General features: G+C 41.1%; 3 protein-coding genes, 2 non-coding genes and 3 pseudogenes across 10 annotated transcripts in view; 4 read left to right on the forward strand and 4 right to left on the reverse strand.

The window, feature by feature from the left end:
- Nucleotides 1-2,254, forward strand: part of CD40LG (CD40 ligand) — an 11,582-nt gene extending 9,328 nt beyond the window's left edge. The window contains exon 5 of the mRNA XM_002832164.3: nucleotides 1,557-2,254. Coding sequence (XP_002832210.2) covers nucleotides 1,557-1,933 — 377 coding nt within the window. The 3' untranslated portion in view covers nucleotides 1,934-2,254. The remainder of the gene's footprint in view (nucleotides 1-1,556) is intronic.
- A 5,770-nt stretch (nucleotides 2,255-8,024) lies between these two features.
- On the reverse strand, nucleotides 8,025-126,132 carry ARHGEF6 (Rac/Cdc42 guanine nucleotide exchange factor 6). Of its 6 annotated transcripts, none has more exons than XM_054545124.2 (22): nucleotides 125,893-126,132; nucleotides 124,583-124,666; nucleotides 92,241-92,325; nucleotides 89,975-90,099; nucleotides 88,216-88,417; nucleotides 76,725-76,795; nucleotides 57,992-58,086; nucleotides 53,384-53,479; nucleotides 51,619-51,741; nucleotides 32,894-33,032; nucleotides 30,222-30,281; nucleotides 28,075-28,221; nucleotides 25,153-25,239; nucleotides 24,285-24,363; nucleotides 23,126-23,271; nucleotides 21,926-22,063; nucleotides 20,331-20,351; nucleotides 19,022-19,115; nucleotides 17,418-17,507; nucleotides 14,415-14,514; nucleotides 11,873-11,927; nucleotides 8,025-10,648 (listed from the first exon to the last, which is right to left on the reverse strand). In XM_054545124.2, exons 1-22 carry the CDS (start codon nucleotides 126,055-126,057, stop codon nucleotides 10,508-10,510), a joined length of 2,343 nt encoding a protein of 780 aa, XP_054401099.1. In that variant the 5' UTR covers nucleotides 126,058-126,132; the 3' UTR covers nucleotides 8,025-10,507. The 6 variants fall into 6 exon arrangements, with proteins under 6 accessions (XP_054401099.1, XP_054401100.1, XP_054401101.1 ...); XM_054545125.2 differs by having other exon boundaries at nucleotides 21,926-22,051; nucleotides 125,893-126,130; XM_054545126.2 differs by lacking the exon at nucleotides 20,331-20,351 and having other exon boundaries at nucleotides 21,926-22,051; nucleotides 125,893-126,131.
- Nucleotides 119,213-119,319, forward strand: LOC112131127 (U6 spliceosomal RNA). Its single transcript, XR_002913272.1, has one exon. It is a non-coding gene; the product is annotated as a U6 spliceosomal RNA (small nuclear RNA).
- Nucleotides 126,133-136,364: 10,232 nt separating the features above from the next.
- On the forward strand, nucleotides 136,365-137,012 carry LOC129052867 (large ribosomal subunit protein uL30-like; annotated as a pseudogene).
- A 12,702-nt stretch (nucleotides 137,013-149,714) lies between these two features.
- Nucleotides 149,715-193,129, reverse strand: LOC103889111 (GTP-binding nuclear protein Ran-like; annotated as a pseudogene).
- LOC100435870 (ras-related protein Rab-28-like) lies at nucleotides 192,618-193,508 on the forward strand (annotated as a pseudogene).
- Nucleotides 193,509-206,151: 12,643 nt separating this feature from the next.
- Nucleotides 206,152-217,695, reverse strand: RBMX (RNA binding motif protein X-linked). Its single transcript, XM_063721034.1, has 11 exons — nucleotides 217,517-217,695; nucleotides 216,237-216,373; nucleotides 215,936-216,042; nucleotides 214,885-215,056; nucleotides 213,451-213,603; nucleotides 212,420-212,534; nucleotides 212,207-212,332; nucleotides 212,036-212,118; nucleotides 210,198-211,402; nucleotides 209,200-209,279; nucleotides 206,152-207,373 (listed from the first exon to the last, which is right to left on the reverse strand). Exons 2-9 carry the CDS (start codon nucleotides 216,343-216,345, stop codon nucleotides 211,092-211,094), a joined length of 1,176 nt encoding a protein of 391 aa, XP_063577104.1. The 5' UTR covers nucleotides 216,346-216,373; nucleotides 217,517-217,695; the 3' UTR covers nucleotides 206,152-207,373; nucleotides 209,200-209,279; nucleotides 210,198-211,091.
- Nucleotides 216,118-216,189, reverse strand: LOC112131155 (small nucleolar RNA SNORD61). The gene has a single exon (XR_002913294.1). It is a non-coding gene; the product is annotated as a small nucleolar RNA SNORD61 (small nucleolar RNA).
- Nucleotides 217,696-253,198: the final 35,503 nt, after the last annotated feature.

Genomic DNA, 253,198 nt, shown 5'->3' on the forward strand with positions numbered 1-253,198 from the left:
TCAGCTAATGTGGCCGAAAGTGATGCTGTCAAGTGCTGTACAACCATAAGATGACACTACTTAGTTTGCTTCACCATGGCTTAGATGTCAAAAGGGTGACATAAAGCCCCTCATTAATACCAGTTAGTTACACAATATTTAATAATTTTGTCAAGTACCCCTTCTCTCTTCTGGATCAGATGACAACAACAGAGAAATCTCCTAGAAGAATAGCTTCCCACTGGTCTTTTTTCGCCTGTATCTAAACCCTTGATCTTGGATATATTTCATAGAGCTCAGATTCTCCCAAAAGGCTTGTAATGGATATCAGTCCTACAAGATCTTACAGTCTGCATCACAGTAGGTTTCCAGGGGATCAGATGGGAAGACAGTAACATTCCACCCCCACTCCAGTCCCAAACCTCTTCTTCCTACCTAGCCATGCTGCTAAAATCTTGCCCTACATCCCACAGCAAGTACTAAAATTAGGTAAGGACGTACCAAAGTAAACTTACTGAACTAAAAGATTGAGAACCTGCCCTTTTTTTCTCAATAAAATGGTTCAAAAGGGCAAACATTCTAATGAAGCATTGTTTCTGGAGTGGTCTGGAGGGCCCAGATCTGTCAGGCATTTCAGGATGCCTCCCTATCAGTAAAGGGCGAGTCTTAGCAGGTGGGATCTTGTGCCCTGATAGACCTAAGACTATCGAATAGGAATTATTTTTTAAAAAGCTCAAGGAAGCAAACACATCAGTACTTTCACTTTTCCTCAACCCTCACCCCCATCAGTCAGTCTAGCTTTCTGTGGGAGCTGAGATTTCAAGTCGGGTGCACACACTACTTTGAACCCACTCAACATCTCAGCCGAGAAAATGGCACACTGTTGGTGGGTACTCTGGCTTAGCCACAAGAATACTGGTACTTTCAAGTTGGTGGCACCCACTACAATGGGAGATCAAAACATACCGTGAAATGAGCACACAGTTTATTTTCATACTTCCTTGACTAATTTTAGTCCTTGCTGGGAGAGGCAGATCAGGTTTGCAACAGCATGATCAGGTAGGAAGAAATGGGGTCTTTTCTCTGTGCTGAGGCTGAGCTAGGTAGACTGACAACTCTCTGACTTTGTAAAATTCAAGGCAAGCAAGGCATTCATGGTAATATTAGCAAAAATTTGGTCTGAGTAATTTGGTATGTATAATTTATGCTGTCAAATTTTGAAATCATTTGTGCCTTCTTAAGTTCAAGGCAAATTGGCTATAAGAACTCTAACAAGAGAAAGAAACTCACTGTGATCTCTTACTTTATTTAATCTTCACAAGTCTCTGAAATATGCTCCAATATGAGCCCCGTGTTGCAGATGAGGAACTGAAGCTCAGGGAGATTTAGAGACTTGCCCAAGCTTAAATAGAGCCTGGATTGGAACATGGCTCTGTCTGACTCTGAAGCCCATGGAAGCGGCCTTGAGAATCCATTCCTATACAAAGCCAATATCCAACATTAAACTATATTTTTTGTCAGAATGTGAACCATGCTCTGCTTCACCTCACCACAAACTTTCCCTCTCTTTGTAACAGTGTTACAGTGGGCTGAAAAAGGATACTACACCATGAGCAACAACTTGGTAACCCTGGAAAATGGGAAACAGCTGACCGTTAAAAGACAAGGACTCTATTATATCTATGCCCAAGTCACCTTCTGTTCCAATCGGGAAGCTTCGAGTCAAGCTCCATTTATAGCCAGCCTCTGCCTAAAGTCCCCCGGTAGATTCGAGAGAATCTTACTCAGAGCTGCAAATACCCACAGTTCCGCCAAACCTTGCGGGCAACAATCCATTCACTTGGGAGGAGTATTTGAATTGCAACCAGGTGCTTCGGTGTTTGTCAATGTGACTGATCCAAGCCAAGTGAGCCACGGCACTGGCTTCACATCCTTTGGCTTACTCAAACTCTGAACAGTGTCACCTTGCAGGCTGTGGTGGAGCTGATGCTGGCAGTCTTCATAATACAGCACAGCAGTTAAGCCCACCCCCTGTTAACTGCCTATTTATAACCCTAGGATCCTCCTTATGGAGAACTATTTATTATACACTCCAAGGCATGTAGAACTGTAATAAGTGAATTACAGGTCACATGAAACCAAAACGGGCCCTGCTCCATAAGAGCTTATATATCTGAAGCAGCAACCCCACTGATGCAGACATCCAGAGAGTCCTATGAAAAGACAAGGCCATTATGCACAGGTTGAATTCTGAGTAAACAGCAGATATTTTGCCAAGTTCAGTTTTGTTTCTTTGCGTGCAGTGTCTTTCCATGGATAATGCATTTGATTTATCAGTGAAGATGCAGAAGGGAAATGGGGAGCCTCAGCTCACATTCAGTTATGGTTGACTCTGGGTTCCTGTGGCCTTGTTGGAGGGGGCCAGGCTCTAGAACGTCTAATACAGTGGAGAACCGAAAAACCCCGCCCTGCCACCCTCTCGGACAATTATTCATTCTCTTTCAATCTCTCTCTCTCCATCTCTCTCTTTCAGTCTCTCTCTCTCTCTCAACCTCTTTCTTCCAATCTCTCTTTCTCAATCTCTCTGTCTCCCTTTGTCAGTCTCTTCCCTCCCCCAGTCTCTCTTCTCAATCCCTCTTTCTCTCTGTCTAACACACACACACACACACACACACACACACACATACACACAGACACAGACACACACACGCACACAGGAGTCAGGCCGTTGCTAGTCAGTTCTCTTCTTTCCACCCTGTCCCTATCTTTACCACTATAGATGAGGGTGAGGAGTAGGGAGTGCAGCCCTGAGCCTGCCCACTCCTCATCATGAAATGACTGTATTTAAAGGAAATCTATTGTATCTACCTGCAGTCTCCATTGTTTCCAGAGTGAACTTGTAATTATCTTGTTATTTATTTTTTGAATAATAAAGACCTCTTAACATTATCGTTGTTATTTGAGTACCTAAAGCTCCCAGCCAGGTTGGGGAAAGAGGAAGCATTTGGAGGGAATTTTCCCAACCTTTGTGATGTTTTCATAAACTTTGTTCTCAAGCTACTTATAATATAAAATATCTTGGTGGCAGCACACTTTCTGGAAGTCCATGACAGCCTTTGATGGATGATGTGCTAGCCTATTCAGTGAAAAGCAATCTAGGTCTTTATTTCCAGCTTCTTCTGAAAAAGTTGCAGGAGATTGAAAGAACTTTTTTTATTAATCACAGCCAAGTGAGGCTGGAGGGGGTCCTTAAATAAGGAGCAGTGGCATAGCTTATTAACAGCTGTCTAGGTGGTTCCACTTAGGCAAGAGGAAATGGAGCTGGGAAAACCTGAGGGGAAGTATTGGCCCCCCAGTCTTCCACTGAAGTCAATGGAGCCATTTCTTGTCACCTCCAATAGAGGAATTTTTCATGTAAGAAACCCAGAGTGACGTATTCATCTTTACCGGGTAAGTCCTACATGCTCACTGTTGGTTATCTCCCTGGGCTCATGGTTTTAACTTAGCAGCACCTTCAAGCCACTAATGCCATGCCTTTTGTTCTCAACTGCCTCCTAGAATTTGCCTGCATCTCCAAAGGGTGGGCCTAGTTCCTCAAACCCAATACATTCCAATGGAACTCTTAATTTTTCCCCCACACAATGGGATCTGTGTTCAATGTTTCCCATTGCAATGAATGGTGTCTTTATCTACCCTGTTTTTCAAGTCAGAAACCTGGCTTGACTTCACTCTCATCACCCCCATGTTCAATCCCTCCAGCCTATACTCATCAACCCTATCTCTTAAGTAGTCCTTAAGTTAATCTACTTCTTTCTATCTCTACTATTTCTATCCTAGTCCCAACTATCACCATCTCTCTTCTGGAATAGTACAGCAGCCTCCTAGATTCCCTACCGCCACTCTTGCTCCCTTCCATCCATTCTCCATGCACAGCCAGTCCCCTGCTTCTTATGAACCTTGGAATAAAGATCAAAATAATCAATTTCATCTCCTGCTGCCACCTCTCTCGGTCTCTTAAGTTCTAGCCCTCAGTTCCTCTAAGCAAGGTTACAAATGCTTTCCTACCTTAGGGCCCTGGAATGCTGTTTTCTCTTCTTGCAAGACCCATTTCTCTACCCCACTGCATCCTGCACTTAGCAAGTGCTTCACAGCACTTATCATGGTTGAAGTTTTCCCTACTATGCTGTCAGCTTCTTGAGGACCAAGACCTTGTCCCATTCACCATGATAACTTCAGCGTCTACCACAGGACCCAGCATTTAATTGGCCCTTTATTTGGTGCATGAAGGAATAAATGAATGAATAAATACAGCTGCTTATAACTCAATAGCCCAGAAAATAATTCTGTGTGTTGGCTGAGGCAAAAATTTGCTACACTGAAAGGATCCTCATTATGTCAAAAATATCTGGATGATAAAAATGCACTCATGGAGTAAAAAATGACTGAGAATTATGCTGTAGCTAAAAATAGGTAATATGTTTTTATTATACATTTCATGATAATTTGCAAAGTAATATATGTTTGTTCCAAACTTCAATTGAACATTTTCAGCATTTTCCTATAAATGAAAAAGACTCGAGTACATTTCTGATGTACCTGTAATAGTCTGATCATAAATTATCTAACTTAGTTCCATTTTTATAATCATGTCACTTCTGCCTTCTATCTAAGGGGGAGGGTGGGAATGTTTGAAATACCCAATAATTATTTCTAGATAAAGAGAAAATAAACAAAGGATAAAATATTACTGCCTTTGTTACTTGATGGTTAGCAAATGACCACAAAATGCAAACAGTGTGCTCTAGCAAGCTGTCAGAACAGGGGCACCCCCACTTAAACAGAAATGATATGTAAACTTTTGGGCTTCAGGAGAGAATACATTCTGTGCTACATTCAACTATTTTCACAGGGCCCAATGCAGTTGGGAACTGCACTGCTTTAGACTTTTAAAGTAGTCTGAAGTACTTTGAGACACAGAAACATGGAACTAAGTATGATTTTTATGTTATTTTTCCCTGTGAATCACATCCCCATTAAAACAAAACAAAACAAAACAAAACCAGAAATGCTCATTGTAGTGTAGTAGTTAAATCTTGAGTCAGACAGATACAGTCTTAATCTAGGCTCCACTATTAACCAGTTTTATAAGTACAGGCAAGTCGTTTCACCTCCTCTAGTCCTCTGTGTCTTCATCTGTAAAGTGGGAATAAAAAGAAGACATGCTGGGCCACGCATGGTGGCTCACGCCTGTAATCCCAGCAGTTTGGGAGGCTGAGGCAGGTGGATCACTTGAGGTCAGGAGTTCGAGACTAGCCTGGCCAACATAGCAAAACGCTGTCTCTACTAAAAACACAAAAATTAGCCCAGCATGGTGGTGTGTGCCTGTAATCTCAGCTACGTGGGAGGCTAAGGCAGCAGAATCACTTGTACCCAGGAGGGGGAGGTTGCAGTAAGCCAAGATGGTGCCAGTGCACTCCAGCCTGGGCAACAGAAGCAAGACTGCATCTCAAAAAAAAAAAAAAAAAAAAAAAGTTTATAAAGATTCAGTGAGATTGTCCACAGAAAGTCCCCAGCAGAATCTGCTCTCTGGAGAAGATCATCATGTAAGAAGCACTAAGGTGGGTCTCTACATGGTCCCCAGCACACCTGTCTGCATTCAGTGGTGCAAGTGGACAGGGTGCCACCTTAAATGGTTGAAACCTCTCAGACCAAGGAGAATGCCTGGCAACCCAGGTACACATGAGAGCCTTTGCTCATGTACTAGATCAAAGACCACACCCAATGTGAAGCAAAGTGAAACCAAAAAAAAGAAAGAAAGAAAAAGCAAACATTACAGTAGACCTGTGGATAACAAAGACCCTTTTTTTATGGTATAGTTTTATTGTCAAAAACTGTTAAGCACTGGGGGCTTGGATTTGCCAAATTTTTCAGTAGGTTTGAGAAGATTACATATATAGATAAATAGATAGATGGATATTTATATGGAGATTTACTCTGTTGCCAGGCTGGACTGGAGTGCAATGGCACGATCTCGGCTTACTGCAACCTCTGCCTCCCGGGTTCAAGCGATTCCCCTGCCTCAGCCTCCCGAGTAGCTGGGGCTACAGGTGCGTGCCACCACGCCCAGTTAATGTTTTTTTTTTGTATTTTAGTAGAGATGGGGTTTCACCATGTTGGCTAGAATGGCCTCGATCTCCTGACCTCGTAATCCGCCCCCCTCAGCCTCCCAAAGTGCTAGGATTACAGGCATGAGCCACCGAGCCCAGTCGAAGTTCTATATTTAGGAATGTTTCTTTAAAAGACGATGATCATTGATTCCCAGTCTAAGGGGCATCAGCACACAAACCTCCCCCTTCCATACCACACTTTCACACTCCTCTGAGTCATTCTTCAAGCAATTCAGTAACTTTCAGGAAAACTAGTTAAATATGTAGTTATTTTTCCCTGCCCCACTCCTGCAGTTCCACTGAGTTATCTATAAGGTAGCTGCATCCATGGGTCTGGAGATCAGGAAAAAAGTCAGAATGGAAAACTGTGGACATGGGAGTCATCTGCATTTTGATAAATGAAGTTATGGGGGTAGTCAAGGTTGTCCAGGAATAGGCTATAGATTGGAAGAGAGGAGGAAAAGAGGATCAGCAATGTTCAGGGGACAGCCAAAGGAGGCAGGTCCAGCAAAGGAGACTGAGGGGTGACTGAATGAATGCCAAGAAAGTGTGGGCTCATGAAAACCAAGGAAGGAGAGATTCATCAAGAAGGCAAGGGTCAAATACTGCAGAGACGTCAAGGTGAGGATCGAAAAGCTGATGGATTTGTCAATTATAAGCTTAATGGTGACTTCACAAAGGTGGATGGCTAAGGTAGGAACCTTAGCATGTACCAAGTGTGCAGGAGGATATGTGATAGAGAGAGCATGGGTCCAAGAGTCAGACAGACTAGGGTTTCAAATCCCAGCTCCACCATGTACTAGCAAGTTACTCAACATATCTGTGCCTCTGTTCATTTGTAAGTGGAGATAACAATAGTAAATACTTAATAAGGTTGTTGTGAGGCTTACATGAGCTTAATTGTGTAAACCACTTGGTACAGTGCCTAGCACACATGAGATGCCATGTTCTATCTATTGGCTCAGAGCAGGAATCATAAACCACTGAAGGTATCTCAGGCAGAAAGATAATCAGTTGTCTATAAAACCATTGGGCTACAGAAGTGGAAGTCGGGGGAAGTCAGGAGGCTGCCACTGGACTAATGGCTTCAAGGCCATATCATTACAGTTGTGATCCACATGTTAGGAGGCTGCTGCCACCACTACAGTCTCTCACTCACAAAGCTGTGAATAGACACACTGGAATGTGGAGTACAGAAGCCACAAACACATCTTTGGAATCGCCTGCTGGCCACCAAACCCCAAGAAGATAGCCTCTGCCCAACGTAAGCCTTCCAAATTTTGTTGGCAGAAGTGAACATGTATCTGAACTCACATTTTATCCAGAACCCTAGCTGCAAGGGAGTCTGGGAAATGGATTTTTCAGCCTTTATGTTTTTGGAAAGAAACAGAAAAGGGGTAGGAATGCATGTGGAGCAGCAGATAATTTCCACCTCATCAATCTTTAAGTGGAACGAATATTTTCATCCTGAGTGCTGACACCAGCATTCCAACTGTGGTCAAAATATAGGATTATCACTGATTGACAAAATCCTGCCAAATTCAAAGAGGAATCACGACAGGAATAAATATCAAGTGATAAGCTCGAGCAGGAAAATACATTTTTCTCTAATATTGAAAAGCAGATGGTGAGCAGGGATATAATTTATAGGTTTGGGCCAGAAGAAGAGAGGTAGAGAAGTTAAGGAAGGTTCGTCTCAGGGCATGTATTATCTCTGTAAAATTGGGAGCAAATGTCATCTGCCCTGAGTGAAAAAGGTTGAGACTGGCTAGAGGGCTTGGTGAGAGCAGACTAGCTAATGAGGGAAATGGGAGAGGAAGCTGACACAGCACAAGAAATCTTTCTGCACACCGGCTAGCAAAAAAAGAAGCAAAAGACTTATTTTTATAAAGCACTGTTTATTTTTATGTATTGAAAATGTCCATTTTAAAAGTCTTCAAAATAAAAACAAGTTAGAAAATTTGAGCTTGTGTTAAGAAGGGGCAGGACAGAAAAGGAACTGAAAGGCCTCTACGGGCAGCAGTTTAATTACAGGGCAACAGGAACCCATTTATAGAGTATTGTAAACAACACAACTATGGCGACACTGCTCTCAGATTAACATGGCTTCATTTCCTTTATATTATTGTTTAGTGTGTAAGCATGGTTACCACTCTGCACAAGCTTCGTTATCCAGAGTACCGAGGGCCCCTCATCAGAAGGGCCAAGTCCCCAAAACATGCATATGTACTCATCACTGTAAAATGAAGACCTTTCAATATTTTCAGCAATCAACTAAAGTATTCCATAATCACAAAAATGTTTCCTATAGATGCAGTTTGCACATTTATTGCAAGCCATTGACTAACCACAGAATGGGCAGATGTGAAGATCTGTGTTGATGTTGTTATTGGTGGTGGTAGTACTGATGTTTTTAATTTTTAAGTGAAGGATGTTATATCTGAATGGCTGTGCTAAAAAACAGAACAACAGCCATTCCTAGAAATTTCTTTACTCTTCAGATTCCAAACACGGCTGTGTGTGGTTGGCTGATGTTGGACTGCAAGAATAGTCCATTTCCTGTGGATGGTGTAATTTCTGCTGTGCAGCAAGCAGACAACAGCCCTGTACCACGTAGCTATGGGACCTTGAGACTCTCAGTACCAAAAATAAAAAGGGCTCCTCAGCAAGCTGGGGGTTTCAAACTTCAAGTTTTGTTTTTTCAGAGACAGAGGTGTCTCTCTGTTACCCAGGTTGGACTGCCGTGGTGTCATCATAGCTCACTGCAGCCTTGACCTCCTGGGCTCAAATGATCCTCCCACCTCAGCCTCCTGAGTAGCTGGGACCACAGGTGTGGGCCACCATGCCTGGCTTCAAGTTTGGTTTTTAAACAACATTTGCAAAACCCACATTTATAGGCATCCATCAAATATATTATAAAGGCAATTCTGATCAGCCCTTTGGCCTCAATTTCCAGTGACCTTCCCCATCTGGCCAAATTTCTCTTGTCTTTTGGGGAGGGAGGGGTGAGTGGCACTGAGCCTTAGGCCAACTTTCAATGGCGCTGAATTTGGATGTGTACTGTTCTGTGACTGTCTTCTAAACCTGGTTTCTCACGGTTCTAGTTTCTGGGATAAAGTGGATGGTGAGATTCAATGAGCAACTTGAGATAATCAGTCCCGAATAATCCAGCACACAGCTACTAGAGGGGCCCTTTTGTTCTGGATGTACAAATTGGACCAGAAGCATATTTCTGCAAATACTGCTTAGAGTCCCACCCAAAGAGGCCAATTAATATTACAACTTCTCACAGCATATATGAGAGAGTAATAAAGTGAATGAAAGCTGTCTACTAGGGCACAATATCTTCTTAATGCAGATTGTTTTGAAGGATAAAACGTCACAGTTTGAATATGTAACGTACATAAAGTAACTGCTCACAGTCTAACTACATTTTTTTAAAAAGTAAGCAAAGCACATATATACTAGTTTACACACCACTTGGTACGGTTGGCTAAAAGCACTGGGGAAATAGAAAACTTACACACTAGGCAGAAGGTGAGGGAAAGAAACCTATCATGCAATGGGAAAAGGCAGTCAACTCTGCTACTAAAAGGGAAGATTGTCCAGTAGAATTTGCTGATGGATTTGGTGTTGGTGTGGGTGACCAGAGCTTCTGCCCCCATGAGTTACAATTTACACGACACAAAAGGAATAAAGGTACTACAGTTTTCTTGGTCTTATAGACAACATAGGGCAGTAATTTTAAAATCTGTGATTGAGGGGAGGCATGTGATGGTCTAAGGAAGGGCAGTTGGATCATTGGGCAGATGTGTTTGTCTTTCATCCTACTCAAGCCATAGTCTGGAAGATTTGCCTTCAGCAAATTAAGTACTAAGAGGCTTGCAGGTACAGGAAAGCACTGGGGGGAAAGTTGGGTTCACATTTAATAAGCCTTGGCCAGCTGTTGCAAGGGCAGCCAGCCCAAAGAATGTGACCTGAGGGCAATGGCTGTTGCAGAGGCACTGTGAACTGAAGGCAATCTGAAGACCTTTTAAGTAACTGGCCTGCATTCCCTTTCTCTTTCTTACTGAATGGAAAAGACTCTAGGGCCATTTCTACCACCACTTCCTGCTTTTTCACCTGTTGAAAAAAAAAAAATGAACAACCAACCAATAACCAAACAACAGCAAATGCCCAAGTGTGCACGTGCGTGCACACACACAGGCACACAGAGGGGAGAGAGACAGAAGAGAGAGGGGGAGAGACAGAGACTCAAACACAAAACAAAAGCCAAAGAAGTGAGCAAACTGAGTCAAATCATTCAGCGGGCCATTTCAAGATGCCCTGAAGGCACACTCCGCCCGGTGGCACAGTGATGGTTATGGAAGAATTGAGGTCTTGCTACTGGACTCGGCTCGAATACACTCATCTGTTTGCTTCAAAAGCCTCCGCACCAGCTTTTCTAGGTCCCTTCTTGACTTCAATTCTTCTTCCAGGCATTGCTTCATTCTTTTATTTTCCTATGATGGGGAAAGATTTGTTGATTACCAAACAGAGGGGGGCCCTTCCAAGGGCTCCTCCTGCTCATCCTCGGGGCAGCTTTCATCACTGACTCTCTTTCTTTCCTCAACCTTCCCTCCTTCAGCATCTATGACAAAGCAGCCTGTCGATTCTCCTGCCTGTCTCTGGGAAACCTTTTGGATTCTTCTTCCCTGCCCTGATCCTCTTCTAATTTAACTCGCTTTTCACTTAGTGTCACTTCTCTTTCAACCCAAGTGTCTATTAAGGGGACGTCCAAATATCTCTGGTACTGACCTTGTCTCCTGAGAATCGGGTCCACAATCTCAACTGCCAGCCTGGTATTTCTTTTTATTATTATTATTATTATTATTTTATTTAAGAGATGGGTTCTCACTCTATCGCCAGGCTGGAGTGCAGTGACGTAATCATGGCTCACTGCAGCCTCAAACTCCCAGGCTTAAGTGATCCTCTCACGTACCTGAGATTACCTGGCAACAGCTTGGTATTTCCACCTAGATATGTCACAAGCACCTTAAACCTCATCAGGTCCTAAAGTGAACTCAGTATCTCTCTCAACACCCCAAACTTCTCCTCCTGTGATTACTGATCTCCATGAAGGGGCACCACCATATGCAACTAGACACCCTGTGAAGAAGCTTCATCTTTAATCCCTGGCTCTTTCTTAATCTCAAAATCATATTATCCTCGTCCATAGGTTCAAACTCTGCAATATGCCATCCTTTACATTCGTTTTCCTCCTCCCCAGCCTCATTACCCTGGTCTCTCTCCCCTCCCATCCATGCTTCACTCTGTCACCAGATACAGTCAGTCCTCACACACAAGGCACAGTGTGCATCACGGAGCACTGGACCACATCGGCAGAAAAGCCCACGAACCATGATGAATGGTTCTGTTTACACTTACACACTCATGAATGACTAGTCTTTTCTTAAAGTCTGTTTATGGATGTCAGAGAACAGAAAAGTTGTAACTAACTTTGGGACTCTATTGTGAACTACTACATAGAAATACAAGCAAGCCTTGGAAATTTAAATTCAAGGCTACATGATAAAATCAACAAAAGCTACCTTGATGACACAAGGAAAACAAAAATCCTCCCTTGCTACCTTGCTCCTAGGCCTTCCCTGAAAGCATGAGCAGTGTGAGGCAAGAAAAAGAGAATGGTTCTGTTACCCAAGAAAATGACTTTTATATTTTATTACCTGCTTCAGTTCTTTGACCTCGTCCTTCAAGGCGTAAACAGTATCAACAAGGCTCCTAGAACATAAAGATAAAATTCAGAGACAAATGGCTTGCACTGAGGTACTGTTAAAATACTTAACAATAAAAGCCACTTTATAAAAATACAGATCCTGAAAAACAGTAGACTTTCTAGCTGATTGGGAATGGTACTGCTCTAAATGGTTTCCATCTTCTTCACTTTGATGGAAGAACAACCACCACCACACATGCTTAGCTAAATGCAACGTCATTACACCTTTTCTATACTTCCCTCCTCCTTTTCTACTCACTTCCCAGCTTGGGTGAACAAAACACAAGAGACTAGGGCCCGTCACTAAGTTTTTCTTTTTCTAGCTTTGTTGAGGGATAATTGACAAAGCTGTACAATGTGATGTCTTGATATATGTATACATTGTGAAGTGGTTCCCATAATCAAGCTAATTAACATATCCATCTCCTCACATAGTTACGTTTTGTATGTGTGTGGTGGAAATCTACACTCTTAGCAAACTTCAAGTATACTCCATTATAAACTATGCACTCTTCTCTCCCTCGGTATCCATGGGGTATTGGTTCAAGGACCCCCATGGATACCAAAATCCACAGATGCTCAAGTCTTTAACATAAAATGGTATAGTATTTGCGTATAACCAGTGCACATCCTCCCATATACTTTAAATCATATCTAGATTACTTATCATACCTAATAAAATGTAAATCCTACGTAAATATTTGTTATACCATATTACTTAGGAAAAAACAATATGGTATAACACAGTGCATACATATATCAAGACATCACATTGTACACCTTTGTCAATTATCCCTCAACAAAGGCGGAAAAAGAAAAACTTTATTAGGTATGAAAAAAATCTGTACATGTTCAATACAGATGCAACCATCCATTTTTTTCTGAATATCTTTTTGATCTTGGGTTGGTTGAATCCACAGATGCAGAGCCCACGCATGCAGAGGGCCAACTGTAGTCAACATGCTGTACATTAGTTCTCCAGAACTTATTCATCCTGCATACCTGCGATTTGGTACCCTTTGACCAACATCTCCCCATTTCCCCTTTCCCCTCAGTCCCTAGAAACCACCATTCTGCTCTCTGTTTTTAGAAGTTCAATGTTTTCAATTCCTGTCATAAGGTTTTGATTTCTCTAGCTTTGGGGCAGGAATGAACATCACCTATCACATAATGAGAGGTATCACAAGATTGCCTAGTCTACAATATCTGTGCTATGACATTGCCCTTCTCAGTTCTCTGACTGCCCATGACACAAAGTCAGAGGCATTCTTTCTGGAATATCCCAACCATACATTACCCAAAAAAGTAAATTTTTGGTAATTACTGGGTTGCGGAACAGCCTTTTCCTCTCTGGGTCTCTCCCTGGACAAAGATTTTGGAGATCTAAGTTTTGGTTCTGATCCTGCCACTTACTAGTCCTCTGTTCTCCGGGAACCAGTTTCCTTCTCATCCTCTCTTGGTCTTAGTTTCTTTACATGTAAAATGGGGATAATAGCACATTTTCTGAAAACCTCACAAAGTTGTAAAAATGAATATAGTTATAATAAGAATTAACTACCATTATTTATTGAGTGCTAGCCCTTATACTTATTTCACTTAACCTCACAGCAACTCTGAAAGCATTACCGTCATCCTTATTTTACAGATGAGGAAACTGAGGCACAGAGAGGTGAAGCAACTTGCCCCAGGTCACACAGCTAATGAGTAGCAGAAGTGGGAGTTGAACCACACTGTTTTTTGCTTGAGCCCAAGTACTTAACCATTTTGCTGTATCACTTCACACACCAGATGTAAAATGCATTGACAATGCCAACCACCTTGAAATATGCTGTCCTATGCAAATTTAGGCCTGACTTCAGAAATGACTCAAGTTTAGACAAATGAATTATTTGGCTACTTTGTGTTAATTTTATGAGCCAGAAGGTACTTAACCTGATTTTCCCCCATTAGGTCACCCACACTACTGTGTAAAGGTAAGTCAGAGACATAATTTCCCTGAACTTCCTGTACCTCAGTTTCTTTATCTGTGAAAGTGGTGAGAGTAATGTTTATCTAACCGGATTGCTGTAGGATTTTAAATGATGTCAAATATCTGAAAGCACAGCTTCTGACTCAAAACATGTGAGCGGCATCTCTCCGGGCAAGGAAATTGGTTCTGTGGCTGGAATTCCCAGCCACTTCCTAAACCCATCCAGGGCATTGATGTTCCCATGTGGTCAGAAGCAGATTACTGGATGGGGAGCTGGCTGCAGGGGCAGCTGCCAGCTGGAGCTGCCTTGGAGGGCTCTGTCACCTCTGCCTTTCCTTCCTCTTTCCTTTTGTTAGTGGGCAGCCCTCTAAAGTCTCCCAAATGCATGCACAGCAAAGCAGGCCGCGTTCCCAGATAAGGGGGAGTTGTCCCTCATCATAGACTCTCCAGGAGCCCCCTGTCCTACCAGACCTTCTTGCCAGCCCCAAGAGAAACTAGGCAAGGTTTTGCCTGCTCTACTCACTTTTCTTCCATGATGGTCTGGCCGTTGCTTCTGGTTTCTTCAATGATGAGTTTCTCTTCCTCAGGGAGTAGGACTTGTGGAATGGAATCTTTTCGAGTACCTACAAACAAGGGTTGCAAGAGGGAGGAGGAGGGAGAGTTACTAGTGAAGAGTAGAAATAGTGGGTGTTAGTTCTTTTCCACTATTGTTACAGAAGGGTCTTTGTTCATAGCATGTTGCCACATTACACCCAGAGGACAGTCACCCATCATTTGCTGACTAAATTTTCCTGACATGAGAAATTCTAAATGGCCAAATACACTGATTCAATCTTCCCGAGGTGGGAAGCATTTTGTATTCAGAAAAGTAATGCAAAAGAGCCCCTGTAATACCTGTCCACAACCAAGACCTACATTCTTTCCTGTTTTGCCTCCTCCAGAGCAAAGAGCTGACCAGTGATCACTCTTCCCTGCAAATCTCCAGGGAAGGACACACTACATCCTATGCTATGGTGTTCTGTCATTGTAGCAAAAGGTTGGCAGTAGCACTGCACTGAAACACAATGTGCTTAAAGGGCTTCAGAAGCATCAACACCCCCATTTGTTCTCTTTACAGTCTTATAGGGTAAGGTAGGTATGTCTCCTAAGACCATTTTCATCAAGGGTGGAGTGAGGTTTGGAGATTATCACATCATCAGCAAAGATGTAGGTGTCCTCTGCCCAGAATGTCTCTAGGCTCTGGGACAGAAGAGGTGACAGAACAGGCATGGGGGCCCAACCAAACAGCTCTCCTGCACCTCCCTCACTCTGGATCCTTCCTCTCAGAGCTCAAGTGCTTAATCTTGGGTCTCCCTGAGCCACTGGCTTCCTCTCTTCTAGGCCAAGTTCCTTCAGAAGTGTGCACACTCACTGCCTTCACTTGACCACCTCCCCTTTCTTGAGGTGAGATGTGTCTCTGCCTTCCCCAGGGCCTAGCACTTTGTAGGTGCTTAATACAGGTGGCCCCCCATATCCGCATGTTTCACATCTGTGGATTCAACCAACCGTGCATTGAAAATGTTCAGAAAAAATAAAAAACAATACAAATTTAAAACCCAATGCAGTATAACAACTATTTACACAGCATTTACATTTATTAGGTATGATAAGCAATCTAGAGATGATTTAAAGTATATGGGAAGATATATGGAGGTGATAAGCAAATGCTCCACCATTTTACATCAGGGACTTGAGCATCGTCAGATTTTGTTATCTCTGGGGGTCCTGGAGCCAATCCCCTGCAGATACCAAGGGACGAATATAAGTGGAAAGCAAACTGACTGAATGACTGGCTGAATGCAGTAAGAGCCGAGGTCAGTCAGTTCTAGAGAAACAGGGCTTCTGGTTAGAGAGGGATAGAGGATAGGAGGTCACCACGATGCTAAATGATCTGCTGTGTGACAAGCACAGTGCCAGACATCTTCCACATGTAAAAGGTTGGGTAGGGAGCAAGGGTGAAGACGTGTCTTTTTAAGCCAGAATATCTGGCTGCACTTCCCAGCTGTAGACCCATCCACTCTGTCAAATATAAAAATAGGTGGTGCGGGAGGAGATGAGGTCAGATTTTGTAGAAGGGATGCTTCTGGTATCTCTTTGTCCCCCTCTCTTCTCTAGTTCTCAAAACTAAAACTGCCCTCACTTTCCTCTCCTGGCTCCTTGAAACATGTTATCAGAGCTATGCATGCCCAAAGCCACAGCCAGGTTTTCTCTGTGAAGCAGAGTGTGACAGTCCTCTCTTCATGGCCAAATGTGTCAACTTTCACATTGAATCATTGAATGCTTTCTCTCTCTCTCTCTCTCTCTCTCTCTCTCTCTCTCTCTCTCTCTCTCTCTCCCTCTCTCGCTCTCTTTTATTTATTTATTTTTGATGGTGTCTCACTCTGTCACCCAGGCTGGAGTGCAGTGGTGCAATCTTGGCTCACTGCAACCTCCGCCTCCCAGGTTCAAGAGATTCTCCTGCCTCAGCCTCCCAAGTAGCTGGGACTACAGGTGTGCGCCATCACACCTGGCTAACTTTTGTGTTTTTAGTAGAGACAGGGTTTTGCCATATTGCCCAGGCTGGTCTTGAACTCCTGGCCTCAAGGGATCTGCCTGCTTTGGCCTCCCAAAGTGCTGGATTACAGGCGTGAACCATCGTGCCCAGTAGAATGCTTCTTTTATGTCAGCCTTAGAGATGCATTACTTTGAAAGAATATGTCAAGGCACCTAAGAAATCCCCTCCCACATTCAAATGATTGGTCACTGGATGTCCAAAATGGAGTACTACGGAGTATTCATTTCTTATGCAGGTGCAAAAACCTCACAAAAGGTATTCTGAATGTCTATAATAATGGGAGACAAAAGACATAATCGAAGTGACCTGTCTTTTAAAAAGCATAAAGATGAATCAGAAAATATTATCTCGCTTTCAGTTTGTAACCTGAAAGTTGTTTGGGGAAATACCCTAACCTAATAGCTCCCTGATCAATTTTATACATTTTGGACAACCTCTGCTAAGCAGCTACCTTTCCAGATTTTCAGAGCAACTTTGAAACTTGAGTTTGGTGAAGCATTGTTCGTTTAAATATGCAGCTGATCAAAGATAGTATTTTGACTTCCTTTCCAAATCTGCCTATAAGAAGAGATTAGCATCAGTTCACAGACACAGGAACTCTCTGGGCCCTTTAATTCCTAACTAGTGTTGGTGAAGGTATCTGTGTACTTCAAAGGAGAACAACTTTTAAAAAAAATTTTCACTTCTATCACCTCCAACTCTTTTACTCTTGCATCTCTCTTTCTGGGTGAAAAACAACAGTGGGTAAACAAACCGCTTGGTAGCTAAAACCACCTTATCTGAAAGATGCAGTCCTGCACCACTCCTCTGCACCAAGTCACCTGCTTTCCACACCCTGCAACCCGTCCGGGTTGCTTTTCTCTTTTTCTAAAAGACACTAAACAGTAAAAAAGAAACGTCACTCACTAGAGAAAGTAGTTTGGGGGAACCTACTTGAGCCATGGCCTTGTTGAAAATTTGCGCTGGTGCAGTAGGCTTCAATCACTTTAAGGATTTGAGCATCCTCTTCCAGAGCAGCTGTACCTGTGAAATTTAATTCATCATGACTTTTCATAGATATATGCTTTTGGACCCTCAAAATGATGCAGCACACTCCACTGCCTGGGACTGGCTTCTCTGATCAGTAGAGTTTGTGAAAGGCAGGAGAAAGAGCTGTCCAACACTGGTGATGGAGAAGAGCAACATGGAGCTTTGGAGTCAGCCTCAGTGAGCACAGCTTAGTGGAGGGCCTACTCCTGAAGCCCAGAGCTCTACACTGGGACCGGGGTGGGGGGGCAGTGTTTTGTCAGTGGTCTCAGTGAGGCCAAAATCACAGCACTGAGCTTGTTGCTAGCTTAGCTCCCATTGATATACCCCAGCCTTCCTCTCCTTTAAATTTCAAGGCTCACCTTTAGGAAGCTTTGCCTCATTAACCCCACCCAATTTTCTTTTTTTTTTTTTTTTTTTGAGATGGAGTCTTGCACTCTTGCCCAAGCTGGAGTGCAGTGGCACGATCTCGGCTCACTGCAAGCTCCGCCTCCCAGGTTCACGCCATTCTCCTGCCTCAGCCTCCCAAGTTGCTGGGACTACAGGCACCCGCCACCATGGCCAGCTAATTTTTTTTGTATTTTTTTTTAGTAGAGATGGGGTTTCACCATGTTAGCCAGGATGGTCTCGATCTCCTGACCTTGTGATCCGCCCGCCTCAGCCTCCCAAAGTGCTGAGATTACAGGCGTGAGCCACCGCACCTGGCCAACCCCACCCAATTTTCTAGCCAGTCAGCATAGTCACTCATTTTCCCTTCTCCCTTCTCCTCTACTCCAAACTCATTCTTGCAATGGCTGGATGGCAGCACCCTGTGAACATGCCAATGTGCATAACCAGGTGTGGGGTGGGGGGTGGGGCATGCCAAAGCTGAAGTGGAGCAAATATTTATCCAAACTATATTCCCAGCTGATACACACAATTCTGTCACCTCGTTGTGAGACATCACTTACTCCTTCACATGTGTCCCAAAGTACCTTGTGTCCCAAAGTACCTTGTTCACAGCCTTATAGCCAAATATGCCCATATCGACTGGCTGACTGACTTTGCAGTCTGTCTCCAAATGAAACCATGTTTCTAGATGTGGGCAGGCTGATTCCCTGAGTAACTGAGAGCATCACTGAGCATGGGACTTCTGGAAGGACTTCAGCCTTCGGATCTATTTAGTCTATCTCCCTGCAGAAAAATATCTCAAGTATCAGAAACTAAGAGGGAAAAAATGTATCCATAGGAAATGGGTCCCTTTAGAGGTTCTAAACCAGGTGAGGCAAAATACTCAACACAAAAATGATACAGATGACATCTGCCTAAGATGACATGAAGTGCAGCCGTAAGAAGCTTATTCAAATGTTTAAGAAGTGACCAAAGCTTTCCATGCATTCTTCTTTATATGTAAAAGACGATGTCAAGAAAAAATTGCTCCAATCATCTGCTTTCAAATAAATCCTCACATAAAAGAAGATTCTCATGTTAATTTATCCATAAACAACTTTCAGAAAGTACAAAACACATACTTTTCCTAATCACATATTCCTCCTCCGATGGTTTTCTCTCAGTCTTCCTTTTATGAAGAAATTTCTTCATCGTTTTAGGGCTTTTACTAGACTCCTGTGAGGACAGAGGTTTCTTAATGAATTAAAATTCTCCCTCAAAAACAAAAGTAAAAGCATGAATGAAACTAAGTAGAATTCCTCTCTCTTATTTTGACAGTCTCAGTTAGGAGTACATCAATGTTTAATTCTATGCACAATTAAAATGGTTCCAATAAACTCTAAAAGGTTAAATAAAACAGAGGCAATGACATTATCCTCCCAATTTGCACAGAGGTGGGACTAAGAGTGGAGTGTGCCTACTGAAGATGTGGCAGATTCTCCAGGAGGCAAAATGGCTTTAGGGAACCATCTGCAGAGAAAGTAAGGGATGTCAACCCTAAAAACGTAACAGTATTCCTAATTTGGTTTACGTTCCCCACTGATACAGTTTTAGGGGAACTAAATAACCACTGTAACCACTAATGTAGTATTGATCACTTTTCAAAGAGCTTCAAAGCTATTTAAATAATTCTGCCTTAGAAACAGTCCCACAAATAAGAATATAATTTCCATTTGTGAGACAGGAAAATTAAGGCAGAGAGACTAAGCCATTTTTCCGCAGTCAGAGAGAAGAACCAAATGAAGGATTTCCTAAAAAATAATTTTGGGTTAGAAGTAACACACCCACAGCCAAACTTAACTATCCATATATAAAGCCATGTATTTAACTAGTAGACAAAATAAATGTGTTGAATTTGTTTTTGCCACATGAGTAACCAGCAGGTCAAAAAAATACTCATTGTCAATATCCTTAATCCTTAATCCAGTAATCTGTAAACAGATTAGAACCTTAGACTTAGGAAAAAACTCTCATGATCACCTTATCCCAATTTTCCAAGAAATGTGTATACATGGAGCATGGATATTAATTATTAATAGTACCTTAAAAATATAGGAAACAAATCATTTAATTTATTTCACTTAGCCACAGTACTTACACTTGAAAACAAGACAGATATGAAAAACTCTCACATGACAAAAATAACAGGAAAAAACAGAATTTAAAAAAAACAGGAAAATGGGCATTTTAGGGCATTATGACATTTTTATATGTATTTCACACAAGCCTGCTTTTTGAACAAAGTACTTACATGTCAAAATTGCATCTTCATATTTTAGCCACCAATTATAACAAGGGACAAAACAAGCATAAGGGAAAGCTTCATTCATCAAAGGTTACAGCACAGCATTATGATGTCACTGTAAGCCAAAGATATTGTACTACCCTTACCTTTAAGATATAAGACATCCTCTAAAATGAATATGTAAAGAAAGAGAAGATGAGCGTGAGAGGTCGATGGTTATAATGACCAAATCCACTTATCAATAATTCTAAAACAACATTTGAAATGTTAGTGTTATCATAAATTACACAGAGGGAATATAATCACATTTCCCACATTAGTTTCAGATGCAATATTATCATGCAAAAGCCCGAGGAATACAGTTCTGTGCAGAATAATAAATGCTGAAAACAACTGAAATACGTACTATCTAGTAGGAATATATTAATAACTCTCTTCCCCCAGCAGAAACGAAGTGATCATGCCTTAGTTTTAATAGATTAGTTTTGTGAAGGATTAAGTCAACTTTACTCTTCAAAGCTCACCCTTAATTTGAACTTAGTAACTGATAATTACAAAATATCCATCATTAAAAAGGGGGCCTAGGTAACTACGAAGTGGCACTCCTGGTTTACATATTTAAAGAAGAAAATTGGATGATTGCAAGAATTGCAGGTAAATTTCCAAAGCAAATCTGTGGGACTGCTTCCTGACCAAATTCTAAATAGAGTTATATAACAAAGATTCAGTTCGAGGGTTGTTTGTCCTATCATGTCAAGTTGAAAGGATCAAAAAATCCTCCAGTGTCCAAATATTGTCCTATTTTTACTGCACTTAGAGTTGGTAGCAACAATTAATCGAAACAAAAGCATGGTGGTTTCAATCAAAACACTCAAAATTGAGCTAAGTCTGCATCACTCATCAAAACACACGTTTGATATAGAAATATATGCCGCCTTTGCCCCATAATTCTAAGACTCATCTCAACTGTCACAAACTTAATCTTCACTCAACAAGACCAATTTAAAGAACAGTTACTAATAAATGAGCATCATTTCTTAAATCTGAAATGATTTGAGACAGGTTAGGGATAAAGCCACTGTTTGGATGGAAAAGTAATACTCCACACAGTTACAGAAGCTAGTGAGTGACACTTCCTGACTGCAACTTCGAGAGAAAAAAAAATACACAAAACCTTTAAATCCCCACACTACCCAAATATCAAATGGCCTTTAAGGTTGTCTCTGAGAAGCCTCTTTTTAAAAGACACTCCTTTCATCAAATTCTTTTCTCATTCCAATTGCAGCAAATATCACTTTTATAGTTTGGACTCATAGCTTGGTCCCATAACACTTTACTAATTTGGTTCAAATTGATCAAAATGATCCCAAATGCTGAATTAGGTCTGCTTCATTGGCAACTCAACTACAATGAAGTGGCTCTTGTTTGAGATTTGTGTGCGTTATTAACAAATCTAAAGGATTATCATAATAATCATTAAGGTAAACCAGAGGCACTTCAGGAGGAGACTGGGAACACTCAGGCAGTGCACATAGATCCTGTAGATATTCAGTACATATTTACAGATGGACAATGGGAAATGGAAAATTAAGAAATCAAACAAATCACTGAGTCTGGCAATTCAAGACTGACTCACATATACCATCTATCTTAAATTCTAGCACATTCCCACAGAACTATTTGTAATAAGCTATGAAATTAACTTGTCAGAAGCATTTTATACCATAGGTAGCAAAATTACCTCTTTATAACCTAGTGCTGCTGATGGTCTAAGTGGAGGTGCAGGTCGTAGACAACTTAAACTCCACGGTTTTATAATTTGAGGAGGCTCCAAGGGTCCTCGGGGCTGTCCGGTAGAGCTAAAAGACTGGGAAAATGTCTGATGAGATGTTGGCAATCTGCCGTCTGAACCCGACCTTGTGCCACACAGTGAGAGAACAACAATAGCTTCATTGGATTAGCAAAGACAGCCATAGAAAGGGATAGATGGAAAAACAAAAGTCTCCAGTTTGAGAACTGGCTCTTTCCAGTCCAGATTATCGGGTCTCTAAGAAACAGCACAAAATTGACTCAACATTCCATGATCCTGTCCTCTCTTTCTCATCTGGAATTTAATTAATTTAATTTTCTTTCCTCTGTAAGGAAGGAAAATGGAGTAGCAGTCAACATTTGAGTTCAGTGATATGTCTGGCACTCTAGTAGGTGCTTAAGTAGGTTATTTCATGAGAAAAACCTAAGACATAGACTCAGTCAAGGGAAGTAACTAACTAGTAATTGGCAAAGCCAAGATTTGAACCCAGATCTGAAGCCAAAGCCCATATTCTTCCAACCACAACACACAGTCCTCAAAACTGGAATTTTGTCATCATAGGTTTGTATGTTAACCAACAACACAGCATATCTTCCATCTCACTCAGCAAGTACAGTAAAATCTCATCAATTCAAATTCCAAAGTCTAAATTTGTGATAACTCAGAAGGAGACAATGCTAAAAGTTTACCTTTGAAGAAGGTTACTGAGCAAATGTGAGAGCATGAGTGAGATGACATGGAGATGTTTAAGTACTTAAGGAGGTAAACTATTTGTTTCAACTTAGCCCACTGTTAGTAGGAGAATAACCATTGCTCATGGAAATAAGCTTTGCTTATCGTTAAAATATTTTAGCAGGACTTCTGGTTAGAAATACTTTGCTAGCAGTTAGTTGAGGTATCTGAATACTGTCAAACAGAACTGCACACTCTAAGTAAACCTTTTCATTAATTTGGATGGGCCTCATAATGAGAAATCAGAATGAGTGAGGTTTAACTGTACTTCAAAATCTACAAATATAGGCTGCCCAAAAGACTAAGGGTGTGCTCGCTGCTTCTTGTAAGTAAGTCTCCAGCAGGCAGGAGTTGACGAAAGACTCAATAATCTCTGGACAGAACACATGGACTACTTACGGAATGAGCACTACATGATGACGATGAGGTTTTGGATAATGAACTGCAAGAGGCAGGTCCTCTGATCAGTCTGTTCAGCTGTTCCAACCATTCCTGGAAGTCCTGGTTGTTGTTACAATGGACCACAATTCTCTCCACTGTGTTACCTACATCCCCCAGTTATGATCAATTTGAAAACAAAAGGCAAGGAAAAACTTGAGCTTGTCCCATTCATAAATACACTTCATGCAACTAGGACTTGTGTGTGTATTTTCAGGGGTTTTCACACCTATGGGATAACCCTGCTGAAATTTCTATATCAGAAACAGATAACCTGTGATTATAAAGTAAATAAATATTCATGTCTGATTTAGAAAACTGTCCTTGATTTTTACTGCTTACAGAAGCTTAAAAGTAGTGTAAAACTTCACCATAAACAAACTTGCAATCCAAAAATGTAAGCACATAGTCCATCTAGTTAAGTCTAAAGTGGGAATATTGTCCTGGTTCCCCCGGTATCAAAGTTGGAACAAGATCCAACTAAGACTGTTTACAACCTTTTGGCAAACACCAAATCTTAGGCTCCTTCTTGGGAAAGAAGAGGGTAAGGCCATGATCCCCGTCTTAGCCACTGTGCCATATCAGCACCAACAGTGAGGCCACTACATATAAATGACACAGACCTGGCAAAAGGGATCATAAGCTAAAATGTCAGGGAGCATTACTGAAGCCTGGCATTATGCTCAATTTGTGAAGAAAGTTTGATGGCTTTTCAGAACTTTTTAGAAATACAACCAAATCTTACTAACTCATGGGCTGATGATAAAATTGCTGATAAAAGTCCATATCTTTGGCTCCTCTGCCACCAGGGAACAAATGACAGAGGGAAAGAAAATTGCATTTACATCAGTCCATTTCGTTATTCCTTAGCTCTCACAAGTAGCTCTTATGCAACAGAAGATTGAAACTAATGGCAAAGCCATGGCTTTTGAATGAGAGGAGACTTCTCTGTGCTATTGCTGTACCCTAATTATCCCAGGAAATGGAATATACTTTGCCATGCCCACATAAAATTTGCTCGTGGCCTATGTAACAGGAAATAATGGCATTTATTTATTAAATTCCCCTTCATTCCAAAAAGAATTGGAAGCAGTTACATGAAAAAGAGAAAATTACCTACCAGTGATTTCAAATGTGCAGTCATTCCCTTCAATTTCATCTAATCTAGTCACCACCGTTCCTGCTACTGGTATTTTTCCCTATTAGAAAAAGAACATTCTCATTAATTCTGCAGTTATACAGGTCTCTGTTTATTTCACTTAGATTTTCTGACCCTCTCAGCACTGCAAAATTATGACTAGATGTATTTCTCCAGTCTGTCAATAGATAATATGTTTCCCTGCTCTAAATTTTAATCAGACTAAGAAAGCAAGGGGAAAATGTGGATTGTGTTTGGCTAACACACCCTAAACTATAAGATCAGGATTTACAAAGCAGTTTACTTTTCTAACACATTTTCATAAGAATCAGTAAAAAAAAGTGAAGGCTCAGATGTTATGAAAATACTTAATTGCCAGGCCAAGATGGAACAGGCAATAGTAACTTATAATACTCTATATCTTGGGAGCTGACTGAGGGACATTTAATTTCCTAAGGAGTTTAATAACATGCTTCTTAGAAGCCTGAATCATGTGCTGTGACTATAATAAGACAAACATAGGAGCAGGTCCCAGCTTTATGTTTTCTCAGCAATAATGACATGGGCCTGTACAATACTGCTGCTAATTTATCTAGTTTCCATTTATGCATGCAAAACCTAGTGCATAACTAAAGCGGTGGGTATATTCAAGATAAACTCATTATACTAATACAAAGGTCTTTGATCTAAGGAACATCTGCTCTTACAAGCTCTTTAATTACAATGAAGGGTCAGAATATTCTGGTTCTCCTGGCTTGAGCTTTTAATGCCATAGTGGAGATATTGCATCTGGATGGAAACCTGTTTTCATTAGGGGGTCTGCTATGTGTTTTATATGAAATTTACTAACCTGATAGATAAAGCCACTCATCCGAGGACTTGCAGATAACATTATCAGGACATTTGAAAATAACATAAGGTACCGCTCCTCTTTTTCCTGAGAGGGAATGAAAATAATACATGAAGAACAGAATTGGACATTTTATCTGTTGAGAATTTCTGGAATCACTGCCTTATAACATAGACCTTATATAAACAACTGAAACATTAACGGTGATTTTTTTTTAAAAAAGATACCCAACTTGAAAACACAAAACTAGTTGAATTTTACTTTGACATGGACATAAACCGACAGTTTATCTCTCTTCTTCTTATACATAACAATTAAATACAAATAACCATGCTTGCTTTCCATGTATGAAAGCCTGAGAAGTCACCACAGTTTATGCAGCCAGTGAGATGTGCTAGACCTGGGCACAAAATAAGTCTTCAGGTTCACAAAATGAAAATATATTTTACTTTGAAAAAACGGCAAGATGAAGCGGTTTTCAGGTGATAAGAAATTTAGTATGCTCTAACATGTTTGTTAAAGTCGTATTCATAAAATTAGCTTTAGTCATTAAGAACAAGATAATTATTGGATTTATGTAAAATGTAAAAGTAGATACACTTTCTTTTCTTTTCTTGAGACGGAGTTTCACTCTTTTTGCCCAGGTTGGAGTGCAATGGCACGATCTCGGCTCACCACAACCTCCGCCTCCCGGGTTCAAGCGATTCTCCTGCCTCAGCCTCCCAAGTAGCTGGGATTACACGCATGTGTCACCACTCCCGGCTAATTTTGTATTTTTAGTAGAGATGGGGTTTCTCCATGTTGGTCAGGGTGGTCTCAAACTCCCGACTTCAGGTGATCCGCCCGCCTCGGCCTCCCATACACTTTTTTAATGGCACTGAGGAAACCTTGAAACGTGAGGGCTGCTGTGAGGGCCTTCAACAGATATGCAATTAGTATACGCAAAAATTACGTTTGCCTTCCATGACCAGCCATCTTAGCTACAATTATCCTTATGCCTGTCTCCATCTCCTTCCTTCCATTTGAGAAGAGCAACCCTTCCAGGCTAACTATTCTAACAAGTGCTCCACATTCTCTCACATCTTTGTTTCACTTAGTTTTCCTCTATAGACATCTCCTCTTCTTCTCCCAGCATCCTCTTCTGTTTTACTAGCTTTTCCTCTTTTTCTTTAACATATGTACACCTCCTATCCTAACAGACCTTGGCTTGCCCCCATGTGGCTCTTTATGCATAATATCCCATTTCTTGACATTTTATTGCCAAATTACTTGCTGCCTTCATTTTCTCCGCATTGATCCCTCCCTAACTGCACCCCCATTGCTCTTGGAAAGTCATCAATAACTGCCTTCTAGCAAAATCCAATGGCTTCCTCTTGGTCCTCACATTCCTTGCCCTCTGAACCTTCAGCAGCAGTCAGCACACTGGCCATTTTCAAATGCTCCTCGTGGAATTTCCATGACACCATGCTCCCCCAGTTCTTCTCTACCTTCCTCTTTGTCTTTTTATTTTTTCTGGCACTGACTCCTCCTGCCTTCACACCTTTGGGTTTATCCCAAAGGTGTGAATGGCTAATAGTTAGACTCACTGCAGTAACCTTCCCTGGGGTATTTGCATTTTAAATGAGATTGCTTATTAACCCAAAGTAATGAATCTCTGCCAAAGACGTGTCAGAGAGTGTAGGAAGATGTTTTGGGAGAAGGAAGAAAATTCTGACACCCGATACATCAAACCAGGTGCCATAATCAACCTTTCTCCCTTTCCCTGGCCCCTTCCTAAAAGAAATAATCCATCTTCAGCTCCCCCCACCCCCTGGGCTTCTCTCTGGATATTTACTTCCTAGGAAGGCACATCTGTTAGGGACATCTAAGTCTCTGCCTCTAACTCTGACCTCTCACTCACATTTCCATACTACATTAACAGCTGCCTATGGGACATCTCCACCCAGATATCTACAGGTCTAAAATTATATTCTTCATCTCCTCTAGCCCAGGGGCACCACTTCCTGTTGACTTTCCCTTCTAAAGATGCCTCCAATTTGCCCCTTCTGCTCCATTCCCAGTGTCACCACCGTCTTAGGGGACTCCTTCTCACTTTCCAACCCAGCTGGCCTTTCTGCTTCTCGTCCATTCCCTCCAGTTCATTTGACATATATGGGTCTCAGATTAGTGTGAAACATCCCTTTCGGAGTGTTGTTCTATGACTGTGGACTCTTTCATTATTTCCCATGGCCTGTTGCATCCATCTGAACTACTCTTGCCTGATGTCAAGCTTCTGCATAGTCTAATTCTACCTGACTCAGTCAGTCTTTTACTAGGGCCAAGTTGCTTCTTTTGCTCCCTACAGGCTGGTTTCCTTACTGTGCTGCAGCAAACCAAAGCCACATTTCTGTTCTCTCCCAAGATAACAATGACCTCTGCCTTGTGAAATCCTCCCCTTTTGTTTTTGTGCCCCCTCCTCAAGTCCTGTCTCCATAAGGTCTTCTTGATCTCTCCCTCCTGTGAACTTCTATGGACTCTTGTTGAGATTGCAAAATCGAACATTGACTATTTGGTTTGTTAGCTAGTTGCAACTTGTGTTTTAGTCTGTTTTTAATGAGTTCTTTGAAAACAGGGATCATTGCTTGTTCTTTTCTCCTATCTCCTACAGCACCTAGCAGAATGTTGAACAAAGAACAGGTGCTCAGCTTCTGATTTGAATGTTGTAGCATTTGACTTTGATGCAAGAACAAGGAAGAAAAACTACTTAAGGGGCTCAGGCAGGAGGATTGCTTGAACCCAGGAGGCAGAGGTTGCAGTGAGCCAAGATGGCACCACTGCACTCCAGCCTGGGTGACAGAACAAGACTCCGTCAAAAAACAAAAAAAAAAAGGAAGAAAAATATGAAAGATGGAAGAAATGATGTTGAGATTTGAAACACCTTACCTCACATGCTCCATACTGCACCATTACTTGTGACATAAAAATCACATTTCCCAAGTTTTTAATATCTTCTCCTTCCCATGCCTGAATAGGTTCGGACAGTATCTGTAACTCCAGCTGTTTTCTCTTCCTCAGATCTTGACATTGCCCCTACAGAACCAAAGCAGAACATAATTGAATAGGAATTCTTATGAAATAGACTAAAATAAGACCAAAGTAAGATGTGGCTTCTGACTCTTTGGTTCCCACTGAGTCCCTATTCCTCATCGTGAGTCCCATGACCAGGCCTGTTCTTGATAGACAGAAAGATCCACTACCCTAAATCTCTAGGCTTGAGCCCCCAAAAGTTTTGTGAGGAAGGCCTATTTTTCATTTTGCCAAAGCATCAAAACAAAATGCTAAAAAGAGCTAATTTCTCCCTCCCTGTAAAGAATATGGGAAAGCAAGCAGCCAAATCACACTGACCAGAGCCAGGTGAGGACCTGGTAGATTCAGATCTACTGGTTGGTGCCCCTGCTTTAGCTTCTCTTACCTTGTCTATCTTTGCATAAATAGGGCTTTAGTGACAAAATAATTGTATTTCTAACATATGCTCAATTTCCAACAAGGTAACATCTTGAAAATAATAAAAAACAAAAAATTTCTCCTGGAGTTATAGTGAAAGAGAAAATTAAATTCTTTATGCCACAGTGAATCAAACTTATAACGAAACCTAGGCACTGCTGTACTTTGTTTAAGGACCAAGATTGCTGTGAAAAAAATACTAAATTAGTTTTTATTTCTAAAAGGATTTGAAAAAAGAGATACAACTGAATTTCATGATGACATACTGAACCAAGAAAAAATTACAGTTTGCCAACACTATGTGGGGCATGAATACTCTTTCTATTCATCAACACACACACACATATATATACACATACACACGTATATATATATATATATATATATATATATCACTGCTTAAGAAACTGTGAGGTTATCTTAGAGTAATTTAAAAGCATGCCTTCCAAATTGAATATAAAAATAAGCACATGGTTAGTTCTGTTACTGTTTCCAAATGAATGTAAGATAATTTTTGGGGGGTATATTTTCTATAAAATCTCTGCTGTCCCTTTCAGCTACATGGAAACTCAAAGAAATAAATTCACTGTACACATATTTTAAGAGCACCTATAGTAGGAATAAATATACTAAACCATCGAGGCAAGTTATATAACATAATCAGAAAGAAATACAGGTTTTTAAAAAGACTCATTTTACATTCCTATTTATACAAGAAAAAATAGAAGAACCATAATTATAATAAATGCTGTGGGTTTCACTGGGCTGTTCTATTAGCTTGCGCCATGTAAAACTGCCAATATTGGACTGTTTTTGGCATATAACAATGGCAATTTTAATCTAATACTTACTCTGGTCTTCAACTTGCTGTTCAACTACAGACACGTCAATTACTGATCTTTCAACAAGGATTAATAATTAAACATTAGTCCAAATCACTTATAATGCTACAGAATTGTGTGAAATGAAGCTAAGTTTAATCAATTGCCCAAAATGAAGTTTTCTTTCCTCCTAAAATGGCACCAAGTGGTTTTATATCAGTGGGTTCAAGAAGATACATTAACCATCATACTGAAGATACAAGATCACCGGTACTGTTGATGGCAACCTATATAAAGCACTTGCATTTTAGTACTTTAGGTTTTTTCCCCCTTTTAGATTTGATGAAGGATTTCTTCTTCATATGCAAAGAAAAAACTCATACCCTTTGGCATAACTAGTTGAATCCAGTATTGATGCAAATCAGTGAATGACGAGTTACACAGACTCGTCATTAGGTGAGCAATGGGGGTAAAGACAAAGAGACAAAAGGAAACCCCCCACCTACACACCAATGCTTAATGTGGCTTAATGTGGCTGAGACTGTAAATGTGATTGCTTTATACCCTCAGCCTGGCAACCTTTCTTAGGTAAGCATGATTTTTGGAGGACAAAATTAAGTGAAACAATCACTGCTATACTGTCATGAAAGTTTATTATTTCCATTCTAAAGACCTTTGTATAGGGAAAGAAATGTTACACACAAATCGCTCTTTCAGGAATAAAGTATACAAAATGAAGAATTGTGATTTTAAAGCATCACTTACCATGAGAGTTTTGAATGCTACGATTGCTTTCAGAATATCCTGATGATCTGGATGAGTATCCTATGAAAGGAATACATTTGAAAACAATGTTAGAGGAGACAGGATCAGCAGTTGCCAAGGGTTAGGGGTAGAAGGAGAGTATGGCCACAAAGATAGCAAGAGAATTTTTGGGGGATGATGGAACTGTTCTGTATTTTAATTGTGGTCATAGTAACATGAATCTATACCTGTGTGAAAACTCATAGAACTGTGCACCAGAAGAAAAACGTTAATTTTACTGTATACTAAAGATTAAAAAATAGAGCAGCATGGGAGCATTTGGAATCTCAGTGACTCTAATTATTAGGTGATTAAGAAATTAAGAGAGTTGGTAATGCATCATATATTTAGTAACAATGTAGTGAAAGGCAAGAGTTCCCATTTCCCTTTTTGCTATTATACTTTGGATAATGACTATTTAATAATAAATATAATAATTAAATAATTATTCGGGGGACATCATTAGGTCATGTTGTTGGTAGATGACAGGAGGTAGGGAATGGTGGAAACAAGAGTCGTGGTTAGAGAAAAATCAATCTATTAGCCGGGCATGGTGGTGCATGCCTATAGTCCCAGCTACTTGGGAGGCTGAGCTGGGAGGATCAGCTGAGCCCAGAGGTCAAGGCTGTGATGAGCTGTGATTGTGCCACTATACTCCAGCCTGGGTAATAGAGTGAGACCCTGTCTCAAAACAAACAAACAACAACAACAAAAACTCAAGAGAAAAATCAATCTAATTCCATTTCCTAAAATGCCTCCATTTTCTTTCAGCAGTGTGAACATGGCAGATGGGAAAAGATTCCAAGTTTCATACCATCTTTTCCTTCTTAAGCAAGGCTCTTACACATGGCCTGCAATCCTGTGGTACTTGCAATTCCGAAAAGTGGACAGATTCAAAAACGGCTTAGAGGAATCCATAATTCCGTAACTGTTTATGAAGGGAAGATAGAGATTCTTATGGGTAGATGTGCACCTAACATTGAGGCATATGGGATATGACCTTTGGAACTCAGCTGGAGTAAGGGAAGACTAAATCTCCTGCCCCACTAGTCTCGGGTGATAAAATACAGAGCTGAACAGATTAGGGGCCTGACCCTAGCCAAGAATGACATTGCTCATAAAAATTAAGGTTGTATTCCTTTACAGTAAAATTTATCCTTATCCAAATCAACTGACAACCAAGAATTTCAGGCTTTATTCTACTGTTAGCAGCCATGCCAAATGCTCTGAAATCTGCACAAAGTGTCTCACCCAGTGGTGAACTAGTACTAAGGGCTTGTATTTTCTGATGATGGGAAATGAGAGGCAGCCAAAGACATGTGACCCACAGCAAATGGAGGCAGGAGGAGAACAGGCTCCACTACAAGAAAGGCTGAGATATAGGATCCAGGCAGCAGGAGCGTCTGGGATTTGTTTCTCCCCAAAATAAGTGCATATTTGTATTTCGACACTGAAAAGTAATAGAAACTGAGGCCACTCGTTTTTGGATTTTTGTGATAAGCAAGGAGGGGCAAACCTCAAACGGTTCAGCAAACTGGTTTAGCTTATGGAAAGGCATCCAGAGGTCAACACCTTCCTGAGCCCTAACTGAAATTTCACACTGACAGGCTTTGCTCACCAGCTCCCCACTGCCTCCAGCTTTCAGGCAGGTCAAATACCCTGAGAATGTGGTTTCGCTCAGAGAACATTCTTTCAATCCTTACAAATGCTGACAAGCCCGGCAGAGTGCGGGTGCACTCTTTTTCTTTAAAGATAATCAAACCCCTTGAAACCTCAAAACCTTTCCCCAGACACAGGAAGAGCAACTAGGGTAAATGCAGCCTCCTCCAGCAGGCCCTCCTCTCCCACCTACACTTAAATCCCCCATGAATAATCACAAAAGAACGGCTCAAGGAGCTAGCTCTGCTGATTGGTTTTTCATAACATGAGGCCTTTGGTTCTTGGTGAAAAAATATTCAATTATCAGGCCTCATTGCAAAATCTTAATATTTAGAAAAGATTATAGCTATGCTACAACAGTTGCAAGTAAACTGTAGGCTTATAAATAAAAATGTGGGGGGACTCTGATGTACATGCATGATGTGTAGAGAGATACCACTAATATTGTATCCATCCATTAGTCTTTAAGGAATACCAGACTCTTCCATTGTTATCCAGAGTCAGAAAGTTGAATGATGGCAGAATTCTAGAGATAAATATTCCTGTCTATAGTGAACTTGTTCTTTGTACATTCTGATGTTGTTTTGTTCTATCTCCCACCATAAAGTTGGTTAATATACCAGAACCAAAGAAGATTTCTTAGTTGGATTTTGACCAAACTACTGAGAGGGCAAAAGAAAACTCAAGTTAGCAAGTAAGCATAGACTTAAGGGAAGCCACAGGACCAAGGCTTGGAAGAGAAGAGCGAAAAAGGAGAATGATCATTAATATCTAGTAGCAAAGAATAAGGATCTCATTTTGCTGCATAAAGAGGAAAACTAGAAGCCTGAGAAGAGGGAAGAACAGATAAAGTAAATTTTGAATCCAAGACTTTGATTCTTCTGCAAGGCCATTTTGGAGGCAAATTGGCTGCGTCCTCCAGAGCACAGGACCATACTTGGCACACGAGCTTGCGAAAGTTCACCTTCCCTTACCTCCATATGCCGTTCTAACTCTTGCAAGAGAGTAACATATTTCTCCAGTCGCATGAATGGTTTGCTGAGGCTTGTTGTTAAAATGAGGATACCTGGGCTCGATGCACCTTGATTTTCCATGAATTGTTCCAACTCATCACTAGCAAAAGAACAAATATAATTTTGTTACTGTTGAATATCTCATGTAAAGAATTATCAACCTAAAATTATTTTACTGCATTTCACACAATATAAAGCCAAATAAAAATGTGTTTTACTAGTCCAAATGCTGTTCAATTTGTTTTGGCTCAACTAAATCAGGCTTTATTAAGCTCCTTCTGTAAAATCAGCACCAGGGCTCCTTTGGTGAGCCAGACACTCATGATCCCTGGTGTCACACATTCAACAATTACTGATTGAGCATCTACTAAGTTACAGGCTCTGTTCTCTGACGGGGCTACAGCAGTGAACAACAACAACAAAAAATCCCTACCCTTAAGGAGCCTACATTCATGGGCGTGAGATATACAGTGTATCAGATGACCCAGAACTTAAAGTATAATTAAAAAAATACATTTTCTTAATCACTTCAAACGTCCTAGTTATTGGCTGGTCAGGTGCCTAAAGATAACAATCCACAAGGTTGTATCACCCACTTGTAATGTTCTAGAATCACTTCCTGCATTTAGATACCAGCATGTTTGTATGACTAACCACAAAGTCACTTAGCCCAATATCTAAAACCAGTGCAGCAGGTTAACTAAACACTTCCATAAGGCAGTAACTTGGTGAAAAAATATATTAATATTTTATGAACTGTGTGTTGTAAATGTCTAATTCTAAGCCAGTGCTTTCTCTGCTGTTTAGCACCGTTCCAAACTGTTTACTTTCCACCAACAGGGATACTGAGTCCTGGGGCTGCAAGATCATTTTGATATATATTTAAGCAAAATATACTTAGAGAAGGAAACCTACTGCCTAAGTGACAGCTTATGTTGAAACTTCTGCTTTATTAGATGGCCCTTTTACCTCTTTGGTTGGCCATGCATATCCAGTCAGTCACAAATCTTCTTGGATCTGTTCGTTCTTTCCCATTCCTGCTGCCACTGCCTTAGTTCAGGATTTCAGCTCATCCCATCCGGCTCACTTCAATAGACCAACTGTTTTCCTGGCTTCCAGGCTTTTTCCAGGTTCTGCAGACTACCATTTTAGCCTCATTGCTTTCCTACCCAAGAAGCTGAGTGCCTACAAGATCAAGTCTTAACTTTTTAGACTCCTACTGGCTCCACCATCTTTCTCACTACTCCCCAGCAGGAAACCCCTACTGCAAAGTGACCTACTTATTCTCCCTAGAACACGTCTTATGCCATGTTTCCCAACTGTGATGTGCTGCTATAAGGTGTGAAGTGTGTTCAAAAAACTTGCTATCAGTAATAAAGTACTAGGAGGCTGGAAACAGAGTGGATTGCAGGTTATCCTTATTAATTATAGACACCCACCCACACTCTCCCTTCGTGGGCTTTTCTGAGCAGGAGAGAAAAGATGGAGTTTCAGCTAATGCAACAGCAGCCTTGAGTCATGCAGTATGGCATGTATGTTGGGCTGGGAATGGCTGCCTTAATGGAGTCTAGATCACATATGAGAGGTCATATCTAGCAACTGCTGCTAATCCTTTTATAAAACTTTTTAAAAATTATAGAGACGGGGTTTTGCCATGGTGCCCAGGCTGGTCTCGAACTCCTGGGCTCAAGCAATCCTCCCACCTCGGCCTCCCAAAGTGCTGGGACCACAGGCATGAACCACCGCACCCAGCCTGCTGCTTGCTAATCCTTTTATCAGGTTTTGTAGTCTTGTTCCAGCAGTAGACAAAGGGAGGGAAATGTCCTAGACTTAGGGTCATAAAACAGAGTTGGCAACCCTGGATGAGTTGCCTGAGCCTCAACTGACTCATGCTTATAAGAGAGATAAAACCTACTTCCTAATAAAATTGCAAAGATTAAATATTGGGGGTTTTAATGCTACTATTTCATGCTAAGAATTGTACATGCATTCATTCTTGTTTAATGACAACAACATTTCAACATAGGTGTTCTCCCCATTTTACAGATGAGAAAACTGAGAGGAAGGGTGATAGTAAGTGGCTACAGTGGGATTCATACTCAGGTCTGAAGCCAAAGCCTCAGGTCTTTTCAGGGTACCATACTGGCTCTCTGCAGGACAGCATTTTGTAAACTTTAAAGTAGTCAATGGATGCATTATTATTACTATTATCCCAAGAAAAATACCTTGCTAAAATCACATCTTTAAAAACTACCAGTACCTGTGGTTTCCAACTTAATGGAAATTCAATTGACGTTTAATTGCCAACCAAGAGCATAAAGTGCATAAAGAGGTTTAAAAATTCATTGCATATAAAATATAATTAGGGAAATAACTCGGGTTTGGAGTGCATTTGAGTAGAAATGTAATTTGGAGAAAATCATTTTCCTAATTTCTTTTCAATTTAGTAAACAAGTTTTATTTTTTCTTTCAGTGACTAAACGACTGCTCGCATCCTCAACATTTTACTCTAATTGATGCAAGAGTTAAAGCAATTAAAAGCAAATGCTAATGTGTACCTTATTATTACCTTCCATGCAGCATTCCAACTTCTAGGCTTGCTAAATATTATAAAACAATTTAAATTTATTTCAATACAACATGAGATCACTATCTTGGATTAAAACACAGGTTCTTCAGAAAAGATAATTTTACTAGGGCAACAAAAGAACAAAATTGTCCTAAAATGCCTTTTATCTATGATAAATAGATCCTAAAAGACACATTTTATTTAGCCAAATAAACATAATACACAAATTAGTATCATTATACACAAATATAATACATAAATATATATTGTTATACCAAAGAACAATCTGTCTTTTAAATGTAGAATTTTATACAGCCCATTTGAAATAGCAGTGGATTAAGACTTGCTTTTCAAGCTTAACATGTTCTGTATATGTGACATGATACAATAGAAGCAGTTCTCAGTGTATAAATGCTGTTTAAAACAACATACATTTATTTCATAGAATGCATGGTGGATGGGGCTCTGGGATATTCTGGGTTGGACTGGAAAGCTGAAGAAAACTATGTATACTATAATAACACTACAGAGCTTAGCCATCTCATATAGAAGTGTTTCTGTGGCATCTTTGTATAGGTTTCTAATTTGAATGATCATAACTCTACCTAGCAGAAGGTCAGAGATTCCTCCTCTCCACCTCAATTACTCCCCCACCAGCCCTTCAGGGGAAATCACTGTGGCCCAAAAGGGGTGGTGAGGCAAGAGGAGCTGGCTGCCACAGCCTCTGGCCAGTGGAAAATTTCAAGAGTGCCACTCACACTGGGTAGAGTGGTTCCCTTTCTTCTCTTTTTCATTTATCCAGCCCCAGAGATTAGGTGGTGCGCTTCTTTTGCTTCTTTTTTTGTCCCCACTCCTTTTTTTTTTTTTTTTTTTTTTGAGACAGTCTGGCTCTGTTGCCAGGGCTGAAGTGCAGTGGTGCGATCTTGGCTCACTGCAACCTCCACCTTCAGGGTTCAAGAGATTCTCTTGCCTCAGCCTCCTGGGTAGCTGGGACTACAGACGCACACCACCACATCCGGCTAATTTTTGTGCTTTTAGTAGAGATAGGGTTTCACTATATTGGCCAGGCTGGTCTGGAACTCCTGACCTCCAGTGATCCACCTGCCTCGGCCACTCAAAGTGCTGAGATTACAGGTGTGAGTCACCGCGCCCGGCCTTGTCCCTACCACTTTTTGTTTGTGATCAGTCTTACTTGCTCCCTTCTCTGGTCATTCAAAGACAGAAAAGAACAGAACCTAGGCTCAGAATTTTTTCTGTGCTCCTTGCCCCCAGAGCAAGTACACAACTTTTTGGGGGGGTTTCTCAAAGTCTTCATTGCTGGCAACCATGGTAAACAAAGAGTGGAGAGAACTAACAAGAGCAAAAGCACACCACAGCAGAGACGGAAGTGAGGTCCGGATCTGTCTTAGCACCAACTCCTCTTCTCTCTGATCTCTCATTTAACCCTCTCCCTCATGAAAAAGGATGAATGCCACACTGAAGCAAGCACAGGAGAGAAGAGGGTATTTTTGTAAAAAAGAGGTTATTCCCAGGAAGAAACAGGAGCTACCATAGCAAGCTAGCAGGGGAGAGGGAGGGGAAATCCCGAAATACCTCACCCAGGGGACAACGAAAGACTAGAGCGGCCATTCAAATATATGCAAATATGGGGACACATCAAGGTTGGGGTCTGATTACATATCCAAATTCAGGCCATACACGACTGCATTTTTAACGAGACACCTGCATGCAATCATACAATTTTAAGGCTGGATCCCTTCTCAGGGCCAATTGTTATAAGCATTCCTGGAATGGTATTGCCACCTAAAGGCCGAAAGGAAGAAGTTCACCTGAATGTTACAGCTTCAGCAAGGAAAGAACAGAAATCCACCAATGTCCCTATTTCAGCTGAAATCTTCATCTAAAAAATGTTTAATGTGAATTTTCTGTGAATTTCATTTCACTGTGCTTTGCCTTTAATAGGTCAGCATAAATTGCCACTAGATGCATGTAAAGTAGTTGAGATCATATTAAAAGCACATGTGAGAAAAACCGCAAGTATTTTAATTTTCATCCCTTTTACCTGTAAATAAACCAGTAAGATAAAAATTTAGTTCTATGAAGACTCCAGTGAGTCTTCCATCATTTCAAGGGATATTATAAAATTCTCAAAAAACACCATTAACTAAAATTAAACAGGGCATTATACTTCACCAAAAACTTGAGAATCTTTTAAATCAACTGTGTAACAAACTTTAAACCATAATGTTTGAGGGAACCTTTACTTAATTTTAATTATAAAAGTAAATTCCCAACATAGGTAAATGTAGTCAGTAACATTTTAACACATAGAGTTACAATGGAAACTTCTCTAAACACCACAGAAAGTCTGCCACTTGAGGTAAACCATTTCTTTCCAGTATTCATCCAGAATATTGTTTTCATATCAAAAGGAGAACATGTGTTCATTTTACTGGTGTTAAGGAATTTGCCCTTATATTCACAGGACACTTATGTATTCATCAAAGGAAAAAAGTCTCTGAATCATTTTTTCTTTATTGTAGATATGTAGAAAAGTATGAAAACATTCCTGGAAATGACAAAGACAAATTTAGGACTGTGGTTCACTCTGGTGAGGGAGAGAAGAGCAGGAAATATTCAAGAGGATACACAGAACTTGAATTGCATCTATAATTTGTTTCTTAAGCTGAATAGTGGGTACGTGGGTGTACTTTATATTATCTCTGTTCTTTGTATGCTTGAAATATTTTATACTTTTTTTCCTAAAAAGAAACTAGTAGCTGGTAGGTAGAAGATGTTTAAAGGATACATGGGGCATGGTGACACAGTGCTGGGTGCTTAGTATACATTATTTCATTTAATACTCGCATCAATCCTGCAAGGTAGGTGGTTTGACCCTCATTTTACAAGTGAGGAAATTAAGGCTTAGAAATGAAGTGAATTGCCTGGGGTAAAACAGCCTCTAAGTGGTAGAATTGTAAAGTGAGACATTAAAAAAGTGGCAAAAAGTTTAGGCTCAGATCAGGCAGGGGCAAAGAAGGATGTAAAAGGAAACAGTAAGGATTTCCACTTTTGAGATGGTGGCATGAGATTCATTGGATGCACTACTCAGTTAAAAAAAAAAAAAAAAGCATAACAGGTGAAAACCATTTAGGCCAGGCACAGTGGCTCACACCTGTAATCCCAGCACTTTGGGAGGCTGAGGCAGGAGGATCACTTAAGCCCAGGAGTTTGAGACCAGCAAACTCTGGGCAACATAGTGAAAGCCCTGTCTCTACAATTTTTTTATAATTAGCTGAGTGTTGTGGTGTGTGCCTGTAGTCACAGCTGCTCAGGAGGCTGAGGAGGGAGGATTGCTTGAGCCCAGGAGTTCAAGGCTGCGTTGAGCTATGATTGTATCACTGCACTCCAGCCTGGGTGACAGAGCAAGGCCTTGTCTCTAAAAAGCCAATAATAATAAAAATAAAAATAAATAAAATATCTAGAAGTTGTCCTAATGGTGTAAGATAAATGAAAAAAAGTATTTATTCAGGAAAATCTACTAAAACTCAGTAAGAACAGGGAGAATTTAAAGCATTTGAGCTATGATCAGCTCTCCCTTTTCTCCCTTCTCCCAACTCAGCTTGACAGAAGCTCCATTCCGGGCAACTGTGACCAAGTAGAGAGGCCTCCCTGGCCTCTCAGCTACCAGTCAAAAAATATGATATCTCACCAGGAGGGACAGGTCATCAGCACATCTCTCCCCTTCAACTCTGTGTAAAAGAGGCTAAATTCCTGGTGAGTGTGCCTGAGAGGTCGAAAGCTCACTTCACGCAGCCCCCACACAGGCTGGAGAGTAGGCCCAATCACCCTCGCCCCAGCCCAAGTGTAGGGTACAGAGTTCCATGCTGGAAAAGGCAAGCTGGAAGAGGCAACCAGAGGGTACCCATGCTGCCCAGCTCCCAGAGTAGTGAGATTTTGCTCAGAGGGAGGCGCAGTCCATGGGAAGAGAAGAGTTCTGAAGCTCTCCATGAAGAAATTGGTTTTATTTGGAAAAAAGACATGTGGGGATATTCAAGCTTAAGGGCTCTTGCCAAAAGAAAGGAGATTTTAGTAGTAAGCAAATAAAAGGAGGCAGGTAGCTCCTGTCACTTAAGTGCAAAAAGCTAACCCATAGGCCAGCTAGGTCACCAGAGAGAGAACCAGGGAAACAGACAGCTAGGAAGTGCTAAGAAGGATCAGAAGAAACCTCAAAGTCTGGTCTCAAAAACTGTCTCCACTTGAACTTAATTAGATCAGATGGTGGAGCAATTTATGCCCCCACGAAATTGTCAAAAATATTAGAGCCAATCAGCTGGAAATTAGGAGAGCCTAACACCTGGGTGTGATACCAAATGGGGCTTAAAAGAGAGATCAGGGAGTGAGACAGTCAAAGACAGCTCTGCTAAGACCACTGTCATTCCAGAGTGACTGCATGCCTGACCAAGGCTGTGCCCTCTGAAGAGTGATACCAGAGATTGTACGCTGTGAGCGAAATAGACTTCACTAAAATAGTCAAATCGAGTTACTAAACAAACACATAAGCAAACAACAAAAACATGTCCCAGAGAGTGGGGAATGAAATCAGTATCACAGTTGTGAAATCTAAAATTACCTAAAATGTCCTGTCCTCAACAACAAAAAACAATATGGCACACAAAGAAACAGGAATGTGTAACTTACACAAATAAGAAACAACAGAAATTGTCAGTAAGAGGCAAAATGTCAGACTTAATAAAGTCTTCAAAGTAGCCATTATAAATATGGGCAAAGAACAAAAGGAAACCATGCTTAAAGAAGTAAAGGAAGCTATGATGACAATGTCTTACCACATAGAGAACATCCATAAAGATGTCGAAATTGTAAACAAAAAGAAAGAAGAAGAACCAAATGAACATTCTAGAGTTTAAAAGTAAAATAACTGAAATTTAAAATTTCATTAGAGGGGCTCAACAGCTGATCTGAACTGGCAGAAGAAAGAATCTGTAAACTTAAAATACATCAATAGAGATTATGCAATATAAAAAGGAGAAAAAAGAATAAAGAAAAATGAATAGAGCCTCAGAGAAATATGGAAAATCTTTAAGCAAAAGAACATATACATAATGGAAGTAATAAAAAGAGAGGAGAGAGAGAATGGAGCAGAAAAAATATGCAAAGAAATAATGACTAAAATTCCCAAATTTGAGAAAAACATCAACCCACACACACAAGAAGCTCAATGAATTTCAAGTAGGATAAATGCAAAGAGGTCCACACTCAAACAAATTATAATAAAAATCCTGAAAGTCAAGGAGAAAACTGAAAGCAGGAAGAGAAGAACAACTCGTCATGGGCTAGAGAACCTAGATAATATTAACAGCTGATTTCTCGTCAGAATCTTTGAGGCCAGAAGGCAGTGGGATGACATACTCAAAGTACTGAAAGAAACAGAACTGCCAACCAAGAATTCTGTATTCATCCAAACTATCTTTCAAAATGGAAGGTGGAATGAAAACATTCCCAGACAAGAACTGAGAGAATCCTTTCTTAAAAATCCACCTTACAATAAGCACTCAGTGAAGACCTTCAGGCTGAAAGCAAGTAAACCCAGACTTAAATTTAAATTCACATATTAAAACAAAGAGCACCAATAAAGGTAAATATGCAATTATGAAAGACGGTATAAATACATGCTTCTTCTTCTCTTAACTGATATAAAAGCAATTGGACAAAGCAAAATTTTATAATTTCATTGTTGGACCTATACACACATAAATTTAATATATTTGAAAACCACAGCATGAAGGAGATGGGTGGGAGCAAAGGTCTGTTGGAATAAGAATATAATACCAGATAGTAACACAAATTCACAGGAAAAAATGAAGGGAAATAGAAACGGCAAATAAGAAAGTTAATATAACAAACACTATAAATATAATTTTCCTTTCCTTTCTTCTCTCAGTTGTATTAATGGACATAAAATTAAATAACAATTATAACATGTATTATTGTGTATATGGAGTTCATATTTATAATAATAATAACAAAAAGGGAAGAGGAAACAGTTATACAGGAGTCACGTTTTTATATATAACTAGAATTAAGTTAGCATAAAAAATGAAGTCTATTCTGATAAGATATATATGGAAAGTTTTAGAGTAACCACTAAAAGACACCCCAAAATATAGTGAAATATTATAGAGAAAATTTATAACAAAAACGTTTAAAATAATAAAAATTAAAATATAGTGAAAAAATCATTAAAGCACTTCTGATTTCAGCTCTGACATGGAAAGAGCTTGGAAGTCATCACACTATAGTCATAATCTAAAAAAATACCGAACAAACTGAAAATCAATGACTTTTGTTAGATTTACTGAGAATTGAGATCACAGAAAAAATCACCACCTCAAAATCTGGAGAAACAGTGAATACAGAGAATTACAGCTGAGATTAGCTTCCCTAAAGCAGAAGCCACTGGACCCAGTAACTGGCAGGAACACTTGCATAGTGATTTTAATGAATTCCTGGAGTCTAAATGTGGACCCCAACTTGAGATTTAAAAACTCCTGGAGAACCATCTTGAGGAGGCAGGGCAATGCTTTTGTGGGTTTGGGATCCAAAAACCCAAAAATATTCTCATAGTGAAGATCAGAGAAAAATCCTCTCATGTTTTGGGGTAGGAGTGGGGGCGGGGTGGAGCATCCATTTTGAAATAATCCCAGAACCTTTTCCAAAACAAAGGCCTGTCTTCCAAGGGAAACTATGTTGCCAAGTCTTATCTGACCTGAGGAAAGTACAATAGGCCAGCTTCAGCCCTCTCTCATCTTCCTGCCATATGTGAGAGGACTAAAAAAGGCTAAGAATTGCTTCTGCAGGTCAATTTCCAGGGACTCAGGTCTACTAAAAAATTGAGACCTGTTCATAACATTACAAAATGTATCCCCTTCCCCAACACCTTATCACCACATTGACAGGGCCCCAATATATAATAACAGTGGATTACAGGGAGGGATCTGCAAGACACAGACTCTATTTAAGAAGGAGTTCTTAAGAAACCCAAAGATAGGCAGGGCGCGGTGGCTCAGGCCTGCAATCTCAGCAGGATTGGGAGGCTGAGGTAGGTGGATCACTTGAGGTCAGGAGTATGAGACCAGCCTGGCCAACTTGATGAAACCCTGTCTAAACTAAAAATACAAAAAAATTAGCCAGGCGTGGTGGCACATGCCTGTAATCCCAACTACTCAGGGGGCTGAGGCATGAACATTGCTTGAACCTGTGAGGCAAAGGTTGCTGTGAGCTGAGATCGCGCCACTGCACTCCAGCCTGGGAGACAGTGAGACAAAAAAAAGAGGAAAGAAAGAAAGGAAAGAAAGAAAGCCAAAGTTAATAAGGGAGAAGAAAAGGAAACAAGAAAAATCTAAAGCCCCTCATACTTACTGCTACAGCAAACATTAAACACAGGCAAGATCCTAGTCAGATTAACAGAAAACCTCACAGTAAACACCTAGTTACCTCAGTTCCTATTACTTAATTTATCATGTCTGCCTTCCAACAAAAAATTACAAGGCATGCTGAAAGGCAAGAAAAAAACAGTCTGAGGAGACAAAGCAAGCTTTAGAATCAGACTCAGATATGACACAAATTTTGGAATTATTAGGGAATTCAAAATAACTATGGTTAATATGTTAAAGGTTCTAACGGATAAAGATAGACAACATGTAATAAAAGATGGGTAATGTAAGCAGAGTGATAGAAACACTAAGAAATGATCAAAAGAAAATGCCTGAAATAAAAAATACTGTGACAGAAATGAAGAATGCCTTTGATAGTCTAACAAATAGGCTAAACATAGCTGAGGAAACAGTGAGCTTCAAGATATGTCAATAGAAATGTCCTAAACTTAAATGCAAAGAAAAAAATTTTAAATGGAAGAGAATACACAAAAACTGTGGAACAAGTACAAAAGGTGTAACGTGCATAATGGGAATATAGACAGAAAAGAAAGAGAAAAGAGAAGAAATATTTAAAATGTTGACCCTATTAGGCCAAGAATTTTGCAAAATTATTGACAGACCCCAAACTGCTGATCCAGGTATCTCAGAGAACACCAAGCAGGATATACAGCAAAACATATCTACACCTAGCCATTTCATATTCAAGCTGCAGAAAGGCAAAAGCAACGAGAAAATATTGAAAGAAGCCAGACAGGGAAAAACACCTTACCTATAGAGGAACAAGGATAAGAATTATATCAGACTTCTCATTATAAACCATGCAAACAACAGAATGGAATGAAATATTTAAAGTGTTGAAGGAAAAAAATGACAACCTAGAATTCTGAATACTTTCTCAAACAAACAAAAAATGTGGGAAATTGTGGCCAGATGACTTGCCTTGCAAAAATGTTAAAAGAAGTTCTTCAGAGAGAAGGAAAGTGATATAGATTTAAAAACAACAAACAAAACTTGGATACACGGAAAAAAGTATCAGAAAAATAATAAATCCAGGTAAAACAAAATATTTCATTTTTCTTTTTTTTTTTTTTTTTTTTTGAGATGGAGTCTTGCTCTGTCGCCTAGGCTGAAGTGCAGTGGCACCATCTCGGCTCACTGCAAGCTCAGCCTCCCAGGTTCATGCCATTCTCCTGCCTCAGCCTCCCTAGTAGCTGGGACAACAGGCGCCCACCACCACACCCAGCTAATTTTTTGTATTTTTAGTAGAGATGGGGTTTCGCTGTGTTAGCCAGGATGGTCTCGATCTCCTGACCTCGTGATCCGCCCACCTCGGCCTCCCAAAGTGCTGGGATTACAGGCATAAGCCACTGCACCCGGCCTCATTTTTCTTATTCTTAATTGATTTAATAGATAACTGTTCAAAGTAATAATAGCAACAGTGTATTGGGTGATTTTACTTTATGGAAAAGTGAAATGAATTACAATAATATTATAAGGGATAAGAAGGAGGAATTGAGAATATTCTGTTATAAGTTACCTATGAAATGGTGTAGTGTTATGTGAAAGTGTTGTTAGATTTAGCTGTAAATACATAACATAAACTCTAAGGATGCTGGTAAAATTTTTTAAAGGGAGTATAATATGCTAAGAGAAAAGTGGAAATAAAATAATATAAAATGTTTACTAAAAACAGAAAAGGCAGAAAAAGAGGTAAAAAAGAAACAAAGAACAATTGCAATGAATAGAAAACATGGGAGATACTAATCCAAATATATAAATAATCACTTAACATGTGAATTTTCTAAATACGCCAATTAAAAGAATGAGACTGTCAGAGTGGATTAAGAAACAAGACTCAACTATATTTTGTCTACAACATATATTTTAATCTATGACAATTAAAAGTAAAGAGATGAAGAAGGATATATCCTATTAACAATAATTGAAAGAAAGTTGGACTAGCTGTATTAATTTCAGACAAAGCAGACTTCAGATCAGGGAAAATTATCAGAGATAAAGAGGGAAAAATATACAAAGATAAAAGGGAAAATTCTCCCACAAAACATAATAATCCTTAATGTGAATGCACCTAACAACAGGGTATCAAAATACATGAAACAAAAATTGATAGAACTGAAAAGAGAGATATATCTACTATTGTGGTTAGACTTTAACATCTCTCTATCAGGAATTGACAGATCCAGCAGTAGAAAATTAGTAAGCAGACAGTTGAACTGAATAGAACCATCAATCAAGTGGTTTTAATTAACATTTGTAGAATATTTCATTTAACAACAGCCATACTTTCTTCTCACACTCACATGGAGCATTCACCAAGATAGACCACGTTATGGGCCATAAAACACAACTTCAATTTGTAAGAATAGAAATCAACAAATGGTGCTGGGACAACTAGATATCCACATGCAAAAGAATAAAATGGAACCATATGCACAAATTAACTCAAAATTAATTAAAGACCTAAATATAAAAGCTAAGATTATAAAGCTCTAAGAAAATAAATAGGCATGAATCTACATGACCTGGATTAGGCAATAATTTCTTAGATATAACACCAAAAGTGCCAGCAACAACAACAAAACAACATATTGGACATCATCAAAATTAAAATGTAAAATCAAAATTTTTGGGCTTCAGAGGATACCATCAAGAAACTGAAAAGACAACCCAAAAAATGAAAGCACATTTTTTCAAATCATATATAGGCACACCTCATTTTATTGCACTGTACTTTATTGAACTTCACAGATAATTGCATTTTTTACAAATTGCAGTTTTGTGGCAACTGTGTGTCGAGCAAGTCTATCGGTGCCATTTTTCCAAAAGTGTGTACTCACTTTGTGTCTATGTGTCATATTTTGGTAATTCTTACAATACTCCAAACTTTTTTATTTTTTTTATTTTTTTTCCTGAGACGGAGTTTCACTCTTGTTGCCCAGGCTGGAGTGCAATGGCGCAATCTCGGCTCACGGCAACCTCCGCCTCCCAGGTTCAAGGGATTCTTCTACCTCAGCCTCCCAAGTAGCTGGGATGACAGCCATGTGCCAGCATGCCCGGCTAATTTTGTATTTTTAGTAGAGACGGGGTTTCTCCATGTTGGTCAGGCTGGTCTCAAACTCCCAACCTCAGGTGATCCGCCCACCTTGGCCTCCCAAAGTGCTGCGATTACAGGCATGAGCCACCACGCCCAGCCACAATACTCCAAACTTTTTCATTATTATTATATCTGTTATGGAGATCTGTGATCAGTGATCTTTGATGTCACTGTTGTAACTGTTTGGGGGCACTATGAACCATGCACATATAAGACAGTGAATTTAATAAATAAATGTTGTGTGTGTTCTGACTGCTCCACCCACCAGCCATTCCCTCTTCCCCCTCTCTCTTCTAGGGCCTCCTTATTCCCTGAGATACAACAAAATTGAAATCAGGCCAATTAATAATCCTACAGTGGCCTCTAAGTGTTCAAGTGAAAGGAAGAGTCACACGTCTCTCACTTGAAATCAAAAGCTAGAAATGATTCAGCTTAGTGAGGCAGGCATGCCGAGATATGCTGAAATCTGGGCCTCTTGCACCAGTCAGCCAAGTTATGAATGCAAAGGAAAAGTTATTGAAGGAAATTAAAGTGATACTCCTGTGAACACACAAATGATAAGACAGCGAGGCAGCCATATTGTTGTATGGAGAAAGTTTGCATGGTCTGGATAGAAGATCAAATCAGCCACAACATTCCCTTAAGCCAAGGCCTAATACAGAGCAAGACCCGAACTCTCGTCAATTCTGTGAAGGCTGGGAGAGGTGAGAAAGGTGCAGAAGAAAAGTTTGAAGCTAGCAGAAGTTGGTTCATGAAGTTTAAAGAAAGAAGCCATCTCCTTAGCAAAAAAGTGCAAGGTGAAGCAGCAGGTGCTGATGGAGAAGCTGCAGCAAGTTAGCCAGGTGATCTAAGATCATTGATGAATGTGCCTACACTAAAGAACAGGTTTTTAATGTAGAGGAAACAGCCTTCTATTAAAAGAAGATGCCATCTAGGACTTTCATAGCTAGAGAGGAGAAGTCAATGCCTGGCTTCAAAGCTTCAAAAGACAGGATGACTCTCTTGTTAGGAGCTAAAGCAGCTGGTGACATTAAGTTGAAGCCAGTGCTCATTTACCATTCTGAAAATCCTAGGGCCCTTAAAAATGAATCATGCTAAATCTATTCTGCCTATGTTCTATAAATGAAACAACAAAACCTACATAATAGCATATCTGTTTACAGCATGGTTTACTATTTTAAGCCCACTGTTGAGATCTGCTGCTCAGAAAAAAAAAAATCCTTTCAAAATATTACTGCTCATTGACAATGCACATGGTCAACCTAGAGCTCTGATGGAGATGTACAAGGAGATTAATGTTGTTTTCAAGCCTGCTAATACATTCATTCTGCAGTGCATGATCAAGGAGTAATTCTGACTTTCAAGTCTTGTTATTTAAGAACTACATTTCAGAAGGCTATATATAACTGCCATAGTGATTCCTCTGATGGATCTGGGAAAAGTAAATTGAAAACCTTCTGGAAAAGAATCACCATTCTAGATGCCATTAAGAACATTTGCGGAGGAGGTCGAAATTTCAACATTAACAGGAGTTTGGAAGAAGTTCATTCCAACCTTCATGGACAACTTTGAGGGGTTCAAGACTTCAGTGGAGGAAGTAACTGAAGATGTGGTGGAAACAGCAAGAGAACTAGGATTAGAAGTGGAGCCTAAAGACGTGACTAAATTGCTGCAATCTCATGATCAAACTTGAATAGATGAGGTGGTGCTTCTTATGGATGAGCAAAGAAAGTGGTCTCTTAAGATGGAATCTATTTGTCAGGAAGATGCTGTAAACACTATTGAAATGACAACTAAGAATTTAGTATTCCATAAACTTAGTTGATAAAGCAGTGGCAGGGTTTGAAAAGACTGCAATTTTGAAAGAAGTTCTACCATGGGTAAAATGCTATCAAACAGAATCATGTGCTACAGAGAAATCTTTCATGAAAGGAAGAATCCATCGATGTGGCAAACTTCACTGGTGTATTATTTTAAGAATTTTCCCCAACCACTCCAACCTTTAGCAACCACCACTCTGATAATTTAGCAAGCATCAACGTTGAGAGAAAACTATCCACTACAAAAAGATTATAACTTGCTGAAGGCTCAGATGACCATCAGCATTTTTTATCAATAAAGTATTTTTTTTTGAGATGGAGTCTTGCTCTGTCACCCCGTCTGGAGTGAAGTGGCACGATCTCAGCTCACTGCAACCTCCGCCTCCGGGGTTCAAGCAATTCTCCTGTCTCAGCCTCCTGAGTAGCTGGGGTTACAGGCATGCACCACAATGCCTGGCTAATTTTTGTATTTTTAGTAGAGACGGGGTTTCACCATGTTGGCCAGTCTGGTCTCAAACTCCTGACCTCAAGTGATCTGCCCACCTCGGCCTCCCAAAGTGATGGGATTACAGGCATGAGCCACCACACCCAGCCAATAAAGTATTCTTTAATTAAGGAATGTACCTTGCTTTTTTAGACATAATGCTATTGCACACTTAATAGACTATACAGTAAAGTGTAAATATAACTTTTATATTCATTTGGAAATCAAAAAGTTCATGTGACTCACTTCATTGCAATATTCACTTCACTGTAGTGGTTTGGATCCAAATGCACAGTATCTCCAAGGTAGACATGTATCTGGTAAGAATCTAATATCCAGAATATATAAGGAACTGTTGCAACTCAACAATGAAAAGACAGCTAACTGAATTTTTTAAATGAGCAAAAGATTTAAATAGACATATTCCCAAAGAAGACATTAAAATAGCCAATAAGCAAGATGAAAAGATCACAACATCATTAGCCATTAATAATGAGTGACTAATGAGTGACTGGGGATGGGTTTTTATAGGGGAGTAATAAAAATGTTCTGGAGCTAGACAGTGATGATGGCTACACAACCGTGTGAATATATTAAAAACCACTGAATTGCATAGTTTAACATCGTGAATTTTATGTTATATAAATTATATCTCAATAAAAATACACATAACCCAATTTAAAAACAGGCCAAGGATCTGAATAGACATTTCTTTGAATGAAGGCATACAAACTTCCAGTAGGTACATGAAAGATGCTGTATTAGTCCGTTTTCACACTGCTATAAAGATACTATCTGAGACTGGGTAATTTATAAACAAAGGAGGTTTAATTGACTCACCGTTCCACATGGCTGGGGAGGCCTCAGGAAACTTACAATCATGGTGGAAGGCAAAGGAAAGGCAAGTACTTCCTTCACAAGGTGGCAGGAAAGAGAGCAAGAGCAACGGGGGAAGAGCCCCTTATAAAACCTTCAGATCTCGTGAGAACTCACTCACTATCATAAGAACAGCTTGGGGAAAACCAACCCCATGATCCAGTCACCTCCCACCTGGTCCCTCCCTCGACGTGCAGGGTTGACAATTCAAGATGAGATTTGGGTGGGGACATAGAACCAAACCATATCAGATGCTCAATATCATTATTCCTGAGGAAAATGCATATCAATCTCACCATGAGAAACCACTTCATATCCACTAATATGTCTATAATCAAAAAGACTGACAATAACAAATGTTTGGTGAGGGTGTGGAGAAAATGAAACCCTCATACACAGATAGTGAGAAAATAAATTGGTGCAGTGACTTTGTTTTGTTGTTGTTGCTGTTGTTGTTTTGTTTTTGTTTTGTTTTTTGTCTGAGGCGGAGTCTTGCTCCGTCAAGCGAAGCCAAGGTGGGCGGATCATTTGAGGTCAGGAGTTCGAGATCAGCCTGGCCAACATGGTGAAACCCCATCTCTACAAAAATTAGCTGGTCGTGGTTGTGCATGCCTGTAATCCCAGTTACTCTGGAGGCTGAGGCAGGAGAATCGCTTGAACCTGGGAGGCAGAGGTTGCAGTTGCGCTCCAGCCTCGGTGACAGAGCAAGACTCTGTCAAAAAAAAAAAAAGGAAGAGAAGGGGAGGGAAGGGGAGGGGAGGGGAGGGAAGGAGAGGGAGAAAAGAAAAGGGTAACTTTCTATTGCTTAAGCCAGGTGGTAGATACACAGGTGCTCATTTTATTGTGATCCTTTAAATTTGCATTTACATTATTCTTTCTGTGGATAAAATATATGTCTTTAATAAAAATATTTTTTAGAAGTCTGACAGACCTGGATTCTGGCTCAACCACTTAAGATCTATGAGTTCTTGGGCACATTACTTAACCTAAGCCATCCAATGTCTTATCTGTAAAGCAGAGATGGTAATAATAATAACTCCCTCATAGGCTTTTACATCATGTGCCTGGCACATCGTCAGTGCTATTACTAGCTAATGTTAGCTATAAGCATTTGAGCCACTTGCCTAAAAATTCCAGGTTCATGACCTCTCTTTCTTTAAACTCCGATTTCCATATTTGCTATTCCATAAGAGTTCAAAATTTATCAGAGGAATAAAATTGACCTTCAAGCAGGACTTACTGCGTTCAACCTTTAAAATGTCCTTACATAACATCTTTGTAAAGCCAATAAATATTGCACCTTAATAAACCGGGACAAGAACCAAAATTTCTGTCATTTCTGGAGGCTCGTGTCAACTAATGTTATAGCCTAGCTCTGGGAGCTCAAATCTAGGTCAGATTAAGAGAATATTCTTTTCAGTCTTGAACAGCTTCCAGAATCCATGTCCATTCTGCATCTTAGTCTCCAACTTAAGTCAAGAGTCTCTATATGTTGGACTTGCTTTTGTCCCACCTGGATTTCCAGCATATGACTTCAAAGGTAAAATTCTGTCACCAAGCCTGTCTTACAGTTTTCTGGCCCAGATGAATGTGTCAGTGAATGTGTCAGAGGTGGGTAGTCAGAAGCTAAGGATGGCAGGAGAGGTGTGACACTTATCTAGGTCCCTTGCAAGGACTCGTATTCTTAAAGGAGACACTATTCTATTGTTCATCATGAATCGGAAGCAACTTATATTCATGTATAATTATTATCAGAGCCCTTTGCTTAAAGTATCTGTCACACAGCTAACACCTGCTTTGTAGCTACATCATTGCCTAAAACTTTCTCTACGCAGACAAGGGAAGGCAAAAAGAGATGAACCTACGCAGTTTAGCTATGTGTCAGCAACTCAGATAAAACATTAATTGGGGCAGGGGAAAGCTAAATGATAGGCTCAAAATAGAATTTTGCTTCAGGAAAGCCCTCCCTGACCCTTTCTTCACATCCCACTAAGTTGATATCATGTTAATGTTATCTCACAGAACCCTTTTAATTTACTGTTTCATAATATGACATGTTTACAACGTTTAATTTAATATGTGCATTTCCCTCAAGATTCTGTGCTCAATGAGGGGAGGGACCTCCTCCTCCTTGTTCATTCCTGTATCCCCATCAGCTGGTACAGGGCCTTGCACATAGTAGGTGCTCAAGAATTTATTCGTTGGATTAATGGACGATCAATCCATGTAACAATGAATCAATTCCTGGCATAATCAACAGGGATAATCAAGAGTCCAACTGAAGACCTTGGATTTCCAAATGACGTGGTCCTAAGAAAGGATCTCATTGCAAAACCAGCTAGTTGGGGAAATGTTAACTATTTACCTGTGCTGAGTGAGCACATTTACAGCTGAAGGATGGTTTGCACAGTAAGCCAGATACATAGATTTAAAATGAGGCATGAGACTCAGTAGACAACCTCCTACTTTGTGCTGGTTTTCTGGAAACCTGTAAACAAAATGGACAAAACACAGAATGTAAAATAGGAAACAGGAGGCAAAGGAAGATTATTCCAATTAAATCTGGCAGCATGAAAGCCTTCTGAATATTTTGCCAAGGTTAAAAGAGAAACTATATTATAACCATTTTACCCATGAAACTCAAATTCTTGCCCACTGCTTTAAACTCTAGCCACCAAACACAGTTCTAATACATAGGGTCAGATACTTACTTGGAATTAGTAGGTACGGTTGCTTGTTTGTTTTTAAGATGATTATTTTCAAATTTAGCTGGGTACACTAAAAATATTCTTGGTTAATTTATCTAAAGTTTGAGTACAGACAAAACTAATCAAATCCAAAAATGACATACCACAAAAGAATATTATGTAATCTTGGAGGCCTGGTGTTTGCTAGGCAGGGTGGCCTCAAAAGTTTTTAAATTAATGTTTTAAATTATAAGCCACCTGTCTTCATTTGTAGAAAAATCAGAAAAGTGTAATAAGAAAAACGAATTTCTCAGACTCCCACCATTTGGAGATACTGACTCTAAAAATGTTGACATGTTTCTTGGGCTTTTTTCTACATGTTTCTCTATAAAATGGAAAACATAAGGATTACGAATCTAGTTTGTAATCTGCCCTTCTCGCTTAGTGAACATCTTTGCATATCAATAATCTAGATCCCTCTTGGCCCCTCAAGTCCCTTTAGTGTGGGCCCTCTCCATCTTTCTCCCTGGACAACCACCTGTGTCCCATTAAGCTTAAATAACAGGTAATCACCTCAATTTCCCTAGAGAGATGAAAGCTGCCAACTTCTTCAAGATATGCTGCTTGAAAAATTAGTCTTTCTATAGAAACGTATTGCCTGATGATCGTTATAGTTCACTGTAGTATGAAGTTAAACATCTGGACAATCTAGCTAGCCATCAAAAATCTGTTGGTTCACGTAAAGATATACTTTTCCTTCCCCCACTTTCTGTGTGTTTCAACTCTTAATATAATAGACATAGTATCAGGAGCAATTCAAAGACACCAAATCTGTGAAACTGAATGAATCATTTGAATGACTTTTCCAAGTAATTTGCAATGTACAAAAGAAAATATGTAATCGGTGCCAGAGGTGTCATTCATGGTCAATTAAGACCTTATGTGTCTCCAGGGAGGGGACCATCACACACTGGGGCCTGTCGGGGAGTGGGGGGAAAGGGAAGGGCGAGCATTAGGACAAATACCTAATGCATGCGGGGCTTAAATCCTGGATGACGGGTTGATAGGTGCAGCAAACCACCATGGCGCATGTATACCTATGTAACAAACCTGCACGTTCAGCACATGTATCCCAGAAATTTAAGGAACATTAAAAAAAAAAAAGACCTTATGTGTCTCTTATACTGACCAGAAACAGCAAACTGATGTATTTTTTAAATAAAGTCAAAAGTAATTTACGAGATATAGAATTCTAATATACAACTAGTGGTGTGACACTGTGAACACTGCCACCTAGTACCCTGTCTATGTATTGCTACTTTGTTCAGAGCTGTAACAAATACCTAACTACGAAGTGTCCTTATCAAAGGCAACAGATAAAAAGAAAACAAAACACAAACAGCAATGTTGCTGGCTATCCTATCAGAAATATGCTGCACTTACTTTGAACATTCTTCCAAGGCTTGGCAGAGTGTCTGTTGAAATGTGCATACTTCCTCGAAGTTTCCCAGTAAAGATGTAACCTCCACAGTACTCAGACTGAAAAAAAAAATTACAGAACATGTAGTTATCTATTCTAGTCTAGTTGGCTAATAGTTTGCTAATATATGGTAAATAAAAGGGAAGTAATCCCTATATTTTAACTTTTGCTTTTTAATTTATAACAACTCTATTGTCTTAGGCAGCTTCTTAAGCTTCTCCCCTTGATTTTCTTTTATATAATAAGAATAATGATCCTAAAGAAATGGAGTGGTCGTAAGGGACATTTAGGTGTTTTATAAAGCAACGGGTAAATTAAAACAAGTGCTTAATATTGAAGTATATAAATAGATAAAAATACATCATAGCAGTGAATAAGTGTAAAAAACTCTTGAGTACCTTCCTCTGGATGAACTGGAAAAGTAATTGAAAGATATTATATATGCTCATATAATACACAAGAAAAAATAGCAAAATCAACTTTCTCCTAAACTAAAATGCTCATACATCAATTAAAGGAAATCTTTATGAGATGAAGTAGGAGGAAAAAAATACTATTGATTTGTTTGGTTTTGGAGTGGAGTGAAGTCAAATAAAGGCAAACTGAACCACTTTATCCAGGGCCTCCGTATGAAGAATGTTCTTATCCATTCCTCCCCTACCAAACAGTAAGTGATAATAATAACAAGAGCCAACACTCATAGAGCACTGAACACTTACACAAGCATTTTACAATTAAAACCTCATTTTAACCTTATAATAACTCTATAAGGTAGGTATTATGCCAGTGCTGGTTCCATTTTACAGGTGGGGAAACCCAGGCATAGAGAGGTTAAGCAAATCATCCAAAGCTACAAAGCCAGGAAATGCCAAAGACAGAAATTGAACCAAAACATTCTAGCTGCAGAGTCCATGCTCTTAACCACTTTTTGGGAGAAAACGTTTCTGAAGATTTGTTCAAAAAGCCAAGGTTGGGCTGGGCGTGGTGGCTCATGCCTGTAATCCCAGCACTTTGGGAGGCCGAGGCGGGTGGATCACTTGAACCCAGGAGTTCGAAACCAGCCTGGCCAACATGGTGAAACCCCGTCTGTACTAAAAATACAAAGAATTAGCCGAGTGTGGTGGCAGTCGCCTGTAATTCCAGCTACTCGGGAGGCTGAGGCAGAAGAATTGCTTGAACCCGGGAGGCGGAGGTTGCAGTGAGCTGAGATTGTGCCACTGCACTCCAGGCTGGGTGATGGAGTAAGACTCTGTCAAAAAAAAAAAAAAAAAAAAAAAAAAAAAAGCCCATGTCTGCCACATGTTCTTCTCCTTAAGTGTATAGTAACACTAGGTCGGGTGTGGTGGCTCACACCTGAAATGCCAGCACTTTAGGAGGCCAAGGCAGGCAGATCACTTAAGGTCAAGAGTTCAAGACCAGCCTGGCCAACATGGCAAAATCCCATCTCTACTAAAAATACAAAATTGCCATGTGTGGTGGCACATGCCTGTAGTCCCAGCTACTCAGGAGGCTGAGGCAGGAGAATCGCTTGAACCTGAAAGCAGAGGTTGCAGTGAGCCGAGATCTCACCACTGCACTCCAGCCTGGGGGTAGAGTGTATTGTATATGCTATATAATATATATATTATACATGTACATATACATATATATATATATATATATAAAATACCAGGGGAGTATTCCCAAGAGAATATTTTTTTGCTGACTAAGAAAGAAAGGGAAGAAGACCAAAACAAACATTACCAGTAACTCCGAGAGAATAAAAAGCTGCCAGTTCCTCTGCTGTAATGTCATCCTGAATCACAAGCTGGAAAACCCCTATTCTAAAGTGAAACCTTTAGCCAACCAACTTCCCTGGTTGTTGCTCTCTCAGAGCAGTGAGAACTTAAGTTGGGGCCTTACCTGAACTTGACCGGGGGCTTATCTGGCCCCTTCACAATCAGATAATAGTCAGTCTGGTTTGCTCAAATCACTTTGGGGCCGACAAGACAGTCAGAAGTAATGGAAACTTACTATCACTGCATTCTGAATTCATTTAGGAACAGTACAGGTCTGACTCAGGTCTCTCACCTCCTCGGCCCTGACTCTTTTCCAAGGAACTCAAACAAACCAGTAAGAAAAAAAACAAATAATCCCATCAAAAAGTAGGCAAATGACATGAACACACACTTCTCAAAAGAAGACTTACAAATGGCCAACCAACATATGAAGAAATGCTCAGTATCACTAATCATCAGAGAAATGCAAATTAAAACCATGAGATACCACCTCCGCCCAGCCAGAATGGCCATTATTAAAAAGTAAAAAATAATAGATGTTGGCGTGGATGTGGTGAAAAGGGAACACTTACACACTGCTGGTGGGAATGTTAGTACATTAGTACTAACATTAGTACAGCCTCTTTGGAAAGCACTACAGAGTTTTCTCAAAGCTAAAAGTAGATCTACCATTCCATCCAGCAATCTCACTACTGAGTATTTAGCCAAAGGAAAAGAACTCATTAAATCCTCTTATTGTTTCTTGATCGATAATCAGTCCCTCCTTCATTTAAAATCTTACCGTCTCCCCTCCCAGAGTTACCACTTCAGTTTCCATCTCCTCTGCCTGTCACTTCCAGAAAACAGAAAGCATGTTTCACTTGGCAGCAGGGGTCACAGTGGCTCCAGCCTGGCCATGTACTGGCTGTATGATGGGCAAGGCAGTAAACCTGTCTGGACTTCAGCTTCTTCTCTATTTAATAGAGATAGTCATTTCTCCCAGGATACTAGACCCAATGATTTACTGATTTACTTCAGCTCTAAGAACTATGATTCACAGAACACTTCATATTTCACATGACAATAACAAAAAATACTTTGTTTTTTGTTTTGTTTTGTTTTGTTTTTTTTGAGATGGAGTCTCACTCTGTCCCCCAGGCTGGAGTACAGTGGCATGAACTTGGCGCACTGCAACCTCCGCCTACCGAGTTCAAGCGATTCTCCTGCCTCAGCCTCCTGAGTAGCTGGGACTACAGGTGCGCACCACCAAGCCGAGCTAATTGGTATTTTTAGTAGAGATGGGGTTTCGCCATGTTGCCCAGATTGGTCTTGAACTCCTGGCCTCAAGTGATCCACCCGCCTTGGCCTCCCAAAGTGCTGGGATTACAGGCGTCAGCCAAGGTGCCCAGCCAGCCACCGCACCTGGCCCAAAAAGCACTTTGTTGTTGATCATGTTTAAACTCTTACAACACAGGAATAGAAAATTTTTTCATACTGAAGTAGATTTCCATAGTGCCAGGAGAATAAACAAGTGGGAAATTTAGCAAGAAAAAAGGCATTATAACTAAACAAGCATAATTTGGAAAAGGGGAGAATTTTTCTCACAATATTTTTCCTTTTCTTTTTCTTGTGTTTGCTTGGTTTTGTTGTTGTTGTTGTTGTTTGTTTGTTTTCACATGGAGTCTTGCTCTGTCTCCCAAGCTGGAATGCAGTGATGTGATTTTGGCTCACTGCAGCCTCCGCCTCCCAGGCTCAAGCGATTCTCCTGCCTCAGCCTCCCAAGTAGCTGGGATTACAGGCTTGCACTACCATGCCCGGCTAATTCGCTTTTGTATTTTTAGTAGAAACAAGGTTTCACCATGTTGGCCAGGCTGGTCTTGGACTCCTGACCTCAAGCGATCTGCCCGCCTCAGCCTCCCAGAGTGCTGGGATTACAGGCTTTTGAGCCATCACACCCGGCCAAATTTCTCAAATATATTAACTTATTTAAGTTTGAAGCTGATAGTTTAGACAACTGTTTAGCAATAGTAAACTCTTTCCAAGGTAAAAAGAGAGGTTTTTGTTCTTCATTATATGGGCTGATTGGTAAATTTTCTATATGATCATGATCTCTAGTGAAATTTAATTAATTAAAATAAAAACAAATAAATGCAGTTCACTACTATTTGTTAAATATGCTGTGCCTACAAGGACAAAAAAATGGTCACTACTTTTCTTTCATGAAAACTAAAGCTTTCAATTCTTTCAATTCAGGCTTTACACAATCACTTCAGATTTCTAAGACCAGAATAAGGTTTGAACATTTTGTCTTTAAAAACACTTTAGCATCTCTTTCTCATTCACATTTGCCTGGGTGAAATAATGGCTTGAATAGCTCTTATGAGCATTCACAAAATGCCATACTCTTTCCATTCTCAGAGCATGGGAAAGAAGTTCTGCCCTGGCAAACAAAGGTCAGAGTGAGCATGAGAATTTCCAGTTTATGTGCTTTCTAAATAAAAGCACCAGGGAGCTCTTTTCCTATAAGGTAAAATCAGGCACATCACTTTTTTTTTAATGCACAAGATAAAAATTGTGACAGGAAAAACACAGATCTGCTCATTCCTTTCACAGCCAGAAGAGAAAGAAAGCCAAGCCCTCCAAAAGCAACATCTTGCATAATTTCTGTTGCCCTGACCATGTTTTTGGCAACCTGTGATCTGTGGAAATTCTTCTAAAGGGCAAAATCAATTATTCAATGACACAAGAATAATGATTCCATATGTTGACATTATGTTGCTTTACTTAGTGAGGGGTTTAAAATAAACATCTTACTTGTTATTGGACTGCAGGGGTCTTAAGTAAGTAACAAGAAGAGACTGAAGTTCTTTAGCATATTCTTTTTCAGTGTCCAGGATGTTCTGTAACACCTATGAAAAAAAAAGTCAATGTATTATAATCATCAAGATAGTCTAGGGCAAAATGTAGCTTTGATCTTTTAACCAAATTACTAGGAAGAAAAAAGGTCCTATTTACTCAGGCTACCATTGCAAGCAAGGAACACAAAATCTGAATGCACTTTCTTTCAATCTAGCAATCTACTTTAATTACTGCATGACAACTGGTTATATTGCACAATTCATATGAATACAATTTTTCAGTTACCCATAACTGAAGGGGCCTTGCCATTTACACAGTACTGCTTGGTTATTTATTTCTTGTAGAGACAGGATCTCTCTATGTTGCCCCGGGTGGTCTCAAACTCCTGGTCTGGAGCAATCCTCCTGCCTCAGCCTTCCAAAGTGCTGGGATTACAGGTGTGAGCCCACATCAAACCCCACAGTACTATTTAAAATGTTTTCGTGTGCTGTAAATGATTTTATCCTCAGGAAGTTCTCAGTTAACAAAGAATCATTATTCCTCTTTTATGGAGGAGAAAATTGAGGCCAGCTACCTTAGACATAGAGACTTAATGTCAGTATAATTTACGGATCAGTGTGATATCAAACATCACAAGAGATTTTTGTTTAAGTTATGTTTGTGATAAGACCTTTAGGGAACAAAATCTGAGGATACAGTGAATTTGTAAGCAGAGTTTAAACGAGTCTTTTATTAAAGGCAAAAGGTGCTACCATGAACAATTCAAAGAACAAAGTAGGCTGAAGTGTGAGGAATTTAACAAGAGAAATAAAAATTATCATTATTATTAATAACGTAATTAAAATCCTATAGGCAAAACAATCAATATGGGGGATCACAATTTCTCTTCCCCTACCAGTTCTAGGGTCATGTCACAACCCATTTCCAAGCCTCTTCTGGTGACAGGTAAAACCTTCATTTAATACCTAATGTAAATGACGGGTTGATGGGTGCAGTGGGCCAGCATGGCACATGTATACCTATGGAACGACCCTGCACGTTGTGCACATGTACCCTAGAACTTAAAGTATAATAATAATAATTTTAAAAACCTTCATTTAAGCTCTTAGAGACAACCCAGTTAACATTCTGGTATATTTTCTTTCATATATTCTAATTCATTCAACAAAATCGACTGAGTGCCTACTCTGCCAACTGCTGTGCTGTCCACAGGGAGTTTATACTGTATTTGCAGAGACATTAAACAGAGAGTTACAAGACAGAGTGAAGTGTCCTTAACTAGGAGAAGTGTATTAGCCTACCAATATGCTAGCCATATACTCACAAGACAATGCATGATGATCTGCTTTTGAAAGGTGGAATGGTCAAAACAAGTGGAGATCCCGGTAACCGTGGGTTCTCTGGGAAACAACTGGAGTGCAGGGTGGTAGTCCTGACTCTGCTGCTGACTGAGAGGCTGCTTCAGTTTAAAACTTTGCTTACATCATCTCAGATTATGATATTGCACCTACCTTGGGGACCATTATGAAGATGTAGTGACACACTGTACAGATAGGTGCTGGGTAAGTGGGAAACAGACCTACCAATTTAAAGGGTTAAAAAAGGGTTTCTCAATAGCAATATTATTAACATTTCAAACCAGATAATTCTTTATTGTGATGGAATGCCCATATCATTGCCATGACATTGCCAAATGTCACCTGAAAGGCAATATTGCCCCCAGTTGAGAATCACTGGCTTAGAAGAACACAGGATGGCTTCAAAAGCTCGGGGTTAAATTGTAGCCCCTATACCCAGCCACTCATGTCTACTTTCAGTTCCTCTATTCCTCAGAAACTACCCTCTAAAAGTGTAAATGCAGGGTTCTGGAGGTATTGATGTTCTCGGAAATTAACCCAGTAATGGAATAGAAATATTCCCCTCTATAGAAAGTCCAAGCGTGAGAATGGAAATTAGAAACTACTTTGAGATGAATGAAAACGAAAACACAACATACAAAAACTCATGGGGTGCAGTTAAACAGTGCTTAAAGAAAACTATATACTTATAAATGCCCATTTTAAAAAAGAAAAAAAAGACTTTCATTTTTCAGTCTGACGTGTAAGGAGCTTAGAAGTCATTACTCCATCCTAACAGGAAGCAAATAGCTAAACAAACTGAAATAAACCATCGTTTTCTCTTAAATCTGTCAGAAAAGTGAGGTCACAGGGAAAACTGCTACTCCAAAAATTGGAGAAACAGGCAGATAAAGAGAATCACAAATTACCAGAGCAGAGGTCCACAAGCAGAAGCCTCCACAGGAACCAGCACTAGGGTAGAAAAACCTACACTGTAATTGACAAACTTCTGGGGGCTCCGTACAGACAAGTCGGAGAGTTAGGAACTCCAGGGGCCCAATATTAGGACAGCACACCCACACTTTTGTGAGTTTAAGCTCCAGTTTCTCTCACTGAAGATTAGAGGAAAATACCCCTCATGCTTCAGGCAGAGGGAGGGAAAAAGTTGCCTTTTTGAATATGCCAGAGCACTCTATTCTTCTTAACGAGGTCTGCTCTCAGGAGAAACTATTTTACCAGAGCATAACCTATTTTTTGTTTGTTTGTTTGTTTCTGTTTTTGTTTTTTGAGACGCAGTTTCACTTTTGTTGCCCAAGCTGGAGTGCAATGGCGCGATCTCAGCTCACTGCAACCTCCACCTCCTGGGTTCAAGCCATTCTCCTGCCTCAGCCTCCCTAGTAGCTAGGATTACAGGCATGCGCCACCACGCCCAGCTAATTTTGCATTTTTAGTAGAGACGGGGGTTTCACCATGTTGGTCAGGCTGGTTGCGAACTCCTGACCTCAGGTGATCCGCCTGCCTTGGCCTCCCAAAGTGCTGGGATTACAGGCATGAGCCACTGCGCCCGGCCTGAGCATAACCTATTGAATTTTTATCAGATGCTAACTGTTATGGGGGAAGGTCAATAAGCAACTCCAGCCAGCTCTAGCCTTCCACATGGGGGAAGGAAGATAACCCAACTCCAGCCCTTTCTAGCCATCCTGTCCCACCTAAGGGGGAGAACTAGGAAGCACTGGTGAGGTTCACAGTCCAGGGACACAAGCTCATTAAAAACTGAGACCTAATCATGGAAATATAGAATGCTTCCCCTCCTTCTACACCTTACCACCACATTACTAAAGGATTATTTACCACAGTTCCTTTACCCAGTACATCATGTCAGGCTTCCAACAACAATTTACAAGGCATATTAAAAGGCAAAAAATACAGTATGAAGAGACAAAGCAAGCATCAGAACTTAAGTCAGATAACACAGGAATGTTAGAATTATCAGACCAGTGTTTTTAAGTAACTGTGATTAATATACTAAGGACTCTAACAGAAAAAGTAGACAACGTGCAAGAATAGATGGATATTATAAGCAGAGAGACAGACATTCTAAGAAAGAATCAAAAAGCAATGCTAGAGATTAAAAACACTGTAACAGAAATGAAGAATGCCTGCACATGATGGACTCAATAGTGATCTGGGCATGGCTGAGGAAAGAATTTTTGAGCTTGAGAATATGTCAATAGAAACTGCTACAACCAAAAAGCAAAGAGAAAAAAGATTGGGGGAAAAAAATAGAAGAGAATATGAAAGAACTGTGGGACAACTACAAAAGGTGCAACATTCATGTAATGTGGAAATATCAGGAGAGGAAAGAGAAAATAATAGAAGAAATATTTGAAACAATAGTGGTTGAGAATTTACTCAAAATTAGACACCAAATCACAGATCCAGGAAGCTCAGAGACCAAGTAGGATAAATGCAAAAGAAAATTCTAAGCATGTGATATTCAAACTCCAGAAAATCAAAAATAAAGAAAAAATTATTGAAAGAAGCCATGGGAAACAAACAGTTTATCTACACAGAAGTTCAAATAAAAGTTACATCTGACCTCTCCTCAGAAACAATGCAAGCAAGAGAAGAGTGGAGTGAAATATTTGAAGTGTTGAGAGAAAAACCCACTAACCTTGAGTTCTGTATCTTGTGAAATTATCCTTCAAAAGTGAAAGACAAATCAAGACTTTTTCAGACAAACAAAAACTGAGGGAAACTGTCACCATTAGACCTGCCTTGCAAGAAATGTTAAAAGAAGTTCTTCACAGAGAAGAAAAACAATATAGGTCAGAAATCTGAATCTACATGAAGAAGGAAAGAATACTAGAGAAGGGATAAGCAAAGATAAAATAAAAACTTTTTTCTTATTTTTAATTGACCTAATAGATAACAGTTTATTCAAAATAATAATAGCAGCAATGCATTTGATTATGTGTGTGTATATACTAATGTGTATTTATGTGTTAGTAAAATGAGTGACAGCGATCATACAAGGGATAGGAGGTAATAATTAGGAATACTATGTTATTATAAGGTACTTGCACTACCTGAGAATATAGTATGTATCTTTGTATAGTATTATATGAAAGTGAACTGGGACTAGCTACAAAGGCATAGAGCAACCACTAAAAATGTTTTTCTTAAAGAAATATAATTGATAAGTGAAAAAAGAGAAATGGAATCATAAAATGCTCAATTAAAACAAAAAGCAAAAAAATGTGGAAGACAAAAAGCAAACAACGAAAAGGGCAACAAATAGAAAACAGTAACAAGTACGGTAGGCATTAATCCACCTATATCAATAATCACTTTAAATGTCAGTGGTCTAAATGTACCAATGAAAAGACAGATATTTTCAGAGTGAATCAAAAAATAAGACCCAACCATATGCTGTTAATAAGAAATTCAATTTAAATATAAAGACACTAAATTAAAAGTAAAGGGATGAAAAAGGAGATATCATGTTCATACTAATCAAAAGAGAGCTGGAGTGGCTATGTTAATTTTAAACAGAGCAAACATTAGAGCACGAAAAATTATCAGGAATAAAAGAGGCATTACATAATAATAAAGAGGTCAGTTCTCCAACAAGACATAACAGACCTTAATATGTATGTGCCTAAAAACAGAATCAAACTACATGAGGCACAACTTTTATAATCAAATGAAAACTCTTCCATAAAAATTGCAGTGGAAGCGTTCTCCCTTCAATCAATAATAAAAAAAAATTAACACTCTAGTTCCTTGTCAGTGCAAATGATAATAAATTTGCTTACTTAACCCGCTCTCATTCAAAGACCAGGTGAATAAAGTATATTGATAAATCTGAAAGTATATTGATATATCTAACTTCCCAAAGAATGACAATAACAATTATGAAAAACTGTTAAATAATTTATACAAATTTCTTTATGCATAGCTTTTTAGAACTTTTAGTATGATAAATATATTTTGAATCTCTAAGCAGGGCCAATATCATATTGTGTTTTTCAAACATATTTGACAACGGCATTGTGTATTTTTTAGGCATTTTACACACATTGGTACTTGCTAATTGCTATTCCAAGAAATGAACAAAGGAACAAAAGAAATGAACAAAAGAAACATTTTCTTTGGCTGAGTTATATTTTAATATTATGCCTTTCAGTGAGAACTGACATTAGAAGTAGCTATATGAAAGGCCATCATAGTTGTAAACTATTGTTGTAAACTATAGTTAAAAGACATTGTCCAGTATGTTGATTGGCATTCTTGGAGTAAATTCCTCCTGTGATTTAATACTTGGTTAAAAAAAGAAAAAAAAAAGTGAGGCAAAAACTGCTAGAACTTCAAGTAGAAATAGATAAATCTATTGTAGTTGAGACTTCAATACCCCTCTATCAGAAATGGAGAGATCCAGCAAGCAGAAAATCAGGAAGGACATACTAGAACTCAATGGTACCATCAAGCAACCGGATATAGTTGGCATCTATAGACTACTTCATCCAACAACAGATTACATATTCTCCTCAAGCCTACATGAAACATTCCTCAAGACAGACCACATTATGATCCATAAAACCCACCTTAGCAAATTTAAAAGAATAGAAATCATGCAATCTATGATCTCAGACAACAATGTAACCAAACTAGAAATCAGTAACAGAAAAATATTGGAGATTAAACAACACATCTCAAAATACATTTATTTTCTAAAAAGATATTTCAAAAGAAATTTTAAAGCATTTTGAACTAAATGGAAATGAAAGTATAACTTATTAAAATGTGTGGAATGCAGTGAAAGCAGTGCTTGTAGGGAAATTTATAGCACTGAATGCATATATTAGAAAAGAAGAAAGATCTAAAATAAATAATCTAAACTTCCACCCTAGGAAACTACAAAAAGAAGAGCAAACTAAATCTAAAACACACAGAAGAAAAGAAATAATAAAAATTAGGGCAGAAACCAATGAGATTGAAAACAGAAAATCAGTAGAGGAAATCAATAAAACCAAAAGCTGGCTCTTTGAAAAGATCAACAAAATTGATGAACTTCATTGAAAAAAAGAGAGAAGATACAAACTGTTAGTATCAGAAATGAAATGGCAGGATATCACTAAAGATCCCATGGACATTAAAATAATGTTAAAGGAACATTATTAATAACTGCCTACAAATTTGATAACCTAGATTAAATGGACCAGCTTTTTAAAGATACAATCTGCCAACACTCACAAGAGAAGAAATAGATAATCTGAATAGGCCTACATCTAATAAAGAAAATGAATTGGTAATTAACATCCTTCCAAAACAGAAAGCATTAAGCCCAGATAGGTTCACTGGTAAATTCTACTAAACATTTAAGGAAGAAATTATATCAATTCTTTACAATCTCTTCCAAAACATAGAAGCAGAGAGAATATATACTTCCTAACTCATTTTATGAAGCCAGAATTATCCCAATACCCAAACCAAAGACATTACAAGAAAACTACAAACCAATATCTCTAATGAACATAGTTACAAAAATCATCAACAAAATATTAGCAAATAAAATCCAGCAATAGATAAAAAGAATGCTACAACACAGCCAAGTGTGATTTAACAAAGTATGCAAGACTAGTTCAACATTCCAAAAAATCACTAATGTAATCTGTCACATCAACAGGCTAGAGAAGGAAAATCACATGATCATATCAACAGATGCAGAAAAGGCATTTGACAATATACAACATCCATTCATGATTTTTTTTAATTCTCAGAAAACTAGGAATAGTTTCTCAACTTGATAAAGAACAGCTACGAAAAAAAAAACGAAAAAAAAAACAAACAAAAAACCCCAACATCTAACATCATACTTAATGGTAAGAAGCCAGATGCTTTCCTACTAAGATTAGGAACAAAACAAGAGTGTTCCCTCACACCACTCCTTTTCAACATCATATTGAACGTCCTAGCTAATGCAATAAGAAAAAAATAAAAGGTATACACACTGGGAAGGAAGAAATAAAACTGTCTTTGTTTGCAGATGACATGATTGTATATGTAGAAAATCTGAATAAATCAAAAAAATTTCTGGAGCTAATGAGTGATTATAACATGGTTGCAAGATGCAAAGTGAATACACAAATGTCAATCATTTTCCTTTATATCAGCAATAAACAACTAAAATCTGAAACAAAAAAACATAATATCATTTAGATTAGCACCTCTAAAAATGAAATACGTGTAAATCTAAGAAAATATGTACAAGATCTATACAAAGAAAACTACAAAACTCTGGTAAAAGAAATCAAAGAACTAAATAAATGGGGAGATATCCTATATTCATGGGTAGAAAGACTCAATATTATCAAGATGTCAGTTATTTCCAACTTGATCTATAGATTCAACATAATTCCAATCAAAATCTCAGTAAGTTATTTTGTGGATATTGACAAACAGATTCAAATTCCAAAAATAAAAATAAAACCAGTATGTTGAAGAGATATCTGCACTCCCATGTTCATTTCAGCATTATTCATGATAGCCAAAATATGAAATCAGCAGATACATGGACAGAGAAAATGTGGTATAAAAACACAATGGAGGCTGGGCATGGTGGCTCATGCCTATAATCCCAGCACTTTGGGAGGCTGGGGAGAGCAGATTGCTTGAGCTCAAGAGTTTGAGACCAGCCTCGGCAACATGGTGACACCCTGTCTCTACAAAAAACTAAAAAATTAGCCAGGTGTGGTGGTGCACCCCTGTAGCCCCAGCTACCTGGGAGGCTGAGGTGGAAGGATTGCTTGAGTCCAGGGGGCAGAGGTTGCAGTGAGCCGGGATCACACCACTGCACTCCAGTCTGAGTGACAGAGCAAGACCCTGTCTCAAAACAAAACAAAACACCATGGAATACTATTCAGTAATTAAAAAGATGAAAATCCTGCCATTTGCAACAACATGGATGAACCTAGAAGACATTATGTTAAGTGAAATAAGTCAGGCATAGTAAGAAAGATACCACATGATCTCATCATATGTGTAATCTTAAAAAGTTGATCTCATAGAACTAGATAATAGAATGGTGGTTACAAGGGGCTGGGGCAGTTGGGGGAGCTGGTTGGGATGATGTTGATCAAAGGATATGAAACATCTGTTAGGAGGAATAAGTTCAAGAGAGCTCTTGTGCAACATTGTGACTATAGTAAATAACAATATATTGTACTCTTAAAAAATGCCTAGAGAGTGAATGTTAATTGTTCTTACCACAAAAATGATAACTCTGTGAGGTAATATGTGTGTTAATTAGCTAGCTTTAGTCATTCCACAATGACTAAACATGACAGAACATCATGTTGTACACGATTAATACATATAATTTTATCTGTCAATTTAAAAAAAGACCATTCAGTGGGGAGAGAACATTTTTTTTCAACAAATGGTGCTGAGAAAACTGGATATTCACATGCAAAAGAAAGAATTTACACCCCTACCTCATACCATATACAAAAATTAACTCAAAATGGATTTCAGAGTTAAATCTACAAAAGTCTTAAAGTAAACAGAGGAGGAAATCTTCATGACTTTCAATTTGGCAATGGATTCTTGGGTGACACAAAAAGCATAACCAAACAAAAATAAGCAAATTGGAATTCATCAAAATTAAAAACTTTTGTGTGTGAAATGACATTATCAAGAAAGTGAAAAGACAACTCATAGAATGGAAGAAATATTTGCAAATCATATATCTGATAAGAGTCTAGTATCCACAATATATATAGAACTATTACAACTCAGCAACAAAAATAATTAAAGTTGGCAAAGAATTTGAATAGAAATTTCTCCAAAGAAGATATACAAATGGCCAATAAGCATACCCAACATCATTAACTATTAGGAAAATGCTAATCAAAACTACAATTAGATACTACTTGATACTCAACAGGGTGGTTATATTACAAAGAAAAAAACAGACAATAACAAGTGTTGGTGAGGATGTAGAGAAACTGAAACTCTTACAATTGCTGGTAAGAATGTAAAATGGTACTGCTACTGTGATAAACAATTTGGCCATTCCTCAGAAAGTCAAACATAGAATTACCATGTGACCCAGCAATTCTACTCCTAAAGAAGTGAAAACATATGTCCGCACAAAAATTTGCACATGAATGTTCACAGCAGCATTTTTAATAATAACCAAAAAGTGGCAGCAACCCAAGGTCCATCAACTGATAAATGGATAAATAAAAGCTGGTCTAACCATACAATGGAATATTACTTAGCTATAAAAAGAAAGAAATACTGATACATTCTGCAACATGGATGAACCTTGAAAATATTATGTTAAGTGAAAGAAACCAAACACAAAATATCACACATTATAGAATTCCATGTATGTAAAACTTCCAGAATAGGCAAAATCCATACAGACAGAAAGCAGATTAGTGGTTGCCAAGGGCTAGAGGGAATGGGAAATGGGAAGTGACTGCTAATGGATAGAAGGTTTTTTGGTGGGGTGATAACAATGTTATGAAATTAGATGAAATAGTGGCGATCATTGTGCAACTCTGTGAATACACTAATAACAGTGAATTGCACACTTTAAAATGGTGAATTTTATGCTATGTGAATTGTACCTCAATAAAGCTATTATTTAAAAACAAAGCACAAATTTCCTACCTGTCAATAAAAACTCTTCTGTTTTTTCTCTGACTCCAAGTCCTTATGCAGGGTCATGGCCCTCAATACTCAAGCTTGTTCATCATGATAGCTCTTTGTCCATCTGTGTTGTTGTGCACTGCAGTTCCTCAAGTAATCACTTATACTCAGCACTGATATTCATTTTTTTTAATTCATAGAAATGGAGAGAAATGCACTAGAATTCAACAGTACTATATTTTATTAAGTAAAAAGGAGGAGGTAAGGCTCATATGCACATTGCTTTATTTAAAATATTTATTTGGGCCAGGGGGAGTGGCTCATGCCTATAATTACAGCAATTCGGGAGGCCGAGGCAGGCAGATCACTTGAGGCCAGGAGTTTGAGACCAGCCTGGCCAACATGGTGAAACCCCCATCTCTACTAAAATTACAAAAATTAGCTGGGCATGGTGGCACATGCCTATAATCCCAGCTACTTGGAAGGCTGAGGCAGGAAGATTGTTTTCACCTGGGAGGTGGAGGTTGCAGTGAGCCCAAATCAAATCGCGCCACTGCACTTCAGCTGGGCAACAGAGGGAGGGTCTGTCTCAAAAAATATAAAAATAAAAATAAAATATTTACTTGGTTATCTATAGTATTGGTGTTGGGATTCAAAAAGGATAGGGTCCTTTTATATTCGGGAGGGAATTAAATCTTTTAATCTTTTTGTTCACACTTCTCTTTTCTCTTTTTTTTTTTTAGACAGAGTCTCACTCTGTCGCCCAAACTGGAGTGCAGTGGCACAATCTCAGCTCAATGCAACCTCTGCATCCTGGGTTCCAGTGATTCTTCTGCCTCAGCCTCCTGAGTAGCTGGGACTACAGGCGCATGCTACCATGCCCAGCTAATTTTTGTATTTTTAGTAGAAGCAGGGTTTCACCATATTGGCCAGGCTGGTCTCGAACTCCTGACCTCGTGATCCGCCCACCTCGGCCTCCCAAAGTGCTGGAATTACAGGTGTGAGCCACCATGCCTGGCCTGTTCACACTTTTCTAAAAAGACCATGTCTGGTAACAAGCCATCTCACATCCTCGCCCTTCCTAACATTTTTTAAATTTTTTTAATTATTCATTTATTTTTTGCTGTGTGTTTGTTTGATTGTTTTTGAGACAGGGTTTTGCTGTGTCACCCAAGCAGGAGTGCAGTAGTGCTATCTTGGCTCACTGCAGCATTGGCCTCCCAGACTCAAACAATCCTCCTGCCTCAGCTTCCCAAGTAGCTCAGCCTGCAAGCACATGCCACCATGCCCAGCTAATTTTTTATTTTTTGTTGAGACAGAGTCTCACTATGTTGCCCAGGCTGGTCTTGAATTCCTGGGCTCAAACTATCCTCCTGCCTCTGCCTCCCAAAGTTCTGGGATTACAGGCATGAGCAACCATGCCCAGCTGTCACCCTCCCTTAAAGCACTGTTGTCCATAACTGTCATAGTCCCTGAATTATAATATCTGTTGAAATAAAGAAAAACAACAGCAAACAGTCATTGCTTGAAGGGAATTTTTAAATTAGAAAAATCATAGATATTATTTTCATCATAAAATGTGATTTTTAAAACAAACACTACTTTAATTCCGTGGTTGATATAATTCACTCTGCTTCTCCCCCATTGAAATAGCCTTAATATTTCAACTCCCTTTAAAATGCTACCATCTGGGGCTCTTGTAACTGAAATTGCTAAGATTCTTCAAGAAAGATGCCAAGTGTCCTGCTCCAGTGGGTTTATTTGCTAGGTGAGGCAACACACTTTCTAGGGTACCCATCTCTGCTGGAACCACTGGCATAGGGCAGTTACTTCCCATGGGAGGGAGGCACGCAGACACTTCCTGCTGCCTTGGAGTGAGTTCTGGAGAGCTAAATGGAAATATACATTAAACTCCTATGACTGCAAGTTTTGAGAGTGGCAGAATGGACTTTACAAAATTAAAATGACAAAAGTGGTTAATAAGTCTTTTTATCATATTATGCCCCCCCCCAAAAAAAAAAAAAAAAACATGTGAGTAGTAATATACTAAATAGAACTTCTCTTGCTGTGGTTGGATGAGCAGGAATGTTCATCAGGGTGGATGTTTGGGATTCCTTCCCAAAGTCACTCGGAACTTTATTGCTTTCTTCAATCTCAAAAGATCAACTGATGAACTTCTGAGACTGGTTCTTTATTTTTCAGGCCACAGGGCATCTAATGTAAAAGGATAAGAAGGGAAGCAGACAGAGAAGGCTATGTGCTCCCAAACAGAAGGCCTCAGTGGTGACTCAGAAGGCAAGGAGTTTGGCAGGCCAAGCAACTTCAGAGCAGTACAATTTGATCTGATGAAATCCATTCAAACTCACGAAAATAGACTCTGTCCAGACACTGCCTTTGCCTCCCTGACTTTGTCTTCACAAGGACAACTGGGCATCCTTTTGCTCAACCAACCTTTGCCTGAATTCAGAATAAAATAGACAGTGAGAAACCATAGGAAAAAAAAAGGTGGAGGCTTTTGCTACCACCATCCTGGGCTATTGATTTTCCAATAAAACACATTTCCTACATTTCCTGGAGAGGCTTTAGAGTGAGTTCATTTGTATAACTATGTTTTCCAAAGGGAAGGAGTCATAAAAGTATAAAGAAATTATTTTAAGAAACTAAAATGCATAAACAATGGCTGAAAACAGAGATATCTCCAATGATAAAGGAGACTATAATGGTCTCAGGAAATCTTAAATCAAAGCAAAAATATTACATTATAGGAATTCTGAGATAATTATGGTGCCTATGAAAATGAGCTAATGTTGGTAAAGTTCTTTGAGAACAAAAAGGGCAAAATATTATAATATTTATGTCATATTTGATTTCTATGCCAGTAGAACCGCCTGCAGTGATTGATTCTGCACGCCCAGGTCCTTGGCTTTCACAAAACAAGCAGCACTATTCCCCATTATCCACAGATAGATTCACGAACTCCACAGGATCCTGTCACTTCCTCCACCTCCAGCCCTCACATGGAAGAGCGGTATGGAGGAGTAAGATGGGAAGAGGGTAAGAAAGAAATAAGAGCGGATATGGAAAAGAGAATCAATGGATAGATGTGTAAGGTAGTTTAGGCTAGTAGAATTCAAAAGGTGGGTGAGCACTAGAAAGGTAGAAAAATCCAGGGTGGGAGAGAGAGGTAGATAGATGAGTGAGAGAGAAAATGAGGGTGAGCAGAAGGCGGGAAGCTACAGCAAAGGTTACCCGAGGCTTCCTAGGATTTTTGTAATGTAACATGCCACAGCCTTCCTCCCACATTTTCTACTGCAGGCAGGTTCTATAAAACATGCCCTTTAGGCATCTACCATATGTTACATAAAGTAGGAGAAAGCAAGAACAAAATAAATGATATTGATCTTTAGTGATTATATTTTCCTACTTGGATGGGGGGAAATACCATCTTTCACTCTGCACACAGATGCTCATCCCCAGAGTTGAATATTAGGATTACTGTGAGTCTGGCCTATTTGTGACAGCACAAAGGCCAGCTTTATTAAGTGTGCTGCAATAGTTGCAGTGAATAAAGAATTTCATCTTACAAGGGATATTTGGATGGGAGAAGAAGAGCGTGCAGTCCACTCTCTGACCTGCAGGGACTAATTACAGACAGGCACATTCTTGCCTGGGAGAATTTGCTCATATAGCTCCCCCTGTCTGAATAAGCTTTCAGCTCTTCTCTGCTTGTCTAACTTCCGACCTTCCTCCAAGATTTGCCTTGAATCCTACATCCTCCATTCAACCTTTTCCTTGATTGGTTCTCATATTTTAGGTGAAGTGAGCATCAGAGCCACCTGTGTGTTAAGGGGAAGTGGTTAAGGAAGGAGTGGGAGGAGTTGTTTAAAATGCTATTTCCTGGAATCAACAGCCAGAGAATTTGATGTAGCAAGTCAGGTGTGTGGCCCAGATGTCTTTCTTTCTTTCTTTCTTTCTCTCTCTCTCTCTCTCTCTTTCTTTCTTTTCTTTCTTTCCTTCTTTCTCTTTCTTTCTCTCTTTCTCTCTTTCTCTCCTTCTCTCCTTCTCTCCTTCTCTCTCTCTCTCTTCCTCCCTCCATCCCTCCCTCCCTCTCTCTCTCTCTTTCTTTCTTTCTTTTTTGAGACAGAGTCTCACTTTGTCACCCAAGCCGGAGTGCAGTGGCATGATCTTGGCTCACTGCAACCTCTGCCTCCCAGGTTCAAGCGATTCTCCTGCCTCTGTCTCCCAAGTAGCTATGATTACAGGCCTGGGCCACCACGCCTAGCTAATTTTTGTATTTTTAGTAGAGACGGGATATCGCCATGTTGGCCAGGCTGGTCTCGAACTCCTGACCTCAAGTGATCCACCCACCTTGGCCTCCGAAGGTGCTGGGATTACAGGCGTGAGCCACCATACCCGTATGTCTGTAGTTTTAACAAGCTCCCCAGGTGCCTCCGAGACAAAGGATCCCAACCACATTTTGAAAAACCCACCTTACAACACCTTACAACCTTACATCATTCTCTACCATGTGACTTACACTATCATGTTTGACCTGCCCTCCCAATGAGACCATGGGTGCCAAGACCTAAGTGCTGCATACAAATAAAGCCTGACAACCAAGCTGTATCAATTCCTTTTTCTGATTTTTACTTTTTAAATCTTCCTGGCATATAACATTAAGTTACAATGAGCAAAGAAAGACAATGGGCAGAAGATTATTAGAAAAATAATTAATAGTGAGAGAAGTTTGACATATGGCAGCAATAATTGAGGACAATTAAGGAACCAAGATCGGGGGCAGCAAAAGCTTTCTCTGGACTGCCATGTCCCTCAAGGATGCTAAGCTCCTATTCAAAACAACAAGCCAAGAGTGGCCAAGTCTCAGTTACCCACATTAAACATGCCTAGTGGCAGGTGCAGGTCTGAGCTGGGTGCCCACAGCCACTTTGGTCACACTGGACAACTACGTAACCTTTCAAAATTGACATGACACCAGAATTGCATCAAGGCCTAAATGGGGCTGAAATCAGCAGATAATCCCTTAGAAACTTGAAAAAGGGGAGAATATGTCTGCAGATTTGCAAATTCCCAGAGGTCTCTATCCTGCCCAAGTTTACAGGATGTGATGATTAATTTTACGTGTCGACCCAAGTTGGCACATAAAATTAATCATCACATCCTGTAAACTTGGGCAGGATAGACAGGGTGCCCAGACATTTAGCTAAACATTATTTCTGCTGGGTCTGTAAGGGTTTTCCAGATGAGATTAGCATTTAAATTGGTAGATGGAGTAGAGCATATTGCCTGCCTATTGTGAGTGGGCTTCATCCAATCTGCTAAGGATCTGAATAGAACAAAAAGGTAGAAGAAGGGAGAATTTGCTTTCTCTGTCTGTTTATTTGAGCTAAAAAATTGATCTTCTCCTGACCTCAGAGTGAAACTTACACTATCAGCTCTCTGGTTCCCAGGCCTTTGGACTTGTACGGAATTACACCACCAGCTTTCCTGGGTCTCCAGCTTTGAGACAGTAGAGTGTGGAATTTCTCAGCCTCCATAGTCACATGTGCCAATTCCTTATTCATTCTCTCTCTCTCTCTCTCTCTCTCTCTCTCTCTCTCTCCCCTCCACCACCCCCCATTGGTTCTGTTTCTCTGGGAAACCTGACTAATACACAGGACCAAAATAAAGGGAGCCCTGGGCTGGCAAAGACTCATTAAATGGAAGAGCATAAGAACAGGTCTGGCTGGGTGCAGTGGCTCACACCTGTAATCCCAACACTTTGGGAAGCCAAGGGGGGAGGATCACCTGAGGTCAGGAGTTCGAGACCAGCCTGGCCAACATGGTGAAACCCAGTCTCTACTAAAAATACAAAAATTAGCCGGGAATTGTGGCACATGCCTGTAATCCCAGCTACTCGGGAAGATGAGGCAGGAGAATCGCTTGAACCTGGGAGGCAGAGGTTGCAGTGAGCCAAGATCATGCCACTGCACTCCAGCCTGGGCAACAGAATGAGACTCCATCTCAAAAAAAAAAAAAAAAAAAAAAAAAAAAAAAGAACAGGTCTGGTCAGAGACAAGTATTATTGGGGTATAGGGATAGAAAAATCTTTATGGGCCAGGTGCAGTGGCTCACACCTGTAATCCCAGCACTTTCGGAGGCCAAGGCGGGCAGATCACGAAGTCAGGAGTTCGAGACCAGCCTGGCCAATATAGTGAAACCCCGTCTCTACTAAAAATACAAAAATTAGCTGGGCGTGGTGGCACTCGCCTGTAGTCCCAGCTACTCGGGAGGCTGAGGCAGAAGAATTGCTTGAACCCGGGAGGCAGAGGTTGCAGTGAGCCGAGATTGTGCCACTGCACTCCAGCCAGGGTGACAGAGTGAGACTCCGTGTCAAAAAAAAAAAAAAAAAGAAAAAGAAAAAAGAAAAATCTTTATGAAAAAGAAAGAATACATAATTTCCTGTTTTATTTAAAAATTTATATACACACATAAATATTACAGGCTATATATACATATATATGCATATATATGTATATACATACACCTACCTTAAAGAAAATTTGGCATGAGATTCACTAACATGTTAATAGTGATTATTTCTAAGTGGTGAGATTACATGTGGTATTTATTTTCTTTTTTACATTATTTCTGTGTTGTCTGATATTTTAAAAACAGTTATTTATGTAACTAGTTATATAAGAGAAAAATGTTATTTCATTTTTTTAATGAAGTAAAAATCAGTCATTAGTATTCTTATAGATCTAGCAACAGAAAATATCTACAATTAATGACTCTTGGAGGGAAGAAGATTTAATATACCATCAGATGAGGGCACTTTTCATGTGAGTGAAATTGATTTTACAAGTATACAAATCCTGTGGATGAAATAGATTTTTTTTATTCAACACAGATTAGGAGGACAATCAGAACACTCAAAACATATTTTGAATTAATTGACACTAAAAACTTGCCTAACTATTCAAAGCCAAAGAAATGTGGATTTAAAAAAACCAACCAACCAAAATCTCTTCACATCCATATCTAGTTACAATATATCCAGCTGGTCAATAATTAAGCAATATTCACATCGATGTTCTACAGGTTCTTCACAGGCTATCATGAGTTCCCCCAAGACATTTGTTTTCTTTATTAGGTCTGAGGTTTGGGATAATATCTACCAAAAAAAAACTGTTAAACATATATGTCCTTTGACCTAAGCACTTAACTTTCACCATACAGATCTTTATATACTTTGGCAACATGACATATATATAAGCTATTCAATGCAGAATTGTCTATTACAGCAAGGGACTAGAAACAACACATGTCTTCCAACAGGAGGTGGGTTATATAAACTGCAGCCTGTCCAGAGTTCAACCATTATATATGTAGGGTTGATATAAATTCCATGAGAATCACAGAGCATACTCTGCCTTGGATAATCCCAACCACATTTTAAGTTGGTAGAATCAGCAGAGGCAGAGAGAGATCCAAAGCAGAGTAATGATATGCTCCAGACCCACAGGGAGAAGAAGCTATGGTAATATTTTCATCCATCATTCCACTACAACCTTTCTTTAAAAATTAAATCATTAGGGGTTATCTAAAAGCTAAAAGAATCGGTCAGGAAGTAAGGGAGAAGGGAACCTACCTCTGCTGGGTAATACATTTTAGCCTTGGAAATGTAAGATAAAAGATATTAACAAAATAGTCCCCTGTGATTATTTATTGTCCATGTTACCTAGAGAGTTCCTTCTTGATTTTTCATATTCTCTATTGCTCATGTCATCATTATAGAGCAAATTCACTGAAGAGTGAAATTCAACTTTTTGAAAGCAAATGATATTCACATACCTGTATAGAGATGTTTAAAAACTCTATCCATGCACAAAGGGAGATGAGTACGCAAGACAAATGCACATAGAACACTAGGTACAAAGTGAAACTGTATTTCAGCTAAGGTGGTGAGGCGGGGCTGGGGGAATGACAAGGCTACCAGACAGGGAAACTTAGAGGTTAATCATGACTTGACCTTTTAATTAGTGACTAGGCCAAGTCTGGAAAGGAGACATGAAGAGAAAGCAGAGAGTAGATGAAGGAGAATGATGCGATTTCTTTTTCAAACAGGAATTTATTTTGAGTATTGCACATACCCTATTTATAGCTAACATATTTTGACATATCTGTGTTTAAGCCAGAGCCATGTCATTCCTCCCACTGTGCCAAAGGGCAGTTTTCCTTTTGGGCTCTCTTTAAAGGATGATAATATTCCAGACGATATAATAATGAAGTCATTGATTCTAAAGTAAAATTACAAAATGCAACCACTTAAAATTTATTGCATTACAGGAACTTGGAAATTCACCTTGTAAATATCTGGTAAGGGTATGTCTAACTGCTGAATTTCACCATAATTCGTACATATTATCCAATTTCTATTTCATGCTGTTTAATAGGGCTTGCTGTGAATCCGTGCTACCTTTGGATTTTTCAGCACAGTAGATGTAAGACTTCTAGACATCTGTAAGAAGCATATAAGTAAAAGAGCTCCACTGTAATGCGAATGGCAGACTCATCATGCAACTTTATTCAGTATTTCCTTTGGGTCACCTCAACACATCAATGGTTTGACAAGTGAAAAAGTTCCATATAGAGTCAAGAAAATTTTTATTCATCATCTGAACACTTACCACAGTATAATAATTCTTGGTAAGTGGAGCAGTTTCAAATCCTTTGACGGCTTTTGGGGAGAGAGGTCTCTCTGTGAAAAAGACATTTAAATTATGTTAATATCACAGAAGGCTATGATGAACATTTTATAACATGGGTCAACTAATATACTATAAAGATTCCCAGTGGAAGGATCAATGGAAATGTACATTCCTAAACAAATGAAACTACAACTGTGCTAAACTATAGATGGTCAAAGTTAGATCTTCTTGTCTAGACCCCTCAATTTCCAAAGGAGGAATAAGCCAAGGAGTTAAGACCTAACTAAGAAATAGCAGGGCCAGGGCAAGAACTTTACTCCCAGTTGGGGTTTCTCTGCCCTCTCCATTCAACTTATTCAAAACAGATACACAAAACCAATACTAGCCAAATGTATACAGATAGTCGCCAACTTATGATGGTTCAACTTATGATTTTTCAACTTAACGATGGTGCAATAGCGATACACATTCAGTAGAAATCATACTTTATTTTGACATTTTCCTGCCTTGGCAAACTACTGTGTACATGACCTAATAAATACTTTATTATAAAATACGCTTTGTGTTAGATAATTTTGCCCAACTGTAGGCTACTGTAAGTTTTCTGAGCACATTTAAGGTAGGCTAGGCTAAGCTATGATGTTCAGTAGGTTAGGTGTATTAAATGTATTCTTGATTTATGATACTTTCAACTTATGATGGGTTTATCAGTATGTAACCCCATCGTAAGCCAACAAGCATCTGTACTTATAATGTGCAATTTACTATACAAGTATAATAAAATATAAGTAATGGCAAGCATGCTTTTCTTGGGTCTGTCTACTGTGCCAACAACAAAATGATCAGAAGCTTTAACTCAATGAAAACTAGCAGGAAATTATTCTCTTTTAAGTATAATTTTAATATTATTCCATTGCGTTGTAAAATGCTGCCCTTCTTTTACCTAAATTAATCTTACTTATTAAACTCATGACTAAAGGAAATCCTAGGACATTCTTTCTTTTTAAAAAAATAAAAATAAAAATATGAGACAGTCATAACAAATTTTTAGCAGTGTCACAACACAGCATCTTTCCTACCTGCATTTTCTCCTCTGCTTCACTTTGGTTTATATGTTAATTTTAACTTGCTATATTGTATGCTGTTTTAAACCCTTTCTTAAGTATAGCGCAGTATAAATAACCAAATAATAATATATCATCAGACCTTGATTTTTTTAAATAATATTTTAAAGTTATAAATCTATTGCAGTCCCACCCCCAAAAATTTAAAATATAGAACAGAAAATAAAACCTAGCAATTAGCCCATCACCTAGAGCTAACCATCATCATTTAGACTGTTTTTGAAGTGTGTCTTCTCATTCTTTTATGTATGTTTGTGAACACACACATGCACACACTCTTGGATCTTTCTAACCTTACCTGCAGTTTTATAATTCTTCTATTACAATATTATTCTATAAATATTTTCCCATTTAACCTTGATTTTTAATTATTATTGTATTGGAATGTCCCTAATATTTATTTCATACTTAATAGCTTTTAAGACATATTATTTGATATTTACAACAACCCTGACAGGCAGACTATCTTCTCATTTTACGGAGGAGGCCACTAAGATTCAGGGAAGTGAAGTCAGTTATCTCAGGTCAAGCAGCTAGGAAATGGCAGAGCCAAGATTGAAGCCCAGGTATGTCTTGACAAGAGCCTGTGTTCCTAACCAATATGACACCCAGAGATAAAGCTACTGAAGGGCTTGGTCAATGGCATGGGCAGGGGTTCCTGCTGGAGTTCAGAGGGGCTATGAGTTTGATCTGGGATGGTTAGAGAAGACCTTGCTGGGAAGGAGGTACTCGATCTGGCCCTGAAGGGCAGATGGAATTCAAACAGGCAAGGAAGGCAGTACAGAGTTTTCTTTTCAGGGAAGATTTCAGAAACACAGATGTAGAAATGGCAATGCTCAAGGCAGAACTGTTCTTGCGACAGTGAGTTATCCGGTGGGGCCAGGTTGGGTAGAGTGAAAATAAGGCAGAAAAGTAGCAATGAGGGACGATTCTGTCACTCCCCAGTGAGGACAAGTGGAGCATAGCCAGTTCCTGGAAGCTTTATGCTAGTTCAGGATCCGCCTGGATCCACTGGTGGTTCATAAGGCTTTCCTGGGAAAATGTGAGCACTATCAGAAATGAAACAGGGGACATCACTCTGGACCCTGGAGACATAAAAAAGATAATAATGGAATACTACAAACAACTCTACACACATAAATTTGACACTTACGTGTGAAATGAACCAATTCCTCAGAAAACAAAAACTACCACAACTCACCCAATATGAAATAGATCATTTGAATGGCCTTATAACTATTAAGGAAATTGAACTTATAAATTTAAAACTCTGAAAAAGGAAATCTCCAGGCCCATAAGGTGTCACTGGAGAATTCTATTAACTGTTTAAGGAAGAATCAATACTAATTCCATATAATGTCACATAGAAAATAAAAGACATCACTTCCCAAGTCATTTTATGAAATCACTATTACACTGACACCAAAACCATACAAAGGCAGTGCAAAAAAGAAAACTGCAGACCAATATCCCTCGTGAATATAGATGCAAAAAAATTTACAAAATATTAGCAAGTAGAATTCAGCAATATTTTAAAAGAATTGTATACTATGGGATTCATCCTAGGTTGGTTAAATATTTTAAAATCCATTAATGTAACCCATGATCTTAACACTCTTAAAAGAAAAAAGTCACATGATAATATTAACCGATGCAGAAAAAGCACTTAACAAAATTAAACACCTATTCGAAAAAAAATAACTTGTGGAAAAAATAAGAATAAAGAAGAATTTCTTCAACTTAATAAAGTGTGTCTACAAAAAACCTACAGTTAGCATCTTACATAATGGGGAAAGACTGAATGCTAAATGCTTTCCCCCTAAGATCAGGAACAAGGCAAGGATGCATGCTCTCACCACTATTAATTCAGCATAGCACTGAAGTTCTAGTTCACTCTGCAGTCTTGGTCTAGGATGGGGAATTAACACAAAGAACAGAAGGGAGACAGATTTGGAAGGATAAACTTGGAAAGTCTAAAAAAATGTAGCCCTTGCAAATGACTGGCTCCATGAAACACTACAAGAGGGAATGCAAAGAGAAAAACACCAGCACTATGACCTCAGTGACAATTTCTGGCCTCTTGTTCCTCCTTTGCTCCCCACCCCGACCCCTACCACTTCTTACTCCCGCCATGTAAAGGATTCTCTGAAACCCACACTCAGCAACATGCAGAGAAGGAATGAATATGTGGAGGTTCCGAGGAGACAAGTTCAGTCCCTGGGCGGGGGGGGATTCAAAGTGCCCTAACTAGAACGAACATGAAAATGTAAATATTTTAGGTGGTGTTCTAAGGCAATGAGGAGACTGGGCAATCCAACCAGTGGGGGGGGGGGGGGGAAATCAGTCAATATAGTGAAGAATTCCAATGGATTGTTCGTATAATATAACTCAAACAAGAGTGTCACACAAATACAGGCATAAGAAATCCTCCTGATCCTGATGTAAAGACTCCTTTCCAATTAAATTTTGATTCTTTCTCTTCTTTTGCTGGTGTACAGATTACTATTGCCTGTTGGTGGTGATAGGACAAAAAGAAATCTAGTGACAAATAGTCTCTCTGGACAGGAAACATCTATGTGATACACCCAGCGGATTAAAACAGGAAGTCTAAATATAAAGCTCAATCCTAGCTTTGGTTTATAATGAGCAGGAAGAGTGATTTCTTAATCTGCCTTAATACAAATTTAATTAACCATGTACCTAATCCCCTCAATTGATATCTATATTTACTGCTAATAAGAAGTTTTAGAAGAAGGATTTGATGACCTCTTAATTGAATCAGTGGGAGAAAATAGAATTTGTTTAAAATATCTGCTCAATTGCACTTGCCTCAATAATTTCTTGACTTAAAAATTTTGCCAGGAAATTTTTAATGCAAAGTCCCAACAAAACCCTCAACCTGTCTAGGTAACAGAACAAAGACAAAAATTTAAAAAGGATATAATTACCATTATGTTGCCACTGTGCTAGCAGAAATTACTTTGATGTATAAATAACAAGTTAATTTACAAGTTACCACTGATTTTTAAAAGGGAATGGAAAATTGTATAAGTGGCTAATTTTCTCATTTATAATGTATCTGACTCAAATGAAATACAAGAGCAAAGTCCCTCAATATATGTTCTGTAACTTATATAATGACTAAGTTATTAATACATGTATTTTTCATGAAATAAGATCCTTAAAAAACATATTTTTGGTCAAAATAGGGTTTTTCTCATGTAATAGGAAATCCAGAGGTAGGCAAGCAGAATTGGTGACAATGGCTTCATGATGTCATCAATGTCCAGGTTCAATCATCCTTGGAAAGAGGTTTTTATCATCATGGTCACAAAAACTTATTCTACTTTCAGCCACAAGCTCATGTTAAAAAGAGATTGTGTGTGTGTGTGTGTGTTTCACACTCAAGTCTTCTATTTCTTAACTTTCTATAGTATTAGGTGGGTGATTCTTTATGCTATACGACCTCTGAAATCAGCCTCCTCTCAAAGAGCGGGAAAAAGCTATCCCCAGAGCTTTGGCCATAATTATCTCTAGACGAGAGCTACAGTGGAATCCAAAACTTAAAACGCCACTCCCCAAGGGCAAGTTTACCAGAGCATAAAGTGCTCTTGTCAATGACAGGCTCAAGGGAGGAAAACTATGCACAGCACTCCCATGGCACAGCAATCTGCAGGGTGAGGGTTGTATGGCTTTGGGCTTGTTTTGTTCTGCTTTTAAGACATTACAAAAGAATGTGTAGTATCAGGCTAAATGTCCCTCCACCCTCCAGGCTGCATGTATGAATGTGTCAGAATTACTGACTCTTCGAGTGGCCACAGTGTTATATGTTTGACCCGATAGTAAGCAGACTGAGATCATGCCTGATTGAACTTCATAAATGGCCTAAAAGGTTGTATGGCAACGGGGTTTAAAACTCTACATTGGCTGGGAGCAAGGCTCACGCCTGTAATCCCAGCACTTTTGGAGGCCAAGGCGGGCGGATCACCTGAGGTCAGGAGTTTGAGAGACCAGCCTGATCAACATTCTTTACTAAAAATACAAAATTAGCCAGGCATGGTGGTGCATGTCTGTAATCCCAACTACTCGGGAGGCTGAGGCAAGAGACTCGTTTGAACCTGGGAGGCAGAGGTTGTGGTGAGCTGAGATCGCGCCATTGCACTCCAGCCTGGGCAACAAGAGTGAAACTCCATCTCAAAAAAAATAAATAAATAAAAATAAAAAAATAGGTTTCACTACATCACTTTTTTCAAACTCCTTAAAGACAAATTTTCCTAAGCTTATACATCAGTATGGAGTTCATTGAAAGAAATAAAGGCCGGGCACAGTGGCTCACCTCTGTAATCCCAGCACTTTGGAAGGCCAGGGCGGGAGGATCGCTAGAGCCCAGGAGTTTGAGACCAGCCTGGGCAACATAGTGAGATCCCATGTTAAAAAAAAAAAAAAAGACAGAGAGAGATTAATTAAAAATTGACAAGTATTTTCTAGACCAAACATAACATAGCGTTTAATTTAAAATATTCCTCGGCAGCATCCTAGATAGGTTTTGGCTTACCTATTTTGTGGTGGTGGCAAGAGTTGGGGTAGGAAAGAATTCAAGTCAACAAGGATTTATTGAGCACCTAGTTTCCCAGCAAGACATTTTTATTACCTGAAGCTAGTCTCTTCCATTGTCCATCAAGCTCACTCTGCTCAGTCCTACCACAGAATCGTCGTGGGTTTTGTTTTCCCTGAACAATCACTATGATTTAGATTGTGCTTGTCTCTCTTCTGGGCCTATTCACAGCTTACCTGTCTTTCAGTGTTCAGCTTAAGCCCTGTCTCCTCCATGAAGCCTCCCCCAACCTCTTCAGGCACAATGCACTCTCTGTGTCTGAACACTGATGCTCTGCCATATATTTTATACTTCATCGTCCACTGACTTATACTGTCAGTTGCCTCATCACCAGCTCTTATCTCTCTCCTGTGCTCCATAACCATACTGCCAACTACTTGCTAGAAATCTTCAGACCTATGACTCGGTGCACCTCTACTCAAGTACAAAACAGTTCATCATCTTCAGTACCAATCACCCCCCCGCAACACAGACACACACAGAGACATGCACACACAACCTCTGCCTCCTCCTGTCTTCTCTATTAACGGAGTTCAGCACACATCAAACATTTCCTATGTCTAAAGCACCATGTTAGGCATATGAAGACAAGACAGTATACAAAGATGAATAAGTCCCCTTGACTTCCCTGTCAAGATGAGTTATGCTCCTCTCTTCTCCTCCCACCTCTCCATAGCATCCTGTATTTAGCTCTATCACTAAACTTATCATATTGTATTCTAATGATGTCTTCTTACACTACAGTGTGAACACCCTGAAGGCAAAAGCCATGTCTTATGCTTCTCCACCACACCAGTGTCCAAGACAGAGATTGACACCCTCATTAAGAGAAATCAACCTTTGTGGGCTGGCTAGATGCATGACACTGCATGCCATTAAGGAGCTCACCATCAAGCTGGACCTCTAGACTTGGTATTGTTCTCATCTGTTCCCTTATCCTCAAAACTAATCATCAGCAAGTTTTTAAAATTTCATTTCAATAGTATATACTGCATCCATCCACTTCTCTTCCTCCCCACTATCCCCAGAGTAATCCACACCACTATCTGGATTGCCTGGACCTTAGCAGTAGCCTCTGCTAGTTTCTCTACACCCTTGCTGGTTATTCCCACCACTTCCCTGAAATCCATCCCCCACGCTACCTCCAGAAAGATCTTCCTAGACCATGTTATCCCTTGCTTAAAACTTGACATTGACACTGCCTCTTAATGTAGCTCCAGCTCAAGGTCCCATTTCTTATCATCATGCATCTGATTCTCAACCCAAATCACCCCACCATCCACTCTTACTTCCATGCTTGAACTTAAAAGTTCCCTCTAATCTTCTCCCAGTCAGAAGCTTCTTCTGTCCTTCAAGACCCAATTCAAGTGTTTCCCCACTCCTTATGTTATTGTTAATCAAATTGTTTCTTCACTGTTCCTACAGCATCTTACTCAGTCCTTTGTCTGTGTTACTTACTGTGTCCTGGCCTGTAACAGTTAGTTCTGCACAGACCTGTGTTGATTACTAGACTGTAAGGTGCTAGGGGATGGCGTCTATGAGGTATAGATTGTTATAGACCCCCTGAGTGCCTAGGAGGTACTCAGTGAACAAGCTGAACAGAATTGAATTACCTACACCGTAATAGTCATTCACTTTACAAATATTTACTGAGCATAAACAAAACGAATGAAGTCTCTGCCCTTGTGGTATTTACATTTCTAATGGTAAAATATAAACAGTAAATGAAATAAATAAGTAAACGTGTATTATGTTAGACGGGGAAAAATAATAAGCAAAAAATTTAAGCAGGGAAGGGGGATAGAGGAAGTGGGGATAGAGTTACATTTTCTCCTGGGTGACCAGGAAAGGCCCTCCTGTGAAGTAGATGAGTGGACCTGAAGGAGGTGAGGGAGCCAGCTGTGCTGATAGCTGGACAGTGTTCCAGACAGGGGGACAGCAAGTGAGGCAGGAGCCTGTCTGGCACAGGCAGCCAAGAGATCAGTGTGGCTAAAGTGGAATGAGTGAGGGGAACAGAGATCAGAGAGGAAGCCAGAAGGGCAACGGAAGGCCAGATCCTGGAGGGCCTTGGAGGCTATTGTGATGACCTTGGCCTTTTCTTTTATTGAGATGGGGAGCCATGACCCAAGTTACATTATTATTATTATTATTATTATTATTATTATTATTATTTTATTTTTAGACAGAGTCTCACTCTGTCACCCAGGCTGGAGTGCAGTGGCACCATCTCAGCTCACTGCAACCTCCGCCTCCTCGGTTCAAACTATTCTCCTGCCTTAGCCTTCCAAGTAGCTAGGACTATAGGCATGAGCCACCACGCCCAGCTAATTTTTGTATTTTTAGTAGAGATGGGGTTTCTCCATGTTGCCCAGGCTGATCGCGAATTCCTACCCTCAATTGATCCGCCCGCCTCAGCCTCCCCAAGTGCTGGGATTACAGGCATGAGCCACCGTGCCCAGCCCCAAGTTACATTTTGAAAGAATCACTCTGGGTACTGAATTTAGACTAGATTATAGGAGTGACAAAAACAGGGGCAGAGATGCCAATTAGGAAGCTGCTGCCATAAGCTAAATGAGAGAGGTTGTTCTGTACACCGCTAGTTCCAGGCCTTCCCTAACTAGCACTCATTTCCTGACCCAAGCAACTCAGACCTTTCCTTGACAGTTGGGTTAGATGCTTCTAAGGGTTACCTAAGTGCTCAAGTCAGAGCTGGAGCTTGCCACATGAATCCTAAGCCGAGTCCTAAACCAGAGAGAATATAGGAGAAATTTTAAAATGAAGGCTCCTAAGACCAGGGCAAATAACCTGGGGCAGTCTATAAGGGAGTGGCCAGACTGCTACAAGGAATCACAGTGAGGGACATTATAAGGAGAGTCGTCAAAGTGAGGGTGTGCTGTTCACTTCCCAGGTCCCCTCATCAGTGCTTGGGATTCCTGGACAAAATTACTGCTCCTTTTAGTTTTGCAGATAAAGACATTGTATCAGGGAACAATGTTAGAGTGAACCTGGAAAATCTTTTAGGGATCCTGTCAACAAAATTATATCAATTGAAAGATGTAGTGAGAGGTAAGAATCATCTGTGAATATCATCAAAACCAAGGAAATTCCAGGCAAAGCCTGTGGAAATACTCCAGGGCTCAATAGAACCTTCTTGATTCCCAGTAATTAAAAATGCTAAGAAGTCTCCATATAGGTATATAATTATAAATCTGTTAGTAAACATATTCCATTAAAGGGGATACCCCTTTTAACACGACATAGAACACAGAAAAGTGTGAAAATTAATTTTATCTTAAACACTTTAGGAAAAAGCTCCTAACTCTGGTTATCAGGGGGAGAGTGCAAAGAGAAGAGGAACTTCCATTATCTACATTATACAGCTGACCCTTGAACAACATGGGTTCGAACTTTGCAGGCCCATCCCATTTATACATGAAGACAATTAAGATGAAGACCTTTATGATGATCTACTTCCACTTAACTAATAGTAAATGTATTTTCTCTTCTTTATGATTTTCTTAATAACATTTTCTTTTCCCTAGCTTACTTTATTATAAGAACACAGTATATAATACATATAACATAGAATCAGTAAGGCTTCCAACCAACAGTAGGCTATTAGAAGTTAAGTTTTGGAGGACTCAGAAGTTATACATGGATTTTCTTTGTGTGTGTGTGTGTGTATATATATGTGTGTGTGTGTGTTTTATTTATTCTCAGTCTTAAAGTCGTAACTTTAGGGCAGTGATGAAAATAAAGCAATGCTCTGAACACTAGAATCTAGAAGTAACTAATAAGCCCTAATGATCCTACTGCCTTTAAGGGTCTTCAAGTTCCACATGTTTGAAGAAGGAAATTTATGTATTGAAATCATTCTAGAGAAGGCAAGGAAAGTATGGGAAATCCTATCAAGTTACTCTGGAGAAAGACAGCTGCCTCCAAATATTCACATATTTCCCTCTTGATGAAATTGATGGAATGCTTCTTGATATTCTTAGTGTCTCATCTAGTACCTGGTCCATATTGAATGAATTGAGCCCTTAATGAGATGCCACTCAGGTGCCAGCCTTCAAGAATATCAAAATGAATCAAATTTTCAGCTCGCAAGAGCTCAGAGTTATATATGGATTTTCAACTGCATGGGGGCTCAGTGCCCTTAATCCCCATATTGTTCAAGAGTCAACTATAGCCGGGCGCAGTGGCTCACACCTGTAATCCCAGCACTTTGGGAGGCTGAGGCCGGCGGATCACAAGGTCAGGAGATCAAGACCATCCTGGCTAACCCAGTGAAACCCCATCTCTACTAAAAATACAAAAAAATTAGCCGGGCGTGGTGGCAGGCGCCTGTAGTCCCAGATGCTGGGGAGGCTGAGGCAGGAGAATGGCATGAACCCGGGAGGCGGAGGGTGCAGTGAGCCGAGATCGCGCCACTGCAGTCCAGCCTGGGTGACAGAGCAAGACTCCGTCCCCCCCCCAAAAAAAAAAAAAAGAGTCAACTGTGTATTTCCACAATGTTTCATTTTACTTACAGTGAGCCTATAATTTTATTAATTAATTAATAGTATCAATTTTGAGGCATTGAAAAAGCAATAAGATATCTACAAAAGAAATAATGCGCTGAGGAGCTAACCACTCAAAAGAGCCCTTGCGTAAATATTTTTGAAAAGTAAAGAGATGTAATAATGTGAATAACTAAATGCTGTTTTATGTGTATTGTGACATATTTTTATGTATAAGGGTTTGCTGGGTTTTTTGCAATATCAGCAGAGCCTACCTTCTTAAACAATAAAGAGCAAGTGAATTATCAAAAAAACTCTAAGGAAAACTACTGAAGAGTGGCCAGGCACAGTGGCTCATGCCTGTAATCCCAGCACCTTGGGAGGCCGACACAGGAAGATCACTTGAGCCCAGGAGTTCAAGACCAGCCTGGGCAACATAGGCAGATCCTGTCTCTACAAAAAGTTTAAACATTAGCTGGGTGTGGAGGCATGCACCTGTAGTCCCAAATACTTGGGAGGCTGAGGCAAGAAGATCACTTGAGCCCGGGAGGTCCAGGCTGCAGTGAGCTGTGATAGCCACTACACTCTGCCTGGGCAACAGAGTGAGACCCTGTCTAAAAAAAATTTAAAAAAAATAAAAGAGAGAGAGAAGAAAAGACTACTGAAGAGCAATTCGATTTCATTCTCTGGCTATTGTTACAGAAAATAGGTAAACAGCTAGCAGTATGCAGTGAGTTAAGGGCAATCTTGTTCAGAATCAAAGTGGCCAGACAGCTTCCTGCAGCCCTATCATTATTATCTCTCACGTCTGAGGCATTTAGTCTCAGGTCTGCTTACAGGGCTTAAGGCTAAAAAAAGGAAGTTAGCACATGGCCTCTCTTATTATTGGATTCTGCCATGGTAAGTTTTAGAGTGGTGAGAAGGACTATGTACTATATTACATGGGCTAGAATTAGTAGACATAAAGGGATACAGTTAGGGTGGACCAGTTGTCTGAGCTTTGAATTCCTTTGCTTTTTTTATTTTTCTGCTGCCTTAATGTAATCTAAATACAATTTGTTTCAAAATATCTAATCACAGATTTTTCCCAGTTCTGTTCTACTCTTATTTTTGGCATACACATACAAGTATAAACAGCTTCTGTTAACCAATTAAAACTACACAATTTTCAGTAAGAATACCAAGAAAGTAAAAGAGTCACAATCAAAAAGGCTTTTAAAAACTTCACTTACCACTGGATTTAATTTCACGGACATAATTACTGGGGAACCAGCCTGTTCTCCCATTTAATGTGCCTTCCCACCAGCCTCCTTCTTCAACTCGAGTGACGTAAATGATGTCCCCCTTACAAACTGACAGTTCATCCTCATTAGTCTGCTTAAAGTTGAATCTTGCTTTTACTATCAACTGATGACTTCCATTTTCCGTCATCTCCTAGAGAAACAAAAGCCACACCAGATTAAGTACTCATCTAAATAAGGCAGGGGTAGAAATGATATGGATTTAGGCAAATGAAGTGGAGGAAGCAAAGACAAAACCCCAGATCCGTCTCAGTCCTGAGTTTTTAACTTAGGAATCCATGAATGGGTCTCAGAGGGATTAATAAATCCCTCAAAACAGTATGTAAGCTTTGGCATTTGTGAGAATGTGTATTTTGAAGTGGGTCATAGCTTTCATTTTTCTCTCAACACCCCTCCCCATTATCTAAAGATTATCTATTTAACTAAGCCAGATAACAAAGTAGAGTGATAAGCTATTCCACCCTGGATAAGCTATTCCACCCTGCCTCTACTCAACACACAAACAGTCCACATAATTATATAACCAAGATGTACTAACCTACCCTCCATAAAATCTGCCTCCCATCTCCTAATTACTAAGGATATCTTAATTTGGCTAAGACTTATTTATATGCAAAGATCAAATAACCCATAGTTGCCTAAGTCAGGAATTCTTTCTTCCATTTTTTTATTTTTATAGATTTAGGGGGTACAACTGCAGTTTTATTACATGGATGTATTAAGTCAGGAATTCTTAATCTGTCATGTATAAACTGGACTTCCTTTTTGAGGGTCACAGACCCCTTAGAGAATCTGATAAGCACAACATATCTTTGTCTAAATAAGTTCATACACATGGGCTTTTGTATACAATTTGAGAGGGTACCAGGGGTGTAGAGCTACAGTGTTCATCAGCCTTTTTTTTTTTCTTTTTTCTTTTCTTTTATTTTATTATTATTATACTTTAAGTTTTAGGGTACATGTGCACAATGTGCAGGTTAGTTACATATGTATACATGTGCCATGCTGCTGTGCTGCTTTCAAAGGGATCTGTGATCCAAAAAAGTTAAGAACCACATGCTCAAGTGCTTTGGAAGTAATAGGTCATAATGTCTTACTGCAAGTGGGTGGCTTTTGACAGGAAATAAAGGTTTCACCCAAAGAGCAGAAGATGAGGCATTTCCTCCCAAATAAAAGCTCCCAATAAGATCAAGTGAAAAGGCAACTGGGAGATCCCAATATAGAAGCTCATCATAGACTGAAATTTAAAATCAAGCCTTCCTCATTAGGAATGGAAAGAGAAAAATAAAAATGGCAATAATAATGGGGATACTAATCAATATTTATTGATTGCCTACTATGTGTCAGGCACTATTTAGTTCTAATAAAACAAGGGATAGGGAAATTAACAGCAAACTGCCATCAGAAAGTAGCCATAATGACTTTCATTTGCATAGCATTCTCAGTTAAGTGACTTGCCTAATTCTCGTAAGGGACAGAGCTGGAGCTTCAATCCGGATTTTTGCCCCACCACATGCCTTTGATTTGCTCCTTCGGGCCAGCCTGAATTGGTGCTCGGTTTATAATTAGTTTTCTCAGTGATGCCCAAAACAAACCGGATGGCTGTCTCACCACATATGGAGATGCAACTAGGATATCAATCTAATTTTATGGATTTTAAAACAGACGGAGAACTGGGGACTATACTTACCACTGTCTTTGACTGCCTTTGCAGCCCTGAAACTGTACTAGAAACTGCTCCCTGTGGGTTTGTCTGAGAAGTATTAGCAGCACTAAGAGAAGAGGAACGTCCACATGGTCTTTCTGATAGCTGATCTGTGAAAAGAGGAAAAGGCATGTTAAAGGAACCACTCAGGTCAGAAAAACATCTACCACATAACATCATCTTTCTCAGGATACTATCAGAGGCATCCTGGCTGTAATTCTAACTGTTATCATTATGAACATGCCAAGTGTATTTCAATCCCCCTTCCCTTTTTGGTGGCCAACTTCCTGTTCTTAACCTTACTGGCCATCGTGCTCCAGTAGAATGAAAAACAGCGACAGAACCACATTTTCTCTTAACCATTTCCCTACAACTCTTCCCTCCTGAACCAGTTGCAACAGTATGCCCTGTTATCCAAGGCAGAACTATATTGGGTACCAAACAGCTGTTTGTGGCTCTTATTACTTTGAAATATTTCAAATTTCTTTCTTTGTTTTTGGCCCATAACTCAGTGGCTCATTTCTTACTCACACGTAACAATATGATGTAAAATCTCCCTGATGTGTGTGGGGCAGGGTGGAGAATGAGAGTGAAAGAGATGTGTTGGGAAAGATGCAATCTTGATACTAGAATAATTTTTTTAACAATCAGATTCAAGAGTCTTCTCTTCCTTGAAACTTTGTGAAATTCGACCAGGCCAGAGCTGAGCTGGATGTTTTCAGTTTGTTGAGAGTATACAAAAGAGAGGAGCTGGCTTCTTGACAAATTTAAATAAGGGTTCTTTTCCTCTCCATTTATTTTTAAAAGATATAAACTGCAAAAGTCTAAAGCCCAAACATTCCCTAGGCGACAAGCTCAGTATCCAAGTAATTTCCTTGATGCTGTGGGTTTTAACTTTCACCTCCTTGTATTTTATAAATATCTGTGGCAAGGGAAGAGACTGTAAAACTTGCTAGGAGAGTTTGGCAAAGGAACGTATAATTTGTGTGGCATAATGTTAGAATTACACGATCCTCCCTGACTAGAACTGGATAGTTGTCATGTGTGTTAAATATAGTTACTTGAATTAGCTGTACTTTCAGCTATACGCCTTGCAATAGCTCAAAAGCATTTTTTTTCCAAATAGCAAAAGAACAACTTTGGAGAAGTATTTTTACATGTATTGCTATTATATACAGCTCTTTTGACAAAAACTATAATTACTCGATAGCTTCCTAGATGCTCTAACCTATTTGGCACTTGATTATATTGTCTGTTCTTGTCCTCTAATTGTTTCACGTGGGTAAGTTGAGTCTCCTTAAATAGACAGTAATTTTCTCAAAGGCAAGGACCATAGCTTTGACATTTTTTGTAGCACCTGGCGATGCCGGGCACACAGCCTCTTGACTCTCCAACAGTTTGAGCAGCAAGCCTCGTGCTTGGGCATAATGGCTCTGTAGTCATTTAGATGTGGGTCTGAATCCCAACTCAGCGACTAACTTTCTAGTTGGGCAACTGTTGGCCTGACTTTCCTTATCTGTAATATGGACCTAATAATAATAATACCTACCCCCAGTGTTGTTTCAAGGATTGGATGAGATCACCTGTGGCTCTTATGACAGCCTAGATCCAGGGCAAGAGCTCAAAGCATTTTAAGTATGATTATTACTATCTAGCTGTTGGTAAAATATACCAGGGAAGGAGTGAAGTTACATTCTAAGTGTATCATCATTTTCTTCACATTTACTAGCATTTATATTTAATACTTCTAGTGTGGTAGGTGTTAAACATTTAAATAAAAGATATTATTTTCACTCCCTATGACCCTAAGATTTCATTTTTGGTGCAAGGCTACTGAGGGGTTCCTTTACATGGACAAAGGCATACGTAAAACAATGAGAAAAATATGTCTCTAGGGGAGAAAGGGAAGTGACGGCTGTATTTTGTAAACTCTATGAAAAAGGGAACTGGTCTTTCCTTTTTCTTTTCTGTTTTGTTATACTCAGTTGGCTATTCAGAGCTTTGAATGGAATAGTTTCTTGGTTCTTATCATTATATTAAGGGCATTAGAATAACATCTATGATAGGTATGTTTTAAATCCTAAGCCATGAAAAATTCAAGCATTTGACATTTGTTGGGGTGTATTTGGGGGAGCAAGGGGAAAATCTGCATCAAGAGAACAATCCTGGCCAGAGTTGGCTCCTAGGGTAGTCACAAACACATGGATTCAAAAATGTCACCCAGAACATATAAATCACAAGCCCGGCTTACCTTCTGTTGCTTTGTTGACAGCTAAAAGAGTACTCAGTACCTTGGAGAAATTGACCCCTGAATAAAGGTCATCAGGATCAAATACCTATGAGAAAGGAAAATTGAAACCATAAGACGCTACAAGTATTCAACTCAACAAACAAAACTATCAAAAGGCCACTTCCTCCAGCTCTCTGGGGGAAAAAAAAAAAAAGTGTAGAAGCCAAGACACAAACCTCTGTATACCTTTGGGAGAAATGAGAGCAGCAGCTGAGCCTCCTAATGACATGTGGCAGGCCATCAGTGAGTCAGAGCAAAGCAGTAATGGGAAATGAGAGCCAAGCTGAGAAGGCAGCGCCCACCAGGAAATGAACAGCGCATACTCAGACCCACTCTTCTGGCCTGAATGTATCAATAGTTTCAGCCCAGTTACAGGAAGCTCATATGCATGGGTTACAATTAATGCCCATCACCTACACAGTGTCCTCGACAGTCCACAAATAAGGAGGTGGAGCCTTTTTGACATGCCTGCATCTGTACAGTTTATTAGCTGTGCCTAGTTGAGTCACTGTCAGAAGTGCCTTTTTCTCTGCTCTCCTTCCTCCCCACTGCCACCCGCTGCATCCCAACTGCCTAGGATCCCAATTCCATGTTGCCCAAACTTTCTGCCCAGGTCTGCCTTTTGCTCCCAGCTTCAGTTCTGTTTCTGCTGTTTGACCTTGCCCCTCTCAGCTCATCATGAATTCAAGTATTTGCCTGCCTGGGCCTATGGGCTCTTCCTGGCTTTAGATGACTTTCCCAAATATGACCTCTGGCCTGTCTGATACTACTCAACTCTTGGCAAAAAACACATTAAGTAAATACATTTCACTTTACCAGTCAACTGTCAATCTGATATGCTATTGTCCCCAGTGAAGATACCAATCAGATGTTGTTTTCAATACAATTTACCTGTTACCTTTGAAATGTAGCCAGTGTGTTAAAATATATTGAGTCTCAAATATGTATATTTGAAATTAGAAGTGTTCTCATGCACAGGTACAATCTATTAATTTGCCAGCCAACAATGTAAGTATGCATATCTGAAGGTAACCAGATGCCCACCTTCTGGATGGAAATGCCCCTTCTAAAAACATTGTGTTCCAGGATGTCTAGAAGTCTCTTAAAGAAAACAGATTGCATCATTTTTTCCCCAAATGTGGTGATGGAAATAAAATGTACCTTTTCATATGGGACATGATTGGTAATGGGCATAGGATTTTAAAGGGTCTGTCTTCCCATTAGGTAGAGCCATTTGTTCCATTTTTAATCCGCATATTTTCTGGGAACCATATCAAGACAAATTTCTATCTTTTTTGTACATGTTCTTGAAAACCTATAATCTGCTTTTAGAATGAAAATATATAATATCAATTTTTCACGTTTTGGGGGGTCAATAAAGATACATGCAAATGCAAACCTACACAAGTCTGCCTATTCTAGGATTCACTGCTTTATTCATTTAATCAATGAATGTTTTGCATTCAAAGTTAAAATGACCAAAAGGCCCAGTTGCATCTAAAAACGAGACATTAATATATTTCTGGTAAAAGAGTAATGCTAATATTACTAAAGAGTTAAACAACAACACAATCCAAATATATTTCTGAATGCTACAATATAAAATTCAAACTTTTCCAGAAATACATTGACAAGAGTTCTGTTTTAGTTTGTCAAAGCCTGGGTGAACAAGACACAATAGACTAGAGAGAGTGTCTAGTATCTCAGGGGATTTCAGACTTATTGAGTCTCCCTTAGAACTGATCAACTGGGAAAATGTTAATGACATGTATGCCAAAATAGCAGCAAAGCAAAAAAATTTACTTGTTTTTAGCCCATCAGTCCTAATGGGAGTGTGCATGTGTGTGTGCATGTGGATACATGTTTTGGGTGGGTGTGGTAGAGATGAGTAGATCTAAAATAATAAGCAGAAGTTAAATATTAGCAGAATAAGGCATGAGAGCAAAAGTTGTGATAAAAAACCTCTCCCTCTGGTTTTAGTTGTTCCTTATCCAGGGTTATTAAATGCCTATACATGGCAACACTGGTATTATTCACTTGTACAAGTACTTGACTGATTTTGAAAATAAATAAAATGATCAGAAAATGAAATGTGCATCAACAAGAGTCATTGCATCTGCTTGAGGGAAGCTTCCTGAACTGTACCCGGTTCTCTTTTGAGAAAGCCCTAATATACTCAAGTTTATCCACGGACACTGTTCTTCTTGCTGCAAGCCTATTCTGAGGCACTAGAAACTACAGAGGAAAGAGTTGGAAGAAGCCTCTGGGAACTGCTAGAGAAAGCAATGCCTAAGCATTATTATTGCAGAGTAGCTGGAGAATCAGATACAACCACAAACACCCTTCACCACACTATACCTTCTAAGTCCTAAATTGAACGATATTGAAAATTCCACCCTAGATCTTTCTTCCATGCACTTCAGAGAGCTCCCCTATGAAAATGGAAATATTATCTGGAGGGATCACAACATTTTCAGCCACTATCAGTTATTTATGTCTTAGTGGAAATGAGCAGTGTGAGACCAAGTTTAGAGATGATGATGTGGAGAAAGACTAAGGGCTCTGGTCCCCAAATAGGAGAAAGCAAAGGAGAATTCCCCAATGTAGAGAGGGTGTGAGAAGAACAAGGAAAGGTAGATTACAGTACAGACCACTTTCCTAGGACTAATCCCACTCATTTATACATCCAAAATGGAGAACCAATTCCCTTTTCTGTCCGCAAAGCACTGGAACTTGTTAAAAAGGTAACGTGAATTTGCACATTTATGCTGTATGTAATTTTCCAAAGTCATTTTCAATGAAATTTTTCAAAGTCAAAGTCAAATCATGGCCAAGTCATGATGATACTCATCTTCTAGTACCCTGTGCAAGCCTCACTAGTCTGTTCAGTGTCTCTGGTTTGTGACTGAGTCCCAGATTAGCTGAACTTTCTTTATACCTATTTTTGGTGCACAAAAAGCCAGTTAGTTCCAGTTAGATCCGTGAAGGTCAGATGAACAGCAGGATTCCCTCCCTCCATTCATCTTACCACATTCTTAGACTACTGCTAGATGGTGTCAAGGTATCATTCCTGCAATCAGATGACGCAAGGTTCAAATCTAACAACAATAAAAACATTTACTCTAACCAATAGGACAGACAGGGATTAAACTTTATTAAAGATATTTTAAGTATTTACATATAGCCAACCTAAGTTGCATTCCTACATCAGTAGATGAAATCAAACTTTTTTTGTTTTTTTGAGGCAGAATCTTGCTGTATCCCCCAGGCTGGAGTGCAGTGGCATGATCTCAGCTCACTGCAACCTCCGCCTCCCAGGTTCAAGCAATTCTCCTGCCTCAGCCTCTCGAGTAGCTGGAATTACAGGGACCTGCCACCACACCCAGCTAATTTTTGTTTGTTTGTTTGTTTTTGTTTTTGTTTTCATATTTTTAGTAGAAATGGGGTTTCACCATGTTAGCCAGGCTGGTCTCGAACTCCTGACCTCAAGTGATCCACCTACCTCGGCCTCCTAAAGTGCTGGGATTACAGGCGTGAGCCACCGCGCCCAGCCCAGACATTTAATTTTTAAATGTTTCCCCACAGCTTTTTATTCTAGATATTCCCAATGACAGCAAAACCTATTTGCAAACCACTAAACATCAGGTGTTAATTGTGAATTATTGGGGATCTGCCAGTGTAAACTGCAAGAAGTTAATATTTCTATAGCATTACAAATAGAACCTTTTGGAGTAGTTCTCAGGTTCAACATGTATGCTATTTTATGACACTTTCCCTAAACTGAAAAAAGCCAGGAAGCATATGAGAAGAAACTTTCCCAACTCCCTGTTCTATTCCCTTACTACTGTTTACTGATTTACTGAGCTCCTGCTATGTTCCTGGCAGCACGCTTGGACGTCACATACATATTGCTATGATCTGAATGTCTGTGCCCTTCCCAAATTCATATGTTGAAACCTAATCACCAGTATAATGGTATTTGGAGGTGGGGTCATTTAGAGGTGATTAGATCATGAGGGCATAGATCTCATGAATGGGATTGTTGACTTTATCCAAGAGGCCCCAGAGAGCTACCTTGTCCCTTCCACCATGTAAGGACATAGAGAGAAGGTACTATCTATGAATAGGGAAGCAGGCCCTCACCAGGATACTAAATATGCCTTGATCTTGGATTTCTGGCCTCCAGAACTATGAGAAATACACTTCCATTGTTTATAAGCTACCTGGTTTATGGCTTTTTATTCTGGTGGTCTGAACAGACTAAGATACAAACATATTTTTTTATTTGCATTTGATTCTCCCAGCAAGCCCATGATGTCAGTACAATTATTTTCCCCATTCCACGAATGAGTAAACTAAGACTCAGAGTAGTTAAGTCACAGGGCAGGAAAATTATGGAGCCAATAAAGATACACAAGAAAATGCTCTGAGGGGCATTGTAGCCCTGCATGCACACCTTATGTTTCCATGAGACATAGAGAAAAAATGAAAAAGCAATCCATGAGTCTGTATGCAAAAAGAAATCCTTTGCTTCTGTCAATACAAGTAGCATCTGTATCATCTGCATCGAGTTTGTTATCACCTCTAAAATGATTAATTCAACTAATTGTAGCAAAGAGAAAATCTTCCATATTACAAGGCTGTCTCCGCAGGGGCCTTGCCTAATTCCTGTGCTGTCCTTCCCATTTCAAGGGTCAGCCTTCACCTAGGAGGCACTTGGCCACATTTGCCAAAAGAGGGGAAAAGCTACACTAAGCTCCTCCTATTTGTTGAACCAGGTCTGCCTCGTGAGCCACGGTCCATATTTGTGAGGTCCTGGTCTGGTAGGGGTCTAGCTCGTGATTACAGAACCAAGCTAAAACATCTGCGCCACGTGCAATGACACCTAGCCTCCTGATTTTCTTGACATCATGCTCTAACCACCTGAGTTAACCAGTCACAGCAGTCTAGCCACATCTTAGTTAAGAAAAGAAGGCATACCCTACCCTGGTTCAGAACTGATCATCTTTAATGTCATGTGGTTTCAGTAACACCCAATCAACTTCTATTTAAAGGTAATTTAAGGTTGGGGGTGATTATAATAGGTTCCATTACTCAAGAGTTAAAAGTCTAATCAACTGAAAAGCAAGTGATTCATTGGGACCACAAGGACATACAGCTTATATTTCAAGCCTGTTTTTTAAAAAAGATTCCAAATATTTAGGAACATTCCAGCTTTTCCTTGTTCTTATTGCTCTTATTGAACAAAATCTTAAATTAACTTAGCTCATCTTGAATCACATTCTCTAATTCTCACAGCTGAGCACACTGCCTCTGTTCACCCCTGAACTTTGGTGGAAATGTCGTTACATAGTGCAACAGAGCAAGCAACTCTGAGCTGCTTAGTCATATTTCACTGGGTGGTACTGCTCCTGGCTCTGTGAACGTGATCTGGGATGTGTGCACATAGCTCCTACTAAAAGCAGTCACAAAGTCAGCAACAAATAATGCTCTTAGCTCAGAAATTGGATTCATTACCCACTGGTATTCCACTTACTAGAATATAGTGGATGGCATTTCTACTCTGCCTGGTTTTAAATAATAGCTGTTCCTATTTGATATGGACCAAACTTAAGGGAGCAAACCTTGCTCTCAACTTTTATTTCCTCCCTTTCTCTCCAAGATCTAATTTGTGCCTGTGGCTGAAACAACATACAGTGTATTGGAAAGAGCACTGATGTGAGAGTCAGAAGACTTTGACTCCAATCTCAGCTTTGTCACTATTGAGAAGTTGTGAGGACCTTAGGAAAGCAACACTACTTTTATGAGGCTCCATTTCCCATCTGGAAAGTGTCTTTGAGCAAAGGAGCTCAGTGAGAGGTCTTGTGGTCCATCATCTAAATAGGGGCTTTTAAAGGCAGCATCTTGGCTGGGTCCCCAAGGCCCAGAATCAGGTCTTCAGTTCTCAAGGCTCTTGAGAATGGACTCACACTAGCCAAGCTCACAAAATGCCAATGCATAAACCAAAGGGCCAATTTCTTCATTTTTACTAAAAATAAATGAAGCACTAAGAAGATTAAATACTCCCATTTTCTGGCCAGAGCACTCTCTCCCAGTAGAGAAATCTCTCTGGTGAGCTAAATTATAATCAGAAATGTGTGGAGTACTACAGAATCAGAGCAAAGAGAGCCTAGGGTATTGCAGCCTAACATGCTTATAACCTGTTTACAAGCTGATTTTTCAAAATGTCATTTTTAAATGACCTATTTATAAATTCTGGCTTTATCTTGCTGCCACTGCATCGTGGCATTTGGACTGTGATCATGGACAGCTTTAACTCTCTATGTTTTCTTTTTGGCTCTGTGGATTTCTATAAAGTCACTTTACATAACTAATATGGACTCTTAGATTACTCGAACCTCACAGAATCCAGAGCCAGGAAGTTCAGCTCCATGGAGCTCCTATGACAGAAGCCAAGATCTGAGCATGCTCCCTCACTCTTCATTAAGTCACGGATCTCATTCCCTGATGGCTACCTCAGCATCACCATAGGACTCCCATTCTTCCTTGTTAGCACTCCTGTAGGGGAGAACCCCTTTCTCTATAACAGAGATTTATCTTTAGTTGAGTATTAAGTGTTCAGGTAAGAGGGGAATGAATGAGGAACAATATAGGCATCTTAGTGGGGCCAGTCACAGGTTTAAATAAAGGGAGAGCAAAAGAGAACTGATGACTGGGCACAATGGCTCACGCCTGTAATCCCAGCAACTTGGGAGGCCGAGGTAGGTGGATCACTTGAGTCCAGGAGTTCGAGGCCAGACTGGCCAGCATAGTGAAATCCATCTCTTCTAAAAATACAAAAATTAGCCAGGTGTGGTGGTGGGCACCTGTAATCCCAGTTACTCAGGAGGCTCAGGTAGAAGAATGGCTTGAATCTGGGAGGCGGAGGTTGCAGTAAGCTGAGATTGCATCACTGCACTCCAGCCTGGGGAACAGAGCGAAACCCCGCCTCAAAAAAAAAAAAAAAAAGAAAAGAAAAGAAAAAAGAAGAAGGAACAACTGGTTTTGAATAATCTCACCAAAAAGAGAGTAGGCATGAAGGAAAGGGAAAAATGAAATATCTCTCGTCAATAGCCCTTGCCAAGCCAAGGACAGGAAGCAGGAGGCCTAGACTCAGCTGCCTCACAGTCAGCCAGCCATTGTGGCTTGGCCGGCTCCCGCCCCTCCTCCGGTGCTCCTGTCACCAGAGCCTTTGCAAAAGCACACTGGTGGCCAGTTTTGCGGGGTGGGGTGGATGGGTGATCTCTCAGCTGCTGGAGCATCTGTGTGCCAGACCTGAGGGTGTCTTCTCCAATGCCCCCACTCCCACCCCTTTAGAAACAGGGACTGACTCCCTAGTGTTCCAAATTGGAATGCGGAACACATTTTCCCAGAAACAGCATCACACCTGCCACTTAGCCTCTGTGAGTTCTATAGTTCAGCCACATTAAGTATTCAACAGGCTGTTGTGGGCCAGCCAGAAAACATAATCACCGTGTTGAGCCTTGTTTCTATGGGAAAATGTTTTCTGTGCCCCTAATAATCACTTAAAAATGAACTTTTGGAAAATAATTTGTTTTTACATTGAAGAATGGCCAGACATGTGTTCCCAAATCAATGTCCAACATCCTTTATGCTTTTTCCTTGTCCCTTCATATAAAAGATGAACAAATGCCCTAGACATTCAGGGTACTATTTATTTTAGAACTCTTAGTGATGAGAGAATCAAGGTAAATATATGAAGTCTGTGAGAATACTCTCAGAAATTTCAGTAGTCAGCAGCTCCTCCCTGCCTGTTTAACAATCCAGGCAGTTAGAGAGGACCCTCATCTATGGAGAGAAGGCTCCCTTGGTCCCTGCTTTCCTAGCAGCTACTAAGATTTAGGGTAGGAGCCCCAGAGCCTACCAGAATTTACGGCAGAGACTGGTGGTAAATAGCCCCACACAAAGACTAGGGAGAAACGACGGCCATGAAACAAAAGAGCCACCGCTAGTCACTTTCAGCGGCAGCCCTTCCAATAGTATCACCTGTTGCTATCCATAATGTCCTCACTGACCTACCTTCATGTTTCTTTTTTCCAAACAGCTACAGCTTTATAGTCTGTAGAGATGTTGTAAATTTAAGCTTTCAGTGGTCTATCAACCCAATATTCTTTATTCATTATGCAGGCGCTGAGATTAGTCCTGAATTTCCTATTAAAAGGTAGACTCTTTGAAGTCCACATTCCCTCACAGACCTGGCCCCAATATTCAACATATACGAAATACTTGATAAATAACCATTCATTGGTTGATTGACAGGATGCTCTGTCAGAGAGACTTATAAAGGTAAATTATGCCTAGAACGTAAGCCCCATGATGCCAATTTTTTTTTTTTCACTTCTGGATCCTCAGTGTCTAGAAGAGTGCCTGTCACACAGTAGGCACTCAATAGATACTTGGTTAATTAATGAGAGTTTAGCTGTTCTCATCAATAGATGATTAATCATACTTGAAGAAAAAGTATTGCAGAAAGTATAATAAACTCAGAAAGAGATATCACTTAGGAAAGAAAAAAAACAATCTCCACGCAAGTTTCCAGGAAACATGTAACATCTAAAATTAGATGTACCTGTACTCATCAGCAAAATTAAGCTCTGTGACCACGAGGTGACCAAAGGTGCTTCAAACTCTATGGTTGTTAATTTTTTAAGTTGTGTGCTAAGTGTGGGCAACATCCACAATTGCTTGCCTGTCCCAGGTAATAGAGGTTCCTCTAAATGCCATCACAAAGCACCATGACCTCATTATTATAGAGAAGAGAAGCTGCAAAGAACTGTGGGATTTTACTGCTTTTTCTGGAATTGGTTATATTTTCAACTGTTTTTGTTGTAAAACTGAATAAATGGCAAACACTACAAGCCACCCTCCCCTGTTCATGCCTATGCTCTAAAACTAGCTCCAACTCACAGCCAGAGCACAATGGGACATGGCAAAGCAACTCACCAGCACCAAGAAGGGGTAACGTGTAATTGGAAAGACTACAATTCACATGCCCAAAATCCTCCTAACACCAGCTAAACTTGGAGGAAAGGATGCTGTGCCAAAGTTATTATTATTTTCTCTCTTTACTTAGAGATTACCTTCAGCCATTCATTTCGCAAAGACTTTTGGCTCTTCCCGTTTATATATCTGTGTGATTCACTTTTTCAAAAGTATGTCATTTTCAGAGACACTCATCAATGCCTAACAGACATAAATTAATTAGTGAATCCTGCTCCAACTTCCTCCAAACAGGATTTGCACTTAGGAAACAATCCAAACACTGTTAGGTGGGCATTCAGGAGCTCAGATCTCACAGACATCAGAAATGATGCTTTTAGTTAGCACTCATGTCTCTCAAAACACAGCAAAGGCATCCAATAAAAAGCCTAATATAACCCAAGATCAAGTCCACCCTCTTCAGACTAGCATTCAAATTACTTCTCAAGGCCAGGCGCAGTGGTTCATGTCTGTAGTCCCAGCACTTTGGGAGGCTGAGGTGGGCTAATCACTTGAGGTCAGGAGTTTAAGGCCAGCCTGGCCAACACGGCCGTCTCTACTAAAAATACAAAAATTAACCGGGTGTGGTGGCACACGCCTGTAATCCCAGCTAGTGGGGAGGCTGAGGCAGGACAATCGCTTGAAACCAGGAGGTGGAGGTTGCAGTGAGTCGAGATCGCGCCACTAGCCTCGGCAATCTAGCCTGTCACACTCTAGCCTGTCGCACTCTAGCCTGGGTGACAGAGCAAGATGCCATCTCAAAAATAGTAATAATGAATAAATTTAAAATAATTTCTTCTCAAGCATCTCTAAGATAGACCTTAGCAGGCCCATCATTTCTCACCGTCATCTCCTTATATGCTCCAGAATCTTCTTTCTTCACTGTGCCTCTCTCTGACATTTATACTTCTCCTTCAGAAAGTTCCCTCAATCATCTGAATGCTAGCTATCCTTCAGGGCCCAATCCAAATCACTCCCTTCCATGGTGTTTTCCCCAAACACTATGCCTCAGTACACAACAGGCTTCCCTATTTCTGAATTCCTCTTGCATTTAGGCTCTAGATTCTGGAACCACTAATTTGGACACCTAACCAAACACTGCTAAATGCTGTTAAATTCCACTCTTTCACACATACATGCTGCCTCTGTCCAACAGGCAGGAGTCCACAGTGCCAGGCATGGTGCTCACTTTACAGACATTGAACAAGTTCTTGCTAAGTGTCAGTTTTCTCTCCCAATCTAAAATTCAAACAGGTATTTCTTCCACCAGAAGCACCTGCCCTTTGGGCATGCCTTTCCCAGAAGGAAAGAGGAGGAAAAGGCAAATTTTTTTAAGTAGAATTTGATAAATCAAGGCTCATATATTTTCCATCACCTGGTAAAAATACTTTTTTTTTTTTTTTTTTTGAGACGGAGTCTTGCTCTGTCACCCAGGCTGGAGTGCAGCGGCGCCATCTCAGCTCACTGCAAGCTCCGCCTCCCGGGTTCACCCCATTCTCCTGCCTCAGCCTCCCGAGTAGCTGGGACTGCACGCGCCGGCCACCACGCCCGGCTAATTTTTTTGTATTTTTAGTAGAGACGGGGTCTCAACGTGTTAGCCAGGATGGTCCGGATCTCCTGACCTCGTGATCTGCCCGCCTCGGCCTCCCAAAGTGCTGGGATTACAGGCGTGAGCCACTGCGCCCGGCCAAAAATAAATTGTTATTTTTTTTTTTGAAGAATATGATTTTAAAATGCTGACAAAGCATTTACCTCACCAAAAAGAAGTGAAGTCACTGCCTGAGATCACTTTGGAGAAAATCACAGTTAGAGAATCCTCACATGAAGAGCTCACACCTTGAAAGCCCAGTGAAAGCAAGAGAGTTTCGGTAATAGAAGAAATAAGAAGTAGCCTAGAGACTGGAAAAGTAGAAAAAGGCTTCCATATGACATCATAGGAGCTAGTACCTCACACCTTTAATTTTCTTTTTTTTTAATTTTTAAAAAACTTGAAACAAGTACTCTAGCTTGGCATAAAGTAATGTTATCTTAGGGGAAACCCAGCTTTCTTTCTGTCCTCATTTTTACCCATTTAAGAGTCATTTTTATGAATAAAAGTCAACTCCTGACCATCTACATGTAGACTCTTAAATACACAAGCTATCTAAAATGAAATTTTAAAAGTTCATTTCCATTCAAATACCCATTCATTATCCATTCAACAAATATTTACTGAACACCTGGTGTCTATGCCAGGCAATAATACATAAATTTGTTTTAAGATGAGAAATAAAAAGAACACTATATAAAATCTGGCAAATGAAGTCACCCACAGGTACATTAGCCCTAAAAGCATTTTCTATTCTGTTGTCTCTACTTGAAGGTGATTTTTTAATCTCGAATCAAGATTTGTCCCAATACCCAACAGACTCCCAAATACCAGTCCTTCTTCAGAGAATGCAAAGTGGTTATACAAACAGTGTAAATGCTTATTTCCACTATCACAATGTATATTCTCACAAAAAAGTTGTTAAATTTCTTTTGTTAGTGAAAGACTGCAGTCTCCTGATTTGCATACATTTCTCAGAAATTATTAGTACATACCTCTCTTTTGCTGGAGACCTCCTCATGAAGAACATACAAATTAGTGTTCAGGCCTGCTTCACAGGCAGGGCTTTTCATAAATGATGTTAAGAGTTTGACACCTTAAAGATGCCTCTTAAGGCCGGCGCGGTGGCTCACACCTGTAATCCCAGCACTTTGGGAGGCCGAGGGGGGCGGATCAGTTGAGATCAAGAGTTCAAGACCAGCCTGAGCGACATAGCGAAATCCCAGCTCTACTAAAAATACAAAAAGTTAGCCAGGCATAGTAGCACGTGACTGTAATCCCAGCTACTTGGGAGGCTGAGACAGAAGAATCGCTTGAACCCAAGAAGCAGAGGTCACAGAGAGCCAAAATCGCACCACTGCACTCCAGCCTGGGCAACAGAGCAAGACTCTGTCAAAAAAAAAAAAAAAAAAAAAAAGCCTCTTAAAATAACGTCCATACTTCCAAGAAGTAGGGAAACATCTTTGTTATTGTTGAGGGTGAGACAAGTCCTTAATAATAGTTTCATTTGCTGCTTTGCAAACTGCTGCATTTTATCTCACCTTAATTTAATTCCTTCTTTTCCCTGTTGCCCTATTCACTCACTCAATTGGCATGTCTGATCTCTGGAATAATATTCAAGTCCCCAAGAAAGTATAAAGCTTGGATTTTACCAGATTTGCCTAAGTAGAACTTAATTAGGAAGGTAAATCTTCTGCCAGAAGTCCAATAGAAATGATATGTGACTACCTGCTGTTTTGGATGATCTACATCTCTAAGCCCATACATCTCTTTGTGTGATAAGGCCCAGTTTGCCAGGGTATGACAAGGCCTGGAGCTAATCGGACAGATATCTAGTGTCATAGGTCTTTCTTCCAGCTGATAGCAGAGGAAGTGCCATTGCCCATGTTGAAATGCAGATACAGAGTAGCTTCTGGACTAAGTGGACATACACAACCCCCTCTAAAAAACTGGTAAAGGGAGGGCCCTAAGAAACTGGCAAGTGCCTTCACACTTCCTCATTTGCAATTCAAAGGCCCAACTCTGCATTTCCTCTTGGTACTAACCCCAAATGTCATCACCAATCGCTCTGCATACCTTATGCTGTGCTGGCAACATCACATCACCTCTCACACTGATCCTTGAGGGCCACCTCAATGATAACAATAAGACCAAGTTAGAATGGGGCTGGAGTAGGGGATAGCTGGCCAAAATTGTGTGGTTTGAATAAAGAGGTATATTGTGTTCTGTTGTCCCCAGAAACAGCCTGGATTACAGTCAACATTAAAACCAAATTAGAGTGAGTTAGATTTAAAACAAGGTAATTTACATCTCCAGTCAGGAAGATTCTAATAATCAAATTTTCTAACAAAATGCATTCCTTTTGGTATATGTTTGGTACATTCACCCCAATTCAGAAACAATGCCTTTCTTTTTTAGATATTACATACTGTGTTTTTTAAATAGAAGCCATTGATTTTTATTTTCCCCCTCAACTATGCCCAATTCATCAGGTTTATTGCTTATTTCCTGAAGGCAAGAGGTTTTTGGCAATCATCACCAAAAATAAAAGACCATTCATTGTATTGTTTAACTTAACTTAAACGATCATCTTGCTTTGGGGTGTATTTTAAAATTTCAAGCTATTTTAATTTTAAAATAAATATGTCTGTTTTAACAGACAAAAATTAAACTAGTTCATCCAGGTAAACATGAGCAACTGAAAATAGTCTTTTCTCACATTCTTCTAGTTTATGCATAGACTAGAAAAGAATGAAAAAATCTGATTTTTCAATACCCGGAGGAATCCATCCAAACTGTTTCTATTATTAGAACACAAAATGGTAGCTCAAGAAGTTACTGTGGTTAACAACTGAATAATTCATAGTCTCTGAAGAATTCAGTTGCTTTGTCTTCTCCAGTTCCTCTTTACAACTGGATCCCCAAATACATTTCTAGTCCTGAGCTATCATAAAGGAAACCATACACGAATTGTTTTCAGCAGTTAAAAATTGACCACGCTAAGCATTGAGAACAACAGCAAGACAATAAGCTAGGGAAAGAACAAGAACTCTTACAAGGAGTTCCTAAAACTCTTCAGATTGCATATATATTGTCTGAAACTGTAGTTAAAAATTCCAATCTCTGTTCCATGGATATCACTGGGCTGCTGCAATATCACGGAAATTTAAACTGTCTTTATGTAGCCTTCCAAATAAAATATAAAAAACCAATTAAATATAATATCTAAATTATTTTAAACACGTTTCAACACACTGTAATCTAAATTTGAATTATTTTCTATGATAAAAAGCACAGAGACAAACTCAGAAATGAAAGCACTTTAATAGTGAGTGAAAGATGCTAATAATGTTGAAGGATTAATTTCTGCTGTTAAGCATGGAGAACAGAGGCCAAGTCTGACATCACTATTCATCTAAGACGCCCAGAAATATTCAACTTTGTTTTGCCTTCTAGAGATGTGTTAAGTATTAGAAAATATGTGAGGATTTTACCTTTGACTTTATTTTTAAAAACATTTTCCCAAAAACAAGTGGTCTCTGCCGAATAGAACTGAGAGAGAAAATGGCTGGATTTTTTTTTCCTATTTCAACTTTTAGCCCTGTCTAAATTGCAAATGTAACTAGTAAAACCTCAGAACCCTTGGAAAGCCCACAGTTTACCCTTCCATTTTTTTTTTTTTTTTTTTTTTTTGAAACTGAGTTTCGCTCTTGTCACCTAGGCTGGAGTGCAATGGCATGATCTCAGCATCTCAGCTCACTGCAACCTCCGCCTCCCGGGTTCAAGCGATTCTCCCACCTCAGCCTCCTGAGTAGCTGGGATTACAGGCACCCGCCATCATGCTCAGCTAATTTTGGTACTTTTGTGGAGATGGGGTTTCACCATGTTGGCCAGGCTGGTCTTGAACTCCTGACCTCAGGTGATCCTCCCGCCTTGGCCTCCCAAAGTGCTGGGATTACAGGCGTGTGCCACCATGCCAGCCTGCCCTTCCAATTTTTTTTAAATGTTAAATCTTCAAAAGGAAATCTTTCTAAAAATCAATGACTCACTTCTTAAACAGTTAGCTTACCATAACTGAACTAAGTGAACTGTTTTTAAAAATAATGCAATGTTTTTTATCTAATATATCCCAGAACACTGATCTACTGGGATATATTAAAATTCCAATTAGGAACTAGCTTTTATTGAGAGTTCACTCCGTGCCAAGGACGGTGCTAAGTGCTTTACTTGCTTTCTTTCATTTATACCTAGGAAGAGGCATATACTTTGTTTTTGTTTTTGTTTTTTTAACCAGGGTCTCTCTCTGTCATCCACGCTGCAGTGCAGTGGCACAATCTTGGCTCACTGCAACCTCCACCTCCCAGGTTCAAGCGATTCTCCTGCCTCAGCCTCCCAAGTAGCAGCAATTACAGGCTTGCGCCACCATGCTTGGTTAATTTTTGTATTTTTAGTAGAGATGGGGTTTCATCATGTTGGTCAGGCTGGTCTTGAACTCCTGACCTCAAGTGATCCGCCTGCCTCAGCCTCCCAAAGTGCTAGGATTATAGGCGTGACCCACTGTGCCCAGCCAGAAGCATATACTTAATAAGTGGTATTACTACTACCTCCTAGGAGGTTAGCATATACCTAATAAGTGGCCAACCAGGTCAGTCCACGTCCAAAGCTCAAGCTCATAGTCCCTGCACTGGTATACTACTTCTCAAGAAAAAAAAAAGGCTGCCCTAACAAGGAAGGAATCAACCCCAGACCAAGGCAGGAAAATGAACATATTCTAGCGACTAGACCACACAGCATGCCTGACACCACATCAAAAGTCCCCAGAGAGTTATGTGTTTGGGGGGTCTGCTTTTTATAGTTTTTCTGTCTCCTTTGCTGACATGCTGTTGATTTCAGTTATTCCACGTTGTACATAGATATATAGAGTTTCTGCCATTGCCAGTATACCTAATCTAGAGCAGCCCCTCATTTCCCTTTATCACAACTTTCTATTTAGATGCTATTTACCAGTTTACAATGTGCTTTCACATACCTTACCTCATCTCATTTAATCTGCTATTTCTAATCAGTTTCAGGGTGAGCAACCAGATTACCCATAATGCTAACATGCTGAGATAAGTAAAAGCAATTAGGCTTTGAGCGAGGGCCTAAGGCAGTGTCCTATGAATAAAGTACATAATTCTTAGTGCAAAGATGGGATGTCTCCTTTGCAGCCCAGATCTTCTCTGAGTACTCAGTCATTCCATCAATCTTTCATCTAACAAACACTTCCTAAGCACTTGCTCTGTGCCATGTCCTCTACTGGGTGCTAGGGTTATAAAGATGATCATGGCCAGGCACGGTGGCTTACGCCTGTAATCCTAGCAGTTTGGGAGGCCAAGTCGGGTGGATCACTTGAGGTCAGGAGTTCAAGACCAGCCTGGCCAATATGGTGAAACCCCATCTGTATGAAAAATACAAAAATTAGCCGGGCGTGGTGGTATGTGCCTGTAATCCCAGCTACTCAGGAAGCTGAGGCAAGAGAATCGCTTGTACCTAGGAGTCAGAGGTTGCAGTGAGCAGAGATCGCACCACTGCACTCCAGCCTGGGCAACAGAGCGAGACTCTGTCTCAAAATAAATAAAGAAATAAAATAAAGATTTTATTTTATTTATTTATTTACTTATTTTATTTATTTATTTATTTTATTTATTTATTTATTTATTTACTGGAATAAATAAATATTTATTTATTTATTCCAGTAGGAACTGGAGTTCCTACCTTTGAAAAGTTCTGAGACTAGCAGATGTGTTCACAAAAAAACCAAAGCAAGGGTGGACGAGCAGTATAAAGGTAGCTTGGCACAAGGGATTATGGGAAAATGAGTGTAAGCTGCCCAATTTTGCTGAGAAGACTGTCCAGAAGATTCCAGGCTGAGAAGAAAGTTGGCATCTCCTTCTGCATGGTTCTCAGCTTAGTGGCAGACACTTGAGGTCACTAGGTTGCTGAACGCTGGATAAACCAGGGAAATGGTTCTCAACTCTGGATACACATTAGATTCACTTGCAGAGCTTTCAAAAAAAAAAAATCACGAGGCTTGTCTGATTTGGGAAATGGCTGGACAGTACCTACTAAAGCTGAACACATGCAGACCCTATGACCTAGCAGTGCCACTGTAATGCATAAACCCAACAGAAATGGGTGTATATATTCTCCAGGAGACACTCACGAGGATCTTCATAGCAGCATTGTTCACAGCAAACAAAAACTGGAAACAATGTAGATGTCCATCAACAAGTGAATAGAAAAACAAAACATGGTATATCCATACAATGAAATATTATACAGCAAGAAAAAAGTGAACCATTACTACCTGCAACAACACGGGTGACTTGTACAAATATTATGCTGAGTGAAAGAAACCTCATACAAACGAGTACGTACTGTATGAGTCTGCTCATATAGAGTACCAAAACAGGCAGGAAGGCAGGGAATCTACTACGATAGTGGTGGATAGTCATGATAGTAGTGCCCCTTGGTGAGGCACAGTGACTGGGAAGGGGCACAAGGATAGCTTCTGGGCACTGATCCTGTTCTGTTTCTTAATAAATAAGGGTGCAGACTGTATGAGTGTGTCAGTTTGTGAAGATTCACCAAACTGTATACTTAGGATTTGTGCAATTTCCTGAATGTAAATATAAAGTTGATTTAAGCATTTTTTTAAAAAAGGAATACCAGTGGCTGGGCCTCATTGCAGACCAATTAACTCAAAATCTCTGGGTTATAAGACCCCAAAGTTTGTATTTTTAAAAGCATCCCAAGTGACTCCAATGTACAGCCATGTCTGAAAACAAAGGAGCTAGGTGTTCCTGTATTTGTCAATAGCTTTGGGGGCAACAGCCTAGCACAAGGCAAAGGGAATGAGTTCTGGAGTCAGGCACATCAGTGATTACATTCCGGTTCTTCTTTGCACTGGCAGTGTGAGGCATCAGTCTGGATCATCTCCAAACCTTGGTTTCCACCAGGGTATAATGAGTACAATGCCACCTACCTCCCAGAAGTGTTGCAAGGGCTAAATATGATAATAGATTTAAAGCACCTAGCATAGTGCCTGGAATATAGGAGGTGCCTGAGAAATGGTAGATACTCAACTCCTTTTCCTCCTTTGCATCTACAGTCCTAAGCACAGTGATAAACAGATTGCTATAAAAGAACAAAACTCATACTCTTCAATTTCCTCTCCTGAATGAGTTTCTTTGTAAAGATTGAAGTAATATTATACTTGGACTAATGATGTCAAATGAATATCAGAAATTTCTGGGCCCTGGCTACTCACTCTATTCAGCACCTGCTATCCCTGAATGTGAGTAGAGAAGAGGCTGACTGTAGGTAAATAGAAACCACAGACCATCCTTTGAAAAACTCTCCTCCTGTCCCTACCCCTAAGAACAGCACCAGCCCTGCACAAGCAAAGACAAGGCTGAGATGTGAGTAGGCAAAAAGAATAGAAAAAATTAGTAGCTTGGAAGACATACCATCCGTAAAATGTGCCAAATAAAACACTTTTGTATAAAATGTCACATTTTAGTAAAAACAAATGAACAAAGAAAAAACCTAGGCTGAAAGCAGGAGATCCAGGTTAGAGTTTTGATCCTACCAGTGATAAGCTGTATGACTTCGATTAACTAAACTTTTCTGTTTCTTTGTCAAGTGAAAGTAATGCCATCTCTCCTACATCCTTTACAAGGGCATGGGGAGTTTCAGATAACTAGAGGCATTCAAAAAATTAAGCACCAAAGAAATGCAATATGAGAATAGTAGCTGGAAATTTACTTTGTTCAAAACTCCAATCATCTGCCCCAGCACCCAGACTAAGACAGAACACTCCCTTGTTTTAACTGCTCTAAGCACACCCAAAGCGTACACTGGCCTGAAGCTGGCTTATTATGTAAGAAGGGACTGCAGCATTGCCTGGCATGTAGCATAATACTTTGCTGAAGAGAAATCCTTGGAAATGCCTCAGCTGAAGCACAAGGGCAGGCCCAGGCCTTACGTTTTGGAGAGAGGTGCTCTCAGTCACAGAATTCCAGACTGTGGCTGGAGCAAATGATGTCATCAGAGATCCTCTTACCATGGTCAATGTCAAAACTAAGATAGGAAGTCCAAGGACACTATGAGTTTTCCAGGCAAATATAACTTAAAAAAAAAACTGTTTGAACCTTTGAATCTTGCCTTTAAAATTATTAACACTTTACAGAACATCAACTGAAATTTATCCCATTTTGTACGGTTTTTTTTGGGGGGGGGTTATGCGAAGTTTTTATTGACCAAAATATACATAATTGCAGAGGAAAATATATTCATTTACTGTATTTTTACTCCCACTACACATTAAGAAAAGGGAAAAATATCATGTGAGTTACCCCTCTATCCAAAAACAATAACAAATCAAAAATGAAAATATAAGACCTTTGAAGAGGCAGAGATAAACTTGAGGGCTCTCCGCTGCAGAGCTAAGAAACGAAAAAGCTCAAATACCTGTTGGGTTCCTAAATGACTGGAAAATGAAAACTTGTAATTAACTACAGGCACTTTGGAACATCTTGTAGAATACAGGTCTTTTCCATCTACAAACCATTTCTGCGACAGATCTCTGTACTTAACGCAGAAAACATCTCCAAATGTATGGATGCTTGGGCTTGGGAGGGCATCACATTAGTGTTAAAAATGGTACTGTTGACTCCTGCTCTGGTTCTGAGGGAAGGAAAGAATCCAGTCGGATGCAGACCTTGCGGCCAGAGCTGGACAACTCGCCCCTAAGTTTGGCGCGTCCTCGCTCTGCGCCCTTGGCCCCCATCTCCCCCTTCCCGGCACCCTGGATCTCAGCGAACTGTGAGGCCCTGGCAGAGAACGGACCTCGCAGCTGGGGCTGCGAGCCACGGCAGTGGGGAAGAAGGGCGGTTCCTCTCCAAAGGGGGTCCTTCGGCACCCACCCCAGGGCCCTCGCGCGCTCCCCTTCCCCTGACCCTTTTGCCCCCAGGCAGGTCACCTGGCTCGGCCGCTGCCCGCCTGTCCTCCGGCTGCTCCCTCACTCCAGCCGCGCCGCCGCCGCCTCCTGGAAGCCGCTCGCCCTCCCGAGTCACGGGGCCGGCGAGCGGGCTGGCAAGCCTGTGCCAAGGCTGCGGGAACCGATCAACCCAGACGGAGCTGGGACCCTGCCCTGAGCGCGGCCGCCACCAGGGCGAAACTGGAGAGCTGGGCTAGGCTCGCCCCAGCGGGGAGGGGCGGCTGCAACTTTGCGCCTGGACGCGGGCGAGGAGGGGGCGCCCGTCTCCAAACTCTGTGCCGCGCCCGCAACCTCTCCAGCCCAGGGATTGTTTTTTAATCTAAAGGGAAGTCAGAGTCTTGTCCTCAAGTTCTTGTTGCCATAGCCGTGCCGCTCGGCGGGCGGAGGATCGCGGGGCCGAACTGGGGCTGCCGGAGGCGCGCCCCGCTGGGTGCGCTGGCTGGGAGCCCGGCGAGGGTGCGCGGGGTGGCGACTGGAGGGGAGCGACTGCCGGGGGAGCCAGCCCGCGAGGCTTCTCCAGACCACGCTCAGCTGCCCGCGCCGGTCCCCTCCTGCCCGCAGCCGGAGCCGAGCTGCGGAGGGAAAGCGGCCTGGAGGCACTGGGCCAGCAGCGGGTAAGCAGTGACCCGGACCTGGATCGCAGAAGTAGGAACTGGAAGTGACAGCGGCGCAGGCAGAGCAGCAGCAGCAGCAGCAGCAGCAGCAGCCCTGGTAGCTGTGGCAGCAGCAAAAGCCGCGGTGTACCGGCGGCGGCCACACTGCGCATGCTGCTGCCGCCCGCTTCACCCCCTACCCCAGGGCTGCCGGTGCCTGGAATGTTGCGGGTCACTGCCAGAGCTTCGGGCGGGATTCCCGGACTCATGGACTAGCCCTTTCTGGTGGCCTGCTTTCTCCCTCACCCCCAGATGCAACTCAGAACCCCCAAACTCTATGGTGAGCCGCTGAGACACCCGAGAAGCGTTGGCTCTCCAGAGGCCCTTCACATACCACCCTTCCTCCAACTATCCTAGATGCCCTTCCCGGCCTCTCTGATAACAGGCCCCAAATCAAATAGTCTCTTTGAGAGAGAACGAAAATGTTCATGATAGATGGGAAATATTTAAAATCTTATTCAATGTCTAATTTTTACAGAAATACAATGCACTCTGTAAAACATTAGGATGGCCAGACTCATGGGTGACATTTAATGTAACTCTTGGAAATTCCATTAAGCATGTCAGATTTGCACAACAGAAGAAAAGAACTTGCCAAAATCCTCTTTGGTCTTCCTACTAGTTCCAACTGAGCAGCTAAATATGCAAAGCTTTGCCTAGCGGAAACTGATGGAAACGGGCCAGTTAAAAACAGACATTACAACCATTAGACATTACCCAACCCCTACTCTAGTCTCCTCATTTTACAGATGACTCAACTGAGGCCTGGAAAAGGAGATCCTGACTTCACACAAGTGGCAGGGTCAGGGCTTGAAGCAAGATCTGCTGATACCCGTTACAACTACTGGTAATTGTAGTGGTTAGGCCGGGCCTTGTGCCTAACTCCTCCCAGGAGGTACCGCGCTGCTAGATATTTAGTCTTGACTCATGATCATTAGTAGAGCTGCCTTACTTTCAGAACTGCTTCCCTGCAGAGCAGCCCCTGGGAAATGGCAAATCGTCCATCCCACAAGCCTCACTTTGGGGAGGGCACCCATGCTGTTCCGGTGACAAGGCAGATGGAGTGACTCAGGGAGACAGGAGGGAATGAGGGGGTGGGGGCAGAGAAAAAAACATACTGCTACCAGCTGGTACTGGAAAGAAAGAAAGAGAGAGGGGGAGAAAGAGAAAGAGAGGGAGAGAGAGTAAGAGAGGGAGAAAGAGAGGAGGAAGAGAGGGAAGGAGGAAGAAAGAAAGTGAAATAAGTACTAATTGAATCTCATATACATTCAGTGAAATCCTTCCAGAATAAAATATCTTTTTAAAAAAAATAAACTTGGGGCTGGGTGCGGTGGCTCATGCCTGTAATCCCAGCACTTTGGGAGGCAGACGCAGATGGATCGCTTGAGGTCAGGAATTCGAGATCAGCCTGGCCAACAGGGCGAAACCCTGTCTCTACTAAAAATACAAAAATTTGCTGGGCATGATGGCGGGCACCTGTAATTCCAGCTACTTGGGAGGCTGAGGCACAAGAATCACTTTAACCCAGGAGGTGGAGGCTGCAGTGAGCCTAGATCACGCCACTGCACTCCAGCTGGGTGACAGAGCGAGTCTCCATCTCAAAAATAAATAAAAATAAATAAATAAATAATAAACTTGGCTCAAGAGCAGAATAGATGGTAGGGTGTCCCTGGCAATGGGTTGGTAGTAATGGTGGAAGAGGACAAAGGCAGATTACCTTCTGGGGATAAGGCAGAGGAAAGGGTTGGTTAACAGGAAAACCATAGGTTTAGAGCTTTCAGAGACCAGTCGATCATGTAGTTGTAGCCAGGACAATGCAATCAAAGAGGTACTACCCAGGCCATTCTTGACTGATCGGAAGAATTGTAGGTGTCCCCAACTCTCACCAACTTCAGGGGCAACACAAAAATAAAACTGCCATTGCTAGAACTTGTGTTGTTGAGAGACATCAGTGACCCTCTACCTAGACAGGAGGATTCCTCCATATATTCTGGAAACTTTTCACTTGGGACCTGAGTATTTTCTCTGCCTTCTCCATTCTGTAAGAAAGTAAGAAAGATATATTTGGTTCACAAAAAGGAAATACAAATAGACTATAAAGGGATAAGAGGATGTCCAAACTCGTTAGTAATCATGAAATACAGATTACAGCAATAAATGAAATGCCATTTTCATCCATCAGCTTAGCAAATATTAAAGACAAATAATATCCAGTGTTGCCAGGGACAGGAAGAAGACACTGTGTACACTATTGGTGAGAGTATAACTTGGTATAACATTTTTGTAGGGCAATTTGACATTATCTATCATAATTTTACACAGTAATCCAATTTCTATGAAGAAAGATCCTTCAAGAATAATCACTGATGTGCACAAATTTCTATGTGCATATATAACATGATCTACTGGGTTTTATCCCAGAAATGCAAGATTGATTTAATATATGAAAATCAATTGATGTAATACAGCATACAAATATAATAACAAACAAAAACCAGGGGTCATTTTAACAGACGTAGAAAAAGCATTTGACAAAATCCAACTCTTTTCATGATAAAAAACAAAACAAAACACTTATTACAAACTCAGAATATAAAGAAACCTTCTCAATCTGATAAAGGCCATTTACCAAAAACCCACATCTAACATCATACTCAATGGTGAAAGACTGTCTGCTCTCATCACTTCTATTAAACATTGTACCAGAGGTTCCAGCCAGAAAAATTAGGGAAGAAAATGAAATAAAAGGCATCCAGATTGGAAAGGAAGAAGTAAAACTATCTCTATTCACCAATGGCATACTCTTGTATAAGAAAACCATATGGGAATCCACTAAAAAACTATTCAAACTAAGAATAAGTTCATCAAAGTGAAGAATACAAGATGAATATTAAAAAATCAATAGGGCAGTCACCGTGGCTTGCACCTGTAATCCCAGCACTTTGGGAGGCCAAGACAGGTGGATCACTGGAGCTCAGGAGCTCGAGACCAGCCTGGGCTACACTGTGAAACCCTGTATGTATAAAAAATACAAAAATTAGCCAAGCGTGGTGCTCCACACCTGTGGTCACAGCTACTCAGGTGGCTGAGGTAGGACAATCACCTGAGCCCAGGAGTTTGAGACTGCAGTGAGCTGTAATCACACCACTGCACTCCAGCCTGGGCAACAGAGTAAGACCTTGTCTCAAAAAAAAATTATATTTCTATACACTTGCAGTGAACAATTTAAATACCAAATCAAGAAAACAATCCTATTTTTTGATAACACCAAAAATAATAAAATCCTTTGGAATAAATTGAACCAAGGAGGTATAAGACACGTACACTGAAAAGTACAAAATATTGCTGAATGAAACTAAAGACAAATAAGTGGAAATACATCCCATGTTCATGGATTCAAACATTTAATATTATTAAGATGGCAACACTCTCCAAAGCAATCTATAGATTGAACACAATCACTTTCAAAATCTCAGCTGGCCTTTTTTGCAGAAATTGACAAGCTGATCCTAAAATTCATATAGACATGCGAGGGATCCAGAATGGCCAAAGTGATTTTGAAAATGAAGAACAAAGTTGAAGGACCTTCTGCTTTTATTTTTATTTTTTATTTATTTATTTATTATTATTATATTTTAGGTTTTAGGGTACATGTGCACAATGTGCAGGTTAGTTACATATGTATACATGTGCCATGCTGGTGCGCTGCACCCACTAACTCGTCATCTAGCATTAGGTATATCTCCCAGTGCTATCCCTCCCCCCTCCCCCCACCCCACAACAGTCCCCAGAGTGTGATGTTCCCCTTCCTGTGTCCATGTGTTCTCATTGTTCAATTCCCACCTATGAGTGAGAATATGCGGTGTTTGGTTTTTTGTTCTTGTGATGGTTTACTGAGAATGATGATTTCCAATTTCATCCATGTCCCTACAAAGGACATGAACTCATCATTTTTTATGGCTGCATAGTATTCCATGGTGTATATGTGCCACATTTTCTTAATCCAGTCTATCATTGTTGGACATTTGAGACCTTCTGCTTTTAAAACTTACTACATAGCTACATTAATCAGTTCAATGGAGGAATTGGTTAATGTTGTCTTTTCAACAAATGGTACTGAAACAACTGGATGTGCATATGCAAAAGAATGAATTTGGATCCCTACCTCCTACCATATACAAAAATTAACTCAAAATAGATAAAAGACCTTAATGTAAGAAGTAAAACTATATTATTCTTAGAATAAAACAGCAAAAAAATTCTTCAAGACATTTGATTATTAGTTTCTTAGATATGACACCAAAAGCACAAGCAACAAAAGAGATGAATTTGACTTCATCAAAATTAAAAACTTTTGGACAGGCAATAACAAATGCTGGAGAGGATGTGGAGAAAAGGGAACCCTCATACACTGCTGGTGGGAACGTAAATTAGTACACCCATTATGGACAGTTTGGAGGTGCCTCTAAAAACTGAAAATTGAGCTACCATATGATCCAGCAATCCCACTGCTGGGTATGTTACCCAAAAGAAAGGAAATCAGTATATGGAAGAGATAACGGCGCTCCTATGTTTGTTGCAGTACTGTTCACAAATAGCTAAGATTTGGAAGCAACCTAAGTGTCCACCAACAAATGAATGGATAAAGAAAATGTGGTATGTATACACAATGGAGTACTATTCAGCCATAAAGAAGAATGAGAATCAGTCATTTGCAACAACATGGATGGAACTAGAGATCATTATGTTAAGTGAAATAAGCCAGGTACAGAAAGACAAACATCACGTGTCCTCACTTATTTGTGGGATCTAAAAATAAAAACAATTGAACTAATGGGCATAGAGAGTAGAAGACAAGTTACCAGAGGCTGAGAAGTGTATTGGGGAAGGAGGTAGGGATGGTTAATGGGTACAAAAAAATTGAAAGAATGAATAAGGCCCATTTGATAGCACAACAGGGTGACTATAGTCAATAATAATTGTACTTATTAAAATAACTTAAAGAGTGTAATTGAATTGTTTGTAACACAAAGGATAAATGCTTGAAGGTATGGATATTCCATTCTCCATGATGGGATTATTACACATTGCATGCCTGTATCACAACATTTCATGTATCCCACAAATATATACACCTGCTATGTACCCACAAAAATTGAAAGTAAAAAACAAAAATGTCTAATTAATAAATTTTTGTAGGCCAGGCACAGTGGCTTACGCCTGTAATCCCAGCCTTTTGGGAGGCTGAGGCAGGTGGATCACTTGAGGCCAGGAGAGCCTGGCCAATATGGCAAAACCCTGTCTCTACTTAAAAATACAAAAATTAGCCAGGCACAGTGGCAGGCGCCTGTAATTCCAAGCTACTTGGGAGGCTGAGGCATGAGAATCACTTGAACCCAAGAGGCCAAAGTTGCCGTGAGCCGAGATTGTGCCACTGCACTCCAGCCTGGGCGACAGAGCAAGACTCCGTCTGAAACAAACAGACAACAACAACAAAAAAAAAATGTGTTACAAAGGACACTATCAAGAAGGTGGTGGGGTGCTTCAGAGAGCACTTTGTTCCCAGATGTCTCAGCAGACTTTCCTGATCAGTTACTAAATGTGTGATCCTCTAAAGACCCTAAGACATTGTAGCCATATGAGAACACACAGATGGAGGTTACTTGGAGAAGCCAACTGGCCACCCAGAGGACCAGAAGGCAACAGCTTTTTTAACGTGGTCACCATGCCCCAGAGCCCAATACTCAATTTGTCAGTACGGTGCTGCATCTGCGGCTCCATTTTTCTGCATTTCCAAGCTGACAATTTCAAGTCGGTATTCTTTCTTTAGATAAATAATAGTGTGTTCTAAGCAACAGTCAAGCCCTGCTCTTCTTGCTTTTTGTACATCTACAGTTTTATAGAGTCAACAAAAATCTATTAGGTATGTCCTATGCCAGGCACTGTGCCAGGCACTTTGGGCCCAAGAAAGACTCTATCCAGTGACATTTGCCAATATTTATGTTTAGGTCTGTCTTCCAGCTACCTGGAAGCTTCAGACAAGATGATAAGTCTTCTTGGCTGCTTCGTGCTCCCCAGCTCAGCTTTCGGTCTCATTCCTTATGTATTGATTTTATTAGTCTTCTTTCTGGGTTCTAGGAGTGCCTCGATATGGCTCCTATATATACCTTACAAGAATAATTTTGCATAAAACAATGCAGAGAACATTACCTGGTAACAACACCACAGAAAACAGCTGTTGTGTATGCCTTATGTGCAGTGCTATATTAAGTGCCTTGGATGTATTATCTCATTTGATCCTTAAAACAATCATATACAGCAGATACTATTAATGTCTCCATTATACAGATGAGGAAAAAGGAGCATAGAGAGGTCAAGTAACTGTCCCAGAGTTATGCAGCCAGTAATTGACCAAGCCAAGATTCTAATCTAGGTCTGCCAAACTAGAGAAGGCATGTGCTTAACCACGATGTCAGATATTGCCTCATTACAATATTCATATAATGCTCAGGTCAGCATGAATTACCAAAAAGAGATAAAAATGTTTCCAGTGCCTTTTATTTAAGAAGAGAGAAAATTAAGACATACATTTTAGAAATATTTCTATCTTGTGCTCACTTCAGCAGCCCATACACTAAAATTGGAATGATACAGAGAATATTCATATGGCCACTGCACAAGAATAACACAAAAATTTGTGAAGTGTCCCATAAAAAAATAAAAGTAATAAACATAATTTTTTTAAAAAATAAATATTTCTATCCAAAGTGGAAGAATATTTTAAGCATTGGTGCTTAAAGGAGTAAGCATTAGTTATCAGAAAAATCCTGAAGAATGCCTAACCTGGAAGGTGTTTCTGTATCATCCAGTATTCTTAGAACTGCAAAGAAGCTAAGTAAATCTTCTGGCAGCTTTAGAATGCAGAAATCATTAGTAACTTCACCATGTTTTTATTTGAAAAAAAAAAATACCATAGTATTGGCCAGGCGTGGTGGCTCATGCCTGTAATCCCAGCATTTTGGAAGGCCAAGGTGGGCAGATCACTTGAGGTCAGGAGCTTCAGATCAGCCTGGCCAACATGGTGAAACTCCGTCTCTACTAAAAATACAAAAATTAGCCGGGCATGGTGGTGCGTGCCTGTAATCCCAGCTACTTGAGAGGCTGAGGCATGAGAATCGCTTGAGCCCAGGAGGCAGAGGTTGCAGTGAGCAGAGATGACACCACTGCACTCCAGACTGGGTGACAGAGCAAAACTCTGTCTGAAAAAAAAAGGAATAAAAAAGAAAATATCATAGTATTTATTAAAGAAAAATTTAAAATTTCCTGAAGAGTCTGGACCATAATAGAAAAAAAAGAAAATTCCATAGTAGACATTATTCTATAAGGGATATAAAGTGGTCACCCATCACACCTACCTCAAAAGTCACACACACAGACCCACACATAAATAGAGAGAGAGAAAGAAACAGAGATTGAGAGAGAGAGCACAAATTTGGCAATATGGGAAAATGGAATAAAATATTCTGAGACAGATATAACCTGGTCCTAGGGCTAACTTCAGGAAAAATGGTGAAGGAAGCAAAGTGTATCTGGGGCAAAGCTACCAGCATTGCTAATAATAATATCTACCACGCAGAGAATACTTACTACATTCCGGGCACTCTTCTGGGGCCTTTACATATATGAATTCATTGAAATGTCACATGATTCTATCAGACATTCAAAGAAAAATTGGTACCAATCCTACTAAAACTATCCCAAAAGACAGAGAGAGATAATCCTCCCTAAATCATCCTATGAAGCCAGTATTACCCTCAAACCAAAACCAGAAAAGGACATAACAAAAAAAGAAAACTACAGACCAGTACCCCTGATGAACATAGATGCAAAAATTCTCAACAAAATACTAGCTAACTGAATCCAATACCATATCAAAAAGATAATACACCATGATCAAATGGGTTTCATACCAGGGATGCAGGTTTGGTTTAACACACGCAAGTCAATAAATGTGATACACCACATAAACAGAATTAAAAACAAAAATCACATGATCATCTCAATAGATGCAGAAAAAGCATTTGACAAAATCCAGCATCCCTTTATGATTAAAACCCTCCACAAAATCAGCATAGAAGGGACATACCTTAAGGTAATAAAAGCCATCTATGACAAACCCACAGCCAACATTATTTTGAACTGGGAAAAGATGAAAACATTCTTCCTGAGAACTGGAACTGGACAAGGATGCCCCCTTTCACCATTTCTGTTCAACATAGTCCTGGAAGTCCTAGCCAGAGCAATCAGACAAAAGAAAGAAATAAGGGGCATCCAAATCGGTAAAGAGGAAGTCAAACTCTCACTGTTTGCTGATGATATGATTGTATACCTAGAAAACCCTAAAGACTCATCCAAAAAGCTCCTAGATCTGAAAAATGAATTCGGTAAAGTTTCAGGATACAAAATCAATATGTCAGTAACACTACTATACATCAACAGCAACCAAGCTGAGAATGAAATCAAGAACTCAACCCCTTTTACAACAGCTGCAAAAAAAATAATATACTTAGGCATATACCTAACCCAGGAGGTGAAAGATCTCTACAAGGAAAACTACAAAACACTGCTGAAAGAAATCATAGATGACACAAATAAACAGAAACACATCCCATGCTCATGGATGGGTAGAATCAATATTGTGAAAAAGACCATACTGCTAAAAACAATCTACAAATTCAATGCAATTCCCATCAAAATACCATAATAATTCTTGACAGAACTAGAAAAAACAATCCTAAAATTCATATGAAACCCAAAAAGAACACACATAGCCAAAGCAAGATTAAACAAAAAGAACAAATCTAGAGGCATCACATTACCCGACTTCAAACTATATTACAAGCCTGTAGTTACCAAAACAGCATGGTAGTGGTATAAAAATAGGCACGTAAACCAATGAGACAGAATAGAGAACCCAGAAATAAAGCCCAATACTTACAGCCAACTGGTCTTTGACAAAGCAAACAAAAACATAAAGTGGGGAAAGGACACCCTATTCAACAAATGGTGCTGGGATAATTGGCAAGCCACATGTAGGAGAATGAACCTGGATCCTCATCTCTCACCACATCTCTCATCTCTCACCTCTCTACAAAAATCAACTCAAGATGGACCAAGGACTTAAATCTAAGACCTGAAATCATAAAAATTCTAGAAGATAACATTGGAAAAACTCTTCTAGGTATTGGCTTTGGCAAAGAGTTCATGACCAAGAACTCAAAAACAAAGGCAACAAAAACAAAGATAAATAGATGGGACCTAATTAAACTAAAAAATTTCTGCACAGCAAAAGAAATAATCAGCAGAGTAAACAGACAACTCACAATGTGGGAGAAAATATTCCCAAACCATGCATCTGACAAAGGTCTAATATCCAGAATCGACATGGAACTCAAACAAATCAGCAAAAATAAATAAATAAATAAATAAAGTAGAAATAAAAATAAACAAATAGGCCAGGTGCGGTGGCTCACGCCTGTAATCCCAGCACTTTGGGAGATGGAGGAGGGCGGATCACCTGAGGTCAGGAGTTTGAGACCAGCCTGGCCAACATAGTGAAACCCTGTCTCTACTAACAACACAAAAATTAGCCAGGCATGGTGGCAGGCGCCTGTATTCCCAGCTACTCAGGAGCCTGAGGCAGGAGAATCGCTGGAACCAGGGAGGTGGAGGTTGCAGTGAGCCAAGATCCCACCACTGCATTCCAGCTTGGGCAACAGAGTGAGACTCAGTCTCAAAAAACAAAACAAAACAAAACAAAAACAAAAAACAAATAATCCCATCAAAAAGTGGGCTAAGGACATGAATAGACAATTCTCAAAGAACATATACAAATGGCCAAGAAACATATGAAAAAATGCTCAACATCACTAAGCACTGGAAATGCAAATCAAACCACAATGAGATATCACCTCACTCCTGCAGAAATGGCCACAATTAAAAAAAAAAAAATTAGATGTTGGCATGAATGTGGTGAAAAGGAAACACTTCTACACTGCTGGTGGGAATGTAAACTAGTACAACCACTATGGAAAACCTTCAGTATGGAGATTCCTTAAAGAAGTAAAAGTAGAACTACCATTTGATCCAGCAATCCTACTACTGAGTATCTACCCAGAGGAAAAGAAGTCACTATATGAAAAAGACACTTGCATACACATATTTATAGTAGCACAATTTGCAATTGCAAAGTTATGGACCCAGCCTAAATGCCCATCAGCCAAAGAGTGGATAAAGAAAATGTAATATACATATATATAATATGTATACATACACACACACACACACCATGGAATACTACTCAGCCATAAGAAGGAACAAAATAATGGCATTCGCAACAACCTGGGTGGAGGTGGAGACCATTATTCTAAGGGAAATAACTCAGGAATGGAAAACCAAACATCATATGTTCTCACTTATAAGGGGGAGCTAAGCTATGAGGATGCAAAGGCATAAGAATGATGTAATGGGCTCTGGGGACTCAGGGGGAAAGGTGGGAGTGGGGTGAGGGATAAAAGACTCTACATTGGGTACAGTGTACACTGCTCAAGTGATGGATGCACCAAAATCTCAGAAATCACCACTAAATAACTTATCCATGTAACCAAACACCACCTACCTGGTTCCTCCCAAACTATTGAAATAATATTTTTTAAAAATGTCACATGAGTCCTATGAATTAGGTGCCACTATTATTCTCATTTTGTAGGTAGGGAGACTGAGGCCTAGAGTCATAGTTAAGTAACATGCCCAAGGTCACAAAGCTGCTAGTAAGAGAGAACTGAGATTTGAACCCAAAAAGTTTAGCACCGCAGTCCATGCTTAAACCACAACTATTTGTCCATGGATAATATGACTAATACTAGTCTATTAATATAGAGTACTTCTTCTGTCCCAGGCTCTATGCTAAGGACTCTACATAAATTATCTCATAGATCTTATAAGGTTGGAGCTCTTGGCCCTAAATTATTATGCAGTATCTTATTTGATTCTTTTTTTTTTTTTTTTTTTTTTTTTGAGACAAGGTCTCTTTCTGTCACTCAGGCTGGAGTGCAGTGGTGCAATCACAGCTCACTGCAACCTCCACCGCCTCTTGGGTTCAAGCAATCCTCCCACCTCAGCCTCCCGAGTAGCTGGGACTACAGGCACAAGCCACCACGCCTGGCTAATTTTTGTATTTTTTGTCACCATTTCACCATACTGTCCAGGCTGGTCTCGAACTCCTGGGCTATAGCAATCCTTCTGCCTCGGCCTAGGATTAAAGGCATGAGCCATCATGCCCGGCCTTATTTGATTCTTATAGCAATCCCATGAGTTGGCTATTAGCATGTCCATTTTACAGATAAAAATACTGAAGCACAGAGAAGTTAAGCAACTGGATACACATGTGGAAGTATCACCTCCCTTTCAGTAATACTTCCTATACACACTGTAGGGATCCACATAATATAAAATAATGCAACAAAATTTACTATACAATTTCTACCTCAGAGCCAAGTTCTCTCAGCTTTTCAAGGCCTCTGTTCTAAAGTGTTAATAGGAAGGAGTAACAATTGCCTTTCCTCTTTTCTCAACTTGGGAGGATTACAGTGACCCTCTCCAACAGTCAGTGGCCCACTTTTGGTTCCCCTTAGTAGGGGAACACACCCACACAAGCTCTGTCACTGGAAGCCTCTTTACAGGGCTTGGATGCTGTATATAAAAGACATTATTGTTTGAGTTTTGATTTTGTTTTGTTTTGCTTGGAACTGGTTTCTGGAAAAGACAGACTAGCAATCCATTACTGGGGACCACCAGTCTGCTACCTCTGTTTAACTCAGTGGCCAATGACAGTGAAAATAAACAAGTACTTTTACTACCAATCTTGATTAGCAGAGCAAAAAAACGATGACAACAGGGAAGGCACCTGGGGTAGGCTTACTTCCACTTGGAGAGTTGCACATCCTTTCAGGAAGTCATTGATGTTGTTGATGCAGTCAGCTTCAGTTTGGGGATCCAGACAAAACTAGAGGAACACAGTGAAATGTCACTTGGAGATTGTCATCCCATGCCAAGCAAAGTATACTCATCATTTGCTGACAACTGGAGAAAGCAGGCCTCTTAAGGTGTGGGGCAACACTGCTGTCAATCCAGGAAAAGAAATAACCACTGAAGGAAGTGATGCAAAAATCTAAACGGTCGATCTTTGTTTCAAATGTCACCAAACCTTTAGTGGCAAGCCATGTCTACTTACAAGCTTTCTCTCATGCTTTCTGTTCCAGTGTGCTGATGGCAAATTAGGGAGACCAAGACAGTTTTTTGAGCTTAGTTCTTGCTTTCAAGAAAGGAAGCAATCCCTGGTACCTCTCTCTCCTCCATCCCCCCAATAATTTAATAAAATTATATTTCCCCTTAGCTGTTCTCTACATTTGATCACATTTCTTTACATTTTATCACTATTTAATCACTCTTTCTCAAGTTTAAGAAATTATAAGTAAACTGATTTGCTCAATAAAAATACAAACTGGCTCATGAAGGCAAAAGTGCTATACTCACAGTCCATGATGACTTTAAGAAAGTAAATGTAAAATTGTACCTTTAAGCTTACTTAAGGTGCCTACTTTAGAAATTATCTATTCTCGTGATCGTGGGTTTCCAGCTATTAAAAATCTTGAATTGTTTTAAAGAGAGTAAAGTTAGTTTCACTTTGAACGCACATTGCATTCGAAACATATATCTGGTTTCTATTGCTTTTACAAACTTTATGTGACATTTTGAATTATTTCTCCTAGTTGCTATATAGTCTCTCCTTCAATGGATTTTTGTAAAAGGAAATCTACACTGATTTTAATCAAACTGCCAATAAACACCACCAAGATCTGTTATAAATCATTCTATTTTTCCACAGACTCATAAGTACCCCAAGTTCAAAACATGTCTCGGTACACAAGGAGATGTAACATGCATCTCCATGATAGAGCAAGCTTGTGATATGCGTGTTCTCCTTGTCCCTTGTTGCCAGTGGTGTCACAGGTTTTCCCTATACTACAATTTGGGGCCAATTACTAAAGAATAACATTTCATTTTCTTACATTTTCAAACTACAAAAACAGTAAGAAAAAATGTCTAACTCTTAGAAAAATATTAAAGTAGGAGATTCCCATGGCCTGGGAAATAGAAAAATCTCAAGAGTTACATGATTGCTGCTCTCTGGTGATAAGCAATCCCAAAGAGACTACAAATTTCCCTTACCTTTTCCACAGAGCCAGGCATGAGTCTGTTGATCAGTTTGCAAAGAACTACCCCATTTTTCAGCGAGGACTTTAAAAACTCCTCCGGATCACAGATGGTCTTTTTAGGGGAATCTAAAACTCCCAAAGATATAAGCCATGTCACGATTTGTTCTTCTGGATTCATTACTGAGGACGGTACACTCCAAACAGCACTCTGGGGCAGCTGCAAGGACTAAGCCACATCCGCGATTGCATCTGCTGTTGTCTTCCTTTTTATGAGTTCTCTTCGGGTGCTTGCAGAGCAAAGGTTTAAAGCAACTTTTCTTAAACAACAGCGGAACCCACTCAAAATATGGGATTTTAAAACCACAGAGATCACGGTCCAAGATGTGGAAACAGATAAGAATTAATGTAACAATCCTGGATAACGCTGGTTTCTCCTTTTCAAAACCTGCAAAACAAATTCTTTAGGATAAAAAAAAAGAAGAAGAAACGCACATGCACACACGCATACACACACATACGCACACAGAGTGCAAGAAGTTATAAGGGAAGAAAGTGAAAAGGATGCTGGGGAGGGAGGAGAGACAAGCAAGCAAGTGCTTTGGGAAACAGAGGTGAGCCAGCACTTCAGGGGACCTTGGAAATAAGACACTCATGGGCCAGTCTGGGAAAACACTGTCAATAAATAGTCTAGCCCCAGTGAAAATCTGGCTTCTGTCAGGAGGACGATGCCAACTGGCTCTTAGGTCAGACAGATCTGAGCCTCATGGGGAGATGTGCTGGCACAACAGGGCTCAAAGAAGGTAGACAGAAAATTCTTCCAAGAAATAGCCGGATGTCCTCATACTATCTCCCAGAGATGGTGTGTCACGATCATTCCTTGCAAAACACGTTGAGTTGCATGGTGACAACGTGCCAAGCAAACGAAGATTATGCCTGCTGTCAGCCATCACTGTGTATAAGCAGAAGCTAGAAGAATGGCATTTTACTTTGCAGCCAAAAAGCTATGTTTAGGGAAATAGGCTAAGGATAACATCTGACATCCTGTTTACTTGCATTCTTTAGCAATTCTTTTTCTGGACCTGGTTCCACTACATAATCCAGCTGCAGTACCCTTAGCAAAGGCTCAGACTCAGTCACATAAGTGGGTAAAATACACTTGAAAAAATAGAATGTTTGAGAACAAAAGAGCACTTGTCCTCTGTCTACACTACAATGTGGAAGATTCTTATTTCCCCAACAAAAAAACACTTTGCACTTAAAATACTGCTCTGAAAAAAAAAAACTGTCTATAACAAGAGATCTTCATCATTCTCAAACATTTTCAGAACCACTTGAAATAGGCATACTATTGGGAAATTTATGATAAGGCCAACTTTAATAGTATAACCCTATGTTGGCAAATGTGTGGCACTTACCATGATTACCTCTCCTCGTGCATGGGAGACGTCAGATCATTTATAGCTCTTTCCTACTAAGCCTCAGAATTCTTTTCAACACAGCTTCAGGCATCTACTACCAAATAATCAGCTTAGATAACCCTACTAAACATTTTCAAAGCTGCCCTTTCTTGCTCTGTCAGGACACTTGTCACACTTTACTATTATCACTTGTTGATCTGATGATCTGACTCCTCCACAAGAATGTAAGCTTCCTAAACTCGGGGTCTTGTTTGTTTTATTTAACACTGTGTTACCAGCAGACTGCCAGGTATACACAGTAGATGTTAAAAAATGTTGAATGAATAAATGAATGTATTCAGATGGTGTCCCTGATATAGACAGTAACTGATTATAGCAAGGATTTTTTTGTTTGTTGGTTGGTTTAAATGGCTTAAAACAAACATTTTTCTTGTTAATGATTTTTACCATTTTATTAAGCTGTAATTGACACATAAGAAACTGCATATATATGATTTAATGAATTTTGACATATACATACATCTTTGATACAATCACACAAATGCAATCCAGATAAGCCTTTCCATCACCCCCAAAATTGTCCTCATGCCCTTTCAATTCTTTCTTTCCTCTTTGCCTCCAAATCCCAGGCAACCACCAATCTATTTTCAGTGTCTATAGATTAGTTTGCATTTTCAAGAATCTTATATAAATGGAAGTACACAGTATGGTACTATCTTTTTTCTGGCTTCTTTAACTCAACATCATCATTTTCATACTCATTCATGTTACTGTGTCTGTCCATAGTTCTATAACAAGGTTTGTTTGATGTACTTGTGACTTAAGCAAAATAAGTATAATCAATCAAAAGTTTTCATTGACGTTGACCCATGGCCAAATCTATGTAATGGAAATAAAAACAGAATCCATTTGTTGATAAATAAAATTCCCAAATCTGACGAACTTAAACACATTTTTATATGTCATCTGAACAGTTTTCACAATTGCTCATCAAAATTTTACTCTACAGACAAACAAAATCTGGCAGTACTATTGAGGTATCACTTACATCTTCTGATGAAGAACAAAGCCTGAGTAAGTTTTGTGAACCCAGCCTCCTCCAAAACAGGCTTGAGTTCACCAAGGTCATCTGGATAAAACTCTGCCTCATTTTGGACACTCACTACAGCAAATATTACTATGAGTAATAAAGTATATCAGAATGGCAAGGCCACCGCCTCAAGGCAAAAGAACCAGTTCTATTTGTATAAAGATTGGAAGTTACAGTTGGTGTGGTAAAATGTCAACAAAGCAAGGAATTCCAGGGCAGTGGCAAGCATATAGGTGAAATGGGTACCCATGAAACCCAGGCTGGTTAGGGACTCAAATGAAGCTAGAAAGGAGCTGATGTACTGAGGGAATGGGGGAAGAGGGGGAATTCAAAGACTGGGGGTCACAGCAACACAAAGAGCAGGCTTCACACAAGAGCATGAGAAAGAAAAGCAAAGATCTCTCACCCTACCTCAGATCCTCAGTACCACACCCTCTGGGCCACTGAACCTGCCTCTTCAAGGGCTTTCCCACCTCCATCCTCTCATCCTAATGAACTCTCTAACAGGGCATATTTGGGTTGATTTTCCAAAAACACCTCTAGTGTTAATACCCCTGTTCAAAAACCCTCAAAGGCTCTCTATTGCCTAAAGCAGGGATTGACAAAAAATAATGTTCATATGATCATCTCCTGTGAGGCATAAAGGAGAAAGGAAGGTGAGAGTGAAACTTAAGCTAAAGTAGGTAACATTTCATGAAAAATCAAAAGATCTTCAGGAAATAAGGCAAATGTGAACATTTGTTAAGACTGAACGCTGGGTACACTGGTACCTGTTTTACTATTTAGTTTTGTGTTTTTAAAATGTTACTAACCGATTCTCTTTCATTCCAAATCTACCAAGGCACTTATTAAAAAAGAATATTTGGGAGCTCTCTTCCCAGATACTCCAGTTCAGAAGATCTGCAGTGGGAAAAAGGAATTTGTGTTATCAAAGTATCCCACTTGATTCTGATGCCGATAGACCAAGGTCACACTTAGAGAAATGAGTTTATTGGTCTCTAACCTTCTACCCCACTCTAATTTCTGCCAACACTTGGGTCATTTCAATATCCACAAGAACAATAATCCAACATCATGACCTCTCAGTTCCTTGACCTTCTCAACCTGTAATCAATTTATTACCTCTCATTTCCCCTTTATGCCTATTCTGTGAAATGGACCTGGGGCCTTGAAATATTTTTTACTTTGCCAGCTGGCATGATATGAAGTTTTATCAGTAGGCAGTGGTGGAGAGACATTGCAGGAAGAAGGGGTTTTACTTCCTGTTTTCTGTGTGCTCACTCCACAAGCTCCTGCCGATCTCCCAGCTTTCCTATTGCCCACATTCTGCAGCACTGGTTTTCCCAACAAACAGTAGGTAGCAGCCTCCCCAGGCACTACCCTTGAGTGTTTAGGCAGCAAAGAATCTCTGATGAGACAGACACCTTCCATGTGAACCAGCACCGTAGAGGGGTATATTTCAGCAAGTTCCAGAGAATGTACGTCCAACAAGTTCCACCAACTCAGTACCAGAGCAACTTTTCCAATAAGGCCTGGATCTCAGCCCTGGGTGGAGAGGAGGGTTATCACAGCTCTAGAGGTATTGGCCATTACACATTATTTTTATGTTGTCTGCTATTTATATCTGCTATCCCATACTTTTTAGAGTTTCCTTTACTTATTACTAGCCAATCCTTCAACACTCTAATCCCCTATTATTGTTAATTCTTTATGTTAAACTTTTCTTGTTAAAATTACTATGTAGTAGGCTGGGCACAGTGGTTCACATCTGTAATCCCAGTACTTTGGGAGGCCAAGGTGGGCAGATCACCTGAGGTCAGGAGTTTGAGACCACCCTGGCCAACATGGTGAAACCCAGTCTCTAATAAAAATACAAAAATTAGCCAGGCATGGTGGTGGGCATCTGTAATCCCAGCTACTCTGGAGGCTGAGGCAGGAGAATCGCTTCAACCCAGGAGTCAGAGTTTGCAGTGAGCTGAGATCACGCCATTGCACTCCAGCCTGGGCAACAAAAGCCAGACTCCATCTCAAGAAAAAAAAAAAATTACTATGTAGTGTCTATGTTCTGATTGGACCCCAACTGATACACCTTATTATCTTAAATGTATACTCCTCTCCACTTTAGCTAACCTCTTGGAAGGTTACACCTTGTACTTTTTTATCACACAAATTTCTCTGTCTACTAAGTCATGAATTCCAACATTACTTTTTTTTTTTTTTTCGAGACAGAGTCTCACTCTGTCGCCCAGGCTGGAGTGCAGTGGCGCCATCTTGGCTCACTGCAACCTCCACCTCCCAGGTTCAAGCAATTCTCCTGCTCCAGCCTCCTGAGCAGCTGGGACCACAGGCGCGCACTACCAGGCCTGGCCAATTTTTTTTGCATGTTTAGTAGAGACGGGGTTTCACCATGTTGGTCAAGCTGGTCTCGAATTCCTGACTTCGTGATCCACCAGACTCAGCCTCCCAAAGTGCTGGGACCACAGGCATGAGCCACTGTGCCCGACCCAACATTACATTTTCTTAACAACCTACCATCTTTCCAGCTAGCTTGTTACTCCCACTATAATTCTTTGACCTCATAGGTATCTCCAAATCATTTTTTTTCTAAAATGATTATACAAATTTACATTCCCACAAGCAGGGTATGATTTCCCATTGCTCCATGTCATAGGTAAGACTTGATATTTCAGACTTAAAATTTTGTTATTTCATGGGTATGAAATTTATATTTCTATGATTACTAATGAGGTTGAGCATTTAATATGCTTATTGGCCATATATGTTTCCTCTTCTGTGAGATACTCCTTCCTACTGCCCATTTTTCTATTGGGTTGTTTTTTTGTTATTGGTTTGTGAAAGTTTGTTATACTTATAGATATGAAATTTATGTCATTTATATGTGTTTGCAAATATCTTCTTATATCTTTGTTTTTCATTTTATGGTGTATTTTAAAGAACAGAGGGTCTTGATTTTTAAAAAATAAAATACTTTATCTCACTGTTGTGTAAAATAAATGTAGAATTTGGGTTTCCAAGCCTAGAGTGCAGCTTCGTAATCATCAGAGACCCAGGATTCTACTCTCCTGCCATACTTAGCTTGTCACCTCATAGTTCAGAATGACTATTTATGTGAACTTGGCTTAGGCAATGGTTTCTTAGATATAACACCAACACAACAAGCAACAGAAGGAAAAAAATTGATAAGTTGGTCTTCACTAAAATTAAAATTTTTGTGCTTCAAAGGTGTATTAATCCATTCTCATGCTGCTAATAAAGATATATCCAACACTGAGTAACTTATAACGGAAAGGTTTAATTGCCTCACAGTTCAGCATGGTTGGGGAGGCCTCAGGAAACTGACAGTCGTGGCAGAAGGGGAAGCGAACATGTCCTTCTTCATATGGTGGCAGCAAGGAGAAGTGCCAAACAAAAGGGTGAAAAGCCCCTTATAAAACCATCAGATCTCGTGAGAACTCACTCACTATCACGAGAACAGCAGCACGGGAATAACTGCCCCCATGATTCAGTTACTTCCCACCAGGTCCCTCCCATGATATGTGGGGATTATGAGAACTACAATTCAAGATGAGATTTGGGTGGGGACACAGCCAAACCATATCAAAAGGACACCATCAAGAAAGTGAAAAGACAACCCAAAGAATGGGAGGAAAATATTTGCAAATCATATATCTGATAAGGAAATTGTATCTAGAATATATAACAAACTCTTATAACTAAATAATAAAAAGACAAATAAGTATAATGGATAAAAATTGAGTAGACAATTCTTTTTTTTTTTTTTTCTGAGAGTCAAGTCTCACTCTGTCACCCAGGCTGGAGTGCAGTGGCGCTATCTCTGCTCACTGCAAACTCCACCTCCATTCTCCTGCCTCAGCCTCCCGAGTAGCTGGGACTACAGGCACCCACCATCACGCCCGGCTAATTTTTTTTTTTTTGTATTTTTAGTAGAGATGGGGTTTCACCATGTTAGCCAGGATAGTCTTGATCTCCTGACCTTGTGATCCACCCACCTCGGCCTGAGTAGACGTTTCTACAAAGACGATGTACAAATGGCCAACAAGCATGTGAAAAGATGCTCAACATCATTAGCAATCAGAGAAATGCAAATCAAAACCACAATGGGATTCCATTTCATACCCATAAGGATGGCAATAATAAAAAAGACAGACAATAACTAGTGTTGGCAAGAATGTGGAGAAACTGAAATCCTCATACAATGCTAGTGAGAGTGTAAAGTGATGGGGCTGCTGTGGAAAATAGTTTTGCAGTTCCTCAAAATGTTAAACATAGTTACCATATGGCCCAGTTATTCCACTGCAAGGGAAATGAAAACATATATCCACGCAAAAACTTGTAATATACAAGTACTCACAGTAGCATTATCCATAATAGCAAAAATTGAAAACAACTCGAATGTCTATCACCTGATAAATTGATAAATAAAATGTTATAATGGAATATTAGTCATAAAAAATTAATGATGTACTGATACATGCTACATCCTGAATGAACCTCAAAAACATTATGCTACATGAAGGAAGCCAGACACAAAAGACAATATATTGTATGATTCCACTTATAGGAAATATTCAGAATAGGCAAACTCCTAAAAACATAAAGTAGAACAGCAGTTGCCTAGGGCTGGGGTGAGTGTTGAGAGGAAATGATAAGTTATCACTTATGGGTATGAGGGTTTTAAGGGGGAAGGGGAGCAATAACAAGAATGTTCTAAAATTGATTTGATGATGGTTGGACAATTCTATGAATATACGTAAAGCCATTGAATTGTACACTTTAAATAATGTACAATAGTTTTTCAATAGTTAAATGGTTAAATAAACTGTGGTACATGCATATCATGGCATACTACTCAGGACTAAAAAGGAATAAACTATTGATACATGCAACAACTCAGATGGATCATAAGGGAATTATGCTGAGTAAAAAAAGCCAGTCTCAAAAAGTTATATGCTGTATGACTTCATTTATATAATATTCTTGAAATGAAAGATGCCCAGGGGTCTCACAATGCCAGAGGTACAATGTGTGTGTAAAAATATTGCCTCTGACAAACAGTACAAAGGCACAGAGGATTACATAGTCTGCTTTCCCAAGGAGAAGTGAATACTTTTCTTCTGGAGGGGCAGCTTGGGTTCTGGAGGTATTTTGCTGACAATCTTGCCTCTGGTGGTACATCAGGAGTCATTTTCAGCTTTTTCTACTCCTCAGGTTTTGCCAGAACCCATTGGGCAATGAATATTGGGAAACCTGTCAAGGGAAAAAAATTCAAAGGCATAGAAGACTGTGTGTAAAATCACTAAATTGGATGGCCAGCGTGCTCTCTTCCCTACTCCATGCTGCGATGGGGTAGGTGATGATGCAGTCTGGTCACAAATAACTGACATCATATATAATGGAAACTTCATATATTGTGGGGTGAAGATTTTAAAGATGAATGTGGAAAAGCCTTTAACAAAGATGCATAGTCCAATGTTCTCAGAGGCATTGGTGGAATGCTCATTCTGTATGACAAACTGAAGAAATCATCTAAGCGCAATCTAACTAGAAATGAGAACCAAGAGAATCATAAGAATATGTACCACACTTATTATTTTCAACCACTGAGAAATTTCCATTGTCTTTTTACCCAGGCCAGATCATGTCTGTAGACATGTCTGTAGAAAGATATAGAGAAGGAGACCCGCTGTGATCACATTTGATCGTTGGAACTGATTATTCTGTATATTGATCATGGTCGGAGGCAGCAACCATCATTATAGGTCTACAGAGGACAGATCTCAAGCTAAGCAGATCTAGAAACCACTTAGTTTAAATGTTTCTTATAGTACCGTCAAGTTTTGTTTCAGTATTTTTTTAAAGCAGTCCCATTTGTACTAAACCACCACATACTATTTTTGCACAGTTGAATATTTGCAATATTGCTCTATGTTGGGCATTCTGCCATAAAATAATAAATATGCAAAATACTCTTTTTTAAAAATCAAATATCAGTGGAGCATTGATTTAAATTATAATGCACCTATCAAATCAAATACTTAAGCAGCTTCTAGAAAGAATGATATAAATCATGTACTGACATGGAAAGATATCCAAAATATACTAAGTTTAAAAAGCAGTTTGCAAAATAGCACATATGGTCTGATCCCCTTTGTAACAATAGATGCTTAATTGTACTTAAAAAAAACACGATGGTCGGGCACAGCGGCTCACGCCTGTAATCCCAGCTACTGGGGAGGCTGAGGCAGGAGAATCTCTTGAACCCAGGAGGCGGAGGTTGCAGTGAGTCAAAACCAGTCTGGGCGACAGAGTGAGACCCTGTCTCAAAAAAAAAAAATGGACTAGACACGCAGCTCTTTTTACTGAGTATTCATTAAATGTTTCCTCAACTTCAGATGCAGAAGGTTAAATTGATCATACTACTCATTTTATCACACATATAAAAACTCTCCTCCCATTTTTTCCTTCATTCACAAACACTATTCCCCTCACAGATGCCATTCTAATATGCATAATAAATGTCATTAAATATCCATGTTCTCTCACACTGTATGTAATGCGCTTTTCTGTGCAGAAAAGAGGTTCAAGTTGTCCATTGCACAAGAGCCTTACAAAGCAGTGCTATTCACAATCACAGATATCTTAATATTTTTACAATTCAAAGACTCTAAGTTTAAGAACTCAGGGATTTCAGATTGGTGATTTCAATATGACCGTACATGACCAATTTAACATCCTGTTTTCTCAGTTCTTTGAGGAAAAGCGAGTTTAGTGAGTATCAGGAGCTCAGTTTTTGGCATGTCATCACAATTGAAAAGGCTATTTGTCATCCAAGTACAGGTTCTCTTTAAAGCATTGAAAGAAGTTAGAAATTATTTGACAAAAACTGAACAGTACTATTTAGGAAAAATTTATTAATAATGCTAAACAAATTGTACGGTCTCTTAAAATCGACACCAACTTCTCCAATATAGAAACACTAGAAAAAAGCAAAATACAATTCATTTCAACTGTATATCTGAGCCCATATATGATCTATATAACCCCATAGAGCCAATCTATGATCAATTTCAAATTCAACTTTTTAAAATATTATATAAATTCCTTATAAATTCTGGATATTAGACTTCTGACAGGTGCATAGTTTGCAAATATGTTCTCTCATTCTGTAGGTTGTCTGTTGATAGTTTCTTTTGTGTTACCCTGTTGATAGTTTCTTTTGCTGTGCAGAGGTTTTTTAGTTTAATTAGATCTCAGTTATGAATTTTTGTTTTTGTTGCAATTACTTTTGAAGTCTTCACCATGAAATTTTTCCCAGGGCCTATGTTGAGAATGGTATTCTGTTGGGTACTATGTTCATTACCTGGGGTAATAATCTGTATACCAAACACCTGTGACATGCAATTTACCCATGTAACAAACCTACCCATGCAATCCCTGAACCTATTATCAAAATAAAAGTTGGAAAAAGAAAAAAAATCGTTCCTATCACGTCGGGGTCAATGGGCATTTTGGCCAGTCACGGTGTCTCACGCCTGTAATCCCAGCACTTTGGGAGGCCAAGGCAGGCAGATCACCTAAGGTCAGGAGTTCGAGACCAGACTGGCCAACATGGTGAAACCCCGTCTCTACTAGAAATACAAAACTTATCTGGGCATGGTGGCCCATGCCTGTAATCCCAGCTACTCGGGAGGCTGAGGCAGGAGAATCGCTTGAACCCGGGAGGCAGAGGTTGCAGTGAGCGAAGATCACACGCCACTGCACTCCAGCCTGGGCCACAGAGCAAGGCTCTGTCTCAAAAGAAAAAAAAAATCATTGTATAAAATATCATATTTAGCTCTTTTCTGGCTGAAACCATAGAGGGTGTCAAAGAGAAGAAGTTTCCTGCTGTTCCAGAAACACTTAAGAAAAAGTGGAGGAATTTCGCAGAGCCTGAGAGAGAAGTTTGCCCAAAAGATGCTTTGAAAGGCAAGGAGGAAGCTTTGTATGAAAAAAATGAAGCACTATCACAAGGAATATAGACAAATGTACAGAGCTGAAATTAAAATAGCTAGGATGGCAAGAAAAGCTGGCAACTTTCTATGTACCCGCAAACCCGAACTGGCATTTGTCATCAGGATCAGAGGTAGCAATGCTCTGAGCCCAAAGGTCCGAAAGTTGTTGCAGCTTCTTCGCCTTCGTTAAATCTTCAGTGGAACCTTTGCGAAGCTCAACAAGGATTCAATTAACATGCTGCTGATTGTAAAACCATATATTGCATGGGGGTACCCAAAGCTGAAGTCAGTAAATGACCTAATAATCTACAAGCGTGGTTATGGCAAAATCAATGAGAAGTGAGTTGCCTTGACAGAGAACACTTTGATTGCTCGATCTCTTGGTAAATACAGTATCATCTGCAGGGAGGATCTTGTTAATGAGATCTATGCTGTTGGAAAACGCTTCAAAGAAACAAATAACTTCATGTGGCCCTTCAAATTATCCTCTCCAAGAGGTGGAATGAAGAAAAAGACCACCCATTTTGTAGAAGCTGGAGATGCTGGCAACAGGGAGGACCAGAACAAGAGGCTTCTTAGAAGAATGAACTAAGGTGTCTACTGTGATTATTTTTCTAATCTGGTCAGTTAATAAACAGTACGTGCTTTCAAATTGAAATAGATGAGTAAACAAAATATATTTAAAGGAAAAATTTATAATAAAGATTATAATGGCTGTATTCATTTCCTATGGCTGCTATAACAAGTTACCACAAATTTAGTGGCTTAAAACAACAGAAATGTATTCGCTCACAGTCTTCTGGAAGCCAGAAGTCTGAAATCAAGCTGTCAGTAGAGCCATGCTTCCTTCAGAGATTTCAGGAGAGAATCCATTCCTTGCTTCTTCCAGCTTCTGGTGGCTGCTGGCATTCCTCAGCTTGTAGCCACAATCTGTGTCTGTCTTCACAGTACCTCCTCTGTGTGTCTGTAGTCTCCCCACTGCCTCTTTCTTATAAAGACACTTGTGATGGCATTATGTCCCACTTGGACAATCCAGGATAACCTCCTAAGCTCAAGATCCTCAACTTGGGCTGGGCATGGTGCTTCATGCTTGTAATCCCAGCACTTTGGGAGGTGAAGACAGGCAGACTGCTTGAGCCCATGATTTCAAAACCAGCCTGGGCAACATGGTGAAACCCCATCTCTACCAAAAATACAAAAAATTAGCCAGGCAAGGTGTCAGGCACCTATGGTCCCAGCTACTCGGGAGGTTGAGGTGGGAGAATCACCTGAGCCCAGGAGGTGGAGGTTGCAGTGAGCCAAGATTGTGCCACTGCACTCCAGCCTGGGCAACAGAGCAAGACCCTCTCTCGGAAAAAAAAAATCCTCAACTTAATTACATCTGCAAAAATCTGTTTTCCAAATAAAGTTACATTTATAGGTTCCAGGAATTAGGAACTGATATCTTTGGGGGACCATTATTCAGCCAAGTATAATTGCCTTTACAGTGTTCTAAAAAACATATATAACTTATTATAAAATAATAATATAAATATAAACTAATAATAAAATTAACAAATACATCTACAAAAATTTTACAATTGAAATGACTGATGAAAATATATATGGAGTGTGATATTGATGATTTTTAATGTGTGAGGAACTAAAATCTGGAACTAAAAAGTTGATTACTAAAATCTAGTAAGACTCTAGGCCAGACGTGGCTTATGCCTATAATTCCAGCACTTTGGGAGGCTGAGGCAGGAGGCTCACTTAAACCCAGGAGTTTGACACAAGCCTGGGCAACATAGGGAGACCCTGCCTCTACAAACAAAAAATTTAAAAATTAGCCAGACGTGATGGCACATTCCTGTGGTCTCAGCTACTTGGGGGGCTGGGGTGGGAGGATTGCTTGAGCCCAGGAGGTCAAGGCTGCGGTAAGCCCTGTTTGTGCCACTGCACTCCAGCCTGGGTGACACGGCAAGACTCTGTCTCAACAAATAAAAAATAAAAAATAAAAAAAACTATTAAGACTCTTGTTGAAGTGCTGCAACGTATTTGCAGCAATAATCTATCAGGTACATTTGCAAATAGCTCATGAGCTCTCAGGACATATTAATTTTGTCAACAATGGCCACCATTAAAGAATGTAGCTTCCCAAAATTAAAATTTATTAAGAACTACTTAATATGTACAATGTTAAAAGACTGTCATATATAGTGACAAGCAACAAGCAAGCATTGAAACTGCCATAAGAATTTTGTTTTGATAAAAGCAAAATGTGAAACTATTTTATAATAAATTATTATATCCTGGTGGCTTTGAGTTCGTAATTGTGATTAAATTTTGGGATTGTCTATACTTTTGTGTTCAATACAAATTTATTTATACAATTTATACAAAATGAGTATATGGGTTTTGTAACCAGTCTTATTGGAAAATAAATAGAATATTGCTTTCCTCTACTTGAGGAAGAAATAGGGCTTTTTGTTTGTATTGTTTTATTTTCACACAGGAATAATACGGCCTAGCAGTGGCTCCGTTTGAAACAGATTTTTCATTTGGCTTCCATGACTCCACACAGTTTTCCTTTGGCCTCCATGGTTTCTGTTTGTCTCTTTTGCCAGTTTCTCCTCTTCTTTCAGGTTATGAAATATGGGAGTGCTTTAGGACTCAGGCTCTGGGCAGCTTCACTTTTCTATCTGCATTCACTCCCTAGGTGATTTCATCCAGCTTCATGGCAGTAAATCCCCAGCCCTGACCTCTACTTTGAACTCTAGACTCATATTTCCATTGCCTACTCACTATCTCCATTTGGATGATCTAATCTCAAACTCAATATGACCCAAATTGGGCACGTAATCTTTTCTCCCAATGCACGCATCAAGCCAGTTCTTCCTAAAGGAACTGAGAGGCACGGAGGTTTGATTGATCTATGTGAATACTGAAATCATCAAGTCTAAAACTCCTGGAGTAGTGCTTCACTTCCTCTCCTTCTCTTACACTTTGTATCAGGGCAACCAACAAGTCCTGTCAGTTCTACACAAGTCCAGAACCAATGCTCCTCTCACCTCCTCCCCTGCTGCTACCCTGGCCTAAGCCACATTGTCTCTCACCGGGATCACTGCCAATAGCTCCTCACCTGGGGTATCCACTTCTATTCTTTCCTTTATGCAGTCAATTCTCTACAAAGGAGCCAGAGTAATTCTTTTAAAACACAAATGAGATAATCTCCTTCACCTGCTCTCAACTCTCCAATGGCTTTCCATCATATTTAGAATAAAATTCAAAGGACTTAGATAGACTACTAGGCCCTACAATATCTGACCCTTGCCTACTTTCAAGCTTTATTTTCTTTTTTTTTAACCTTTATTTTAAGTTCAAGGGTACATATGCAAGTTTGTTATATAGGTAAGCTCGTGTCATGGGGGTTTGTTGTACAGATTATTTCATCACCCTGATATTAAGCTTAGTGCCTATTAGTTTTTTTTTCTGATCCTCTCCCTCCTCCTGCTCTCCATCCTCCACTAGGCCCCCCGGTATCTATTGTTCCCCTCTATGTCTCCATGTGTTCTCACCATTTAGCGCCCACTTATAAGTGTAAACATGCAGTATTGGTTTTCTGTTTCTGCATTAGTTTCATAAGATGATGGCAACCAGCTCCATCCATGTTCCTGCAAAGGACATGATCTTGTTCCTTTTTATGGCTGCATAGTATTCCATGGTGTCTATGTACCACATTTTCTTTATCCAACCTGTCATTCATGGACTTTTAGGTTGATTCCATGTCTTTGCTATTGTGAATAGTGCTACAATGAACATACATGGGCATGTGTCTGTATGACAGAATGATTTCTCTTCCTTCGGGTATATATCAGTAATGGGTTTGCTGGGTCGAACGGTAGTTCTGTTTTTAGCTCTTTGAGGAATTATCACACTGCTTTCCATAATGGCTGAACTAATTTACACTCCCACCAACAGTGTATAAAGCACTCCCTTTTCTCTGCAACCTCATCAGCATCTGTTATTTTTGGCTTTTTAATAATAGCCATTCTGACTGGTGTGAGATGATATCTCATTGTGGTGTTCATTTGCATCTCCCTAATCATCAGTGATGCTGAGGTTTTTTTCATGTGTTTCTTGGCTGCATGTATGTCTTCTTTTGAAAAGTGTCTGTTCATGTACTTTGCCCACTTTTAAATGAGGTTGTTTTTTCCTTGTAAATTTGTTTAAATTATTTATAGATGCTGGATATTAGACCTTTGTCAGATGCATAGTTTGCAAAAATTTTCTCCCATTCTGTAGGTTGTCTGTTTACTCTGTTGATAGTTTCTTTTGCTGTGCAGAAGCTCTTTAGTTTAATTAGATCCCATTTGTCAGTTTTTGCTTTTGTTGCAATTGCTTTTGGTATCTTCGTCATGAAATCTTTGCCCCTTCCTACGTCCAGAATGTCAAACCCTATTTTCTACTACACTTCTCTTTTGTTGGTCTGTTCTAGACCCACTGGCCTCCTTGCATGCCTGCAGATCCCAACCTCAGGGCCTTTGCACTTTCTTTCTTTTTTTTTTTTTTAGACAGAGTCTTGCTCTGTCACCTAGGCTGGAGTGTGGAGTGCAGTGGCGCAATTTCGGCTCACTGCAACCTCTGCCTCCCGGGCTCAAGCAATTCTGCCTCAGCCTCCCAAGTAGCTGGGATTACAGGTTATAACCACCATGCCCGGCTAATTTTTTTGTATTTTTAGTAGAGACGGGATTTCACCATGTTGGCCAGACTGGTCTCGAACTGCCAACCTCAGGTAATCTGCCTGCCTCGGCCTCCCAAAGTGCTGGGATTACAGGCGTGAGCCACCACACCTGGCCTGCACTTGCTTTTCTTTCTGTTCATAAAATATTATTTTTTCCAAAAGCCTTCTTTTTGACCATACTATTAAAAATCACCATCACTCTTTCTCTCTTTTTTTTTACTTATCATTATAGCATTTATCACTAACCTGATATTACATTACATATTTAATTGTTTATTTGTTAGTAGCTCCCACTATAAAGTAAGTTTCATGATAGCTAGGGCTTTGTTTTGTTTACTGCTATACCCTTAGTGTCAAAAAAATGCCTAGCACATAAAAGGCATTCAATAAAACCTTGTTGAATGAATGATAAATGCCAGTCAAAATGTCCATGACCTCCTCTATGTTAGTGCTATTGTGGGTGTATTGGGAAATTGTGGGAGACTTTTTCTTTTTAAATTATGTATTTCAGTAGCATTTCATTTTATACAGTAAGAATGTATTGACTTTTTAACCAGAACAAAACAATTGTAAGATTATACATTCCTGTATGACATGAAAAGGAGAAAAAGTCATAACACAGACACTATTTTAGTGTCTGAGTGTGTATAGAAAAACTTCTGAAAAGACATACATCAAAATGTTAATAGTTATGAACTACTGATATGCCCAACAACATGGATTAATCTCATGGATGTAATTTTGAACAAAAGAGGACAGACATAAAAGAGTAAATACTGTATAATTCCATGCAGATAAAGTTCAAAAGCTGGTAAAACTAATCTACAATGATACAAATCAGAATAGTGGTCTTTCTGGTGAATGGTATAGACTGTGGAGGGGCATGAGGGCACTGTCTGTGTTGATGGCAGTATTCTGGGTGATGAGTACACAAGTCCATTTATATGTAAAAATTCATTAAGATTTACAGTATGCAAGTTATCCTTTAATAAAAAAATAAAAGCCAGGCGCGGTGGCTCACACCTGTAATCCCAGCACTTTGGGAGGCTGAGGTGGGTGGATCACGAGGTCAGGAGATCGAGACCATCCTGGCCAACATGGTGAAACCCGTCTCTACTAAAATTACAAAAAAATTAGCCGGGCATGATAGTGTACACCTGTAATCTCAGCTACTCAGGAGGCTGAAGCAGGAGATTCTCTTGAACCTGGGAGGCGGAGGTTGCAGTGAGCCGAGATCACGCCACTGCACTCCAGCCTGGATGGCACAGCGAGACTCCAGCCTGGGTGGCACAGCGAGACTCCATCTCAAAAAAAAAAAAAAACTAAAAATAAAAATAAAAACACTGCAGTGAGCTATGATTGTGCTACTGCACTCCAGCCTGGACAACAACAGTGGGAGTATGTCTCTACAATAAATAAATACAAACAAAAAGTAATACTCATCTCTGCGTGGTGGTATTATGATTGCTTATTATTCTATTTTGTTGTTGTTGTGTTTTGTTAGTTTGTTTGAAACAGGGTCTCACTCTGTCACCTAGGCTGGATTGCAGTGGCATGATCTTGGCTCACTGCAACCTCCACCTCCTGGGTTCCAGTAATTCTCCAGCCTCCACCTCCCAAGTAGCCGGGATTGCAGGTGTGTGCCAACATGCCCAGCTAACTGTATTATTCTATTCTTTATACATATATACACACACACACACATATATATAAAACTTTTTTATTATACTTTAAGTTCTAGGGTACATGTGCACAACATGCAGGTTTGTTACATGTTATTATTCTATTCTTTATATCTTTCTTTGTTGCCTATTGCTTGTCATAACAAAGTGTTACTTTTGTAAGCAGGGAAAAGAAATGCCATGGTGTTTGCACAAGAATGAAGTACTTTGAGACTCAAAGGATATATAGCTTTAATTCATGCACTCCTAGAATTGGTGATATTCTGGGAAGAGGAAGACCAATTTGACTGCCGTTGCCACAATCCAGGCAAGGGAGAAGAGGACCTGGACTGCAGCCGTGAGATGCAAATGAAGAAACAAAAACCCAGACTGATAAAGGGGGTAGGCTTGACAGGAAATGGGTATCAAAGAAAGTGAATGTTGTCAGCAAACAGATGTTGAATGGGAAGAGAGAAGGAAGAGTCTAGATGATTCTTTACTTTCTGGTTCAGCTGAATGAAATGCAGAACTGCCATTCAGTAGGCCTGGGAAAGAAGGGAAAGGGGGTCCGGGGAAAGATTCTGAGTATGTTTTCAAATCTGTCAATTGTAGGGTATCTATGGGTTATCCAAATGGAGGTATCCAGAAGAAAATGGATATATTAGAATCTGGAACTCAGGAGAAATATCTGGAAATGTGTTCCATGAGTCATTTCCATACAAGTAGTAGTTGAGGTCATGTATTTGAATGAAATTCCTTAGGGAGTATGTTCTTCCGTGGTTCCAAAACTTAATATGCATCAGAATCACCTGAAGATTTTAATAAAAATGAAAATTCTCTGGAGGTGGGAGGCAAGGGGAGGGTGAGCATTAGGACAAATACCTAATGCATGCAGGGCTTAAAACCTAGATGATGGATTGATAGGTCAAGCAAACCACCATGGCACACGTATACGTACGTAACAAACCTGCATGTTCTGCATAGGTATCCCAGAACTTAAGTAAAATAAAAAAAAGAAAATTCTCCACCACCAACTTCCAATATTCTGTTTCAATAATGCAACAACAATAACTAATAATAATAATACAGAATTTTTGGAGGAGTCCTTACTTTGTCATAGGCACCATTTTAAGCATCATATAACCATTATCTCATGCAGTTGCCCAAGTAGCCCTATGAGGTAGGTACAATCTGCATTTTTAGCAAGCAGCCCAAGAGATTATGATCCACTTTAAGTAACATTGGTATTTTCAGATGACAAAAGATAGAAGCTAAAATGATGATGAACACCAACATTCAGTGGGAAGCTTGAGTAAAATGAGCCAGAGAGCAGAATGAGAGGGAATGACAAAGCAGGTAGGAGGGGCCGGGTGCGGTGGCTCAGGCGTGTAATCCCAGCGTTTTGGGGGGCTGAGGTGGGCAGATCGCTTGAGATCAGGAGTTCAAGATCAGCCTGGGAAACATGGTAAAAACCCATCTCTATAAAAAATACAAAAATTAGTCAGGCATGGTGGCATGCGCCTGCGGTCCCAGCTACTTGGGAGACTGGTGGAAGGATTGCTTGAGCTTAGGAGGCAGAGGTTGCAGTAAGCTGAGATCACGCCACTGCACTCCAGCCTGGACGAGATACGGAGACTCTGTCTCAAAAAAAAAAAAAAAAAAAAAAAAAAAATTAGGAGGAATACTAGAGCAAGTTCATGGGACATGCATTCGTTTTCCCTTTCACACACACTCTCTCTCTCTCCATTTCAAGTTATGAGTACAGGTAAGGCATTCACTTTAGCTCCTTCTACTTTCTTCCTTTACTCAGGTAACCACTACTGTGAGGTTGAGGTGTATTCTAACAGTAGGTTTTATATTTGTATTTGAAAAAAATGAAATATAATTTACATATAGCAAAATTCACAGATCTGAAAGTACAGTTCAGCCAGTTTTTACAAATTCACTCACTCAGGTAACTCAAATCAAGATATGAACTTTTCCATCACCCCAGAGAGTTCCTTCATGCCCTGTCCCAGTTAATCCCATGTCCTCCTCACTGAAGTAACCACTGATCTGATTTCTATCACTATAGATTGGTCTTTCCTATTCCATAACATCAGATAAACGGGAATTTATAGTATGTACTTCTTTTTACCTGACTTCTTTCATTCAACATGATATTTTTGAAATTCATCCATGTTGCATACACCAGTAGTTAATTCATTTTTATCGGTGAATAGTATTTGATTGTATGAATATGCCATAGTTTATCTATTCTCCTGGTGAGGGACATCTGCTCTGTTTCCAGCTTGGGGCCCTTATGAATAAAGCTGCTATGATTGTCCTTATACAAGACTTTTTGTAAACTTAAGCTTTCATTTCTATGGAATACATACCTAGAAGTAGGATTGCTGTGCTGTAAAATATGTACATGTTTAACTTTTTAAGAAACTGTCAAACAGTTTTCCAAAGTGATTATATCATTTTATACTCCTATTGGCATATATGAAAATTTCAGTTGTTTTACATCTTTGCCAACATTTGGTGTTATCATTCTTTTTGATTTTAGCTATTCTTGTGTGTAGTGATATTTCATAGTTTTAATTTTAATCTCTCTGTTGGCTAACAACGTCGAGCACCTTTTCATGTGTTTATTGGCCACTCACATATCTTCTTTCAGAAATGCATTTAAATGCTTTGCCCTTTTTTAAAAGTTGGTTTCTGTTTATATTATTGAGTTATAGGAGTTCTTCATGCATTTTGAATACAAAACTTTTGTCAGGTGCATGTAGTGTAGATATTTCTCCCAGTGAGCTAAATATTAAGATAATTGAACTCATGGAGATAGAGTAGAAGAGTAGTTACTAAAGGCTAGGACAGGAGTTGGAGGGGGAAGGGGAGACGGTTAATGAATACAAAAAAATAGTTTGAAAGAATGAACAGGACCTAGTATTTGCTAGCACAACAGAATGACTATAGTAAAAAAAATAATTTAATAGTTCACTTCAAAATAACTAAAAGAGGCTGGGTGCAGTGGCTTATGCCTGTAATCTCAGCACGTTGGGAGGCCAAGGGGGGAGGATTGCTTGAGCCCAGGAGTTCAAGACCAGTCTGGGCATAGGAAGACCCTGTCTTTACAAAAATAAAATTTAGCTAGGCGTAGTAGCACACAACTGCAGTCTCAGCTACTCGAGAGGCTGAGGTGGGAGGATCGCTTGGGCCCAGGAGGTCAAGGCTGCCGTGAATCATGATCACACCACTGCACTCCAGCCTGGGTGACGGAGTGAGATCCTGTCTCAAAATAATAACTTAAAAAGTATAATTGGATTATTTGAAACACAAATGATAAATATTTGAGGTGATGAACACCCTGTTTACCCTGATGTGATTAATATGTGTTGCATGCCTGTATCAAAATATCTCAGGTAACCCACATACATACCAACTATGTACCCACAAAAATTAAAAACAAAAATTAAAAAATATATATTTCTCCCAATGTTTGGCTTGCTTATTTAAGGTATCTTTTGATGAGCATTCGTTTTTCCATTTTGATGAAGTCCAATTTATCAATTGTTTTTCTCTGCAATTAGTATATTGTGTGTCCTAAGTAGTCATTGACTATTTCAAGGTCATACAGAAATTCTTCTGTTTTCAGCTTTGTGCAGTGGCTCACGCCTGTAATCCCAACGTTTTGGGAGGCCGAGCTGGGTGGATCACTTGAGGTCTGGAGTTCGAGAACAGTCTGGCCAACATGCTGAAACCTCGTCTCTATCCAAAATACAAAAATTAGCCAGGTGTGGTGGCACGTACCTGTAATCCCAGCTATGTGGGAGGCTGAGGCAGGAGAATCGCTGAAACCCAGTAGGCGGAGGTTGCAGTGAGCCGAGATCTTGCCACTGCACTCCAGCCTGGGCAACAGAGTGAGACTCTGTCTTAAAAAAGAGAAAGAAGAAAAGAGAGAAAGAAGGAAAGGAAGGAAGGAAGGAAGGAAGGAAGGAAGGGAAAGAAAGAAAAGAAAGAGAGAGAGAGAGAGAGGAGAGAGAGAGAGGAGAGAGAGAGAGAGAGAGAGAGAGAGAGAGAGAGAGAGAGAGAGAGAGAGAGGAAAGGAAGGGAAATTCTCCTGTTTTCTTCCAGAGCATTATAGCTTTCGTTTTTACCTTTAAGTGTGTAATCCCTCTCAAATTTATTTTGTGTATTGTGTTGAGTAGGGAGGTTAAAGATCTAGTATTTTAATTTCCATGTAAATATTCCGTTTTTCAACTACCCTCCATTGAAATGACTTTCCTTTCCCCTGTCGAATTGCTTTGGGTTGCACACATTCTTAATTTCACTAGGCACTGCCAGATTGCTCATCAGAATGGCTGCACAGGTTTAACCTCACACTAGCAGAATCCAAGGATTTGCTCTCATCCTCTCATATTTTCACAACCACTTGATCATTGAACTTACTTTTGACAATGTGATGGGTCCAGACTTATATCTCATTGTTGTTTTCATTTGCGTTTGTCTGATTACTTGTGAGGTAGAGCATCTCTTCGTACATGTTTAATCATTTTGGTTTTCCCTTATGTGATTTGTTTATTCAAGTGCTTTGCCCATTTTTCTTTCTTTTTATTGGGACAAAGTCTCGCTCTGTGACACAGGCTGGAGTGCAGTGGGGTGATCTCAGCTCACTGTAACCTCTGCCTCCCAGGTTCACGCGATTCTCCTGGCCTCAGCCTTCTGAGTAGCTGGGATTACAAGCACCCACCACCACACCCAGCTAATTTTTGTACTTTTAGTAGAGACGAGTTTTTGCCATGTCGGCCAGGCTGGTCTCAAACTCCTGACCTGAAGTGATCCACCCACCTCAGACTCCCAAAATGCTGGGAGCATGAGCCAGGCATGAGCCACTGCGCCTGGCCTTTTGCCCATTTTTCTATGGTGTTGTCAGTCTTTTCAGGTAGTTTTCGAAGAATTCCTTTAAAATTTTGAATATTAGTTTTTGCCAATTTTATACATTGAAAAGATCTTCTCTCAGCCTGTCACCTGACTGTTAGTATTATCTATGGTATCATTTTTTGGCTTTGGCTATTTAGGCAACTATAAACCTTAACAACGCATTCACTGACTTCTACTTCTTGTTTCTTGTAGTTTCCTCTTACATTTATTTCTCTTTGTATCAATCAGTTTTCTTAGCTGCAAGCAAGAGGAGATGACTCCAGATGGTTAATTACAAAGGAAGTTCATTAACTGGATACTGAGGTCACAGGATTGTTGAAAAGGTATGTGTCAATAGTTCACTCATTTTTATTGGTTAGTAGTATTGCATCATATGGATGTACCACAGTTGGTTGAACTATTCGCCCATGAAAGGATATATGGGTTGCTTTCAGCTTTTGGTTATTATGAATAAGTAGGTACAAACATTTGTGTATGGGTTTTTGTGTAAGCATAAGTTTCTGTTTCTCTGAGATAAATGCCCAAATGTGAAATTGGTAGGCTGTGTGATAGCTGCATGTTTAGGTTTGTAAGAAACCATCAAATTTATTTCCAATGTGACTGTATAATTTTACATTCCCATCAACAACATACAAGTGATCAGTTTTTCCAAATTCTGGCCAGCATTTGGTATTCTCACTATTTTTTACTTAAGCCATTTGGATACATGTGTGATATCTCATTATAATTCTGACTTCCATTTACCTGATGGCTAATGATATTGAACATCTTTTCTTGTGCTTATTTGACATCTGGATATCCTCTTGAGTGAAATGTCTGTTTATATATTTTGCTCATTTTCTAATTGGATTGTTTTCTTACTGTTGAGTTTTGAGAGTTCTTCATGGAATTTTGATACTAGTCCTTTGTTAGATATGGGGTTTGCAAATATTTTCTCCCAGTCTGCCAGTCTGTAGCTTGTCTTTTCATCCTCTCTACACAGGCTTTTGCTGAGGAAGTTTTTAACTTTTATGAGGTCCAATTTGTCAATTTTTCCTTTTATTGACCATATGTTTGGTGTCTAGTCTAAAACTGCTTTGTCCTAAATCCTAAGAATTCTCTCCTATGCTTTTTATGTTTTACATTTAGGTCAGTGATACATTTTGAATCAATTTTTGCATAAGATGTGAAGTTTAGTTTGAGGTTCCTTTTTTGTATATGGATCTTCAATTGTTCCATTGCCATTTGTTGAAAAGGCTATATTTTCTCATTGAATCGTTCTGGTACTTTTGTCAAAAATCAAATGTCAGCTGGGCACGGTGGCTGACACCTGTAATCCCAGCACTTTGGGAGGCTGAGAAGGGCGGATCACTTGAGGTCAGGAGTTCGAGACCAGCCTGACCAACATAGTGAAACCATGTCTCTATTAAAAATACAAAAAAAATAGCCAGGTGTGGTGGTGCACGTCTGAGGTCACTCTGACAACTGAAGGATGGTGAAGGTAGAGAATTTTACTGAGCAATTAAAATAGCTCTCAGCAGAGAGGAGAGCTGGAAAGGGAATGGGAAGGGCAGGTCATCTTCCCCGAAGCAGGAGGTCTCTTCCCTGAAGTCAGGCCATCCCTCTCTCTCTCTACTGACTGAGTCTGGGGTCTTTATAGGTACAGGATGTGGGCAGGGCGGGCCATAGGTAGTATTGGAAAAGGCAACATTCAATTGGTTAAAAGGCATTATTCAGAAAGAACCAATCAGGAGAGAGCAGGCAAACAGGAATAGAAGTTCTCACTCTGGGCCCCGGGTTTCAGGCTGTTTTGGGTTTGAAGGTGGGGTTTCACCAGGGACCTGCCCCTATATGCCTAGGCATTTGGCTGCCTCCAGTCACTATCATTATAATGGAATATTACTTAGTCATAAAAACGAATGAAGTACCAATACAGGCTACATCATGAATGAACCTTTAAAGCATTATGTTAAAAAGACAGACAGAAAAGATCACACACTCTATGACTCCATTTTTATTTATTATCTGGAACAGGCAAATCCATAGAGATAGAAAGTACATTAGTGGTTGCCAGGGGCTCAGGGGGAGGGGAGAATGAGGGATTTCTTTCAGGGTTTCTTCATAGGATGTTATTTGGTACAGGGTTTCTAAAGTTGATTGCAGCGATGCTGGCACATGTCTGTGAGTATACTAAAAATCTGAATTGTACACTTTAAGTGGGTTAATTGTATGACGTGTAAATTATATCTCAATAAAGCTGTTTACATAAATATTTACATATATATATTTAAATAAGAGATGGAGTCAACATCACCAATACCCTCATATAGCCAAGACAATTTTTTAAGACAAAGAGAACAAATTTTACTCATAAGATATGAAGTCATACTGTAAAGCTATAATAATTAAATAAGTGTGGTGCTGATTTGGGATTAGGTGAGCAAATCACTAGTGCCCAGAAACTAACCCATGCATTTGTGGAAATTTGGTTTATAATATTTCAAATCAATAGGGAAAGAAGACTGACTCCTCGATAAATGAGACCGAGACAATTTGCTATCTATCTGGAAAAAGGTAAATTTCTACCTCCTACCACACACATACACAAATTTTGGAAGGAATGGATTAAATATTTATATGTATAAAATCCAACTAAAATTGTATTCAAAGAACATGTAAGAGAATATGTTTTTTACCTTGAGGTAAGGAATAGCTCTCTAAAAAGAACCAAAACAAACAAACAAAAAAGCAACCAAAATCATAAACAGTAGCCTTCCTTAAATTGCATCCCAGAATTAGGCAGATTTACTAAAGTGAACACTGCCAACCCTTTAATGATGAGTGCACCCACCCTCCAGTTTCTGGGAGTGCTGCTGCTAACAGCTTATAACTGCAACCTTCTCCATAGAATTGCACTCAGCTGTTGGGAAATACCTTGTTCTATTAGTTTTCTATTGATGCAGTAACAAATTGCTACAATCTTAGTGACTTAAAAAAAAACACATGTATTATCTTACAGTTCTGTAGAAGTCCAACATGGGTCTTTCTGGGCTAAAATTAAGACAGAGGATAAAGCAACTAGGTGCCATCTTGGAAGCAGAGATCAAGCCCTCACCATGTCAGAGGCGTTTGAACCAGAGCAACTCCATCTTGAATAGGAGCAGGGTAAAATAAGGCTGAGACCTACTGGGCTGCATTCCCAAGAGGTTAAGGCATTCTTAGTCACAGGATGAGATAAGAGGTTGGCACAAGATACAGGTCATAAAGACCTTCCTGATAAAACAGTTTGCAGTAAAGAAGCTGGCTAAAACCCACCACAACCCAAGATGGCAATGAAACTGACCTCTGGTCATCCTCACTGCTACACACCCACCAACACCATGACAGTTTACAAATGCCAAAGCAACATGGGGAAGTTACCCTCTATGGTCTAAAAAAGGGAGGCATGAATAATTTACCCCTTGTTTAGCATATAATCAAGAAATAACCATAAAAATGGGCAGTGCCCTTGGGGCTGCCCTGCCTATGGAGTAGCCATTCTTTTCTTCCTTTACTTTCTTCATAAACTTGCTTTCACTTTGCTCTATGGACTCGCCTCGAATTCTTTCTTGCACGAGATCCAAGAACCCTCTCTTGGGGTCTGGATCGGGACTCATTTCCAGTAACAACCAGACACCAAACCTGTCCATTCCTTGATCTTGGATTTTCCAGATTCTGGAACATGAGAAATAAATCTCTGTTGTTTATAAATTACCTAGTCTGTGGTATTTCATTATAAAAGCACAGACTAAGACACCAGGTTACCATTACCATTGTGTTAGCTAATTGGCTTTATCCAGGGGAAAAATAAACTTCTCATATCTTTACGACAGGAGGTGATTCTGACACTTGGAGTAAGATGGCGACTAAAGTTAGGCTGCTACCCTCCCACAGGAACTGGGAAATGAGGGTGCTTTCTCCCTTGATGTTTACATTTCAAAGAGATGACTCTTGAGAAAGACATTTGTGGGTCACAAAGATGGCAAAAGACCGACTTAGTCTGCAAAAGGATTTATGTACATTTAAAAGAGAGGAGAAAGTACTTACAATTATAAGTTTTCTCAAGTAAATGTTCTGGAAAAAAAGGAGGGGAGAGAAATCTCATACCTTATTTTCAATGGGAGTAATTAAGCCTCTTATTGTTAATTTGTATCTGTCCTTACAATCTCCTGACTGTGTTACTATAAACTAGTAACATGAACATTTTTTTAGTTATCTTTATTGTGGTTTTTTTTCCCTTTCTCTGGGCAGTTGTAGCCATCTAAAATCAGCAAATCTGTAGTAAAACACAAAGCAAAGCAATTATTAGAAGCATGATAGAACATCAGAATTACTAAATTTGTAGAAAGTGAATTTTTTAGAAATTTTTATCTGCCTTGGGGAAATAACCTTTGAATATATTATACTAATGCTGAATAGTTAAATCTGATTTTTAAAAGATATTTGAAATACGCTTTCATTCTGATTCTAAACAAAAAGTAATGGCAGTGATAGTAACAAACAAAATTTCCCCACTGAACAACATAAGGATGTTTCACACTCATACCAAATCTCTATGCCAGTTAGGCACAACTGAATATTGTGATGTGACAGTAGCAGTCTTACATTTGAAACTCAAGAAGAAATCAATTGCATTCCCAAACAGCTAAATATGCAGGTCCAAACAATGAAGGTATTTTTTAAACTGTCACATTCACTCCAAAGCCCATTCATCTCCTTCAGCATCCCACAGATGGAGCACATGTTGCCCTTAGCTAGATAATAAAGTGGCACACACAGTGCACCACTTGACATCACAGAACAGCTGCCTATAAAACTAGACTTTTGACACTGGGCTCCAGCTTCATTCTCACAGGTCATCATCCTCATCTGGGAGAGTTGTCTAAGCAACCTCTAAATCATGATCATACTACACTGCCAAATTTGGGTCCATGACAACCTCTGGTGAGGCAAGAGCAGGCATGGCAACAAATTCCAAGTTAGGGTCTCCAATAAGCTGTCTAGCAAGCCAGAGGAAGGGCTTTTCAAAGTTGTAGTTGCTTTTTGGCATTTATGGCAGAAATGTCATAATACTGAAGATTCTTCTTTCAGTAGAAGACAGTAGGTTTCTCCTTCACTTTCCCATCCTTAATATCCACTTTGTTGCCATATAACATGAGGATGTTTTCACATATTCATACCAGATCTCTATGCCAGTTAGGCACATTCTTGTAAATAACTCAAGATGTTACATCAAACGTTATAATGGCACACTGTGCTTGAATATAATAGCCATTTCTCAGTATACCAAATTTCTCCTGGCCAGCTGTATCTCATACAGTGAACTTAATAGATCCTCTGTTGGTGTGGAACACAAGGTGATAAACCTCAACACCTAAGGTGGCTACATACTTCTCAAATTCACTGGTCAAATGACATTTCATGAATGCAGTTTTTCCAGTACCACCATCACCAACCAATACCAATTTGAACTGGACTTGGGGCTCTCCTTGGGCAGCCACCATTATGTTCCTTCCAGCAGTGTCTCTGTGCTTATCCAGCTGATGCTGAAAAGATGGCAGAAGCCCAGAGTCTTGATTAGCAATGAAAAAATGTTTTAGTTATACATTAATTTTATAAATTGTTGTGATGTCTTTATTGCTTGTACTTTCAAATGATTAACTATGGAGCATTATTTTGTAGTTCCTCATGAAGCCTTGCCCAATCCAGGCCTATAGAGTAGCTTAACTCAGGACCCTGCTAATTTCAAATTTTAATTAACAGTTTTTCTTTGATGCCCCAATAAATTTCTTCTGAGTTTCCATCAGTTACATGAGTAACATCACATTTACATGGTAATTTAGGCCGTTCAGTGATTGCTCCATTTCCTAAATAACTTTGTTTTAAGATGAGAAGTAGAAAGAAATCCATGGCCATCATCTAGTTAAAAGTCTTAGGAGGCACTGATTTTAGAGTACGGATTGAACTTCTAGTGTTTAATGTGCACAACTTTAAGTTGCTTTGTGTCTGGTTTTTGGTTTTTTGTTCGTGTTTTTTTTTTCTTTTTTTTTGAGACAAGTTCTCACTCTGTCGCCCAGGCTGGAGTGCAGTGGCATGATCATAGCTCACTGAAACCTCAAACTCTTGGGTTCAAGCAATTCTCCCACGTCAACCTCCCAAGTAGCTGGGACTATAGGCACACACCACCACACCCAGCTAATTTTTGTATTTTTGTAGGGATGAGGCCTCACTGTGTTGCCCAGCCTGGTCTTAAACTCCCGGGCTCAAGCGATCCACCTGCCTTGGCCTCCCAAAGGGCTGGCATTACAGGTGTGAGCCACCATGTCCAGCCAACTTTAGTGTTTTAAGCCTTAAGGAAAAATCCATCTTATGGGTCATTTTTTCCATTGGTCTAAATAGTTATATAATTAAAACAGTCAGCTAAATCTCTATAAATAACAGGCATCCACCTTTGTTTATCCACCCATACTGGAGAAAACCTGCCTCCCAATGTTAGTAGTGACACTATATCTGTCTTTTGTAGTTGCTAGTAATCTGTAGGTGCCAGATTTCTGTTCATCTGCTAATTAGATATTTTTCTTTTCTATGTCATTATTTCAATCAAGCCAGTTAATAAAACATTTTTGTGTTAAAGTTAGAACTTGAGTACCTGGATGCATACTAATCACTTTAACTTTGTTATTATCAAAAATTACTAATGAGGATGATCTCACTTGTAGTCGGCCAGTAATCCAGAGCATATCCACAATGGGAGTACAATTTAGAGCTCATTGGAAATATGTGGTTGGAGGAACCATTACTGGGAATGCAGAAATTTGGTGTAATAATAATGTTTGCTTTCCAATAAATGTGATTCTTTATTGTGGTGATTCAAATAACCTCTGTCTGAGTAGTACTATGAGAATAGCAATCAATTTTTTAGAATACATCTTTTTGAGGCAAGAGAATCATTAGAACCTGGGAGGCGGAGGTTGCAGTGACCAAGATCACGCCATTGCACTCCAACACTCCAGTCTGGGGGACAGAGTGATACCGAGTCTCAAAAAAAATTTTTTTTAAATAAAGAATACCTCTTTTCAGTTGAGTTCAGTACAATATCCATTACTCTAGAGAAGTTCTTTGTGGGAACAACTGTCTAGTCCTCCTGCGGTGCTGGCTTCACATAGAAAGCATGAATCCAACTATGATTCTCCTTCACTTTGATAGCAGTATGAGTGATCAGCAGCACCTGAAAGGGTCTCTCCCAATGCAGTGACAACCTGTCTTTCCTTTGAAATACCTTTATGTGGATGAAGTCTCCTATTCTATAAGGGTGGCAGACTGACACAGGCAAGTCCTTATGACTGTAAGTCTCAGGGTTTCTAGGGAAAAGAGAAGGCCTTTTAACTATTGAACATGATTATGAGAGGATTCAGTTAAATTGGGAACAGAACATGGTCTCAGACCCAAGTTCATAGGCCTGCCAACCATAAGTTCAAAGGGAGAGATACTGTGCTTGCTTGCAGGGGTCACTCTAATTTTTGATAAGGTTAGTGGCAAAGCTCTAAGCCATTTTAACATGTTAGATTACTAAATCTTGGCCAAGTAGTTTTTTAGAGTTTGATTTACTCACTCTACTTGTCCAAAGGACTGAGGCTTATAGGAATCTGCACGCATTTGGCATAATTCCTGGGCAACAGTAGAAGTAAAATGACTTCCTCTGTCCTAGTCAATGTGCTCTGGTATCCCAGAAGTGGAAATTGTGAGTTTTAAGAGAACCTTTACCACTGCCTGAACACCAGCTTTTTATTTTTATTTTTATTTTAAGTTCTGGGATACATATGCAGAACGTGCAGGTTTGTTACATAGGTATACATGTGCCATGGTGGTTTGCTGCACCTATCAACCCATCATCTAGGTTTTAAGCCCTGAATGCATTAGGTATTTGTCCTAATGCTCTCGCTCCCCTTGACCCCCACCCCCCAACAGATCCCACTGTGTGATGTTCCCCTCCCTGTGTCCATGTGTTCTCATTGTTCAACTCCCACTTATGAGTGAGAACATGCGGTGTTTGGTTTTCTGTTCCAAACATCAGCTTTTTAAATTTTATTTGATTGTGGTAAGAACATTTAACAAGAGATCTACCCTCTTAACAAATTTTTGAGAGTACAATATAGTATTACTGGCTATAGGCAGAATGTTGTACAGTAGACCTTTAGAGTTTATTCATCTTGCTTAACTGAAGTTCAGCTTTTGAAGACAGAAGGATTTCAGGCCATCCAAATGTCACACATACCACAACTAGACAATACCTCTTACCGAAATCTAACTGCCACCACGTTCCTGGTAAAGTTGGTTAGAGAGAACTTCCTGTGCTTATATTTGGAGTGGCCGTAAAGAATAGCGCATCAATAGCATACATTACATAGCATATCTCTTTAATATGTTGTGAATAATTGTATCTTTTTGGTAGGTCTAGTAGGGGTCTAATGCCTTTAAAATTCCTCTTTTGTTCAGATCATTTTGTCAATGACACAACACCACTAACCAAGCAAATTGGGACTGAAGTATAGGAATTACTGTTAGGTAATTCCCACAGTCCAATCAAATTTCTTTTAGCTCCTTTTTCAATTCATTTGCTCATTTATTTTTGTGAAGCACATTTTAAAAAATGAACAAAAGCTTCTTGTTGTATTAAAAATAGAGCTTCTAAGTTTGGAGCCAGCCATGTTTTAGAAGCAGCTTTTGGCAGGGCGCAGTGGCTCACGTCTATAATCCCAGCACTTTGGGAGGCTGAGGCAGGCGGATCACCTGAGGCCAGGCTGGTCAGGAATTTGAGACCAGCCTGGCCAACATGGCAAAATCCTGTCTCTACTAAAAATACAAAAATTAGCTGGGTGTGATGGCACATGCCTGTAGTCCCAGCTACTCGGAAGGCTGAGGCAGAAGAATCGCTTGAACCCAGGAGGCGGACGTTGCAGTGAGCCAAGATCGTGCCATTGCACTCTAGCCTGGGTGACACAGAGAGACTTCATCTAAAAAATAAAAATAAATAATAAATAAAAGCAGCTTTTACAGCTCTATGAGCAAAATGAATTACTGGTATCTGAGAAAGCAGATGTAAAGTCCCTAACAAATCAGCTATCAATTTTCCATGTGTTTTTTTTTTAGTTGTTATTGAAGTCAAAAATCCTCTATTTAAAAAAATATTCTCTGTTGCATGACAGACATCAAACATATATTTATTATGTATATATTTTTATGTTTATTTTTAGTCCAGAACTAAGAATTGCAGTTCTACTAACTGGTATTAACTCATCTGCTTATGCAGACTTAATTGCAGATAAAGCATAAGCTTCCAAAGCTGCGTGATAAGTCACTGCAGCTAGGAAGCTTTTTGAGTGGCCACTTTTAGCCATACTACATTACCAATTGATAAACATTATTATATCATCATTTTGAACAGGAATATTACATAAATCATGTCAGATTTTTCAAACTTTGGACATTTCAAAGCTAAGAGAGAGGCCATCCCCAATTTCCATTGTTCAAAAGCCTCTTCAGATTCTAGGGACCAAACCAGAAGATCTGAAGGATTAACATGTAGTTGCTCCATCAGAGGTTTTGCCCACTCTGCAAAACCTGCAATCTACTCTCTTTAATACTGCATTAGTACCAAAACTGTGTCTAAGTCCATTTGGGCTGTTATAACAAAATGCCATAAACTGGGTAGCTTACAAACAACAGGCATTTATTAATCACTTTTTGGGAGGCTAGAAAGTACAAGATCAAGATGCTGGCAAATTCAGTGTCTGGTAAGGATTCACTTCCTCATAGATGGTGCCTTCTGGTTGCATCCTCACATGGTGGAAGGAGCCAGGAAGCTCTTTGAGGCCTCTTTTATAATGGCATTCATCCCATTCATTAGGGCAACACCCTAATCACCTCCAAAGGCCCCATTTCTAATACCGTCACATTGGAGATTAGAGTTCAACATACGAATTGGGGAGAGAATGAGACATAAACATTCTAACCATAGCACTACATTTGGCTGTTAGATCTGCAAAATGAGATGACCCCTAGATTATACCACTCTAAGGCCCACAGCTGAACACAGATGCCTTAAATAGTTTACTCAGAAAAGCAATGTTGCAATTTATCTAGTGAGGCCTTATGCCCTTGTGAAGCAAAGAACTGTAACAAAGCCAAAGTGTTAGTTTTGCATTGCTCTTTAGTTTCTAAGGCTACAAGCAAAATCATCTATATTTTGAAAAATTATAGATCCTTCTGGTGAAACAAATTTATCTAAGTGTTTCTGTAAATGACTAGAGAAAACATTAGGGGAGTCTCAAAACCCTTGAGGAATTGTCTGCCATAAGTATCAGACTCCTTTATGAGCAAGTAAGAATTTAGACTTGTCCACTTATAAGAAAAGAAATAGGGGGAAGGAAAAAAATAAGCAAGGAAAAAAGGGAAGGAGGGAAGGAGGGAAGGAAGGGAGGAAGGGAGGAAGAGAGGAAGAGAGGAAGGGAGGAAGGGAATGAGGGAGGGAGGGAGGGAGGAAGGGAGAGAGGAAGGGAGGGCAGAACATAAAACATAGAACAACAAAACAATTTTTTTCAGACAATGATACTGAGATCAGAATAGTTGCAGGATCAGGAACTACAGGTGTTAATGGGATAACAAGTTAATTTACTTCTCTAAACTCATCTAAAATCAGTACAAATCTATATAGCACTTACCCATCTTTATGAAATTTACCTTTCTTCTTTACTGGAAATGTGGGATTACTACAGGGTAAGTGCTCCTTTTCAATTATCCTTTTTCTTTCTTTCTTTTTTTTTTTTTTTTTTTTTTTTTTAAGAGACAGGGTCTCACTCTGTTACCCAGGCTTGAGTGCAGTGGTGTGATCACGGCTCACTGTAACCTCAAACTCCAGGGTTCAGGTGATCCTCCCATCTCAGCCTCCCAAGTAGCTAGGACCACAGGCACCTGCCATCACGCCCGGCTAATTTTTTTTAAATTTTTTGTAGAGACGAGGTCTCACTATGTTGCCCAGCTATTTTTTATATCTCAAATTAATCCAGTATTGTCATTCCCTTTGATTAAATGCTCCTTCAAGTCTTTTGCTTACTTTTAAATTCAGTTGTCTGATTATTATTATCACTATTATGATTGAGTTGTAAGAGTTCTTAATGTATTCTGGATACAAGTCCTTTATCAGATATATGATTTGCAAATATTTTCTCCCAGTCTGTGGCTTGTCTTCTCATTTCCTCAATGGAATAATTTGAAATGCAAATTTTTTTCATTTTTTATGAAGTTCAGTTTATTCATTTTTTTCTATTATGGGTCATGCTTTTGGTGTTATATCTAAGAACCTTTGCCAAATCCAAGGTCATGAATATTTTCTCCTATGTTTTATTCTAAAAGATTTATAGTTTTTTACTTCACATTTAAGTGACTTGTTTCAGCTTGTGGGGACTTTTCCAGCACAGTATGAGACTGCCACTCTCTGCCATACCTCTTTTCTTTCAGAAGTATATAGTATCCAAATCAGGTGCCTTTTCCCAAAAGGCTCCACAGACACTTCATCCACAGTACAGAATATAGTAGCTATTAAGTTGCACAGCACGTCTCTCACCAGTAGGTTTATAGGAGATTCAGGAGAAATGAAGAACACATGTTCCTCAGTCAAAGGACCTATCTCTATGGGAATTACAGAGGAAAGGGGACAAGTAGAAGGCTGACCCAAAATAACCATAACCTGTATTACCCTGTCACCAGATGGGAAAAGTTACTGACACATTACAGTCCACTAGTTCTCACCTTTGTGATTCCCTCAATTTGTCAATTTTGAACCACTTGCCAAGTATTTCCTAGCTGAAAGTTTTGTTCTAGGCTCTCCTAATTCTCTTATCTTTGCAGTTTCTGCATCATCTAGAGTGTCCTTCTGCAATCCCTCTTCCAACACCCTGGCTTCTTGCAATAACAACATACAGCCTCCCATCTTTCTTTCTTCCCTTTCTGGATTGGTCATTGCAGGATTATTCCCTTCAGTAAAGAGTTCTAACTAAGCAGAGAACACAGCAAACTTTAATCTCTTTTCTTTTTTTGTTCTTAGATTATCCCAAAACTGAGTAGCTGCTGCTAAGATTTGAGTAATAGTTTGCCTTTGCCATCCTACTACCTTTCCCTTAACTTGGGTTTGGATAGTCAGTGAGAGAGCTAAAATAAAGGTGGTTAGAGCCAGAGGGCAATTTTTATATGACCTTGGATCCATGCCAATAAACTTTTAGAATGCCTGAACAAGTCACTGATGGAAATCAATGAGGTACTCACCTGTCTTATGAGTAAACAGCTGCAATGTCTTCCAATTCCTCTTTACAATAAAGGTTTCAAGGAACCTCTATCCTCAGATTATCCATATTTGTGAGGGATGGTGGATAGTCAGCTTCTCTTGACCACCATACCCCTGATGTGGTAATCTTCTGGACACCAACATCCTTGCTCCATCAAAGGATCAAAGTCTGCTCATTGCAAAATTCCATGCAGTAGCTGGTGCACATCTCCAAACATGGGGCTGTAAACTGAAAACATGCTGCATAGTAGCAAATTTCTGGGGCACAGGGAAGAGAAGCCTTTAAATGAGTGAGAAAAGGATCTGAACCACCCAAGAGTCCTGGGTAGCTACTCAATGGCATCAGTTTTGCTGGCTATCCAAATAGGAAGGTCTGGTTTTCCTCACACTGAGACAATAAAAATGTAAATTACACAACACTTCAGTTCCAGTTTTGACATTCATAAGTTTAATACCTTGGTTGCCTGTCTTTTTCCAAGTGACAAGTGCAGCTACTCTCCATTCTGTTGCCTCATGGGAACACAGTCTGTCTTAGCCAATTTTTTGTTGCTATAATTGAACACCATAGACTGAGTAATCTATAAAGAACAGAGATTTATTTGTGGAGGCTGGGAAGTACAATATCAAGGTGCCAGCATCTGGTGAGGGCCTTCTTGCTGTGACATAACATGCTGGAAGGTATGACATGGCAAGAGAGTAACAGCATGTCAGCTCAGGTCTCTCTTCCTCTTCTTATAAAGCCACCAGTCCCATCATGGGGGCTCCACCCTAATGAAATTATCTAATCCTAACTACCTCCCAAAGGCCCCACCTCCAAATACTATCAAATATGAATTTGGGGATTAAGTTTCCAACACATGAAATTTGGAGGACACATTCAAACCAAAGCACAGTCTTTTATCCAAGTTCTCAATCATCCCATGATCCTGTCTCTTTATTATTTCTGCCTTTCTAGTTGTGTGTTGTGTGGTGTGTAGATGATAAGACCTCCTGGAGGTGGAATCTGGTCTAAAACATAAAGTAGACTCAGGGCTAGGCCACCAGGCACACAAACTTGTATCCTCAAATAGAGCAGGTAGTTGTAGAAAGTTGTACCTTCATCTCCCTTTATAGGGAAATCTATTCATGAAGGGAGCCACCTCTCTAAAAGATCATCACCTCCCCCTTGCCTGGGAGCCACTACAGTCAATTAGAAGCAAAGAAGGATAAGGACATGCAGGGGAAGCAGAGGGAGCACGAACAGCAGAGAAAGGAGGAGAAGGTTTCCATGAAAGAGAAAGTGCCTTTAATTTTTGCATTTCCCCTCTTTTTTCTTTTCATCTGCCTATCCGAATCTTTTTTTTTTTTGACGGAGTTTCGCGCTTGTTGCCCAGGCTGGAGTACAATGGCGCTATCTCGGCTCACCACAAGCTACAGGCCTGCACCACCATGCCTGGCTAATTTTGTATTTTTAGTAGAGACGGGGTTTCTCCATGTTGGTCAGGCTGGTCTCGACCTCCCACCCTCAGGTGAACTGCCTGCCTGGGCCTCACAAAGTGCTGGGATTACAGGCGTCAGCCACCATGCACAGTCTATCTGAATCTTTTAAGCTAGTCAAGTAAAACAGTGGGAGTGGAGAAGACACAAAGAAATAACCAGTTGTGATCAATTAGTTGTAAACACCACTGTACTTTGACCAGCCCTAAATCACTTTTAACTCTCCTCTTAGAACAATATTTATCCCATAAATACCAGGAACTCATTCATTCAGGATGAAACCCCTCCAAGGATGTGTTAATCTATCCAAATCAAAAGACCCATCCTCCCACCACTACAGAACTGGATTCTCATGTGCATAACCATCACAAATGTGACAGAGAGATATTAACTACTTAAGAGAGAGACTTGAAGGCAACATTCCTGTCTTCCCATATTTTCCAACCATATGATGACCCTGATCGAATTTTAGAGTCTACATTATCCATGTTTATTTAATAGTAACATATTGAATTTGGACAGGTTGGATTGTCTAGGTAGTAGTCCCAAAAAAGAGAGCGCTAGAGGGAAGACTTTTTATAATTCTGGGTCTCCTACCTAATTGTTTTATGGTTACAGACTGTCAGTTGTCTGCTCATGTCAGGAGCTACCATATATTTCCATGTTCTCATCACCAAAATTGTTGGGGAAATATAATTAAAAACAAAATCTTCTCCTAACCCAGAATTCCTCTCTACAATGGTAGTAGAGAAAGAACGTTTTATTATTGAGTCAGCATTAAACCAGAACATGATGCACATTCCAAGTAACTCACTAAGAGATTGCAAAAACAGAAAGGAATCTCAACCCCTAATATAGCCAAGCAGATACCATTATTTACATGTTTTCAAGTAAATAAATAATGACTAGTCCTCAAGTAAGAAGACTTGGCAGCATTGTTTGTCACACATATTTCACCCAAACTTTACCTAGTAATTGAAGTGACCATCTGTGCTAGTTAATTGGTTTTATCTAGAGGGAAAAAACTATCATATCTTTATAACAGGAAATAGTTTTGCAATTTGGAGCAAGGTGCCCACCAAAGTTAGGTTTCTACACTCCCACAAAAACTGGGAGATGGGGTGCTACCTCACTTGATGTTTACATTTTTTTAAAAATGGCTCCCAGGTCCTTGAGAAAGACATTTCTGGGTCATGAAGCTGATAAAAGGTCTATATAGTCTTCAAAAGTCTTCATTGAAATTTCAATGAAATATATATACATATATGAAGAAAATATAGTTGACCCTTGAACAATGTGGGGGCTATGACCCTTGAACAATGTTATGTGCAGTTGAAAATCTGCATATAACTTTTGACTCTTCAAAAACGTAATCACTAATAGCCTACTGTTGACCAGAAGCCTTACTGATAACTCAGTCGATTAACACATATTTTGTATGTTAAATGTATTATATACTGTATTCTTACAACAAAGTAAGCTGGAGAAAAGAAAATGTTATGAAGAAAATCATGATAAAAAATGTATTTGCTGTTGATTAAGTGGATCATCATAAAAGTCTTTGGCCAGGCACGGTGGCTCATGCCTGTAATCCTAGCACTTTGGGAGGCCGAGGCAGGTGGATCACCTGAGGTCAGGAGTTCAAGACTAGCCTGGCCAACATGGCGAAACCCCGTCTCTACTAAAACTACAAAAATTAGCTGGGCGTAGTGGCGTGTGCCTGTAATCCCAGCTACTCGGGAGGCTGAGGAAAGAGAATCGCTTGAACCAGGAGGTGGAGGTTGCAGTGAGCCGAGATCGTGCCTCTGCACTCCAGCCTGTGCAACAGGAATGAGACTCCATCTCAAAAATAAATAAATAAATAAACAAATAAATGAAATAAAATAAAAGTCTTTGTCCTCGTCTTCAGGTAGAGTAGGCTGAAGAGGAGAGGTTGGTCTTGCTGTCTCGGGATGGCTGAGGTGGAAGAGGTGGAAGGGTAGTCAGGAGACACAGGCACACTTAGTGTAACTTTATGGAGATTAAATACATGATAATTTCTGTCTTTTTTGCTATTTAATTTCTCTAAAAATGTGCCTATACAGTACCAATTCTTCCACAGTTTGCTTTAATTTCAGTGCATGCATCACAGAAGGGTACATGTCATAAAAGAAGTCAAAAGCAATCTTGAATAATCAGAACCCTTCTGCTAAACTGCCTAATGTCAATGTGTTTTCTCTCACCGCTTCTTCTACATCTTCTTCTTCATTGTCTGTCACAGGTTCAGAAACACTCATCTCTATCAGGTTGTCTTCTGTTCATTCCTCTGGTGTGGTGCTGATTAGCTCTTTAATTTCTCCAAGATCCATATCTTGAAACCCTTCTCCCCACCCACCACCACCTTTCTTTTCCACCTCCACAATCTCTTTCATGATTTCCTTGATTGGCTCTGTTGTAAATCCTGTGAAGTCATGCACACCTGGACACAGTTTTCTCCAGCAGGAATTTATTGTTTTGGGCTTGATGGTTTTCACGGCTTTTTCCATAACAACGATGGCTTCTTCAATGATGTAATCCTTCCAGACTTTCATGATGTTCTGTCTATCAGAGTTCTCTTCCATAGCACTGACAATCTTTTCCACAGTGTACCATGTGTAATGAGCCTTAAAGGTCCTTATGGCTACCTGATCTAGAGGCTGGATTAGAGACATTGTGTTTGAGAACAAGGAGACCAATTCAAGGCCTTTGGTGTTGAACTCATAGGGATCTGGATGGCCAGGGGCATCATTCAATAAAAGGCAGTCCCTTACTGGCAAGGTACTTCCTGACTTCAGGGACAGAGCATCTATGGAACCAATCCAGAAACAGGGTTCTTGTTGTCCAAGCCTTCTAGTTATACAACCGGAAGACTGGCAGCTGGTGTTTACGTTTTCTCTTCAAGGCTCAGGGGTTAGCTGTTTTATAGATAAGAGCAGTTCTTATCATAAAACCAACTGCATTTGCACAAAACAGTAGAATTAGCCTGTCCCTTCCTGCTTAAAATCTTGGTGCTTGCTTCTCTTCCTTACTAACAAACGTCCTTTCTGGCAATCTTTTCCAGAATAGGGCACTTTAATCTGCATTAAAAACCTGTTCAGGCAGATATCTTTTCTCCACAATGATTGTCTTAATGACATCTAGAAACTTGTCTGCTGCCTCTTGATCAGCAGAAGCTGCTTCTCCTGTTATCTTGACTTTTTTGAGATGGAGTCTTGCTCTGTCGCCCAAGCTGGAGTGCAGTGGCGTGATGTCAGCTCACTGCAACCATCTCCCGGGTTCAAGCAATTCTGTCTCAGCCTCCTGAGTAGCTGGGATTACAGGCATACACCACCAGGCCCAGCTAATTTTTGTATCTGTAGTAGAAATGAGGTTTCACCATGCTGGCCAGGCTGGTCTCAAACTCCTGGCCTCAAGTGATCCGCCTGCCTCAGCCTCCCAAAATGCTGGGATTACAGGCATGAGCCACCGTGCCTGGCCTATCTTGGCTTTTTTTTTTTTTTGAGATGGAGTCTCGCTCTGTCACCCAGGCTGGAATGCAGTGACGAGATCTCGGCTCACTGCAACCTCCACCTCCCGAGTTCAACTTCAGCCTCCTGACTAACTGGGATTACAGGCATGCACCATCATGCCTAGCTAATTTTTGTATTTTTAGTAAAGACAGGGTTTTGCCATGTTGGCCAGGCTGGTCTCAAACTCCTGACCTCAAGTGATCCACCCGCCTCAGCCTCCCAAAGTGCTGGGATTATAGGTGTGAGCCACTGCACATGGCCAAAAGCTGCATTTTCAATACAACATAAAAAGGTATTTTGCAAAATGTTCAAGGTTTTCATACCTACTGGCACAACTGCAGCAACAACTTCATTAATTTAATTTCCTTTTCTTTTTTATAATAGTCCTTACACTGGATTCATTTATCTTGAAATGGTGGGCAACCAAATGTCAGGCATGGTGGCTCACACCTGTAATCCTAGCACTTTGGGAGGCCAAGGCAGGCAGATCATGAGGTCAGGAGATCGAGACCATCCTGGCTAACACGGTGAAACCCCATCTCTACTAAAGACACAAAAAATTAGCCAGGTGCAGTGGTGAGCACCTGTTGTCCCAGCTACTTGGGAGGCTGAAGCAGGAGACTGGCATGAACCCGGGAGGCAGAGCTTTCAGTGAGCCGAGATTGCGCCACTGCACTCCAGCCTGGGCAACAGAGCGAGACTCTGTCTCAAAAAAGAAAGAGAAAAAGAAATGGTGGGCAACCACGGGTGCAAATCTCAATCTATGGTACATATCAAGCAATTCACCTTTTTTCTTCTAATGTCATGATTTTTATCTGCTTCTTAGGAGCACTTCCAGCATCACTAGTGGCACTTCATCCCATGGCGTTATTCAAGGTTTGTCCCACCATAGGTCCCACGGTGTTATTCAAGGTTGATGGTATTGCACTGAACACAATGAAAAACACATGAAAATTGCAAGAGATCACTTTTTATTGTGATATGCAATTTACTGGAGAGACAAACTACTCATGCAGAGATGATTAGTGTCCCATGCAGTTCTAAGCAGATGCCCACAACACCTGGGCTCATAACAATAGCAACAGGAGGTGGCTACAAAATTGTTACAGTAGTACAGTATATACTACAGTTAATTTTATGCAGTTATGATTTAACATTGCATCTCTACTGTTGTTTATATTTCTTTTGGACTGCAAATGTTGCTATATATGGTATACATTTGTGTGTACATGTGAGATGCCACACTTTTAAACGACCAGATCTTGAGAGCACTCACTCGCTATTGTGAGAACAGTACCAAGGGGATGGTACTAAACCATTCATGAGAAATTCAACTCCATAATCTAGTCCCCTGCCACAGGGCCCCATCTCCAACATTGGGGATAACAATTGAATGTGAGATTTGGTTGGAGACACAAATACAAACCATATCACCAGGCTCAGGAGCAAATCATAAGAGAAGCTAAAATTCAGAGAAGGTTGAATTCTTCAGTTCCAGTGAGTCTCCTACACCAAAACCAGGGTCCCAGTAAAGAGTGGGACCCTAAGACTTGGAAGAGAGATTACTGAGTAGATGCATTTGGGAACCTTGAACCCCAAGATCCTCCAGAAACTTCTGGACATGCAGAAGTGCCACAATCCTCCTTTTAGAGGACAGTGGTCCAACCCCGCACCCCGCCCCAATTGAAGATCATGAAAGGAACTCAAATGAGGCATTGTCTGGGACAATGCCTGCTCTTCTCAGGATCTGCCCCCCTCCCTTCCCAGCAATTAGAACAATAACTATGGTCAAATTTCAACATGGGATAATGGGAGAAGTGCTTGACCTGCTGAGGGAGGAGAGGAATTATACACAAAAAGAGAGTCATTATATACACAAAAGGAGCTGCAGAACTTGGCTGACGTTTACCAGCAAAAACTGGAAGATTATATATGAGGATGCTGGATCTACAGGACAGATTACAAAACTGAATAGAGAAAAGTGTGTTAATATGGAGGTACTCTCCTGTGACACAGGATTCAGCACACTGGCAAGGGCCCCAGAGGCCAGTTTTGAAAGGTTTTAGGAGGTAGAATAAAGCAGTGGTCCACACTAAATGAAGCAGCAATACTAGAACTTAGTGGTAGACTATAGAGGAATAGATCAAAAAGCTTAGAGAAGTGAACACGTTAGGATGGATTTATTACATGAGAGAAGAAGACCGACCAGTTGACTATGTTCATTGGAGGGGCCCAGAGTATAGTTCACTTACCAAAACAATAAGGAATGTGATAGTGAAGGGACACCAGCATTATTGAAAAGCTTCAGCCGGGTGCGGTGGCTCATGCCTGTAATCCCAGCACTTTGGAAGGCCAAGGAGGGCAGATTATTTGAAGTCAGGAGTTCGAGACCAGCCTGGCCAACATGGTGAAACCCTGTCTCTACAACAAACACAAAAATTAGCCAGGCATGGTGGCACATGCCTATAGTCCCAGCTACTTGTGAGGCTGAGGCAGGAGAATCACTTGAATCTGGGAGGCAGAGGTTGCAGGGAGCCGAGATTACACCACTGCACTCCAGCCTGGGCAACAGTGAGACGCCGTCATAAATAAATAAATAAATAAATAAATAAAAGCTTCATAGTCGGCTGGGCATGGTGACTCATGCTTGTAATCCCAGCACTTTGAGAGGCCAAGATGGGTGGATCCTTTGAGCCCAGGAGTTCAAGACCAGCCTGGGAAACATAGGAAGATCCCATCTCTACAAAAAGAAGAAAAAAAGAAAAAAGAAAAAAAAAGAAAAGCTCCATAGTAGTAGCTGTCCTCTGTAAACCAGGACTGATGATAGGAGATGCTCGTACAGAACTAGGCTCCCTAGTGCTAACAGAGGTGATAAGATTCTGAAATAGGGGAAACTAGGTGACAACACTTAACCGTCAAAAGTGAATTGGTTATAAGTATAGGCAGCAAGGTTGGAATGACACCAAGGGATGCCTGCTGACTCACAGTGTTTTAATGAGATGGCCCATAGAACATTGTGTTCCTAGGGGCAATTCAGAAAAACAGCCAGCAAGGGTATTACTATATATAAATATATAGATAAGCAGAAGTCTGAAGTCAGTTGCCCCAATAGAAAGTCACAGCTCCTTTTCTAACTTCCAGACCTAAGCCAGTTCTCAGACCCCAAGCCCATAAAATGAAGAAGAGGTCAGGTTCCCATGAGAAAGGGCCGTATAACAACATGGTAAGTATATTTAGTAGTGTTCTCCAGGCCTTCTCCAAAAGTGTCTATGACCATTTACTCAGATAGCTGGGGAAAGGGGAATACAGAGACTCTTTCAAGTCTACTGGACCCAGGAAACAAATAGACACTGATACCCAGGAGCCAAAGTGTTACTGTGGCCCACTTGTTAGGGAGAGGCTTATGGGGGTCAGGAAATAATTGGGATATTGGCCCAGGTTTGTCTCACAATGAGTCCAATAGTCATGACTCCCAAATGAATCATCGGAATGAATACATTAGCAGTTCACAGAATCCTTACCTCAGTTCTTTGCTCTATAGAGTGAGAGCTATTGTAATAGGAAAAGGCCTATGAAAGCCCATGAAAGTCACCACCACCCCCAAAGAAAAATCTTTCAATGGCCAAAACAGTAAATAAAAACCAATATTACATCTGGGGGAAGGGAGAAATAGCAAAGATTAGTGTCACCCTCAAAATATTAAACAATGCAGGAGGCATGGTCCTTGTCATATCTTTCTTTAATTAATCAGTCTGGGGGCCGGGCACGGTGGCTCACACCTGTAATCCCAGCATTTTGGGAGCCCAAGGTGGGCCAATCACTTGAGGCCAGGAGTTCGAAACCAGTCTGGCCAACATGATGAAATCCTGCCTCTACTAAAAATACAAAAATTAGCCAGGCGTGGTGGTGCACACCTGTAGTTCCAGCTAGTCAGGAGGCTGAGGCAGGAGAATCACTTGAACTCGGGAGGTAGAGGTTGCAGCAAGCCAAGATCACACTGCTGTACTCCAGCCTGGGCAACACAGCAAGACTCTGTCTCAAAAAAAAAAATCAGTCTGCCACCTGCCCAGTAAACATAATAGTCCCAATTGTATCTACTGAACTTGATGTAGTATCTTTACTAAAGCAAATTAACACACCTCTGGTAGATGGTATATGGCTATTGATTTGGACCAATACATTTCTTTCATACGTGTCAGGAAGGAAAATCAGAAACTGGTTCTATTCACATGGAACAGACAGAAGTATATATTCCCAGTCTTACCCCAAGGCTGTTATTTTTCCTGCTCTCTCTTATAACTTAACGGGACCTGAAGCAACTAAATACTTTATAGAACATCATATCGGTCCACTCTATTGATGGTATCATGTTAACCGGACCTGATGAGCAAGAAGCAGAAGTACCCTGGGTGTCCTAATAAGATGTACATTCTAGAAAGTAAAAGATAAACACTGCAAAGATTCAGGGATGAGCTACATGAGTGAAGTTTTTAGGGATCCAGTGGTCTAGGGTCTAGGGAATGCTGGGACATTCACTCCAAAGTGATGGACAAATCATTGCACCTTTAACCTCCCACCTTTAAGAAAGAGTCCAAAGGTGGGACTCTGGGTAGGGAAGCAATATGTTCTACACTTAGAAATACTGTAATAACCCATTTATTGAATGACATAGAAGACTAGTTGTGAGTGGAGCCCTGGACAAGAAAGGCCTCTGTAGCAAGTCCAAGCTGCAGTAAATGCAATCGCACCACTTGGGTTATATGCTCCAAAAGATTCCTTGATATGAGACGTATCTGTGGTAGAAGAAAAATGTGGACTCCCTAAGAAGCCCAAATAGGAACCGTGCAGTGCAGAACCTTAAGGTTCTGGAGCAAGGCCATGCCATCTAGAAGCAGAAAGCTATATACCATTTGAAAGGAGCTCCTGGTATGCTCCTGGGCCCTGGTAGAGATTGAGCACTTGCTCTTCAGATTTTTTTTTTTTTTTTTGGAACCTGAGTCTCACTCTGTCACCCAGGCTGAAGTGCAATGGTGCAATCTCGGCTCACTGCAACCTCCACCTCCCGGGTTCCAGTGATTCTCCTGCTTCAGCCTCCCCAGTAGCTGGGATTACAGGCATGGGCCACCACACCTGGCTAATTTTTGTATTTTTAGTAGAGACGGGGTTTTGCCATGTTGGCCAGGCTGTTCTCGAACTCCTGACCTCAGGTGATACACCCACCTCAGCCTCCCAAAGTGCTGGGGTTGCAGGCGTGAGCCACCGCACCTGGCCCAGATTTTTTTTTTTTTTTTTTGAGTACTTGCCCTTTGGATATCAAGTAACCGTGTTCCCAGTATTGCTCATCATGAGCTTGGGTCTGTCAGACCCACCCCGTCATAAGGTTGGGCAGGCCCCAGCAGCAATTTATTGTAAGATAAAGTGGTACATCCAGCAGGATTGGGTGCTAGCAGGCCAAAAGACCCAAGTAAGCTACAGAAACAGGTGGTCCAGACACCTATGTCACCCACAACTGATGCACTGGTGCTTCTTCCTTAACTGACACCAATGGGCACATGGAAGGGGAAGTATTCCTTATGATCAGCTGGCATAAAAGGAAAAATCTCAAATGTAGCTCATGGATAGATCAGCTCAGTATTTGTGTACCAGCTGAAAATATGTAGCTACTGCCCTACAACCCCACTCGAGGGTGTCTCTGAAAGACAGTCAGCAGAGCTTTTGGTGGTACACTTGGTCATCCACTTTGTGTGGAAGAAGTGGCCCAAACTTATAATATATATATTGATTCATGGGAAACAGTGAATGGCTTGGCTGCTTGGTCAGGGGATTGGAAGGGAAAGATGGAAAGATTGGGATCAAGGAGGTCTGGGGAATATGCATATGGGTGGAACTATGGGAATGGGTACAAAGTGTGAAGAGTTTTGTCTCTTCATTTTAACATTAATCAGAATGCATTCGCTGCAGAAGAAGCACTAAATGACCAAGAGGACAGGATGATCTGGCCAGTAGATGTCAGTCAGTCTGTCCTCTGCCATCCCAGTGCTTGCACAATAGAGTAGCCACAGTGGCAAAGACGGAGGTTACGCATGCCCAACAACATTGGCTTCCTCTCACCAAGACTAATGTAGAGATGGCTGTGGCTGAATGTCTAATTTTCTAGCAACAAAAACCACACCAAGTCCCCAATATAGCACCATCCCTTGAGGATATCAACCAGTCATGTGGGGTCAAAATGATTACATTCAACCCCTTCCCTCTAAAAAGGTCAGTGGTTCATTATGACAGAGATTACCACATATGCTACATACAAATTTTGCCTTCACTGCCTGCAGGGACTCAGTCAGCACCACTACCTGAGATCATGATGTATCTGATCTACCAACATAGGATCTCTCCCAATGTCACCTCAGACCAAGAGATCCACTTTATGAAAACTGTGATGCAGCAGTGAACACATGACAATGAAATTCATTGGCCCTACAACATTGTGCACCATTCAGAGGCTGCTGGTGTAATAGAGTGATAGAAAGGCACTTTAGGGCCGGTTGCGGTGGCTCACACCTGTAATCAATCCCAGCACTTTGGGAGGCCGAGGCCGGTGGATCACGTGAGGGCAGGAGTTCGAGACCAGCCTGGCCAACATGGTGAAACCCTGTCTCCACTACAAATATAAAAATTAGCCGGGCATGGTGGCGGGCGTCTGTAATCCCAGCTACTCAGGAGGTTGAGGCAGGAGAATCTCTTGAACCCGGGAGGCAGAGGTTGCAGTGAGCCAAGATCATGCCATTACACTCCAGCCTGGGCTACAAGAGCAAAACTCTGTCTCAAAAAAAAAAAAAAAAAAAAAAAAGGCACTTTAAAGGCACAGATGAAGCACCAGCTTCGAAACAATCCCTGTGAGGATGGGGCACTATCCTTCAAGATGCAGGATATGCAGACAGTCCCTGACTTATGATGGCTCCACTTAGAATTTTTTGACTTTATAATGGTGCAAAAGTGATACACATTCAGTAGAAACTACACTTTGAATATTGAATTTTGATCTTTTCCTGGGGAAGTGATATGTAATATGATACTCTCTTGTGATGTTGGGCAGGGGCAGCAAGCTGCAGCTCCCACTCAGCCAGGCAATCACGAGGGTAAACAACCTATCCTCTACAGTGTACAATGTAGCCAGATGAGTTTGCACAACTGTAAGCTAATATAAGTGTTCTGAGCATGTTTAAGATAGGCTAGGCTAAGCAATAATGTTCACTAGGCTAGGTGTATTTAATGCATTTTTGACTAACAAAGTTGAGGAGCATCTGTACTCTAAACCAGGGATCAGCAAATTATGGACAACGTGCCAAATCCAGCCCACTGCCTGTTTTGATAAATATGATTTTATTGGAACATAGCCATGCTCATTTGTTTACATACTGTCTTTGGCTGCTTTCATGTTACAACATCAGAGTTGAGTAGTAGCAACAGAGACCATATGGACTGCAAAGTCTAAAATATTTACTGTCTGGCCCTTTATAGAAAAAGCTTACTGACTCTAGCTCTAACTCAGAGATCATTATATAGTGCTCTGGCCCTAACAGGTAAAAATACACGGGTATAAGAACCAAGACATGGAAGTAAGAGTGACCCTCTCACCATCACTCCTAATGAACTACTTGAGGGATTTATGCTTCCTGTCTCTACAACCTTAGGATCTATGCATCTAGAAGACCCAGTTCCCAGATGGGGATCACTTCCACAAAGAGGCATAGTAAGAGTCCGACTACACCTAAAGCTACACCTATTGGCTGGTCACTTGGGCTCCTTCTGCCAATAGATCAGCAGGTATGAAAAAGAGTTACCATATTGACAGTGGGAATTGGCCCTAGATTATCATGAGGACGTAAAGTTGCTCCTATATAATATGAGCAGGGAAGAGTATGTTTGGCATTCATGTGACCAACTGGGGCATCTCTTGCTACTGTAATGCCCAGTTTTAGCCATGAATGGGAAAGTGAAGCAACCACAGACTTGATAAAGGCATGAAAATGGGCTCAGACCCACGGCGATGAGGGTATAGGTCATCCCATCAGGAAAGCCACCTAGACCAGCAGAAGAACCAAACAAGTTAGGGAAATCTAGAATGGGTGATGAAAGAAGGAAAAAAGAATATCAGTTGAAGTCTCAGGACCAATCAGAGCAGTCAAGGCTGTGATTTGTTTAAATCTCCTCTTGCAAGTTTCCCAAAGGAATTCCCACCAACTAGAATCCTGGAAAAACCATGTCCAAATAGAGTGAATTTAATAGGAAGTAGCAAGTGGATCTGATTGGTCCAAGGAATGAACTATAGTAGACACTGTTGGTGCCTTACATTGATCACCTTCATTAACTGGTGCATCCATCCCCCAGCTACATTGAGTGCTGTGGCTAACAGTTTACACCTTTAAACATCTCCAAATAATTACCCTTTGCTAAGGGGAGCCACCTCTTCTGAAGACAACTGGGAAATCCAAACACCTCCCACCCCCACCCCACACCACCGCCAATAATGACCAATGACTGACTGATAGGCCTAACTCCCTTGCCTCCTAATGGAAGAACTCCTCAAGTTCCTCATTGCTACATGAAACAACTCCTGACACATGTTACAGGCCATGACCACACACATTCCTCCCCCGTATCCTCCTACTCTCATTGTTTTACAGGTTTTTCCTGAAGAGCCCTCCCTCAATACATCACATACACCTAAATGCCTGCCTCAGGCTCTGCTTCTGGGCCTTTCATGCAAAGGCAGAGCCATTTTCCTTAAGCCTACTGACCACAGCACATGCTCCCTGCAGGCAGGAATGCCCCAAAGAAAGGGGATAAGTCACAGATGCCAAATTCTTAGTCCCAAATCACAATTTAGCATGTCACTCCTCCTCCCATGAGGAGCAGCGAAGGGCATAGAAAAGCCTGGAGTGTTACCTGAATATGTGTCCCTTCACCTGAAAACTGGGTAAATTAGGAATAAGTAATCCCCCTTGTCTTGGGTTGGATCCCCAGAAGCAGGCTCTGAGATGAGGATTCAAGTACATGCAGTTAATTTAAGGAAGTGCTCCCAGGAGACCTCAATAAGGAAATGGAGGAAGCAGGACAGGAAAGCGGAAGTAGCTAAGCAAATGTGTAATTTCAGGCAACATCCTATGGAGGGTTGCTTCCACATGATCCCACAGGAGAATGCTGAGTGTAAACTATGTCACAGGGTTTGTCCCTACACAAGACAGAGGAATTAAACTTTCATACTTTCCCTCAATAACCTTCATTTGGTAAAGACTATCCAGAACTTGCAAGCGGAAAGGGGTGGGGTTGCAAAAATATTAATGTAAATTCTCAGGCATTGTCAGTTCTCTATATACAAGAAAAGCAGCTCCTTAAAACAGGCTTCCAAGAGAGCCAGAGAGGCAAAGGTGCAGGCCTTTAGAAATAAATATACACAGCCGGGCGTGGGGGCTCATGCCTGTAATCCCAGCGCTTTGAGAGGCTGAGGCGGCCAGATCACCTGAGGTCAGGAGTTTGAGACCAGCCTGGCCAACACAGAGTGAAACCCTGTCTCTACTAAAAATACAATAATTAGCCAGGCGTGGTGGCGTGTGCCTGTAATCTCAGCTACTTGAGAGGCTGAGGCAGGAGAATCGCTTGAACCCGGAAGGCAGAGGTTGCAGTGAGCCGAGATTGCGTCACGGCACTCCAGCCTGGGTGACAAAGCAAGACTGTCTAAAAAAAAAAAAAAGGAAGTAAATAAACACAAAAGCCAGGGAAGGAGTTCAAGAAATTGTTAAAGGAATCTGAGAGGATCTGGGCAGAACAACAGTAATGAGTACAACCTCCTAACATTTAACAGTAGTTTTTTTTTTTTTTCAACTGTCTTTATACATATTTTACATACCATATAATTCACCCATTTCAAGTGTACAATTCACTGATTTTTAGTAAATTTACCAGGTTGTGTAACTATCATCATAAATCCACTTTAGAATATTTTTATAACCCCAATAAGATCCCATTTATTGTTACTCCTTTTCTCCATCATGAGGACCAAGCAACTGCTTTCTTGTCTCTATGGAATCATACCGTTTGTAGAATTTTGTGACTGGCTTCTTTCACTTAATATTATGTTTTCAAGGTCCATCTAGGTTGGAGCATGTATCAGTACTTCCTTGCTTGTTATGGCTGAATAATATTCCATTGTTTGAATATACCACATTTTGTTTATCCAGCCCTTAGTTGATGGACATTTGGGTTGTTTCCACTTTTTGGCTATCATGAATAATTCTGCTCTGAAAATTCTTGCACTAGTCTTTGTGTGTACAAGTGCTTTCATTCCCTTTGGGTATACACCTTGAAGAGGAATTGCTGGGTCATATGGTAAATTTATATTTAACTTTTTAAGAAATTGCCAAACTGTTTTCCAAAGTGAGTATACCATGTACGTGCCCATCAGGAATTTATGAGGATTACCATTTCTCTGTATCTTTGTCAACAATTCTTTACTGTGTGCTTTTTTTTTTTTTATTTCTGCAATTCTAGTGGGTATGCAATGATATCTCATTGTAGTTTTAATTTGCATTTCCATGATAACTAATGATATTGATCATATTTTCATGTTCAATGTTTTAAAAACAGCTTTCTTGAGGCATAATTTACATACCTTAAAATTCACTGGTGTAATTGCTCAAATCAACAACTTTTAGTAAATTTCCAGGGTTGTACAACCATCACCACAATCCACCACAAAGTTTCCATCAACCAGAGGAGATCCCTAATGCTCATTTGCAGTTAATCTCCACTCCCTTAAGCCTAAGGAACAACTAATCTATTTTCTATCTATACACATTTGTCTGTTCTGGATATTTAATATAATACTGGCCAGGCCTGGTGGCTCATGCCTGTAATCCCAGCACTTTGGGAGGCCGAGGAGGGTGGATCACTTGCAGTCAGGAGTTCAAGAGCAGCCTGGCCAACATGGTTAAACCCCATCTCTACTAAAAATACAAAAATTAGCCAGGCACGGTGGCGCGCACCTGTAGTCTCAGCTACTCAGGTGGCTAAAACACGAGAATCGCTTGAGCTCAGGAAGTGGAGGTTGCAGTGAGCTGAGATTGTGTCACTATACTCCAGACTGGGTGACAAAGTGAGACTCTGAAAAAAAAACAAACAAAACAAAAACAAAATGTCAGTTTATAGCATTGCTCAAGTCTTCAGAATGTTTGTTCTATCCATTACTGAGAGCAATAATGAAGTCTTGAACTGTTTCATTTCTGTCTTCAATTCTGTTTTTCTTCTTGTATTTTGGGGCCCTGTGGTGAGTATGTGTACATGTTTATAATTATCGTTACAATTCATGTCTCTAATGAATTGACCTTTAGTCATTATATAATGTTCTAATTTCTTTCTAGTTACATTTCCTTGTGTATTAGAGTGTACTTTATCTGAAATTAATATAACCATACCAGTAGTCTTATGTTCACTGTTTGCATGGTACATCTTTTTTCTTGTTTTTTGTTGTTTGTTTGTTTTTTTGAGACAGAGTCTCACTCTGTCGCCCAAGCTGGAGTGCAACAGCGTGATCTTGGCTCACTGCAAGTTCTGCCTCCTGGGTTCAAGTGATTCTCCTGCCTCAGCCTCCTGAGTAGCTGGTATTACAGGCACCTGCCACCACACCTGGCTAATTTTTGTATTTTTAGACGGGGTTTCACCATGCTGGTCAGGCTGGGCTCGAACTCCTGACCTCAAGTGATCTGCCTTCCTCAGCCTCCCAAAGTGCTGGGATTACAAGTATGAGCCAACATGCCCGGCCATCGTTTTTCATCCTCTTAATTTTAACCTACTTGTGTCTTCGAAATTAAAGTACATCTCATGTAGACAGCATATAGTTGGATCCTGGGATATTTTTCCCACTCTGACAATATCTTCCTTTGATTCAGTTGTTTAATCCATTCACATTTATTATTGGTATGATTGGATTTATGTTGGCCATTTTGATAATTGTTTCTATATGTCTCATCTTTTATGTTCATTTGTTCCTCTTTTACTTTCTTCTTTTGTATTAAACATATATTTTCTACTGTACCTTTTTAATTCCTTTGTTGAATGATTTCTCTATTTTGAGGGTTTTTTTTTTTTTTTTAGTGGTTGCTCAATTCTTTTGTACTAACGTACATATTTACCATTTGTGGTACTCTTCAATTTTTTCTGTAGTTTCAAATTCTTTTTGGTGTCATTTACTTACTGTAATGTAGTTTCATCCCTATCTCCTTCTTTATGCTATTATCATCATATATATCACATCTTGGCTGGGCGTGGTAGCTCACGCATGTAATCCCAGTATTTTGGGAGGCCGAGGCAGGTGGATCACTTGAGGTCAGGAGTTTGAGACCAGCCTGACTAACATGGTGAAACCCACCTCTACTAAAAATACAAAAATCAGCCAGGCGTGATGGTGCACACCTGTAATCCCAGCTACTCAGCTACTCAGGAAGCTGAGGCAGGAGGATTGCTTGAACTCAGGAGGCAGAGGTTGCAGTCAGCTGAGATCGTGCCACTGCACTCCAGCCTGGGCAACAGAGTGAGACACTGTCTCAAAAAGTAAAAAATTAAAAATTTTTAAAAATCGTATATATCACATCTTTATATGTTAAAAGTCTAAGAATACGATTTTATAATTGCAGTTTTATGGAATTATTTTAAACATATTAAGAGAAGAAAAGATTACTTGTACACATACACATATAAGGGACTTCAAAAAGTTTGTGGGAAAACTGGAATTAAAAACAAAACTGTAAGGTCAGGCGTGGAGGCTCATGCCTGTAATCCCAGCACTGTGGGAGGCCAAGGCAGATGCATCACCTGAGGTCAGGAGTTCGAAACCAACCTGGCCAACATGGTGAAACTCCGTCTCTACTAAAAATATAAAAATTAGCTGGGTGTGGTGGCGGGTACCTGTAATCCCAGCTACTTGGGAGGCTGAGGCAGGAGAATCACTTGAACCCAGGAGGCGGAGGTTGCAGTGAGCCAAGATCGTGCCATTGCACTCCAGCCTGGGCAGTAAGAGCGAAACTCCATCTCAAAAAAAAAAAAAAAGTAAATATAAACTTTATTTCTCAACATAAGCTCCATCAAGTTCAAGACACTTTGGTAAGGGATGATACCAGTCATTTAGTCCATCCCTAAAGAACTGAGGGTTCTGGGAATTTAACCATGTCTATGTTGTCTTTTTTATATTACTAGCCGAAGAAAAATGGGTGCCCTTTACAGATTCTTAAGATTAGGAAACAAAAAGAAGTCAGAAGGAACCAAATCAGGACTATAAGGCAGATGCCTAATTATTTTTCGTCAAAATTCTCACAAAATTGCCCTTATTTGATGACAATGATGAGCAGAAACATTGTTATCGTAAAGAAGGACTCTCTGGTGAAGCTTTCCAAGGTGTTTTTCTGCTAAAACTTCGGCTAACATTCTCAAGACATTCTCATAATAAGCAAATTTTATTGTTCTTTGGCCTTTCAGAAAGTCAACAAGCAAAATGCCTTGAGCATCTGTAAACACTGTTGCCATGACCTTTGTTCTTGACTACTGTGCTTTTGCTTTGACTGAACCACTCCAACTGTTGGTAGCCATTGCTTTGTGCTTTGCCTTCAGGATTGTACTGGTAAGGCAACATTTCATATCCTGTTACAAGTCTTCAAAGAAGTGCTTCAAAATCTTGATCCCACTTATTTAAGATTTCCTTTGAAAGCTCTGTTCTTGTCTGAAGCTGATCTGGCTACAATGGTTTTGGCACCCATCAAGTAGAAAATTTGCTCAACTTTAGTTTTTCAGTCAGAATTGGGTGAGCTGAACCAACTGAAGGGTCTATGATGTTGGCTATTGGTTCTGTCATTGATCATTGGTGATTATTAGGTACTCCTTCAATTAGGGCATGAGCAAGATGAACTCATGCCTTAATTGAAAGAGCACCAACTGAAGGAGCAACTTTTCTCCTCACAAATTGATGTGGATGGTCTGCCACTGTGGGCTTCATCTTCAACATTGTCTCATCCCTTCTTAAAATGAGTTATCCATGCTGGGCACAGTGGCTGACGCCTGCAATCCCAACACTTTGGGAGGCCGAGGCGGGCAGATCACTTGCAGAAGTTCAAGACCAGCCTGGGCATTATGGTGAAACCCTATCTCTACAAAAAATAGAAAAATTAGCTGGGCATGGTGGTGCACACCTGTAGTCCCAGCTAATAGGGAGGCTGAGGTAGGAGGATCACTTGAGCCTGGGAGGTTGAGGCTTCAGTGAGCCATGAACATGCCACTGTACTCCAGTCTAGGTGACAGAGCAAGACCCTGTCTCAAAAAATAAAAAGGAAATGAGTTATCCATTTGTAAACTGCTGATTTCTTTGGAGCTTTGTCCCCACAAACTTTTCATAATGGATCAATGATTTCACCATTCTTCCACCCAAGCTTCACCATAAATTTAATGTTTGTTCTAACTTCAAATTTAGCAGAAGTCATGTTGCTCTGATAGAGGCTATTTCCAAACTGATGTCTTATCCTTTTCATATCTCAAACTAGAGGTTGTTAAGGTATGTTATAACAAGTTAGTACAAGTTTACTTGGATGCTAAAATTTTTGGAATCCATGTATAGTTTTTTCATAATATTGCATTTCCATGAACTTTTAGAAAACTGTGTGTGTGTGTGTGTGTGTGTGTGTGTGTGTGTGTGTGTGTGTGTGTGTGTGTGTAGATACATACACCTTACACTGTTTATAATTGCCTACATAATTACGTTTACTTGTGCTTTTCATTTGTTTCTGTGGATTAGATTTAATTTCTAGTGTTCATTATTTTCTCTCTAAAGAACTTCTTTTGGCATTTCTTTTGGGTTTATTCTTCTAATTTCTTGTAAGGCAGTTACGCTAGCAATATATTTTATCATTCGTTTGGGAATTTATTTTGCCTTCAGTTTTGAAGAATACTTTTGCTGCATATAGATTCTTGCTTGAAAGATTTTTCTTTAAGCACTTGGAATATATCATCTTACTGCCTGCTGGCATCCATTGTTTCTGATGAGAGGCCAGGTGTTAATCTACATGTTTCTTACATGTGTAGATTCATGGAATCATCACCACAATCAAAATGTAGAATTGTTCCATCATGATAATGCTCCTTCATTCAGTCTCTATAGCCACAATCAGCCCCTCCATGCCCCACTCCCAGGCAACTATTGATCTGTTCCCCATCTCTATAATCTTGTTATTTTAAGAATGTTATTTAAATGAAATCATGCATTAAGCAACCTTTTGAGGTTGACTTTTTCACTCAGCATAATTCTCCAGAGATTTATCTAGGTATTTGCATGTATTGACAGTACATTCTTTTTTGCTGTGTAGTATTTCATGATACGGATATAGCACATTTTGTTTAACCATTCACCCACTGAAGTATGTTGGGGTTATTTGCAGTTTGGGCTAGTATAAAGAAAGCTGCTTTCAGCCAGGCACAGAGGTTCATGTCTGTACTCCCAGCACTTTTGAAAGCCAAGGTGGGCAGATCGATTTGAGGTCAGGAGTGAGACCAGCCTGGCTAATATGGCAAAACCCTGTCTCTGCAAAAAATACAAAAATTAGCCAGGGGTGGTGGCGGCAGAGGTTGCAGTGAGTCAAGATCACGCCACTGCACTCCAGCCTCCTGGGTGACAGAGCTACGCTCTGTCAAGGGAGGGAGGGAGGGAGGGAGGAAGGAAGGAAGGAAGGAAGGAAGGAAGGAAGGAAGGAAGCTGCTTGAGGGAGGGAGGGAGGGAGGAAGGAAGGAAGGAAGGAAGCTGCTTTCAACATTCACATACAGGTTTATGAACCTAAGTTTTCATTTCTCTAGGATAAGTGCCCAAGAGTGCACTTGCTGCATCATACAGTAAGTGAGGTATAATTTTTTAAGAAACTACAAAAATATTCTCCAAAGTGGCTATACCATTTTTACGTTGTTATCAGCAATGTATGAGTGATCCAGCTTGGTAAGTCCTTACCAGCATATGGTGTTGATATGGTTTGGCTCTGTGTCTCACCCAAATCTCATCTCGAATTGTAATCCACATAATCCCCACGTGTTGAGGGAGGGACCTGGTGGGAGGTGATTGGATCATGGGGGCATTTCCCCCATGCTGTTCTCACAATAGTGAGTTCTCATGAGATCTGATGTTTTTATAAGTGTTTGACAGTTCCTTCTCACATACTGTCTCACCTGCCACCACGTAAAAAGTGCCTGCTTCCCCTTACACCATGATTGTAAGTTTCCTGAGGCCTCCGGAGACATGCAGAACTGTGAGTCAACTAAACCCCTTTCCTTTATAAATTACCCAGTCTCAGATAGTATCTTTATAGCAGTGTGAGAATGGAGTAATACAGGTTGTCACTATTTTTTTTAATGTTAGCCAACCTGATAGTTATATAGTGATATCTCACTACAGTTTTAATTTTCATTTCTGTAATGGCTAATGATGTTGGACATCTTATGTGCTTACTTACCATCCATTGTTCTTTTCAGTGAATGTCTGTTCATATCTTTAGCTCAATGTCTTTTCTTTTTTTTTTTTTTTTGAGACCAAGTCTCGCTCTGTCGCCCAGGCTGGAATGCAGTGGCAAGATCTCGGCTCACTGCAACCTCCACCTCCCAGGTTCAAGCGATTCTCCTGCCTCAGCCTCCTGAGTAGCTGAGATTACAGGCACCTGCCACCAGGTCCGGCTGATTTTTGTATTTTTAATAGAGACAGGGTTTCACCATGTTGGCCAGACTGGTCTCGAACTCCTGACCTCAGGTGATCCACCCACCTCGGCCTCCCAAAGTACTGGGATTACAGGTGTGAGCCACCACACCCGGCCCTCTTTAGCTCAATTTCTAATTGAAATGCTTGTTTTTTTAACTGTTGAATTTTGAGAGCTCTTTATATATTATAGACTCAGGGCTTTTGTCAGATATGTGGTTTGCAAATATTTTCTCAGTCTTTGCCTGGTCTTTTGATTCTCTTAACGGGGTCTTTTGCAGATCAAAAGCTTTTTATTTTGATGAAGTTCAATTTATCCATTTTGTTTCCTTTGTGGATTGCACTTTGGTGTCAAATCCAAAAACTCTTCACCTGTCTTTAGGTCCAACAGATTTTGTCATACTTTTTTTCCTAAAAGTTTTATAATTTTACACTTAATATTTAAATATGAGATCCATTTGGAATTAATTTTGTATAAGTCATGAGGTTTAGGTTAAGATTAGCTTTTTTAATTTTTAACCTAGATGTCCGATTGTTCTAGCACAGTTTGTTAAAAAATGCTATTCTTCCTCTCTGGAGTTACTTTTATGCCATTGTCAAAAATCTTTTAGGCAGCTAGGCGTGGTGGCTCATGCCTGTAATCCCAACACTTTGGGAGGCTGAGGCAGGCGGATCCCTTGAGGTCAGGAGTCCAAGACCAGCCTGGCCCACATGGCAAAACCCCATCTCTACTAAAATACAAAAATTGGCCAGGTGTGGTGGTGCATGCCTGTAGTCCCAGCTACTTGGGAGACTGAGGCAGAAGAATCACTTGAACCCACGAGGCGGAGGCTGCAGTGAGCCAAGATCATGCCATTGCACTCCAGCCTAGGCAACAAGAGCAAAACTCTGCCTCAAAAACAAAAAACAACAAAAATGTCTTAGGCATATTTGTGTGGGTCTATTTCTGGGTTCTCTATTCTGTCCTGTTAATCTTTACGGCTGGCTACCCCTCAACAAATACCACATTGTCCAGATTATAGGATTTACGTATTAGGCTTTAACATCAAGTAGAGTAATTTCTCCTACTTTATTCTTTCTCAAATTTGTTTTAAGTATTTTAGAGACTGTTCCTTTTCATGAAAAATTTTGAATAATCTTGTATATGCTTTCTACATCAATCGATATAATATTATTTTCTTTTTTTGGGGGGGTGGGGGAGGGCTTGGGGAACAGGGTCTCACTCAGTCGCCCAGGTTGGAGAGCAGTGGCGCAATCTTGGCTCACTGCAACCTCCGCCTTCTAGGCTCAAGTGATCCTCCCACATCAGCTTTCCAAGTAGCTGGGACTATAAGTGTGTGCCACCATGCCTGGCTAATTTTTGTGTTTTTTGTAGAGACCGGGTTTCACCATGTTGGCCAGGCTGGTCTCAAACTCCTGACCTCAAATGATCTGCCCACCTCGGCCTCCCAAAGTGCTGGGATTACAGGTGTAAGCCATCGCATCCAGCCTATTTTCTTCCTTAGTCTATTGATATGGTGGACTACATTAACTGATCTTTGAATATTGAACCAGTCTTGCATTACTGGTTTAAATCTCTTAACCTGTTTTAGTCAAGGTTCCCCAGAAAGAACCAATGGAATATACGTAGAAAGTGATATATGAAAAGGGATTTATTAGGGGAATTGGCTCACTCAATTATGGAAGCTGAGGCCATCTGTAAGTCTGAGAACCAGGAAAGCCAGTGACATGGCTCAGTTCCAGTTCAAAGACCTCCAACCCAAGGAAGCTGATGGTGTAATGCTCAGCCTAAGGCTCAAGGCCCCAGAGCCCAGGGGGCTGCTGGTGTGAGTCCCAAAGGCCAGAGAAACAACTGGATTTCTTACATCCAAGGGCAGGGTGTCCTGGCTCCAGAAGAAAGAGCAAAAATTTTTCCTTCCCCCAACCTTGTGTTACACCCAGGCTCCCAGCTGATTGAACGGTGCTCACCAACATGAGCGCAAATCTTGTCTATTCAGTTCACCAACTCAAATGCCAGTCTCCTCTGGAAACACCGTCACAGACACACCTAGAGCAGCCAAATCATTCTAATCAAATGCCAAACTACCTGAGTTTCCCTTTAAGCAGAAGAGGGATGGGCTCGGTGCTTAATGAAACATTAAGAATAAGGAATTATTTACCAGTTTTCCAGAATTCCTTAACCAGTCGACACCCAAAATCAATCATCAGTTGTGTATAATTTGTGTGTTGCTGCATTTGAGATACACACACACACACACACACACACACACATATATATATATTTGAGACAGTCTGGCTTTGTCACCCAGGCTGGAGTACAGTGGCACGATCACGGCTCACTGTAACCTCCATCTCCCAGGTTTAAGCGATTCTCCTGCCTCAGCCTACTAAGTAGCTGGGATTACACGCGTGCACCACCACTCCCAGCTAACTTTTGTATTTTTAGTAGAGACAGAGTTTCCCCATGTTGGCCAGGCTGGTCTCGAACTCCCAGCCTCAAGCAATTTGGCTGCCTTGGCCTCCCAAAGTGCTGGGGTTACAGACGTGAGCCACTGCGCCCAGCCTGATTTGCTAATATTTTATTAAGGATTTTTGTTTCCACATTTATTATAAGAGACATTAGTTTATAGTTTTTGCTTTTGTGCTCTCTTCAGTTTTGGGATCACAGTAATAGTGGCCTCATAAAATGAGCTAGGAAGTGTTCCATCCTCTTCTATTTCTTGGGGGAGATTGTGTAATACTGATGTTAATTCTTTAAATGTTTCTGATGATTCTTCAGTGAACAAAGTGATATAAGCATGGAGATTTCTTTTTTAGAAGACTTTTAGTTATGAATTCATTTTCTTTAATGGTTAAAGGACTATTCTGATGATTTGGGTTTTGTTGTTGTTGTTGTTGCTTTTTTTTTTTTTTTTTTTGAGATGGAGTTTCACTCTTGTTGCCCAGGCTGGAGTGCAATGGCGCCATCTCAGCTCACTGCAACCTCTGCCTCCCGGGTTCAAGCGATTCTCCTGCCTCAGCCTCCTGAGTAGCTGGGATTACAGGCATGCACCACCACGCCCGGCTAATTTTGTATTTTAGGTAGGTAGAGATGGGGTTTCTCCATGTTGGTCATGGATGGTCTCGAACTCCCAACCTCAGGTGATCTGCCCGCCTCAGCCTCCCAAAGTGCTGGGATTACAGGCACGAGCCACCGCGCCCGGCCGTTGTTGTTTTCAAACTACTGTGCTCAAGTGATCCTCCCCTCAGCCTCCCAAAGTGTTGGAATTACAGGCATGAGCCACTGCGCCTGGCCCAATTTGTTTTATCTTGATTTAGTTTGGGTATCTGCATGGTTTTGGAAAAACTGACCAGTTTCTTCTAAGTTGTCAAATTTATGAGTGTCAAGTTGGTCCTAATATTTTCTTTTTCATTTTTTTAACAACTATAGACTCTGTAGTGATATTCACTGTTTGAATCCTGATAGTGGTACTTACGTTGTCTCTCCTTTTATCTTTGTCAGTCTTGCTACAGGTTTACAATTTTATTTTCATTTTTTAAGAATAACTAGTTTTAGGGAGGCGGAGGTTGTAGTGAGCCGAGATTGCACCACTGCACTCCAGCCTGATGACAGAGCAAGACTCTATCTCAAAAAAAAAAAAGAAAAAAAAAAGAATAACCAGGTTTTTTGCAACATAGATTTTAACATTTTTTATTTTAATTGTTATTGATACATAATAGTTGTACTTATTTATTGGATACATGTGATATTTTGATATGTGTACAATGCGTGATAATCATATCAGGGTAATTGAGGTATCCATCAGCTCAAGCCTTTAAACATTCCAATTCTACTCTTTCAGTTATTTCAAAATATACAATAAATTAGAGATAACTATAGTTGCCCTATAATGCTACTGAACATTAGATCTTATTCCTTGTATCTAACTGTATTTCTACCATTAACCATCACTTTTTATCCTCTCTTCCCACTACCCTTCCCAGCCTGGTAACCATCATTCTACTCTCTATCTTCATGAGTTCAATTTTTTTTTTTTTAGCTCTCAAATACGAGTAATAACATGCAATATTTGTCTTTCTGTACCTGGCTTATTTTGCTTAACATAATATCTTCCAGCTCCATCCATGCTGTTACAAATGACAAGATTTTCTTCTTTATTTATGGATGAATTTCATTTTGTGTATGTACCACATTTTAGAAGAACAAATTTTTGTTTTATTGATTTCTCTATTGTTTTCCTGTTTTCAAGTGATTTTTTTTTTTTTTTTTTTTTTTTTTTTTGAGATGGAGTCTCACTCTGTGGCCCAGGCTGGAATGCAGTGGCTCAATCTCGGCTCACTGCAATCTCCGGCTCCCGGGTTCGAGCTATTCTCCTGCCTCAGCCTCCCAAATAGCTGGGATTACAGGCGTATGCCACCACCCCCAGCTAGTTTTTGTATTTTTAGTAGAGACGGTGTTTCACCATGTAGGCCAGGCTAGTCTCAAACTCCTAACCCCAAGTGATCCTCCCACCTCGGCCTCCCAAAGTGCTGGGATTACAGGCATGAGCCACCATGCTCGGCCTCGGTGATTTCTGTTCTTGCATTGTTTCTTCTGCTTTCTTTGGTTTATTTTTTAACTTTTTTTTAGTAGAGATAGGGTCCCACTATGGTGTCTGGGCTGGTCTTGAACTCCTGGGATCAAGCAATCCTCCCGCCTCAGCCTCCCCAAGTGCTGGGATTACAGGCATAAGCCATTGTGTCCAGTCCTTTGGTTTCATTTGCTTTTCTTTTTCTAGTTGCTTGAATCAGGAACTTAGATTATTAATTTAAGATTATTAATTTGACATCTTTCCTTTTTTCTAATATAAGCATCATTTAGTATTATAAATTTCTCTTTCATGAAATTGTAAAATGGTATAGCCACTTTGGAGAATAGTTTTGTATTTCCTCAAAATGGTAAACAATGAGTTAGTTACCTTAGGATCCAGCAATTCTACTCTGAGGTATATACCCCGAAGAACTGAAAACACAGGGGTTCTTACCAAAACCTGCTCAGGAATGTTCACATCAGCATTATTCATCATAGGCAAAAAGTATAACTCCCAAATATCTATCAACTGATGAATGGACAAAGCAAATGTGATACATTCATACAATGTAATATTATTTGACCAAGAGAAGAAGTGCTGATGTATACCTCAATGTGCATGAACTTCAAAAACATTCTAAGAAGCCAGTCATGAAAGACTAAATATTGTATGATTCAATTTATATGCAAGTACAGAATAGGAAAATTCATAGAAACAGAAAGTAGTTATTTCTGGGCCAGGGACAGAAAGGAACAGAAAGTAACTAAGAGTAAGTATGGGGTTTCTTTTTAGGGTGATGGAAATTTTTTTTTTTTTTTTGAAACAAGGTCTCACTCTGTCACGCAGACTGACGTACAGTGGGTGTGATCATAGCTCACTGCAACCTTAACCTCCCGGGCTCAAGCAATCCTCTTGCCTCAGCCTCCCAGGTAGCATGGACTACAGGCACGTGCTACCTACCATGCCTGGCTAAAATATTCTTAAGTTAGATAGTGGTGATGGTTGCACAACTCTGTAAATATGCTTTAAAAAGAAAAAAAAAACCCAAAACATTGACTTGTACACTACAAAAGGTAAATTAGGCTGGGTGCAGTGGTTCATGCCTATAATCCCACCACTTTGGGATGCCAAGGCAAGAGGATCACATGAGCCCAGGAGCTCCAGACTGGCCTGAGCAGCGAGACCCCATCTCTACAAAAATAAAATTAGCCAGGTGTGGTGGCATGTATTTCTATTACTGATTTCCAGTTTGGTTCCATTAGAGTCAAAGGACATATTGTGTGCGGTAGGCAGAATAATGGCCACCCAAAGATGTCTACATCTTAATCTTTGGAACCTGTATATATCTTATGATACATGGCAAAGAGGAATTAAGATTGCAGATGAAATTAAAGATGCTAATCAGTTTACTAAAAATAGGAGATTACCCTGGTTTATCCACATGGGCCCAATCTAATCATAAAAGTGGAAGAGGCGCCAGGCAAGGTGGCTCACGCCTGTAATCCCAGCACTTTGGGAGGCCAAGGTGGGTGGATCACCTGAGGTCAGGAGTTTGAGACCAGCCTGACCAACATGGCGAAACCCCATCTCTACTAAAAATACAAAATTAGCAGGGCGTGGTGGCGCATGCCTGTAATCAGAGCTACTTGGGAGGCTGAGACAGGAGAATCGCTTGAACCCGGGAGGTGGAAGTTGCAATGAGCCAAGATCACACCACTGCACCCCAGCCTGGGCAACAAGAGTGAAACTGGGTCTAAAAAAAAAAAAAGTGGAAGAGGGAAGCAAAAAAAAGAGATGCAGCATGACAAGGATTTAATCTGCCATTGCTGACTTTGAAGATGAAGGAAGCAAGACACAAGCCAAGGAATCTGTTAGCCTCTAAAAGCTGGGAACATCTTCAGTTTATAGTCTACAAGTAAACTTGGACTTCATTCCTACAACCACAAGGAACTGAAGTATGTCAACAACTGAGTAAGGAAATGGATTCTCCCTTAGAGCCTATAGAAAGGAATGCAGCCAGCCAGGCACGGTAGCTCATGCCTGTAATCCCAGCACTTTGGGAGGCTGAGGCAGGTGGATCACCTGAGGTCAGGAGTTCGAGACCAGCCTGACCAACATGGAGAAACCCTGTCTCTACTAAAAATACAAAATTAGCTGGGCATGGTGGGGCATGCCTGTAATCCCAGCTACTCCGGAGGCTGAGGCAGGAGAATCGCTTGAACCCGGGAGGCAGAGGTTGTGGTGAGCCGAGATCGCACCATTGCACTCCAGTCTGGGCAAGAAGAGCGAAACTCCATCTCAAAAAAAAAAAAAAAAAAAAAAAAGAAAGGAATGCAGCTCTTCTGGTGCCTTGATTTCAACCTGAGACCCATGTCAGACACCTGACTTACAGAAATGTAAGATATTTATAATTATCTAAACCACTAAATATGTGGTAATTTGTTATAGCAGCAACAGAAAATGAATATGCTCTGAGTTGAATTTTTCGTTAATTGAGTTTTATGACCCAGGATATGGTTCTATCTTGGTGAATAGTTTATGGGCACTTGAAAGTAATGTGTATTCTGTTGTTGGGTAGAGTGTTCTATAAATGTCAATTGGATCCTCTTAGTTGATGACATTCTTCAGTTCTTCTATATCTTTGCTGATTATATTTACAGTAGTCTGTCAATACTGGGTGTGGATACTGAAATCCCCATCTACAATTATGGATTTTTAAATTTCTCCTTAATTCTATCAGTTTTTATTTATGTAGCTTAAGCTTTGTTGTTTGGTGCATACAAAAGTAAGGATCATTATGTCTTCTTTAGATTGATCCTTTCATCAATAAATAATGCCCCTCTTTATCCCTAGTAATTTTCTTTGCTTTGAAGTCTACTGCATCTGATATTAATACACTCCTGATTATTTCATTAGAATATTAATACTTCTATGACACATCTTTTTCTATCCTTTTACTTTCAACTTACCTATGTCAACCATGTTTTGAAGTCAGCTTACTGTACATAGCACATAGTTGTATTACATTCTGTATCTACTCTTCCAATTTGTATTATAATTAGTGTATTCAGATCATTAACATTCATAATAATTATTGATGTGTTAGGGCTTATGTTTGCCATTTATTTTTTTTCTATCCCTTCTGTTTCTCAGTTTCTCATTCCTGTTTTTCTTTACTTTCTTTCATGTTTTTTTTTTTTTTTTTTTTTTTTGAGACAGAGTCTTGCTGTGTTGCCCAGACTGGAGTGCAATGGCGCCATCTCGGCTCACTGCAACCTCCACCTCACAGGTTCAACTGAATCTCCTGCCTCAGCCTCCCGAGTAGCTGGGATTACAGGCATGAGCTACCATGCCCAGCTAATTTTTGTAGTTTTAGGACAGATGGGGTTTCACCATACTGGCCAGGCTGGTCTCGAACTCCTGACCTCAGGTGATTCGCCTGCCTCACCCTCCCAAAGTGCTGGGATTACAGGCGTGAGCCACCGCACCCGGCCTCATGTGAGTTTCTTAAACATTCTGTAGAATTATATCTTGAATTAGCTATAGTATTTTCAAACATATCACTTTGTATAGGCTTAGTGGTCACTCTAATTATCCCAATATAAATATATAACTAGTCACAGTCTAGTGATATCAACAATTTATACAATTTATATTTTGAATGAAGTGCAGAAACTTTGCTTCCATTTAGGTCTCTTTACCCTCCCCACTCTTAAAACATATTTATGTATTACATCTATTTAAAAACACAATTATATGCAAAGTGTACGTAGTGACAATGTACATTTCCTCTACAAACACTGAGCACTATATCAGATGATATGACTTTGGTTCAACCACCACATATTTCTAAAACTGTTGAAGATAGTCTATTATTCTTATTCCTACTTTTACCTATTCCATTGTTCTTTTTTCTTTTTGAAGTTCCACATCTTCTGTTATAATTTCCTTTCTGTTTGGAGAACTTCCATCAGCCATTCTTTGAGGGTAGGTCTGCTAACATCAAATTCTCTGTTTTCTTTGTGTAAAAATGTCTTTATTTCTCCTTCATTCCTCAAGGATATTGTCACCAGAGACAGAATTTGTAATTGATAGTTATCTTCTTGAGATAACTTGAAAAATATTGTGCCACTGCCTTCTGACCTCCATTGTTTCAGGTGAAAAATTTGCTGCCATTCAAATTGGTGTTCTCCTATATACAACACATCATTTCTTTGTAGCCACTTTCAAGACTTTTCCTTTTAGTTTTCAAAAGTTTCATTAAGATGTGTCTTAGCGGGTCAGGCATGGTGGCTCACGCCTGTAATCCCAGCACTTTGGGAGGCTGAGGCGGGGGGATCACCTGAGGTCAGGAGTTCAAGACCAGCCTGGCCAACACGGTACATCTCCATCTCTACTAAAAATACAAAAATTAGCTGAGTGTGATGGTAGGTGCCTGTAATCCCAGCTACTCGGGAGGCTGAGGCAGGAGAATCACTTGAAACCGGGAGGCGGAGGTTGCAGTGAGCCGAGATTACGCCACTGCACTCCAGCCTGGGCGACAGAGTGAGACTCCTCAAAAAAAAAAAAAAAAAAAAAAAGTATCTTAGCATGTATTTCTTTGAGTTTATCCTCTTTGGCATTCATTCGTAACTTCTTGAATCTGTAAGTTTATACCTTTCACAAAATTTAGGAAAATTTCAGCCTTACCTCATCCAATGTATTTTCAACCCCACATTTTCTCTCACTTCTTATTCTGTAACTCTTACAATATGTGTTATTTACTTCTTTTGTTATTGTCCCACAGGTCTCTGGGGCTCTATTCAGTGGCATGATCTCAGCTCACTGCATGCTTCGCCTCCCGGGTTCACGCCATTCTCCTGCCTCAGCCACCCTAGTAGCTGAGACTACAGGCGCCCGCCACCACGCCTGGATAATTTTTTTGTATTTTTAGTAGAGACAGGGTTTCCCCATGTTAGCCAGGATGGTCTCGATCTCCTGACCACATGATCCGCCCACCTCGGCCTCCCAAAGTGCTGGGATTACAGGTGGGAGCCACCACGCCCAGCCCCATCTTCTTTTTTTTTCTGTGCACCTCTTCCTTTTCTTTCCTTTCTCTACCTATTTCCTTTCATTGGCCTCCCCTTCTCCAATTTTCCATCTGTTCTCTTCTCATCTTTTTTTTTTTGAGATGGGAGTCTCGCTCTGTCACCCAGGCTGGAGTGCAGTGGCGTGATCTCGGCTCACTGCAACCTCTGCCTCCCAGGTTCAAGCGATTCTCCTGCCTCAGCCTCCTGAGTAGCTGGGACTACAGGCACCTGCCACCACACCCAGCTAATTTTTATATTTTTGGTAGAGACAGGGTTTCACCATATTGGCCAGGCTGGTCTCAAACTCCTGACCTCGTGATCTGCCCACCTTGGCCTCCCAAAGTTCTGGGATTACAGGTGTGAGCCACCACACCCCGCCTAGAGTAGTCTTTACTCTAGGAGGTGGTTCTTTCCCCTAAGGTGTGGTTTTTCAATTGAATGCCTATGATGTTAAAAAGTTCTCTCCACTCTGGCTAGGTCAGAACCTCATATTTCTCAGCACTGTGCAACCTCTAGTATCTCCATTCTTTTTTTTTTTTTTTTTGAGACAGAGTCTTGCTCTGTCACCCAGGCTGGAGTGCAATGGTGCAATGTTGGCTCACTGCAACCTCTACCTACCAGGTTCAAACCATTCTCCTGCCTCAGCCTCTCAAGTAGCTTGTACTACAGGCATGTGCCACCATACCCAGCTAATTTCTGTATTTTCAGTAGAGATGGGGTTTCACCATGTTGGCCAGGCTGGTCTCAAACTCCTGACTTCAACTGATCCGCCCACCTCGGCCTCCCAAAATGCTGGGATTACAGGCATGAACCACTGCACCCGGCCTTCTCCACTCTTCTTTCAACCCCAGAGCAGCTGCTCTTTTCTAGGCCTCACAGAATCTCATACTATGCATGTACAGCCCAGCCCTCAACAAAAGACCCACAGAGGGCAGAGGGAGAAGAGACTGGCAAAATGGCACCTGGCGAGAGATTCTCCAGCCACTGCTGACATCGAGCAGACAAGTGAGGTACTGTCCCCACTACCCTCCCTTCTTCCTCCCTCACCCCTGGAGACCTTCTCCTTCCCCTCCTCCCTCCACCTGGGGGAGGGGGGTGGGCATGGTTCCTGGGACATCATGTAGGACTCTAAGGAAGAGAGCCAGGACCAGCACTGAAAATCATCGTGCTAGGGAACAGCACCTCCCGGAAGACCTCCTCAGCTACAGATTTTGCCCAAAAAACTTTCAGGAACCAGTACAAACTATAGGACTGGATTTCTTCTGAGAAGGATAACATTGCCAGGAAACTTGAATGTTACTCTCTAGTTTGGGATATAGGAGGCCAGACAATAGGAAGGAAAATGTTGGACAGATGCATCTATGGAGCACAGGAAATCATCTTGGTATATGATATTACGAGTTATCAAAGCTTTGAGAATTTTTAGAAGATTAGTGAAGAAAGTGAGTGAAGAGTCAGAAACTCAGCCACTGGTTGCCTTAATGGGCAATAAAATTGATTTGGAGCATAATCAAACAGTAAAACCTGAAAAACACTTACGGTTTTGCCAGGAAAATGGTTTTAATAGCCACTTTGTTTCAGCCAAGGCCAGAGACTCTGTCTTCCTGTGTTTTCAAAAAGTTGTTGCTGAAATCCTTGGAATCAAATTAAACAAAGCAGAAATAGAACAGTCACAGAGGGTGGTAAAGGCAGATATTGTAAACTACAACCAGGAACCTATGGCAAGAGCTGTTAACCCTTCTAGAAGCTCTGTGTGTGCAGTTGGGTGAGCTCATTTTTCCATTGTGTTGATAGTTTTGGCTGCCCTTCACCTCTGGGTGTGTCTGAGAACTTCTAAGAACTTGTTTTATCAGTGACCATCTCTGTAGTTCAGTTAACACTTTCCTCCAAACTTGCTTCATCCTTAAGTGTTCCTCCCAACCGCAGGCATGTACTTGGATTCAAAAGAATTCAACTTTGGGACCACACACTTTGCATTCAAACTGGAAGGCTCATTCTCTGGAATTAGACTGTTTCATTCAAAAAGAATGGTGTCCGGCCGGGCGCGGTGGCTCATGCCTGTAATCTCAGCACTTTGGGAGGCTGAGACGGGTGGATCACCTGAGGTCAGGAGTTTGAGACCAGCCTGACCAATATGGTGAAACCCCGTCTCTACTAAAAATACAAAAAATTAGCCGGGCATGGTAGCGCACACCTGTAATCCCAGCTACTCCGGAGGCTGAGGCAGGAGAGTCGCTTGAACCCGGGAGGTGAAGGCTGCAGCCAGCCGAGATCACACCATTGCACTCCAGCCTGGGCAACAAGAGTGAAACTCCATCTGGAAAAAAAGAAAAAAGAAATAAAAAATGGTGTTGCTTCTCTGTATGTTCTTGCTTTTTTCCCTGATGTAAATTTTTTTTTTTTTTTTTTTTGAGACACAGTCTCACTCTGTCACCCAGGCTGGAGGTACAGTGGCGCAATCTCGGCTCACTGCAAGCTCCGCCTCCCGGGTTCACACCATTCTCCTGCCTCAGCCTCCCGAGTAGCTGGGCTACAGGCACCCGCCACCACACCCAGCTAATTTTTGTATTTTTAGTAGAGATGGGGTTTCACCATGTTAGCCAGGATGGTCTTCATCTCCTGACCTTGTGATCCGCCTGCCTTGGCCTCCCAAAGTGCTGGGATTACAGGCGTGAGCCACCACGCCTGGCTCCCTACTGTAAATGTTTTAAATATGAAAAGTATCCAAGTCTTGATCATCAGCCAGGATCTCGTCACAGTGGTTTCATCATCTCATGTGAACTCACATACGTCGAAGTATACTTCAGGATGCAAACATCACACAAGTAACATATTTTGCCTATAGATACTTGAGAAGGTAGTCTGTTGCTATCAATTGTGAGTAAAAATAAAGCTATCATCTAACTGAAAATGCTCAAAATAAGCCTGTAATAGAAATTTTTTTTCATTTTTAAAAAGGAGCCTGGCCGGGCATGGTGGCTCACGTCTGTAATCCCAGCATATTGGGAGGCTGAGGCAGGTGGATCACCTGAGGTCATAAGTTCGAGACCAGTCTGGCCAACATGGTGAAACCCTGTCTCTACTAAAAATACAAAAAAATTAGCCAGGCATGGTGGCAGACGCCCGTAATCCCAGCTATTCAGGAGGCTGAAGCAGGAGAATGGCTTGAACCTGGGAGGCCGAGGTTACAGTGAGCTGAGATTGTGCCGTTGCATTCTAGTCTGGGTGACAAGAGCAAAATTCTGTCTCAAAATAAATAAATAAATGAATAAATAAAAAGGGGCCTAAATTGCCTATTTTGTAGTTTGTAGTCATGATGTATTGTGTAATACTCAGGTTAGATGACTTTATGAATTTAGATAAATGTTCAGCTGATGCTCCACCTGGAATTTCTCCTGCAAACTGCATAAGAGTAGTCCAGGAATGAGTTATGACAGGTTTTTTTGTTTTGGGGGTCTGTCTGTTGTGGTGGTGGGTTTTTTTTATTTTTTCGGGTTTTTTGTTTTTGAGACAGGGTCTCCCTCTGTCACCCACGCTGGAGGCAGAGCCACAACCACACTCACTGCAGCCTCGAACTCCCAGGCTAAATCAATCCTCCCACCTCAGCCTCCAAAGTAGCTGGAACTACAGGCATGTACCTCCACACCGGCTAATTTTTAAATTTTTTGTAGAGACGGGATCTCACTATGTTTCAAGGGCTGGTCTCAAACTCTTGGCCTCAAGTGATCCTTCTGCCTTGGCCTCCCAAAGTGCTGGTAGTATAGATGTGAGCTACCACACCTGGGCAGTGACATACTGTTGAATCGTTGTGGATCAGACTGTACCTGATGTTCAGATGTTTTTCTCTCACAAATTTTTCTTAAAAGACCCACAGGGGCCGGGCATGGTGGCTCATGCCTGTAATCTCAATACTTTGGGAGGCCGAGGTGGGTGGATCACCTGAGGTCAGGAATTCAAGATCAGCCTGGCCAACATGGCGAAACTCCATCTCTACTAAAAATACAAAAATTAGCTGGGCATAGTGGCGGACGCCTGTAGTCCCAGCTACTCGAAAGGCTGAGGCAGGAGAATCACTTGAACTTGGGAGGTGGAGATTGCAATGAGCCGAGATCACACCACTGCACTCCAGCCTGGACAACAGAGTGAGACTCCATCTCAAAAATAAAATAACTTTTAAAAAGACCCACAGGGAACACCCACACCAACATCCAGGGGACACTGTCTATGTCCTTCCTCTTCAAAACCCAAACTGTGATCTTTGCTTCCTTTGTCCAGTGAGAACAGTGTGCTGTGTTTGAACTTCACCTTCCTGTGCTACAATCCGAAAATTGCCCCTAGTCAGAGAACTGAGTGAACATGGGGCTCTCCTCGTGTGGCTTTCTTTTCTCAGGGATTGTTCTCCTAGAGTACTTACTGTGCAATGTCTCAAAATAGTTGCCTCATTATATGTTGGTTAGTTTTACAGTTGTTTATGGGGAGAGAGTAGGTGCAGTATCAATTACTCCATCATTTCCAGAAGTGGAAGTTGCTTTGTTTACTTTTCTGTGTGTTACACTTCAATTTTTAAAATCTTTTTCATGCTCATTTTTGTGGTAGAATAAAAATGGTTTTATTTATTTGTTTTATGAGACAGGGTCTCGCTCTGTCACCCAGGCTGGAGTACAGTGGTGTGATCATAGCTTACTGCAGGCTTAATAGGCTCAAGCAATCCTCCGGCCTCAGTCTCCTGAGTAGCTAGGACTATAGGCAAGTGCCATCACGACCAGCTAATTTTATTTTTCACAGAAACAGGGTTTCACTATGTTGCCTAGGCCTCAAGCTATCCTCCCAAAGTGCTGAGACTGGCCTCCCAAAGTGCTGAGATTACAGGTGTGAGCCATCACACCCAGCCAAAATGTTTTTTAAAAGCTAAAGGGAGATTATTACAACATCACACAGGCTTAGACCCCTCAGGATTGAAGATTTAGTAAACCAAGTAAAATACCACCATTAACTGAGGTTAAAAAAAAAAAACATATATATATATATATATATATATATATGCAAAATGGATATTTTAGGAAGAATATTATAATTACCAATTATTGCCTTGTGACCAGTTACCTAAGCAAGAGTCATAGTCTCTACCTACCTGAATTTCTCCTTTTACTGTATCATACTCTTGTTTTCTCTTCTCCCAATATTTTATATAGAATGTTTAGGGATACATTTTAACATTTTCAGTTTAAGAATGCAGACATTCTGCACTTGGAGTTGAATGCAACTATTCACAAAACTTTAGGTTGTCTTTCTTTGGGGTAGCCATAAAGCAGTACACTTGAAGATGTATGCCAAATAGTTCAAGTATGTTAGACAGTGGCATTTTTAGAAGAACAAATGAGAACTGAAGAATATTCATTCAATTAACACATACTTGCTGAACTACTACTATGTTCTAGGCATCATCTCAGGCTTTGGGGATACAGGAATAAACAAAACAGGGAAAGATCCCTGATCTTATGGAGATTGTAATTCTATCAAGAGAAGACAAAAAGAATGAGTTTTTAAAAATTGGTACATCAGCCCGGCACAGTGGCTCATGCCCATAATCACAACAGTTTGGGAGGCCGAGTCGGGCAGATCATTTGAGGCCAGGAGTTCGAAACCAGCCTGGACAACATGATGAAACCCCGTCTCTAATAAAAATACAAAAATTGGTCAGCCATGGTGGTGGGCACCTGTAATCCCAGCTACTCAGGAGGCTGAGGGAAGAGAATCCCTCAAGCCCGGGAGGCGGAGGTTGCAGTGAGCAGAGATCATACCACTGCACTCCAGCCTGGGTGACACAGTGAGACCCTGTCTCAAAAATAAAAAAAATAAAAAAAATAAGGCCAGGCATGGAGGCTCATGCCTGTAATCCCAGCACTTTGGGAGGCCAAGGCGGGCAGATCACGAGATCAGGAGTTCAAGACCAGCCTGACCAACATGGTGAAACCCTGTCTCTACTAAAAATACAAAAATTAGCTGGGCGTGGTGGTGTGCACCTGTAATCTCAGCTACTTGGGAGGCTGAGGTGGGAGCACTGCTTGAACCCGGAAGGCGGAGGTTTGGTGAGCTGAGATTGTGCCATTGCACTCCAGCCTGGGCAATAAGAGTGAAATTCCGTCTCAAAAAAAAAAAAAAAAGGTTAGGGAGGAGGATCAGCAAACGACTGGAAGTAGTGATCAATGGGGTAAAAGAAAAAGTGAAGTATCCTAAAATTAGGATACTATCAGGGAAGGAGTAACTAATGGAGTCAAATATGGAAGAGGAAAATTTGGATTGAATCTAACAATGTGCAGGTCACTGGTGACCTTGACAAGAGCAGTTTCAGTGGAATGATGAGAGTGAAAACTTGACTGAAATGAATTAGAATGTGGGACGAGGAATTGCAGACAGCAGGCATAAGTGACTCTTTTAAGACATTTGGCCACAAAGGAGAATAAGGAACTGGGGTAGTATGTGGACAGCACAGTGTAGTGCATAGTTATTGCTGATTTTACTGTCCCATAGCCATTCTACCTTCTCATGGTACATCAATTTACCTTCGAGCATTTACTTCTCCCTCATTGTATACTTGCTTTGTGGGATCAACACCTGCACTCAAGCTGTAAGGATTGCTAGAGAAAAATACATAAGCATGCTTAACTGGTTTCTCTCTAAATTCATGATACAAATCTCAAATGGGACTCAAACCTACCAAATACTTCTCTAGTTTGTTCACTTTCCAACTTTTCAAATGACTGTCTCATTTATTCTCTCTCCTCAAACCTCTACTTTTCACTCCTCCTCACTTTCAGCTGGTAACTTTGCCTCTAAATAGGAAAAAGAAACAGTATTAAAAGTTTCCTGGCAGGATGCAGTGGCTCACGCCTGTAATCTCAGCACTTTGGGAGGCTGAGGCGGGCGGATCGCTTGTGGTAAGGAGTACAAGACCAGCCTGGCCAACATGGTGAAACCCCGTCTGTGCTAAAAATACAAAAATTAGCCAGGCGTGGTGGCGGGCGCCTGTAATCCTATCTACTTGCGAGGCTGAGGCAGGAGAATTGCTTGAACCTTGGAGACAGAGGTTGTAGTGAACCGAGATCGTGCCACTGCACTACAGCCTGGGCAACAAGAGCAAGACTCAGTCTCAAAAAAAAAAAAAGGACATACGTTAAATGCATTAAAGTGATTGCCAGTGGTAGGTGAATGTATGGAAGTGGGAATGGGGAAGTAAAGTAAAAACAAAATGAGGAGGGCTCTGGGTGTACTAATCAGAATACACCAAAATACTTGAGGAGTATGACGAACTCAGGAGACAAAGGAAGAAACTCAGCTTATCTCGTCCTTGACAAGATGCTGATCTAACGAAGTGCTGGTACCTTCCCCTCATTCCAGCCCTAAAGATGACACACAAGAAGAAAATTGATGAAAATAATAAAATCTAACACTTATGCAGCATTTACCATATGCCAGGAGCTATTAACTCGTTTATCTTAGCAGCCAATGCTATGAGATAATTATTATTCTCATTTTATAGATGAGAAAACTAGTGAGGTTAAGCAACTTGCCCAAGGTCACACAGCTGGTAATGCTGAAACTGGGATTTGAACTCAGTCTAGATAGAACAGAGAAACACCTAGAGAAGGGAGAGAGTGAGTTTGGGGTAGGAATGGAAGTCAGGGAAGGGTAGTCTAAAAAGGAGGAAGAGGGGGCTCCATGGACAGAGGAGAAGCTAGGGGTGAAATGTGTCATTGTGCCCTTTCTCCTCCAACATTGCACCAGAAAGATCATCTCCCACCTCATCACCACAGCAAGACAAAGAACATCTGTGCCAAGCCAGCTGGAGGTGGGTTCCATTTAGGCAGCACTGGAGCCCAGTTGGACGGACAAGCATATTACATGTGCAGGCACACAGGCCACCCTGAAAACTACACCTTCAGCTAGTCAATACAACTTATACTTTCAAGACAAGGATTTCGCCATATGTTCCTTGAGGAATTCTTTCCAAAAAAAAAAAAAACCCCTGAAGAAATTGACATCATGGTATCTTGTTTTCTGTTGTTATAACTGAGTACCTGTGACTGTGTAATTTATAAAGAATTGATTTCTTTTAGTTCTGCTTGCTGAAAAGTCCAAGGTCAAGGGGCCACATCTGGTAAGAGCCTCCTTGCTGGTGGAGACTCTGCAGAGTCCCAAAGCAGTGCAGGGTATCACATGGTGAAGAAGCTGAGTGTGCTAGCTCAGGTCTCTTCCTCTTCTCATGAAGCCACCAGTCCCAGTCCCATGATAATCCATTAACCCATTAATCCACGAATCACTGAGAATTGAGTTTCAACATTGGCGGGGCACAGTGGCTCATGCCTATAATCCCAGCACTTCGGGTGGCCGAGGCAGGCAGATCACTTGAGGTCAGGAGTTCGAGATCAGCCTGGCCAACATGGTGAAACCCCGTCTCTACTAAAAATATAAAAATTAGCTGGGCGTGGTGGCACCCATCTATAATCCCAGCTACTTGGGAGGCTGCAGCAGGAGAATTGCTTGAAGCTGGGAGGCGGAGGTTGCAGTGAGCCGAGATAGCGCCATTGCACTCCAGCCTGGGTCACAAGAGTGAAACTCCATCTCAAAAAAAAAAAAAAGTTTCAACATGGGTTTCGGAGGGAACATTCAAACCATAGCACAGGGGTTCACCAACAAACAGCACCCACAGTGAAGCACAGTAAAAAAAGCCCTCAGAGCTTACAAACATGTGAATCCCCTCTCTTCTTATAATCATGAACACAGAGCCAAAACTTTCCAATTTGAGGAAAGCCCCTAATAAGAAGTTTGAAGTAGAAAAAAACAGCAATAGTAACTTTAAAGGAAAAAAAAAATCCACTCTGCAGGAAGAAAACTTTAGGACTTTAAAAAATTAATATCCTTAGAGAGCTTACTATAAAACTACAGTAATCAGGCCAGGCACAGTGGCTCACGCTTATAATCCCAGTACTTTAGGAAGCCAAGGCTGGTTGGATCACCTGAGGTCAGGAGTTTGAGACCAGCCTGGCCAACATGGTGAAACCCCATCTCTACTAAAAATACAAAAATTAGCCAGGCGTGGTGGTGGGTGCCTGTAATCCCAGCTACTCGGGAGGCTGAGGCAGGAGAATCACTTGAATCAGGGAGATGGAGGTTGCAGTGAGCCGAGATCATGCCATTGCACTCCACCCTGGGGTGACAAGAGCAAAACTGTGTCTAAAAAAAAAACACCCTACAGTAATCAAGGTAAGGATAGACATAGACATTACCGATCAATTTTTTTAAGTACAGTAATGGACCCACGTATGTATGTTTCCTATTAAGATACTGAAGTATTGGAGGCTAGTCTTTTCAAAAAAAGATGCTCAAAGGCCTATCTGTATTTCAAAAACTCAATTTCAACACCTACCTCATACCCAAAAAAATTCAAAATGGATTACAGACACAATATAAAAGTTAAAATCACAAAACTTGTCCAGGCATGGTGTCTCATGTATGTAATCTTACCACTTTGGGAGGCCTAGGCACGTGGATCCCTTGAGCTCAAGAGTTGAAGGCCAGCCTGAGCAACATGGGGAAAACTTGTCATGAGGTTTTGAGACCCAGTCACAAAAAAACCTTACCTTACAAAACTTCTAGAAGACACAGGAAAAAATATTTATGACCAGGCAGTAGGCAATTTTGTTAAGTCACAGAAACCAAGAACCATTTTTGTTAAATTAGATTTCATTTGCTCATTAAAAAAATAAAAAATAGGCAAGACAAACTGGGAGAAGATATTCGTAACACATCTGACAATTTGTATCCAGAACACATAAAGAAATTCTGTAACATTTAAAAAGCAGGCAACCGAATTTTTAAGATGGACAAAAGTCTTAGACACTTCGTGAAAGGAGTTATACACACGGCTAATTAAGCACATGAGAAACTGCCCATCAGCCTGGCCAACATGGCGAAACCCCATCTCTACTAAAAATACAAAAATTGCCGGGCAAGGTGGCTCACACCTGTAATCCCAGCACTTTGGGAGGCCGAGGTGGGTGGATCACGAGGTCAGGAGTTCAAGGCCATCCTGATCAACATGGTGAAACCCCATCTCTAATAAAAATACAAAAATTAGCTGAGCATGGTGGCGCATACCTGTAATCCCAGCTACTCAGTAGGCTGAGACAGGAGAATCGCTTGAACCTAGGAGGCAGAGGTTGCAGTGAGCTGAGAGCACGCCATTGCACTCCAGCCTGAACAGAGCAAGACTCCATCTCAAAAAAAAAAAAAAAGCAAAAATACAAAAATTAGCCTGGCATATGGGCTGGGCACAGTGGCTCATGCCTGTAATCCCAGCACTTTGGGAGGCCAAGGCAGGTGGATCACAAGGTCAGGAGATCAAGCCCATCCTGGCTAACACGGTGAAACCCCGTCTCTACTAAAAATACAAAAAATTAGCCGAGCGTGGTGGCAGGCGCCTGTAGTCCCAACTACTCAGGAGGCTGAGGCAGGAGAATGGCGTGAACCCAGGAGGTGGAGCTTGCAGTGAGCGGAGATCATGCCACTGCACTCCAGCCTAGGCGACAGAGCAAGACTCAGTCTCTAAATAAATTAATGAATTAAATTAAATTAATCCGGCATAGTGGTGGACGCCTGTAATCCCAGCTACTCGGGAGGCTGCAGCAGAACTGCTTGAACCCAGGAGGTGAAGGTTGCAGTGAGCCGAGATTGCACCACTGCACTCCAGCCTGAGTGACAGAGCGAGACCCCGTTGCCAAAAAAAAAAAAAAAACAAAACTCCCAGTATGAAGTGCGATGTGAGATACTGGAGTAGATCCTGGAATGGAGAGAAGACAGTAGAAAATATGTGAAATCTAAAGTCTGTTTTTTGAGACATGGTCTCACGGTCACCCAAGCTGGAATGCAGTGGTGCCATCACAGCTCACTGCAGCCTCAACTTCCTATGCTCAGGCCATCCTCCCATCTCAGCCTCCTGACACCACATCCAGCTAATTTTTGTATTCTTTTGTAGAGGTGGGTCTTGCTATGTTCTCCAGGCTGGTCACCTGGGCTCAAGTGATCTCCTACCTTGGCGTGCCAAAATGCTGGGATGACAAACATGAGACATCACACCCAGCCTAGTCTGGAGTTTAGTTAATGGTAATATACCAATGTTAATCTTTTAGTTGACAAATACCAAAATAATGTAAGATATTAAAATTAGGAGAAATTGGGTAATGCGTATGAGAACTCTCTACTTTGCAACTTCTGAACATTTAAAATTATCCCCAAATAAAGCCTTTTTTAAAAGTGCTCAGCATCATTAGTCATGAGGGAAATGTGAATTAAAATCACAATACTACCCCACCCACCAGAATGGTTAAAACGAAACTGATCAATAGCAGCACATATTGTTAAGGATGTTGTGGAGGAACCAGAATTCTCATAAATTGCTAATGAGGCCAGGCACGGTGGCTCATGCCTGTAATCCTAGCACTTTGGGAGGCCAAGGAGGGTGTATCACCTGTCAGTTTGTGACCAACCTGGCCAACATGGCAAAACCTCGAAAAATACAAAAATTAGCTGGGTGTGGTGGTGGGTGCCTGTAATCCCAGCTACTTGGGAGACTGAGGCAGGAGAATCGTTTGAACCCAGGAGGCAGAGGGGTTGCAGTGAGCCAAGATCGTGCCACTGCACTCCAGCCTGGGCGACAGAGAGGCCGTCTCAAATAAAAAAAAAAAAAAAATGCTACCGAGGGCATAAAATGGTACAACCACTCTGGGAAAACTCTGGTAGTTTCTTAAAAATTAAACATACAGCAGGTCCTTAAAAAATGTCATTTTGGTGAACATCATTTTGTTGAGGAAAAAACAAAATCAACTCCCGGCTGGGACCACTGTGCGGAGTTAACACATCTTTCCTGTGTCTGCACGGGCTTTCTCTCTGGGTACTCCTGTTTCCTCCCATAACCCAAAGGTAAACTTGGCAAGTCTGAATGGTTCCAATCTGAGTGAATGTGGTGTGAGCATGCCCTGCAATAGGATGGTCTCCTGGCCATGATCGGTTCCCACCTTGGCCTTGAGCTGGCTAGACAGGTTCTAGTTTCCTGAGACTCTGAACGGAAATAACTGGGTAAATAACTAGATAGCTTTTCAACTCTTCTTAAGTAATTGGGTAAAGAACTACATAGCTTTTCAACTTTTCTTAAACGTATGCACAGCTCACGTTTATTTCAATGTTTAGTATTAGATGTGTTTTGGCTTTTATTTGGCGCCAGGTGCAGTGGCTCACACCTGTAACCTCAGAACTTTGGGAGGCGGAGGAAGGATTGCAAAGTTCAAGACCAGCCTGGGCAACAAAGGGAGACCCCCATCTCTTTAAAAAAAAAAAAAGCCAGGCATGCTGGCACACGCCTGTAGTCCTAGCTACTTGGGAGGCGGAGGTGGGAGGATTGCTTGAGTCCAGGAGGTCAAGGCTGCAGTGAGTCATAACAGCACCACACTCCAGCCTGGGCAACAGAGTACAATGTCTCAAAAAAAGTTCGACATTTTTAACTACAAAAATATGTTGTAGGAACTTAATTCTTTTGTCAATTAGCCTATGGTAAAATTGGTTTCATTAAAAAGTTTCCAAGAACCCTTCAAGAAATCTTCAACAATGTTGAAGATTTACTGTATTATCTACCCTGTCACTTCATGAATTCCACTCGACATTTATCAAAAATAAACTGTTACGTCCAAGACTTGTACCAGAACATTCATAACAGTATTTGTAATAGCCAAAAATTGGAACTAGCCCAGATGTCCATCAAGTTACTTCATGCACTGTAATTCTACTCCGCAATAAAAGGAATATACATGCAACTATGTCGATGAATCTCAAAATTCTGTAAGCAGCTAGACATAAATTACATCAACAGAATTTACATAATCAAAATATGCAAAAAATATCTTATGATGGAAATCAGGTCAGTGTTTGTTGCTGGTGTTGGGAGGTGGTCTATTGACTGAGAAGGGGCACACACAACTTTCCGGAGCTAAGTTCTATGTCTTGATGTGCTAAGCATTTCTCAAGACTGATCAAACTGTACATGAGATCAGTGCATTTCACCATATACCTTTTTTCAAGTACTACTTATTCCTGAGAGGATAAGCCACAAATTCACCCTAAGGGCTAAACTGTAACACCAGATACTGACGAGGCATGGAATAACTCACACATCATTGGCTAAGTGTTTCCACAATATTACTTTGGAAAAAATGCCTAGCCATCTCTCAAAAAATGTGCATCTATCCTGATTCAGCAATTCCGCACCCATTTTCATCTCAGTAATTACAAAAACAAAAACTAGTATGAGAACATTTATAGCAACTTTATGCATGAAAGCCAAAAACCAGAAAAGGCCCAGGTTTCCACGAATGGGAAAGCATACTATACATGGAACTACTGATGTATACATGGCTAAAACTCAAGTACTTTGAGATGATGGTAATTATCCATCATTGATAGAGTACACATTTCTCACAGTTCATAAAACGGGTATACTTAATACTTGAGTATTTCAGATTTAAATGTTATCTTAAATTGATTAAAGTTTGATTAAAACTGATACAAAAGTTCAAGTTACTTTTCAGGAAGTATACTGACGTGCAACATAAAGTATTGACGGGATGAGTAGAGTGATGTTTTCCTGGAACAATAGGTATAGAGCTGGCTGGGTGTTGTGGCTCACACCTGTAATCCCAGCACTTTGGGAGGCCAAGGTGGGCAGATCACTTGAGGTCTGGAGGTTCAAGACCAGGCTGGCCAACATGATGAAAACCCCATCTCTACTAAAATATAAAAATTAGCTGGGTATGGTGGCGTACGCCTGTAATCCCAGCTACTTGGGAGGCTGAGGTAGGACAATCGCTTGAACCCGGGAGGCGGAGGTTGCAGCGATCCGAGATGGCACCACTGCACTCCAGCCTGGGGTACAGAGTGAGACTCCATCTCATTAATAAACCCCCAAAAAACAACAGGTGTAGAGCTGAGACTATTTACAGAATGACAATACTTAGGGCTTTCTCTGCCATCTTAATGCTTAGCTGCATTCTTTCTCCATGTGCTGAGTTCTGTTCAACTGACTACATAACCCAAATGCAATGCCCAGTTTTAGACACAAACAAACATCAACTAGTCAGATATATACAGGACACTAGGTAAAGCAGAGAAACTGAAAACTGCAAATTCAGAAGCATTTTATCATATGCATTGCTTGACCCAAAGTACCTGGAATCCACAGCCACAACTGAGTTGTTGCTGACCTGTTTTTCCCCAAGAGGTAAGCAGGAATTAAATAAAAGCACTACAGTTGATTCCTGGCTTACTTAGCCTCTGCTTCTTAGGTGTGTGATTGTGCTTCCATTTAACTTTTAGAGTGAAGACTGAATGAAGTCATCTACATTGCCCCTGAAGCTCACTCTCAATAAAGGAGGCCTAGTCACATGAACCGCCTCAATGACTCTGGACATTCCCATGCAAAACTGATTAAGTGCCATCAATGCAACAGAGATAGTGTTTGGGGGAGGGGGACATGGGAAAAACACTTAAAAACATAAACCCCTAATTTCTAAAAAGTAAAAAAGAGCCCCTTGCCACAAAAAAAGATGCCATGTTAAAGTTTTATTAAGTTTCAGTACAAAACATTCCAAAAAGTGAAAAGTGATCTATAATACCCAAGTTCTATGTTCAACTACCAGTTAAACAAGGAAAACATTTTCTGTATCATTCTGTTTTACAACCAGTATAAACCCAGAAGAATCAAGATCTGATTTCTTTTCCACACATCTGCTAGGTCAGTAAACTATCAAACAGGTATCTGGTCATTTTAACATACTCCTTATATTCCTATTTGGTACAATCTCTATATCCTATACTATCTTCAAGATATCTAAATATCTTAAATATTTAGGGTATCTCAAAAGCCAGAAGGTCCTCACAGAAGCGTTAACCCAAGTAATCATAAGAGTATAGAACGATTAGGCTAAGACAACTATGGAGTGCAAAAACCACATAAATTTGGTCATTACCCTTGTGGTCTGTCATTAGTAGTAGGTTGTCAAATTAGAGTTAAAAATGTTGTACTATCCCTAGTTGCAAATGTTCCAAACAAGACAGTGCCATAACTATATGACAAAAAAAAAAAAAAAAAATCATAGAAGTTGGGTTAGTTCCTCTAATCCAACAACTCAAGTCTGTTTCCTTTGAGAACATTATACTATTGGCTCTAGTCTCCAAACCAATAAAAAACTAAAACTTGTTTCCAAGACTGGGAGGTAAAGTAGGCTTATAAAACAATACAAAAAAAGAAAGCCAAGTGGCCTAATTGTTTCCAGTGTGCTTGCCATCTTAGCATGGTTACTTTCCAGATGTCACTCAAGTTTTATTCTACAACTAAACTGTGGATAAGCCACCACCAAAAAACGTTTCACTTACTGACAGACACTTCACTAGATAGAGCTACCACTTATATCCATCATTTTTATAATTCAACTTAAGTTCTAAATTGAAGAGTTGTCCCCATGACTTTAGCTAAACAAAATGAAAGCCAAAGGTGTAAAATCTATGTAAAGAACCACAAGAACTTCCTGACTACCTCCACTTACCAATTTCCTTAATTACTTCCCCTTTTCCATTTGGTCAATTACTTGCTTTAAGTAACTACCAGTCACTCCCTAGTTATGAGTGTTAATCAACACTGATGCCTTCCTCAGATCCACAGGAATCCCTGAAGGCAAAATCTATTGCCTGCACCAAACCAATTCTGACAGCACTGCTTATGCAACTGTAGTGACTTATTGACAATCAGCCGCCTTCTGCTTCAACAACTCTGTAAAATGAAAAACATGGGATCCTGTTACATAGTATTTGTTTTACTGTAAAGTACTTCCCCCCAAACTATCATTTAAATATATACTTTTTTGTTGCTTTAGCTGAAAATAAAAGTAATTGCTTTAAAAAGCAAGCAGGCGCAGTGGCTCACGCTTGTAATCCCAACACTGGGAGGCCGAGACAGGCAGATCACTCAAGGTCAGGAGTTCCAGACCAGCCTGGCCAACATAGTGAAACCCTGTCTCTACAAAAAGTACAAAGATTAGCCAGGCACGGTGGTGCACACCCGTAGTCCCAGCTACTTGGGAGTCTGAGGCAGAAGAATTGCTTGAACCTGGAAGGCAGTGAGTTGAGAAGCCATCTCCTAAAAAAAAAAAAAAAAAAGCAAGCAAGCCGGATGCAGTGGCTCACGCCTATAATCTCAGCACATTGGGAGGCCGAGGCGGGCGGATCACCTGAGGTTAGGGGTTCAAGACCAGCCTGGCCAACAGTGAAACCCTGTCTCTACTAAAAATACAAATAATAATAATAATAATAATAATAACTGGCATAGTGGCAGGCATCTGTAATCCCAGCTACTTGGAAAGCTGAGGCAGGAAAATCGCTTGAACCTGGGAAGCAGAGGTTGCAGTGAGCTGAGATCACACCATTGCACTCTAGCCTGGGCAACAAGTGCAAAACTGTCTCAGAACAGAGAAGAAAAAAAAAGATACGCAAACTTAAAAAAAATCAACCATAGACGGCCAGGCGCGGTGGCTCATGCCTATAATCCCAGCACTTTGGGAGGCAAGGCAGGCAGATCACAAGGTCAGGAGATCGAGACCATCCTAACACAGTAAAACCCCATCTCTACTAAAAATACAAAAAATCAGCCGGGCGTGGCAGCGTGCACCTGTAGTCCCAGCTGCTGGGGGAGGCTAAGGCACAGGACAATGGCATGAACCCGGGAGGCGGAGCTTGCAGTGAGCCGAGATCGCACCACTGCACTCCAGCCTGGGCAACAGAGCAAGACTCCGTCTCAAAAAAAAAAAAAAAAAAATTAAAATTACATACTATGTCATCATTATGTCAATAAAATTATGTTAAACAGGGAACTTGCAGCCACAGTTGCATCAACTCCACATTTAGTCAATTTGTACTGTGGCTATGCAAATGAGCAGGCACTGACTAGTAACAACTTAAGTATATCGTTTTACAAAATGCACTGAGCAAATTTTTTTTCCTCTTCTTGAGACGGGGTCTTGTTGCCCAGGCTGGAGTGCAATGGCGTAATCTCGGCTCACTGCAACCTCCGCCTCCTGGGTTCAAGCAATTCTCCTGCCTCAGCCTCCTGAGTAGCTGGGATTACAGGAACACGCCACCACACCCAGCTTTGTTTTTTGTTTTTTGTTTTTTAAGTACAGATGAGGTTTCACCATGTTTGCCAGACTGGTCTCGAACTCCTGACCTCATGGTCTGCCCACCTTGGCCTCCCAAAGTCCTGGGATTAAAGGCATGAGCCATGGTGCCCAGCTGAGCAAACTTCTTACGTATGTACTTCCTTGTTGAGAATGTTTGCATATGAAGAGCTATAAGCAAGCTTTATGGGTTCAAAAATAGCTAAGAATAATCTCATGAATGAGCCAGACTCTCAGAAATGTAACCTCACTCTATTCACAATGAATGTGTCAGGCACTACACATTAAAGCACTTAACTTCATCAATTCCAAGCAGCGTTTTCTTTTACAGATGAAGTGAGGACAATAACTTGCCAATGTCACAACTAAACTAAGTGGTAGTTACACAACATTTAAACCTTCAAAGGCCACTGCTTTAAACACTTACCTTAGCATTTCTCTTACTGCCAGCTTTATCTACTGTGAATCAATCAGCACTCCACGACCACAATGAGCAAAATCATCAACCTGCAAAAGTTAAATAAATGAAAACTAGTTATCTCTCTTAAGGAAATTCTTTTAAAACTTGCCTATTACTGCCCTCTTTTCCAGAAAGAAAAGGCAAGTTCAGACTTGCAGCTTAATATATTTCATGTTCTACTATTTCTCTTAAGTGGTGGAAGATTCACTGGCTCGGGATGGACTGGAATGGCTTAAATGGTTAAGTTGCATGGCTTATGGATTGTCATTCTGTTCCAATGGTGCACTGCCACGTTAAATCCATAAGTTGAACGAACAAAACTTATTTGAAGGAATAAGTGCAGTATAAGGATTTTTAGTTGGAGGTCTTCAAGTTTACTATATTCAAGAGCATCTTTTTCAACTTCATGGCTGGACCTGGGTCATGCTGCCTCAGGTTTTGCTTTTTAAAGACCACTTGCAATAGATTTTCTCCATACAGTGTAGTTTCATAGAACTAAAAACAAGTCAGGCATCCAACTAAATGTCAAGTTTGCAATGGCTTACAGGGGTAAAAAGGGGGACCCCAAATTTAAGCCATTTCCTATATTGACTAAAAGACTAATTTGAAAAAAATGTTAAAACATATGAAGCATGTTTAAAGGTCTTCATCAAAAATGGACTTTGAAAAAAATACCCCCTCCCAAGCCCCAGATCGCCATTGGTAAACAACAGCTCTATTAATAAAGCCTTTAAGTGTCACACATGCTTTAAAAAAAAAAAAAAAAAAAAAAAAAAAAAAAAAAAATCCAAGTGTTGAATTTGGAGAACTTCTAATATGCTATTGAATATTTCTTTTTTCCAAAAGTTTTTTTTTAATCTAGAAGGCATTTCCATTGCCTTGAGGTACAGTATGTTTCACTGTACTATGAGGAAGGTAAGTGTTCAATTTCGACTTAGACGGAAAAACTAGTTTGCTTTGCTTACCATCTTTGCTGTTTCACAGGCATTTGATGCTTTAAATCTGATGTGGAATGCTGATAGATTCACTTTTTAGAAGTCATAAGCCTTTAGGAAGTTGGAGATAACTTCATTGCTTATCTATTTTCTCCTTTGCAATCAAGCTGTTCCTTTAAAAGTGAGACACTACAGAGTTGCAAAAATTTGAAACAGTAAGAGCAAGCACCTTTGCAGCTTCATGGTTGGTTTTGGCCAAACTTTTTATTTAGTATTCTGTAGTTGTTTAACACACACTTAAATGGTCTTATTGGGGGAGGGGAAAGGGGAGGTTCTTGCAGATTCCCAAGGAAATGTCAGAAAGGCAAAATGGCCAGCATTATCCATTTGCTTTTTTGGGTTTACTGGGTGAATAGCACTTTCCTTACATAGGCATGTGATTTCAGGTTTTTCATACTGAGAACATTGAGATTTCAGTTGGAAGACACCCTGAAATCTTATGAGTAGCATACCCCAACCACCCTCTAATAGCTAGCTTGTTTGTATAGGTAGAATGATTCATCTCTCCATTTTAGATGGCTAGATGTCTTGTGGAAGATCTTAGAATTGCCTGCCTCATTTACCGGGAAAAATCAGATAGAAGTGGCCTTTAGGGACACTTTTACTTGGAAAGTTACAACACTAGTACAAGTCTTAACACATTTAACATTTGCTTGTTGAAAAGCAATGCAAAACTCAAATAAAATTAAACATGTTTTACTTTTTTCCTCACAAGAACATAAAAATTATGGAGGGGAACTTAACAGGGAATTTAAAAAAAGTAACACAATTTTTCCTTTTAGTAGTCCTTGGGTAGTTATGATAGAATAGTTTCCACTTTTTGTTTCTTTGAACTGGGATTTTGGTCCAAAGTTTTGTTTGTTTCTAGTATCTGCTTCTGCCTCCCCCTCTATCAGATCGGCTTCCTCCACGGCCACCACCTCTTGGTGCTCCGCGGCTTGAACTGCTGTAGGAATCACGTGGAGGAGGGTACCCCCTTTCCATAGAAGGGGGAAGCCCTCTTTCTTGTCTGCCAACCCGATCACGACCACTTGAGTAGAGATCACTTCGGCTGCTTGAGTAACTGTCTCGACTTCCACCATATCCGTCACGTGAGCTGCTGTAATCATCATAGCGACTGCTTCCACCATAAGATGGCGGGGGCCCTCGTGTAGGTGGAGCACTACGTGAGTTACCTGCAGGGTCAATGGTCAGGTAATATGGCAACACTATAAATTGTATATATACAACATTTTAAATCTGAATTTACAGAATTCTTGTATTAAAAGTTTACTTTCTCAACTGGGTGGAAGGTTTTAAACTCTGCCATTGCTGGCCATAACAGGGATTTGCTCATCTGCTGAGATATGGAATTGGATTCATTTTAATGTTTGTTTGAAAAGACTGAAGACGGTGTGTATTTCAAGAGGATATTCCAGAGAGCTTGTTATTTTATAGTAGACACTCAGCCACTTTCCAGTGATAAGTTGCAATTTTGAACTGTAGAACTTGCCTTCATATTGCAATGGTAAATATTTGATCTTGTTAATAAAATTTTTAAATTGTATTTTCACTGTTGGGGGAAAACACATAAGGCTGCCAATTTAAGCAAGCAAAATCCCCTCCAAAGCAAGCAAACAGCCTCAAAAGAAACTTAGAAAAACAAAAAAAGCCCCTCACAAAACTAGGAAAAGCCCAGCTGATAAAGTTACCCCTTTAAAAGCAAGCAAACATCCCTTTAAAAGCAAGCACCACACAGCCTAATAAACTGGCTCACGAACCTAAAAACTCAAGCTGGTGATACTAAAGACCCTTAACCAGTATCTTACCATAACTCTCATATGAATCTCTGTAGGAACCTCCACTTGGATGATCTGAATAGTCACGATCACGACCATATCCATCTCTATCGCTAAATTAAAGAGAAACATTAAGTCCCAGAGAATCAACTTTTATAGCAACTTTTCTTACACGCAAGCCACAGAAGCAAAGTCACTTACCTATAGCCTCTTGATGGATAGTCATCACGTGAACTGGAATGACCATAATCACGGTAAGTATAATCTCGTGGTGGTGGTGCATAATCTCTAGTATCACGAGAACTTGGGTAATCTCTGCTTGAATAGCTACAAAGCAGAAGTTTTGGTTTATGCTTTTGATAAGCTTTCCTTCAACCTTAATTATTAATTTAAAAAGCCGCACTTTTCTATTACCTGTCTTTAGTAGAATACCCATCATCTCTTGGGGACAAATAAACATCTCTACGAGAGGGCAGCGGTTCCCTTCGAGGTGGACCTCCATAACTATCTCTTCCACGTGATACAGGAGCTTAAGGAAAAATATCATGTTTTTAAACATAGCCAGAGAAAAAACTTAAAACGTGAACTTAACATTCAGGATATGAAAAGCAATGAGGCTGACTTCAAAGATGACATTACGGAGGCTAGATCACCTAATTCTACTTTCTAGAATTTCCCATTCACATTTTAAATTTTTTTCAGTGCTAATTCCATTTATCTAATTCACCTAGAACACATGACTAAAAGTTTATTTATTTATTTATTTTTTTTTGAGATGGGAGTCTCGCTCTGTCACCCAGGCTGGAGTGCAGTCGCGCAATCTTGGCTCACTGCAACCTCCGCCTTCTGGGTTCAAGTGATTCTCCTGCCTCAGCCTCCCGAGTAACTGGGATTACAGGTGCCCGCCACCACGCCCGGCTAACTTTTGTATCTTTAGTAGAGACAGGGTTTCACCACGTTGGCCAGACTGGCCTCGAACTCCGGGCCTCATGATCCGCCCACCTCGGCCTCCCAAAGTGTCAAGATTACAGGCGTGAGCCACCGCGCCCAGACTCCATGAATAAAGTTTTTTTTTTTTTTTTTGGAGACAGAATCTCACTCTGTTGCCAGGCTGGAGTGCAGTGGCGTGATCTCGGTTCCCTGCAACCTCCACCTCCCAGGTTCAAGCAATTCTCCTGCCTCAGCCTCCCAAGTAGCGGGGATTACAGGAACCCGCCCTACACCCAGCTAATTTTTGTATTTTTTAGTAGAGACGGGGTTTGACCATGTTGGCCAGGATGGTCTCAATCTCTTGACCCCGTGGATCCGTCTGCCTCGGCCTCCCAAAGTGCTAGGATTACGGGCGTGAGTCACCACGCCTGGCCAATTAAAATTTTAAGCATCATTCACCTCTCAATTTTTTGTGTTATGGTAGTAGCATAGATTATCATACATGGAACATTTACCTCTTCCTCCCATTCCACTGCTACTGCGAACTGGTCCTGAAGGTGCAGATCTCTTAGGAGGAGGACCCCCACTTCTTGGTGGTGGTCCTCTTTTTACTGGGAGTGGTCCCCTGGAAGAACTCATGTTAAAATTCATGGAATATCCACCGTCATCTACATCAAAAATAAAAAGAAAAATATTACTACTCACAAGAATCAAGGAAGATATAAAAGTTTTTTTTTTTTTTTTTTGGAGTCTCACTCTGTCACCCAGGCTGGAGTGCAGTGGCTTGATGTCGGCTCACTGCAACCTCTGCCTCCTGGGTTCAAGCAATTCTCCTGCCTCAGCCTCCTGAGTAGCTGGGATTACAGGTGTGCGCCACCATGCCCAGCTAATTTTTTGTGTTTTTTTTTAGTAGAGACAGCATTTCATCATGCTGGCCAGGCTGGTCTCGAACTCCTGACCTTGTGATCTGCCTACCTCAGCCTCCCAAAGTGCTGGGATTGCAGCTGTGAGCCACCAGGCTCAACCACTATAAAAGTTTTCTTTACTTCATCAAGAATATAACCATTATTGGGCCGGGCACAATGGCTCACGCCTGTAATCCCAGCACTTTGGGAGGCCAAGGTGGGCAGATCACCTGAGATCAGGAGTTCAAGACCAGTGTAACACGGTGAAATCCTGTCTCTACTAAAAATACAAAAATCCAGGTGTGGTGGTACATGCCCGTAATCCCAGCTACTCGGGAGGCTGAGGCAGCACAATCGCTTGAACCTGGGAGGCAGAGGTTGCGGTGAGCCAAGATCGTGCCACTGCACTTCAGCCTGGGCAACAAGTGCTAAACTCTCCCCCAAAAAAAAAAAAAAAAACAAAACAAAACAAAACAAAAAAACCATTATTGATTTGGGTAGTTAGTTTCACTTGTACTTGATGGAGCATGCAGTGCAGTCATATATAGACTGGGGAAATAAGAACTGAAGGTAGTCTTAAACTTTTTTTTTTTTTTTTTTTGAGGGAGTCTCGCTCTGTTCCCCCAGGCTGGAGTACAGTGGCACGATCTCAGCTCACTGCAACCTCTGCCTCCCAAATTCAAGTGATTCTTCTGCCTCAGCCTCCCGTGTAGCTGGGATTACAGGCACCTGCCACCACGCCCAGCTAACTTTAAAAAATAAAAATGATTTCATTTTCATGTCCAACACCTCGGCCTATCAATTTTTAAATGCCTTTCCTACAGAGTGAACTACTTGGACAAGAAGTAACACTGTCCACGGTTTAACACCATAGTCTAACATGCTTCCCATGCTTTCAATTGGCAATCACTTTGGTAGATGAACAAGTGTTGTCAATTTCAAAAGTTGGCGCCTTTCCTCAAGGACTTAACCAAAGCATCCACTTGGTATGAGCTTGCAGTCCCTAACTTATACACCAAACCCGAGGTCCACGCAAGTTATTACCCATGTGTCCTCCCCGTGAGGGAGGTCCCCTGGTTCCTCCACTTCCTCCTCTTCCACCTCTAAGACCTCTTGGAGGGCCTCTACTTCTTGGAGGTGGAGGCGGTCCACGTCTACCACTTTCAAATGATGGTTTGGTGGCTTGTTCCACCTTGATGGCTTTTCCATCTAATGACTAAAAAAAAAAATACGGTTAAATTAAATCAAGATTTAAAAATAATTTGCACATCTACTGTGCACTAAGACACTAACAGGTCCTTCAAAATGCAGTTATGGGTAAGTGTTGCTCATTAGTCAGTTTATATAAATGGGGCTTTTCCCCTTAAAATTCTTAATACTTAAAAACGATACTGATGATCTGGATTGAAACATAAGGTGAATCCACTGCATTATTGTATGGTAAAATTTAAAACAAGGCCAAGTAGATATCAGCTTGTTATCAAAACTAATAGCCAAAACTAAAAGCCAAGTTATCAAAATATGGCTCATGGATCTCAAGATAAAATGTATCATGTTGGGTGGGCGCAGTGGCTCACGCCTGTAATCCCAGTATTTTGGGAGGCTGAGGCAGCTGGATCACCTGAAGTCAGGAGTTTGAGACCAGCCTGGCCAACATGGTGAAACCGTCTCTATTAAAAATACAAAGTTAGCTGGGCGTGGTCGCGCATGCCTGTAATCCCAGCTACTCGGGGGGCTGAGGCAGGAAAACCGCTTAGAACTCGGGAGACAGAGGTTGCAGTGAGCACTGCACCACTGCACTCCAGCCTAGGCAACAGAGGGAGACTATCAAAAAAAAAAAAAAAGTATCATGTAACGCCATAATTATTCTGAACTGAGAGAATGTTACAAGCATAAGATATAAGTCACTACTAGATTTGGTTCTGCAATTACAGAATACTCTGGAACAGAATCACAAACAGGATGAGTGGGTCCCAGACAGGTATATACTGAAAAACAACGAAAACTCAAAAGCTGTCCTAGACCAGACTTGGGCAACTACATGTTATTTTATGCACTAGTAACAGGTCATCATCCATTGTGTAGACAATCTCACCTTTCCATTCATGTCTCTGGCTGCATCCTTAGCGTCTGCTGGGCTTTCAAAGGTGACAAAAGCAAATCCTCTTGATTTGTTGGTTTCACGGTCTTTCATCAAGAGTACTAAAAAGTAGTTTTCAGAAAAATAAAGTGTTACCCTAGTTCAAATGAAATAACCAAAGTAAATGTGTAAACAGAAAGCTCAGAACTTCTTAGAGGACAAAATACATTATCATGTCAGACGATCAATGCAATCAAATTCATCACAGCTTATATTTTGATTATAATAGCCCAGCCTGTACTGCCAGACAACTCACCTTCCACTATTCGTCCATATTTGCCAAATACTGCTTCAAGAGCTTTCTCATTTGTTTCCGTATTAAGCCCACCAATGAAGAGCTTTCCTGGGCGATCTGCTTCAACCATTTTTTTTTTTCTTTTTTTGCCGATGAGTCTGTTGAAAAGGAATAGTATTACCTCACTGCAAAAAGTTCCTCAAGTTTATTGGACACTTTTACTTTCGCACATTTCTCATATTTTCCACTAAAACCATTGCTCCTTAATAACTAAAGGAAACGATAACGAGCTAAGCCTCAGCCACAGTAGGAAGCAATTTGAATTAAGTAGTTTAGTAACAGTGCAATTTACATAAAACTGGTTAAAAGGGCCAACTTAACTTTTACCACTACCCTTGATCACCCTTAGCTGTTCTTAAGCAACAGCTGCTTACCATTTGAAAAAGCAACTTTTAGTTCCAGTCCTGTTGCCTTTGAAAGATTCAATTACTCATCACACCCTTCCTAACGATGGGGTTTTAAAAGACTCCCAAGGTCACAGGCTAGACACAGGACCTTAACACCAAGCCCTCTTCCAACGACTCCTCTTTTCCTCATTAGGATTCCCTACTAAATCCAAGGAGAAATGTGAAGTTTGAGCCAAGTTATGCCGCCTCTTCTTCACCGGCCCCCGCCCTACCGAAAATTCTACTATCCGGCCAAAAAGATAAAAACAAATTGTCAACATCGTTTCCTATTAAGCAACGGAACGCGGACGCACACACTAACACTCGACACTCCGTGACTGCAGCGGAACCAAATTAAAACTCGTCATTAAAAACCGCGTGTAAAAGACAAAATGGCGACACTTGGATTCAACCCAGAACCACCGACACTGGTCAGGGGACCAACTTTTACCACCAACATTGGCTGGCAACATTCAGAGGGCTTCTTCTCTGGGGCCACCAATGAATACGAATCCCGCAGCCCGCATGGAAGTCCACATGCCCATCATTAGCGCCAGCGCCATACCAATGCAGGTATCGCGGTGGTGCGGTCGCTCCTCGCCCCGCTCCAGCCTACAAAGCCCCGACCTCCGCTACCAACTCCCGCAGACGGCAGCCAAACTTTCTCGAGAGGCATACAACCAAACGGGCCCCCTCATTTGTTTTCCCTCGACCCCCTCAGCTTTATTTAAATAGGTCGGAACCTTTGGGTTCTTAAAATGGCGCCCGCCACCCCCATCTCCAGGGAGATATAATCCCCAGTCCTAACACGGGGAGAGTGTCACGAAAAACGGACTGAGGAAAGGAGACACGTACCGGAGGGGTGACAATGGGTTCAAGCTCCAACGAGCTCGCCGATAGGGGTTTCCTAGCAGCTCAGCACCAGTGGCGGCTGCCGGCTCCGAGGACCGAACCACGAAGCCGCTAGCACTACTGCGCAACGAGGGCGAACAAAGGAGACAGCAAACTTTATACTGCCCGGGAACGAGGCTGAAGGACCCGGATGGAAACGGAGCTTAGAATTTGAAACGCAAAGGGAGGGGGGAAGTAGTTCCCAGTCTCCCCATTGGCTGCCTCCTCTGTCATTCACCTTTCTCTCCTCCCTTTTTCCCGGGCCCTCGGTGTTGGGTCGGCGGACCTTTCTAACCGTTTTCCCTACCCCCACCCGTTCTTTACAAACGCGGTTTTTTTGCTTTGCGCTAAAATGGTGCACAGGCTTCATTTAATAAAGAACTGAAGTTTATTGAGCGTCCTAGTGGGCCGGGCACGGTGCAAAACTTTACTTTTACTTTTCCATTAACTCTTCTAATTGTCAAAATGTGATGAGGGTAGATACTCCTACTATACCAATTTTGCAGAAACGGAAAACGAAGTTTTGGCAATATAATATATTTTCAAAAATTGTCTTTAACAAGTGTTTTTAGTGGGTGTGGGAATTTCTGATAAATACATGTAAATTTCAGATGAGTAAAAAACATATAAAACAGCATGCAGATAGTTCATTCATATAGAACAATTACTGAGCACCTTGTAAATGGTGGGCTCTGGGCTAGGCCAGGAAGATACAACCCCAGGGAAAAGACAAGAGTCAGGCCTGTGGGTAAGGGTGCCGGATTTAAGAAATGAAAATACGAGGCCGGGTGCAGTGGCTCACGCCTGTAATCCCAGCACTTTGGGAGGCCAAGGTCGGTGGATCACGAGGTCAGGAGATCGAGACCGTCCTGGCTAACACGGTGAAACCCCGTCTCTTTTTAAAAATACAAAAAATTACCCAGGCGTGGTGGCACGCGCCGGTAGTCCCAGCTACTCGGGAGGCTGAGGCAGGAGAATCCGGGAGGCGGAGGTTGCAGTGAGCCAAGACTGCGCCACCGTACTCCAGCCTGGGCAGGCGACAGAGCGAGACTCCGTCTCAAAATAAAAAAGAAAATGCGGGACGCTAGTTTATTCTGCGAAGCTGTTAAAAAATTTTAAATAAAAATATGGGACGCGGCCGGGGCGCGGTGGTTCATGCCTGTAATCCTAGCACTTTGGGAGGCCGAGGCGGGCAGATTGCCTGAGCTCAGGGGTTTGAGACCAGCCTGGGCAACATGGTGAAACCCCATCTCTACTAAAATAAAAACAAAAAATAAAAAAATTAGCCGGGCGTGGCGGCGTGTGCGTGTAGTCCCAGCTACTCGGGAGGCTGAGGCAGGAGAATTGCTTGAACCCAGGAGGCGGCGGTTGCAGTGAGCCAAGATCATACCACTGCACTCCAGCCTGGCAACAGAGCGAGACTCCGTCTAAAAAAAAAAAAAAAAAAGGGACTCCCAGTTAAGTTTAAATTTCAGATAACGAATACTTTTTTTAGTATAGTATGTCCCAAATCTCATATTTTAAAAATTCGCTGTTTATCGGAAATTCAGATTTAACTGAGCATTCTGTATTTCATCTGCCCCATCCTACTTGTTGAGGGGGGAAACTAAAAAGTTTTTTAATTTTTTTCTTAAAGAAATTGAATACAATTAACAAAAGAATGGCATGTTGTGATTAATGCCAGCGAGGAAATAAACTAGTTGCTTTGATGAACAATATTAGGGAGAACAAATTTGACTAAAACATCAGGGAAGGTCTATGTGAAGTGGTGACTTTGGAGATCAGAGCTGAAGGAAGAAAAGAAACTAGCTATGGGAACAGCTGAGGGAAAAGCCTTCAGGAAAAGAAGAGAATACTAAGCACAAAGTAGAGAGGAAGAGCTTGGCAAATATCAAAGGACAGAAAGAGGGCCAGGTGACAAGAATTTGAGGGGCATGAAATGAGGGAGCCAAGATTGGCAGGACCTTTGAGCCCATTAAATGACTGTAGGGGGTAAGTGTGGGAAAAAGGACACTAATAGGGCTGTGGGAGCAGACCAGAAAGAGAGGATGGTGGCTTGAATTAGGGTGGTGGCAGTGGACCCGGGGAGGAAAGAATAATTGTTAGATGAATATGATAGGTATCGTGTTTAATGGTGCTATGGTCTAAATGTTTGTGTCCTCCCCCAAATTCATATGTTGAAATCCTAATACCCAAGGTGATGGCATTAGGAGGTGGGGATTTGGGGAGAAGATTAGGTCACAAGGGCGGAGTCCTCATGAATGGGATTAACACTTTTATAAAAGAGGCCTCTGTCCACCATGTGAGAATACAGTGAGAAGGTGCCACTTATATGAACCAGAAAACTGGTGGTGGTGGGCCCTCACCAGACACTGAATATACTGGCGTCTTTATCTTGGACTTCCCAGCCTACAAAGTGAGAAATAAATTTCTGTTGTTTATAAGCCAGCCAGTTTATGGTATTTTGTTATAGTAGCAGGAATGGACTAAGACAGATGGGAAAGGGGTGGGGAAGAATTGCGGAAAAAGAAAATCATTATGGATGACTCCAAGTATCTGGTATTAGTGGGACAGATGGTAACAGTCATTTACCAAAATGGTTTCAGAGGAGCAAGTTTGGGATATAGGGGCAGAAAAATGTGAAGCTCGGAGCATAGATCTGTGCTAAATTATCATCTCAGAGATGTAATAAAGGCCATCAGAATGGATGAAACCACCAAACAAGAGAGCACAGTGGGAAAAGAAGGCCCAAGTTCACATAATATGAGCTATTAAAAAAATACATATGGAGACAAAATAACTGGGAGGAGATATGCCAAAATGTTACCAGTTTATCTTGGAGTGGTAGAATTTACGGACAATTTTCACTTTTCTTCTTCTCTTCTTCTTTTTTTTTTTTTGAGAAAGAGGTTTGCTCTCATTGCCCAGGCTAGAGTGCACTGGCGCGATCTTGGGTCACCTGCAACCTCCGCCTCCCGGGTTCAAGAGATTCTCCTGTCTCCGCCTCCTGAGTAGCTGGGATTACAGGCATGCACCACCATGCCTGGCTAATTTTGTATTTTTAGTAGAGACAGAGTTTCACCATGTTGGCCAGGCTGGTCTCAAACTCCTGACCTCAGGTGATACGCCCGCCTCGCCCTCCCAAAGTGCTGAGATTACAGGCGTGAGCCACCTTGCCGGGCCTTTTCTTCTTCATAGTTACAATTGCCTACCTATGGTGAATTTTGGTATATACCAGGCAGGTTGTAGTAAATAATACTCAGGTCATGGGTAAAAGCCACCAAGGAGCTTCGAAACCAGCTCTGAATTATTAACATTAATAGGGGGAGTAATGCCCAGTAGGGCAAGAATATTTGTTCTTGTTTTTTTTCCCCCAGCCAAATAATAAAAAGTAAGGCAAAAGTCATGTCCATTTGCCTTTTGAATGAGTTCTGTAAATTATAGACTCTGGAGCCGTTTGGGAATTGGCAAAAACGACTTAAATACCAGGCTCAGCAAGCAGAACTTGTACTCCCAGAGGTAGCCAGGAGAAATCCCTCACCCTGTGGAAGCAGGCACTCTTTCTCTGTCTCAAATCCAAAGAGAGACTACAGGACTCTCCTCTAGGCTCTGAATGTAAATCAGGTCTCCTCTAGTCTAGGGCAGAATGGGGCAGGCTCGACAATAGATAACCCTGCCCTCCTGGGTCTCAAAAAGGAAATGTGCATCCCCGTAGACCAGCTCACTTTGGCCTCTGCAGTTCACACCCAGGAATGTGGGGGAGGAGAAGTAGCATGCTGGCGGCGTTGGATGCAAACACCATTCCCAAGGACCAAAAGTGAGTGGGTGGAGCGGGGATGGCTAAGTTAAAGGAATTGTAGGAGGGGATCAGTTGGCCATATCTTCCAGGACAGAGAGGAAAAAGAAGCAGCTTGGGGTGGGGGGAAGCAGAGTGCTACTGACTAGATCCGGAGGGCAATGGAGAGGGGACCCCTTTTTTTTTTTTTTTTTTTTTTGAGACGGTGTTTCGCTCTTTTGACCAGGCTGGAGTGAAGTAGCGCAGTCTCGGCTCACTGCAACCTCCGCCCCCCGGGTTCAAGCGATTTTCTTGTCTCAGCCTCCCAAGTAGCTGGGATTACAGGTGTCCACCACCACGCCAGGCTAGTTTTTGTACTTTTAGTAGAGACGGGGTTTCTCCATGTTGGCCAGGCTGGTCTCGAACTCCTGACCTCAGGTGATCCACCCACCTCGGCCTCCCAAAGTGCTGGGATTACAGGCGTAAGCCACTGAGCCCGGCCAAGAGGGGAGCCTTTTTAAGAGGTGGAGTAAGGTAATCAGATTTCATCTTAATGAGATTACTGTGGTTGCAGTCTGGAGACTGTATTGGAGGAGGGAGAGACAGGAAGCAGGGAGACAAATCAGAAGGGTATTGCTGATGTAATGCAGGAGATGGGGGACGTGGGCGTGCTGAGTGTGAGGGACTCTGGCCAACAGGCAGTTGGATAAGCAGGTCTTACACTGCCCAAAAGTAATTTCCGAATCCCATCCCTCCTCCTCATGGATCTAGATTTTTCTGTTTGCCTCTTTCTATTTACTCTTTTATATTGTCATTAAATGTAGTTGCATTTTTCTCTTTGCTATAATTTTTCCTTTGCCTTATTGTTTTGTCTTCGGATGCCATCTCAGTGATGGATGGATACACAGAGTCAAACGATATTACTTCACTACTAGGTAATCTTGGAATATAATCAGTGCTAAATAAATGGCTGAATTGACTTGCAAGCTCTTCTTATTCTTCATGGCACTTAGCATGAGATGGGTGCATAGGAAGTTTTTATTTTATTTTATTTTATTGTGTTTTATTTTAATTTAATTTACTTTTATTTTATTTTATTTTTGAGATGGAGTCTCACCCTGTTGCCCAGGCTGAAGTGCAGTGGTGCAATCTCAGCTCACTGCAACCCCCACTTCCTAGGTTCAAGCGATTCTCCTGCCTCAGCCTCCTGAGTAGTTGGGATTACAGGTGTGCACCACCACGTCTGGCTAATTTTTTTGTATTTTTGGTAGAGATGCGGTTTCACCCTGTTGGCCAAGCTGGTCTCGAACTTCTGACCTCAGGTGATTCACCTGCCTTGGCCTCCCAAAGTGCTGGGATTACAGCCGTGAGCCACCACAGTTGGCTGGAATTATTTAATAAATACTGGTAGCCTTGTCTTAAATCCTGATTTAATCACAAGGGGCTCATATTTTATATTAAAAAAGGGAAAACAATAAACAAACCCATACTTTTAAAAGTTGCAACCAATTAAATTTAAGAAATAACATTTCAGGCCGGGCACAGTGGCTCACGCCTGTAATTCCAGCACTTTGGGAGGCTGAGGCGGGCGGATCACGAGGTCAGGAGATAGAGACCATCCTGGCTAACACGGTGAAACCCTGTCTCTACTAAAAATACAAAAAATTAGCTGGGCGTGGTGGCAGGTGCCTGTAGTCCCAGCTACTCAGGAGGCTGAGGCAGGAGAATGGCGTGAACCCGGGAGGTGGAGCTTGCAGTGAGCCGAGATCACACCACTGCACTACAGCCTGGGCCACAGAGCGAGACTCCATCTCAAAAAAAAAAAAAAAAGAAAAAAGAAATAACCTTTCAGTCATCAAACTAGGAATCACTCTGGGATGAGCAAACTGAAGTTCTCCTGTCAGGCTTGCATTTTTACAGGAAGGGCATTTGTAATGTCACTCTGTTTCCAGTTATGCTTGTTCTCCAAACTACAGAAAGATAACCCTGCCACATGTTAAAAAAAAAAAAAAAAGTCTGTTATCTTGTGCAAAGCAGGAAGGAAGAAGGGAAGGAAGAAGTAGATGTGATTAAAAATTGGGAAACTTTCCAAACCACTTTAAGTAGCCACCATCCAGAAGATAGCCTACTTAGCTTAGCTACAAAGAGCAAGAAATAAAAACTTTTTAACCAACATATGGCTCTGGTATCTATCTTGGAACTGACTAAATAAAGATAAAATTCTACTGTATCTTTCTCCACAATGAAGGAGATGATGCATTTTAACCAAACTTCATATCCAATTAAAAGGAACCAAAGTATGCCTTAAGAAACATTTGGGCCAGGCATGGTGGCTCATGCCCGTAATCCCAGCACTTTTGGAGGGCAAGGCAGGTGGATTGCTTGAGGTCAGTAGTTTGAGACCAGCCTGGCCAATATGGTGAAATCCCCTCTCTACTAAAAATACAAAAATTAGCGGGGGGTGGTGGCACGCGTCTGTAGTCTCAGCTACTTGGGAGGCTGAGGCATGAGAATTGCTTGAACCCAGGAGGCAGAGGTTGCAGTCAGCCGAGGTTGTGCCACTGCACTCCAGCCTGGGCGACAGGGCAAGACCCTGTCTGAAAAAAAGACCAGGTGTGGTGGCTCACGCCTGTAATCCCAGCACTTTGGGAGGCCGAGGCGGGCAGATCACCTGAGGTCAGGAGTTCAAGACCAGCCTGACCAACATGAAGAAACCCCATCTCTACTAAAAATACAAAATTAGCTGGGCATGGTGGTACATGCCTGAAATCCCAGCTACTCAGGAGGCTGAGGCAGGAGAATCGCTTGAACCCAGGAGGCAGAGGTTGTGGTGAGCCAAGATCGTGCCACTGCACTCCAGCCTGGGCAACAAGAGCAAAACACCATCTCAAAAATAAAAAAAAATAATAATAATAAAAAAGAAAAAAAAGAAACATTTGATGGGGATGGGGTGCGATGAATTGTTTAATAAATTATGTCCAGACAATTAGAGAGCCATTTGAAGGGAAAATATCTGGATCCATGCCACACTTTTTACTCCAAAATAAACTTCAGCTCAAAGATTTAAATGTAAACAATAAAACCATTGAAGATTAGAAAAAAAATGAGTAGATGCTTTTATAATCTTGTCATGAAGACGATTTATACATTTATTCATTCTTTTAGCACATATTTTTTCAATGCCTACTATGTGCCAGCACTCTTTTAGGTGCTGGGAATACATCAGTGAACAAAAAGACAACAGTCCCTGCTTGCCTGGTGCAAACATTTTATTGAAGTGGTGCTACGGTTTAAATGTTTGTATGCTCCCCAAATTAATATATTGTTTTTGTTTTTCGTTTTTTTGAGACGGAGTCTCGGTGTGTCATTCAGGCTGAAGTGCAATGGTGTGATCTTGGCTCACTGCAACTTCTGCCTCCCGGCTTCAAGCGACTCTCCTGCCTCAGCCTCCCGAGTAGCTGGGATTACAGGCATGAACCACCACACCCAGCGATTTTTTGTATTTTTAGTAGAGATGGAGTTTCACCATTATTGGCCAGGCTGGTCTCTTGAACTCCTGTCCTCAGGTGATCCACCCACCTCAGCCTCCCAAAGTGCTGGGATTACAGGCATGAGATACCGCGCCCGGCCTCTTCTTCCTTTTTTTTTTTCTTCTAAGAGACTGGGTCTCACTCTGTCACCCAGGCTGGAGTGTGGTGGTGTGATCCTAGCTCACTGCGGCCTCCAACTTCTGGGCTCAAGAGATCTTCCTGCCTCAGCCTCTGGAATAGCTGGGACTACAGGCACTGATCACTACACCCAGCTAAAATTCATATATTGAACTCCTAACCTCCAAGGTGATGGTATTAAGAGGTGGGGCCTTTGGGAAGTGATTAGATCGGGAGGGCAGGTGGAGCCATCATGAATGGGATTAGTGCCTTTATGTAAAAGACCCCAGAGTGACCCTCACCCCTTTCTCTTTATGAGTACACACGGAGAAGTCCGCAGTCAGCAACTGTTCCTTGGCGAACAGGTATATACAAACCTACCCCCAAAACCTGAGTGGGGTGAGAGGCCAAAGAAGTGACAAATCCAGGCCAGGCGCAGTGGCTCACGCCTGTAATACCAGCACTTTGGGAGGCCAAGGCGGGCGGATCACGAGGTCAGGAGTTCGAGACCATCCTGGCTAACACGGTGAAACCCTGTCTCTACTAAAAATACAAAAAAACTAGCCGGGTGTGGTGGCGGGCGCATGTAGTCCCAGCTACTCAGGAGGCTGAGGCAGGAGAATGGCATGAACCCAGGAGGCAGAGCTTGCAGTGAGCTGAGATCATGCCACTGCACTCCAGCTTGGGCGACAGAGCAAGACTCCATCTCAAAAAAAAAAAAAAAGAGAGAGAAAGAAAGAAATGGCAAATCCAGTTTGTCAAAAAGAAAATATTTAGGACAGGCGTGGTGGCTCACACCTGTAATCCTAGCACTTTGGGAAGCCGAGGCAGGCAGATCACCTGAGGTTGGGTGTTCGAGACCAGCCTGGCTAACATGATGAAACCCTGTCTCTACTAAAAATACAAAATTAGCTGGGCATGGTGGTGTGCGCCTGTAATCCCAGCTACTCAGGAGGCTGAGGTGGGAGAATCGCTTGAACCTGGGAGGTGGAGGTTGCAGTGAGCCAGGATCATGCCACTGCACTCCAGCCTGGGTGACAAAGTGAGAATCCATCCCCAAAAAAAAGAAACAAAGAAAGAAAATATTTAATAGGGACTTACAAACAAAAGCAATGCTTATGGCAGCCACGAGATGGTGGATCGGTGCACCCGCCCTCCAGAAAATATCCTTATTAAGCAAGCTTTTAGGGTAAAGCAGGTGCAACGGGTTACATCTCAGACTGTCTTGCCAAAACTCATGACCGCTGGGGAAATTAGATAAGCGTCTTTATGAGGAGTTATTTATGCTTCAGGCATTGTTCTAAGACCTTGCTGCAGAACAACACTTTGGTATGCAGGAGTCAAACATCAAGTCATTAAAAAAACAACAACAACATGTCAGTCACATGGCAGTTTCACTTCCAAGATGGCATCACTCTTGCCATGCAACAGGCTCTTTTCCTAAAGCAACCCAGAAGAGAGTCCTCACCAGAACCCAGCCATGCTGGCATTCCAATCTTGGGCTTCTAGCCTCCAGAAATGTGAGAAGTAACTTTTTTTTTTTTTTTTTGAGATGGAGTTTCGCTCTTGTTTCCCAGGCTGGAGTGCAATGGCGCCATCTCGGCTCACTGCAACCTCCGCCTCCCGGGTTCAAGCGATTCTCCTGCCTCAGCCTCCCGAGTAGCTGGGATTACAGGCATGTGCCAGCATGCCCAGCTGATTTTGTATTTTTAGTAGAGATGGGGGCTTCTCCATGTTGGTCAGGCTGGTCTCCAACTCCAGACTTCAGCTGATCTGCCTGCCTTGGCCTTCCAAAGTGCTGGGATTATAGGCGTGAGCCACCGTGCCCAGCCAAGAAGTAACTTTTTATTGACCCAGTCTATGGTAATTCATTATAGCAGCCTGAACGGACTGAGAGAGGATATAGAATATAAACAGCAAGCCAAATAAATAAATAAATTAGAAGTATGTTTGAATGTGGAAAGTGCTATGAAAGAAATAGAGCATAGCGGTGTCAGGGGGCGGGGTGGGGTGCAGGGCAGTAAGAAGTACGAGTGGAAGAGTGCAAATCTGAAACGGTTGGCCTCACTAAGAAGGTGACATTGGGCTAGATGCAGTGACTCACGCTTGTAATCTCAGCACTTTGGGAGGCTGAGGTGGGCGGATCACTTGAGGCCAGGAGTTTGAGACCAGCCTGGCTAACATGGCAAAACCCCGTCTCTACTAAAAATACAAAAATTAGCCGGGCGTGGTGGTGACCGCCTGTAATCCCAGCTACTCGGGAGACTGAGGTAGGAGAATCGCTGGAACCTGGGAGGCAGAAACTTCAGTGAGCTGAGATTGCACTACTGCACTCCAGCCTGGGCGACAGAGAGAGACTCCGTCTCAAAAAACCCACACACAAGGCCGGGCTCGGTGGCTCACACCTCTGATCCCAGCACTTTGGGAGGCCAAGGTGGGCTGATCATGAGGTCAGGAGATCAGGACCATCCTGGCTAACACGGTGAAACCCCGTCTCTACTAAAATACAAAAAAGAAAAAAAAATTGCCAGGTGTGGTGGCACGTGCCTGTAGTCCCAGCTACTCAGGAGGCTGAGGCAGGAGAATCTCTTGAACCCAGGAGGCAGAGGTTGCAGTGAGCCGAGATCGCGCCACTGCACCCCAGCTTAGGCAACAGAGCGAGACTTCATCTCAAAAAAAACCCAAAAAAGTCACACACACTTAAAAGAGGTGACATTGAAGCAAACATAAAGGAGGAAGTAAACACGTAGATATCCAGGAGAAGAGCATGGTGGGAAGACTGAAATATACCTACCATGTTCTAAGAACAGTAAGGAGGTCAGTATGGCTAAAACTGAGTGGGAGAATATAAGAGTAGTAGGAGATGAGGTTGATAAGTAGCAGAGGAGCCAAATCATGTAGGTTCATGTAGGCCATGGTAGACTTTGGCTTTTACTGTGTGTGAAATGGGAAGTCACTGGAGGGCTTAGAGCAGAGGAGTGATGTATCTTACTTACATTGCAATAGGATCACGTTGGCTGCTGTGTTGAGAACACACTGTAGGGAGCAAGGGTGAAAGCAGGGAGACCAGTTAGGAGACTTTTATAAATAGTGCCTTGGATCAAAGTGGTAGCAGTGGAGGTGGTAAGAAGTAATTGGCTTCTGAATATATTTTGAAGGTAGAACCAAAAGGATTTCCTTACATAAAATCCAGATGGCATGAAAGAAAAGACTGACTCATTTGACAATAAAAGCATTCATTCATTCTCAAACTGCTTTGATGGTTCATTCTTCTGTAGTGGATCTTTAAATGTTAAAGTTTCTCCAGCTTTGTCGCTAGACCCTCTTGTCTTTTCATTCTGTCCTTACTCCTTAGGCAATTTCATCCATTCCCAGGGTGTTAATCACAATAAATATTCCTAAGACCCTCAGATTTATATTTCTATGCCAAATCTTAGTCTTGAGCTCCCCAACTTGCATATCCAACTTCCCACTTGACATTATCACTTGGCTGCCTTAAATTCATTCACTCATTCCCTTGATGAATATTTATTGCGTACCAAATATATGTTAGACACTATCGTATGGGCTGGTATACAATGGTGAATGAATAAAACAGACTTGGCCTCCTGCTCTCATGAAGCTTCCAGTCTAGTGAGGATGGGGGTGGGGGGCGGTGAGAAAATAAACAAGAAAACAAACAAAAAGTGAAAGCTGCTATAAAAAAACAAGTTACAGTAATACAGAATAAAAAGTATGTATGTGCAAGGGGAGGAAATCTACTTCGAATAGTCAGAGAAAAGCTCTCTAAAGAAGTTTCATGGAAGCTGAGAGTTCAAGGATGAGAAACAACCACCCATGAGAAGAACGGTAGAAAGAACAGTGTAGACAATAGCAATAGCATATGCAAAGGCTCTGTTGAGGAAAATAATTTCATGTATTTGAAGAACTGAAATGAAGCCACTATGGCTGAAAAACAGTAATCAAGGAATAACAGTGATAAATGATTAAGCTGGAGGGTTAGGAAAGTGTCAGATCATCCAGAACCTTGTAAATCATGGCTGGGAGTTTGGACTAAGAATGAGAAGCCGTTGAAGGGCTTTAATCGAGAAAAATAATTTGAGCTGATTTGTGGGTTTTTTGTTTTTGTTTTGAGACAAAGTCTAGCTCTCTCGCCCAGGCTGGAGTGCAATGGCACTATCTCAGTTCACTGCAACCTCCACCTCCTGGGCTGAATTGATTCTCCTGCTTCAGCCTCCCCAGTAGCTGAGATTACAGGCGTATGCCACCATGCCCAGCTAATTTTTGTGTTTTTAGTAGAGACGGGGTTTCACCATGTTGGCCAGGCTGGTCTAGAGCTACTGACCTCAGGTGATCCGTCCACTTCGACCTCCCAAAGTGCTGGGATTACAGGCGCCAGCCACCGCACCCAGCCTGATTTATGTTTTTGAAAGATCACTCTGGCAGCTGTGTGGAGAATGAGTTACAAGGGGCCAAGTGTGGAAGCTGGAAAACCACTGAGGAGTTAAAGGCAGTATTTTGAGTGAGAGATGATGTGACTCAGACTAGGTTAGTGGTCATGGAGATGGAGAGAAGTAGATAGATCAGAAATATATTTAGGAAGTTGAAACACTAGCCTAGCTAAGAACATGGACTCTGGTGATAACTGCCTGGCTTGAAGCGCAGCTCTGCCACTTCCTAGCTGTGTGAATTTGGGCAAATCCATAATCTCTCTCTGCCTCAGTCTCTTCATTTACAAAATGGGGGTAGTCATATTTATAGGAAGTGTGAGGATTAATATTCACAAAGCATTTAGAACCATTCCTAGAGCACAGAAGCACTATATTAATTGTTAGCTATCAATAATGATAGTGGATGGCTGGGTGCGGTGGCTTGTGCCTGTACCCATCACTTTGGGAGGCCAAGGCAGGAGGATTGTTTGAGACCAGGAGTTCAACACTAGCCTGGGCAACATAGCAAGACCCCATCTTATTTAAATATTAATAAAAAATGATAGTGGATTGACTGTGGGGAATGAGGGAGGAACCAAAGGTGATTCCAGGTTTTGGCATGAGCTATTGGATGTTTTTTTGAGATACTGGGGTGACAAAACCTCAGTCTTGGTGGAAGCCACTAATTCATTGTCTACATCAACTAGAAAAAGTCACAGATTTTCAATGGAGTAGATTGAGTCTATTATAAAATTCATGATCACAGATGTCAAATAACAGATCCATATATCACCTAACAATTCTACTTTACATCTTTGGTCAATTCACTCTCCTACCTTCTGCAATCATTTTTGTTAAACCTATTCCATTCTTCTGTAACCTTCTACTCCAGCACCAAGTCCCCCCTGCACTCACACTTTTAATATTTGACCCAAACTCCTATTTTACAGAGAAAAAGAAGCCATCTGATAGGAACTCCCTTATCTTCTGGTTACCAAACATATATATCTACCCATTTCTGTACCTATCCTATCTTCTTTTCCTCCTGCTACACAGAATAGTGATTCCCAAAGTGTTGTTAGTTCCCCCAGAATAGCAGCATCAGCACCGCCTGGGAAGTAGTTAGAAATGCAGATTTGCAGCCTCATCCCAAACCTACAGAATCACAAACTCTGGGGTAGGGTGAAGGAAGGGGAAGCATTCTATGCTTTAACAATCCCTCCAGGAAAATTCTGATGCACTCAGGTTAGAGAACCATTGCAATAGAAAAAAATAATACCTCCTTTCATTTAAGGCCTAGCCTTCTACTTGTGCTTCAGATAATGTTCTCCCTGTCTTTTTTTTTTTTTTTTTTTAAGAGGGAGTCTCACTCTGTCGCCCTGGCTGGAGTGCAATGGTTTGATCTGGATCTCAGCTCACTGCAACCTTTGCCTCCCCGGTTCAAGCAATTCTCTCGCCTCAGTTTCCTGAGTAGCTGTGATTACAACCACCCACCATCATGCCCGGCTAATTTTTGTATTTTTGTAAAGATGAGATTTCATCATGTTGGCCAGGCTGGTCTTGAACTCCTGACCTCAAGTGATCCGCCCGCCTCGGCCTCCCAAAGTGCTGGGATTACAGGCGTGAGCCACCACGCCTGGCCGTGTCTTCTTAAGAATTTTATATCATTAATTGTTCTTTTTTTCCCTCCTGTGTATTCAACCACTCCTTCTCAACTGGAACTTTCTTGTGTACATAAACATGCTCAAACCTTTTTCATATACAAAAACTCCTCTCTTAATGGTTCATCTCCTTCTAGTTACCTCATGATAGTTTTTCTCTCCTCCACAGCCAAACATCTTAAAAGAGTTGTCAGCATAAAAAATTAAGGAAATCCTGCAGTATATGACAACATGGGTGAATTGACATTATGCTAAATGACATAAGCCAGTCACAGAAGGACAAATACTGCATGATTCCACTTGTATGAAGTAGCTAAAATAGTCAAACTCATGAAAGCAAAGAATAGAATGCTGGTTGCCAGGGACTAGGGAGGGGAGGAAATGTGTAGTTGCTAATCAATGTGCATTAAATTTCAATTATGCAAGATGAGTAAGTTCTAGAGATCTGCTATAAAACATTTTGCTTATAAATAACAATACTGGGCCGGGCATGGTGGTTCATGCCTGTGATCCCAGCACTTTGGGAGGCTGAGGTGGGTGGATCACTTGAGGTCACGAGTTCAAGACCAGCCTGGTCAACATGGTGAAACCCCATCTCTACTAAAAAAAATACAAAAATTGGCCAGGTGTGGTGGCGTGCACCTGTAGTCCCAGCTACTCCGGAGGCTGACCCACAAGAATGGCTTGAACCCGGGAGGCAGAGGTAGAGGTTGCAGTGAGCTGAGATCGCACCACTGCACTCCAGCCTGGGTGACAGAGTGAAACTCCATTTCAATCAATCAATCAATAAATAAAACATAAAAAGTGAAAATAGTATCTATTAAATTTTTATTTTATTTTATTTATTTTTTAGATACAGGGTCCCACTAAGTTGCCTGGGCTGACTGAAACTCCTGGGCTCAAGCAATCCATCTGCCTCAACCTCCTGAGCAGCTGGGACTAAAGACGTGCTCCACTGCACCTAGCTGTCTATTAGAATTTTTTTTTTTTTTTTTTTTGAGATGGAGTTTCCCTCTTGTTGCCCAGGCTGGAGTGCAATGGCGCGATCTCGGCTCACTGCAGCCTCCATCTCCCGAGTTCAAATGATTCTCCTGCCTCAGCCTTCGGAGTAACTGGGATTACAGGCGCATGCCACCACGCCCGGCTAATTTTTCATTTTTAGTAGAGACAGGGTTTCACCATGTTGGTCAGGCTGGTCTAGAACTCCTGACCTCAGGTGATCCGCCTGCCTCAGCCTCCCAAAGTGCTAGGATTACAGGTATGAGCCACCATGCCCGGTCTGTCCATTAGAATTTTAAATAAGCATACCCTTTTTGTTGTCTACCCTAGAGAAGAAACATCATACAGGCCCAGGGCAGCATGTAGGAGGCCTTTTTTTTTTTGCAGAATTGTTAGTGACCGGGGAAAAAATGAAAACAACTTAAATGACCATCAGTAGAGGAAGGGCCAAATAAATTATGATATACTCATAATATATAATATCAAGTATCTGTTAAAATAATGCAGTAGTTTATTCTATACATCATGTTATACTATACATAATGTGTATATGTAAAACATATATATAAGTATATGTAAAATTATATTATATATGATGATAATATATTACTACTTAGAAAAAAACAGGAAGGACACACACCAAACAAATAACAAGGATTACCTCTGAAAGGTGGGGGAGAAGACTAGATTGGTGGCAGTGGTTAAAGGGGATTTTAGTCTTCTCTGTAAAATATCAATTTTTAATTTTATTTTATTAATTAATTTATTTTTGAGGCAGGGTCTTGCTCTGTCATGCCACCATGCCCAGCTATTTGTTTTTGTTTTTGTTTGTAGAGACAGGGTCTCGCTATGGTGCTCAGGTTGATCTCGAACTCCTGTCCTCAAGTGATCTTCCCATCTTAGCCTCCTCAAATGTTGGGATTACAGGCATGAGCCATCGCACCCCCTCGCCTGTTTCAATTTTTTAAAAGAAGAATATATATACATATATATGTATATGTAGTACTTATTAAAAACAAATCTAATGAAAAAAAGGGTTGTCTATACAACTAACTCCATTTTATCACCTCTCAGTTCTCAACCTGCTCCAATTTGGCTTTTATTCTGATCACTTCTCGCAAATAGCTCTCTTTCATGTCACCAATGACATTCACATCACCAAATTAAAAAATAAATTATCATAAGAAAATTAGCCAGGCGTGGTGGCACGTGCCTGTGGTCCCAGCTACTTGAGAGGCTGAGGTGGGAGGATTGCTTGAGCCGGGGAGGTTGAGGCTGCAGAGAGCCCTGATCCTGCCACTGCATTCCAGCCTGGGTAACAGAGACCCTGTCTCAAAAAAAAAAAAAAAAAAAAGGAAAAAGAACTGGTCCTACCGGATTACGGCCACCCACTCTCATGACCTCATTTTAACCTAATTACCTCTTCAAAGATTCTGTCTCCAAATAGAGTCACATTCTGAGGTTCTGGGGGTTTGGACTTCAATATATAAATTTTGGGGCAGGGTGACACATTTCAGTGCATACCATGAAGTAACTACAAATAGCCTTTCTGCTGGTTCTTCCACATCTGGTTTGGCCCCTCTGTTATCACATCTTCATGAAGTAGTGGGAGGAGCTGATAATGTCACTGGCCCTCCTCCACAACATGCACGTACACTCACATAGTTATAATTCTCCAGTGACTTTCCAATGTGTTTAGGAAAAAGCCTTCCTTTTTTTTTTTTTTAATAGGGCCAACAAGACAATAGTAGTCTGACTTCTGCTGATGCACTTGTTTCCTTGCCTAAAACACTTCCCCCTTAACCCAACTGGTCCCCTAACCTAATAATTTCACTTATTCTTTGAAATCTGGATTACTGCCCCTACCATTGAGTCAATTCTTTGTTTTTAAAATTGCCTTTATTAAAGTATATTTTACATATAAAACTCACCCATCTTAGGTGTACAATTCAATCATTTTCAGCAACTTTACTAAGTGGCACAGTCATCATGAAAAATCAGTTCTAAGACCTTTGTAGCCCCCGATTATTAAGGGTGCAAAAGTAATTGCGGGCCAGGCACGGTGCCTCATGTCTGTAATCCCAGCACTTTGGAAGGCCAGGGTGGGTGGATCACCTGAGGTCAGGAATTTGAGACCAGCCCGGCCAACATAGTGAAACCTCATCTCTACTAAAAATACAAAAATCAGCCGGGCATGGTGGCACATGCCCGTAATCCCAGCTACTCTGGAGGCTGAGGTAGGAGAATTGCTTGAACCTTGGAGGCAGAGGTTGCAGTGAGCTGAGATTGGGCCAATGCACCCCAGCCTGGATGACAGAGCAAGACTCCGTCTCAAAAAAAAAAAAAAAGAAAGAAAGAAAGAAAAAAATTAATTGCGGTTTAGCCATTGAAAGTAATGGCAGCCGGGCTTGGTGGCTCATGCCTCTAATCCCGGTACTTTGAGAGGCCAAGGCGGGTGGATGACTTCAGTTCAGGAGTTCAAGACCAGCCTGACCAACATGGTAAAACCCCATCTCTACTAAAAATACAAAAATTAGCGGCTGTGGTGACACATGCCTATAATACCAGCTACTTGGGAGGCTGAGGCACGAGAATTGCTTCCACCCTGGAGGGAGAGATTGCAGTGAGCCGAGATCGTGCCACTGCACTCCAGCCTCTGCAACAGAGCAAGACTCCATCTCAAAAAAGAAAGTAATGGCAACAACTGCAATTATTTTTGCACTAACCTAATAAGTGATCCCTCATGCCCATTTTCAGTTAACCCTGTCCCCAATTCCAGTACCAGGCAACTGCCAATCTACTTTCTGTCTATAAATTTACCTTTACTGGACATTTTATTTTATTTTATTGAGACAGGGTCTTGCAATTTTGCCCAGGCTGGCCTCTAACTCCTGGGCTCAAGTGATCTTCCTACCTCAGCCTGCTGAGTAGCTGGAACTGCAGGTACGCACCACCACACATGCTTTTGGACATTTTTATTTTTATTTTTATTATTTTTTTGAGGCAGAGTTTCGCTCTTGTTGGCCAGGTTGGAGTGCGATGGCACGATCTCGGCTCACTGCAACCTCTGCCTCCCGGGTTCAAGCAATTCTCCTGCCTTATCCTCCCAAGTAGCTGGGATTACAGGCGCCTACCACCATGCCCGGCTAATTTTGTTGTATTTTTAGTAGACACGGGGTTTCACCAGGTTGGCCAGGCTGGTCTAGAACTCCTGACCTCAGGTGATCCACCCTCCTTGGCCTCCCAAATTGCTGGGATTACAGGCATGAGCCACCACACCCGGCTGGACATTTTTTATTTTAAATTATACAATATGTGGTCTCTTGTGTACCTGGCTTTCTAAAAAAATTTTTAATTTTTTTTTTAGTTTTTGAGACAGAATCTTGCTGTCTCCCAGGCTGGAGTGCAGTGCTGCGATCAAGGCTCACTACAACCTTCGCCTCCCGGGTTCAAGTGATTCTTCTGCCTCAGCCTCCCAAGTAGCTGGGATTGCAGGTACATGCCAGCATGCCCGTCTAATTTTTGTATTTTTGGTAGAGACAGGGCTTTGCCATGTTTGCAAGGCTGGTTTCGAACTCCTGATCTCAGGTGATCCACCTGCCTTGGCCTCCCAAAATGCTGGGATTACAGGTGTGAGCCATCGCACCCAGCTGTGTGTCTGGCTTTTTTCGCTTAGTGTATTGTTGAGAATTCTCCATACTGTAGCATGTGTCAGTAGCTCATTCCTTTTTACTGCCAAATAATATTCCATTTTATGGATATGCTATTGGAAGAAAAGCTGAGTGTTGGGAGAGAAACTGAGGCAGGGCTTGCATGTCTGCTAGACTTGCTGGCTCCTTGCTTCTAGTACTCCCATTATCTCAAGCAGCCATATGTTTCTCATTCACTTGATACACTGTTTCCTTTCAACCCCCACATCCTCACTACCTGTTCCTTTGTTTGAACAATAATAAATAGTGTGGGCTCCCAGAGCTCAGGGCCTTCGCAGCCTCCACCCTTGCAATGGCCCCACAGTCCCACTTTATCTCTCAAACTGTCTTTTTCTCATTCCTTTGACTCCGTCAGACTTTGTCTCCCCCACAACTTGGTGTTGGGTCTGATCACCCCAATAATACGCTATATATTGACTATCCATTAATCATTCGATTGACATTTAAGTTTTTGTTTACAGCTTTTGGCTATTATGAATAATGCTTTATTATAAATAATGCAAATGCTATGAATATTTGCATAAAAATATTGTTGTGGACACCTGTCATCATTTCTCTTAGGTTTGTACCCAGAAGTGAAATTGCTTGCTTGTATGGTAGGTTTCTGTTTGTCATTTTGAGGAGCTGCCAAAATGTTTTACAAAGCAGCTGCACCATTATACATGCCCACAAGCAATATAAGAATGTTGCAATTTCTCTACATCCTAGCCAACATTTACTATTGCTTGTCTTAATTTTTATAGCCATTCTTGTGGTTATGGAATAGTATCTCAATGTGCTTTCAATTTGCATTTCTGTACTGATAAATGATGTCGACCACCTGCTCATGTGCTTTTCATTTATATGTCCTCTTTGATGAAATGTCTGTTCATATATTTTGGCCAGTTTTCATTGAACTGTTTCATTATTGAGTTGTAAGAGTTCTTCATACATTCAGGTTACAAGTCCTTTATCTGATATGTCTTTTGCAAATATTTCCTCCAAGTCTGTGAGGTTTTTTTTTTCTTATTTTCCTTATTATTATTATTATTATTTTTTGAAATGGAGTCTCGCTGTGTTCCGCAGGCTGGAGTGCAGTGGTGCGATCTCGACTCACTGCACGCTCTGCCTCCTGGGTTCACTGTATTCTCCCGCCTCAGCCTCCCGAGTAGCTGGGACTACAGGCGCCCACTCCAACGCCTGGCTAATTTTTTGTATTTTTAGTAGAGACGGGGGTTTCACCGTGTTAGCCAGGATGGTCTCGGTCTCCTGACCTCATGATCCGCCCGCCTCGGCCTCCCAAAGTGCTAGGATTACAGGCGTGAGCCACCACGCCTGGCCTAGATTTCCTTTTTTTTTTTTTTTGAGACGGAGTTTCGCTCTTGTCACCCAGGCTGGAGTGCAGTGGCTCGATCTTGGCTCACTGCAACCTCCGCCTCCTGGGTTAAAGAGATTCTCCTGCCTCAGCCTCCCGAGTAGCTGGGATTACAAGCGCCTGCCACCATGCCTGGTTAATTTTTTGTATTTTTAGTAGAGACGGAGTTTCATCATGTTGGCCAGGATGGTCTCAAACTCCTGACCTCAGGTGATCCACCCGTCTCAGCCTGCCGAAGCGTAGGGATTACAGGCCTGAGCCACCGTGCCCGGACCTAATTTTCTTAATGATGTCTTTTGGAGTGCAAACATTTTGAATTTTTGTAAGGTCAAATTTACCATATTTTTTCTTTATGGAACATGCCTATAGAGTTGTATCCATGAGATGTTTGCCTAAGCCAAGGTCTCAAAGATTTTCCCGTGTTTTCTTTTAAAAGTTTCGTTGTTTTAACTCTAAAAATGAAGTCTAGTTTTTTATTTGTTTGTTTGGTTTTTTGAGACGGAGTCTCACTCTGTTGCCCAGGCTGTAGTGCAGTGGCATGATCTCGGCTCACTGCAACCTCCGCCTCCTGGGTTCAAGCGATTCTCCTGCCTCAGCCTCCAGAGTAGCTGGGATTACAGGTGCCTACCACCACACTTGGCTAATTGTGGTATTTTTAGTAGAGACAGGGTTTCACCATTTTCACCAGGCTGGTCTCGAACTCCTGACCTCACACGATCTGCCTGTCTTGGCCTCCCAAAGTGCTGGGATTACAGGCATGAGCCACTGTGCCTGGCCAAGTCCATGATATATTTTGAGTAAACTTGTTTATAATGTGAAGAGGGTCCAGCTCATCTTTTTGCATGTTGCATCTTTCTGCAGCACCATTTGTAAACTATCCTTTTCCCAGTGAATTGCCTTAGCACTCTTGTCAAAAAACAACTGGCTTTAAATACAAGGATTTATTTCTGAACTCTTAATTCTGTTTCATTGATCTATATGTCTATTCTTATGCCAGTATCGCACTGTATTTTTTTTTTTTTTTTTTTTTTTGATACGAGGTCTTACTCTGTCGCCCAGGCTGGAGTGCAGTGGTGTGATCTTGGCTCACTGCAACCTCTGCCTCCCAGGTTCAAGCAATTCTCCTGCCTCCGCCTCCTGAGTAGCTGGGATTACAGGTGCCTGCCACCACGCCTGGCTAATATTTGTGTTTTTAGTAGAGATGGGATTTCACCACGTTGGCCAGGCTGGTCTTGAACTCCTTACCTCAAGTGATCCACCTGCCTCGGCTTCCCAAAGTGTTGGGATTACAGGCATGAGCCACGGCACCCAGCCTTTTTTTTTTTTTTTTTTTCATTTTTGAGATGCAGTCTTGCTCTGTCACCCAGGCTGAAGTGCAGTGGCAAAATCTTGGCTCACTGCAACCTCCGCCTCCCGGGTTCAAGTGATTCTCCTGCCTCAGCCTCCTGAGTAGCTGGGATTACAAGAGCACGCCACCATGCCTGGCTAATGTTTGTATTTTTAGTAGAGGTAGGGTTTTGCCATGTTGGCCAGGCTGGTCCTGAACTTCTGGCCTTAAGCAATTCACCTGCCTCGGCGTCCCAAAGCCGTGATTATAGACGTGAGCCACCTTGCCTGGACTGATTAACTTATATTTTATTAAGGATTTTTATGTCTACGTGTATGAGAGACATTAGTTTATGCTTTTTTCTTTTGTGTGCTCTGTTTTATATATTGATCTTATATTCTGCACTTGCTTTGCTCATTTATTAGTTCTTTGTTTTTTATTTTATTTTATTTTTTTGAGACAGAGTCTCGCTCTGTCACCCAGGCTGGAGTGCAGTGGCATGATCTCGGCTCACTGCAACCTCTGCCTCCTGGATTCAACCGATTCTCCTGCCTCAGCCTCCTGAGTAGCTGGGACTATTGGCGCATATCACCACGCCCAGCTAATTTTTTGTATTTTTAGTAGAGACAGGGTTTCACCGTGTTAGCCAGGATGGTCTCGATCTCCTGACCTCGTGATCCACCTGCCTCAGCCTCTCAAAGTGCTGGGATTACAGGTGTGAGCCACCACACCCAGCCTGCTCATTTATTAGTTCTAATAGTGTTTTTTTGTGAATTTCTTAGGATAGTCGGTATACAGAATTATGTAATCTACCAGTATTTATTTATTTATTTATCAAGACAGCGTCCCATTCTATTGCCCAGGCTGGAGTGCAGTGGTGGGATCTTGGTTCACTGCAATCTCTGCCTCCTGGGTTCAAGCGATTCTCCTATCTCAGCCTTTGAAGTAGCTGGGACTACAGGTGCACACTTCCACATCGGCTAATTTTTGTACTTTTGGTAGAGACAGGGTTTTAACATGTTGGCCAGGCTGGTCTGGAATTCCTGACCTCAAGTGATCCACCTGCCTCGGCATCCAAAAGTGCTAGGATTATAGGAATGAGCTACTGCGCCTGGCCCTGTCATCTACAAATAAAGGCAGTTTTACTTCTTCCCTCTCAAAATAGATGGCTTTTATTTCTGTTCTTGCTTTGTTGTACTGGCTACAACTTCTAGTATTATGCTAAATAGAATAAGTGAAAGTGGGCATTCGCCTTGTTCTCAATCTCAGAAGGAAAGCACTTAAGTCTTTTATCATTCAGCCTGATGTCTACTGTAAGTTTTTCGTTTTGTTTTGTCTTGTTTTTGAGACAGAGTCTCGCTCTGTCACCCAGGCTGGAGTGCAGTGATGATCTCAGTTCACTGCAATGTCTGCCTCCCAGGTTCAAGCAATTCTCCTGCCTCAGCCTCCTGAGTAGCTGGGACTACAGGCGCGTGCCACCACATCCGGCTAATTTTTTTTTTTTTTTTTTTTGTATTTTTAGTGAAGACGGGGTTTCACCATGTTGGCCAGGCTGGTCTCAATCTCCTGATCTCACGATCTGCCTGCCTCGGCCTCCCAAAGTGCTGGGATTACAGGCGTGAGCCACCGCACCCAGCCTACTGTAAGTTTTTCATAGGTGTCTGTGATGGTTGATTTTATGTGTCAATTTAGGGTAAGGGATGCCCAGATAGCTGGTAAAACATTGTTTTGGGGTGTGTCTGTGAGGGTATTTCTAGAAGAGATTAGCATTTGAATTGGTAGACTGTGTGACATGGTTTAGATCTGTGTCCCCACCCAAATCTCACCTTGAGTTGTAGTAATCCCCACATGTTGTGGGAGGGACCCAGTTGGAGGTAATTGAATCATGGAGGTGGGTCTTTCTTGTGCTGTTCTCTTTTTTATTTTTATTTTTTATTTTTTGAGACGGAGTCTTGCTCTGTCGCCCAGGCTGGAGTGCAGTGGCACAGTCTTGGCTCACTGCCACCTCTGCCTCCCAGGTTCAAGCAATTCTCCTGCCTCAGCCTCCCAAGTAGCTGGGACTACAGGTGTGCGCAACCATGCCCAGCTAATTTTTGTATTTTTAGTAGAGATGGGGTTTCATTATGTTGGCCAGGCTGCTCTCGAACTCCTGACCTCAGGTAATCCACCTGCCTTGGCCTTTTAGAGTGCTAGGATTACAGGCGTGAGCCACCATGCCTGGCCTCCGTGCTGTTCTCTTGATAATGAATAAGTCTCATGAGATCTGATAGTTTTATAAGGGGGAGTTCCCCTGCACATGCTCCCTTGCCTGCCTCCATGTAAGATGTGCCTTTGCTTCTCCATTGCCTTCCATCATGATTGTGTTCCACAGAAATGTGGAACTGTGAGTCCATTAAACCTGTTTCCTTTATAAATTACCCAGTATCGGGTATTTATTTATTTATTTGTTTGTTTATTTTTGAGACGGAGTCTCGCCCTGTGGCCCAGGCTGGAGTGCAATGGTGCGATCTCAGCTCACTGCAACCTCTGCCTCCCAGGTTCAAGTGATTCTCCTGCCTCAGCCTCCTGAGTAGCTGGGATTACAGGGGTGTGCCACCACTCCTGGCTGATTTTTTTGTATCTTTAGTAGAGACAGGGTTTCACCATGTTGGCCAGGCTGGTTGAACTCCTGACATTGTGATCTGCCTGCCTCAGCCTCCCAAAGTGCTGGGATTGCAGTTGTAAGCCACCATGCCCGGCTCAGGTATGTCCTCATTAGCAGTGTGAGAACAGACTAATACACTGGGCAAAGACCAATGTGGATGGGCATTATCCAATCTGTTGAGGGCCTGAATAGAGCAAAAAAGGTAGAGGAGGGATGAATTCATTCTCTGCTTGAGCTGTGACATCCATGTACTCTTGCTCTGAGACAACGGCAGTTCTGGTTCTTGGGCTCTGGGACTCAGACCAGGACTTACATCATTGACTCCCTGATTCTCAGGCTCACATCGAGTTACACCACTGGCTTTCCTGGTTCAATAGCTTGCAGATGGCAGACTGTGGAATTTCTTGGCCTCCAAAACTGGATAAGCCAATTTCTGTAATAAATCTCTCTCTCTCTCTTTTTTTTTTTTTTTTCTTTGAGATGGGATATTACTCTGTCTCCCAGGCTGGAGTGCGATGGCGCAATCTCAGCTCACTGCAACCTCTGCCTCCCAGGTTCAAGCGATTCTCCTGCCTCAGCTTCCCGGGTAGCTGGGATAACAGGCGCCTACCACTGCACCCAGCTAATTTTTGTATTTTTTAGTAGAGATGGGGTTTCGCCATGTTGGCCAGGCTGGTCTCCTGACCTCAGGTGATCCACCTGCCTCGGCCTCCCAAAATGCTAGAATTACAGGTGTAAGCCACCGTGCCCAACCAGAAATCTTCTCATATTTTGTTACTTCTGTTTCTCTGGAGAACCCTATTACAATGTCCTTCATCAGGTTGAGGAAGTTTCCTTCTATTCCAAGTTTGTTAATCGTCTTTATCAGAAATGAGTGGAGGCATCTTAGACAAATTCTTTCATCAAATCCTTTCAATAATCTTATGCTAGCATGGGCAAAATAGGGAGAATTCATCTCTACAAAAATATTTTAAAATTAGGCCAGGAGCGGTGGCTCACGCCTGTAATCCCAGCACTTGGGAGGCCAAGGCAGGTGGATCACCTGAGGTCAGGAGTTCGAGACCAGCCTGACCAATATGGTGAAAACTCGTTCTTACTAAAAATACAAAAATTAGCCAGGCATGGTGGCGTGAGCCTGTAGTCCCAGCTACTTGGGAGGCTGAGACAGGAGAATCACTTGAACCTGGGAGGTGGAGGTTGCAGTGAGCCGAGATCACGCCGCTGTACTCTAGCCTGGGTAACAGAGCAATACTCCGTCTCAAAAAAAAAAAAAAAAAATTAACGTGCATTCATTATTTGCATGACAGTCATGATTTATCTTTCTTTGAAAACTATCTTTTAACAATGGCAAGGATAGGACAGCAGGAAGCCAGAGATGAAAGTAAAATGACACAGTTAAAAGTTTAGACATGAGTGGCCCTTATGCCAAGATGTCCCACGCTTGGGTCCCCAGCCTTGCGCCCACCTTACTGCTCAGCCTGCTGGCTGACCCCCAAAAGGCTGCAGCCAAATGTGGTCTCTCCTTCACTTGCTCCAAAGGATGCAAATGCTGTGGCGACAGCTGCTGCCAGGAGAACGAGTTCTTCTCCAGCCCCTTGAGGTTATTCAGAAGTCCACCCTGGGCCTAACCCCCATAGAGCCACCCTCTCCCTGTAGCTTCAGCCCTGAAGAACATACTGGGGAACAGAAGGGCATTGACAATCCACCCTTCTGAGTCACCTCCTGCCTGGAATCTTGTCACCAGGAACCTCCTCCTCAGTGCCTCCTAGATCAAGCTAGAGACTGCTGGCACCCCGGGAGTGTCCCTCCCTATCCTGCCATGTCTCTGTTCATTCTTGGATTTAACTTATTGCTTTTTCTGCCCCTGTTCCACCCCAGCTGCCTCTCTTGTCCTGTGGGTTGGGCTGGAGTGACAGTATCTGTGCCCCCCCAACAAGCCCAAGTGAGAGGCTGCCCGAAGGAAAATGTGAACCATTGGAGGTGCCCAACAGCAGAATGGGCTACTCTGAGGGGTAGTAATAGCCCCATTTCAGGAGGTATGCAAATCTTGACTGAATAGCCAACTCTGAGATTTTATCAGGGCACTTCTGTACTTGTGGGAGATTGGAGTGGATGAGCTCTGAGCCACCTTCCGATCCTACCTGAATAGAGAACTCACTGTATCCCCTGCAACACACGATAAACACACATCCTCACTGAAAAAATAAATAAATAAATGTTTAGACACTGGGATAAATGTAGGTAGGTTTAAGGAGAAGAGAAAATCTTATTGGTAAGGTTAGGCTTGAAAAGAAAGAAAGGACAAAAGACTGTTGAGTTACCTAGAGAAATCGCTGTTTCATAATTAGTATTGAATGAGTATCCTTGCTAAATTTTTTAGTATACAGAAAACTGTAATAAAGGCATATACCCTTTTGTGGCTGGACGCAGTGGCTCAGACCTGTAATCCCAATACTTTGGGAGGCTGAGGAGGGTTGATTGCTTGAACCTAGAAGTTCAAGACCAGCCTGGGCAACATAGTGAAACCCTGTCTCTACCAAAAATACAAAAAATTAGCTGGGTATGGTGGTGCATGCCTGTGGTGCATGCCTATGTTTCCAGCTACTCTGGAGGCTGAAGTAGGAGGATTGCTTGAGCCTGGGAGGCGGAGGTTGCAGTGAGCTGAGATCGTACCACTAGTCTTGAAAAAAAAAAAAAAGGCATATACCCTTTTAATAAAAAGTTGATACTGGTACAGGAATCAGATTCTTAGTCCAAAATCCAAGAGTTCAAAGGAAAAACCTAAAACTTTCCACTCTCACCATATCATAGAGTATGTAAATAACAAGAATAATTACTCAACTGGGTGCGGTGGTTCATGCCTGGAATCCCAGCACTTTGGGAGGCCCAAGTGGGCAGATCACTTGAGCCCAGGAGTTTGAGACCAGCCTGATCAACATGGATAAACTCTGTATCTACTAAAAATACAAAATTAGCTGGGCGTGGTGGTGCATGCCTGTAATCCCAGCTACTTGGGAGGCTGAGGCAAGAGAATCGCTTGAACCCGGGAGGTGGAGGTTGCGGTGAGTCAAGATTGTGCCATTGCACTCCAGCCTGGGCAACAAGAACGAAACTCTGTCTCAAAAAAAAAAAAAAATTAAAAATTAGCCGGGCATAGTGGTGCATGTCCATAAAGTAGTCCCAGCTACTCCAGAGGCTGAGTTGGGAGGATCGCCCGAGTCCAGGAGGTGGAGGTTGCAGTGAATCATGATCTCGCCACTGCATTCCAGCCTGGGTGACAGATCAAGACCCTGTCTCAAAAATAAATACATAAATGAGTAAATAAATAAATACAAAAAAGTATAATTACTCCAAAGGAAAACTTAATCCTCAAAGTGTTAAGCCTGTCACATCAAGCTATTTTGATGGCTGCCTCTCTATATGAAAGTGGTAAGTGTAGGCCCAGCACAGTGGCTCATGCCTATAATCCCAGCCCTTTGGGAGGCCAAAGTGGACAGATCTTGAGTCCAGGAGTTCGAGACCAGCCTGGCCAACATGGTGAAACCCCATCTCTACTGAAAGTACAAAATATTAAGCTGGGCATTGTGGTGGGTGCCTGTAATCCCGGCTACTCGGGAGGCTGAGGCGGGAAAATCATGTGAACCTGGGAGGCAGAGGTTGCAGTGAGCCGAGATTGCACCACTGCACTCCAGCCTAGGCAATACAATGAGACGGAGTCTCAAAAAATAAATAAATAAATAAAATAAAATAAAATAAAAGAAGCGGGTGGATCACGAGGTCAGGAGATCGAGACCATCCTAGCTAACATGGTGAAACCCCGTCTCTACTAAAAATACAAAAAAAATTAGCCAGGCCTGGTGGCGGGCACCTATAGTCCCAGCTACTCGGGAGGCTGAAGCAGGAGAATGGCGTGAACCTGGGAGGCGGAGCTTGCAGTGAGCCGAGATGGTGCCACTGCTCTCTAGCCTGGGCAACAGAGCGAGACTCCATCTCAAAAAAAAAAAAAAAAAAAAAAAAAGGTGGGGTAGGTGTGGATGGAAGAAGATTTAGAATTAACAATTGACTAATAAGGGAGGCCAACAGAACTATAATTCACTGTGATAAATTATAAATCAGAGGTACACGTAGGGTACTTGGGAGTGCATACCAGGGACACTTAATTCAACTCTGTGTGAGTGCGTGTGTGTGTGTGTGTGTGTGTGTGTGTGTGTGTGTGTGTGTGGTGTATGTGTGGAGGTAGGGGTGCTGCCAGGGAAGATTTACAGGGAGAAGTAACTTTCAACTAAAGAGCTGAACTATTTACAATAGCAAAGACATGGAACCAACCCAAATGTCCATCAATGATAGACTAGATAAAGAAATGTGGGCTAGGCATGGTGGCTCATGCCTGTAATTCCAGCACTTTGGGAGGCCGAGGTGGGTGGATCACGAGGTCAAGAGATTGAGACCATCCTGGCCAACATGGTGAAACCCTGTCTCTACTAAAGATACAAAAATTAGCTGGGCATGGTGGCACAAGCCTGTAGTCCCAGCTACTTGGGAGGCTGTGGCAGGAGAATTGCTTGAACTCGGGAGGTGGAGGTTGCAGTGAGCTGAGATCACGCCACTGTACTGCAGCCTGGCGACAGAGCAAGACTCCATCTCGAAGAAAAAAAAAAAAAGAAATGTGGTACATATACACCATGGAATACTATGCAGCCATAAAAAGGAATGAGATCATGTCCTTTGCAGGAACATGGATGAAGCTGGAAGCCATCATCCTCAACAAACTAACGCAGGAACAGAAAACCAAACACCTGAGGTTCTCACTCATAAGTGGGAGTTGAACAATGAGAACACTTGGACACAGGGAGGGGAATACCACACATCAGGGCCTGTTGGGGGATGGGGGGTAAGGGGAGGGAGAGGATTAGGACAAATGCCTAATGCATGCAGGGCTTAAAACCTAGATGATGGGGCCGGGCACAGTGGCTCATGCCTGTAATCCCAGCACTTTGGGAGGTCGAGGCGGGTGGATCACAAGGTCAGGAGTTCGAGACCAGCCTGGCCAATATGGTGAAACCCCGTCTCTAGTAAAAATACAAAAATTAGCCAGGCGTGGTGGCGGAGCCTGTAGTCCCAGCTACTCTGGAGGCTAAGGCAGGAGAATCACTTGAACCCGGGAGGCGGGGCTTGCAGTGAGCCAAGATCATGCCACTACACTCCAGCCTACAGTGCGAGACTCCATCTCAAAAACAAAACAAAACAAAACAAAATAAAACAAAACAAAACTCTCTGTACTAGTTTTTTCTTCCTGTGATTCACATTCTCTTATGACCTCTCTGTACTGTTTTTGCATTGTTTCTGCTAATCTGAAATTATCTCAAAATAAAAAGTTAAAAAAAAATCATCTATTGGCTCTCCATTGGCCTAAGGATCAATTCCAAACTCTACTTTTGCTTAGGAAGCACTGCATGATCTGACCCCCGCCCCATGCACACATACACTTTTCCAGTATCAAACTTCTGTATGGCTGAAATCTTGCTTGTATATTTCAGCTCTTAATTTTTTGTTGTTGTTGTTGTTTGTTTCTTTCTTCCTTTACTGTTCTTTTTTTCTTTAAATTCCAGGATACATGTGCAGTGTGTGCAGGTTTGTTACATAGGTATACATGTGCCATGGTGGTTTGCTGCAACTATCAACCCATCATCTAGGCTTGTTTTTTTATTTTTGTGCTTTTGTTTTTTTGTTTTTGAGACAGATTCTCGCTCTGTAGCCCAGGCTGGAGTGCAGTGGCATGATCTTGGCTTACTGTAACCTCTGCCTCCTGCGATCAAGCAATTCTCCCACCTCAGCCTCTCGAGTAGCTGGGATTACAGGCACCTGCCATCATGCCTGGCTGATATTTGTATTTTTGTAGAGATGGGGTTTCACCATGTTGGCCAGGCTGGTCTCAAACTCCTCACCTCGGGTGATCCACTCGCCTCGGCCTCCCAGAGTGCTGGGGTTACAGGCCTGAGCCACCACACCCTGCCAGAGATCTTTTATACCCTTCACTGAGCCTCATCTAATAACCATGGTGCAATGATCAAACTAAGAAATCAATATTGGAACAGGGTGACTATAGTCAATAATAACTTAATTGTACTTTTTTTTTGTTTTTGGGACAGTGTTTCGCTCTTGTCATCCAGACTGGAGTGCAATGGCATGATCTCGGCTCACTGCAACCTCTGCCTCCCGAGTTCAAGTGATTCTCCTGCCTCAGCCTCCTGAGTAGCTGGGATTATAGGCGCCCACCACCACGCCCGGCTACTTTTTGTATTTTTAGTAGAGACAGGGTTTGGCTGTGTTGGCCAGGCTGGTCTCGAACGCCTGACCTGAGGTGATCCACCCGCCTTGGCCTCCCAAAGTGCTGGGATTACAGGCATGAGCCACCGCGCCCAGCCAATTGTACATTTTAAAATAACTAAAGGAGTGTAATTGGGCCAGGCGCGGTGACTCATGCCTATAATCCCAGCACTTTGGGAGGCCGAGGCAGGCAGATCACCTGAGGTCAGGAGCTCGAGACCAGCCTGCGCAACATGGTGAAACCCTGTCTCTACTAAAAATACAAAAATTAGCCAGGCGTAGTGGTGCACATCTGTAATCCCAGCTACTCAGGAGGCTGAGGCAGGAGAATTGCTTGAACCCAGAAGGCAGAGGTTTCAGTGAGCCGAGACCACGCCACTGCATTCCAGCCCGGGCAACAAGAGCAAAACTCTATCTCAAGAAAAAAAAAAAAAGTGTAATTGGATTGTTCACAATCCAAAACATAAATGATTGATGGGATGGATGCCTCCTTATTCTCCATGATGTCATTATGTCACATTGCATGCCTGTATCAAAACATCTCATGTATCCCCACAAATATATACACCTACTATGCAACCACAACAATTTTTTTTTTTTTTTTTTTTTTTTTTTGACAGAGTCTCACTCTGTCGCCAGGCTGGAGTGCAGTGGCACGATCTCGGCTCACTGCAACCTCTGCCTCCCGGGTTCAAGCAATTCTCCTGCCTCAGCCTACTGAGTAGCTGGGACACTGTGCCCATCCAACCATTTTTTAAAAAGGTAATTATCACATAAAAAATAAATAAATAGGCCGGGCACGGTGGCTTACGCCAGTAATCCCAGCACTTTGGGAGGCAGAGGTGGGCGTATCACCTGAGGTCAGGATTTTGAGACCAGCCTGGCAACACATAGTGGAACCCTGTGTCTACTAAAAGTACAAAAATTAGCCGAGTGTGGTGGCGCACACCTGTAGTCCCAGCTACTTTGGAAGCTGAGGCAGGAGAATCACTTGAAACTGGGAGGTGGAGGTTGAAGTGAGCCGAGATCACAGCACTGTACTCCAGCCTGGGCGACAAAGAAATAAATATTGGCACAATACTATTAAACTAAACTACAGACTTTATTCAGGTGTCACCAGTTTCCCACTAATGTCCTTTTTCTGTTTAGGATCCAATTCAGGATCCCACATTGCACTGAGTTGTCTGTCCAGTGAAGGATTTTAAAGAGCAGTGAGACATGATCAGATTTGCACTATCAATTTGGGAGAAGCATATTTAGATTGGGGGAAATTGGGAGGAAAAAAGTGAGTCAAGGCAGGAAACCCAAGGGGTAGGCTAGTTTGGTCCTGTCAGCACACAGCATGAAAGGTAAAATGTGGCCTCTGGAGCTGGCATACTTGGCCTGCCATGGACATTAGTTCCCTTTCGGAGGTTCCAATAAACTGATCTAGAAACACGGCTTAAATAGAGCATGATTCCACTGGATCACAGTATTCCTTCGTTCACTACTTAATTTGGGTATGTACATATTGAAGTGAACTGGAAAGAGGATGGAAACTGCAGCTGGGATACCTTTAACTGCAAATGATTAGAAACTTGAAAAAATTATTAAAGACCTAGTAGTTGTAATAATCTGGTTTTTTGTTTGTTTGTTTGTTTGTTTGTTTTTGAGACAGAGTCTCTATCACCCAGGCTGGAGTGCAGTGGCGTGATCTTGGCTCACTGCAATCTCCACCTCCCAGGTTCAAGTGATTCTCCTGCCTCAGCCTCCCAAGTAACTAGGACTACAGGCCCCTGCCACTGCGCCTGGCTAATTTTCATAGAGACGGGGTTTCACCATGTTGGTCAGGCTGGTCTTAAACTCCTAACCTCAAATGATTCGCCTGCCTCAGCCTCCCACAGTGCTGCGATTATAGGCGTGAACCACTGCACCCAGCCCTGTAATAGTGTGTTTTTTTTTTTTTTTTTTTTTTGAGACAGAGTTTAGCTCTGTCGCCCAGGCTGGAGTGCAGTGGCGGTATCTCGGCTCACTGCAACCTCTGCCTCCTGGGTTCAAGCAATTCTCCTGCTTCAGCTTCCCGAGTAGCTGGGATTACAGGCGCATGCCACCACGCCCAGCTAATTTTTGTATTTTTTAGTAGAGACAGGGTTTTGCCATGTTGACTAGGCTGCTCTCGAACTCTTGACCTTAGGTGATCCGCCTGCCTCGGCCTCCCAAAGCGCTGGGATAACAGGTGTGAGCCACTGCACCTGGCCAATAGTCTGATTTAGAAATTTTCTTTAATGTGGCCTGAAGCACCTGGTTTGTAAAGTGCCATAATTTGCTTTTCTCTCTTTTGCGAAATTGTTTGAGTGACACTACCTATCACAGATTTTCCAGTTAACTCTCTCTAGGCAGTATTCTCAAAGCTTAATGCCTAACTTGACATTCATATGGTTCACTCAATTTTTTTTTTTTTAGTGAGACTGAGTCTCGCTCTGTTGCCCAGGCTGGAGTGCAGCAGCATGATCTTGGCTCACTGCAACCTCCACCTCCTGAGTTCAAGTGATTCTCCTGCCTCAGCCTCCCTAGTAGCTGGGATTACAAGTGTGCACCCCCATGCCCGGCTAATTTTTGCGTTTTTAGTAGAAATGAGGTTTCACCATGTTGGTCAGGCTGGTCTCAAACTCCTGATCTCAAGTGATCTGCCTGCCTCAGCCTCCCAAAGTGCTGGGATTACAGGCATGAGCCACTGCACCTAGCCTTCACTCAATCTTTTGTTTCTGAAACATTTTTAATGAACATAGCTGGAAGATTAACAGCTATATTACCTCATAAAAGGAGTTTTAAAAATTACCAAATACTTTATACTTCCTTTTAATATCATTACTGAAAGGTGAAGCCAGCTGGACTTCCTGGGTCGAGTAGGGACTTGGAGAACTTTTCTGTCTTACAAAGGGATTGTAAAATGCACCAATCAGCGCTCTGTAGCTAGCTAGAGGTTTGTAAAATTCACCAATCAGTGCTCTGTAAAAACGCACCAATCAGCGCTCCATAGCTACCTAGAGGTTTGTAAAATGGACCAATCAGCGCTCTGTAAAACGGACCAATCAGTGCTCTGTAAAATGGACCAATCAGCACTCTGTAAAATGGACCAATCAGCAGGACATGGGCAGGGACAAATAAAGGAATAAAAGCTGGCCGTCCTAGCCAGTAGTGGCAACCTGCTCAGGTTTTGCTCTTCACAGTAAATCTTGCTGCTGCTCACTCTTTGGGTCCGTGCCACTTTTAAGAGCTGTAACACAGCTGGGCGCGGTGGCTCACGCCTGTAATCCCAGCACTTTGGGAGGCCGAGGCGGGCAGATCACCAGGTCAGGAGATCGACACTATCCTGGCTAACACGGTGAAAACCCCATCTCTACTAAATATACAAAAAAATTAGCTGGGCATGGTGGCAGGCACCTGTAGTTGCAGCTATTTGCGAAGCTGATGGTGTGAACCTGGGAGGCGGAGCTTGCAGTGAGCCGAGATCCTGCCACTGCACTCCAGCCTGGGCGACAGAGCAAGGCTCCGTCTCTTAAAAAAAACAAAAAGCTGTAACACTTACTGGGAAGGTCCGCGGCTTCAATCTTGAAGTCAGCAAGACCGCAAACCTATGAGAAAGAACCAACTCTAGACACAATTATATTCAAGAACTGTATTAGATATAAGAAGACCTGCTTTCTTTCTTTTTGTTCTCAGAGACGGAGTCTTGCTCTGTTGCCCAGAGTTGAAGTGCAATCCTGTGATCTTGGCTCACTGCAACTTCCGCCTCCCAGGTTCAAGCAATTCTCTTGCCTCAGCCTCCTGAGTAGCTGGGATTACAGGCGTGCACCACCACGCCCAACTAATTTTTGTATTTTTAGTAGAGACGGAGTTTCACCATCTTGCCCAGGCTGGTCTCGAACTCCTGACCTCGTGATCTGTCCACCTCGGCCTCCCAAAGTTCTGGGATTACAGGCGTGAGCCACCGCACCCAGCCAGAAGACTTGCTTTCTAGCCTCAGCTTGGTCATCTATTAGCTACGTGACGTTAGACAAGCAAATTAACTTCTTTTCAGTTATCTCACATAAAACAAAGAGATCAATAACTAACCTGCCTACCTGACACGAACACTGGGAGGATCACATAAAATGACTAGGAAAGAACTTTATAATTTCTACCGCTACATAACAAGAGGGAGAGGGCATTATTATCTTTGTCATCTACACTTACTCTCATTTTAAAAAATTTTATTTGGTCGGGCATGGTGGCTCACACCTGTAATCCCAGCACTTTGGGAGGCTGAGGCGGGTGGATCACCTGAGGTCAGGAGTTCGAGACCAGCCTGGTCAACATGGCGAAACCCTGTCTCTACTAAAAATTACCCGGGTGTGGTGGCCCATGCCTGTAATCCCAGCTACTCAGGAGGCTGAGGCAGGAGAATCACTGGAACCCAAGAGGCGGAGGTTGCAGTGAGCCGAGATCACACCATTGCACTCCAGCCTGGGTGACAGAGTAAGACTCTGGTTCAAAAAAAAAAAAAAAAAAAATCTGAAGAGCATGTGGTCAATCTCTTCCAGGGTCCAGGAGCAAACCAGGAGCTCCTTTCAAATGGTATATAGCTTTCTGCTTCTAGATGGCATGGCCTTGCTCCAGAACCCTAAGTGTCTGCACCACCACACCCAGCTAATTTTGTATTTTTAGTAGAGACGGGGTTTCTCCATGTTGGTCAGGCTGGTCTTGAACTCCCGACCTCAGGTAATCCACCCGCGTCGGCCTCCCAAAGTGCTGGGATTACAGGCATGAGCCACCACGCCCAGCCACTTTTTTCACTTTTATTTTTAACACAACAACCAACCAAATAGGGTTTATTCTAGAGACACAAGGCTGATTCGGTACTTGAAAATCAAGGTAGGCTGAGTGCAGTGGCTCACCCCTGTAATTCCAGCACTTTGGGAGGCCGAGGCGGGTGGATCACTTGAGGTCAGGGGTTCAAGACTGCCTGACCAATATGGTGAAACCCCATCTCTACTAAACATACAAAAAATTAGCCGGGCGTCGTGGTGCATACCTGTAATCCCAGCTACTAAGGGGGCTGAGGAAGGAGAATCGCTTGAACCCAGGAGGCAGAGGTTGCAGTGAGCCAAGATCGCGCCACTGCACTCCAGCCTGGGCCACAGAGCAAAACACTGTCTCAAACAAACAAACAAATAAACAAAAAAATCAGCGTAATCCATCACATTAATAGTCTTCAGAAAAAAAGATCATAGCAATTGGTGCAAAAAATTTGATAAAATTCAATATGATGAACACTTCCAGCGAACTCAGAAGGCAACTTCTTTCACCCAATAAAGGGCATCTATAAAAATCTGTTAATCTCACTTAATGGTGAAAGACTGAAATGGTTTTCCCTCAAAAACTCCACACTCACCACTTCTACTTAACATCATATTGGAAATCCTACCAACAAGGCAAGAAAAAGAAACAAAAGGCATACATGTTGGAAAGAAAGAAATACAGCTGTTCCTGTTTGCATACAACATGAGAAAGTATACAGGGCTGGCCAGAGGTGGCAGGCGGGGAGGCTGGTACCTGTCCTTGCCGTCTCACAGGCTTTGTTGCTGGGGAAAACCAGGCCTGCCTGGTGGATGCTTTTGCTGCTCTGGGTCCTCATACATCTTGCAGGGTTGTAAGGAGGCAAAAGATGAACAGGGTTTGGATGGGCCGGCTGACCAACTCCTAGAGCCTCCAAAATATACAGAATATGCTGGAATGGGTTAATAGGCTTCT

Source organism: Pongo abelii, chromosome X (assembly GCF_028885655.2).
Source record: "Pongo abelii isolate AG06213 chromosome X, NHGRI_mPonAbe1-v2.0_pri, whole genome shotgun sequence".
Lineage (NCBI taxonomy): Eukaryota > Metazoa > Chordata > Mammalia > Primates > Hominidae > Pongo > Pongo abelii.

What these genes read in the sequence shown, in the direction of transcription:
- ARHGEF6 (XM_054545124.2), bottom strand. Translation starts at nt 126,057, where the DNA reads ATGAATCCAGAAGAACAAATCGTGACATGGCTTATATCTTTGGGAGTT. An exon ending in CCGTGAAATTAAATCCAGTG is followed by an intron (nt 76,796 to 88,215) that starts GTAAGTGAAGTT and finishes TCTTTTTCACAG; the next exon opens with AGAGACCTCTCTCCCCAAAA. An exon ending in AGTTAGAACGGCATATGGAG is followed by an intron (nt 30,282 to 32,893) that starts GTAAGGGAAGGT and finishes TTCCTTTCATAG; the next exon opens with GATACTCATCCAGATCATCA.
- RBMX (XM_063721034.1), bottom strand. Translation starts at nt 216,345, where the DNA reads ATGGTTGAAGCAGATCGCCCAGGAAAGCTCTTCATTGGTGGGCTTAAT. An exon ending in CCAGAGACATGAATGGAAAG is followed by an intron (nt 215,057 to 215,935) that starts GTGAGATTGTCT and finishes TTTTTTTTTTAG; the next exon opens with TCATTAGATGGAAAAGCCAT. An exon ending in AGATTCATATGAGAGTTATG is followed by an intron (nt 211,403 to 212,035) that starts GTAAGATACTGG and finishes TTGACCCTGCAG; the next exon opens with GTAACTCACGTAGTGCTCCA.